At 46.3% G+C, this 288,358-nt stretch overlaps 1 protein-coding gene across 8 annotated transcripts; it reads right to left on the reverse strand.

The window, feature by feature from the left end:
- Positions 1-21,093: 21,093 nt before the first annotated feature.
- SATB2 (SATB homeobox 2) lies at positions 21,094-240,144 on the reverse strand. 8 transcript variants are annotated; one of them, XM_079781987.1, is made up of 12 exons: positions 240,032-240,144; positions 201,065-204,226; positions 199,586-199,813; positions 177,916-178,092; positions 125,577-125,703; positions 123,818-123,941; positions 111,178-111,280; positions 92,877-93,349; positions 73,329-73,541; positions 68,834-68,989; positions 56,142-56,339; positions 21,094-24,241 (listed from the first exon to the last, which is right to left on the reverse strand). In XM_079781987.1, exons 3-12 carry the CDS (start codon positions 199,752-199,754, stop codon positions 23,780-23,782), a joined length of 2,202 nt encoding a protein of 733 aa, XP_079638113.1. In that variant the 5' UTR covers positions 199,755-199,813; positions 201,065-204,226; positions 240,032-240,144; the 3' UTR covers positions 21,094-23,779. The 8 variants fall into 8 exon arrangements, with proteins under 8 accessions (XP_079638113.1, XP_079638115.1, XP_079638111.1 ...); XM_079781989.1 differs by lacking the exon at positions 240,032-240,144 and adding an exon at positions 206,346-206,896 and having other exon boundaries at positions 204,145-204,226; XM_079781985.1 differs by lacking the exon at positions 240,032-240,144 and adding an exon at positions 206,346-206,896.
- Between the last annotated feature and the right edge of the window lie 48,214 nt (positions 240,145-288,358).

The raw sequence follows: 288,358 nt of genomic DNA on the forward strand, positions 1-288,358 counted from the left end.
ATCACTGAATAAGATTCCATTGTTTGGATGTACCACAGTTTGTTTATCCATTCACCTATTCAAGAACATCTTGGTTGCTTCCAAGGTTTGGCAGTTATGAATAAAGCTGCTATAAACATTCATGTGTAAGTTTTCGGGTGGACATAATTTTTCAACCCAATTGGGTAAGTACCTGGGAGCAGGCATATGGTAAGGTCACGTTTACCTTTGTAAGAAACTGCCAAACTGTCTTCCAAAGTGGCCGTGCTGCTCTGCGCTCCCATCAGCCTTGAATGAGTTCTTGTTGCCACCCACCCTCACCAACATCCGGTCGGTGTTCTGGATTTTAGCCATTCTAATAGATGTGTAGTGGTATCTCCTTGTTGTTTTAATTTCTAGTTCTCTAATGACAGATGATGCTGAACATAACTTCATATGCTTATCTGCCACCCTTATATCTTCTTTGATTAGGTGTCTCTTCAACTCTTTTGCCTATTTTCTATTTGGGTGAATTGGTTTCCTACTGTTGAGTTTTAAGAATCCTATATAATAAAAGGGTAATATGCAAATTGACCCCAACGGCAGAACAACCGGGAACGACTGGTTACTATGATGTGCACTGACCATCAGGGGGCAGACATTCAACGCAGGAGCTACCCCCTGATGGTCAGTGTACTCCCACAGGGGGAGCCCTGCTCAGCCACAAGCCGGGCTTACGGCTGCGAGTGCAGCGGTGGTGTCGGGAGCCTTCTCAGCAGCGCTAAGGATGTCCAACTGTGGTAAGCCGGCAGGTGGACATCCCCCAAGGGGTCACAGGCCGGGTTGAGGGACCCCCCTGAGTGCACGAGTTTCCATGCAATGGGCCTCTAGTTATTTTTATATTTTGATTACAAGTCTTCATTGATATTTGTTTTGCAAATATGTTCTCCCAGTCTGTGGTTTGTCTTTGCATTCTCTTAACGGTCTCTTTCTCAGAGCAGGAAGTTTTAACTTTAATAAAGTTCAACTTATTTGTTTTTTTCTTTCATGGATCATGCTTTTGCTGTTCTATGTTAAAAAGCTCATCACCAAACCCAAGGTCACCTAAACTTGCTCCGATGCTATCTTCTGAAAATGTATAATTTTGTTTACATTTAAGTTTATCATCCATTTTGAGTTAATTTTTGTAAAAAAGTGTAAGATTTGTGTCTAAATTCATTTTCTATGTCAATTTCCAATGTTCCAGAACCATTTATTGAAAATACTATCCTAACTCCATTGATGACTCTGCTCCTTCATCAATACTCAGTAGATTGTATTTGTGTGAATCTATTTCTGGGCTCTCTATTCTGTTCCATTGATCTATTTGTTTATTATGTTGCTACTACCCCATTGTCTTGATGACTGTAAGTTTATAGTAAGTCTTGCAGTCAAGTAGTGCCAGTCCTCTAACTTTGTTCCCCTCCTGTAATACTGTGTTTGCTGGTCTAAATATTTTGCCTTACATATAATTAAAATCAGTTCATCAATCTACAAAATAGCTTTCTAGAATTCTGACTGGGATTGCACTGAATCTGTAGGTCAAGTGGGAAGAACTGTCATCTTGATATCATTGAGTCTTCTTACCCATGAACATGAAATATATCTTCATTTATTTAGATCTCCTTTGACATCTTTTTAAAAAACCATTTTAGTGAGGTCTATCCTACCTAATAATAGACAAATATGCAAAATGACCGCACCTTTGCTATGCCCAAGCCACGCCCACCAACCAATCAGGACAAGTATGCAAATCACCCCAACCAATATGGCAGTTAATTTGCATATCAAGACAGCATAGAAAGAAGCCAAGAGCTGCAGAAGGGAGCAAAGCTGCAGAGAAGCAAGCAAGCCGGGGGGAGGAGAAGGGAGGAGCGGATGCGGGGCGGGGGAGAAGGGAGGAGCCCAGGCAGGGCCAGGGGAGAAGGGAAAAAAGCAGGCGGGCTGGCGGAGAAGGCGGGACAGGGGAGAAGGAAGGAGAGCGGGCGGGGTGGGATAGAGTGCAGCAGGAAACCCTGTTGCAGGATTCTTCCTGCAACGGGAACGCTAGTTCATATATGAAAATCTTGCCACATTTAATGTACAATACTATAAATATGTACAGCTTTTTATATACTTATCTCTAAATTCGTACACTTGGGAAACCACCACAGCATTCGCCGAAAACCTATCCATCACCTCTAAATGTGTCCTCCTTCTGTCATAATTATTACTGTTATTATCATTAGGATGATTATTTATAATAAGTCTGCTTAATATAAAAACCCTATTAGCAAAGTTTTAGGTATACAACATAATATTTTAACTATAGGCACTATGCTATATAGATCTCTAGGACTTATCTTGTATAACTTAAATTTTGCAACATTTTGTTTTCCCACCCCCTGTAACAATCATTCCGTTCTCTGTTTATATGAGTTTAACTGTGTTAGATTCATCATATAAGTATCTATTGTACGTGTCCCTTTGTGTCTGGCTTACTTACCATAATGTCCTCCAGGTTCATTCATGTTGCTGCTAATGTCAGAGTTTCCTTCATTTTTACTCATACTCCATTATGAGTACATGTATATATAAGATGTCCCCCCAAAATGTAGACACACATTTTGAATAATTATAAAGGCAGTATTTATTAAAAGACGTTTTATTTTCAAAATTGAGCTATCAGTTATCAGCTGTTAAAGTGTGTCTACATTTTGGGGGACACCCTGTATATATATTTTTCTTCATTACTATATTGATGGACTATTGTGAATAATTCTGCAATGAACCTACAAGTGCAGATAACTCTTTGAGATAATTTTAATTCCTTTGGTTATATACCCAGAAGTGGGATTGATGAATCATATGGCAGTTCTATTTTTCATTTTTAAAGAAATCTCCATATTGTTATTCATAATAGTTGTACCAATTTACTTTCCCATAACAGTGTACAAGGACTCCCTTTTCTCCATGTCCTTGCTAACATTTGTTATCTTTTTTTAATAATAGCTGTCCTAACAAATGTGAGGTGGCATCTTATCATGGTTTTAATTCACACCTTTTCATTTCCCTGTTGGCCATTTGTATGTATTCTTTGGAGAAATGATGACTCAGCTTCCTTCCCTGTTTTTTAAATTGGGTTATTTTTTATCGAGTTGAAGGAGTTTTGTGTGTTTTTTGCATATTAACCCTTTATCAAATATATGATTTGCAAATATTTTCTCCCATTCTGTAGGTTGCCTTTTTCATTTTGTTAATAGTTTTCTTTGCTCAATTTTATTGATAATTTCTATAGTGTTTTTAATTCACTTATTTAGCTCATGCACATTTAATGGGATTACTGATATACTTGGATTAACTGTTTTCTATCTGTTGTCCTTGTTTGTTTCTTTTATCTTGCTCTCTTTTTGTCTCCTCTGTTTTTATTGGAGCATTTTATATAATTCCCCTCTTATTAACAATTATATTTCTTTTTTTAAAGGTTAGTTGCTGCCCTAAAATTTTCAATGTACATTTACAACTAATCTTAACTTATGTTCAAGTAAAACTGTATGCCTTCGCAGAAGCACCTTAGAACAAGAGTATTCCCAATTCCTCCCCACCATTCTTGTAACATCACTGTCATTCATCTCATTTATCCACCAGCTATACCCACTCAGTACATCGTTGCTGTTAATACTGTGAACAAACAGATATCTTCGGGAGAATTTTGGCTAAAAATAAATAAATAAACAAAACAACAACCACCACCCCTTGATTTCCCATGTGTCTCACCCATTGATCTGAACAGTCCTTTATGAGGGATCAGTTTACACCAGGAGCTCAGTATTCTAGCATTGCTGTTCATTAGCATTCATCAACAGCTAAAATCAATTTCCCATTCTGCTCATTTTACTGCCCTGAAATCATCTGCCCAGCATATCTTTCTAACAACTTTGGTTCAATTTAATACCTACAATCCTACTTTCTCCACTAACAAAAGGGGTCAATATCCAACCAGTGATATACTAGTAAATATTTCCCAACCAGCTTACAAAAAAATAAAATAAAAAAATACATAGAAGGAGAGTGATTTCTAGAATTCAGCTCTGTGGGGTATAAATACTACCACTATGGCCAATTTCTTTTTTTTTTTTAATCTTTGTTGCTGAAGGTATTATATGTCCCCTTTTTCCCTCATTAACCTCTTCCAGCCCACCCCTTCACCCCCTATTGTCTGTGTCCATGAGTTATGCAAATATGCAGACAAGTTCATTGGTTGATCTCTTCTCACCCACCCACCATCCCCTGCCTTCCCTCTGAGGTTTGACAGTCTATTGGATGCTTCTATGTCTCTGGGTCTATTTTTATTCATCAGTTTATGTTGTTCATTAGATTCCACATATGAGTGAGATCATGTGATACTTATCTTTCTTTAACTGGCTTATTTTGCTTGGCATAATGCTCTCCAGATCCAGCCATGCTGTTGCAAATGTTAAGACTTCTTTCTTTTATACAGCTGTGTAGTATTCCGTTGTGTAGATGTATCACTGTTTTTAATCCACTCATCTGCTGATGGGCACTTAGGCTGTTTCCAAATCCTAGCTATTGTAAATTGTGCTGCTATGAACATAGGGGTGCATATATCCTGTCTGATTGGTGTTTCTAGTTTCTTGGGATATATTCCTAGAAGTGGGATCACTGGGCCAAATGGGAGTTCCATTTCTAATTTTTTGAGGAAACTCCATACTGTTTTCCACAGAGACTGCACCAGTCTGCATTCCCACCCGCAGGGCACAAAGGTTCCCTTTTCTCCACATCCTTGCTAGCACTTGTCCTTTGTTGATGTTAGCCATTCTGACAGGTGTAAGGTGGTACCTCATGGCCTTTTTAAAAATATATATATTTTTATTTATTTCAGAGAGGAAGGGAGAGGGGGGAGAGAGATAGAAACATCAAGGATAAAAGAGAATCATTGATCGGCTGCCTCCTGCATGCCCCCTACTGGGGATTGAGCTGGCAACCCCTAGGAGATGTATCAGTAAACATATTGTTACGAGAGATGTCTGAAATTTTGCTGCCAAAGGTTGCATGTCTTAAATTTAAGTCTTTAACCCATTTTGAGTTTATTTTTGTGTATGGCATAAGTTGGTGGTCTAGTTTCATTTTTTACATTTATCTGTCCAATTTTCCCAACACCTTTTATTGAAGAGACTGTCTTGACTCCATTGTATGCTCTTGCCTCCTTTGTCAAATATTAATTGAGCATAATGGCTTGTGTTGATTTCTGGGTTCTATATTCTGTTCCATTTATCTAAAAATTAAGATACTTAGAAATAAACTTAACCAAGAAGATAAGAGACCTGTACTGGGAAAACTACAGAATGTTGAAAAAAGAGATAGAGGAAGAGATACACAAGTGGAAGAATATACCGTGTTCATGGATTGGTAAAATCAACATCATTAAAATGTCCATACTACCCATAACCAAAGCAATCTACAGATTCAATGCAATCCCTATTAAAATACCAACGGCGTATTTCACAGAACTAGAACAAACTCTCCAAAAATTTATATGGAATCAAAAAACAAAAACAAAAACTAAACAAATAGCTGCAGCAATGTTGAGAAAGAAGAACAAAGTTGGAGGGATCACAGTACCAGATATCAGTTATACCACAAAGCAACCGTACTCAAAACAGCCCGGTACTGCCACTAGGGCCGACTTCAAGCTCTCCACAGGCCCTCACCTGACGTGCAGTGGGAAAGAGACGCACAGTAAGCACAGCATCCTATCATCCTTCCACGGTGGCCAATGGCAATAACCTCAGGAGCATAAATAATCGTAAGTTGATGGAAAGTAATTTTGTAGTGGTAAGTTTTGAGTATGTATGATATTTATTTCACTATAATTAATTTTTTGTAAGCTTATGTAATTTAAATTTTAATAATGTCTGCGTTTAGCAATTAGCTCACAGTGTTTCTAGAAACATACCGATCGACACGCTGGTTTGAGGGGCTCTCACACGCTCTCAAACGGCACTGCAGTGAAAGGATGCCACAAGCATCGTAATGAGAAGGGTCCTGGATTTTAGCTCAGAGACCATGGGTGGCCTGCGTAACTTCTCCGGCTTTAGTGGCTCCCAAAATACATCCTATTCAAGCCACAGGGCTCTGATCTCCAGCTTTCCATTGCCACGCCAAAAAAAACTCTATTCCACTGCCCTTTCCACTTTCCACATGTAGATTCCTGTCCACCCAAACACATTTACAAAAGGAATAATCATGTTCCATAACAAGAGTTGCTAACATTTACTGAGCATATACTATGTGCCAGGAATATATTAATAACTCATTAATCCCCCACAACTTAATGAGACAGATACTCTGATTATGACCATTTCAAAGATGAGTAATAAATACACTAACAGGATAAACAAGTTGCTACCATGGCCTCTTTCATTTAACCATGGCCATCTAAGTAAATAAATAAGAACACTCCACTATGAAGGGGTCATTTTTAGGACTATTCCGTGTTGTGATTTTCAAAGGAAAACCTGATAAAACAGGAAGTGTGTTTGTAGGAGCAGACACACAGAAGAAATATCCTATTTTACCGGGTGAATATTTTTTGATGGCTTACGTTTTTAAAAGGCTCCTTCCGCCCTAGCCGGTGTGGGTCAGTGGGGAGAGCATCGGCCTGTGAACTGAGGGGTCTCGGGTTTGATTCCGGTCAAGGGGACATGCCTGGGTTGCAGGCTTGATTCCCAGTGGGGGGCATGCAGGAGGCAGCCAATCAACGTTTCTCATCATTTCTATCTCCCTCTCCCTTCCTCTCTGAAATCAGTGAAAATATATTTAAATAAATAAATAAGAAGGCTCCCTCTGCCCGGCTCGTGTTGCTCAGTGGTTTAGCAGAGACCCATGAACCAAGCGGTCACCAGTTTGATTTTCAGGGTTGTGGACTTGATCCCCAATGGGGGAGAGGGGGTGTGTGGTAGGCAGCCTATGGATGTTTCTCTCATCAATGTTTCTATCTCTCTATCCCTCTCCTTTCCTCTCTAAAATCAATAAAAAGAAGAGAAAGTAGCCCTAGCCGATTTGGCTCAGTGGATAGAGCGTCGGCCTGCAGACCAAAGGGTCCTGGGTTCGACTCCGGTCAAGGGAACATACCTTGGTTGCGGGCTCCTCCCCAGCTCCCACCATGGTTGGGGCTCAAGCAGGAGGCAACCGATCTATGTGTTTCTCTCACATCGATGTTCCCTCTGTCTTTTCCTCCGTCTGCCAGTCTCCCTAAAAATCAATGGAAAAATACCCTCAGGCAGTGCCCTCTGCGGCCAGACCTGTCTCCTGCTTCCATGGTGTTTGGAGGGAACAGACCCAGGGACGCCCCTTCTTCCAGCCTCGGCCACGCTCCTGCGCCTCATCCAGTCACCGCCTTCAGAGTCACCTCGGGGACCAGCCAGCACACCCCTGTTGTTTCTACCTTAACTCCTCATTGCCCAACCACCAGGAGCTCCCAGGTTCCTCAGAATCACCCCCCCCCCCCGCCCCCAAGTGGAGGCTGGGGTCACCGCCACCTGCCCCTGGGCCGCCCGCCTACCTGTCTCTGGGCTTCTCTTTCCACCTGACGCTGCGGCCCTGGAGGGCGGGGAGGGGGCGCGTCTTCCTGAGTAGAAGAAGCTGGGGGCCCTGAGCATCTTAAGGTGCAAACCCAGCGCAGTGGCCACCTTCTCTCCGGGATGAGCTGGAGCCTCCCCAGGTGAGGGGGTGACACCCGGGACCCTGAGGAGGCCCTGGCCTGGGGGAACCTGTCCCAGGCCCGTGTGGAGCTGCAGGCCCTGGTGCTGCCGCTGACCCTCAGCTCCGTGGCCCCTGCAGAACCACCTCCTCGGGAGGAGGGGCAGCTCATCAGGAAGATGGGCCCCACCCGCCTCCCCTCCGCAGGTGCCCCCAGGGGCTGGTGAGTGTCTCTTCCAAAGGCTCCCCTCCAGCACCCCCAGGAGCCTGGGAGCCCAGAGGCCTTTGGGGGCCCCTCTGCGTCCCCCTGGGGTCTGGCTTCTGCCTGAGCCTCTCCCCGAAGCCACTAGGCATCCTTTAAGCACCTGGAGCCCTCTCCCTGGCACTGGACCAAATGCAACAAGAAAGCTTTCTGCAGGAAAAGAGAGAGAGAGAGAGAGAGAGAGAGAGAGAGAGAGAGAGAGAGAGAGAGAGAGAGAGAGAGAGAGAGAAAAGTATCCTTGAGTGAGGATTAACCCAAAAAAGAAGAAATAATAAAATACAATAAAAAGGCTCCTTCCTCTTTTAAAAAAAATGTAATATCCTATAGTAGTCCTGACATAGGAAAGAATTCTTCATTAATTAAAAAAAAATACTGCTTTACTATGCAATGAGCAAGATGGCAGCATTCAGTAATACAAACTTATTAGATATAAACAAATGAGATATTCCCTTACCACCACCACCCCCCCAATAAAATCACATAAGATAGCACTGATTACTGTGATAATTACCTTCATTTTCACCATCTGGTTCTTCTGAATAGAGAGTGTGTGCCCATGAGCCTGAGAACAAGACTGAGAACTGTTGTTATCTTGAAACATTACAACATGTGAAAATAATTGCTTTTAATGTGGTTAATACTCATATCACACACAATACAACTTTAGGGCAAAATTCTTGTCTGTGTTCCATAGAATCGTTTGAGTCCTACATTCAACTCTCCTTATATGCACACAACTGACTAAACATTCAAAGACTGAATAAATTTTGCATAAAATTTCCAAACTAACTCAGTGATGAGAACTCATACACAAGAATAGGGAGTTAGTTTATTTATTTCCATAAAGTGCATGACCAGGTGACTTGAGTTTTTAAAGGAAGATAACATATGTGCACTCTCTATGCTGGTTATTCTCCGGGTGCCCCTCGATCCTGCCCTCCCCCTCCCTTCCCTGCTCTGTGCCAGGGAGGCTGACCTCTCTCACCGGAGCAAACTTTGGGGCAATGGGAGGAATTGACAGGATATTGTCAATTGGCAGGATATTGAAACATGTTGGAAAGGGATGGGGTGAGTTTTATGCCCCTGCTTTGCTGTGGTTCTGAAGGACTTCAATATTCTGAAGCCACAGATCCTGGCACACAGCCCCCCTTTCCCTTCCACCTCCATTTCAGACCTTCACGGGGTAACAGCTTCCACTGTTGCTTAACCCCTCAGGTGCCCAACACCCCTTCTGGGTTCCTTTCACGCTAGCCACACCTCCTTAAGCAGGCCCTTCATTAACCTCATATAGTGAAACACTGTGCGCGTTCCATGTCCAGCCATTCATGGAAACACCATACTTCAAAGAAATGAAATATGCACGTCAGAAATATTTTAAATGATGAGGTGGATGATTTGCTCTATATGATAACTTGTCATTGTGTGTGTATGTTTGTGTGCACGTATATACATGTTTTCTCTTCTCAATATTCCTTTAAACAAAGAGTAAATCCTGAGCTATTTGTTTCAGGTAAACCTGGCTTAAAGCCGCTTTTCAGGAGACGTAGCTGTTGCATATTTGAGGCATCCTGGAAATGTAAGGTGTAGCTGAGTGCCAAAGAAAAGAAAGTAAAGATGCAACTTGGTCTCTGGCCATGGTTTTGGCTACTAAATAGTGAAAGCCAACAGAGTCCAGAAAAAAATAAGACCCATTCTATCCCACACTGTACAACTGGCTTTTACAGTTTTCCATTATCACCCCAAAGAATTCTATTTTGCTGTCTTTTACACTTTTTATCTATAGACTAGAGGCCCGGTGCATGAAATTCATGCACAGGTAGAGTCCCTAGCCCTGGCCAGCAATCAGGGCTGATTGGGGCCTTCTGGCTGCTGGCTGGGGCCTCCCTTACCCCGCTGCCAGCCATCAGCCGGGTCCTTCCTTCGTTCTGCGCCGCCCCCTGGTGGTCAGTGCACATCATAGCGAGCTATCAAACTCCCAGTCTTCCGGTCGAACTCCCGAGGGGACACTTTGCATATTAGCCTTTTATATAGATAGATTCCTTTTCAGTCACACACAAATAAAGTGAATTAATAATAATTGTCCATAACAATAATATTTGATAACACTTATGAAGCCAAATATCACATGGGACATGTGCTGTTTCTCTGAAATTCGAATTTTACTAGGTGTCCTGCTTTCTTAAATTTTGTTTTGGTTTGGTTTTGCTAAATCTGGCAACTCCACACATGTGTGAGGGGCTAGCATCCTGGGCAACAGAGCTGTAGAACATTGCCATCATTGCAGAAAATGCTACCGCAGAGTTCTCTTCCAGGTGATTGAGAGCTCCACTCACATCATGCGCTTCCTGTGCATGAAAACCAGCAAAGCGCTCTGCATCGTCCTCTCGCCCCATGAAGGCCACACATTTTTATAAAAACAGACATTTGTGTCGTTGAAATCCTGAACACTTACACTGACTGTATTTGTTTGGGGTGAAGTAAATAGAGAATGAACCTTTTGACCACCAGCTTTGAAGTTAACACGTTGGGGAGTCGAAGGTCACTTTCCCCAATAATTAACCTTGTGAGATAGCCTTCCTGTCAATATCACATTTTTTTAAAAAAAAATCTTAAAAGAAATAAAATCTCCATACAGAAATGTGTTTAATCCTTTTCTTGTCTAGTTTCAAAAATAGTCGTAAGTCCTGACAGTCCCTCATGACGTGTGGTAGAGGCTGGTTACTCTCATGGGATCATTCTGATTTCTTCCCTTATCGTTCTCTAAATCTGGCCAGAAATAGCTTTCTTATGTTTTAAACTCCCCTCCCATCAGCACCTGGCAAATATGTTGTTAGAATCCTCGATAAGTTCTTTAGAAACTGAAGGAATAGATTGTATTAAAGGGAGGCATTAAGGAAATTGACCTCTGTCTTTCTAATAAAATTGGGAGAGACAGGATCCTTCCAGCCCAATCAATGCCATTAATTAGTTATTGAAGCAAATGAATGATTCTCTTTACCTGTTCTCCAAATTTAGGAGGAGCTAATCTGGTCAATTAACCTTTGGCATCATGAATTCCAAGCAATTTGGAAAAAGGCTATTTTTCATTCTCCTGGGCTATTCTTCTGCCCCATGGACTCTAAGAGAAAACTCTATCCAAGACATTCCAATAAACACAGAAGGAAAAGCCGGGAAGCCCCCGGTGCCTGAGAGGTGAGCACGCTAAGGGGCTGTGGGCCTTGTTTCTGGAGGGAGGCAGCTGGTGAGCTCTCAGCGGGACTAAGAGCATCTTTCTCTTTATGCGGCTTCTCTGATCCGGCCTGCGGTTGGGCATCAGTTTACCCGTTGGTAAGCGGAGTTGAATAATATATACTTACCACTCGATAGTAAATGAATATTGAAGATCTCTGGCTAAAGAGGGCCATGAATATGTAAAAGCACTGTGAATACAAATCAAGAATTCATGACTTAGTAAAAGCTCAATATGTTGATAAATCTTGAGTTTTTGCAAATGCTGAGATGTTTCACTTTGATTCAGAATATATAATAGTCAGGGATTGAGGTTTAGCCAGAGAGGCTTTATGCAAAGGACACATATGTAACTACATTCAGCAAAAAGCTGTACATCTGGCATGGAGGGGGAAATTGCAGGCACCAGTCAGTCAAAAGTTCTGACTAACACGTCTTCATTGCTTTTGATAGCTCTCTTATTTCTAGTCTTGGCCTCGGTACTGAAGCCTGCGGGCGGAGGGGGTGGGGAAGAAAGGTGGAGATTTTCCTGGGGCAAAGCTCTGGTTTGCCCCAAGTCCACTGCAGCCCAGGGTAGCCGGCCTCCGCCCCGTGGGAAACCCAGACGCCCAGGAGCGGCCCAGCTCAGCAGTCACGCGGAGGTGCTAGGAGGAGAGAGCGCTGAAATGGGGTGCAGACACGCAGAGGAGTTTGCAGAGTGAGGCAGAGGCGGCGGCCCACGCTGCACCTTGCTGCTGGTGAGGAAAGGAGCCTCGTTCCCTGGGCAGGTGACTGGGTGGCCCCTGCCTTCTTCACCTGCACACCGTGCACCTGTGCCGTGAACAGCTGCACAGGCAGTCACATGAGGGGCCCGAATATGAACTTGGGAGAGTTCTTTGGTCTCTTGAGAAGGATGAACTTGTCTGTGTGAAGGCATGTTATTAAGTTCCATTTTTTGATTACTTGCTCCTAAAAGCCCCGTGCTCTCCAAACTCAGCTTTCTGGCTAACTTCAGGTGTCACCTCTTTTCCATGTAGGAGTACAGGGTTAATTCAGTAGCTAGGAATGCCCGTTAGAGTTGGCTCTGAGCTTCCTAGCAGCCAGGGCAAAAAGGAAGTTTAATTGTCCTCATGATTGGGAAAAGATGGTAACATACCCATTCCACTGGAGTAATCTTTTGTACTTTCCACTCTAAAAGAATTTCTCTAGTGGAATTTCACTTGGGAGCCACTGAGGGAATTACAGCATCAACAGTCAACAGCAGACTCCCTGGCAAGGCCCCCGGGGCAGTGGTTTCTCCTAACAAACTTTGATACCAGCAAAGCCCAGCTGAGTGAATTCGGAGAAAGCTCAGCTACTTAACTGTGCATCTTGGTGCTTGATTTAATTAAAAAAGATCGTATCAGGGGTAGGAAGTACCAGCCTAGTCCTCAGAGCAGCGATTCTCAAATGTCATCTGCAATTAACTTCTGGCTCGTGAGAGATTTTTCGCTGCCCCCCAGGGAAAGGAGAGAAAGAAGAGCAGGACACGCACATGTCACTGCAAATTGGTTAACTCTCCTCACCTGGGTAGGACCACACCTTATTCTAACATTCCGTCCACCCTCCTTTGGAAGGGTTAAAGGTTCTTTCTTTGACGTAATGATGGTGGAGCCGAAGGTAGTTTTGTATTTTGTATCGTTTGTTGAATGTATGTATTAGCCAATATGAACTTAACAACCCTATTCACCCCCAAGCCTGAGGGGTGGCTATGGCTGGTTCATGAAGTCCCACTGGGCTATGTCCCCACCAGAACTGCTGAAAGTGGCAGCCAGCGGAAAGTTGCACTTGCCCATGAGGGCTCGGTCCGAGTGCGCCTGCTCCATGCCGGGGCTGAGGATTGCAGTCTCCCCACTGTGCCCCGTGCAACAGGCTCCTCACTGCCCCAGACTGGGGCCCCGAGACTGCCTGCAGGAAGCATCCTGGGGTACCTGCAAGAAGTCTAACACATACCTGGTTGAAACCCCATTGTGCCCCTGTTTGAGATTGGAGGGTCTCCAAGCAGTGTTATCTGTCACCTGCCTGTGATGTGGGGAAGGCTCTCTTGTTTTGACCATTCTTCTGACGTTCGTCACCACAAAGTGATGCTGGCCCCCCGTAGAGTTAGTTGTAAAACGTGACCCCAGATCTCTAATAAGTGGGCCTGTCATCAGGAAATGCTAATGCTGTGCAGCTGAATATGGAAGAGTGACTGTGGAGAGCTACCCTTGACCAAGTCCACCCTGAGTCCCACTCACAGGAGAAGAGGTCAGGGTAAGTACAGGGTGAGGTCACTCCTTGTTTCTGCTCAGAAAAGGAGGCAGCGGTACCGTCCCTTCCCGTCTCCAGGGGATCGAAGTTGTCCCACCGCAGGTTTGGGTATTTGTGGGTTCACGTGTCACCTACCCACGGTCATATTTTTCTTGAAGGCAAATGCCATGACTTCCACAAACATTCCCACAGTTGAAAAAAGTGAACACTTTGCCATTTGCAGCAACACGGTGGACCTGAAGGGCATGATGTCAAGAAAAACAAGTCAGACAGAGAAAGACAAATACTCTTTGATTTCACTTCTACGTGGAATCTAAAAACAAAACAAAACAAAAAACCAGACTTATAGATATAGGGAACAAGTTGATGTTTGCCAAAGGGTAGGGGGGTAGAGGGATGGGAATAAACAATAAAAAATAATTGGATGCTTTGCAGCAGGCACCATCCTGGGGGATGGGGTTGTAAACGTAACGAGGGAAGCACTGTCATTTGCAGGCAGGCTCTGTGCTCTAGACGCTTGAATCATGATTCTCTCACACGAAAATAACTACAAGGTGGGCATTGTTTTTCTCCTTTTACAGACGTGGAAACAGATGCAGGTTAAGCTGTAGCGCAAAATCACAGAAAGCTGAGCAGCTGAGTAGTGGGGATTCACACCGGCCCTTTCTGATGTCAAACCAGGCCCCACGTTGTTTGAAGAGGACACGGGACCTTTCTGCACAGAGCTCACAGTCTGGAAATCCCATTGCTGTTGGCGGTCGGGCCCTGAGCACCTCTGACGGTCTCCGATGCTCGGGGAATTTCCCACCTCGGAGTCCCTATTTCCCAAGACAGAAGACAGAAATTCACTTTCCAACCCACGTGGCCTGTGACTTAGGCTCCTTCAGGCCATGGCACCTGCTTGACACTTTCCTTCGGAAGAGAGTGGGATGAGGGAAAACTGCGCCCCGTGGATTCCAGTCTGTGAAGGGCAACAGCAGAGCCACCCAGCCTTTGGAGGCAGCAGAGGTAGAGGCTCTCCAGGGGGCATCCGCGCCCAGGATGAAGGGACCAAGTTCTGATGCCGGTGCCCCGTGGGCAGCAGGGTGGTCTACACTAGAGTGCACGTGGACATCGACCCCAAACGCTAAACCTGATTTTCTGACTCTCCCAGAAATCCTCTGAGCACTCTAATGTGTTTTAGGCCACCTAGATGAAAACTGCTATGAAATGTGCCCCACTTACACGTTTATTGGTTAAAAACATAGGCTTTGGCCCCTCCTGCTGTTTTCATTTGGGGCTAGAAAACTGACAAATAAGCAAAAACAAAAAATAGAAGGAAATTGTAGGTTATGTTATAAGCTAAGAAAAAAAAAAATGAAAGTGGGATAGAATAAAAGGGACCCAGAAGGCAGGGTGAGGTCTCCTTGCACCTTTAAATAAGGTGGTCTGAGAAGCTCCCATTGAGGAGGTGACCTTTGAGCAGCCTACAGGGAACTGAGGAGTGATCCGAGTGGCTCTGGGGGAAGAACTTCCCCGACTTAGCGGAGAGAGAGAAGAGCAGGGGCCCGCAGGCACGCGTGGGCCTGTCCATGACATACCATCTGCACATTGCATTGTGTGCCCACCGCCCAAAGTCTGATCATCTTCCATCGCCATACATCTGGCCCCTTTACCCAGGACTATCCCCCCACCCCCTTCCCTCTAGTACCCACCACACTACTATCTGTGTCTATGAGGTTTTGTGTGTTTTTCTTGTTTGTTCATTTGTTACTCTCAGCTTTATATCCCACACATGAGTATCAGCATGACACTCTAACCAACTGAGCCACCTGGCCAGGGCCACCAAAAAGTTTGAGTAAATAAAAGAGTGACATAAAGAATGGTCAACTCTGCCACTTAAAAAAAGTAGACAGAGCTTGCAATTAGAAGCAGCATTTGCTGGATTTCACTAAATAAACAGACTCCTTATAGGGGCCAGGGAGAAAAGAGTGGACTTATTTATTCCGGGAATCCTGGGAGGCGTGAGAGGGAAGGAGGTGAGAGAAGCTCAAATGGGGTCAGGGATGATGCTGGCTCTGACCACGCTGTAGCAGTTTCAAAGGTGAGAGGTTGGAAGCTTGTGACCATATCTCCAAGGTAGAGCTAAAGGGACTTTGCTGACAGATTGAAAAAGAATAAGAGATAAATCCAAGGTTTTAGGCCCGGGAAACTGGAGGGTTGCCGTTGCATAGCTGGTTGCACAAACCTGGGAAGAAGATAAGGAGGTCATTTGGGACATCCAAGTGAGGTGTCAATAGGCCTAGAGCTGAACAGTTTGGAGATGCAGAAAAGGTCCAGGCTGCAGATAGCAACTGGAGTGTTGTCCGCACATGTGCACATTTGGTGTCAAGGTGGAGGTCGAGGAAGGGGTGCGGATCCAGGAAAAAGAGGACCAAGGAAGGGCCCTGCAGCGCCTGGACACCAAGGTGTGAGAGAGAAAAGAAAGAGGCAGCAAAACACACTGAAAAGGAGCAGGATAGAAGCAGGAGGAAAACAAGACAGTGTGGTGCCATTTGTGTTTGAACATCTGACTTTGAAGACTGCAGAGGGCTGCTGAAACATCCCACTCACTTTCCTTCTGGTTAAGAAAGAAAACATGCTATAGCTCTTGACAGGAGGAAAGGAGGAAGGGAAGGAAGGAAAGAGATGGCAAAGAAAGAGAATGCAAGAAAGAGAGGAAGACCGAAGGACAGAAGCAGGAAACACAGCACAGTAGCCCTTCGGGCACAAATGCTTCCAATTGTCCAAAACAACTTTCGCAAACATCAGGCTCAATCCTGCTTTAAAACTCATCTGAACTGTGTAGGGTCATTTGTAACATGTTGTCCTGCTTTCCTTTTTCTCTTGGAAGGAAGGAAGACAGAAAGGGTTGTTCTAGATGCATCTACCTAGTTATCCTATCTAATAAAGAGGGAATATGCTAATTGACCCTCAAGCCATCGCAAAGATGGCAGCGCCCAAAGCCAATAAGGAGGGGATATGCTAATTGACTGCCCCGCCCTCAAATATGGCAGTGCCAACAGCCAATAAGGAGGGAATATGCTAATGACAGCCACGCCCTCAAAGATGGTGGTGCCCACAGCCACAAGATGGCGGCGCCCATCTTGGCAGGCCTGGCCGTTCCATGCACCTGCCTCGGGAGTCCCCCAGTCCCCTCAGCTCCCCAGCCGCCTAGGGCCATCTGTGGCGCAGGCAAGCCTCAGATGGTGGCTGCCCAGCTGCCAAGGGCTGGCCTGAGGCATAGGCAAGCCTCGGATGGTGGCTGCCCAGCTGCCCAGGGCTGCCCGAGGCTCAGGTAACCAGGGCCAGCCGAGGCTTGTGCTGCCGGCAGTGGCAGCAGCAGAGGTATGATGGGGCATCGCCTTCCCCTGATCGCCAGGTCGCCTCCCGCCCCTGAGGGCTCCCGAACTGTGAGAGGGGGCAGGCCGGGCTGAGGGACCCCCCACTCCAGTGCATGAATTTTCATGCACTGGGCCTCTAGTTTAATCATAACAACAATTCTGAGATATATGAATTATTAGCCCTTTTGTGGATGGGGAAGTTGGGGACATGAAAAATAATGTAAATTGTGCCTGGGTGGCATGGCTTAGTGGTTGAAGGATAGAACTATGAACCAGGAGGTCACGGTTCGATTCCTAGTCAGGGCACATGCCCTGGTGGCAGGCTTGATCCCCAGTGTGGGTCATGCAGGAGGCAGCCGATCAGTGATTCTCTCTCATCATTGATGCTTCTCTCTCTCTCTACCTTCCTCTCTGAAATTAATAAAAATATATATTTTTAAAAAATAACATAAATTGCAAACATGATGAGAAATAGATACTAGGATAGCTCACTGCCTCCTCCCAGTTGACTTGAGGCAGATTCGGGCTCTGCCGGATTCCCTCCCCTCCTTCCCCTGAAGGTGGAGGCGGCTCCCGGGGCCGCACAGCCCCAGTTACCTCCAGGGACTCCCTCAGTCTGTGCCGTTTTGTGTTAAAATGGGATTGTGCTTGTTAATGGGTAGTGAATAAATTATAGCTCTCTCTTTAATTAATCATTGCTCTGCACTATTTATTGCAGTGCTAATGGAATATTTGTGTAATTATTTCTCCATATGTGAAGGTAACACTTTAAACCTTTTAAAATGTCACCCAAGAAGCTACTTCTGGATTCTTCTGGGATAGTTTTGCTAGCAGAGCATGTGTTTTTTAAAATACGTTTTTCTGTCAGAACTAAACTCCATGAGAAATGTCAGACTCAGACAAGATTATAAAAAAGTGTGTTAAGAGAAGTCCCAAGGTCACCTCCTATAAAATATGTTGGCCAGTAAATTGATGTTCAGTTCGGTTCCTACAGCCTTTCTAGAACATTCTAGGACATGAAAAGAGTCATGTAGACCTGCCTTGGATCCTGGCTCTCCTACTTCCTGACAACATTTAATGAGCAGCGTTCCAAATCCCCTGCCCCTCAGCGCACCTTGCATGCTTCACTCCTGCCTCTGAGTTGATATGCTGGCGTTGGACATCGTCATCCAGAGGAAACACTGCCACACCTGTCCCCACAGAGCCACATCCCCTCCACCTGCCTGCCCTGCCCTCTGGGCAGGCGAAGGCAAAGAAAGACTTCACACCTTGCCACTGAGCATCCACAGCAACCACACTGTGCCGGTGAGTCCTGTGACCGTAGAACATAACTATGTGAGCATAGGAGGATTTGCAACCACACGGCAGGGATCAGGGAGGGCTTCCTGGAAGAAGTGGTCCTTGGACTAACCCTTACACTTAGCCAGGAGAAGGACTCAGGGTGGGAGGAGGAAGAGGTACAAGCTCTGAGAGCAGCCGCAGGGTGAACGTGCCTTTTCACTTACCCTCTTCGTCTCCATCATTTTCACGTCCTTCTTGCTACCTTCCCTGGCAGCAGTTGTGAGTTGCCTACCCCATGCCCACTTCTCTCGGGAATGAGTGGAAAAGGGAAACAGTTGCCAGTCTCCCCGCATTCAGGTGGGGGGCTTGAAGACGTCTCCCCAAGAGGAAGGAAGTATGCTGTTCTTTACTCCTCTCTCCTGCCTGGGGTCTGGAAGGTGGGGGTGAGGGCCAGAGCGCTGGCAATCCTCTGGGACGGAGGCAGAGGGAACACAGGGGAAGTGGAGGCAGAGGCGGGAAGCTCCCTGACAACGTCATGAAGCCAGCTTGCCTGAGCGATTTCTTTTACGTAAGAAACAGGTAAACGATTACCTCCTCTGGGTCATTACCAATGAGCATTCTTTCTATTATAGCCGCTCCTAAGTGGTCCACCTTTAAGACCATCCTGGTTCACAAATGAGGATCATTTCCTTGTATTCATAGCGCTTGTTTGCACCACTCACTGGACAAATAAATCTCTGCCCGGAGACAACGGTGGAGGGGCTATTTCACGTTTCCTGGATTTATATAAACCTCCCCAACAAGTTCCAAGCTTCTGGAGGCAGAGCATCAAGCCATATATTTTTGCCCGTCACTCAGTTCCTAGCCCCATTCCCTGGCAGCGCGTGCATGCTTAATAGATGTTCACTGTCGGATTATGCCACGATTGCCCTTCAGAAAAAACGTGGGACTTTTAAATCTTTGTTTCAATCTCTTCAGGAAGGGCAATAACAGTGTAAAGGAAAATATCCCCTCTAAGGAAAAAGAAAAGAAAAGACAAAAACTCAACCCCCAGAGGAATGGCTCTGAGATGCCATCATATGACAAGGCATAGCCAAGAAATCGCTCAGGTTGCTTTCTGGGAAACAGGCCTAGCCTATCTGGCTCTGTGGATAGAGCATCAGCCTGCAGACTGAGGCGCCCAGGGTTTGGTTCCAGTCCAGGGCGCATGCCCGGGTTGTGGGCTCGATCCCGTGTGGGGCGTGCAAGAGGCAGCGGATCAATGATTCTCTCATCATTGATGTTTCTCTCTCTCTCTCTCCCTCCCTTCCTCTCTGAAATCAATCAATATATATATATATATATATATATATATATATATATATATATATTTGTAACTTTATTTGAAATTAGCCTTCTGCTTCTTTTTTTTTTTATATTTTATTGATCTTTTACAGAGAGGAAGGGAGAGGGATAGAGAGTTAGAAACATCAAAGAGAGAGAAACATCAATCAGCTGCCTCCTGCACACCCCCTACTGGGGATGTGCCCGCAACCAAGGTACATGCCCTTGACTGGAATCGAACCTGGGACCCTTGAGTCCGCAGGCCGGTGCTCTATCCACCAAGCCAAACCAGCTAGGGTTAAAAATATATTTTTTAAAAATAAATAGGCATTGGTAGCACAGAGACCCCCTTCCAGGCAGAAGCCAGCCCACCTGTGAGCAGAGCCTCGCCTTGCGAGTTCGTCACCGCGGAGATGTCTGACCCTGGAAACGCGACGTCACGCATGCGGAAGCTGTTTGTGCTGAGGGTCAGATTGCCCCACACATGCTTGCCCTCCGCGTCTTTCTCCCAGACACAGCCTTGCTTCCCCCTTGCACAAACCCTGTGCTTCGCCCAGCACAGAGCCTCCGGGTTGTCTTTGAAAGCCTCCAGGGCTCTGTGCTCTGGGGCTGCCTACCTCCCTGCAAGCACTGTGTCTGCAGACGGTCCTTAACACGTACCCACACAGCCCGGGGGCCAAAGCAAGGGAAACTGAGGAAGGGGGGGGGGTGGACAAGCACATCTGTATATCCACCAAATACAAAACATGAAAAGGGAAAAAACACACAGGAACGACGATGTACAATATCCAAAGAAAACAAAGTCACTTTCTAATGGGCGTTCTCTCCGCCAGCTCTGAAGCTAGGCTCTTGCTTCCTCCTTGTTAACATTTGCCTTTTGAGTAATTTTTTCCATTGTAAGCACTTTCTAAAAAATCGTTTTCACACATTTCTCCGATACATGATTCCTTTCAGCATTCCTCTGTGCACACATTCTGGGACCCCGGCTCTAAATAGAAAAGACTTTTATTATGTCCATTAACCATGGACATATGTGCTCCACAAGGTTCCTGACACGCAGTCACTTGTGGTTTTTAATTATAAACAGAAAATATTCGCTAGAAAAATAAAGAAGCAAGCCCATAAATACATCTTTGTGTGTTTGCGTTTTGCGCGTATACGACGGGGCATTTGGATACAGGGCTCTCCCGGCTGCCAGCTCCAGAATGAGAGCATGCGTGCGTTTAGAAACACACAGAGAGGAACATACACTCACATGTACATTCACGCCCATGCATCGTACTGGGCTCGGACATCTTTAACTTAGAGTACCGCTGTCTTTTTTTTAATTTCAGAGAGGGAGAGGGAGAGAGAGAGAGAAACATCAATGATGAGAATCACTGATCGGCTCCTGCACGCCCTCTATTGGGCAACAAGACCACAACCCGGGCATGTTCCTGACCAGGAATCCAACCGTGACCTCCTGGTTCATAGGTCGATGCTGAACCACGGAGCCACGCTGGCTGGGCCCACTGTCTTCTTTCTAAAATAAAGAAACGGGTTTTCCTCACCAGCTCTCACTCTACATGAAGGTGAATTGGCAAAGGCAACGCCCAGTAAAATACTTGACAAACAACGTCATATTTATTGAATGCGTTTTATTTTAACAACCAAAAAATTCTAACAGCCTAACAATGCACATAAGTTAAAAATTAATTATCACTTAGTGATAACAAAGATAGTTGATTTACATGGAAAAAAGAACATTTACAATATGTTAATCCTTATTCACATTGTTGATACCGCAATAAAACACAATTTGTTTTTCATTTCACACACACAAAAAAGGCGGGAAATTGTGCTTTGTCAAGAGGCACTACAAGAGAAAGTTTCTTCTTCCAAATAGATATTATATGACAGATATTGAATAAATAGACATATATGCATTGTAATTCGCAAAGATCTGGCAAGACCACAGGCTAAAATGCCCACAGATTCACTTAGAACCACTGCAAACTTGGCAGTGAAATTAAAAAATAAAAGGCAAGACTTAGCATTGAAAAATACCTAATAAATTTTTGGTTGAAGTGTAAAAGATACCAAATGCGGATGCCATCGATCGATGAACCACCTTGTAAGAGCTTGGCAAATCAGTTTCCGTTACGTGGACAGAGTGACCTTCAGCGACAGTGTAAGAAGACAATTTGGAGAGAGTAACTCGGAGATCAGGGGGCAGCCACGGCCTTTCTGATTAAAGCCGCAGAGCGCTACAGAAGGAGGGGGGTGCTGGGCCCAGGCCTTAACCGCAAACAGCCATCCTTTCGCAAAGGTACGTGATGTTCGTGTGGAGATAATCTTTTCAACATCAGTGTTGGGAAAAGTACAGGAAAATGTCCCTTTAAAAACTCCAGAGGTTATGAGCAGCTAGAATTAGCTTGTATTGCAACGTCTTCTCCCTGTATAGTGTAAGTTCTGAGTTAATATCTACACATAGAGGTTTGCTTTTTTTTTTTTAACTCCTACCTTTTATACCTTTCAAATATATAAATAGTATTAACAGTTATATTACAATGGTCGTGTAGTAAACAGAAAATAACTTTCAAAGTGATATTGCATGAGGTCTTTGACAAGGTTGCATGAGAACACAACTCAAAAAAAAAATAAAATAAAATCCAACGGTGTGGGTGGGGCTGTCCGCTGGCCACGATGGAGCCCGGGTCAGGCTCACCAGGCCGGTCCTGGAGGCGAGGTCTCCTCTTGCAATGACTCTAATGGAAGTGGGTGGCAATGCTACGAGTGTGTCTGAGAGGAAACTAAAGGTCGGGGAGCCGTGGCAGAATGAATGCAGCGTTAGTGCCCACTCCACTCGGCAGCCCGCAGGCATCCGTTCTGCTTTAGTACAAGTGACCGGGGTGTAGGGAACTGGGAAAACGTTTCCCGTTGGTGACGAGCAGGTGACTCCGCTGCAATGGCATCACCTGCTCAAGTGCCTGGAGCTGCACAAGGACTCAAGCCCGGGCTCTTGCGGGGGCTGCCACGCGGAGGCTGCGGGAGCAGGGAGGAGAGTGTCAGGTCGGGGGGACGGAATGTGCGGGAAGGAGAGGAGGCCCAGAGGGAAACAGGAGTGAGAGATGCCTTCTGGGAGACGGAGGGAGATTTATTGGAGAGGGAGCCCCTTCAACTGGGCAGCAACTTCTTTTCTAACTTAACATTACATTGAACTATTTTTCTATTTAAAAACAAAAACAAAAACAAAAAAGACAAAAGAAAACAGCAACAAACAACTTTTAAATGAACAGGCTTATTCATTTTAAGATTTGAAGCCACGAGCAGGTAAATAAGTTTCACAACAAAATGTGGCTCATACTATGAATTCCATTATGTCCAACGTCAAAATGGCGTTTTATCAAGACCACGCTAATGTCCAAGTTTTCTCTGTACCGAATTTCAGGTTTACTCGTTTGGAATTCCACAGAAAAACATCTGTTCACTAAAGCAACGGCAGGTTGAATAACGGAACATATCGAGTCAGTTTAAGTGTGCATTGTGTCTTTAAGAGTAATTGGACTTGTATCATTTAAGGTGCCCTGATTTTTTTCCCCTTTACGTTCTTCTTCTTTCTCTCTCTCTCTCTCTCTTTTTTATTTTTATTTTTTTTGGCAGTGTTGATTTATTTTGTTAAATACATACCTCAAAAATTACCCATCAAGCTGCCAGACAGGAAGCCATAGAATTAAAAAAAATCAGGGATAAACACAGAAAATAAATAGGAATTCAAAAATAGTCACCCCACCCTGAGAGCAGGCCGAAGTTTATCAAAAAGCCAAAGCGACTCACTGTGAAGTGGTTTTTGTTTTTAATACATAAACAAGTCTCTTCTCTAAGAACTCATTTCACAGTCTCTTCTTTCCTGTTGTAAAAGTTCTCTGTCCCATGCAATTCTCATATATATATATATGTAAATATATAGATATATACATATACATATACACACACACACACACGTGTCGCTTCCTTCATGTGTTTTGTCCGTCTTTTCCTCCGGAACTTGCCCCCTGGCTCTTCGATTAAGTGCAAGAACAGCGAAGGCAGAGTCTCCCGGGATCGGCATGACTATGATCCAGTCCATGGTCGGAGTGTAACACTTGAGTGTCTTTGCCAAGGCGACGTCTGATTTGGAAATACTGAACGTATTCACTCTACAGGTGTGTCCTGTGCAACAAAGAAATGTCAAAAAAAAAAAGGTAAGAAAAACTAAACAGACCAAAAAAAAAAAAAAGACAAAAATAAAATAAGGCCAAAAAAAAAATTTTTTTTAAAGCAACGAAAACAGAAAATCCTTGGACCGATGTATTGCTGTGCCTGGTGGGGGTTCACATTATCTCTGGTCGCTGTCCGCGGGCGCGGCCTTGCCCTTGTCCGCGCCCTCCTCCTCGGCCTCCACCTTGAACATCTCCTCCGAGCCCTCCTCGCTGTCGTTCTCCTCCGACTCGGTCAGCAGCTCCTCGTCCTTGTACTCGGCCACGTCCACCGCGGCACCCAGGTGCTCCTTGAGCTTGCCGTGGTGCTTCACGTGGTACCGCTGGTTCTGGAAGAACTTGATGATGGTGTGCTTGGGGAGGTCCAGCTGCGCGGACAGCGTGTGGATGGCCTCCTGGTCGGGGTACAGGCCCACGTCGTGGATGAAACTCTGGAGGATCCCCAGGGCCTCCAAAGAGATCTTGGTGCGAGACCGGGGCTTTTTGGCACAACTGTCTTCGGTGGGCGGAGGCGGGGGCGGGGCCTCCTCGCGGGGAGGGGAGCTCTCCTTGGTGGGCTGCGACTGCTGCCTGTGGAGGACCTGGTGATGCAAATGAAAAGAAAGTTAACAGGGGACTCCCCATGTGACCTTTGCCGAGTCATCACCCTCTGCGAGATGGGCTGTCCATGCAGCAGGGGAGCGAGGCTGTGCTCACCTGGACATTCAGGTCTCCAGAAAGCCAAAAAGCACTGCTGGAGATGCAGACTCCCATCTACAGGAGGTTAATAAGAGCCGTGCCCTGGTGGCTCAGTGGCTGAACATCAACCTATGAACCAGGAGGTCACGGTTCGATTCCCCGTCAGCGCACATGCCCGGCTTGCGGGCTCCATCTCCAGTGTGGGGCGTGCTGGAAGCAGCCGATCAAAGGTTCTCTCTCATCACTGATGTTTCTATCTCCCTCTCCCTCTCTGAAATCAATAAAAATATTTTTTAAAAGGTTAGTAATAGTGATGTTGGCGAATATTTACATTCTGAGGCCCAAAGACGTTGGTCATGGTGGCCAAGGTCATTTGAATTCAAGCAATCTGGCTCCAGAGTCCTGCTTGCTGTTAGCCAGCATGATGAGCCTGCCACTTCCCTGAAAGCCAATGCCAAAGAAACCAGACTCAGAAGGAACATGTGGGCTCTGCAATGACAACCCACGGGTTCAGGTCCAGATGCTTCCACTTAGAGGGGCGTCCTTGTGCAAGACCCTGAGCATCTTTAAGCCCAATCTCCTCACCTATAACAGAAAGACAAGACTACCTTCCTCGGGATGAGGCAACAAGGAGTAAAGGGCATAATGCACCTAGAAGCAGTGCCCACCTGAAATCAGAGGCTGACAAACGTTTCCACTGAGGGGCCAGGGAGCAAATGTTGTAGTCTCTGTTGAATGACTCAACTCTACCTTTACAGCATGAAATCAGCTGTAGGTAATATACACACAAACACCATGGCCACGTTTCAATACCATTTTATTGACAAAAACAGGTGGCAAACTGAATTTGGCCGATGGGCCATAGTTGGTCCACTTCTGGCTTCGGGCAGACTTCCAGGAAATGACAGCCATTGTTATCATAAGCCTCACAATCACGCTTAGAGGAATCGTGAATATTTGAGCCAGAAAATCAATCCTTCCTAAAATTGGGAACTTTTCTATATTTTCTCTTGGCTCTGATTTTGATCCTTAAATATACACTGAGTGGCCAGATTATGATAATCTCTGAATGCATAATAATCTGGCCATTCAGTGTGTGTGTGTGTGTGTGTGTGTGTGTGTGTGTGTGTGTATTAGAGGCCTGGTGCATGAATTCGTGCATGGGTGGGGTCCGGCCAGCCTGGCCAGGGTGAGGGGACATGGGCAGTTGGCCAGCCTGCCTGCTGGTCGAGGGGACAATTTGCATATTAGCCTTTTATTATATTGGATATACACTGAGTGGCCAGATTATTATGCATTCAGAGATCATAATAATCTGGCCACTCAGTATATATTTTCAAATAAAAACTTCCACATTAATTTAAAGGTAAAACTTTTTTGTAAATTATGAATTTTTAAACTGTTTCATACTCATATAGGTGGACTTTCTCAATGTCACTATGAACTATTAACCCTGTTTTGCACACATTGTCTACTTTCTGTATTTCTACCCTTAATATCAAGGTTTTCTAGTTGTAATTAATTTAAATTTCTATTTTATCTCTACCTATCCCACACTTATTTAAAAAAAAAAACCACCACAACAACAAAAACTAGTTAGGCAAGCTTTTTTTAAAAAAAAATCCACACCCAAGGATATGTTTTTTCATTGAATCTAGAGAGAGAGGGAGGGAGAGGGAGAGAAACACCATGTGAGAGGGAAACATCATCAGTTGCCTCCCCTACATACCCCAACACGAGGACTAAACCCACAACCTGGGTCTGTGCCATGACTGGAAAGTGAAGCCATGACCCTTCTGGTGCACGGGACGGGGCTCTAACCACTGAGCACACCCGCCAGGGTGGCAAGTTTATTCTTGATCTTCATAATGGCTTCTTAACGATATCCCTCCGCATAAAATAATTTCCCCTTTTAATATTGATTTATGAACTTCTTCAATCTGACAAAAGAAAGGAAGCAATACAGAGGAGACTGTCAGAACCACGCCCTGCGCTCTCACATCGGCCCATGTGAGAAGGGCCGTATGGGGGGAGGGATGTGAGGAGAGGGGGGAGGGATCCCGAGAAGGAAGCTCAGCTCTGCTCACACCTCACAAGGGCAGCAGCGATGCTGTGGAATGAAGAGGCGCACTCGGTGGCCCTACTTACAAGCTTTTGTCGATTGCAAAGGCAAAGACCACATTTCTTCTACCCCGATCCTGCCTAACTTCCCGGATCCTGCCGAGCCCTTTAAGAACAGTGAGTGTAGTTTCTAAAAAATACACACACATTTCTCCTCTCACCATTCTCTCCTATTTTATACCACCTTGTTCAGGTTAAAGTAACAAGTTAAATACTTCCCAGAGTTCAGGGGAAGTCCATCTAATCAGTGCAGAAGAAAACATGTCTAGTTACATTAAAGAATCACTGGTCCCCCCACCCTCACCACCATCACTGTCACCCCCACACACTACCCATGTGACCTGTTTTCCTTTTTTAGCTATAAAACATCACCATCAAAGCAAGTGTTAACGAAAAAACAACAACAACAACAACAAACTCTGGCATTTATCCACGTCTTAGGGACCATCTGATGAGAAAATAACATCTCAGCAATGGGAAAATACCAGTCTTTTACATAGAATTTAATAAATAGTAGGGCAGATGAAATGGTTACCTACGATAACAATAAAAGAGGATGAAACTTTTCAAATAATAACTGATAATCAAGCGACAATCAACACAATCATCCAAAGGACCATCGAGTGCAAACAAGAATACCTCGTTGTAAGCTGACTGCCGGGAGTGAAAAGGAATCTGAAACAGAGACCATGGAGCAGTGGCCCCGGAGGTCCGTGTGACGTTGGCCAATTAAAATGACTGTTCCTGACGTTGGCTTTATCGCTTTCCACTAAGAGCAAACGCGTGTGGCCTGCCATGGGAAGCTGGCATCAGCAGAAAAGGGAGCCCCATTACTTCCACACCCTCATTACAGCAGCAGGGGCTGCGGATCGGCCTGGCGGGCCGCACTGCCCAGGGCAGCTCTGATGGCAGGAAGACGCTGCCTCTGAGGTCAACGTGTGGGCAGCCGCGCACTGCAATAAATGACCCTGCGTCAACAGGTGAGGGCTGGGCTTTCTGGTGGGAGAGGGAGACCGGAATTACGTATGGAATACATACATACTCGAAGATCACAGACTCCAGCACGAGTACCCCCTATTAGAGCAATTGCATTAATTGGAAAACAAAAGAGAATTAAAATGCCCCATTTTCTAATTATGCTTGCCTTCTGTAGTAAAAGTCAGCACAACGGTTCCATTTAATTAAATCATCAGATTGGTTCTTTAGGGGTTTTCCATTGTGCACTGGTTAGATTTAAAGAGATTTTTCCAAAACTCTACTTGGAAGTTACTGTAATCTTTCCGCATGACAGGGTCTGTCCACCCAGCGGGCCCGCGCCACCTCCCTGCTTCATTAGGACACAGCAGTGGCAACGCATGCACACGGGAAGCCACACATGGAACAGAAACAGCGGGGGTCACAGCTGCCCTTACTGAGCGTGTCCCCTGTGCCAGGCAGTGCCGAGAGCTGCACAGGGACTGGCCTTTATCGCCCTCCCGTTGCAGCCGGGAAGTGCTGTTTGGACCAACAGCAACCTGAAAACACGGAGCGTCTCGGGAAACGCTTGACATTGGAAATGAAGACCAGCGGGTGCTGTGGGTCTGAGAAGGCAGGTGGCCCAGAACGATGCCAGCCCATCAGAGGACAGGAAGGTGTTTCTCAGAGAAGTAACCACAGCAGACATGATCTACAAAGTGAACCATCTTGTTTCTGGTCCACGTTCTATAGTGAGTGGGGCGGCATGGCACTAGTCCCATGAACAAGGGATAAGTGATATTTCTAGCTTCTTTGAAGAGATAAGGAAAAATGGAGATTGACAAAATGAGTAGCTCTAAGGTCAGACTGTCTTACAAGTCACCAAAAGGGCCTACCTGAGGTTTTGGGGGGTTTATTATTATTGATTTTTATTTTTTTTTTTAAGAGAGAGACAGAAGAAGGGAGAGGGAGAGAGAAACATTGATGTGAGAGCGAAACATCAGTTGGCTGCCATAGCTTCTATTATTGACTTTTCAATATGACAATTAGGGTTAACAGCACTGAAATTTCTAATTAGCTTCAATAATAAAAGAAAACAATAATAATGATGGTATTAGTAGGTGGTAGCATTCATAGAAAGAGTATTATGCGCTAAAAACTGGCTTAAATGCTGTAAATGTATTTTATTTTATTTTCACAGTAATACTGGAGGTAGGTATTTTTTACCCCATTTTATGATGAGAAAACTGGAGTTCGGAGAGTTCAGACAATTCGTCTGGGGCCACAGAGCTTATGAGTAGCAGAACCAGGATTCTAAAACTTGTCTGTCTGCTTTTAAGTCCAATGCCCTTAAACATATGTGCTCCTGCCTTCTGTGAGCAAGATTACACTGGAAAATTGAACCAAGTCTCTAGAGCAAAGGTGGCAGACCATAAATAAAACATCAGGTAGCAATAACTACGATAAGCAAAAATAGAGCAATAGATGAGGAGGAGCAGTGAGGGGAGAGGACATTGTTTTAGAAACAGTGACTCCCTAAGGAGGAAGCATTGGAGCAGAGGAGGAGGGAGTGAGGACCAAGCAAAGAAGAGCCTCGAACAGCCAGCAGAAGGGCCGGAGGCAGGAAGACACCCGGTGTGTTTGAAACATCAAGGAAGATGCCCTGTTAGAGCTCTGCCATCCAACACAGCAGCTACTAGCCACACTGTCTGTTCACTTGTAGAGTGAAATTAATGAAACAAAAAAAGAAAAAGCTCAGTTCCTCAGTCACAATGGCCACTTCCCGAGTGCTTGATGGCCACACTGTGCAATACCATCTTGGACAGCACGGACAGGGCACAGTTCCCTCATCACAGGGAGTGCTGGTGGGCAGCCTACACTAGACGGTGCAGAGGTGGCCTTGGCCAGAGCAAAGGACCTTGGCATCCACAGTCAGGGTGATGAATGTCCTCACCATGCACTGCCATCATAATCTGATCTAGCCCAGAATATAGTAGGATGTGAAACGGGCACTATTACTAGAGAGGAGAGAAATAGTCATCTCTCCACCTGTGAAGTAAGAAAAACTCAGTTTGTAAGGTATTACTGGGCTCTCCATGGCCTTCCACAATAGCACTGCTATCAGAAACACAACCAGGAGGATGCAGGGGCACTTCTCAAGAGAATGGTCAGCTTACACTTAGCTGACGGCTACCCTCTTCGTTGGACGTGCTTAGCGTGTCTAAAAGAAATTATGTTTAAAACAATCAAACTGGGGTTAAAAGAGTGAAAAAAGGATCCATTCATCAAATACTTATGGAATGTCTATAATAATTAAACCTATTAACTTACAAAGCTTTCTAATAAGGAGTCCTATCTTCAACAATTAAGTGTTGATGAATAGGTTATGGATAGAACATAAACAAAAAGCAAGTTAAAAGTCTAATAAGTTCCTTCTAATTTATTTGCTGAAGTCTCCCTGGTCTAACTATGACATACATGTACATAAATGGACATGAAGATGTGACAAAATGTATTGTAATATGTTGTAAATATATTCAAAAGAGACATCAGCTGCAGACTGAAACCCAAGCCTCCTTGCCCAGTGATGAAGCGCAGTCAGAACATGGACACGTTGTTTCTCTGCCCTCAAAACTGAACATCTTGAAAACACAGGGACAAAATGGTACCATGACAAAATCTAAGGAAGATAAAGCTGTGCTTCTTAAACCTCTCAGTGTTCAAATACATTTTGAGGGCCTCAATGAAAACCAGCTGGGAGTCATGTGTAAAATATAATGGTTTTTGCCTGCAGGGAAGGAAGTGAGATCTTGAACGATTAAGTTGAGGAAAGTATATAATTCACTGTATCATTATGGGGTGAAATGGATTACTTATAATAAGCCAAGACTTTGTGGTCTCTTTATAGAGAGAAAATGAGAAATTATTAAGGAGGTGACTGCAGAGGGTGGCTGATCCAGGGTGGCAATCGGTTGAAACAAACTTGCCCAGGTGGTCGCTTCCACCTCTCTAGGACAAGTCCCACCCAGAGAGGTGAGCCTCCCCCGAGCTTCGGGTCCTCAGGGCTGACGCACGTCCACGTCCACAGGAGGTGAGGATGCAAACAAGGTGGCTCTGTTGCATTTATTTTGAGTTAGTATGAGAATTACTTGGACTGGTTTACTCTGACCGCATTCTATGAAGACAGAATGTAAAAGAGTTGACCCAAAAGAGGAAAGCCTTCTTCCGCTGAGAGTCCTGAGAGGAATATATTTAACAGATGATAACAACTGGTTGAAAGGCCCTGTGCATAACTCAATTAGACTTTGTTAAATAAATGGATGAATAAATTCTGCTATTTAAAAAAATACCATGTATAAAAAATATCATCTAACTTGAGATACTTGTCTTAAATTTCAACAACCCAGTGCTACATCCTAATATTCCCCTTTTTTCAAAAGCATCAGTTAAGACTATTAATTTTGGCTCAAAAATTCAATGGGGAGAACTTAGCATTAATGATTAATAATGAATGTAAATACTGTATATCTATCTCAACGACTGGACTGTGACCTACACCCTCGCACGCCATATGCCAGCACACTGAGTGCTCAGGTCCTTTGTGTTCTGAGGAACTAAATTAATTCCATATCCTCTCTACTTTCAGACCAGTTATTATTCCTGTTCTACACATCTTACTATTTATTTTTTACAAAGCTATGTTTTAAAAGTAAAGAAACTTTACTCATCATAGAAACTTACATTTAGTGGGTATAGGAGAGCAAATATATGTATTTACCATTTCTTGATTTTTGTGTGTGTGTGTGTGTTTGTTTTTTTTTAAAAAAACACATTCCAGGGCACGGTATAACCCATAAGATGATTGTTATAAAACTTGTGAGCAAGAGTTTGGGGATCACAAAGTTCTGGTTTGGAATCCAGTCCTTAGTCCCAAAAGCACTTCTGTTTACTAGCCTGGTGAGTCTGAGAAAGCCACTGTGCTATTCTGGAACATCTTTCATGTAGTGATATGAGGAATAAGCGAGAAAGTGCATGTTAAGTTCTTAGCAGAGTTCTTGTCATAAGGTTTTCATAAGTAGTTACTATCATTGAAAAATGAAAAGAGGATTTAAGAATCAGTAGTATACTGCCTCATGTATTTTCCTATCAATTGTGAATCATCAACAAATTCAGAAATCTCTTTCCTTTCACACCAAAGACCAACAGATCTGCAAATAGAGGTGTCAACCAATAAGTGCTCTTATTTCTTTTGCTCATACACTACCTCTGTCTTTGATCTTTAACCTGCCACCTAGCACATGGCGCAAGTTGCCTCTTAAGCATCTGTTACATGAAATTATACTTCACAGTCATAGTCCTATTGGGGGTGGGCCCCCCTTAGGAAGACATCCTATGTCAGTGGTTCTCAAAATGTGGTCCAGAGACACCTGGGAGGACCCTGATACCCCATTAAGACATCCATGACCTCAAAACTATTTTCATGGCAGAACTAAGACAGTATTTGCCTTCTGATCGTGCTGAAATGTATACTGAAGGTGCAAAAGCAGTGGTCGGAACACGGCTGGCCTGCTGGCATAAATCAGGTCAGCGGCATCAAGCTGCACTCTAGCTGTATTCTTCACAGCCACACGCACATTAGGAATGCCACTTTCATGTAAGAAGGCCCTTGATGACGTAGTAATATATGATGAATTATATTAAGTCTCAATCCTTGAGCATACCTTTTCAAAATATTCTGCGTGAGGAAATGAGACGCCCCTCTGTAGGTACAAGAAGGAAGATGGAAGATGGTGGTCATGAGAAAGAGCATCATTTCTATTGGAAGGAACAACTAACAGACAAACTAGGATTATTCAGAGTTGGGTATTTGGCAGACATTTCCTTAAAAGTGAAGTAAGCCTGTTACTTCAAGGAAAATATCTGAGAGTATTTGTTGCCAATTATAAAAATGGATCTTTCAAGCAAAAATTCAAATTTTGGAAAACTTGTAGCTGCCATTATAAAATTAACACCTCTCCAAAATCTTAAAATTTTCCTAATGATATTGGTGGTGATTTAACAATTCTTTAAGATGTCCTAGAATGGAATATGTCAAAATTTAGATGTACATAACTCAATCTTTCCCAAATGACCAATTCATGGTATTGCAACATCATAAACAGGTAAAAGAACCATTCAAAGTCCAAGGCAAATCAATGAGTTACAAAGTAAAAAAAATATGGTAAGTTCATCAATATGACTTTAGATTCTAATTGGCAAATATCCTGTAAGAAACTACTTGCAGAGTTTTGCTATAGTATCAAGAAGAATATTACCTGGGGAGGCTATTAATATATTCCTTCCCTTTCTAACTGCATGTCTGTGGGAGGCTTGCTTTTCTTCATTTACTTGAACCAAAACCACATATTGTGTCAGATTGAATGAAAAAGCAATTATGAGGATCCAGTTAAGCCAGATATTTAAAATATTTACAAAAAAATGTGTATAAACCTATGGAACTCTTCTCATTTCTTTGTTTTAGAAATAGTTATTTTTTCATATATAATAGACAAATATGCAAATTGACCGCACCTTCGCTACGCCCAAGCCACGCCCACCAACCAAGCCATGCCCACCAACCTCGCCCACCAGGAAACCGTTGCAGGGAAGTTGGGGTGTGGCGGAGCCCAAGGCTGGGAAAGCCTGGGGCGGAGGCTTTCCCGACCTTGGGCACCAGCCACCAGCGGGGAGCCTGCACGGATCACAGGAAACCACGGGGGGGTCGGCTCCTGCGATCCCTAGCAGGGACTCTGGGTGCCGCCGAGCCCAAGGCCAGGAAAGCCTCGGGCGGAGGCTTTCCCGGCCTTGGGCACCAGCGGGCAGCCTGCACGGATCGCAGGAAACCACTGGGGGTCGGCTCCTGCGATCCTTAGCAGGGATGCTGGGTGCAGCCGAGCCCAAGGCCACCGCCCGGGGCCAAGCCCCGACCCTGAAAGAAGGCAGAAGGCGGTGGCCACAGCCAAGGCCTGGGTCCCCGGTGCCGGCAGAAAACTGGTGCAGGCAGCCAGGTGAATGAAGGTCTATTGCACGAATCTTCGTGCAAACGGGCTACTAGTTTTTTCATAAAAATATATTATTTATACATATCACATATTCTTATAATTATTTTAAAGTTAATAAGCATTTTAAAAATTTCTCAGAATTAATTTCTACTATGGTAAATACTAACAGTTAAAACACATTATTGGAGTTCTCAAAAGTCAAAGTAAAAAGGGATCCTGATACCAAAAAGTTTGAAAACTCTGAAATGCATGAATCACACTCAACATATAGGCCTGTCTTTTTCCTAATGAAAATCAAGCACTTCACTATAAAATTCAAAATGGACCCCACAGTTTAAGAAATCCTTATCTGAGCCAAGTCCCCGGGAGCATCTTAAAGAATGAATGTAAGAGAAATTACACATGCATTATGACCGGTCTCTTGACTTGATCACTCAAAGACATTTTCACAGGCAAACCATTCTCCAAGAAACACAATTCAGACCATTTCTAAGTCCAAGTGATCTTACTTGAGTTGGCTCTCGTGGTTGTAATTTCACATCCTAACATTATAAGACTTATTAAAAACCATGGTTTAGTTTCTGTTGCTTTTTTTGGATTATACAGTATCCTAAGGTCAAAACTCAGGAAATCTGTTATTAAAAAAAAAAAGTATCCATGAAGTGATGACAAATTGCAGACTACAGGTGTTAGATTACATTTTGACTCCAGGCAGGTTTAATATAAGTCGGTCTCCTTTTACAATTGCTCTTAGCACATACAGCTACAGGAAGGGGATTGTTTTAAAAATTAAAAAAGGAGAGAGAGAGAGAATAAGGAAAAAAAAAGAGCAGTGCTCAATAAAAGAAGATCATGTCAAGAGAAATCAATACAAACAAGCAAAATGCCAGGAAGTCTGACATGGAAATATGTGTTCAATTTCATCCAGCCTTAGTCTGAGTTTCCTTTAATATTGTAACCAAGATGATATTGGGACATCATGTATGTTTTTAATGCAGTTTAATAATTGCTTCTCAAAATAAACACTTTGGACAAAGATAAAAGCACTCTGACACAATAATCTGTTAGAATAAACTTGGGTGTTGGAGGAAGCCTAGTTCTTAAAACAGCCTTTGGCTTATATCATTTCCTCTTTGGTAACAAACTGAGAACAACTTATGCTAACGACTTTGGGATGTTTTGGGGAAAAAAAAAAAAAAGAGGGTGGGGTGCAGTCACTAATCTAACTATTGGGAGTGGTCAGAGTGTGCAAACACAGAAGAGGTAGCAGCTGGGTGGCTGCTCCCGCACTGCAAGAGATGAGCTGACAGACAGTAAATTAAGCAGAGTCAAGATGAGCAACTACATCTCAATCAAATAGACATCATGCAGCTTAACAAACAACCATTTCTCCTGTTAGGATGTAGAGAGGTAAAGCATGGACATACCTTGAATCTAAAGGCAATGCTACCTTTCCCTTCATCAGCATCATTGATAGGATGACCAACATTCTACCAACAGGACAGACAGCATCCATGCGATGACTCAGGAGGAACAGACCCTTCAGAACGGTCCAGGCCACGACCATGAATCCTTCTGCCCAGGAGAAACCATCTCCCATCCCACCCACCCCAGTTCCACTTGGCTTGACACCCATGGGTATTCAGATCCTCCCTACTCCCATGCACCTCCACCCCCTTCACAGCGTCTTCTCAAAACAGAAACATGCACAGAGACGACCCATCTCTTTAAGATCAGACTGAAGGTACAGGTACCACTAAAATGTCTTTAAAGACTTGATATTTGTGTTAAAATGGTTAAGGACTAACATGGACATGACGAGGACTGACAGTTACCTGTGGAATAATGGTTTTAAAACAAATGCATGACTTGCTTCATGGGTATAACCAAGAAAAAAGTGGCTTTTGCACCATCATGAATGAAAAAAAGAAGAAGGTCTAGTTCAAGTTAAAGATAACCAGGGTGACTTAAACAAAGAGGGTAAAAGGTTGGGATCACTTGAATACCAGGAATTCATAATGTACTAAAAGAGCCAACCTAAAAATGCATAATACCACATCAATAGCAAAGGCCAAGAGAGAAAGGTGTGGGGAGGGTTTGGGATAAGAATGCTCCGTTAGAATTCTTAGACAGCGAATCCAGCTGGCTAAACTAATTCTCAAGGTCAGTAAAAGCGTGACCCAAATGAAAACAACAACCAATGCCAGTGATACGTGACTCAGTGAGCTCTAAATTGTGAATTTTTAAAACAGATTCAAAGTAAGATTTAAAAGATAGAATGCAGACACTACTTCAGATCAATATATTGCATCCAATAAGTTTAACCAGAGCAGAATTCTTGTTCCTGTTATATGAAAACATATTAAGTTAAATGGAGGTAGAGAATAGATGCATTTTCCCAAGTACAGATATCATGTAGCCAACCCAAGAACTGTGTCAATGAAGATTTAAAAATGATTCCTAAGATAAAGCTAGAGTCAGAACTCAAACCACTTCCAAATTTCCTAGTATTTATAAATCCAGTGACAAAAATAATAACTTGAAAATACCTCTTTGGTAAAGAATGACCTAGAAACGAGGATAACACGGGGAAAAGTAATTACATATACTTTAAGTCAAAGAATCTCAGTAAATTATGTGAGCATCCCTGAAAGAAAGCATTACTTGTCCTGATTTACACACTCACTATACAATGTGACTCGAGGGTCAAGCTTCTATAACTATTTAATCCTAGAATTAGGGTATTATTAAAGCACTTACTATATTTAAAAATGTAAGTGGGTACTGTTGCATTTATTCTTCAAAGGAGGAAATGAATAGGTGAAATTGAGCTCTGGCCCCAAGTCACAAACCCCAGAGTCCAACCAATAACAAACATACTCTTGCTGCTGCTTAGGGCTGGGAAATGAAGAAAAACACAAAAGTATGTTCCGTTTCAATGTAAGTTTTGAGCACAAATTCATTTTGGTGTGAATAAGTATCTTCCAATTAAGATGTAAAAATAACCCTAGAAACGACAGAGGATACTATTCAGTGTTTCAAGTTAGGAGTTAAAAGTGAAGACAAAGCAGTTAGAAGAATTTGAATACCTTATGGAGAAGTTCCCCTTCCCACATGTTAACCCCACTTTTAAAAAAGCACAGACCCCATTTCATCAAGATGTGCTAGCACCGAAGAGAGAGAGGAGTCCTAGCCAGGACTCAGGGAGGCCTCACTCTCCCCTAACTGTGACGGCCCCAGTGACCTGCAGTTCTGTCCTTTCCCAGCTTCTTAAAGAGGAGGATTTAAATTACTTAAGGAGAAGGGGTGTTTGGATTAGATCGTTTACTTGGGGCAGAAAAAGAAGAAAGAAGGTAACCCATGAGTCCGAGGCCTCCCAGGAGGCCACTGGGAACCCTGGGATGAGCCGCATTTCCTGCACCATTTTCACAGTCGGGGCACGCCGACGTCAGAACCCTCTGACAGTTATGGTTCGTGAAAACATTAGACGTTCGCCAATAAAATACTACCTCTGTATTTTTTGCTTTCTGGATGTAGCCACTTAATGACAGGACTTAAGAAAACTGCGCTGTGTGCAGCGAACACATACTAAAGCACAAATATTCCTTTTTAAGAAAGCGAGCCGTAGGCAGCGCATTAGAACCAACCGCGCTGGTGGAAGACGGAGCAGCCAGCACCACCACACGCTGACATTGAGGTGCATGATACCCTCAGGGCCAAACTGGGTAAACAGAGTCAATGACCAAAGAAGGGCTTTCTCCCGGGCCAGCTGGGAAGGTGGAGGCCGCCGATCCCCAAGGCGTGGCAGCGAACATTCCCGGAGGCTTGGCCGTGAAAAGGTGTCAGAGGAGGGCTGAGCGCACTCAGCCTCTGGTTTCAGCTTCGCGTCATTTCATGAGAAACCGGCTCCCTTGGCATTACTGTCTCTCCAGAGAAAAGGGATGTGGAAAGGGGAAAGACAGGAGTAAAAACTTCCCAAAGGCTAATTCTGCATCATCCTTTTAAAGTCTAAGCCACTTTGATGACTCTGTGAGGATGCTGGCTTCGCACCCTCCACAGGAATAACCCTGCCGCGTGAAACCAGGGGTGGGGAAACTTGGGCTTCTAAACTCTGTGGCAAGCGCACCAGGTGAGATGGGAAGCAGACGGGCCAGGGGCCGGTTTCCTCAAGAAAACGAATGCCCTTCTCCCGCCCAGCGCTCCAAGGATGGCCACTGGGAAGGGCAACGCTCAGATCCTCCTTCCTGGCGATTCCTTTCCCCGCAGGAAGCCCGGGGTCTGCCCGGCAGGTGAGCCATCACATTCCCTCAGGCGCGGCGGCCCAGCAGCATCCTTATGGGCTCAGAGGCACAGAGCAAGTCCATGGCTGCCTGGGCCTCAGCTTCCTGAGCGCACAGGGCGGGGCAACAGGAGGCTCACAGCTGTCCACAGGGAAGAGAAGGCAATCGTTCACAAATAATAATCCAAGGACACACTCTGCTTCGCGAGCTCGCGGCTGCCAGCTCCACTGCCCACCTGTGCGGCCGTCCTCGGAGACCAGAACTGCCAGGCATTATACTTTCAGATGGGAGTGGGCTTCTGGGTGGATGTAACTGAAGAACTGAAAATTCTGCACAAAACAAACCTACTTACAGATGCCAGGGGCAGGGAGGTCATCAGCAACGCTGACTGGTGCTCCAGACCCCGCCCCGAGGTGCCCAGGCCGGATCTGAGTGCTCCTGCCTCCTTCCCCTCCCCCGAGCCCCCATGTAGTCAATCCCTGCGCTGCTGACCACCCCTTTTAAACACGTCTCCCTCTCCACACTTACTCCATGGCTGTTACTCAGGCCTGGACCATCCATTGCCTGAACGACTATGACTTCCTCCCAACTGGCCCCCGGCCACGGCCAACAGAGCCTCTTCCAAAGGCCTCCCGCGGCCCTAAGACAGGCGAGGCCTCTGGGCTTCCGAGAAAGCTCGTGACCTGTGCCCCGGGCCCGGCCTTGCTCCTCCACCCCTGCCTCCCGGGCTGCCCTCGGACCCCACAGCTGTGGCCGCACCCCCGCTGCGGTGCCCTGCACCTCGGGCCTCGGCCGGCCCTGCACCCGGACAGCTCCTCTGGGAGGATTCTGTAAGCGCCTGGGCAGCCCGACTTCCCGGAGGCCTCCTGGGTCCTCCTCCCGCTGGCTCTCGGGTACGTGTGCCCCTGCTTTGGGCTTTTCCTCCCTGTCCCCCTTCCCAGCTGGGGCTGCAGTCATCTGCCCTGCACCTGTCTCATCACAAATCTGTGAGCTCCTTAGGAGTGGATGCTGTGTGACATTCGCCACGCGCACAGGTCAAGCACGGTGTCTGAGTGACTGTTGGAAACTTCCCACTTATCCTCAGGGGTCCAGAACCGCTCTGTACCGGCGACAGACGTACCATGCAGACCTAAGTCTTCCCAAAACGTAGAGCATGTCTTCGGCTCCAAGAGAAGGAAAGCAGCGACAAGGTCGATGGGCGCTCATTGAAAAATACACTTACACCAGAAAGAGCGGAGCGACAGTCGTTTGTAATACTTACTAAATGCAGGCGTACACTTTGAATCGGCTGGTACTATCATACAGGGATTCACGTTCTTTAACTACCCCAACATTATCTCACTGAAAATCACCGACACGCAGAGACATACGTGCCTGGTGTGACTGTCCTCGGGGCTAAACACTGCCACGTTCGTTGTTTGCCTCACTCCCCCTCCCCGGTCTGCAGGGCTATTTCCACCTCCAGCAGAACCCACAAGGCCCTCGGCTGACAGCTCCTATGACGAGGAAACCGCTGAGGCCAAACGCAAGACAACAAATAACAATGAGAGAGTCTATGGAAGACAGAGAAAGGGAACCTTTAAGAAAGGTACAAGAACTACATGTATTTGCTGAAACGTGGTCGCATGGCTCACAGTAAAAGCCCGAGACACAGCGCTTCTCGGCTGAATGCAGAAGGTTGCCTATCTACACGATGCCTTGGAACGCACTCAGGTTTTCTCCAAAACACGTAGGAAATGCCCAATGGTTATTCTTGGAGTCGAATGAATGGCGTGAGCCATGTGCGGAGGAAGAAAAGTAACGGAGTGACTTCAAAGCATGTGTGTTTGCCTCCACTTTGAGCGAACCTCTGTAGTTCCTACACTGCACAATCCAGAGTGAGTGAGGCGAACGCTTTCCAGTCGGGGCCAGAACCTGCCTTCGGCGCTTCCTGCCGCCTTTGTAACGCAGTTAGATCTTATCAAAACGTGTTTTTAGAAGTATTCCACTAAAACCAAATAAACCGTGGAAGTATGGAAAATCTAGATGCCAAATAGAAGCCATCTCCTTCATCCTTACGGAGACCGAAAGGCATTTTGGTCCCAGAGAACATTTTTGTCCCACGGTGAGGGGCTTCTAAGGTGTTATACAACCCCCCTCACTGACAGCATAGTTAGCTTTGTCAGGGTCTCTGCTGGAATAATAATTCCAGACTGAGCAAAGAATTCTATCAAGACTCAATTATCACATTAAAACACTCCGTCATGTGTTCCCTCAAGATTCCCAACTTTCTATTTCTGAGAAGAGAACAGATTTAATGAGATATTTTTCAAAGTGGAGCTGGTGAAGGGAATATTTGTGGAGAGGCACTGCCAAAAAGACAACTCACTGGGTAGACACAGATACGGCAAAATTTACCACCTACGCTGGAGCGATGGGTATTAGATAGCCATCTCCGAATAAACCCTACAAATCCATGGGGCCCTGATGGTCTACACCAAAGGTGGCATTGCCTAAAGGAAATCTCTAAGGTCAACTCGCAATTAACTGAAAGGTTTTGATTAAAAACGCTATTGACTGCTTTTATATCACACAGCTTCCTGCTTATTATATTTCATGGGCTAAGGAGGTGCCAAGACATTAAACTGTCAATAATCTATTAATACTGGACTGTGACACTCACTCTCCCCGAATCTGCAGGCAAAGTTCTTCAAGCCAAGTACCTGCTTGGCTCATGCAAATTCCCCAATAGGGAAAGCATCTCTTTACGACCTCCCAGATTAAACGCCTAGGAGTGTTGACAAAACAGGACAAAAATATGCAGATAATAAATGCGTTTTCAGAGGAGTTAAACAAATATTTGTTTTCCTAAGAAATTGCTGAAGGGATGGGGAATGTGTCCCGGAGTCGGACTTTCTTTCTAAGCCATATTTAACAGTTTCTAAATTGAATGTAATAAACACTTTACGAAGAGAAATGAGAAGTTACTTAAAGGGAGGCTCATAGGTCCCTGCCAATCAGCATCTGGAAAGCAGTTATACGTTGGGGCAGGGTGGAGGGGGGGCGGCTTTTAATGAATTTAATAGGGAAAAGCACTTTAATTAAATGCTGTCAAAGCGGATTGTATTAATGACTGCACACAGAGGAATTTCGAGCGGGCCAAGTTTATTTAGCAAAGAGGAACGGGGCTTTCAAAGCCTGCAAGTATTTATGTTTCCGCAGTTGCAGTACATCTAGAAGATGATGGTGGTGCCAAATAAAAGCGTTGAGTTATTAGATATGATTTTATTTATTGTGTATTATTAAAGCCTCAAAGGCCTCAGGGGAATGAATTTCATTTTCAAAATGAAACTCCGCGTCTGATCTGAAAGGGTTAAGGAGAGAGAACATTGGCCCCCAGTTTTTCCGTGCCCTGAGTGGCTACTGGGGAGGACCCTGCCCAGGGGCAGCCAGTCAGCATGCACTTCCCTGCACGGCAGTGGCCAAGCAATCGATGACAGTATTTCTTCTCAGACTTTTTCTCCTGGTGTTTGTCTTTCCCAGTGATTTGCCACCAGACATAATTCATTCTATTACACATAGCAATAAGCTGAAAAATGACCAAAGCTCCTAAAAATCTCCATGAAAATTTGGCTGCCATAACTTTCTTAATGGAAAACACGAGCAGCGCACACTTGGACAAAGGAAGAGGCATGGGATGTCTGACTTGGGGCCAACAGGAAGAGAAGAGAGGTCTTCTTCAGGATCTTCTAGTCAGAGGGAGACCACGGAACAAGCCTGTTATTAATGCTAATGTTTTAAAAAGAAACAAAGAAAGTATGAGCCTTAATGCATGAAAGCTGTAAAGGATCGAAAAGCTGGTCTGGCTGGAAAATCCTATGTGTGTGTCAAAATGATTTTCTCTACCGTTTGTAAAGATGTGATTATCCATGATATGCTATTATCCACGATAAGCTGCAAGGGCGAGGGATTGCAAGAGAAGGCACAGCGAGCCGAGGTCTCAAGTCCCTGCCACCGCCATGTCTGTGTGATCACAAACCACAGCCATGACTTACCACATCCTTCTCGCAGTTATATATATATATAAATATATACACATACATATACACATACACACACTTCTTCGGTCTGTCTTTAGATTTTAATTCAAAACATGAGGAAGGGGGAGGAGGGAAATGTGAGGATGGAGGAAAAACGCAAAACACAAAGCCCGGCACCTATTTCCTTTCGAGAGCAGGGTAGTGGTCGCAAATGGAGACTTTCAACTTCCTAAATAAATAATCTAATGTTTAATACGCAGCCCCATCCCAGCTATTTATTAATATCAGATGTCTGATCTGTGTCTTTGTAGTTCTGGGATTTACAAGCAACTCAGCTTTCCCCCGTCTGTGCCAAGATGTTTCAGACTAGTCTTTGAAAGCGCAGCAAATGCAGATGAATATGACATAAAATAGGAACTGATTCCATGCGCATTCTCTCTGTGAGGAATGGAAACACAGGACACAGATGACATTGCATGTTCATATGGTGTCCTCTATAACTCAGCTCCGTGTATGCACACGTGTCAAGAGCGTGGAAGTCCAGCTAGTGTATCTGTCCGAGGGGCTCAAAAGACGGTGGTTGGTTTCTTGCAAATAGCATGTTAAGGAAACATCTCCCCTGGTACGTCAGTAGGTCTACTATGAAGATGGATCAAAGGATCGTCAGTGGCTAGAACATACCGGTGCATCTGATCCAGATTATGTTTTACAAGCCCAAGAGTCTGTCAGTTTGCTTCTCCCCTTTCATTACCAAGGCAGTGACTATATTATCTCCCAGCACAGCCTGCTTAACCACGCCAGCTCTATCTCTTTGGGAGGCTTTGGTTCCACGTGAAGTGTAAACTCAAATAAGGATTTCTCTCAAACGTCTACCCCTAGATTATACCGACATACAAATAGTTGGCATTTGTCCACCATTATTCCTTCCCACTCTTCTGTTGCCACACTCTTTGACGTGAATGGTCATATAACTGAGATGAGAAAAACTATACTTAAAAAGTACTGGCATGTGGATATTGCACGTCTACAGTATAGCTCATGTTAGCACATTCTGTTCACTTAGATCCCAAGAGAAAGAGGAAGGCCTTTCCATGGCTACATATATTCATCTTTAACCTTTTGCACTCGGATGTCAAGTGTGACTCGACACGGTTAGCATCGGTAGCAGCTCTTTTTATACTCTTTGAATGTATCAATAATTTGAAATATAAAAAAATCCAAATAAATAAGTTTGTATGAAAAGAAACTCCAGTTTTGTATCCTACTGCTGCGCTTTGTAAAATCTGGGGTATTTAAAAAATTAAATCCCGAGTAGAATAAAGGAATCGAGAAAAAAGCAAGCGAGTGCAAAGGGTTAAGAGGTCACATCATAGATTTTAGCTCCCCAAGCTTAGAGTACTTTTTAAAAAATAATTGACTGTCCCTTCTGAAGTGCACTGTGTGGGTTCAGTTTACCATATTTTTTAAAGTTCTGCTAAAATAACTGGTTTCCCATTTTCTACCTAGAGTCCTCAAATCTCTTGGGTGTTTGGCGCTAGGAAATCACAGACAATGGACTCATGATGCTACATGGTTCCGATTCTGCAAAAGAAATCTAACCAGCCACTCAAGTCCGACGTGTACATCACGTACAGAAAGACACACAGAGACAGACTTCCTTGAACATGAAGAAACAGATGTAAAGGAAGGGAAAGCATGAAGGGGGAAGAGGAGAAATGACTGTCTAAATAAACCATTTTGATGCCCACGTGATCACGTGAGCTGCAATGCCAGTTAGCCATTCAGTTCTGGGAACACCTGACCTTTCTCTCATTCAGTGGTTTTCAGCATATTTTCTTTATAATAAATAAATAAATGGATATCCACAGAGCTTCAAAAAACGTTAAATGGAGTCTATTCAGTGTTGTGCTGGAAATGTCTAACAGCTGGCTCTCTGGAGAAAAAAGCCCCGATCCGATCATTTGCCGATTTCTGTCCTGAGAATAATCCCAGCATGGCCAGTTGAATTCTACCGACGGTGTAGCACCTCCTCCGCAGATTCCTGACCTGCCTGCAACACGGGGTTCCAGGAGCCTGTGTAAACGGACTCCAGCACACACATAACCCGCTGTGCAAAGGGCGACGCATCCCTCCTCTGCTTCCAGCCTTGCTCCCTGGGCAGCCTTGGCTTGGCCTGATTTACCTGTCATTTCCCCAGCCCCACAGTGAGGAGGACGACCCTGATGTGAGATGTAATTCCAGAAAAGAGTCCATATCAAAGCTGAAGGGTTATACGACTTGCCGTGAACTGGATCTAGAAACAACCTGTGAAGGAACTGAACTTGTGACCTTAGAGCTGTCAAATCTATCTACTTTGCTTGATCTCCCATTTCTAGGGTTAAACCGAGTAATAGGACCTTGGCAGTCTTCCGTTAATTCAAAGTGTGCTTTTCTATCATTACAAGGGGAAGTTCCAGACTTCAGCTTAATAAAAATCAGCGGTAGTTTTCAGCTACATTAGATTTCCACACTAAACAGAAACAGCTGAAGAAGCCACAAGTAGGTAGGTTGGCCTACGATTGTTTAAAACTCAGTGCCTGACTTTCTCTTGTGATTGTCATAACTATCGGCCGTAAGACAATCCACTGGATCTCTCTGAGCCCATATAAGGTGTTCGTTAGCTATTATTTTGCTGCCAATTTCTTTTTCCAAAATGCATTTAACCTCCCAGGAGCAATGTCATACTACACTCATATTTAAGAAAATCCCAGTCATCTATATTGAATGTGCTTTAAATAATTATAATCAGAAAGATCTGCATTCAAAACACACATTTATGTCTGTGTCTACCATTCTGTACAACATCACAATTTTTTCAAAATTAAAATCAAATGGCTGATTTTATCACCAGGCTCTTAATCCTACGACGCCCACTCACGGAGCCACGACTTATACATTTGCTGTGAACTGCACTTCAAATGATTGGTTACCATCAATCGCAAAACTTGCAAATGTCTGACTTTTTTCTTTGGTTGTTAGTGGGCTAGAGCTGCTTCTATATTCCTTCTATAAAGACACTATTCATACATGCTTCCACTCCTCCTTACCTGCATTTGTGATAGGCTAGGGGGTAGAATGGTGCTGATGCCAGAAATTGAGTCACGTACATGATAACCACCCGCTATTATTTTCAGTATGGAGGGCCAGTACGAGTGTCCTAGGGTCATAGTGAATTAAATATCTTTGCTCAACCTACACAACTGAGCCTACGGTGCAAAAGTCTGTATTCACTCCTCGGGTAGCAACACAAGCCAGAGACTCCCTCTCTCCCCCTGACGGAGCCCATCGGAGGCCCGTGCAGAGCTGCTGGTGGGTGGGTGCTTGTTTAATGCTGGACCAATGCGATCCAAACACTGTCATGAGTGACATTTGGATAACCCTGTGGATTCTAATGTGTTGAGAAGGGCAGCAGAAGGCCTAGAGATTATCCAGAAGCTGAGTGGTCTTTTTGCTTTTTCAAGCTAAAAACATTTTTTTAAAAAAAAGTTCCAACCCATTTTTGTCATATCCAATGCATTTTATTATGCCTAACAGGGATTTTATTCAGAGCTCAGAAGAAAAGTTTTCACTTTTAAATAACATATAATGCCTTTTAAAGGAGCTTGGAAATGCAGAAAGGTCAGCTGAAACTAGACAGCTCTGAATTTTTCAAATCTGACTCCAAACAGTTGCACAACATACACCCGCTGGAGGGGCGGCGCCCTCTCACAGCTCACCAGGATACTGCTGCCCTTTCTCCGGCGCCTTCTATGCAGCCACCTTCTGTGTAAGCCTCAGCCCCGGAGAGCCGGGGGTACTGTCACCATTTCCAGAAAGTGGAAGTGGCCTCTGCAGGACCACAGAGCCCCCATTCCAGTGGTGACCCAAACCCAGGTCTTCCGAAGGCCCAGCACTCGCTCTTCATTATCCAGGCTCCTCCTCGGGCTTCTGGCCGGCTATGGTGCCCATCTACTTGGATACACACTGTGATCATTCACATCCCTTGTGTTAAAAAGGAAGGAGGAGGGGAGGCCAGAGATCTAATCTTCATTTGGATATCGTACTTTCCATTAAAATATTTCTGCCCAGCCGGTGTGGCTCAGTGGTTGAGCGTCAACTTATGAACCAGGAGATGGAGGTTCTATTCCCAGTCAGGGCACATGCCCGGGTTACAGGTTCAATCCCGGTGTGGGGCGTGCAGGAGGCAATCTATTGATGATTCTCTCTCATCATTGATGTTCCTCTCTTTCCCTCTCCCTTCCTCTCTGAAATCAATAATAATATTAAAAAATATATTTTTGAATCTGGCACTCCAAAAATCTTATAAAAATGGCTGTACTCATACGGATCTGTGGGCCAGTTTTGTCAGTTGCATCATTCCCAGCTCGCAGCCCCATACATCTCAGAAAAGCAACGAGGCCGGAGCGTCTAGAGCTGGCCTCTCGCCCTGTTCCAGCTGCGATCTTCTCTCAGGTTTACGGACTGGGGTGACCAGCCCGAATCAAAGCCTGTGAAGTTAGCACCCCTGCTCTGAACAGGCAAGTGATGGGACTTCATCCACGTGGGGAAACCCTTCTGTGCAGATGGGCAGCGCTGTTTCTTCCACAAAGACAACGAATACCCCAAATCCACAACCACCTGAGAGAGACGCGCTCGGGTAGAAAACGTGAAGCAGGCTCCCTGGTCCCAGAACAGCGTGTGTATTTTTCTGCCTCAGCCGCTCCCTTGGAGAGGGCCCAGTTCACACACCTGACCCTCCACGGGCCACACACGGCTTTACCAACACACGCGCCAGGAGCTAGGTGGTGCGGTTCAAGGGTTTGGTCAAGTACTAACAATAAATTAACCCATAACCCCAGGGCCAAGTAATCAGGTAGCTACTTAGAGAAGTCACCCTGGGTGGAAAGAATGAACATGACCGGGATTTGAAAAGCAGTGTTTGTCTGTGTGGCCAGGGAGCAATTAGGGGTGAAACAGACATACTTATCTGTTTCCCATCAAAACCATCTTTTCAAGTGCCACTCAATCACTAATCTGCATATGCAATTTTTTTCAGAACTATGTGAATCCCCTGGGATTCTGTAGTATAGCCTCAGAAGGTCTGTTTGCTTCAAATAGCCATGCTTTCTTTCTTTCTTTTAAGATACTATCGTCTCTGAGAGGCTCAGCGTGTTTTAAAGATATTACCCAGTACCTTCTGGAAACAGCTAGAAAAACTGAAGCAAAGAGGTGCCACCCAAAGTCAGAATCAGAGAAAGAAACAGGACCTATGGAATCCACTAACTCACAGTGGAAATCTAGATTAAGGCAAGATAATACGAGGGAAAGTGGAAGCTTGTTTTAAAATACAATTCTAAGTGAGTCAAGGGGAAAACTGCTCAAAATATGTGTGAAGTCCTACCTGTTTTATTCACTGATACACACACGGTGCCCAGAATAGTAGGTGGCACACTGAAGGAGCTCAACCAATATTTGTTAAATAAATAAGTAAAGATGTGAGAATAAGAATGGCCAGTCTTCTCAATCACATCTGTAACTTGAGGCCTGAAAACAGTTTTTCCATCAATATTAATCATCGTTGCCAGAAGCCAGACTTTGCTAGACATCTATAGAAGTATTTAAGGGGATGTATTTTGGTTCTCACAGATGAAATGTGACAGGGCCCCACAATTGCCTTAATTTAAGTTCAAGCTTATTTTGTTGTTTTTGTGAGGCGGGGGGAAGAAAGGACGCGTTCAAATGCATATCTTAGTTTCTCTATTCGTTTTGCCTCTCTTTCCCGACTTGCTCCCTATTGCTCATATTTAATCAGTTTGCCCCTCACAAAATTTATTAGCCATTACCCTCTGTTTATTCAGGTGTTTGTTTGTTTTTTTAAAAAAGTGTTTCAGATTATTGAAAAGAAATTTAAAAAAGAGCAGGAGTGAGGTAGAGAAGGAAGAAAGGACAAAAAGAAGGAAGGGAAGGGGGAGGGAGGTTGGAGGAAAGTAGGGAGGGAAGGAAGAAAGGAGGACAACAAAGCTTTATGTTCAAAGTATTATGTGTATGTGTTTGATATTATTTTCCTATCAGAATATCAAGAAAAGGCCAATGTGCTAAAGTTTACATGTGACTTCATTTGATGTCAGAATAAAAAAAGACCAAAAAAAAAAAATGTGTATGAAAAGTACCCTGCTATCCCAAAACTTTTTAAACCAGACATAAAACAGATAAATTTATATGGATGATTTTAATGATTCCTGAGCCCTGGGCAGTGAAGGCACCTGTACCATTGAGGAGTATTTGAATGAATGATGTCAATGACACAGCCAATCCTGATTCTCGCCTTTGCCTGGAGAGCAGCATTGGCTAAAACACCTTCCATTCTGTTTCAGGTTCTAAAAACCAATGAATATATCAGTAACCCACAGTGTCAGGTAAAGGGGTCACGCTGCACCTCAGAAATGCAAACTATCAAAATCCGACTATTCTTTCCAACAACACAGCAATGCCGGAAGAGCAAGGTCCTGTGTGTCCCCACAGGGCAGGACCGACGAGGAGCAGGGGAGCCCGGCTGACTGACATTCCACCTCCCGCTCCCAGCAGCCCTGGTGTTTAGTTTGGAGGGTGGTGTGTTGTGAAAGTTCAGTCAGGAGAGCTCAGCTTGGCAAAAACACTGGAACAAATCCACCAAGAACGAGAAGCAGAGAGCTAATTCCAATCACCGGCATGATAAGCCTAGTAAAATGTTGACCCCACTTTAGAGAAATAAACAAGCAGACCCAGAACATGACTATAAAATCCTAAGCTTACTTCCTCTCAGTACCTACAGCACAATGCCTGAACACGTGGACGTACACAATAAATGTTTTTCTCTAAAAATGCAATAAAATAAAAAGGCATAAAACTTTAGATACACGTGAAACTTAACATCGCCCTAGGCATTGGTTTCCTTCTGCTCACATGTCCACAGCACTTTACATAAAAAAAAAAATCATATAAATCTCCCTTAATATGAGAATTTTATATTAGACTTCTCATTCATACCCACAACCATCCACCATGGTAAGTGCAGGGTCCTAGGAGCCATGTTCAACGATATGGCCCTAATTTCCGGCCCAAGCGCAGCCCATTAACATGTTACCTACAGGTGGTCTACAGCCACTTAGCTTTCTGCTTCTCAGGATATTGTTCCAACATTCTTCCCAACAGAACTCTGCCTTTAAAAGGCAGTGCTTTCCAAAGGAAGCATTCACCTGACTGGTTGGAAATTAAAGGCCAAGAAAGTTTCCCTTCGTGGGTTAAGGTGGGCCAGTCCATTTCCCTCTTATTATAAGAATTTAAAGTAGTAAATATGGATTGGGCAACAGACTCTGGACTTGACAAAGACACGGAGATAAGTTATGAGGTAGAGCAAAGGTCATGGGTAGCCCAAGGTTTTGAGGAGGCAGAATTATAATTCAGAGAAGCTAGGAGTATAAGCAGAAGGTACAAGGCAGACAAAGATGCAGAGTAAATGGGAAATTGATGACAGTGAGAAGGAAAGCTGGAGTAGAACGAAGCTGACATGAGTTGGAGGTATGTTATGTCTAAGACAGCAAACGAGAGGGAGGACCCACGGACTATGGCTATGTAATTGAACCCTAACCATGTTTACAGTCGGACACCCCGATTTTCATGAAGGTCTATCATCCTCAATTTCTTTGACTATATCTCCAATAATTAAGCTGCAGTGTCTTACGCTGGACAGTCTTTGTCAGAATGTCTGCTAAAAGAAAACCTTTAAGAAACTTTAATTTTAAAAGGTAGGTAAGCAACTTGCCTAAATCTCTAGAAAAAACGAAGTCTTAGCTAATGTCTAATCTGTTGGCTACCGACCCTAAGGAGGTTCTTCAACTTTCTGGCATCATTACTGAGAGAAACACGCCCACCACACTTTGGAAGAAGGTCAACCCAAGACAAAAGCGTCAATTTCCCAGAAAAAAAAATTGGCTGTGAATGAACTCCAAATCTCTCTGTACTCCCAAATCACAAATTTAAAAGTTTGGACATGTTGAAAAGCTAACTCATAACACAGACATGAAGAATTAACGCATGCAGATAACATAACAGTAATGTGAAAAAAGCTAGTGTGGCTCCTCCTTGCAGGTCAGGGACTCCCAAAGCTTTCCCAGGTGAGGACCTACTGTCCGTAATGGCTGCAATATTTCATTAGCAATGACAAGTGTCCTTTTGCATCTCTCACCAGCACCCAGCCTTGTCCCATTCAGACAGAAGGCTTTGCATAGAAACTTGGGATGAATCCAAGGTGGGGGAAATTCTAGTAACCTGGTTAGAGAATTTGCAAAACATCCATAACTGATTATTAATTAGCTTATATATTTCTTTTCTTGGAAGTCCTTTGGGAAACAAATTCACTAATCAAGATACAGCTACAGCTGGAGTACAGAGGCATGAATGAACTCTCAGGGCTCAAAGATAGATGTAAAGTACCCTTAAATATTAGAAACGAGAGTCAAATTCTAAAGCTATCTCAAAAACGTGTGGTGCAAAATAAAAATTTCACATCTGTTCTTTGACATCACACCCAGGGTATAGGTTTCACCGCATTAAGTATCCTGTGAAAAAGGAAGCTCACAAAACTAGATCTGAAAGAATGACTAAAAACTGACTGATGGCCTGGCCGGTGTGGCTCAGTGGTTGAGTGAACCAGGAGGTCACAGTTGGATTCCTGGTCAGGGCACATGCCCAGGTTGCGGGCTTGGTCCCCAGTGTGGGGCATGCAGGAGGCAGCCGATCAATGATTCTCTCTCATCACTGATGTTTTTATCTCTCTCTCCTTCTCCTTTCCTCTCTACAATCAATAAAAATGTGTGCTTTTTAAAAACTGACTTACATACCTCAACAGCTTTGCATAACACCGGCAGCTGACAGCAAGTGCCCCTGGCTGCCGGTGCTGCACGCTGACATCTGCCCAGCACCGGGTAGAAGGCAGACACGGAGGCAGGCTGATGTGGAGTGAGGTCTCCCTTGGAGCAAGTTGCTTCACTTCTCTAAGCGTCAGTGTCTCACGTGTAAAAGTACACAAAAACCACCCTCCCCCTTGGTTTTCCACAAGGTTTGAGGAAAGTAAGACGTAAAAGTCTCACATTTTGGAAGCCTGGTTCCCCAAAAGGCGAGCTGCTGTGGGGCTGAAGACCCATCATCGTTACCACCACTCCTTTTAGTTCGGGGGTTTGTACAGAAGAACTAGGAATAGGACTCAGTGGTCACTATGCTTTTTCTCTTACCGTGTTGGCAAGTAACGGTGTGTCCACCCCAGGGTCCGGCCCCAGCACCTGGCACTGGTGGACAGAGAAGTCTTGGTTTGGGGGTGGGGGGCGGTCCTGTGTATTGAGGGATATTTGAGCTCATTCCTGGCCTCCACCCAGTAGATACCAGTAGCACCTCCAAGTGATGATGACCCCAAAATGTCTTCAGACTCTGTCAGTATCCAGGGGGTCAAAGTCTCCCTGGCTGAGAACCCCTGGTTGATCGCAATGGCAGGGAACGAGGGTTGGAACATGCTGCGGATCCCCCCAGCGGGCCGCCATGGGCCGAGCAGGGCACACGCCGCCGCCGGCTGCCACCACCAGGTCTCACATTCCTCCTCGGTGTACGGCATGGAATTTTAAAACAAGGACTTGTCAGGAAACCACACAGCAGCAAGCCCAGAATTCCTGAGCTTACAAAATAAGCCATGGAAACACTGTGGTGGAAATATAATAAAGCCATAAAGCACGGACTTCACAGACATGAACCACTTGGCCAAGGCTCCCCGACCAGGCCCACGCAGTGACCTAGTCCTCCGAGCACCGTCCCTGCCTCTCCCTGCCTCTCCCTGCCTCTCCCTGCCTCTCCCTGCCGCTCCGGGGCGCGGGGAGTGTGGTCAGAGGGACCAGGAGGCCAGCGCCTGCCTTTTCATTCAGCGGGCGATTCGGCCTTCGGGCGCGGCTCACGTCTCTGCTCCAGTTTTTCCAATTGAAAATACACAGACTGTCCAATCTCCGAGGGAAGGCGGGGAGCGTGGGTGGGAAGAGATCAACCAAAGACCTGGTATGCATACATGCATAATCCATGGACACAGACAATAGGGGGGTGAAGGTCTGGTGTGGGGGGCAGGGGCGGGCTAGAAGGGGTAAATGGAGGGAAAAAGGGAACATATGTAATACTTTCAACAAATAAAAGAGTTTTTTAAAAATGCAGTTGGTAATAACGAACACTCTGACCTGTCTGGTTTTTGATCCTCACTTGAGGAATCCATTCACTACAGGGCCTCGGGTCATAATAACCAGTAGGGAGAAAATCACTACAACCACAAGAAACAATTGTGTCTCCAACTTTTGGCCTGAAAAACGGAACTTGTTTCATCTTTGCCACGGGATGCCGTAACCTGCCTCCCCCGCCGTCTCACTGAGCTGGCCTCCTTTGTGCTCACTGGCATGGACCAGAGCATTCTGCACGTCAGCAGCGCACAGCCCCACCCTTTCCTACCATCCCCGGAAGGCGCCTACTGAGGGATGTTTCCCCTAATCATCTCTCCTGCTTCATGACATTTTAATACTGGAGATCTACTGCATGTCTCCCTTTGGAGGCCACGGACCATTGTAAATGGAAGACTCTTCATGCTCCCCATTTTCACCCCCTGGGGCAACACGGCCCCCACCACGGGCCCACAGTATAGAGGGATCTACCTTGCAGTGTGCCCAGAGCCGGGAAGGTCCCCTTCTGCTCGGCAGGGCCTTCAACGGGGACTTCCGATGGGACTCAGAACACAAAATGCAAATGGGAGAAGCCATGGTTCCATCTGACCTCAAGGCTACACACCACCCGAGAGGTCAGCATCCCTGGGGAGGAGCCACCTCACTGTCCCAGGACGCCCCAGTCTCTGGGGCCGACAGCACCTCTCGGGGTGCTAGACCTCAACCATGGCCTAGCCTCATCTTTGAGGGGAGATACCACCAACGTGCATTTCTTGGGAAGCTTTCAAAGGATTCTGTTAGGTATTAGGATTATAAAACTAAACAGCACAACTGACTACCTGGGAAGAAGTCATGGACACGCATGGACACGTGTGGGTGGCGAGGGCCGAGCCGATGAGTGAGGTGAAGGGATACATGTGCATGGACACGTGCGGGTGGCGAGGGCCATGCAGGGGCGAGGTGTGTGCGTGCCCTGCAGAGAAGGACCAGCTCTAGCCAAGCAGCCCATTGGGTGGGATCTCCTGATTTCGTGGGCTGTGATGTGAAATCTGGATTTGATGTGAAATCTCCTGGTTTTTAAATGTGGGTTTTAAATTTTAAAACCCTTTGTGGACTTCAAAAAGGAAACACAGCTGTAAGCAACATAAGCCTGTCTATGTCTAAGCTATTTGCAAACAAACAGCAGGGACAATGCCCCCTCTCCCCAGAGGAGAGAGGCCCTGAGCTAAGGTGCTAAGGGGAGGGGGAGAGGCTCCTACAGAGCAGTAAGGTGGGGAATTAGGCACAAGTCCCTGCCTCACAGCCTCACTACTGAGGAAACACGGGGAGGTGTGCCTGACGCTAAAGAAAGGGAAGTGGCAGCCTTCTGTGACCACTGTGAGGCAGACTTCCTGCATTGTAACACGCCACATACACCAGAAGCTCCAATAACCACTGATTTCACCGGAGCTAGCCATTTAATAATGGTGCCTTTTCGGCCTAGTTAGACCATATGTCACATCGTCCAACCAATATTATGCTACACATGAATTTTAAAATTCCCAAAATATGTAAGCTATCCTATCTCCTTAAAATTTCCCTTGGTATAAGGATACGAGTGAATCCCAGTCCTGAGTTCCATGGCTTACCTTTTGGACAATTAGAGACATGGTTTAGCAGGTTGGGGTCTTTCTGAATACAGGCCCTCGCAAGTCACAGAGGCTGTGCCATGCGCATTCTCCAGTCTCAAGAGTTCCAGTTATTTTTCGTATCAAGACTCTAATAAATAATTAATGCAAAACTTTGTATTTTGCTGATAAACAAGATGCAGCATTCAAATCAGTGCAACTCAGAGATACGCACAATGTAAAAGAAAAGGTAATATATTTGAAGAGTTTCAGAGTGGTTATGGGTTCAAAGTCAATGGCTAAGGTTAAGTCAATGTAGAGAAAATTACCCAATTTGTAAACTCTGTAGCTAAGATCTGAGTGATGGGAATAACCTCTTATACAATAAAAAATTCTCTCAGTGATATCAGAAGTTAATTTTAATAGCCACAAAGTGCTTAAAACTGAAAATAAAAAATTACAGACAGATTCTTAGCCATCAAGTATTGTTAGCATACTCCAGTTTTGACATACTATCATAAAAAGTAATAAAACTCATAAATCAATTGGCTGTCTGCTTCTAAGATTTACTTGACTCAAACTGGTCAGTTAAAAGAAAAAATATCACATTGAATATCCTTTAGCTCCCTACACATTAGGACCTCATAGAAATGAAAAGTTCTGGACAAAAAAATGGAGACTGAAATGTATAGGAGCCGTCATTCAAATAAAGCAAAGTTCTTAATTATAATGGAGACTAGGTTTTTAGTCTTTTTATCTCAAACTTCTCTAAATTTCCAATTTTAACATAAAAACGGGATGCTGCCAATGTCTAGATTAAAACAGCTGTTCACTGCTGGACGGAACTAAGATGGGCCTGAATGCGAAGTCCACACAGAGTTCCCTGAGCCAGTCCTTGGCCTTGTGCTGGTTCAACGCAGAAGTTTTGACAACAGTGAGACAAACAAGGGTGATGGAGAAGTTTTTATATGACCGGATTTATATAGTTTGCCCGATCTTTTGTCTGAGGCTATTCCTTTTCATTAATTTTTTTGTTATTAAAAATATTCTGTTTTATAAAATATATGGTTAATAAATGAGAGCTTCCCTTAAATTGTTTGTATAAATTTATTTTCCTAAGCAAAACGTTAGTAAACTATACCAATAAAGGTATAGGTTTAATTTTAATTTCGACTAAATCTCAACATAGGAAAACCCTGCTCTAGGTGAGTCAGTGTGTTGATTTAATAGGGAGGTGCTCTGGTGTGTGAATGAGGCCCCAGCCAGGAAAGGTCAAGGGGAGGAAAAGGGGGGGTGGTCCTTTAGGGCAAGCCCAGGGGTTCACCTCCGAGGAATGACACCCCCCGCAAGCACCACCCCAGAGCCAGAAGTGAGGACTCCGCCACTTATTAGCCCACCCGTATCACCCACTGACTGCGTTTACTGTGGATGGTATGAGACTGCCTCTAGGCGCTTCTAGCTCTATGATTCATGAGTCTAATCTGTGACTTTGGAAATTGACCAATGAGGACAGGAAAGCATTGCCGGAGATGTCAATATTTGGATGGAAAGTCATGTAAGCCGGAAGTCACTTCTGACTTCTCCCTCGGGCATGTAAGGGTGGACCCAGGGGCAAGAAGATAGGAAGCGTCAGGGTAGAGCATCTCACCCCATCCTTCACTACCTCTCCTGTGAGTCTTGATCAAGAAACCATTCTTCTCCCTCCTCATCTTCTCTTCCATTCTCTGCACACACACACATACCCAGCTACGTGCACTCCTGCCTCAACCTTCCTCTTCTTGCTACACACAGGGAGCTTCAGAGGGAGACTGTGGAGGGTCCTCTTTGGTGGCAGCTGGGTTGGTGGTATGGGCAGTAGGACAAATCTCATCGCTTACCAAAATAATCTGTGGGCAAAACTCTGAGGGGTATAACCTTGGAACCCCCAGTTAAGATTTCTCTCAGAGGATAACTGATTTTAGAGTACAGCGAGAGTCGGTACACTCAATTACTCTCAGAAAGAAATATTTCAATGGTAGCAAAAACGAAGCAACAAAGCACGCAACCCAAGTGAAGGTAGATTTCTAAAACAGAGGAAACCAAAGATGGCAAGAACGCATCTTAAGATTCCCAGACTCTCCCAATAATTCCTTCCCAGGCTTCGGCTGAGTCCAGGTATTTCCTAGCTCAGTGGGGATTATTTCTTTCTCTCAGCCTCATCACACGCTCCTGGAGGAATTGTGACTCAATTCACCGGCTCCCTCAGTGTTTTCTCTTTAGAAAATGGACTGATGGGAACTGTGAGTTATGTTTTCTGACGGGGAGATGTCATTCCGCACGAACCTCCTGCTTCCCAATCCCACAGGTCACACGCCCTTAGGACGGACAGGCGCTGACGCTCAGTCACGTTTCCCTGTGTGAGAGGTGTGTGCCTGTGCGCGCACCCTGTTCCCACTGAGAGAAGGGGTCCATGTCCTAGGGACACAGCGTGAGACCCTCCCACAGCTGCTAGCACCGCCAGCGCTGCTGAGCGTGGAAGGGGGGCGCTGGGAGGGGGCGCTGACCTGCACTGGCTCGGGCGGCAGCTGGACCACGTGCTGCATGCGCTCGCTGTGGTGGTGCCTGGACTCCTCCTCGTAGATCACGTCCCGCTCGTGCTGGGGGAGGTTCAGGAAGCGGCGGATGGTGCACAGGTTCTCCCAGAGCGTGCGGTTCTCGGGGCTGGGGTTCTCCTTCCAGCGGAGCAGCTCGCACAGCCAGCCCTGGGGAGAGAAGGTCACTTGAGGTCACCGGAGGAGCGCAGGGCGGAGGTGCAGCGCCTCCCACGTGATCACACTCTCCTGTCCAAACTGCTCCCACCAACCTGGGAGGCACAGGAAGAGCCGGCGCCTCTAACCCCAACCAGGGGCCACTCACTGGGCGGGTCACACCGATGCCCGAGAATCTCCACTCTTGTTCATCATCTCAGCACCTTTCCTATCACAGACATTCTCAGTTCCTTTGTAAAAGATGCTCAAGCACGATTAGTTATCCAATCCTCAGAAAAAAGCAATTTGTGTTGGTCTAGTACAATTTTTAAAATTAGCCAATTGCCTGCGGACCGAAGGGTCCCCAGTAGGATTCCGGTCAAGGGCACATGCCCAGGTTGTGGGCTCCATCCCCAGTAGGGGGAGTGCAGGAGGCAACCGATCAATGATTCTGATCACTGATGTGTCTATCTCTGTCTCCCTCTCCCTTCCTAAAATTAGCCAACTGGATGGTATCCCACCCTAAGAAAAGAGTGAAGATGAACAAATATGTATTACAAGATGGACAATTCTACAAAAAAAAAATGTCTAAGTGTGAAAAGCACTGAGTTCTCTAGGAAGAGAACAGTCTTACAATCATCAGTAACTCCACCTAACGGAAGCAAGCACCTTAGCTGGAAAGGGGGGGAAAAAAGGTGTCTATTTGCTCCACCTCTGAATGCCTGGGGCTCCAGGTCCTGTTCCCCATCACCTTCCCGCCACATCCACACCTGCAGGAAGGTAGGCAGTGGGCCGGGTCCCACCTGCAAATGCGTGCCTCCCACCTCTGGCGACCGGATGTTCTCGCAACGGCACGAGGAAGAAAATGCAATGCAAATAGTGATGGAGTCTATGAAAATAATGCAGAGGATGCTGTCAACATCGCTCGCTGACTCGTGTCAAAATATTTTCCCCAGTCGCTTCCTAACTCATCATTTCCAAGCTACGTCGCTAATTTTAAAAGCAAGAACTGTCCCACATCGCGCCTCTTGTAAAAGAGTCAGAATTTTTCCTAGCAAGGTGCACAAGTGAACACAAATGACTTCGTGAAAAATCGACCCCACACCTCCACAAACCTCTGTATCACCACTTGTAAGCCAGTGGGCGTTCCCGACACGCATCCTAAAGCCCCCATATAGGATCAGGAGCCCTTGTTCGCCTGACACTCCACTGTGTCTTCTGCCTTTACACCCCGTGCCCGCGCCCGCCCCCCCCCCCCCCCCCAAAAAAAAGAGGCAAGATTTGATTATCTCCGCTGCATCGGCCAAGACAGCAACACCAGCTGTTCGCATTGTGCAGCCTCCTCCTCGCGGCCTCCATGTTAATAACCTGATCATTCCATTTTCTCCTTCAACTGCTGGCTGCGGCGCCGCGAGGAGACAAAAACCCAGGCCCATGTGCAGCAGCTGGAGGCACTGAACTGTGAAGCCCCCGGGGGTTTATAAACTAATCTGTAACACAACACTGCCTTGTTTTTACAAGTGAGAGGCCACATTTGCGCAGACCTGATCTTTGCTTGCAATAAACTGGGAGCTGGGGAGAGTTAGAGGGTTAGGAAGAATGAAAACAAGGTATCTAATCATTTCTTTGGAAATGTTTTGCCAAGCATTTTCATAGATTTTTTTTTTTCCCCAACTCAACAGAGAGATAGGTAGGGACTCGTTGATTTTCAAGGTGCAACGTCTACGAACACTGGAGACAAAATGTTTATCTCTATCGGAAAACACATGATATATTTTTTTTAAAAAATCCCCCAGTCCCAACGTGTTTCCTCAAGGGTTCCTTGGTACAAAGGAAAGGATTCTTGAAATGGAAACGAAACCATCTGTGGAAAAAATAAGCTATTTCCCTGTCGTTTCACAGATCTGAATGCGTCTCCAACTGAACTCTTTCAGATCTTTCAAACAGGTATGCTTAACCTCTCCCGGGGGAAGCCACAGCCTGCAGACCGATCATTTAACAGAAGAGAGAAACAAAAACCTACATCTGCGAAAGGATGAAGTTCTGAGGCGCCCAGACCTTCCGGGGGGCGGCACCTGCTGTTCCGCCAGAGGAGTGAACTGCATGGTGGGAAGCCAGCGCTTGAAAGGGGACAGGTGACAGCTGGGCGGGACCTCCACTTAGGACACGCGGAATGTCTCGCACAGCAGTCACCGCCGCGTTTGATTTATCGGCGCTGCTGTAATCGGCGCTCATTACAATCACTTAGAACCAACCACGGGCCTCGTCATGGGCCGCGCTGTCTGCCATCAGTCTTTAAGGAGGGTGGTGCTCAATTTGCCCACTGACATGCGAGGTCCCGACCTTGAAGCTATTAGGGAGCGGATTAGACACAAGTGTGATCATGTGTGCAGACATAAGCAAACCAAATTAATTTCTGGCACAGGGAGGGAGCCCACAGGACCCTGTTCCCGGGGCACCAGAGCACGCCCCCCGCCCCCCCAGCCCTGATGGAGCCGAGCTAATCGCGTGTTTAAGGGAACCCGGTTTTGAAGATGAAGCACATTCATGGTATTTAGAGGGTTATTAATCTAGTTTCCCCACCAAGTGTTTGCTTGGCTGATCCGATTAAGGGCTGGAGCCTTCCGCGGCGCGCCCCCTCCGCAGCAGGCCCCGAGAAATCTGTGATACTTCACAGCTTTGGACATATTGCGCCCTGTGTACCCAGCTGCTTCAATAATTAGCTTGTGAATGTATCAGCTGGTTCTGCGATTTTTATAAATAATAACTAACCTACGGAGCAGAAAGATTGTCAGGAGCCTTACAGCAGCACAAAACCCGTTCTACTGAGTGCTGGGATTCCCCACTCCTGGAGCTCCTGTGTCATTTATAAGTTATTTGTTTGGCATCTGAAATGGCAGCGTATCCTTGTCCGCTTTCTTCACGGCGGCCATGCTTTGCTTTCTCCCCACCCTCCCTATTTTTATGCTCACCTCCCAGAAACCTATTCTTCCACCTCACCTCCCATCTCACCCTCCATCTTTTTGTTCACGCCATCCCTCCACCAGTCCATTCGAGAAACTTATCTCTGTCTTCTCAGTGGGGTGTCTCATGAGCTTGTTTGGTGGCTAATGAATGTGTGAGAAAGAACCACGCTCTTGCCTGAACACACATGTATGTAACTGTGAGTGAACGCATCACAGGAGAGAGAAAGAGTCCCCACTTTGGGATTTTTTTTTCATCTATATAAATTTTGCATGCCATCCAAGAAAGTTTTGCAGTATCAGGCAAAAAAAAAAAGTGTAAATGTCAAATAAAACAGTGACAGATGACAGTATTCTCTATTGAATAGCACTGTTTCTGCCGTGCATGTTCAATGGGAACTCATGAATTATTAATAAACAAATCTCCTTTTTCTGTTAAAAATCTCAAGTAGGTTTTTTGTTGTTGTTCCCTGTGTGGTATGTGGTGCATTCCAGGAGAATGAGTTCCATTTTGGAAATGCTGATACAGACGTTCATCTGATTCCCAGCCCTGGCCCGGTCCATGAGGGGTACCATGAACTTTTAATCTGGTTGTAAGTTTTGACCAAATGTTGGCTAACTATTCCTATAGTCAGTTGAGGTTTTTTAGTTTGGTAAAACTGAGGCTAAGTGTTTGAGCACAGTGGAGAAGCACAGAGAGCATTCAGCTTGGATCCCGGAGACCTAACTGCTAAGTTCCTGCCCCAACATTAAATAACTGAGTGACCTTCAGCCAAGTGGTTACCCTCTTGGAGCTTCTGGGAAATTAACTGTAAAATATGGTACATTCCATGATTTGTTACCTTGTTATTTGTCAGAAATAGCAGATAATGGTTGATTATCAGGATTAAAGGACAAAGGAGAAATTACCTTGACCAAGGGATCAAGGTCAACATCACCAGCGATGACATGTGGACACCATGAACCCGGTGATGTGATGCACCATGAGGGCCACAACATAAAATCTGAGGTAGTCTAGCCCAAAATGCATAACCTCAATCGAATCATGACAAACCCGCATTGAGAGATGGTCAACAAAATAAATCAGCATTCTGCAAAAATGGCAAGGCCAAAAAAAAAAAAGGAAAGACTAAGGAATAGTCAGACTACAGAAAACTAAGGATAAATAATAAAAAATGCTGTGTGGTTTCTTGAACAGGAAATGGACTTAGTGGAAAACTACTGAAATTACAGTACATTTTTTAAGTTTAGTTAATTGTATTAAAACAATGTTGATGTTCTGGTTTTAATTATTGCACTACAGTCATTTTTTTGATGTAATGTGTTAACATTGGGGAAAGTTAGGTGAGGGATATATGGAAACTACTATTTGGCAACATTTCTGTGAGTCTAAAATTTGTTCCAAAAAAAAAAAAATTAAACATAGGGACCCCAGAGAAGGAATATAGGTTTAAAGGCTGCATCCTTGCAATCGATGGTTAAAGCATTCTCATGCATTCGGTGCATATGCAAATAATATATATTAACATCTCATTTTAGCCACGTTGTCAGCCTCTTAAGCAAATATATTCCCCTCCGCAGAAAAAACAAGTCTGATCTTCCTTTTCCACTATGAAGGGGAGGCGGCACGCACACCCATCAAAATATAGTTTATTTACAAATCCACATGCTCCTGAAAAGTTGTAAGTCAATCTGAATTTACAAAGCAAATTATGTCGTCAATGTATTAGCAAGTGCTTACTACTTGAAGATACGTGCCATTATTCCTTTTTGGAAGATGAGTGATAACCCCATAGTTTGTCTTGAGCAAAGTGGTAGTCACTGATGAGTTACTTCAATGAGACATCTCTCATTCACAATTCAAAAGCGCTAAAAGAGAAAGCAGTAAGAACCACAACTGGCTCCTGGTTTCCCTTCATGGTCTCATCTCCCATCCATTTCTCTACTGACTTCGTGCTCCCGCTGTGAATTACTTTCAGTCCCCGGATCTGCTTGGTGAATCCTATCTCCATGAATGAACTGTGGGGTGTGTACCTATGTGTGACTTCTCTTTGAGGCTGGTTGTAAGTTTTAACCAAAGGTTGACTGAATGTTTCCGTAGTCAATTAAGCTTTTTTTAGCTAAAACTGAGGCTAAGTGAATTACAAGTGTTTGACACAGCTCATGTTCCTTGAGTTACTCCCTTGGCTGAAATGTCTCAGACTCAACCCTTGTCCCCCATGAGAAGTGCTTCAAGGCTCAGCCAACATGGTCTCATCTGATCTCCTGAAAACTGGTTGCTCACCCTCGCTTGACCCCAAGGCATTTTGCTGATACTCTTTCACAACTTGATGATGATTATTGTGATGGGTGAGCTTCCTGATGGGGCTGGAGGGGAAGAGGTGACTTCTTCCTCATTCCAGCCCTTTCAGCGGAGACTGTGGGTCCTTGCACATAAAAAGTGCTCAATAAATGCTCATAGGACTGACTGAAATTATTAGAGTGTATAGAAATTAGTGTAGAGAAATGGTTCACAGCCTCAAATTCAGAGTTACAGCTGGCGAGGAGTACCTTCCTCCCTCCCTTTCCACCTCCCCTCCTTCCTCCCTCCCTTCCTAACAAGTCCTTCGAGAAAACACTAGGATAAAGTTGAGAACACCGTGGACTCGCAATGGCCTGGCTGTAGTAAAGTACATACTTCATCAGCTTCATTCTCTCGAAGTTGCATTTAAAAAAATAATGACCTAAGTGCCATTATATCAATCATTTTTAAAAATCCGTTCTCATCTTTTTAATCATTTTTTTCTGTGTGTGTTGCTGTTGTTGTTCAGATGAAGCATTTTAAAGCTTTCCTGGGTTAAAATGAATGAGGAAAGGCAATATCTATTTCACTAAGAAAAAATTTTAAAAATTTCAGGTAGCCAATAAATGAGTGATGACATAATTCTCCAAACGACATACCAAAGGCTGAGAATTTTCCAATGACCAGCGAGGTCTTTTAACATAGGCCAGTGTCTGAGTTTGAAGTCCATCAGATGGAAGCCTGAATCCTAGCTCCAAAACGTAAGGTTAAGTGATGGGGGAGGGGATGCAAGTGGGAAGAGTAAGGCTCCTGTCCGTGGTACTGAAATGCCATCGCCTACTAAGGTACTTGTTTTCCTACCGCCAGGACACCAGTAATGATTCCAACTTCCCCATGTTTTCTCCTTCAAAATAAATAAATGAATAAATAAATGAATTAATTCCACGTTGGTGACCAATTTCCTAGTTTTTATAATATTTCAGAACAAATACAACCCAGGGTTTGCTCAGCAACACACACAGGTTCACAGCGGGCTTCGATCTCCAACAAAAAACATAAATGGCCGTTCCTGTTAAGTAAGGTATTATGGGCCTTGAAGGCAGGGCCTTGTCACAGCTATTACTGTTCCCCCTGATGTGTCTAGCACAGAGCCGATGCGTGAATTCAAACAGTCAATGGCCCCCACCACCTTCGCCCACTGGGAACGCCAATAAATAAGTGGGCAAGTGAACAGCTCCGGGAGAATGATTCAGGGATTCCTGCACCAGCAAAGTAAAAGGCCATTTACTCACCCACATTTCCAATACAGAAAATGTCAGCATATGCACCCAAGAGGAAATGTTTTCTGAGCGTCTCAGAAGGAAATTGAGATTATTAACCACAGACAGTTCGCTTTCTAAATGGAAGCACACGAAGTCCCCAAACAAACTTTTGTAGCTGTGAAAGGATTTCTCTTCCTCTGGGCGAGACTCTTCTGAAGTGTGAAATGAGCCAGATAATATTCAGCTCTTGTTCCTTAGTCACTGAATTCTCTTTTCATGAATCCAATAAGTGTCTATTAAAATAAATAAACCCCCTAATGATTCAAGATAACCTCATCAGGAAGCTGAAATGGGTAAAAGGCTAACTGCAAGGGAGACTCGTCAAGGGCTTTGGCGAAGGCCTGTTTGGGGGTGTGGGGGTCACCTCAGCCTGAACAAAGGTGGGTGCTGGGCCTTTGGTTACAGTTCACGGTTAATTATTTTAGGCCTTGCATGTGTGAGGTAAAAATGGCCTGCTTCTTTCTTTATTTTTCAAAATGGTACGCTAAGTTCCAAACTGTATTTTCATGGAGACCGATTTTCAGCTTTCTCCAGGCATGTCCCTCGCATTTCTATGGATGTGCTTGTAAAGATTGAGTCTGTAGTTGGGAGTAATGGAAATTTTATTTCAGACCAATTCCTTAACCTCTGTTAGAGAGGGCTCAAGTCAAGAGGGGATTTTATAAAATCTTTCTGCCTCCTTACCCTAGATACGTAGGATACACACTGCTACCTAACAGTGTGAAAATTTGGTATGAGTTTATATAAATATGTACATACATACATGCGTACATGGGAACATGCATCTGGAAAAGTTGTCTATATCTGTCAAAAAGATGAATGAATTGGAATTGTGCTCTTCTCCACTTAAGTAGTAGAAAGGTATTATCAGTAAAACGTACTAAAATATGAAGCAGAAAACAACAAAAATATTTCCAGGCCCCGACTTCAGGTCCAAATTCTAGCATACCTATGACACAATACTATATATTCTGCAAACTGCCTCAAAAACTTGTAAGTGCATGAGGAAAAAACCAAACACATCAGAAAAGTAGGAATGTTAGGGTTTTTTTTGGTTTTTGTTTTAAAGATCGGGGCTGGTTCTAAGGTGAGGCAAGCAAGTGCCAGTGCACAAAATGTAAGGGGTGTGGCTCCGAACGTGCAGGCCTCCTTACATTCTACATCCTAGGACCTAGTTTGCCTCACCCTAGTCTTATAGACACTGTTCATCTTCTCCATGAAAGGGAGAAGATGAACAGTGTCTACAGGCAAGTGTAGGAGTCATTCATAGGCACCAACATTCTCCAACTGTAAGAACCCTGCTTTAACGCAATGTCCTCTTTGAAAGAGGGCTGGGAGTGTTGGGAGACGTGGCTTTAACAGGCCAACCTGACTTGTCTCAAAGTTGCATGCAAGTTTCCAAAGGCTGTGTCATAAACAGGCAAAATCATGCAACTCAAGCTTTCTGCAGTAAAGTTGCGTTTCAAACCAGTACATAAACGTTAGCAGTGGGTAAATGCATCTGACATTTTAAGACCTGCATAGGAACTCTGTGATTAATCTCTGATGATAGCTAACTAAGGGCTCGCATAAAAGCTAGTTTTAGGGCATGAAACCTTAACATAACTAATGGTGGGCACAGTAAAAAGATCCCAACTCCTCACTCTAAGGTGGATACAGGTCTTAAGGGAATGTCTGCTGATAAAATCTCACTAGCATCTAATCCTCTAAGATTACACTAAGAGAAAAGGCAGAGAATGGAAGACGGGTTCTACCCGACAATGAAACATCCTAGTGTTGACAGAGTTGACTGCCTGCTTGGTTTGGCATTCGGGAATGTTGAGAAATCTAATTTCTTCACTATGTGGCATCATAATTTTTTTCAAATGGTACTTATAGTGTAAACGGGTTAGTTCTTTATTTGAAGTTGGTGGGCAGCCCTGAGGTTATGGTATCCATACCCCAGTTGACAGGAGTAGAAAGTCCTCCTTGGTAGGCTATAAAAATTATTGTGTTCCAAAGAAACCTGCCGCTCAGGTGAGGCTGCCTGCCTCATTTCAGTCTGCCTTCCATGCTGAATCCAAGGTGGCAAAAGCAAAATCATCGGGAGTCAGACTAAGACCGCCGACACATTTTACATGGGGCATCAGATGGTCAGTACTTCCTGTCATGGTTTATACCAAAAAGATGGGGTAAAGGTCGACTTCCATTAGCCTGAGCTAACTCAGCCCCAATAAAGCCATCTCCCAAAAGGAAAATTCATAAGATAAATTGTGCAAAGAGGCAAACCTTTGATCCTTGTATAATATTTTCTAAAGGACGAGAAATTAATGAGACTAAAGATAACATTTTTATGCCCCAACTAAAGAGTTGGCCTTAAAAATTGTACTTTTGAATTGTCTTATAATTATGTGTTGTACAGTATGATCGCAACTAGCATGTAAACATGCCTGTGCACACCCATGCATATATGGACATTAGAAGGGAAGACTCTAAAATGTTAACAGTAACTATCTCTGGGTAGTGGAATCATGAGGGACTCACATTTCCTCATTTATACATTACTTCATTTTCTAAAGTGAGGATATTATTACTTTAACATATAATAGAGGTGTTTTTTTAAAAAATATATGCAACTAAATTGTGCCTGGGACATTTTTAAAAAGAGATACAAAAGCAAATTTTAATATGGTAACCCAGGACTGAGTGAAGAGAATGTTAGGACATATACTGAATGTGTTAGAAACTCCAATAGCAAAGAGCAAAAAAAGGAAAACAAACCAAATAATATATCCAGTATTTTTCTTTATGTAAAGTTATCTGTTTTCCCTTAATTTTTTGCCTTATTTTAAGAGGACCTGCTACTGAGACCTGTAGACAATTCCATCCTGACATAACCCACACACTAAGGAAACACACACACTTCCCAGGAATATATTCCACCAACAGGACCGTAAGCAAAACCTCAAAAGCTTGTCACTGTTTCAGCTCCTTTTCTGAATCCCCCGTCCCATTGTGTCCCTCAACACGTAAGCCCTCAGGGACCATCTGGGCCCAGAAGCTGCAATCTCTCTGAAATTGTCCTTCCTTTTTCCTCCTTCTCATTCAAAGCTTGCCTCACACACAGTGTTAGGTTATATTCTGAACAGCTGAGGACAGCCATGGACACCAAGGAGTGAATGAGGTTTAATGGAGGGTTAATTTCTATTTTAAAAGATAGTTAATATGGAAGGGGAGGGGCCATGGTGTCTATTTGAACTGGGCCTTCGAGGTTCCATGCCCACTCCCTTTCACCAAGCTCCTAAAGAAAGGTTCCCCTGCCCTAGCTGGTTTGGCTCAGTGGATAGAGCGTTGGCCTGCGGACTGGAGGGTCCCAGGTTCAATACCAGTCAAGGGCACATGCACGGGTTGCAGGCTCGATCCCCAGTGGGGGGCGTGCAGGAGGGAGCCCATCAATGATACTCTCTCATCATTGATGTTTCTATCTCTCTCTCCCTCTTCCTTCCTCTCTGAAATCAATAAAAATATATTTAAAAAAATAAAAAGAAAGCTTCCCCTGATTTCACATCCAAGAGAGAATGAAGAAGCCTTGATACCCATCAGCCTCCTCAGGCCCTCCAAGGCCTCCTGACCCCTCTAAAGACACATACCGAAGGGAGGACAGGAAAGCAGGTAAGGGGGGAAACCTTTGCTCTCTCAGTCCTACAGCGCAAGGAAGAGGGTGTGGCCACTTCACACTGCAGCCTGAAGGGGTTAAGTACCGCGGCCAAAGTCCCGCTGTTAGTCGTGTGCATGCATGCACCCTATGGGTAGGCAGCAAACACACGTGCAAAGTACCACATCATGCAAGTGATTTCACTAAAGATGCTTTTTATGAAGCCAAAGCTGGTGCTCACAAAATGGAGTGAATGTCGTCTGTTAAAAAACCTCAGCATCTGATTTGCCCATCGCGTCAGCTATTTCCAGCAAGGTTCCCCATTCACAAATGAGAATGAGACCACGGTCCCAAAGAAAAACAGAAAAACTTCAAAGCGCCGCATCCCCACCTGGGCTCAGTCCCATCCTTCGGCATCTCAGTTCCCGGTACTACATGTCCCTCCAGAGCCTACAGAGGCGGGGCTCCCGCGTTCTTCGGGAGGCATCACGCATTTGGGGCGCTAAGTGTGGGCCAACTGGCACGCGCGGCTTCCCATCAGCCACCTGAGTTATTTCTGGAGGCTGAGGACATCGCTCTTTCCAGAAGCCACGGTGCCAAGCCAACAGGAAGATCACAGGCATTTTGAACCAAGTTCTCAGACTGTGGTCTTCATCCTTTCTTGAAAGCTTCTTATTAAAAAAAAAAAAAAAAAGGACGGAGTGAAACTTCTATATTTACGTCAAGTCACGACTTAAGGGGCAGGTTTGCAAAATCAATTGTGTAGCTTTTATACCCGCTGCACATCTACCACATATGTCCTTTATTACACAGTGGAAAACCATTAAATGCACAGTAGTTTTGCCAAGTGGCATTATGCATTTAACAGCTTTATTCGTTTAACAGCTCCAGCTCTCATTATATTTTGCCATGTGGTCCATGGGATTTTATGCATCTAACAGCTCAGGAAGGCTCCACGGTACTTTCTTTTCATGTTTTTTCCTTCTATGGTTGGACATCAAATCTTAGCAAACTGCCTTTCAACCGTTTCACTGATGAGCGACAATAAGAATAATCTGGAAACATTACTACATTAAAATTGGAAAGGGACACAAATATTTCCATCCTCGTCCAGGTTCCTTGATCTTCTACTCCTTTCCCTTTATCAACATCTGAAAAATAACTTAAGTCAGGTACCTGCCAAGCGACAGGTAAAAATGGCTAAGCCCCATAATTAGCCTAAATATAGCACCTCACTCTCTCTATATAGAAATATCTTTTTTGAAACTTGGCTTTTATTGAAAACCTTCTTGCTTAATAGAAACACAGTATTCAGTAACTCCCTTTCTTCACAGCACACACGGAAGACCTGTTGGGGAGACGATGGATCTTCTCCCCCTTCCATCGCAGGGATGGAAACATTAGTCATGAAAGGCCACAGAGGAAATCAAGCTCAGAACCAAAGGGCTCCCAGCATGATGCCGCAGCCAACTTCGCTCCCTCCACCTCCACCGTGCATTAGGTGACTGTTCATCTCGGGATAAATAAGCAGGCACCTCCACCGAACCCATTCTCGGACAGGGTGGCGGTTGTCCCTTTAAAGGAACTGAAACAGACAGCGGATCCCATCCACGGTTGCTGCTCTCAGAAACAAATGTACAGAACCCTCAGCATCTGTCTACCCGGGTCCCCGGAGCGTTCCGCCCCACCACCCCCGCTCGGCGCAGATCTGCACTGGAGAGGCCGCGGGTGTTTCTGTTAGAGCTCTCAGCACACACCCTGGCCCTCACGTGTGTTTTCTCCTGGAGAAACAACTGCATTCCACACACATAAAAGGAACACCTGACTCACAAGGTGTCTCTGGGGCTTGGAAAAGCCGTTATTACACCCAAGTCAGCCATGCCCCTGCCGGGAGTGAGAGGCGGTGAGACGTGGCTACGATGTGGTCTCAGAAAGATGCTGTATTGTACGTATCAAGTTTGGCTTGTATACAGAGAGAGAGAGAGAGAGAGAGAGAGAGAGAGAGAGAGAGAGAGAACAGAAGAAAGAAAGAATACACAGCAGTGTTTAGAATTAGAAGAGAAATCATTCAAGGCCGATCCTTTTTTTAAACGATTCTTGAACCGACAGAAGTCTGGGTTTTGACTTAGTCTCTATTTTCAACTCCAATGGGAATCAAAGCAAACTGTGGCGCCAAACTCAGAACACGACAGGACCCCTCGGGATGCCTGCCGCTATTACCGTAGGAGCAGATGTATGTTTATGGGGGGGGAGGGGGGGAGAGCACAGCGGACCCCGCGCACGCCTCTGCTCCTTTCACCACCGCTCACCTGACTTTTATTTGCAGCCACCTTGGCGAACAGGGCCTGGGACACCTTGGCCCTTTTCATCTCCTGCTGGATCTCGTCGTAAATGGCAGCTGTGATGTTGACGTTGGCGCCGTCCACCTTGATGGGGAGGTCTGCTGTCGGGGTCGAGGTTTTGGCCTACCAAGAGACCGTGAAAACAATCACTGAAAAAGTGCCGCATTCAGCCCGGCCATCTGTGCAGAAATTACCCAAGGATTTCAGTCAGCTGATGCCAAACAGCATTAGCTACAGAGGGACACTTCCTGTCCATTATTCTAATCGGGTTAATTGCGATTGGAAATAATTGCGGCGCATTCCTCTAGGACGGGCAGAGCCCTGCCCAGCCTGCTCCTGCCCTCACGGCGCCCCGGGCGGCTCGCAGGTAGGACGCGCCCGGGGAACTAAAAGCCATCACTTAGCTGCGGGCCACGCACGCAGGGCACACACCGTCACCCCTTTCTTTCTAAAAATGGCATGCCTCGGAGGGAGGGACAATTCTTCCAGAAAAAAAAAAAGAGTAAATGGGTAGCGGTCTCTAAATAATAAATTATTACTCAATTGAATGCACTCCCCAGAGTCGCTCTCATTCTTTATTAAAGCTTTACGCGTGTCATCCGAGTATGTGTGGTTCCCCATCGCCATCATCATTATGCTAGCCAGCCCGTCGCCTAATTTCACCTAGGAAATCAGTGGGAGTGAAACAAAATTTCATTTCATGAAACGAGGCTTCGGCATGCCTTTGATGTGGCGTTTTCATTTTCTTAAACTCATATTGTGGTGTTATGTATTCTGCAGCGCGCGTTTTAATTGAATGATTTCCCGTCAGCTTCGGAGACAAATGAAGGGCAATAGAGAAGGTGTCTGTACTTCTTGGGGTTGGGGGGACCCTGGAACGTTTGGTGCTACCTGATCGAAAAGACTGTCGGCACCTGCCCTGGTGAGTGATGCCCGGGGCTGGTGGCTTCCTCAGAAGCCCGGGCAGCGGGACTCTGCCCTAATCCTTGGGTTCATGAGCGTAGCCAGCTGATTTGGTCTAAAGCGGGTTGTTTTTCCTTTTGTCCCCACTTACCCTTAGTCCCAAACCAAGAGAGTAGCCCCCAAATCACCACTGTCCCTCTGTGGGTGCCCTAAGCTGTCCCCACGGGGCTGAGCATTACCGGTGCGGGGGGGGGGGGGGGGGGGGGAGACTGGGCAGGTAGTCTGGACACTATGGGATCGTTCTCAATGACCTCAAAGCCAGAGCGAATGTCCCAAGTTCCCATGACGGCTTTGATTCCTAAGAGCCATCTTAGGTGGTGGTGACTTTCGCCGTTCCCCTTTGACCTCCCTGTCTCATACGATTTTCTAATTACTACCAAAAACTAAGAATAACTGATGCTGTACTTTTTATGTGCCAGGCCCTCAAGAAAGCATTTTACTTCTGCTATCTCATTTAATTCTTCTAAAATCGCAATGAGTTAGACTTTATTTTCATTTTACGGATGAAGACAAGTGATAATGAAGGACGATGTTTGACCTCCTGGAACACAGGCAAAAGCAAGTGAGACAACCATATTCTGAATCCAAGTCTTCCAGGTGCCAAAGCGTGGGCTCAGGGCCACGGTGCTAATCTGGCTCCCAAATCTCCAGGTTGTACCAGTGCTGGTTTTACAGGGATCTGCTTGCCCTCAAGTTCGGAGTCTTCCTATAACAATCCAATTGTCACTTTTTCCAAGAAATTCCTTTTCCTTCTCAACATTTCTAGCACCTTTCCTGCCGAGTGCATGTTTTAGCACATTATTTCTGCCTTTCTCAACTCGGGTTTCTTATTAGCCTCACTGACTCTCTCGCCTGGCTGATCAAATCCTCTCTAAAACCCTGGGGGCTAAAATGAAAGCCCTCGAAGTACTAAACTATGTGGTTAGGAGCCCAGGACTTGGAATTAGAGCAACCTGAGTTCAAATCCTAGCTCTGCCACTCAGCCATGTGACCTCCGTTTCCTCACCTGTAAAATGGGATAGCGATGCAAAATGGTGAAGATCCAATTCGTGCAAAATGCTCACAATACCTGATACACAGTAAGTGCTCAATAAAAGATCACTCGTACCCTTGTATTGTTGTTTTGTTATTATTAAGTACATCAAGGGATACTGGCCAATTGAAGCCTTATGAGAAGAGACCTCTGGAGGTTTAATTTCAAATTTGAAATCTCTTGCCCTGGCTTAGTTGGTTGGAGCGTCATCCCATCCACAAAAAGGTCACGGGTTCAATTCCTGGTCAGGGCGCATACCCAGGTTGTGGGTTGGATCCCCCATAGGGGTGCATATGAGAGGCAACCAGTCGATGTTTTTCTCTCCCTCTGTCTAAAATCAATAAACATATCCTCGGGTGAGGATTAAAAAATAATAATAATAAAGTAAATAAATGTAAAATTCTTCAATTTATTTTAAACCAGGTGGGGTTTGGAAAATAATCTCCATGAACTCTGTCAGGCTGACTCTCACTGCAAGGCGGCCTCCCGGGTACCCCCCTCACACGGGAAGCCTCACTCCGCCACGGACCTTCACTGCTGAGGCCCGTCAGTGAGAATTCTGAGTAAGAAGGTAATCACGAAATGTTGTAACAGCTTCCCCTTTCTCAACGTTTAACCAACAGGAAAACAAGAATGACCCGGAGAATGTGAAATACCGGGGCCATAGCTATAGTCTCAAAAATATTCCGAGAAAAACATTTTACATTTATTTTCCTAAATCTCAAAACTGTGACATTAAATTATTCATTTCCCTGTTATACTCGTCCCGAAGGGCCCCCGGCCTACTTTCTAGGTGGGGTTCTGTGCTACTGAAAAAAGCGAAATGCTGGCTCTGTGCGGCCTGGTACGCTGGTCTGGCTCTGAAAGCTCGCCGGTCTGTGGGAAGAGGCCTGAGACAATGGTGCCGGGAAAATATTCCGAAGGAGCACACAGCCCTGCGAGATTTCCTAACACGTGGAAGTGACTTTCTGAGGAGAGGTGTCCGGGTACACAGCCAAGAGCATGGCTGGACTCTCCCATCATGCTTGAACGGACTTCAGAAGCAGCAAAAATACTAGTATTGGCAGACTTAATAGAAGTAAATATTAGTGCAAATTAACAACTCACCCAACTTAACAGCCTAATATGTTTGTCCCAAAATGGGGGGGGGGGGAATCCTATATAAAAGCTTGGTTACACTTATCCAAAGTAAACAGTTAAGGGGGGGATGAGGACAAATATGTAATACCTTAATCAATAAAGAATTAATAAAAAAGAGACTTATTTTTGGTTGAACAGTCATTACAGCTCATCATTCGCTAAAGACTAAAGTGTAAGCATTGCAGTTTGACAGTGCATGATAGAAAATGACCTTCAGTTAAATATATATTGCGGAGTACAAACTTAGGAAAGGTAGGAAATGTGAAAAAAAAACGGATGTATATTTAAAAAGCTCAAATATTTCTACTAGAATACAATTTTGCTTGTATGCTTAATCTGTTCTTTGGAAATTATCAGAAAACAAACTCATTAAACACACACACACACGCACACACACTACAGTAACTAAGCAAAAAACCCTTTGATTTCCAAGTGCCCATTTTTCTGATTTGTACAAATGTGTCTGTTGACTATCTTGGGAACTAGAGAGGGAATCTGCAACCCTCCCGGCAACAGTGGAAGGAGAAGGCTGTGTCACAAACCGAGAGAGTAGTACAGTGTGAGGAACACGGGTAGTTGGCTAGAAATGAGGGGGCTCGGATCTGAATGGGAAATGACTCGTGACTGACTTGACCCTTCGGTGAGGATCTTTGCAGCCCGCAGTGCCCAGCTGCCCGCATCTGCCGGAGGAACTGAGAACAGAACAGGTTACTGTGTGGAGCGAGGAGGGTGGGAAGCGGAGCCCGGGAGTCCTGGGGGTGGCCTGGGAAGCAGAATAATGAAGGCCTACCTCTCCATGACCATGTTCTAAGGGCTCCGTGAATGACCCAGCCATGGGGAGGGAGCCCTGCATATGCACGCTCCCATCACGCCAGCTCGCTCCCCATTCTGTCTTCCTCAGATCGAAGGAAATAGAGCTTGCATCTGCGTGCACCCCCTCTCCCAGCGACCTCATCCCATGGAATAAACAGGACATAAGGGAAAGCAGGGCGCTGGCCACGCACACCCAGCTCCACACAAACCCCTCGCTCCTTCCTGGATGACGATGCAGCTGTAGGTGGACACAGCCTGCCCCCCCCACCCCCCACCACCACCCCCTGCTCTCCTGCTGCGGGAGGAAGGATGGTACTCCTGCTCCTAAAGGGACACCAACGGCATAGGACATAGCAAAGGACAGCCGCTCCATAGGGTCGGTTCCCTGGCCTCCCACCAGCACGCTCCGTGGACTCAGAATCCCTGAATTACGCCTGTTTCAGGGAAAACTCTCGGCGCCAGCCAGGTGTTTCCAGGGCAGAGAGAGAAACGTCCGCGGGGCGCGCATCTCACCTGAGGGGTCCGGGAGGAGCTGGGGCTGCTGGAGGCCGAGGACACCATGCTCACGTTGGGGTTCATGCTCCGCTCCCGCTCGTCCTGGTAGATGCGGTCCCGCTCCACCTCGGGGAGGTTGAGGAAGTTCTGCATGGCCCGCAGGTTCACCAGGAGGGACTGCGAGGCCGTCCGCGGGTCTTCCTCCTTCCGGAGGATCTCGGACAGCAGGCCCTGATTAGATGGGAAAACAGGCCGAGTCATATCTTGGGGTGGGGGGTGTTTCTGTCTCCCCTACCCACCCCCTTTATTGTGGGGGGAAACCAGTTGGCTGTGATGTCATGAGCCGCAGCCTAATCCCAAGGCTTCTCCAGCAGGAAGATCTGGTGGGAAGGTGCTTGCCTTCCGGGCGCTGTGGCTTATTTTGGACCGTCCTGTGCTGACACTTTATCATCACTGTAACCGTCGTTGGGGTGCAGAGATGCCAGCTCGCCAGGTAGGCGCCGGGGAAGGGATTGTGAAGTGGCAATTACCAGCAGGTGCCTCCTACAAGGACTGCAGGAAGTGTTAGAACTCTCTGCTTGAAATTGGGAACACTTGGCAGTGCTGCTCTGCTTTAAAAATCTGCCAAGTTTGGTAAATTTAGTTCCGACATTTAAACAGCATGGGAGATTTACATCGACTTAAAAAAAAAAAAGTTTGGCTGAATTTCTATGTGACCGGCCACTGCTTTCAATATAGATGTTTCTTCCAGGAAAAAAAAAAAAGACACAAAGCAAATGGCTATAACTTGTGTTAACCCCAGCTTCTCAATCCACACACATAATAGGTGTCCTTAGGTATGTACCAGAGAGCACCCACACATGTCTATGAGATACCCTCCCGGGGGGAGCTCTGAGCCCATCATCAAAGGGATGACGTGTGGTCACATCCGGTGAGGGGCCGGCGCACAACTGGAGATCACCATGGTAGACGCAGAGACACTTTCTGAGTGTGTGACATCCAAATAGACAGCTCCAAATAGACAGCTTTAAAGGAAATCAGTTCTTTATTGCTCTGGTGACAGAATTCACACACACACACACACACACACACACACACACACACACACACACGGAAAAGGTTGACAAGAGTGGAGACAAGCATCATGAGCATCATGGATGAAAGGAAAGGGCGGGGACCGAGCTGGGACACTGCAGGGCCGTGGGCACAAGCAGATCCACTTCCATTCTGCACACGTGTTAGATGATCACACAGAGGCCTCTCTGTACACTCCCAGCTACCTCCGCTCTCAGGACACTGTGGGATCAGGGCCTAGGATCAGCCCCCAGGAAGAGCTGAAGTGCTAACCTCTGTATCTCAGACCAGATGGGGCACCCCAAGTCATGGAACGCAGATGCCAAGGACATTTCCACGGAGGGGAGTATCCACGCAAGGAAAACCTGGTCAGATTTGTACCGTGTGGCTTAACTATAAACGATGCAAGAGGAATATGCCATCTCCTGGTTGGCCAGAAATCTTTAGGGTAAGTTAGGTGACCTTTGCAAATAAAGGAATGCCTTATCAAACAGGGACGCAGATGTCACCTACAGGAATGTGCATCCCACTGTCATCAGTTCTCCAAGAGGGTAATTACCATTCAGGAGACCAGGTAAGGCGATTTCACTATGAGGAGCCTACAAGCAGTATACATGCCATCCCACAGCTCTGTGACTTGGGTGTCATGTTACTTTGATTGGATATGTCTTTACGAGTGAGAATGGAATATGCCATGCAATGAAGCCAGAAGAAATGTTACCCGGTGTGTGTCTGTGTGCATGCGTGACCAAGAACAAGGTAGGATGGGTATGGAAAATACCCTACTGGGAACATGGTTCTAAGAAAACCCAGACTTCTTGTCATGCTTTTAGAAGCAACAAGTGACACATTTGTCTTCCAGAAAACGTTACACAATCTAAGTACTGATTCTCTTTCTAAAGCTAAGTCAGTTGTGCCTTAAGTTATTCTACTTCCACTTGTGCTAAGCAACCTAAAATATTAATAATAAATTTGTTTCTGAGACAAAATATCTCCAAGAAGGAAGTGAATTTAAAATCAATACTAATCTCCAATACCAATAAGTCAGTAAGGTTGACCTTTTCTGAGCATTCATAAAGGATAAGTCGGTCTCTTTCTCCTCCTCCTCCTGCTTCTTCTCTACTCCTCCTCCTCTTCTCTCATAAGTGATTTTAACATTTTAATAAATTTCAGACTACCAAATCGGAGGAGTTGTTTCTGGGTCTATACCAGTGGTTCTCCACCTTTTTTTGGCCATGCCCCACCTAAGCATCTCTAAAATCCTGGTGCGCCCCCCCCCCCCCCCCCCCGCATGACATATAATTCTTATTATTCAAAAAGTGAACTCCTATTCACGGGGAGGAAGCCTAAAAGGCCATTAACTTGGTCTAAACAAGCTTCCAAAGAACATGGCATCCATGAAAGAGAAAAATAAAAGAACGAAAGGACAGTTGAAGTAATGAGGAAGGCATCACTAAGAAATTGTTTTAAAATACTAATAATATGAAGTTATATAAAAAATAACAAATAAAGTTTCAAAACATATAATAGAGAACTTAAATGCATAAATATGTCACAATATATATTTATATACTGTATCTGAGGCCCCTAGAACCGTAAGAAATGGTTTGTAAACTTCTATGAAATTATTTTCACATGCGGTAGAGTACCGTATTATTTTCATATGGCTCAGAATTTGCACACATGATAGTGAAATAACAAAACTAGTGTTCTAATAGACCAGGTTAAAAATTGCTCATTCTTCATCAATTAAAAACCCCCCACATACACTCTGAAGCATAGAATGGTCTTTGTTTGTTTTCTTGGTTTACTTTCTTTCCCACATTGAATCTGTGGAGTTCTTTCTTCTGCATTTTTCACATATTGGACAACCTCGCAGGGAAGTGAATCCATCTTTAAGAAAAATCAGGCCCACGCATTCTTGCAAATGCCTGCTCATCAGCATCATTTCTGGTGCCCGAGACCCAGGGTCTGTATTTAAAGGGCTGGTGGCACACCCTGTGGCCGCTGTTTCACTTGCCTAACCAAAGATAAAGCCTCAAGCCAACAAGGTGGCCAGCGCCGCCTCCAGGCATTGCCCCAGAGAATGAGAAGACTGTTCTAAACTATTTACTTAAGGTCTCATCCCCGGGTAGCCAGGGTCCCCAAGCAGATTCTTTTCACCGGACATTTTCAGTAACAAGTAGCTAGTGGGTGGGCCTAGGAAGAGTCTTCGGTGTTTTCTTGAGTCTTTTTCATTTTGGTTACTATGAGCTTTTAACTATTTAAACTGGGATTTATTTTTTTTTTAAATATAGAGTCCAAATTCTGTAGGCTCATAAATGCAAAAGGAGCTTATTTGGGTAGCTGAAAATCATCACTGGGGAGGAAAATTAGAAGAAAATGTATGGCATAAACAGATACACCACACACTGCCCCATCTTAATTATCAAGATAAGTAAATGTTGACCACACTGAAGCCGTCTTGAATAGAACATAAATTAATAATTTATCACACATAAATATTTCCAAGGCCCTTGTCACTAGATTGTCTGGCATTTTAATTATCAGCCAGCCCAGCGGAAGGTGTCACTTGGACATTCCCATTATGCAGCCTGAGATATAGAGTGTGGCATGGCACCTGGGCACCGGGGAGAAAAAAGAAAAGATGTACTTTTATGAATAGAAAGGTCATGAATATGGAAAATGTGAAAATTGAGGGACATTAATAAATTAACCAGGATATTGCTTATTAAACTTTCATATCAGTAATCACATTAAAACATATTGCGGGTATTGAGCAAAGTGGTCTAAGTCGTTTCCTCATCGTAGGCAACAGAGCTTTCTCCAGGGAGAGCTTGGAACAGCTCCTCCTCGGAGCGAGCGAGGTGACCCACGACCAGGAAACGTGTGCACTGAGGGGAGGAAGAGCACCTGCACGGGGTGGAGAGGCACCAGCACAAATAACTCTCGGGCGACAAGTGGCTGAAAAATGAAGGGAGTTGGGGAAAAGGGAACCTCAGCTTGGCTTCCTCTGTAGCCTTGAGCTGGGGACTGTGTGAGCTTCATCGTCTTTTCAGCACCGGTTGGCAGAAAATTCAAAGAGAGCAAAACAATTCAACACCCAAAATAAGAGCTAGTACAATGCCATCTAGCCTAATTGCTAATAGAGGTTATCTTTGCAGACAAAACATTCAGGCTGATTTTTAAAATTAAAAAAAAAAAGATGTACTTATTATGTCTAGTATGTTAAATAATATTTATTTGTAACAAATTAAATGACTTCAATGTTTCTGAATTTGCAGTTTCTGTCGATGGGCTATCTTATTTAAATGATTATGATTTCCATATTTCTTCAATAACTCACATAGTTTGCCCCAAACTGCTAATACTCAGAAATGTTAGGGAAACATTACCGTGAATGGCTCTATAGAATGCACTTTTAAGTTTCGGCACTAGCCCTTGAAGACCTGGCTGGGCAGGTGAGAAACTGTCTTATGGGCCCTTACCCCTTTAAGACAACAACAAGGGGCCCCATACCTGGGCCAGGTCTTAGGAACACTGGGCTTGAGCCCCTCAGACGCCCCCATCCAGGCACTCTGGGACCACCAACAACAGTCAAGGTCATTACTGACTCAATGATAACAGACAGCGTTCTTCTTAGCTCTCACATCTTTGGTAATTCTCTAGGATTAGGCTATATCCCCCATAGACTATCTGGAGAACCCCCAAATTCAATATACCTAGTACCAAAGAATGGCAGGTCAATCCATTCATTAATTTCTTATTTGTGACCTGACACAAAGTTCAGAAAGGAATAAACAGATTAATTAAGACACAGATTCTGATGCCAAGCAGTTTACTATGTGATGGTTTACAGAAGTGCAATGCTAAAGATGACAAGGGACATACATTCCAGATAGACCTACGGCCATTTCCATGCAAGCGAGCGTGAAAGTGTTGCCAACTACAGGACTCAGGGAAAAGGTCTTGGAAGAGGTGGGGATTTGAAATATGCAGAGTCCAAGGATATAGAGATAATGGTGAGACCGGGCCAAGGAAATCAGTGAGGGACAGGACAGTATCAGAACATTTAAGAACCCGGCCAGTGTGGCTCAGTGGTTGAGTGTCGACCTGTGAACCAGGAGGTCATGGTTCGATTCCCGGTCAGGGCACACGCCTAGGATGTGGGCTTGATCCCCAGTATGGTTTGTGCAGGAGGCAGCCAATCAATGATTCTCTCTCATGGTTGATGTTTCTATCTCTCTCTCGCTCTCCCTTCCTCACTAAAATTAATTAAAAAAATTTTAAAACACCTAAAGGAAAATAAAAAGCATGACTAACCCAGGATACCAAAAGAAGTTCCTATTCATTAAAAGAGTACAAAAACTGATAAAGTGGTAGGAGACATTTTGAAGTGAAAACAATACTGCCCGTGTCAGTGTCATTCTGAACTACTGGAGTATATACACAGACTAACCAGCAAACATTACCCCCAAAATGAAGTGATATTAGATAATCTGTTCAGCCTTTTTGTCACCTGCAACAAATTAGGCTTTCAATATGCAAAACATCTTCCTTCCAGAAAAACAAATGATCATGATTCCATTTAATTGTAATTTAATGAGGCATAATTTATTTTTTAAAGTGATATACACCAGGTGTGTACTGAGGAAACCGGCCCAGCCAAACCCCAGTGCTTTTCTTTAGAAAAAAAACTTCCAACTGGCAGAGACTGTTTTCATCCCTGTCAACTGTATGTCTGTTTGTGGCAGTTGAAGTCGGAGAGATAAAGGATAACTTGTGTTGTGGTGTTCACATATTTATTATAACACATACCTTTAAGTAACTCACCCCCCCAAAAAAAAAACAACAACACTCAGTTATATAAAGCAACCGGTTTGAAAGTGTTGGGTTCTAATCTAAACAAAGGGAGATATTACTGCAGGGTGTGGGGAATGGGGTGAAAGAGGGCAGAGAGGGGATAAATGGTGATGGTAAAAATAAAATAAAAATATATAAACCCCAAAGATAGCTTATGTGATTGCTATGCTAAAAGCAAGGCTGTGTGCTGGACACTTCTTTAGAAACATTTAGAGAAAATAAGCCCTATCCCTCACAATATGTTTTCGTTATTAACTGTTAGATGGACGAACAAAGCATATAAGCTATTTCATGATGGTCCTCTCCAGAATCAAGTGTCATCTCTTTAAGGATGTATGAGTTGAAACATTTATTTGGGAGTCTTCTGTAATGGTAAGTTGAAAATATACTGTTTTAGTTCATAATTTTATATATTTTTTTAACAAATGATGTCATAACAGTCAAGCAAGGTTAAAAGGCACACAGATCCCCAATTTACACATTAAAATGGCAGCAGGACAAGGGCGGAAGGGGCCTTGGCACTCATTTGGCGCTCACATGGGCCAACCCTGCCTGCCTCCACCTCTGACCATGACCTATCACACACACATACACACGCACACACGCACACGCGCACACACGCACACGCACACAAAATCCCTTCAGAGGTACTCCTCGCCTTTCAGCACCCCTTCTGCATGCTTATTCGTTAGCCTGAATTTTCACACGTTTCTGAAGTTTCTGGTTCCAGCTGACATGAGAGCCAAACTGGTCTCCCCCTAAGAAGACCAGGTAACCCCAAATTCCGGGCCGAGTCCTACAAAGTGAACTCCTAACGGCCAGCAGTCCATGCACAGGTCGTGGGCGCTGCGAAATCGGCGGCACCAAGCAGACAGCACCGGCACCCTACATCCTGAAAGCCGACCCCGGCACCGCCTCTCCCCCCTCTCCGATCCCGTTTCCTTCTAGGTGCTCCGAAGGGGCATTTCCCCCTCCGCTCAGGAGCATAAACAGGTTTCCCTGGGCCCCATATTCATAACCTGCACCCCCACGACGAACTTGCCTGCTGAAATCCGTCTGTGTGATGCCAGAAACACTCCTCCTCCCCTTACTCCTCCCCCAGAGCACCGCCTCGCCATGAAGCCAGAGGGTGTAGTCTGATTTGAATAAAAGGTTTACAGGGCACAACAATGACAATTTGATTTTTATTATTAAAAGTGATGTGTTAAATCCTCAAAGAAAATGTCGTTATTGCATTAGTTTAATAAAACCCCTCTTTTCTTATAATATTTCTTTATTGGGAAAGACAGCCTATGCATGTAGCATTTTTGCAGGATGGGGGTGGACAGAATTGAGCCTCTGAAGGGAATTAATGTCTCTGCAAGTAGAAATGCACATTCAAGAATAGCATTTGCAGACAGATGTTGCTGCTGCAGAGCCGTATCCTATAATGAACTAAAAGACTATGTATAATGTGGACACACAGACACTGCAGTTGGTGATACTTTCTCCCTCCTTTGAAGGGAAATGGCTCTAGTTCTATCCCATTTAGGACACTTTTATCTTTTTTTTTTTTAAATCTTCACCAAAGGATATTTTTTCCATTGATTTTTTAGAACGGGAGTGGAAGCGGGGAGAGAGGTGGGGAGAGAGAGAGAAACATCAGTGGGAGACACATTAATTGGTTGCCTCCCGCATGTGCCCCGACCAGGGCCGAGGACTGAAATGCAACCCAGGTACATGCCCTTGACCAGGAATCGAACCCGTGACCCTCCAGTGGGCTGGCGCTCTAACCACTGAGCCAAACTGAGCAGGACGACACTTTCATCTTTTATACTGTGCTGCTATACAACCTCTTCTTCCCATGAAACAGGAAACTCCTTGGGAGCACAATCCATACATTTTGTGCTTAGTGGTCAGTTGGGCGATATACAGAAATTTAGGGCACCAAGAAGACACTAAATGCATATTTCTTCATTTTCCTGAGAACTGAGTCCTATTTTTGCTGAACAGCCCGCAGCAGGCCCTGATAGACCACGTGCTCAAAGATCCCCATTATACGCAAGATCTCTTCATTCAATCCATTGAAAACAGTAAGATGATGGAAACCGAGGTTGTGGGCAATGCAAACTCCACTTTAGAACAAATAGGCCATGTCCCCCAAAATACAATAAAACTTTGCTCGTGCCACGTGCTACATCAAAACACAGAAAGCATGCAACACGACGTGAGTGCCGACAGCCCAACAGCCTGCACCTTTCAAACGTCTTCCCCCGCCGAGCCGCCCCTGAGCAGGTACGATGGAGGGACCGGGCCTAAACCCACCCGAAAAGATTCCTGGCAACTTGGCTCACAAGTACCGACCCGATCTGTGCGGTAACAGATACCGTCAGAGGAGCGGTTCCACCTCACTTTCCTCCTCACGCCTTCTCTCCTGGCTTCAGAAAGTCTCAGGTACCGGAATGGGGGTGCTGCGCACAACCTAAGTCTGGATTTTCTAAGCGCATTGGCACCAGGAAGCAGAAGCAAATGGAGAACTGAATAGGGTCCCCTGGGAAACACTTCACAGCGGCACTCTGGGCTCCGGGCACCCACAACTTCTGCTAACACTCGAGTTCCCGGGCCAGGACCATCGCCTTCCCAACGGCCTGGGCCCCCCGTTATTCCATGAGCATTCTCCGAAACAACTGTTGGCAAACTGCCCCCAAACTTACTAATGTTCCCTACTTTTTAAAATCATTGGCAAAGATAATACTTTCCAAAAATAAAAACAAACCCCAAACATTCATTTATTGGATATTTTTATCTCAACTGTATCAGGTGCATTCAGATATAAGAAGTAAAGCAGTCTGTTAATAAGAGAGTTGACTCTGTCCTGGAACAGTTATAAAATGTTAGCTTTTCCTGCTGAAATGTGTCTGCATGAACTCCCATCACCTCCAGGGTCAAGAGCATCTGTTCCCACCCGTCCATGTGCCACGTCACGGGACTTATCAGACCACCGTGGGAGCACTGCCTTGCAAGTCTCTCTGCTCCTTGCATTTCACTCCCTGAAGGAGCGACTGTCCTTCACCTTCCGCTCTAAGGCAGCAGGAATGAGTGAGAATAAAGTGGTTCTGAGTGTGAGTTCCGAGTGTGAGTTCTACAGTCTGAATTGCTGGGTTTCAAACTGGGCTCCAGTTGCACATGGATTGATGACTCTTCCTATGGCCCAGTTTCCTCACATGTCAAATTAAGATAATAATGTACTTCCCCCATAGGAATCCCTAGAGAGCTTATAACTGTACCCAATACATGTTAAATGTTCAATAAATATCAGCTATCATTATAATGCCTACCATAGTCTCTGAACGCTTAATAAACATTTGTTAAGTGAATGGATAAATAAATACAGACCTAACATCGAAGTACAGTTCTTAAGAGTCAAGGCCTTCCAGTTATATTTTGCTAAGTGTCTTCCCGAATACAGTAGGAATAAAATATGAAGAATAAATTTTAGGAAGTAGGATAATTAAAATTATTGGGGGTAAAGGAAAATGCAAAGGAAAGTTTAATAAACTATATACTAAGTGAAATGAACATTCAGGATAGCACTTAAACTAAGATATTCACTTTATACTTCAGAAAAGTAAAAACAACTTTTCCTCCCTAAGTAACTCTGTATCATTTAAAATGAGCCTTAGTCTGCATCGTTGCTGAAACAGGGACTGTAATTATTAGTGAGTGATAAAATTAATTGAGCACATCATCACTAACATTCTTATACTGAAATGCAATTAGGTTAGAATTACCAAAGTGCTCCATCCATGGTACAGTATTGCTTCATGAAGGTTTCTTTCTCTTTCATGAAGGCTTTGCTTTAGAAATATACACATAAAGATGTAAGTGGAAATGAGACAGACTTCAAGATAGACATACAAAATGCAGGTGCGGTCACGTGTGTGCATATGTGCACAGCTCCTGAGATAAAAAGTATTTCTTACAGGGTGTTGCAGTCAGAGCAGTTTGAAAGGAAATGCTTGCCCGGCCAGCGTGACTCACTGGTTGAGCAATGACCTATGACCCAGGAGGTCACGTTTCGATTCCCAGTCAGGGCACATGCCTGGGTTGCGGGCTGGATCCCCAGTATGGGGCGTGCAGGAGGCAGCTGATCAGTGATTCTCTCTCATCATTGATATCTCTATTCTATCTCTCCCTTCCTCTCTGAAATCAATAAAAATATATTTAAAAAGAAAAGAAAGTCAATGCTGTAGTCTGCAGTGAGGCACAAAACTTATAAAATTTAAGCAGCCTTGAAATTTCCACCTGACTTTGAATTGATTCAGATATATTTTTCTCACAACATTTCTGGTCTTTAAATTTAATTCACTTTATTTGAACAAACCTGCACTTAACTGCAGGCCAAATGGTCACCCTTTCACTCAATGGCTAGGGAAAGAAAACTTGTGTATTTATTTTATTACTTTAAATAAGCAATGGCGAAAAGCACATAAATAGTGGGATCTAAAGCTAGTGTTTCCTGGTGTTTCTTCTATAAAAATTCTACTTTAATTATAAACATCACCCTGAATTTGGGGAGGCCAGTTCCATAATAAAACAGGAGGCCTTCACACTAAACGTGCAGGTCTCCACTGAGACACTCACTGGAGGTGAAAGAAAGTCCTAATTGAGGACAAAGACGCCTTATTTGTGTGAAATGAGTCCATCCCTCCCTGTTAGGGAATAGTGACAAAAGTTTATAAAACTATTGCCAAAAGGCAGTCTTTTTTTGGTAAAAGTGGTGAAACCTGCATTTTCTGTAATTAGCTCAGAACTAATTTTATTTTATTTTAATCCTCACTCAAGGATATTTTTCCATTGATTTTTTTTTTTTTTTTTTTTTTTAGAGAGAGTAGAAGGGAGAGGGAGAGACACACAGAGAGAAACATCGATGGAAGAGAGACACATCGATTGGTTGCCTCCATCACATGCCCCAACTAGGGCCTGGGATTGAGCCTGCAACTGAGGTACGTGCCCTTTACCAGAATCAACACTGGGACTCTTTAGTCCGCGGGCCAACGCTCTATTCACTGAGCCAAACTGGCTAGGGCTCCTAACTAATTTTAAGAACTTCTCACACTAGTTGGTGATCAAAGAAACAGACAGAACCATGGGCTCTCTTGAGTTTCCTTTGGTACAAGTTCTGTGAGGAACAGGGGTGGAGGGGCGGTGGGGGGACGATGGAGGGGTGGTAGGGGGGCGGTGGGGGGGGGGGGAAGAGTCTCCCAATTTTCTTTTATATAAATGTTTCTATTTCAAGTAGACTGGGGACTGAGGAGAGAGTTGTGTATGTTTGACAGCTTTGCCTCAACCTTCTCGTTACCCAGAGCACAAACAAAGCCAGCATCTCGCCCAGGCTCTTTGGCTGAAATCGCCTAGAAAGTGCTAATTAGTGATACTCTATGTACACACGAGGCACTACAGTGAGACCACTATCTACAGGGCCATCCTCAAGCCATCTAATAACTCGGGAGACACTGCTATTCTGCCAGATATTAATATTATTATAATCTTTAAATCTACGAAGTCACGCCAGTGGTTCTGAAATGAAAGATTGCCTGTTTGATGAAGCAAGCAGGGCCATCTTCTCCTACTTTATTAATTTAATGTTGAAATCAAAAGAAGGTATATTATTTGCTTCCCAGGCCAATAACAGGTCCGCGCCTGATCTGCGGCATTTCATATCGACAGCCCATCATTCAGAGGGTGGGCTTCCTCTCCTGGCAGGTCCCCCCGTCGTTTTATAACCAGCTCACTGGACCACGGCGTCCAGACCCCCGGGTTTCCATTGTGTGTTATTCCTGTACAGCTTGCGGGGAGCCCTATCTCTACTGGAGACGAGAAATGCTGATGACTGAGACCAGAGGTCTGCTGAGGAAGAATTCTGAATATCTGGGAGGTCAAATTTTCTACCCATATAAACTGGATGTGTAACTAAATCACGCCTATCTTTGGCGAACAATATGTATAAATTAAACACAAGACTTAAGATTTTCTCACCCCCAAAAAAAATGACTGGCAAAGACTGAATCCAAGACTTCCAAACAGCCTGGCCTGCATGGCTCAGTGGCTGGGCATCAACCTATGCCCAGGTCAGGGCACATGCCCAGGTTACGGGCTGGATCCCATGTGGGGCGTGCAGGAGCCAGCCAATCAATGATTCTCTCTTATCATTGATGTTTCTATCTCTCTCTCTCCCTCTCTCTTGCTCTCTGAAATCAATAAAAATATATTTTTTTAAGAAATAAAAAGACTTTCAAATATTTTGGTCGCTAAAATTTTCATCTTGTTACTACTACACATCTCTTGCTAATGGTGCCCCTTCAAAATAGACTGGTCAGCAAGCCCTGAGGCATTTTAACCTTAATGATCTGAGCGTGCATATACTACAAACATGGTGCCAATAAAGCATGAAAGCAAAATACATGTCACTTCGCACGAAGACATTTGTATTTCCAGCCATTGACCGCACTGCCAACTTTCCTGATACATCATTCAATCTAATTTTCCAATCTGTTGAAACATTCTCCAGTTGCTGAGTGACTTCAGAAGTTGTATTTATAACCCTGGCCTTCAGTTTCTTCAAATGATGTGGCTCTGATGAGTAAACAGCAGATTTTTGGCAAGGTCTCATAAAAAAAATAACAAGTAGTCAAATAAGGGCGGGTCAACCAAGTGAGTCCCCGGGGATGTTTTAAATTCTCTGCGCTATCAGATCGGACCGGGACAGCTTTCTCCAGCCAGGCCTTGGGCAAAACGTTGAGAACCAGGTCACTCGGTGACTGTGTCATGGAGCCAAAGAAGGAGCAAGATACCGAATCAGGGGCCTTCCGGTTACAGAAGAACCACACCGTGTGCAGGACAGACCTGTGCCTCTACGGAAAACACGCTTCTAAGAACTGGCTCAGGAGAGAAAGCCACCTGGAACCCAAAACGAGCCTGACCTTCCTGAGACTCGGCAAAAGTCTTGTTTAAAATGATACCAACGCCTCATGACCGATCCTTTGCAGAAGGATGTCAGGTAAAGGGGTCAGTGGTGCAGAGCGGGGCCGAGGCCCACAGCTAACTGCCCTTTCCGGGCATTCTAACGCTCCCATCCGCACGGGGCGGGCATCCGTGTCCATGGACGCAGCCTAGCTTGGGTCAAAGCGTCCTCTCCTTCGTTTAACAGATTTGCTCAGATGGACGGTCTCAGAGGAGAAGCAATGTTAATAAGTGTGTGTGTGTGGGGGGGGGGTTGGGGGGAGTTCTAAACATATGAATATGTAGGTCACTGGATTTTTAACTAAATTAGAGAATAATGTATCTATTAAGGAAGACTCACTGTACGCATTTTATGAAACCGTGCCACTCACGGGTCAGTGGACATCCCACAAGTATTCCTTGGAAATAGGAAGTCTCTTAAAATACTGTCATAAGCCTCTGACTAATGTTTTAAGTCCATAACGTGACAAGGGGCAAAAGGATACGCGAGGTTAGGATTCATAATCCAACTGTCAAAAGGCAAAGATGTCAACACAGCAAGTAGCTCAGCAACTTATTTCTCGTCCGTGGCTCCGGAAAGCGAAGGTATGCCAGCACCGAAGTGAACTCGGGGTGCCGGCGAGGGAAAACACGTATGGAAAAACTGCTGACAGAGCCCTGGTCCCACTGCTTCTCGGAATTTTTGGTCCTGCATCCCCGACAGAGCCCCGGAGGAGGGGCGGGCCAAGGAGCCGAGTGACTCGGCAACTCACGGAAATCACATAGTCACCGTGCAGACCCGGGAAGAAGGGCTTTCGTTTGAGTGGAATTTGGAAGATCTCATAGGAACTCAGAACTAATGTGTTTCTGACTCACGTTCTCCCTCGCCCCGCCCGCCACCCCCAATATCTAATATCCGTAAGTAAATCCGACGTCAACATCAGTCCACTGAGTTCAGGGGACGCCGTTTAAAATAATAACAACGTCTTGCTTTAGACTTGGGAAGGTAGTAGGCTAACACGGAAGGTAGGTTTCATTCAAACTTCTAACCCATGGCATAACCCATGCCCACTAGGCTGGCAATGGCATTATCTGTCACCTGGGACTGACTAAGGAAGTGCTTCTGAGGGAAAGCGGTGAGGGACGAAAGGAACAGCAGGACACGGAAGGGGAGAGACCCAAGCAAGGTCCCAGCCTCAGCCGATCCTGCAGAGAGAGAGCTCTGGGGTGGGAGGCACTCCTCAGTGTCCCGGCGACAGCAGGCACGGAGCTGGGCTTCGTCCTCCCCCACCCATCAGACCTCGGGTTGGCATTGCCAGCTCCTTGCCGGTGCGAGCAGGCAAAATCCAGGGGCCTGAGGAGGATCCTTTGAGCTTTTCATCTGCGCGTCTTAAACATGAAAAACTACTCTGATGTGTATTCACAAGTCCGGCATCATATATGAATGCTGTGCATGTGCTTTTGTTCCACACACACACACACACACACACACACACACACACACACACACCACTAGATTTGTTCTTGGTCTAATCGTCAAGCACAAGCACATAAACTATAGGCTGAAAAATTGCTTTTCGTTTAATTTGGTAATAAATGAATAACGGACATCACCAACTATTTCTGGAAAATACCCAGTGGACTGAGGATATGTACGCTACATACCAGTAAAGCCACTGAGTGCAAGACTGATGTGGCCCTAGGTGTCCACCTAAACCAACGGTTCTGATTCTGTTTGCTTTGGCGGGGGGGTGGGGGGGAGGGGAGGCGCAGGAGGAGTTGAGATTCTTTTCTGTCCAAAGGGTAACAATCCTTTTATGTTATCATCTATAAAAGTTAATTTTCATTTGCTTATTATAGCTGGCAAATTATTATATCACCCATAAATGCCTGATTCCACTCAAAAAAAAGCCTCCCATTTGGAGAGTGCACGGTAGGTTTCATAGGGCATCGTACCCCGTATTTTCCACATAACAATGCCGCTGCTGGGGACTGCGTGCATACAGCGAAAACAATCTGCCTGCTGACCTCCGGCTCGAGTTCAAACTATGTCATTCTGTCAATACCATCTACCTTGATTAGGTTGGGCTTTATACACAACAGGTTATGATCCCAGAGGGATGAAAAGCTTTCCCAAATTAAAAGCAGAATTTTAAAAGGAAATACTCATACATTCCTAGGCAGTTTCCATTTGATATCCTCAAGGCTGGCCCATGAACTCCAGCTCAAGTTGATTGAAAGTGAATGTTCCTTTCTGGGTGTAGCCATCTCACAAATTTAATGGCAGGAGGAAAAAAATAAAATGTGTTCCATGCTTCAATTAGACCTTTTATAACTTGGCACTTGAAAGATGGCAATGCCAAAGAAAAATCATTAATCCATAAAAATAGACAAAAAGGACTGGGCTGCCGAAGACAGACCTCCCGGAGTCACGGCCCTGGTGGGGTGTCCCCTCACACCGGCCGGCCTGTCTTTTGTCTAGCCTCACTGTGCGTCTCCTCTCGGGCTTCGTGCTGCTTGGACAAAAGGTTTACTGTATTTGGTTTTAAATCCAAAGTAATACAACCATGCTTTCAATATTGTCCTTTGCCAAAGGAGCTGTATATAGAACCAGGCAATAAAATGTTGGCTAACCATGAAATGCCTATTCATGGGCATGAATGATACATGAAAGAACTTGCGCGCGCACACACACACACACAGAACTGCATGTACAGACTAAGAGATGCATCCTTCCACTTTGTATTTTGCAGCGGTACCCAACAGACGCGCTCAAGAGGACCGAGTTTTTCATAATCACCAAGGCTGCCTGAGGACTCTGAGTCACGAGACAAACGTGATGGAGCGATGTTTGGAACATGCGCAGGCCTCTGTGAACCTCGAGACTCGTTTTCAAATGATGTAAACAGACTCCATCCATAACAGAACGTATAAATCTGCTAAGAGCCAAGGGAGCAAGAAACGTCACCTCTCCGGGTCTCCTGCCATACTTAATCCGTCAGCACCCAACCTCAAGCACCCCCACTGCGTCTCTTCCCTGCTCCCACTCCTGGAGTCCGGCCCTGCTGGAGACTGAGCAAGCCACAGGGGTTCCTTCTATCACTAGTGCATGCTGTTGAACTTCAGCTGAGGCCTCCAACTCCCTCACAAATCCTCCTATCTCAAACTGACTCCCTAGCCCCGTGGTCAGCAAACTGCGGCTCGCGAGCCACATGCGGCTCTTTGGCCCCTTGGGTGTGGCTCTTCCACAAAATACCACGGCCTTGGCAAGTCTATTTTGAAGAAGTGGCGTTAGAAGAAGTTTAAGTTTAATAAATGTGGCTCTCAAAAGAAATTTCCATCGTTGTCCTGTTGATATTTGGCTCTGTGGACTAATGAGTTTGCCGACCACTGCCTCGCCCATTCAAACTGTCAACCTACTTCTGGCCTCCCTTTCAACACCAAATTTTGGAAACAGTAATTTGCAGCCCCTGCTTCTGTATCCACAACAGTTCATCACTCCTTAACTCCTCAATTCTGGCTCCTGCCTTCACCACTCTAATGAAATTATACTTTAAACTTTGCAAAGATCTCTACCAACCAATCACCCAATTTCATGGCACCGTTTCAAGCTTCTCCCTCCCAGACTTCTTTGGTCTCCATCCATAATGAAGTCTCTTGGAAACCTGACTCACATCTTCCATCCATCTCACTACCATTTCCCCATTCTTCCAGCTCCACCTAACCCCAGCTCTCCCGGCATTTCTTCTGTCTCTTCCTGGTAGGAGTGGTGGTGATGGTTTCTTCCCCTCATTCCCCTGACTCTTTAAATCCCAGGCTCTGTAAATAAATTTCAAATCTCGTTCTCTAACCCCGACCACTCTTTTTAGCATCAACCTCATATTTTTAACGACGGCAACACATCTTCACTTAAGAAATCTGCCTGCACCTCCAAGTCAAAATAGCCCAATCCAAAACATCTCTTTCAATAGCCTCCTTGATTCTCTAATTACAGCTTTATTCTCAATCACCAGCCTCACCCCCTTGGCATTATCTTTAGTTCTTTCCTCTTTGCCCATTCAAGTAGTTGCATTTTCTGTCAATGTTACTTCTACAATGCTTTTCGACCACTCCATCGCCATCAACCTAGTTCAAAACTTCTACTCATTTCAGCTGGACACTATGGCAGCCTTCTAAATGATAGTCCTACCCTCTTGCTATCATGAGGAAAAAAGAAATCTTCCTAAGTCATCCAGTTCTAATTATTAGATCATAGCACATTCCTACATAAAATCGTCAATGACTTCCAGTGCCTATGAAATAAAGTTCAAAGTTCTTAGCTTTGCACAAAGACCTTTTTTGATTAGTTCCCTACAGATCAGTCTTACTATCTAGCTTTGCTATCAACTACCACCTATCCTCATATTTTTGACTCAACACTTTTCTCATGAATTCTTTTAGCCTGAAATATCCTTCTTCTACTTCTTTGCCTGTTAAATTCTACCTATCCTTCAAGGTCTAACTCCCCAACATACTCAAGTCAGTTATTTTCATACATGCTGGCCCATGATCTTTTTTATTTTTGCACAGAGCTTCGATTACTGCCTAACTTAAACCCACTATCCTCGTAAAGACATACCATGTTCATGCTACTCTAAGTATTCCTTGCTCCCACCTCTCCACGAACACCCGCTGCAACCACTGCTTCCTCTCTCCTATACTATTCCCCGCACTTCATGTTTTATTTTTGTTATTTGGGCTCAATTATTTTTCACTATAAGGTCCTTAGTTCCTTGAGATTAGCACTTCTTACTTTATTGTTACTCAAACAAGGGTTAGATTAGTGGTTCTCAAAGTACGGTCCTCAGACCAGCAGCATCAGCGTCACCTTACTAGAAATGCAAATGTCTGGGTCCCAGGCCCAGACCCATTGAATCAGCAACTAGGAAGAGGCCGTGCAATCTGTGTTTTAACAGCCTTCAGGCAATGCTGAAGCATCTGCACACTGAAGTCTAAGAACCACTGACGGAAAAGAATGTCTTCCTTAAAAGCAGCTCTCCGTAAAATAAGACATATAGAAGTAAACTGTTTATCTGTTTATCCTTTATAATTTCCTTAGAACATTATAAAATGAATAAATTAGCCATTGCCACTTTATTCATATCTTAAATCTAACTTGTATATTTTGAAGAGTTTATAAATTAATTAAAGAAATTATAACATACTAGAGGCCCGGTGTACGAAATTCATGCACGTGGGGGTGTGTCCCTCAGCCCAGCCTGCACCTTCTCCAATCTGGAACCCTTCAAGGGCAGTCGGACATCCCTCTCACAATCCAGGACTGCTGGCTCCCCACTGCTCACCTGCCTGCCTTCCTGATTGCCCCTAACCGCTTCTGCCTGCCAGCCCGATCACCTCCTAACCACTCCCCTCCCATCCTGATTGATGCCTAACTGCTCCCCTGCCAGCCTGATTGCCCCTAACTGCCCTCCCCTACAGGCCTGGTCACCTCTAACTGCCCTCCCCTGAAGGCCTGGTCACCCCTAACTGCCCTCCCCTGCAGGCCTGGTCTCCCCCAACTGCTCTCCCCTGCAGGTCCAGTAGCCCCCAACATCCCTCCTCTGCCGGCCTGATCACCCCTAACTGTCCTCCCCTGCAGGCTTGATCGCCCCCAACTGCCCTCCCTTGCAGGCCTGGTCCCTCCCAACTGCCCTCCCCTGCTAGCCATCTTGTGTCCACATGGGGGCAGCCATCTTTTACCACATGGGGGCAGCCATCTTGTGTGTTGGTGTGATGGTCAATTTGCATATTACTATTTTATTAGAGAGGAGAGAGGCCTGGTGCACGGGTGGGGGCCGGCTGGTTTGCCCTGAAGGGTGTCCCAGATCAGAGTGGGGGTTCCCTTGGGGCATGGGGCAGCCTGGGCGAGGGGCCTGTGGTGGTTTGCAGGCCAGCCACGCCCCCTGACGACCCAAGCAGAGGCCCTGGTATATGGGATTTATTTATCTTCTATAATTGAAACTGTTGCCTTGAGCGGAGGCCAGGGCTGGCCAGGGCGGGTGGGAAGCTTGGCTTCCTCCATCGCTGGGGGCAACCCAAGCCTCCTGCTTGCTCCAGCTCTGTGGTCGCCACCATATTTGTTGGGTTAATTTGCATACTCGCTCCTGATTGGCTGGTGGGCATGGCTTGTGGGCGTAGCGGAGGTACGGTCAATTTGCATGTTTCTCTTTCATTAGATAGAATAATGATACTTTTTTTTATAAAGTTCAAAACCAAAGTAATAGATCAGGCATGCATTAATAGTTTTAAATTTACTTTTTAAAAAGAGATGGTAACGGTAACGACAACCACAAAACTCAAGGTCAGGGTTACATCTGAGGAAAAGTAGATGAGAAGATGAGGGAGGATAGGAGCACACAGATCACACTTGGGGCCCTGAGTTGGTGAGTTCAGTTCTGTTCATTATGTTGCTGAAATTGACTAATTAGTTACAACTATGCATGGGTGCATTGCGATAGTAGTTCATAAACTAAGCATTATTCATTAATCTAATTCTATGTGCTCTGAGAGCCATAAATGGTTTTTAAGAGATAAAAAAGAAAATGTGTCCCAACACCATCCCTAGTATGATTCTTAACCACCAGTTACCCTGCTCAGTGCTCATTGTACCTGTGTGCGGTTGAATGCCACTCTTGCAAAGACAGCTTGGGACACGCTGGCCCTCTTCAGCTCATCTCTGACTTGCTGGTAGATATCGGGAGAGACTTCCACAGAAGAGTTGGTTGGCTCTGGCTTCACTGCTCTGGGAATGGGCGGATGGTTCAGGAACTGCTGGTTGATGGCTTGAGGGTGCTGGTGAGCCAGGAGGCGGCTAACAGCAATCTGCTGGTTTATCAGATGGGCCATGGCTATCTGCTGCCTGACGAGCTGTGGACTAAGCTGGGGAGAGAGCAGCCCCGGGCTCATGATGGGCTGTAACGCGGGCACTTGGTTCCGGACTGGAGTGCTGTGGTGGATTTGGCTATGAGGAGACTGTTCGTTGGTTTTCCCCAAGGACGCCAGCTGATTCATATTTGGTAAATGCATTGGACGCTGGCCCAGAACACAATAGTCTGAAAGGTTTTCTCGTTCCACTCTTTCCACTGTTAGGAGATAAAAGTGATAATGATCATGATTTTCATTGGTATGATTTATTGCTAATATATCACATTTTTTGGTAAATTAATGATATAAACATCTTTTAATATGAAACTGGAAGCCCTAAAGTAAAAGTAAGTTACCCTTTCCTGCAAAATGTTAGGTTTTTCAAACATGATAAGAAAGTGATAATATCCAACACTTTAATTTTCTTAAATTCTTAAAAGTAGGCATTTTATTGGATAGCTAAGACAGAAAACGCTAACCATTATACATTCTAAATCCTCTCCTATATCCAAGCTCTATCATATTATCCTTCCTCACTCTTTGTTACAAATACTAGTACACCAGCTGTTTTCATCTTCTGTAGTTCATGATCATCAGGAAATGATGAGGACAACATCTTCTGCCAAATTAACTACACCCGCCTAATAAAAAGCTACCTAACTATGAAAACCATCATAGAAAATGTCTAACACACAGTATTCCCCTTTTATCTACTCACTCGCTATCTTTCTTATAGAAATATCTCTTGAAAAAATTGATATTTTAATGATGGTAATATACAGGATAAGAAACCTCACAAAATTAACAATACCACCTTGACTTGCCCTTAAATAAGATTCTCCCCCTTCTCTGGGTTATCTACTTTTTTACATTCTATTGCACTTTACTGAAACTTTAAGGGCCAACCTTGAAAGGGAGAAGAATCATATATGCTCAAACATGAGGCAGATTTTTTTTCTTCCCCCTAGAATATTTCTCAAGAAAGAGTGAGTCACCTCATAGTCAAATCCTTACCTAAATCTCTGTATTACTTTATTATGTGAAACAGAGGTTTGCTTGGAGAAAACAAATTAGGCTAAAAAACCCCTCCATCATTACTAGTTTTAAATGTTGGTAGATATAATCTACAAAATTTGTTTTTTAAACAAAAATTCCAAACAGATTTAATAATTATTTCGTAAAATTGCAAATGTTGGATATGATTCGCAAAAGCCTATTAAGGTAACTGTAAAGAACACTACTGTGGGTGTTCCATGCTGGAGATCAAAAGTACTCACCTAAAGAAAAATTGTTAAAGGTCCCATTTTGTACCATTATTATGTTTGTAATTTGGCATACAGTTTACAGTGACTGAATCATATTTGAATTACAAAAAACACTAAGTCTTGCCCGGCCGGTGTGGCTCAGTAGTTGAGTACTGACCTATGAACCAAGAGGTCACCGTTCAAGTCCCAGTCAAGGCATAAGCCCGGGTTGCATGCTAGATCCCCAGTGTGAGGCTTGCAAGAGGCAACTGATCAGTGATTCTCTCTCATCATTAATGTCTCTATCTCTCTCCCTCTCTCTTCCTCTATGAAATCAACAAAAAAATTTTTTAAAATTTAAAAAGCACTGAGTCTCAAAAAAGTTTAGGCAGAAGTGATCTGTGCTGCAAAACCAGGTGAGATGACTCAAAAAACAGTGATGAGTTTGTCTTTACTTTGATGGAAGATGCTAGTGACAGATCACATGTGAAAAATTATAATAATTAATTAATGAACTATAAAGGTGAGGAAAAGTAACATTTCTAAATTAATATTTTATATAATATATGATTTTAAAATACATGAGGAGGTAAATTAATACATAAAAAATATAAGCAGACATCTGACCATTTCATCTGCATGTCTAGAGGTTTTATATATTCAAAACTTTTCATTGGGAATATAGATAAATACGCATATCTCGGGTTCACATTATATTCAGACATATACAGCATTTTTTTTCTGCTTTAAAAAAACACACACACTGAATGATTGCCTAACTTTCCTATGAACCCCAAATAAGTCAAAAGTTCACCTCAAACTTCTATAAGTGTTCAATTTTTAACTTAATCCTTTCAATGTAATTCATTTAGTTTGCATTCACCTTTTCCTCATAAGGTTCAAGGTGAACAAATTATTTTAATCTTATCCTCTTAAAGGCAAACTCTTTTCAATCACTGTATTAATTAAACTGTAAGGCATACAGTCTTAAAATCAAACCAAGCAAATAGTGAAGAGTCTTCGAGTAAGGTACTCTAACACAGTGTCTGTAAAACTAAAATCTCTATTATGATTTCCTTACTGAAAAGAGAAGTGGAGGCCATAGACCCTTCCAGAGTCAAGTCATACTTTAGAGGCAGAAATACTTGGCCTCAGTAGACATTTTATTCACTTTTATTTGTTTATTTGCTTTTTATTCAGCCAAAGTAAAAACAAATTCAAATGTTAAATTATGTTTTCAGGTACTTAAGCAAAAGTTTTATCCGTTTCTTTTTCTACTTCAAAAAACAGACCCATTCTCTCACAGCATGCATTCTTTGACCAAATGCTAATTTTCCAAAATTTCAGCATTTTGTTTACAATGACTTAATTACATTTGAGTGAGTTACTTTCTTGAGATATATTTAAATGACATCATCAATTAAAAAAAACACACACTCCATTCACAGATCTAGTCAGAGCATGCACACAATTAAGCATGAACATCAGAGTTCTATGAAACCTGTATGAATTGGTGTAAAAAGAATCAGAATAAATTCAACCCATATTCCTTTAAGATGATGCATAATAATTCTCATTTTCCTTATGAGTTCGCAGATCCTTCTAAGTTCATATAGTTAAGAGCAGTGACTGTAGAAGTATCCTTAGAAACATGTGGTACCACCATGAAGTACTAACTATTTAGTGGTGAACCAGACGGAGGGAATTGCAAACACTTCCAGGCAGAGAGCAGCCAGCAATGCCAGCTGCAGAGGCACGAAATGGAGCGTGGAGCGAGGGAAAGCTGGAATGAATGCACATTGTATGTTTCAGATCTCTGCTGTTTCAGCCCCTCTCCTGCATCAGCCAGTTCTGTCTTCCTCTTATTGTCATTTCTTCAGATTTTTTTTCAAGAAAATAAAAAATCTGGATTTTTACATGGTCACTCCTAATTTTTTAAGTGTTGGCAACCAATTCCATTTTCAAAATGTAATAAAAGCCAAATAAAATATTTCTGAGCCCAATCAGTGTGGCTCAGTTGTTGAGTGTCAACCTATGCACAAGAGGTCACAGTTTTGATTCCAGGTTGCTGACTTGATCCCCAGTAGGGGGCGTGCAGGAGTGATGTTTCTCTCATCATGGATGTTTCTCTCTCTTCCTCCTCCCTCTCCCTTCGGGTCTCTAAAAATCAATTTTAAAAAAAATATTAAAAAGAAACATTTCTGAAAACCAGATGCTGCCCATGGACAGCCAGCCTTAAATTTGTGCCTATAAGACTCAAGACACCCCCTATGTTGTTAAAGATAAAAGTATCCATCAACACTTGTCAAGATGGCAAGGCAGACCTTATCAGGACCACTGCCAACAGACAGAGGGAACCCTACAACTGGGTTGCACAGAGGAGAGAGAGTTTGCCCAACTCCAAATACAGCAGGGGCCAGTGGGACTTCAGAGCCAAGGAGGACGGTGAGGGTCAGTAGACAGAAAATTACCAAGAGGAACTAGCAGAAGTAAGGGGGATTCTGGCTCAACCAACCAACAAGATTCTTTGCTGAAGACAGGCCAGGTAATCAGACATCACCTGGGGGATCGTGGAGGATGAGATATCGAGGGTGATCAGATACCAAGGGGAGGGGATTCTGGTTAAACTGACTTAGCAGGGTTATTGCTAAAATTGGAATTTACAAGGAAGTGCACAGATGGGCCTAGGAGAAGGTCAGGAGCCTGTCTAAGGGTTGGTTAAGCAAAGAATCTTAGTCAATGTTTTTCAGTCCCTGGCAGCTCTACCAATAAAAGCCAAGTTCTTTACTCCTAAGAATGAAGTAGGGGAAATCATCACCGCAATTCAACTAGTGCCTAAAAATCCAATGCTCCAGGACCCCAGAGTCTTCCCAAGTTCACGGGTTGATGTTCTAAACAAGAGCACCTTCTGACCATTAGCTATTAAATGCCCATGATTTTGGGCGATGGCAGCATGTTCATGCCTCAGAAGGCTTCACTCCTCCCAAGAGATTTATCCTCATTATAATTAGAAGATATTTGGTTCAAAAATATCATGTTACTTCAAGCAATTTTACAGTACATCCAGGAAGCCAAGTATTTCTTTTAATTATTGCAAATCCCTGATATATAGATATAGATATAGATATAGATATAGATATAGATATAGATATAGATAGAATATATACATATAGATATATATTAGGTGGTTGCAAGAACATTTTCAATACTATATATGCACACACACACATAACTTGTCTTATATTCCTATCTGACACTTTTTGGTAATTTCTTTATTGCAATTTTGGGGAAATATATTTTTATCTGTTGGGAAAGATGTATGATATGATGATTATAAGCAGAGACTCCGAAGCCAGACTACTGGGATTTAAATCTCAGCTCTACCACTTGGTAGATGTGTAACCTTGGGCAGGTTACTTAACTTCCCTGCGCTTAGTTTCTGATACATTGATTGTGGGCTAAGAACTGTGCCTATGATGAACGATTATTGTGTGGATTAAATGAGCTAATATTTGTTGACACTTAGAACAATACCTGGCACTATGCAATGTCTACCATTACTATTACATTCATCTTGTCCTGTGTGTGTGTGTGTGTGTATGTGTGTGTGTGTGTGTGTGTGTAGACAGAGATGAATGAATGCGCATTGTATATTTCAGTTCTCTGTTGTTTCAGAAATACTCAAAATATGGTCCTTCAACCATTAATATCCATCTCACCTGAAAGACTGTTAATAAATTCATGGGCCCAGAATCAGAATCTCTCAGTGTTCTATGTGCACTAAGATTCCACATCAGATTTTTTATGTATACTGAAGTTGGAGGATCGATGTCTCCATTGCCTTTGCTTTTACTTACTATCTTTAGAGATTATGCCAGATGCTTATTATTATCTCAGAATTGTAAAATTTACATGATCAGTATCCATATAAAAGCTATTGGTTAAAGTGCCATTGTAAATTTCAGAAAACTATCTGTATAAGTATGACTAACAGATAAGGCTTCTCATTGCAAAATTTCCTGATTAGGACATTCTGGCCAATGTCTGCTATTTCCTAAAGGGCACCTAAAGAATTGCAATCTTCTCTTTGGTTTCAAGTAACTATGCCATGTTACATCATACCAAGCTTAAAGACACATCCCTAGAGTTTAAAAGAATTCATTATCAACAAAGAATCGCATGCTTCATGGCATGTGCAGGAATATGTTGCTATTCCATTTCTGCCAATGAGGCTTCAGAGTTCATACTCTGACCTATGAATCAGGAGGCAGAAGAATTGAAGGAAAATAAAATTACTTAATCTCACAACTCTTGACATTAAAGTCACAGGAACGTTATACAAATGCAGCTTTAAGTGTCAAAAAATATTATAAATAAAAAAATGGGGAAACACAAGAAACTGAATATGCTTTAAATGTATGGGCATACCTCGCTTTATTGCGCTTGGCTTTATTGCACTTTTTTACAAACTGAAGGTTTGCGGCGCCCTGTGACAAGGAAGTCTATCAGCATCATGTTTCTACCAGCATTTGCTTACTTTGCATCACATTTTTGCCATTTGCACAAAATTTTAAACTTTTTCAGTATTACTATATTTGCTGTGGTGATCTGTGATCAATCTGTAGCCACCAGCATCAAGGCAAGACCCTCCACCAGCAAAAGATCTTGCTGAAGGCTCAGATGATGGTGATCAATTTTTAGCAATAAAGTATTTTTAAAGATATGTATATTTTTTGAGACATAATGCTGTTGCACACTTAGCAAACTACAGTAGACTGTAAGCATAACTTTTGTATGCACTGGGGAAAAAAAAAAAAAGCATGTTACTTGCTTGACCGTGATGCTCGCTTTATTGCGGTGTCTGGAACCAAACCTGCAGCATCTCTGAGGTGTGCCTGTGTACATGTTATATTTACACTAGAGGCCTGATGCACGAAGATTCATGCAAGAATAGGCCTTCCTTACCCTGGCTGCCAGCACCACCTTCGCTCAAACCAGAGCCACCTTTTCGCTCCTGCCCGGAGCCGCCTTTCTGTCTTCCCACGCTGCCTAGAGGCCCGGAGCAGCTGGGGCAGTGAGAAATGCCCCCGGCCGCTTGGAGCCTGTGTATGCAAATTAACCCGCCATCTTTGTTGGGTTAATTTGCATACTCACTTCTGATTGGCTGGTGGGTGTCGCGAAGGTACGGTCAATTAGCATGTTACTCTTTTATTAGCGTAGACCAACCAAAGGAAGAAAGGAAAGTATCCCACAGTACTTTTAAAAGGCAAATGCTTAGCGGCTTGTTTCGATCTTCCAGAGAATGAGTCAATATCAACATGTTCTAACTTTTTTAAAAAATATAATTTTTAAAAAGCACATACTCCAGGGACTAAGTGCCCCAAAATGTATTTCCTGAGCATTTATGAGCAGCATTTGATAGGCACAGGTGCCAGCCAATCACAGCAAGATGTCATTGGATAGGTGGAAAGAAGAGCAAACAGGGACTTTTAAGGCCTGAGTTCTAACTTGTTGAGTGTTTGGAGGATTGCCTGTAAAACGGGAAGGACAGCCTGTAAACTGGGTTGGAATCAAGCTTCCAGGTTACTTACCTAACAGCATCTTAAAGAGTCCTGACAGGGTTTTAAACAGTTCCCTCTCTCAGAATACTTGCTTCTGTTTTTTGATTCTGGCAAGAAGTTAGAACTCTGCTAAGACATCTCTCTTTGTGAAACTCCACGCAGCAACAAGAATATGAGTAGCTTATGTGGTAGTAATAGTGGTAGCTGTAGTATTGCTCTTGCAAGTTTATCTACCAACACTGCGTAAAAAAAACTGATAATTTTTCCAGAACAATGAACCTAGTATTTCAATGTAAACTTTAATACAGTTCTTTTGGAAAATAACCCCTGGGGTCTGTCCATAATTATAGTAAGTGAAAAGCAATGAACTGAGTAAAAGGTTTTGCACTGAGAAATTTCTAGAATTTCTGATCTATGGATTTTTCCTTAAACCATTAAGATGCTCATGCAAAGGCATTCACTAGCATGAATGAGTGCTATAAAAACACTCGAGTATCCCCCACACAGTATCTCCTAAAATCCTGAATGGAAGAATATAATCCAAGTAAAAAAAAAAAAAGAAAAAGAAAAAGAAAGAAAGACTCTTTTAGTCTCAGAAAGTTCTCTAGAAGTGATTCGGCAAGATAAGATATGGGCTTGCCTTTGGCACTCTTGGTAGAAAAGTTGCCAAATGAAAATGATCATTTCAAATGGATATCCAAACCTTGAGCAAAGAGAAAAGATACGTGACCCACCATTGCCCTGGATTTCTAAACTTCCATCCCAAGATCTTTGCTCCCCCATCATGAGCCCCCAAACCTGGGTGTCCACAGTGATCCTACCTAATCCCCAGTGAAGTCAGATAACTTGTTCAAGGTCAAATACCTGTCCAAATGTGGATAAATATTTAGGAATAGTCGAAGGATTAGGGCTGGCTCTAGCTTCATAAGCATAATAAACAAAGCACAAGGCCAGGGAAAGCTACTCCTTTTCTCCTTCTCTGAATAACTCAGAGTCAAATTCTTACAGCCTAAATGGTTCACAAGTACTTTTTAATGGATTTCCTTTAGAAAAAAGTGTTCTTATTATAAGTGCTGAAATTGTCATAGCATGCTAATATGCCGCTTTTAAAACATGGTGGTACTGCAGGTAACATCAGGCACTGAGCTAACAACCCCTTTACACATTATTGTCAATTAATCCTCACAACAATTGTGTAACAGAGATATGATGGATATGATGATGCCCACTTTATTGAAGAAGAAGCTCAGAAAAAGTCATGTCACACACTTATCAAAGGAAGAATCAGAATTCAATCCCGTGTCTTCAGGACAGGGGCACCTTTGTGGCACTGATTATGCTAAACTGACAACTTGGGGCGTGTGATAATCATTAATTTTAGGGTCTGAGTCAGGACTAGTCAACTCTTCTACGGATAAGTCCTGCTTCCTGTTTGTATATGCGTGTGTGCATGCATGCATGTGGCATCGACATGCCTAGGTGACATCATGTATGGATGAGTTAACTGAATGGTGAGGGCTCAACCTCATGCCTCCACTAACATCCTGTCACCTTCCTGAGGTGACAGACTGAAGCAGCTGGTCAGTTCTAAAAAGTGATGAAGTCACTGATTTAGCTAATCCATAAAATAAGGTCATTCACTTTTGTTTATTGTTTTAATGCATATGATAAATGTTTATTAATCAACTGTTATATGCTGGGAATGATGTCAGCTCCTGGGGATACAGTACTGAATAATATCAGCTTTATAAAAAACGCCACCTATGGATTTGTATCTGACAATTGAACTGTTTAGTACACACAGATGCAACATCTGCCTCTGATTTAAAATGCTTTTCTATTTAATAAAACATAACTCCTTTGGATCCCTATCTTGTTTTTTATTATCAATTCATTCCAGTCATCTAAAACAAATTCACACTCATTATATTTATTTTCATGAATCCCTCTTTCTTTTATTTTTCTTGTGGCCAAAAAAGTTTTGTCCCAAAATGAGTGTGATCAACATGGATTCCAGCTGACGGATGAAAGACATGACTCGCACAACGCAGACCTTTAGCAAGTATTCATCATAAACGCTGTAAATATGAAGTGCTTATTAGAACCACGTAGCCAACAAAAAGTAAAATGGATATGCACATTCACATAACATGGTAATAACCTGGGAATCTCGGGCAATCGCAAGAAACTAACATATGATTGAACTGCATGGAATGGCTGATATGCAACAGTCTGACCTGCAAAAATGACAATTTCGTAGGTCCTACCTGATATTTATGTTGACCCTCTGTCTAAACTGGACTACACATTGATGTTAAACAACGCTACTTAGTGTTCACCCAAAATCTATCACTGAGTTAAATTCTTTTTAAAGTGTAAATATAACACTGATTTCCCCAAAAACCCAGAATAGCATCCCATCTGCCAATACCCATTATGTCCAATCACAGAAAACACTTCTAATTTAATCTCTCCTATTCAATGACTGCAGGTACAAAGGCAATTTGTTATATGAAAACCAATTTCTGTTAACACAAACAGAGACAGACATGATTTCAAAGAGCTAAAGCTAATATCCCATATATAACAGATATAAATCCCACAGCACTGGGTGGGTAAAAAAAAAAACTATTACCAGAGAATTCACTAAATATAATTAAAGAAAATATTAGGCATCTGAAAGGGCTGAGGGCAAAAAGAGAAAAGCTAAGTCTTTTAGGAGCACAACACCTAAAGATTTTTTTCTCTACATTTGTTAAAGAGAATCTGTCTCTGGGTTGAGAACTTGCTTGCAAATCTCTGCCTAGAGCAAGCCATTCAGAGCCAACTTGTTAACTCCTAATAAAACAAGGCTTGGAAGGAAAATGCTTCCAAGCCCGTAAGTGAGGTGGACCAGCCGGCACTGATAATTCCGTATGACTGGTCTTAGGAGTATTTTCCCCTTATTATCAACTTCCTTTTTCCGTCATATTAAGATCCACAAAAAACATGTATGTCTAACATAAAGCAACTTGAATCTGGACACCTCTGGTTTTTGTCAGTAAAAGCTCATAGGACCCCATTATGTTCCATGGAAAAAGTGAGCATTATCCATCCACCTTTACCCATACTGCATCTGAACATTATTGTCCCTTTGGTTTCAAACAATGCTTTATCATAGTTTGTATAATCATTGATCCCTTCAAGTATTCGCATAACTTTACGTATAGGATAAAGCTACTTATATGTAATAATGTCTTTATTTTTCTTCTTTTAACCTGAAGCTATCGTTTCAGAGGTGAATTCACACGAGAGAGAGAAAAACACATTTCAGGAACTTAGTATCATTGTTCAGGAGCATTCTACCTTTGCCAGTTAGCTTTCTACGTGTATTAATTCTTTAGTTCAAACCTATTAAAGAAAAACCAATCAAGGAAATAAACCATGATTCATTCTTTTTTACTCTGATTTTATAGAACTTAAATATCTTAGGCCATTGTTTAAGGAAAATACTCAATAAACTAGCTAGAAAAACCTCAAAGGTATGTTTTTCTCAGGCTATATAAATGGTCCCTAATTTTTACTCAATAAAGGTGTCTCTCTCAGTGGAATTGACTATTACTAAATCTTCAGCTCAATAAGTAATTAGTAGAAAAAGAGAATGATTCTGATTACTAATTTGCAAAGGACATTTTTAAAATGATTTAAACGACCAAGTATTTTCTATTTTCTCTCAATTGAAAAATCAGATAATAAATAAGATCAGTCATGATATAATACGTGCAAAAATAAAACTGTTCTAAGTGAATATATGTTCAAATATGCTCATCTACATAATTTAATTCTATTACTATTTACTAAGTACCTACAATGTTCAAGGTCCTACACTCACAGGGCTCTGAGGAAATCACACAATGGATGAGTCGCCAGATGTTTCTGAAGGGAACTCGTCTAGTGGGGGTTATTCAAGAATCGAGACTACTTGGGAACATAGAACGTAAAAAGGTGATAGCTGAAAGGCCCAGCGTTAGCACTCATAGCCTCCCTGGTATTCCAGATGATTCTAGATTAATGCTCATGCTCTTGGGAGTTCAGGACCCCAAGATCAGATAACCTCCAAGTCTTATAAAAGTTAAAATGATGGCCCATCATCAGTCAGGCAAACAGCTGGTTAAACTGTCTACTACAGGCAATTGTCATGATAGTCCCAGCATCTTGCACAGCACTTGTACTTAAGAGCTTTGAGCACCTTGCAAACTTAAGTGTTTTTCAGCTTTCAACCTGGTAGATTGTCTGAAGAAAAACAAATAATTTTTATGTAATTGATCAAGAAACCAAGAAAATTATCTGATTTTAACCAACTGGTTCCCCCCAAATTAGAGGACATCACTATAATCATACCAGATTTTAAATAAGCTGGACATTTTCTGGTCTATACACAAAGATTCTCTTTTCACAACTCTGTAGATTCTTCATCAGTCACCACCAGATATATCTTTGTTTCTGAGTTTTTAATTTTGGTTCTGGGCAGGACAAATGAAAATCTGAAATTATGGGAAATCAAAAGCATGCTGGAAGTACTAATAAATGCTAAGAATTAAAGAGACCTCTTCCACGATGGATCCTGCAAGGTATATAAAGCAGATGCTCAAATTTATTTTATTTTATTTTTTTTTTAAAGAGAGTCTAGTTTGTGTTTTTTTTAAAATATATTTTATTGATTTTTTACAGAGAGGAAGAGAGAGGGATAGAGAGTTAGAAACATCGATGAGAGAGAATCATCGATCAGCTGCCTCTTGCACACCCCCTACTGGGGATGTGCCCACAACCAAGATACATGCCCTTGACCGGAATCGAACCTGGGACCTTTCAGTCCGCAGGCCGACGCTCTACCCACTGAGCCAAACCGGTTTTGGCTCAAATTTATTTTTAAATGACAAAATATGCAACAAAAAGTCTACATTCTAGAGTAATTATTTCATACAGAACATTGAGTTTTTGAAACCAGGCCTTGTGTCTTATACTCCTTTCAAATAGTAAGTATACATGATGGATGGATGGATGGATGGATGGATGGATGGATGGAAGGATGAAAGGAGGAAGCTAGGAAAGCAGATTTTCTATCCTTTTTAAGCATGTATTTTAAATGGCTTATAAATAGTATAAATATAAGCAGATAGCAAGTTTGTTTCTTTTAATCTACAAACTACTTGTTGACAAACAACTGTTTTACTTCTTAAACATTTTTGAATAAACATATGCAGGCCAAAGAAGCAGCTACCTGTGCAGCTGGAATGAGTAAAGAATGAGCCCACATCTAAGCTTAGGGTCCAAGGCATTCTCCGTGCGCCATCCTTCCATGTGCCGATGCTACCAAGAAGCTTCTAGTAGGGAGGCCAGGGAGGGCAAGGGGACTGGTGAGCAGTCGCCCGTGCTCATCGGGGACTGTCACAATGAAAATGTGCAAGCTCTTCCAAGTGTTGGAAAACCAGTAAGATAAAAAGTGGTTGATTGTGAAAGTGATGCTTCTATTTCCAGGAATCCAATCTACACTAATAAAAGAGAAAGATGCAAATTGACCGTACCTTCCCAACACCCACCAGCCAATCAGGAGTGAGTATGCAAATTAACCCAACAAAGCTGGCGGGTTAATTTGCATATGCAGGCGCCAGGCGGCCAGGGCGGGGCTGGATGTTTGCATTGCCATGGTGACAATGCAGGCGTTCTGCACCGCCCCAGCAGCTCCAGGCCTCTGGGCAGTGTGGGAAGGCGGAAAGGCGGCTCCGGCCGGAGCAAAGGCAGTGCCAGCAGTCAGGGGAAGAAAGGCTCATTCTTGCACGAATCTTCGGGCAACGGGGCCTCTAGTGTTGATATAATACTTAAGGACCTAATGTTGGCATTATTTTAAGCAAGGTACAGTATAAGCAGAGGACAGACAAACTTCCTTGCCAAACACCTTGATTTAGATCCAAAGCCGAAAGCAAGTTTCTTTCCTAACTCGGAGGAAGAACTAGGTAGACAACAGTAAGTGACTTGTACCTCCTGAGAGCCCAGCACCAGCAGGGGCAGAAGTCCCGGCCGCTGATTAAAGGCATTGTCCTGACCACCGACACCACCATGGCTAAGCGAGGGCCGCCTCACGGAGCCAGGTCAGAGGACACTGATTTCTCTATGCAACTCCAAGGCACCACTTTGTAAATGACACAATCATTTTGGGGTACAAGAGGTGCTTTAAATGTGGTAACATTATATCATTTCAGCTATAATGATCATAATTACTTATTTCTTTTAATCACAACCCACTTAACCACTTTAGTACAGAGGACTAGTTCAAGGAGTTTAATTTCCATTCAACATCTAATCTTTGTGTTTACTGAAACCCTTCCCGGGCTTTGTTTACTGTCTGCGCGCTGGCCTGGACGTTTGATCTTGCAAGACTAGATCAGACAGGGTCAGATAAAATACTGATTACTAGAATAAACCAGGCTTGGGGAAGGAACACTGATTTTTAACATCCTCGTTTCTCCCAGCTTTTTAATATTTTGCAAAATAAACTCAAATAAACAAATAAAATTAAGACAACTAGCAATCAGGGGGTTCTTGAGCAATGACTGAGAAGAAGAAAGTTATGGGGTAATTTTGCTTTTTGAACAAACTATGGGGTTTGGTTAGGTCCATGCATTCTAGTGGTATTATTTTATGACACAAATAATTTCATGATATGCACCAGTATCCATGTGAACTTGCGACGACCCCTTAATTCTGTGACATATTAAATACTTGAGCTCGACCTCACCAAAGACAACAGTTCACTTGGCGTTTGGTGCCAGGCGCAAAACACTTTAGATATAAAATTATTTTTTAACTTGTTAATTTTTAATTAGGAAATATTTAAAATACAAGAGCCCTTCTTTGTTGTCACTATCTTATTCTTATAAAATCCCCTGCACAAGTAGACTGCCATCAGAGTATCATTGCTAATGGTATGGCCCTCAAATTCCACTTGGTTTCATAAAAATGGTGGGGAAAGTTTTTGCCTAAAAGTAAGTAACACAAAAGAAGAATTAGGTTAAATATAAGTTTTGTATTAAAATGTACAGAACAGCCCTAGCTGGTTTGACTCAGTGGATAGAGCATTGGCCTGAGGACTGAACGGTCCTGGGTTCAATTCTGGTCAAGGGATCAGTTGTAGGCTCGATCCCTGGCCCTTGTCAGGGCCGATGTGGGAGGCAACCAATCGATGTGTCTCTTTAGATGTTTCTCTGTCTCTCCCCCTCCCTTTCACTCTCTGTAAAAATCAATGGAAACATATCCTCAGGTGAGGATTAATGAAAAAATAAAATAAAATGTACAGAACATACGAAAGAAAAATTGACAGAGTAAATCCTGCATAATCCCAAGAATTCTTGAAAATAATGTGATAGCATGAGCATCTTTAGGTCCCTGTGGACTATCCTTGTATCCAACACTAAAGCTCCTCCACATTAAACAACTGTTAATATTGCCCCTTTTTGTTCTTTTACACAACATGCACACTTCTTTTCTTATACTTTGGAGCTTACTGCTCTACATTGTAAAAATGTAGGCCAGAAGCAATCATAGTATGCGATGAACAGCAATTTAAAAAAAAGCTCTCTAAACCAACCTCCTGCCCCATTCACCCACTTCATCTCCTCGTGGGATGTAGGCTCATGGTTCTGGACATTAAAACCAGAGCATACACACTGTCTCCCCATCCACCATGAATTAACACTAATGTTAACTCAAATATGTCTGTGTCAACCATGATTGTCTTTGAAATTAAAGGAAAAAGGTAAACAGAATGTGCTCTGCTATGATCTCTGGGGAAAATAAAGTTAACAGGCTAAACCAAACCAACTTAGGCCTTTTTTAAAAAATAAGTGTAAATAGTTTAGCTTTAAGAACAACAAATTCAAAAAATGCACATTAAAATGTTTATTTCAAAATTTAGACAATTCCATTTGTATATAGTTTTTACATCTGTTTTTAATGATATCAAGTTATTGATTGTTCATTTTTCTCATATTTATTTAAGCATTAACTATAGAATTTGCAATCTGATCTTTTTTTTTTTTTAATCCTTCCATTAGACTTTTATTTTTGCCAGGTTTTAGTCATATTTACTTTGATCTTTCCGAGTATATAATTATTTTACTGTTTATTTATTTCTATGAGATGAGAAAAAAAATTCTGACCTAGGAGATCTATATGTGGCAATTTGTAACAGAATCACATAGCTTATGTTTAGGAAATCATGGTTTTGATTAAGAAGCAACCATTTAGTTCCCACTGTTTTATTAAAACAGACATTAGCAGATAATAGGAAACATATTTGACAATGCAGCAGGCCTTCAGTCTGGGACATCAGTGAGTTAGCGTGAGATTTCCTTCCACGCTGACGATCAGCCACGGGACACGTAACTAGGTAACTGTGGGCTGACAGCGAGGAGGGAGGGGTTGCGGGGAGGAAGCCCAGGAGGAGGGAGAACTGACTTCTCAGCTCGCAGGAAGAGCCCTGAGGTAGAATTCTGGGTTTGCTACTACTCATTTCCTTCTTTTTTTTAAATTTATTTATATATACATATACATATACATATACATATACATATACATATACACACACATACACACATATATATGCATATATATACACATATATGTATATATATATGCATATATATGTGTGTGTGTGTGTATATATATATATATACACACATATATATACTTTTTTTTCCATTTTGAAAATGGATGGACACAAACAGAAATCTTACAAACAACATCATTACTTCCTCGTGAGAACTGGATTCTATGAGAGAGGATCCCCCACAGCAACATCTATTCGGAGCACAAAGCTTCTAGCCAAGGAACCGTGTCCGTTTAGGTCCAACACGTGCTTTTCTCTGGGGGTCTAGAGTTAATAAAACACTCTTCTCGGGGTGTTGATTTTCTGCGCACCCTCCTACCTGCCGTGAATGCTTTGTTTTCCCTCCCACCCCCTGGGCTGATGCATCAACACCACTTGAACTGTTTTACGGCAGCTTGTGTTTACTTCACACATACCTTAACCTTCCCTGTTCTCCTCCCACTGACACACACACACTCGCACACACACACACTCCGCAGGAATGACTAGCTCTGTCTCTCTGAACAGCATGTGTACACAGCGTCTGGCAGCCTCTTCAGGTATGTGGATCCTTGACCTGATTGAAATCAAGGTCTTAGTCTGCTTTTACGGCACTTAAAAATTTAACTGTGCATTTACTATCTTGAAACGAAAAACAAAACAAAACCCAAAACCTGGATTTCTAAGGAAAGAAAAGAGAAAAGTAGAAGCCGTAAGTGTTAAGGTGTGTGTGCACAGATTCACACTGACACACGCACTCTGCAGTGGCCATTCTGAAACACTAGACTGAAGGGTTTCCAGTCTTTCTGAGTCTGGGATTACACTCCAGACGACTAAAGGAGGACACGCTCGCTCTTCCTTTCTCTCGTAACAGCGAGCAAATGGGATTTCACAAGTGACCTTGGAGCTGCGTGATTCTTTTGATTTTTAACCCAAGAGGGTATGTTCAAGCACTTGAACCATCTTATGTCAAAAGAAAAACTTGGAGACAGCACTTACAGAAAAGAAACCCTTCTGAACCACACAATCATGTCTTGTGACGAGGAGTTGTTCATCGTATCCTGTACAAGAGTTAATACTAATAATATTCTAAAGCAAGTGCCCGAGCCAGAATCTAGAGGGCCCTAAGAATTTGAGAATATGTTGAAAAGAAAGAGATCTGAACTCAATCGTCAGTGGATTTAATTTCTTTCGGGAGTTCAACATTTTGACATTTTCATTAAGTTGTGTATTTAGCATAAAATGCTCTCATTCCTTTGTAATCAGAAATGTGCCACCAAGACACATGAAGTTCATGTCCTCCGAAGGCAACCTTGTAAACTAACTCCCAAATAGTCAGCAACCAGCAAGCGCCCCTTCCACACTCTGAACCCCGAGAGGAGCCTGCTGTAGTAAAACAAGTAAATCCATCCTTCACCGTTACCCGCTCCCCACCAGCCATGCCACTGGCCCTCAGTGGGGCAGTGAATTGACAACGAGGCTATGAGAACCCACAATGAAACGTGACGGATGATATCATAATTATGCAAAATATGGACTGAAATAGCTGCGAACATCAACCTATCATGTGACCAAAAATTCCCCAAGAGCCCTCAGGAGCCAGCAGCCTTTGAATTGAACAGCATTTGAACTGGGGTGAGAACAACGTAATTTTTCCAACACTGACATATGTGCAAAGGCCAAATATCACAAATATATTTAAAGGACTGGATAACTAGCCAGCAACTTAGATACTTTTATCATTGCAACGTTCAGATAAGGAAACTGAGTCTTGGTGAAGTTAAAAAAATTTGTTCGACCTCACACAGCTGGCACATGGAAGATAATGATTTGAACACAAGTCCCTTTGCTTTAACCACGGCTCTGGAATTGTCTCCGAATACACACAACAGCAAAACTCCATTTCTGACGCCAAGATTCCTGGGACTACAACAATCCTTCTAATATGTAATTGCTACTTAAACTACAAGTGCTGATTCCTAGAATGACTGCCTTTAAACTTCCAGTACGATAGAAGTGGAAATGATTCATTGATTAGCTTTTAAATAAGCATGCCTATGTGAAACAAACCATTTCAAAATATTTTGAAAGATCTCAACCTTCACAAGCATCTCTTGTGAAAACTATAAACTTCATATATTATGCCAAGAATTTTACTTGTAGCCCTAGTGGGTTTGGCTCAGTGGATAGACCACTGGCCTGTGAACTGAAGGGTCCTGAGTTTGATTCTGGTCAAGGGCATATACCTCCTCAGTTGCAGGCCCCGATGGGGGCGCATACGGGAGAAAACCAATCGATGTGTCTCTCTCACAACAATGTTTCTCTCTCTGTCTCTCCCTCTCCCTTCCACAAAAACCAATGAAAAGAAGATATCCTTGGCGAGAATTAACAAAATAGGACAACAACAACAAAAGAATTTTACTTTTAGTTCTAATACCATCTTAGTTTTAAGGAAGTCAATTTGGATCTCTTGATGGAAATATTAAAAATATTGTCTTTATTAAAAATTACATAAAATGTTATTTTTAAATTATACCTAAAATTAGCATAAATTCCAAAGACTCAACAACTCATTAGCCTAAGAAACTGAAAATAGTCTTCAAAAATAAAAAGTTTACCTTTAATCTTCTTGTACTTCTTATACCATCGCCCAAACTCCTGGCACTTGGTTGCTGACACGTTGGCATAATATGTGCTATTTACAATGGATGAAATCATACTCTGTAAAGAAAAAAAAAAGTTATTTTTCATAAACATGAGTACTCCTTTTTAGGGACAAGACAGGGCACACTATCCCACACACCAATCTCCTTTGTCTTTTAAATTGGAAGAACTCACCCTCCTGCAAACTAAACTATTAAACACTAAATATGATTACCTAGCCCTAGTTGGTTTGGCTCAGTGGATAGAGTGTTGGCCTGCAGACTGAAGGGTCCCAGGTTCGATTCCATCAAGGGCACATGCCAGGGTTGTAGACTCGATCCCCAATAGGGGGTATGCAGGAGGCAGACGATCAATGATTCTCTCTCATCATTAATGTTTCTGTCTCCCCCTCTCCCTTCCTCTCCAAAATTAATAAAAATATATTAACCAAAGAAAAGGTATGATTACCTAAATTTACTATCCCTTCAACTAATACTTGTCAAAGTATAAGGGACAGCGTCAAAGATGGAGGGCAGGCCACGCACGGCGGGTGCCCAGGGAGAGAACAGTTGTGATTTAGAAACCAGAGCACAAGGTGAGACCCGAAGCCGCAGCCTCCGTCACCCAAGAATGCCTTTCAGATGCGTCTGTTCCCTCTCCAAAGGCAGCGATCACACAGAGCCAAGAGCCAGGGAACATCCGTGCTGCACGCTGCAGAACAACGTTTAGGGAAATAAGTTAAATTAATATAATTTATAGAAACGTGTGATTAGCACTGGTGTGAAAATTCACCCAATGAAAAAATTAGCAGCGCTATTTTGGAGCCAGGGAAGCTAAGCCTAACACGTGTGCTATGTTTCAACCAGAAATGACTCCAAGCTAAGCCTTCCTGAGTGCCTCCCCTTCCTCCTCTGTAACTGTGGTAGAAAGAGAAGGGGAACATAACCTATCTGCCGCTGAACAATTAAAATGATGACCACACACCCTGAATTTTCTACAGCTGTGTTTTCCGGCAATATACCATGTCTGGGCCAGCGTTGGTGGCAAAGGTTAACTTACATCTCAATGAGTGTGATATAGGACATGCGTATGCCTTATAAATAGATTTTACTGCTGCAAATTCTGTCTGAAAACAAATGGACATAAACAATTCAGGAGATCCGAAGGTCTTATATCCTGCCTTGGGCTCATGTTTCTCTAAAACAGGTCCCCCAGATACAAAGCAGCTGAGCGAAAGCTTAGGACGTCTCATGGCATTTCTACAGAGTAGCTGCGCTTAAAAGGAGGGCGATACGTCAAGGTGATGGCATGTTATTCACCAGGAGGATCCCATGCCAGCCGCGGTCCTGCCCAGCCGCCCAATGGAAACAACGCCCTCTGCGAGCCCACGCGCTCCCTCTCTCCACTGGGTGTGCAGCCCTGGTGGGGGAGGGGCCTTAATTCAATTCCCAGAAACCCCGTTGGCCCTTCCTGCAGAGCAGATGGCCACCCTCCCCCGCTTGCTGATCTCTAAGGGACAGCTCTGCTCTCCAAGGGGAAGTAACACGGAGGACTCTCGACCTCAGGGTCTGAGCACGGCCCTCGGAGCGCAGAGGGCCAGCAGCGCCTGAGTGTGCTGCGGGACTTCCAGGCCTCGCCCACTGCCCTGGAGGATCCCTGGGACCCGAATCTTCCGGAGGGGGGTCTGCTGTGTGTACTATTAGCAAAGGGGGAAGGAGTCTAGCCCTAGCTGGGCCGGTGCCCTCTGGCTGAGCTGTTCTCTCTGTCCTGGTCGGAGATACCCAGACCTGGGATGAAGTGACTGTATCTGTTTCAATTTTTTCTTCCTCCCTCACGTCTACCACAGTGCTGATGTGGGATAGCTGAGTCACTGGAATATCACAGATGAAAGGGGACAGCGATGAAATTTTAAAATGCCAAAGTGAAATGTCATAAGAACGAAAGATTTAACGTGAAAGCCGCCTGGTAGTCGAGGCACCCGCCACCCTGTTGGCTGTGGACGGTCCTCTCTGGAGGCTGTCTGTTAGGGATGCTATCCCCCCTACCCCCCCCCCCCCGGAAGGCTCCGGCTACACAGCCACACAGGAGTCGGCGCTAAGCCTCCCGCTGCAAAGTGATTTAACATCCAGAGCAATGGTGAGCTCAGAGCGCCAGCGCCCGTCTCCCAGAAAATGCCTTTCGGATGGCTGTTCCCTTTCCAGCTGCAACAGAAAGACTAAGGTGGAGAGGGACTCAGGCCCTGCCCGGAGCTCAACTCCTCCGCCCTAAGACGGGCCGCAACCCTGATCATCCGGCCCCACACCGTCCACATGTCCACATGTCCCTGCCTTCATGCTGTATTTGTTCCATAGGCACGTTCCCTGACACAGCCCAACGCCAGTGTCGACCCTGATGGCGAGGAGATGAACACCTGGGTTTCTACGGCTCTGTCACCAGGTCCTATGCTGGAGGCACATTCACACTCAATTAAAAAGGAGGTGGCCACCGAGACTCAACCAGATCTGTTCTCTTCCCCAGAGCACGATACATTGGTTTTCAGCTTTACTCATCACAGAACAAAAAATAAACAGGGTGAAGCTATGAACTGAGCCAAGGAACTATGGGTAGTAAATAAAGAGAGCTTCCTAGCTAATGGGAATAGTTAGTCACTGGAAAGATCTCTTCCAATTTGTGGCAAATTTTATTCCTACTAATTCTCTACAGGTCTTTACAGATAGTTGACACTCGGAGAAGTTTTACTGATAGAAGTTTGTTTAATTCCCCGGAGAGCTTTAAAGACAGAAGAGGTACATCCTGGGGATGTTTTAGATGCAGGGTCATGCTATGCCTTATTATTTCAGTTTCAAACATGAACATGCCCTAACCCTACATTAGACTGTTACATTCTCATAGCCCGAGTCTGAATTACTAGGTCTCACTAGAATATTCTGGACACATACTACAAGGTCAACGTAATGTTAATGTCAACTTTAAAAAAAAAATCAAAACTTAACTCATTATAAACAACACTGCAGGGGGGTAAGGCAGACGCAGCACATGCGGCCTTTACAAGAAGCACGCTCTCCAGAGGGCCCAGCACCGGAACCTGGATTTGCCACATCTCACCATTCTCCAGCCACGTGTTTTAAACACTTAATGTCCCTGAAACTGGGACGCATCTTACCATCAGTAGCATGTTAGACCTGATGAGATGCAGTTGCTGCAGAATGGAATGAGTAATGATTAAAATCTCTCCCACCTACTACCCTGCCAAAAAGATCTAATTTCCATTTACTGCTTTTTCAAAGACGTATATAATTCTGCAGTTTGCATTGCTCTTTTATGTTTCCCAGTCGTTCTTGAGCAACCACAGAACTTTTAGGATCCCCACTCCTTCCCGACAAACGAACAGGATCTTTTCTAATCCAGAATGCAACCAAACCCTGAGTGTCCATGTCAATATAATGCAATGCTGATACAAGTCAAAAAGTTAAGTGTGCTGTTATGTGTTGGCTAAAAGAAGGGCTGTGCTTTATGGAGGGTTATATTAAAGTGACTTGGCATATACTGAGCTCATGTCTTCTTTTTTTAAAAAAAATATTTTTATATATTTCAGAGAGGAAGGAAGATGGAGACAGAGATAGAAACATCAATGATGAGAGAGAATCATTGATTGGCTGCCTCCTGCACGCCCCACACGGGGGACTGAGCCCACAACCCAAGCATGCACCCTTGACCGGAATCAAACCTGGGACCCTTCAGTCCACAAGCCAACGCTCTTCCCACTGAGCCAAACTGGCTAGGGCTGAGCTCATTTCATGTTGCATGGTGCAGGCTATGAGAAAGAATGGGGAGGACACACATACAATGGGAAGTCAAGGCAGCCCCTTCAGACGCTTAGTCACAGCCATAAACATCACACGGACAGTGATCCACCACAGCTATTTTATGGGAAAATATTATGTGTTCAAATAAGTAGGAAGGCTTAACATGTCCTGCCAACTACAGAAATGTTCTGGAAGTTCCAGACCTTTTTGTAATTCATCGTGAGATTATAAATATGAAGACTGTGTATGGGGCGTATAATCAAAGTGTCCTCATTTGCAGTCACTCTGACACATCATTTGCCACTAGTATTTGCAAGTTTTGAGGTTTTTTTGTTTTGTTTTTTATAAAAGGAGGTATTTGAGAATTCGAAATATACCAGAATTAGCTACTCCAAAGTATACTAGCTCATTTGAATTTGCTCTATGCCAAATTGCAAAAGCATATAATAATACTGCTAATAGTACTTATGAGAGCTAAGTAGATGGCCTCATCTAAAAAGAAGTTTTGGTTTGGGTTTCTCAGACAAACGTTAACCACGTCCGTGCGTTTTTTCACCAGCCGGAGAACAGACGTCACCTGTGCTTAGAACTAAGGTTCTAATTTTCAAATTGAGGACGCGAAGCTCAGAATGTAGCATCTTGTCCAAAGTCAAAAAGCAATGGGGAGCCCTACAAAGAGACACCACTACCAGGCCCCACTGCGTCATGGGTCTCTTAAGAAGGGATGCTAATCAATGAAAGGAAGGACGTATTCCCCATCACCTCCACCTGCCAGCACACACTCAACACTGGACACTGCAATCAATTCTTTAGACAAAGCAAGAAACAGGGTGATGGAAAGTAAAACAATGGTGTGACTCAGGCCCCTTCTATGAGCGGATTCAGTTTAGAGTAAGAGAAAACTAGGGAATCAAATTTAAAAGGAGAAGCAAAACAATAACCATGAATTAAGATGATCTGTACAAGACACTTAGAAAGATCTGAGTATCTCCTCTCCCTCCCCCAAAAGAGGAAGATACAAGGATCATCTATTCTTCACTGCCTTCCCTGTGGCTCGATGAGATTTGTTTGAACAGGAACATTATAATAAGAGTATCCAACCTGCAGACACATAATACAGTTGCTCTAAAAAAGAACATTTTAAAAGCAAAGTGGATGGTTAGACATTCTGCCAGTGCAAATGTCCTGTTTAGCAAGAAGAGTGTCAGAATAAGAGAGAAGCCCATATCTCCGGCCTCTTTGCCCACGCTAACCTGCAGGACAAAACATGATGCAGGCAATAAGTAATACGTGCATTCGTTGCTCATTTTCGGCTTCTTCATGCTGCTCTGTGATATGCTAAATAACATACTGAACATCTATAATAATAAAAGTGTAATATGCTAATTAGACTGGACAGCCGAACGACCTTCCGGACGTCATTCCGGAAGAAGCCACAGCGGCGGGGGCAAAGGCAGAGGCAGTTAGGGGTGATCAGGCAGGCAGGCGAGCAGTTAGGGGCATCAGGCAGGCAGGTGAGCGGTTAAGGGCGATCAGGCAAGCAGGCGAATGGTTGGGGCAATCAGACAGGCAAGCAGAGTGGTTAGGGGTGATCAGACAGGCAGGCAGAGTGGTTAGGGGTGATCAGGCAGGCAGGCGAATGGTTGGGGCAATTAGGCAGGCGGGCAGGCAGGTGAGCGGTTAGGAACCAGTGGTCCCAGATTACAAGAGGGATGTCCGAGGGGGCCCAGATTGCAAGAGGGTGCAGGCCAGGCTGAGGGACCCCCCCCTCCCCCCATGCACGAATTTTGTGCACCGGGCCTCTAGTGAGATTATAAGGATACTTCAATTAAGTACGGTAAAGAAAAAAAACCTGATATGGAGGAATTACTTGGTCATGAAAAATTCATTTGATGTCACTCGGCAGCCTCCCACCATCACTTCCCAGCCCTTTCTGAGCTATGCGATCCGAGTGGAAAACTGTTACCATCCGCGCTGAAAGAACCACTTCCTCCGGGCTTTGGGGTGTAAGAAGCCTCCATGTGAGAGCTTCCCTCCAAAATAACCGTGGAGAGGCTTGCTTATCGAATGGCGGCCCCTCCTCTGGGGACCTGGGGTGTGGACACCTGCCTCGGGAGGGTGTAAGGATTCGGGGAGATGATGCGTGGAAAAGTGCTAACACAAGATGCGGGGTCAACGGATGTCGGCTCTCTCCCCTCCATGCAATCACTTCACATGGTCGCCTCAATCACCCACTCAGGCGTTCTTTCAAGCTGTCAGAGCCTCCGTCAACATGAGTTCATGAGGTTGGGCCTCGAACTAAAACAGCTTTGCGTGAAAGTAACAACTGAAAGCTGGTTACTACAAGACAGGGTGCATCCTCGCTTCGTACACGAATTTAAGATTCAATGAAACAGACAATTGGCAACTGGTTAGCACAAGACTGGCCCAGCAGCTATCATCTGCTTGCCTGTAGATGAGACACGATCGACGGGTTTTCTTCTCCTGACCCAACTGGCTGCCTGATCTCACCGCCCGCTTCTGTTGGCACATGGTACATTTAAGTTAGTCCTTTCAGGGTCCCCAAACGGACCACGCTTGCTAGGGGTGACAGAACTAATGATCTGACAGCCTATTTCTAAAGAAGGCCAGCAATGCTATCCCACCATCATACTGGAAATCTAGTCACGTGTCCGCAGCTCAGTGACTTCAGGCAGTCATTTTGTTCCATAAATACTTGACAGTAAAACCTCAACTAGGGACATGGGACAGAGCTTTGAACACATAGCTACATGCTTGAAATAAGCCAACACAAAAGGACAATTAGTCTATGATCTTACTTTTATGAGGTGCCAAAACAAGAACATTCGCAGAGACAGGAACCAGAAGAGGGGCACAAGGGGCTGGGGAGCGGGGGGGGGGGGGGGGGGGGGGAGGGGGGGAATTATAACTTCATGGACACAGACTTCCTCTTTGGGATGACGAAAAGTGTGGCAATAGATGGGCGTGATGGTGGCACAACACTGTGAATGTAATTAATGACACTGAGTTGTAAACTTAAAAATGGTTTAAAAGATAAACCTCATGTTATATGTATTTTACCACCAAAAATATATATAATTTAAAGCATATCTAGAGTCAGAGAGCATGGTTGGGGGAGGGGCAGAGGGACATTGGAAGGTGCATTCATTCACAGACTGTTCTTTCAATGCAATTTTCAGTCAACAAGATGGTCTTTTTAGCCATTCCCTTTGGTCATCCTAACCCATGAGGTTGACAAGGCAGGGACTGTGAGCTCTCCTTATTTCAATGGATCAAAACCCTGAGGACTAGAGTTTTATCGTTTAACTCTTCCTCAATTAATTATAAATAAGCCACAGGAAGACATGTTCATCTGCCCTTGCATGGACTTCCCACTCTTCACTGTCCGGGGTGCTCTTCTGAAATGCAGCCCACCGGGAAGTCCAGGAAAGGATATGTTAGCCACTGAGTCATTCCTTCGTGCAACTGCCAAATCTGAGTGAGAAAAGATCTAAAATGGTTTGGTTTGGGGGTAATAAGGAAGAATTATTTAAAATCAGGAGGTCACGGTTCGATTCCCGGTCAGGGCACATGCCCGGGTTGCTGGCTCCATCCCAGTGTGGGGTGTGCAGGAGGCAGACAATCAATAATTCTCTTCCATCATTGATGTTTCTATCTCTCTCTCTCTCCTTCTCCCTTCCTCTCTGAAATCAATAAAAACATATTTTTAAGAAAATAAAACCAGACATCTTTTACTCATGCGTGGAGTCTATTTTAAATAGCCTGATAGCCAACCTTTCTCCTCGGAAGCAGGTAGTGCTGCGTGCTTCGCTCTCCTCTTCCCAGATAGAAGGCTGTTCCCCCATCGTCCCCACCAGAGCCCCAGCCCACTGCAAAGTGCCAGGCGCTCACCCGGGGCTCCCTAACGCTGGCGGATTGCACTGCGCAGTTACCCTCTCACCTTCTTAGAAGAGAAATGCGTTTGTGTGTTGTTTACGTTCCATAGGTTGAACCTCAAGAAATGAATGCACCTCTTGTACTGCAACCTCCAGCAGAGTCAGTGAGGCTGTCTAAACGCAGTCCAGCCACGCAATGCAGGTGAACCATCTGGAACGTTTGAGGGGAACACCTGCAGGACTAGGGATGGGTCCACCTTCCGTGCCCGTGCTGGCCGAGGACTCCCCCATTGAGACAGACGCTCCAAAATCACAGAGCACACCAGAAGCCCAAATCAAACCTCCCCCAAATCTAAACAACAGTCCCAGCCCGCTTGACTAAAACTGTGCTGGGCATCGCTGATCAGCTGACTGCAGTCACTGTCGCTAGTTCAAGACATTGTAGGGCTGCCAAGGACACTGTCACATTACTAAAATTTTACATCTCACAGCACTTTCTACAACACTCTATACTCAACTCTTCGTTTGTTTGTTTGTTTGTTTGTTTGTTTGTTTGTTTTAGAGAGGAAGGGAGTGGGAAAGAGAGATAGAAACATCAATGATGAGAGAGAATCATTAGTCTGCTGCCTCCAACATGGCCCACACTGGGGATCAAGCCCACAACCTGGGCATGTGCCCTGACTGGGAATTGAACCATGACTTCCTGGTTCATAGGTCAACACTCAACCACTGAGCCATGCCGGCCAGGCTATCCTCAACTCTTTAAACCCGTCAGAGCAGTGGTTCTCAAGAGAGAGTGACAGTGCTCCCTCCTAGGACACCTGGCAATGTCTGGAGGCATTCTGGTTGTCATAAAAGGGGGGGGGTGGGAGGGACGGGGGGATGCTACTAGCATCTAGTGGGTGGAGGCCAGGGATGCTCTGGACATCCTACAACACGCGAACAGCCCCACCACAAAGACGGGTCCAGCCCAGAAGGTCAATAGGGCCGAGATTGAGAACTCCAGCCTTACGGCCACAGCTACGGGGAGTGACACACTGTGCTGAATGGGGAACATGAAGATAAACAAGAGCTGGCCTCTGTGGCTGTGGGCAATTCACCCATGATGGGACAGGCAGATCCCGGGACAGCGGGCTGGGGTAAGCGCTGGGGCAGGGGGGTGTGCGGAGGCTACCGAGAGCAGAAGCCATACTTCAGGTGGAGGTCAGACCTTCCCCAGCGCTGACTTTCCGCTGGGATTAGAAAGATCTCATCAATTAGGAGAGAGCAGTGCATGCTGGAGAAAGCACGTGCGAGAGCAAGCGGGTGACTCCGGGCCATCGGCATGTGTGCAAGGGCTGCCAGAGTCAGAGGGCAACACGGGGCGTCTCCCTAAAGGGCCTGGTCCACGGGCTTGGGAGACGGCTAACCATTTAACAGGTGGTGATTTTCAAGGCATTTTCTTAAATATCAAAAGCACCGGTATATTGAGCAGAATATAAACGTGGTATGTATTTTTAAAATAACAGAAGAAGCTGCCCTGGGCGGTGTGGCTCAGTTGGTTGAGTGTTGTCTCATGTACCAAAAGGTCACGGGTTCGATTCCCTGCTGGGGTGTGTGCCGGGTTGTGGGCTCGATCCCCAATAAGGGGTATGCAGGAGGCAGCCCATCGATGTTTCTCTCTCACATCAATGTTTCTCTTTCTCTCTCTCCATCTCCCTTCCTCTCTCTAAAATCAATAATAACATTTTTAAAAATACACAAGAAGCCCAGCCGGTGTATCTAAGCCAGGGGTCCTCAAACTTTTTAAACAGGGGGCCAGTTCACTGTCCCTCAGACCGTTGGAGGGCCAGACTATAGTTTAAAAAAAAAAACTATGAACAAATTCCTATGCACACTGCTAAGTCGGCTGCTAAGCAGGACAGGCAGCGGCGGCAAAAACACACAGCGGGCCAGATAAATGTCCTCGGCGGGCCGCATGTGGCCCGCGGGCCGTAGTTTGAGGACCCCTGATCTAAGCGATTAGCGTCGACCCATGAACCAAGAGGTCAGGGCACATGCCAGGGCTGTGGGCTTGATCTCCAGTAGGGGGCATGCAGGAGGCAACCAAACGATGTTTCTATCTGTCTATCCCTCTACCTTCCTCTCTCCCTTAAAAAAAAAACCCACAAAAATCAGTAAAAACATTTTTAAAAAATAACACAAGATATTTCGTTAACCTTACAAAGTACAAGGGTACTAGTTAGCTTTCTCCCATCTCAGGAATATTTTAGTGAAGTCTGAACAATGGCAAATGTTCCAAATACTTAATGCCATGTGTTTGGAGCACAGGGCAGGTACAGGTAGAGGGGCAGATGGCTCTGGTAGGAGGTCAGGTGGACAGAGTCCTCTGATGGCTCTCAGAGGCCATGCTACAGAACCTGTTCTTCCGACAGAGTGGGTGGGGGGCAGGGGGGAGATGACTGGAGGGTTACAGGGGAGGAGCTGGCAGGTAGTAGGGCTGGAGCAGCAGGGGACGGCGGGGGGGGGGGGGGAAAGTCATGACACATGACAACTTGAAGTGTCTCCGATGAGAGGTGAGGAGAGTCTCAACAAGGCCACGGCACAAAGGAGGACGGTTTTCGACGTGGAGGCGGTGGGACCCACAGGCTCAAACATGAGAGAAGAATCTTTTCAGGGGGGGGCAACTAGGTGGGCAAGCAACGGGCACAGAAAATGGAGAGAGAACTCTGTTTACAGCAGGAGTACAGATGATGTCGTGTGGGCCTCCAGGCAGCCCTGTGAATTACGTAAGCTGTGTCCACACGATCATGTCGCGTTGACAGAAGAGTCTGATGGAGGTGGGGAGCACAGGCCTCACCAGGATCGCACATCTGGCATCAAAGAGCAGGCCTTGGGGCTCAGGCCTCTCGGCCTCTGATCTGGGGTCCTTCCGCTCCTGCCCTCTCTCCGGTCACAGGTCCTAGTTATAATCAGGCCTGATCATCACGATAGATCAGTTTGGGCCAATTTCCACTGGCCTTAAAGGCCTGGATGAAACTCGGAGTTGGTGATGTGAAGTGAGGAGCTTGTCCTCCTCCAGGCAAAGCCCCTTCTGACTTCCATGTACGTGAATCCAAGAGACAGTTCATTGTGACTAATTGTGAAATCAGGACAAATGATCGAAAGTTCTTTTCCTAAACTGCTCTTCATTTAGTCCCTGTACATGATCAGAATAATTCAAAATCATTATTTTCTATAACTACATGAGCTATCACATTGGAATAAATCAAATTTCTAGCAACAGCCTTAGCACCTGCATACATCCTACAGGTAGGCACTGAAATGGCCTGGGTATGCACTGTAAGCACCAATGCAGGCACAGAACCGGTTTGCGATCAGTTCACTTAAAATGCAGTATCGCCTTTTCTCCAGATGCATTTCTACCTGGCTAATTCACTATGAAATCCCTACAAATGTGCATGATACAAAACCTCTCTCTCTCTCTCTCTCTCTCTCTCTCCCCCTCTCTCTCTCTCTCTGCTAGACAGGGGAAAGGCTCAATAAATTAAATAAAGATGGGTCTGGCATGGTTGACTCATTCCATTCACCAACCTGTGCAATGATTTCAAGAGCAGGTCAAGAATACTAGTGCCCGCCCCTCCCTTTCTGTCTAGCCGCCTTCTACTCAGATGCATGCCTCCCTGGTATTTTGGGAGCAAAAGCATGAATAGTATGATTTGTCTCAGAGGGTCTAAGTACTAAAACACACCCCAAAACACACACAAAAATTGTTCACACCAACAATATGATGTCTCCATCATAACAGCTGGTACTGTTCCTAGAACATCGTTGCACACCAGGTCGCAGGCCAAACATTTACGGGATTTATCTCCCTCACTCCTCACTCCATGACTTAGAACTATTTCTATCCTGGTTTTACTTACAAAGAAACAGGCTCATAAAGGTGACATCACAGAGGCTGTAAGCCAAGACATGAATCCAGATCCATCTGCCTCCAGAAGGCACACTCTTAACCACCAGGCTCCCTGAGTCTTCCCAAGACTCCATCATCCGAGAACACAGCTCCGGTTCTACGGTTTGCATCACCTTCCCGTGAACTTCACAGACAGGTAAGTAACCTGTTGTCTTTTACATCAAGTGTAGCAACTCACACCAGGAAGTAGACTTCCAGTAGTGGCTTTAACTAATGTCAGCCTGCGTTCCTGTCACCGCGGTTCTAAGCCACTGCCTCTAGCCATCAACATGTTATCTCATCGTTCCACAGAGCGGGGCCTTGCCCATGGACACAATGGACAAGCAGCCCTATTCCCTGCTGCTTCTCCCTTCGATCCTCTCAGCCTCTTGTTTTGGTCTCTGACCAGGTCACTAAAAATGCGTTATCACTTTTTCTCCCGGCACACTTCCACCTGGCGAAGTCACTACAAAATCCCGACAAATGCGTACGATGCAAAGATCACCTCTCTCTGCTAGACAATAAGTAAATATGAGTCAATAAAAGTGGGTCGGGCGTGGCTAACTCATTCCACCGAGCAGGCAATGCAGTGATTTGGAACCTGAGCTGCGGCAGGTGATGCTCAGCCTGTCACTTCACCAGCCGAGCAAGCTTAGGCAGGTAGAGGGCTTCTCCCTGGGTCCCTCGATCTGTAAAATGGAGACACTGCTATCTACCTTCTAGAATACAAATGGAAAGGTATAGATTGTAAATGCAGCAGGTTTTAAAACCCTCCCATTACATCAAAGCTTTCAGTAACTGATATCTTCTGTGCCACAACAAAAAGCACCATAATCTCCATAGCTTTCCACCCGAAATGCAGTGTGACTCTAGAAATAAAACACAGCTGTGGGAGCAGGCGTGCGGGATGGCCCCCCGCGGCGTTCCGCGTTCCCCGGATCCCCCAGGACCCCCCCCCCCCCCCCGCCGGGGTACTAACCTGGGAGAGAGGGCATTCTTTGGCTAGTGTGCTCTGGTTCATCTCTTTGAGCAGCTCCTTTAAGGCATTGCGCACGGTGGCGTGGTTCCACTGCTCTGCGGGCAGGTCTTCCAACTTCGAGCAACTGGAAAGCACAGTGAGAAGGAACAGGCAAACCTTAGAGAAGGGCCTGACGGCAGAGGTATGGGTCCCCCCGGCCCCAGGCAGCACTGGAAAAACTGCTAACGGCCCGGCCTGCGTGGCTCAGCGGTTGAGCGTCGACCTATGAATCAGGAGGTCATGGTTCGATCCCTGGTCAGGGCACATGCCCGGGGTGCAGGCTGGATCCTCCGTAGGGGGCGTGCAGGAGGCAGCCAGTCAATTATTCTCTCTCATCGTTGGTGTCTCTATGTCTCTCTCCCTCTCCCTTCCTCTTTGAAATCAATAAAAATATACATATTTTTTAAAAAGTAAAACTGCTAAAGAACGCAACCGGGTGTGGGCCCCACATAGGGAAGGGGAGTAGAAAACTGCTTCTCTAGGCCTGACAGGGCCCAGCCATTGTGCACACAAGCCTGAGAAGAAGAGACCCTACGGATATGAGAAATTGCTCATTTTTAAAAGATTTCCCTAATCTGCTGAAGGAAGTGGCGTGGCCATGGGAGTATAAACTTCCACGATACAAATGGAATGATTGGGCCTCCCTAAGGCTAAATGTCCAGCAATGCTCCATCGGACTTGAAGTTTGAAGGCCGAACCTTCACTCCCACACCACAATGCGGAGATGTGGCTTTCCTCAGCGAAACAGAGCTTCTAAGGCAGTGGTTCTCAACTTTCCTAATGTTGCTACTTCATAACTGTAATTTTGCTACTGGTATGAATCGTAATGTAAGTATCTGTGTTTTCCGATGGTCTTAGACTCTACAGCAGCAGGGTCGCCTAAGACCATCGGAAAACACAGATATTTACATTACGATTCATAACAGTAGCAAAATTACAGTTATGAAGTAGCAACGAAAATAACGTTATGGTTGGGGGTCGCCACCACATGAGGGACTGTATTAAGGGGCCGCGGCGTTAGGAAGGTTGAGAACCACTGTTTTAAGGGAAGACACCAAAGCACCCGTGCGCCTGTCAAAGCACAAATTCTCCGAAAGCGGCAAGTTCCAAACCTTCACGCTACAGGACGCTGCGGAAATCATGTGACTCACAGGCATGCACACGAGCAGGCTCTGCAGAGCGCCTCTAGGTTCTTTGAAAGAGGCACCATTTGTTTGGATGCTGGAGGGGGGGGGGGGGGTGCAGAGAGACAGAGACCACTCCCAGACTCTCTGCAGCCCGTCAGAGAGAAGAAGAGGGGGAAAAGGCGCCCAGTGCCGGTGTCTTTTTAACAAGACTCTCCCACGGGCAGAACGCTCATCCCTCAGCACGCAAACCTGAGACCAGACCGTGGGGGTGTTTCATCTCCAATCCTACGTGCTGAGCGTTTACCAGGAGGACCCAGGAGAGCAGGGCGGTGGGAAGCGCCCCCGGATGGGCCGCAGATCTGTAATGATTTGTCAGCTCCCCTTCCCCCGGTTACCACTCCACTGCTTCTGAAAACAAACCCTAGCCCGGCTGGAATGTGGATGACCAAGATGCCTGGGGAAGGCCCTCCTTGTCTGCTCGCTCTCCCCGCCCGCCCCATTTCTCCCAATGTCTAGACACTAGCACAGACGGACGCGCTGGGCTCGGGGTGACTCCGTGAGGGCCAGGACACAGGGCAGAAGTGCAGACCCACCTCTGCAGCTGGATCTTCAGCGTCACGACGTGATAGACATCCTGCAGCATGTCGGCCACCGTGGCGTCGGGGGCATCGGTCACGTAGCTGAGGGGGAGCGGGTTCCACCTCCCCAGCTTGATTATTCCTGCACAGGGAAGAAAAACATCATAAACACCTCTCTGCCATTTATTAAACCTGCCCGCTGTTTGTTCACGGTTAAGAAGGTCACTCCATAGTCAACAGGCAAGGCCCCTCTTGGAGAAATTTTACAACCCAGGGCAATAGCCCATCTCGTTCTGGAGTGAGCGAACTCTCCGGGGAGAGGAGAAGAAAGGGATGCGGTTCAATCACGGACAATCGGTTATTTCATGTTTTCCTGTTTCTTAAATTACTTAGAAAACCATAAGGACACTGCCTTCCCCCAAAGTCTCGATTCACACTCTAACTTAAGACGGATGCTAAATATACCAGACTGCTGATTTCATAGACCAGAAAAGGAAGGAAAAAAGCAGGCAAGCCTTGAGTAAATAGGAGATCTGGTTTGGAATTGTACGAGCAAATTCCTGCGTGTGGGCTCGGCAGACACCGTCACATCCTGGCTGTGGTGTGAGCCCAGGGTGAGCGGCGTTCGCAGCTGACGGGGCAGTTCGAGTTCACGTCCGGATTGCACTGCACCGGGCAGAGGGGGTGTTCGCCAAACGCACAGGGACTGACCACAGATCGAAAAGAGCAGACATGCCTCAACTTCCTTTTCTAATTCCTCAGCTCTTTTTACTTTATTTTTTTATTATTTTTAAATATGTATTTTTTATTGATTTCAGAGGGAGAGGGAGAGAGAGATAGAGACATCACTGATGAGAATCACTGATCGGCTGCCTTCCGCACGCCCCACACTGGGGATCAAGCCTGCAACCCAGACATGTGCCCTGACCGGGAATGGAACCGTGCCCTCCTGGTTCATAGTTGACACTCAACCACTGAGCCAGCCGGCGGCTCCTCAGCTCTTCCTAGAGCGACAATGGCCCCCTTTCCCTGTGGGTTCCCACGACAGACGGCACACACGTGACAACGGAGAGAGAATAAAAGCCTGGTCAAGCTCAGGCTTCATAGAGCAGCGGTGTTAGGGACACCCTTGTCCCAGGAGGGTTCACGGGACAGCTTCGGCAGCATGTCCTGAAAATGCTAACTTCTTCTCAAGCTGCACCCGTCTCTCTGGGCACACATAACATTAAAGAGGAAAAATAAAGAGAACCTCATTTCACAAACACAGAGCAACGAAAATTTTATTTGTGTGCTATGAAAAATCAAATGGTCCCAGGCCCTTAGAAATTCTCTCTCTCTTTCTCTCTCTCTCTCTCTCTCCCTCCCTCGTATTAGTGATGGAAGTAACACAGCATTTTTATTTTATTTTATTTTTTTAATTACTTTATTGATTAAGGTATCACATATTTGTCATCAAACCCCCCCCCCCGTTCCCTTCCCAAACCCCCCCACACGCATGCCCCTCTCCCCCTGTTGTCCGTGATCACTGGTTAGGCTCATATGCAAGCACACAAGTCCTTTGGTTGATCTATCTCCCTTGTCCCCACCCTCCCCTACCTTCCCTCTGAGGTCTGACAGTCTGATCAATGCTGTTCTAGTAACACAGCATTTTTAGTTTTGACAATACAGGTAAGTCCAACTACACTGTTTTTCCAAAAAAAATACTTTTTTTATCATCAGAGAGAGAGGACACCTACATACTCAAGTGAATGTTTAAAAGCTTCACAAAATGCCGCTTTATAGCTATGGGGTGAAATCCCAATAATAAGAAGTCAACTGCCTGGTCAGGCCATGTCCTGTCCAAGAGGAAGTAAACGAGTGCGCAATGCTTGACATAATGCTTGAAAACAGGGGGTAAACAGAACAAAAATATTAAAATGATGCACTGTTTCAGTATTAAGATCGAACAATCTGGTGCTGAATATGCTGCAGTATAAATAGTGCCTGGACTCGGTTCCAGTAAAGGAACACAGCTCTCATTCATGGGACCGTATGTCTCCAGAGCTGGCTCCTTCAGTCATGTTCCACTTGCCAAGAAAAGCTGTTTTCTTGTGGGGATAGTTGTGCTAACATTCCCTCTCATGACAATGAAAAGTGCGCAGCACGCGGCACGCAGGAGCCGTGAAATGCGCATCCGGGCCCGCCGGACGGACGGCCACCCACGAGGGGCAGGGCTGCCTCCTTGCTTCTTCCGCTCCTTCTGACACGTGAACATACTAAGAAGATACCATGTCACATGTCTACCATATTTCCTTTTAAAAGAGAATCACTCCCCCGTTTTAAATTCCTTTAAAAGTCATGATCATGGAGTATAAGTTGGCCATGTTCTAAAGACATGACGTTTCATCGTCAGAGGTGCGAGGGGGGTGAAAACGCAGCTGGCAACCGTGCACGATGAAAGGCAAGTAGCAGAAGCTGATTCTGTGGGTCATTTTGGTTACTACGATGCACAGATAATACGAGGCGAATGCATCCTGCAGAGTTCAACGTACACCCCCAGAAGAGATGCATCTATGCTGCTGGGTGTGTCTTTGTCCACTCCTTTTTACTGGGTAGTGTTCCACTGTAAGAGTAAGCATGCCTAGCCGGCTGGCTCAGTGGTTGAGCGTCGACCTATGAACCAGGAGGTCATGGTTTGATTCCTGGTCAGGGCACATGCCTGGGTTGCGGACTCAATCCCCAGTGTGGGGCATGCAGGAGGCAGCCGATCCATGGTTCTCTCTTACCATGGATATTTCTATCTCTCGCTCTCTCTCTCCCTTCCTCTATGAAATCAATAAAAATATATATTTTTAAAAAAGAATAAACCACAATGCAGCCAGAAACAACACACTATTTCTGTATGATTTCATTCACATAAAATGCAAAACAGGCAAGACTAATCTAAGAGCTCAACCTCAGAAAGTGGTTGCCTGGATGGCAGGGGCAATTGACTGGGAAGGGACAGAAGAGAATTCTCTTGTTTTGGTTGGTGGTTGCATGGGTATAAAAGTTGTCAAATTTCATAAAGTCCAACAATATGCATACATTTTATTGTATGTAAATTATACCTCAAAAAAAAAAGAAAGGTGAAGGGGGAGGGAATGATAGACAAATCACTCTACTGAAAATAGTAGCCTCATTTAGGTAAATTCTCTCCCCACGGTGGGAGCCAGAAGGAGACTTGTTTGGGCTGGAATTAGACACACACAGGTGTCCTCACAACACGCTATGCCTCTGCCGCGAGCAGCTGCCACAGGTTGGTCTGCCTTAGACGAGAGCTGCTGACGGAAGAGCTATTTTCAGGCGACGGGGAGTGGCGTGTGCACCCTGCTCACTGACTCCCCAGTCCCGGGAGCCTGTCCTTTGCTCAACTGTGTCCCAGGCTCTGCAGGTGGGAGGTCTGCTAGGACAGCCGTGTCCAGGAGGCTGTGCCCCCCGCCGGTGCGAGGCACTCGGACCAACGCAACCCTCTGGAATACATCCCTTAGACACAGTCTTCCTTCTCTGATATAAAATAGACAAACATGTTATTTGGACTAGGAGTCAAGTATTCATTGAGGAAATCAAATTGGGATTTTATATAAGCCCAGTCCCCCTCTGTGACTTCTAATAATGAGGCCTTTTACAGGCGCATGACCAGATTAAAAAGGGAAAGGGAATGAAGACGTAAAAATACCCTTGAGTCAATATTATTTTTTTATTTTTTTTTTAATTTTATTGATTTTCTACAGAGAGGAAGGGAGAGGGATAGAGAGTTAGAAACATCGATGAGAGAGAAACATCGATCAGCTGCCTCCTGCACACCCCTTACTGGGGATGTGCCCGCAACCAAGGTACATGCCCTTGAGCAGGAATCGAACCTGGGACCCTTGAGTCCGCAGGCCGACGCTCTATCCACTGAGCCAAACCGGTTTTGGCAATATTATTTTTTAAAATAAACGTACTCCATCTTCTTTTTAAGAACTATGAAAACTTCTTAAGAGTTGCATCTCTTCTAGGGCTGTCCGTTGAACTCTGCAGGGTGAGTTCAATCATCCAATTGGGAAGCAGGAGAGCACAGTGACTAAGAACACAGCTGCCAAGTCAGACTGCCTGCGTTCACATCCGGGCTCCCCCACCTACCAACTGTGTAGACTCAGCACGTTACTTAATTTCTCCATGCCTCAACCTTCTCACCTGTAAAATGGAACAATAACAGTGCGGACCTCACAGGACTCTAACGCGGAATAAACGGAAAGCCTTTAGCACAGAGCCTGGATGTAATTCATCTCAACAATTGTTTACAGTCATTATTCAGACAGTTTTAATGCTTCTTAAAAAAGAAGATAGAGTCCATTTATTTTAAAAAAATATTGACTCAAGGGTATTTTTACATCTTCATTCCCTTTCCCTCTTTAATCTGGTCATGCGCCTGTAAAAGGCCTCATTATTGTACGTCACAGAGGAGGACTGGACATCAATCATGTCCTTCTCCTCTACCCCCACCCTCTTCATTGCCTCCATCCTTACTCCTCAAGGTCTCCTGCCCTTTTACCGGAGTAGATGCAGATCTCCCTCCTCTAACAATAGCCCTTCCACACTCTCTTTCCCCTCGTGGCCGCACCACCAAGGGTACTGAGAATGCACCTCCAACTTCTCCATCAGACCTTCGCCCCGAGGGTTCCAGTTTCAACACTTTCATGGGGAAATGGGCAATTTAGAGGAACAAAGCCCAGATTCCCTTGGATTGCCACTTGCTTGCTCTCCTCAGTCTCCTCTACATCACAGTGGCTCGTGTGTGAGGCACATCGGAAGAGAAGACTGGGAGAGAACGTGGTTCCAGGTCTGCCAGGCCTTGAATGCCCGGCTCAGCAGCACACTGCAAGGGTCAGAGGTCAGGAGCAGAGCCTGGAGTCAGAGGTGCGTGCAGGTCCCACCTCATCTGCTTTCAGCTGTGAGACTGAACAGGCTGTTCATCTCACGGAGTCTCCGTTTCCCTCGTCTGTAAAAGGGGATCATAACATCTACCCTTCAGGGCTGCCAGGAGGCTTTAAATGAGAATTAGGATTTAGGACGGGGGCTGGCACACGGCAAGTGCTCAGTCAACGTCAGGGGAAATGGATCCTTGAAAGTCTGGGGTTTGGGTGTAATTTAGGAAAATGAACCTATACTGGAATGCAGATGGACTGAAAGAGGGACGCACCTTGAGGGAAGAGAGAAAGCGCTGCAGTAATACAGATAGGCGTGTCTAATGACAGCCTCTCCCTGCCTCTCTCTCAGGAGACCAACCCCAGCAAATGCTACCGCCCACTGGCGGAGGATGAAGAAGAAAGGATCCCCTGTAGATACTGGCTCACAGCCTTGGAAAAATCCCAATAAAAATGGCTTCACTATAAATAAACAGATACATGTCCAGTGCTCACACTCTATGAATAGGTTTTAAAACCCCAATCTGGAAAATGAGGAAAACGAATTATGGTTAAATTAGATTGTATTACGTTCACATAGATGTACACATACACACACACACACCACCTTGAGCCCCGCCAGGCACACAGGGAATGCTCAATAGATGCCAATTCCTGCTTCTTCTCGGAATACGTATCACACTCTCATTCTGTCTGGAGTATTAATCCCCAATAGTCACTGCTGGAAATCAGACACATTTCTTCCAATTCTGCCCAGAGGATAATTCTAACCCTGATCAACCCAGCCTCAAGTAATCCTTTCCCTACACGGCTGCACAATAAATACTCTTGGTTGGTTTGGGTATCTTATAAGAGACTAACTTTGTCACACTATCCCCTTGTGTGATCGTACAGTTTGCAAAGTGTTTTTTTTTTTAACCCATTAGTTCATTCTCATGAGAAGAGCAGAGGGTCGGCATTCTAACTGGAAGCCGGCTGAAGGTCACAGAGGAGCCACTTTTCAAGGACACCAATGGGGTCTGGTCAGGGTGAGACCCTGGGCCTCATCTGACAAGTTTCCTAACTACCTGGCCTACAACACCCTTCCCACTTAGCTCCGCCCACATGCCAATGGCCCCGCACAGGAGGGGCCCTGGGAAGGCTGGGCTGTGCGCATCCACCGTCACCTACCAGGCAGGGTCTTGACGTTCAAGGTTAAACCAAGCAGACGAGACCCACGAGGAAAGAAGGGATGGGCCCAGAAAAGCCAGCTAACTTGGAGCTTCTCTGGAAAACACCGTCTCCCACATCAGTGCCGTTTCAGAAATAAACACTGTCTCCAAAATCAGCCTTCCCATTTCTAAGGAATTTATCATCTGCAAACATTCAGAAAAGGCCTGACGATTACAGATGCAGTTTCAAGGTCTTTGAGTCACAAATCATGGGCCTTTATTTTGGGGCTGAAATTCATACAAACGCTAACATGACTGAGTGGAGCTCTCTATAAATAAAGTTGTTTACACCCAGACAAATCTGTTCACTACAATACAGAGGGCCCATCCACTCTTTGCGCAGAGCCTTTAGACCAAATGACAAAACGCAATTGTAGGTAAATTTCCCGTTGGTGCCATAAAATTAGGTTGGGAATGGAGGCAATCTTTGTCTAAAATTAAAGAGATGCAATAACGGAAACCGGTTTTCACTCTCTCGATGCAGCATTCTGTCACAGCCACAGAGCTGGCATTTCACACAAAGAAATACCAAGTTGTGTGTGTGCTCATGTTTTCGTTATTTTTTTAGTGTCTAATCCAGGGGTCCTCAAACTTTTTAAACAGGGGGCCAGGTCACTGTCCCTCAGACCGTTGGAGGGCCGGACTATAGTTTAAAAAAAACTATGAACACATTCCTATGCACACTGCACATATCTTATTTTGAAGTAAAAAAACAAAACGGCAAAAACACCCACATGTGGCCCGCGGGCCGTAGTTTGAGGACGTCTGTATAGTCTATCTCAGAGAAATCAAATACTCTTCTCAGTAGATGCATAATTCATTATTACTATTATTTACCTCAAATTATGCAAAAACAAGTGATGATAATACACATTATAGTTCATCAATGTTTAGCTTTTTAGAAAGTTGACCACTTCTGAGAATAAAACTACATGTCTAATACAACATAATCAATAGGGCATCAGAAGGGTTTGTATTAAGTAGTTATCATTCCTTCATTCATTCAACAAGTTTTTCTTTTGTGTCTCCAGCACAAATCGCAAAGATGCAGAGATAACCCAGTAACATGCTCTCCCTACACCACTGAGTAGTTTATTATTGCTAAACACATAGCTAAGTGAAACCACTCCTAAAATAAACCAAAATGATAGCTTTCATCCCCTGTACTTCTAATATGAGAAACATGTACTTCATGAAGGCCTGCATCAGATACCTAGTGAAGTACACAGAAATAATTCTCACCGTGTGCAGCGGCATATAGACGCTGATAAAATAGGTATCTATTGGGTGTATTGTAGAATGAAATCCAGCAATCAAATTGTGAGACAGATATAGGAACCCACCAAGAGATCAGCAGTATTCTGATCATGCAATTCAGTGAATAATGTTCTTTTATTCCAGGTATGTTTTAACATGAATTTTCAAAGCAAAGTGAAAACTCAGCCTGGGGGGAAAATGAGACATTCGCTTTAATATCCAAAGGCTGGGGTTTATATATCTCATTACTTCCTGGAAAAGATTTCAGCAAGGGAGTATCAATAAAAAAGCCATCCTCAGAGTAACTAAGCCTGTGGCTTCTGGCTCCTGGTATTATTTCCACACCCACTGGTGACGAGGCCCTTGTAAAAACAGAACTCCTGACATCGATTGCATCTGTTCACCCTCCTCAGCGTGGCCGTGGCCGTGGCCCTATGCGGCAGCATGTAATTTTCTGTTGTTCAGCTACACTTTGTTAAAGAAATGAAAAACTGTCTGTCCTATAAAATAATGCCATAGGATTATTTATCCGTAAGTCAGTTCATGGGAAATCCCGACCCGGCCGTGTGTCATAACTCAGCTTGTTTCTAACCTGTGACCGACTGTGGTGTATCAGCAAATTGTAGCAGCACAAAGTCATAAATTGTAGTTATTACTGTTAAACCTTTGGTGGGAAAGACTTTTCAATGAGAAAAGAGAAAAAATACCTGATAAAAGTGATTCTTGAAGTGTACACATTTCCCTTTCTCATGCATAGCTCAGCCAGACACAACTTTCCATAGCTCTTCTCAACCTTCTGCTTTGATTTTAAAGTCTATGTTTCACATGTCTTGCATTGGGGTAAAAGTACATGGAAAATGAAATAGCATTCTTCCGGCATTTTACATTATTCAAGGGCCATTATCACTTCCACAAGTTAATGAAACCTCACAACACACTTGTCTGGGAACCTGCAATACACTTAACCTTGTATTTATAACAAAACAAAAGAAAACACCAGGCACAAATAAATAATTCAATGATTCCAAATAAATGCCAAGGCTATATTGTTAGATAAATTATCTAAAAATCAACACACACACACAGGATGTACTATTTCCCACCTCCAGACAGCTCCTCTATCTGCATCAATGTGGGTATTATTGACAAAACAAACAAGGTCGTTTTTGACTCTTTAAGAATCCTAACTTTTATCTTAAATCATATCTGTATCTTCCAGGGAAAATTATCCTCAGGAACATTTTAGCAGTAAAACACTAAAATATGAAGTTAGAGAGCTTTCTGAATAAACTCTGGGGATAGCCCTAACCTGTCTGGCTCAGTGGATAGAGCGTCGGCCTGCAGACTGAAGGGTCCCAGGTTCGATTCCGATCAAGGGCATGTACCTTGGTTGCGGGCACATTCCCAGTAGGGGGTGTGCAGGAGGCAGCTGATCGATGTTTCTAACTCCCTATCCCTCTCCCTTCCTCTCTGTAAAAAAAAAAAAAAAAAAAAAAAAAAAATGCAATAAAATATATTTAAAAAATAAATGAACAAACTCTGGGATAGACAGCTGTCTGTCAATCTTTTCTTGAGTTGACTACTCCCTTACGCTACAGAAATGTTCTACTTAAAAAATATATACAGTACGATTTGGTGCCTTGTAATTCTATACATGGTTTTTACGTTTTGCAGCAAAAAGATTTTTGTCTCATGTAATAGATGCAGCTTCACATTTGGGAAACGTTATGTTATAACCCCGGCTTTTATTAGATTATTTAATATAAGCACTAAGTAACTAGACTAAATTAATAAAGACCCTATTGAAAAAAAAACAACACAAAATTATTCCACAAATTAAATAAAACTTTCTGAAGCTGGCATTTTAGAAACCTTTATTTAATTTTGAAAATTCCGATTCTTCTGAAAAACAGCCAAAATATTGGTCAGGATATGAAAAAAATATGGTTGCTGTTTAGCTATTTATTTCGTAAGAGTGCCATTGAAAATCGTTACATGGGGGAATGGGACAAATGAGCAAGAAAAGGGTTACGAGAAATTATTTGGGATCCATTCTAAGCTCCGGTCACGGGTTAAAAATGATTTCATCTGGTGCATATTGTGTTATTGTCCTCGGTTTAATAGTTTAATCATTATCTAAAAGAGTTTGGAATTCAAGGATCAGTTTTGGCAGGTAACACAAACAAACTTCTCTTTTCTTTTCCTACTTTCTATTTAGAAACACATTTGCATAAAGAGATTTCCCTCTAGCATTTGTCCCCCTAAAATACCTTCAATAATCCAAGACACAGGGGGAAAGTATACTCTTTTAAACAGACTTTGCTACATCCTAGCAGATGCTGTTCTAGCCGCATTTCTGCATCCTCTGGGGTAGGCAGCATCCACTGACAATCTAAAAATACAGTTGCCGCACACGGTTCCCATCCTAATTAGTGACATGTATTCTCTGCAGATGGGGCTGGAAGGACCTGGCCTTCCAGGTGCTCATCCCGGGCCCAACACCCTTGGAAACCCCGTCACCTGTGCGCTCCCAATTACATATTCCCGAGCTGCCCCTCAGGCATCTTCTGCTTCCTATAATTTAAGGTTATGCAACATGTGACCTCAAGGGCCACATTATATGGGCACGCTGATTATCAAAGAAAATGCTGCCATATAGTATGAAGGGAAAAAGTAGACTTACTTATGTTGTACATTTTTACTCATGTTTCCACTAACCTGATTTCACAGTAATTTGTTAAGAAACTATAAGACATGGAAGCAAATATGGCTGTAACGGTTACAGAATGGTAACTGCTTTTGGCTTAGAGAGTTTTGTTTGGCTTTTTGTTTATGCGATGTGATATTTTCGGGCTCCTTTAAGAACATTTTAATAATTTTCACTTGCAGCACATCTTCATATCAGATGTTTTACATTCAAAATAATTTTTGAAAGTTTTTTAATTTCCATTTTTGGAAAATGTTATGTTAAAGGCAGCAAACTCAACCTTTAAATATGGTACTACCATTTTTGTTTGTTTTTTGTTTGTTTGTTTTTTTTATTTTCTTTATTGATAAAGGTATTACATATGTGTCCTTATCTCCCATTGCCCCCCACCCCCATCCCCCGCTCATGCCCTCACCCCCCTGGTGTCTGTGTCCACTGGTTATGCTTATATGCATGCATACAAGTCCTTTGGTTGATCTCCCCTACCTTACCATTTTAATGGCTATAATTAAGATGCCCAATACATAGGTGGGGCTCTCCACTGGCAAATGTTCCTTGGCTTGAACCTAAGATAGATCCGTAGCCATTCCATAACTGTTTATGAACAACGACAATGATCTACTTGAGTCCAATAAAATATTCAGCCATGTCAGGAAAATGCCATATAGAATCAATGGGCAACTGAACTGTGACACTTAGCAATTAAATTACTCCTGAAAAGATGCCTGGCTATGCTTGGTGGCTGAGAAGTTAGGGATGATCTATAGGGTGGAGCAAGGTCAGCAATTAATCCTTCTCCCCATCCCCAGGAACCTCCCTTTCAGTAAGGGCTGAGCTGTTGAGAGCTGTCACATGGAGTGGTCCAAGCTCATCCCTAGTCATGTCTGCGGCCATGCTCTGCCCCACCCCCACCCCAGCTGCGGAAACCAAAGCTGGAAAGGTAGGTCCCGGGAGAAGCTGAGGGTGGCCCGGTGGGGAAGCACTGCCCAGGTGGCCTGGTAACCATGAGGACCCGGGGCATGGAGGTCAATCCAGTCAATTTCCTCAGAAGAAGGGCAGGTGCCCAGATCCCTTTGTCCATCTGACCAGCTAATATCCTCATCACAGTCAAGTAGGATGAGCGACGAGAGAGGAGAGGGTCAGGGCACGTGAGGAGGAAATGGGGTTAGGAGTCGTCGTCGCTGAGTTACGTTTCTTTTTACGTTTTCGGGATTTGGCCTGAGCTAAAGAGGTGAAGGCCAGGGGGAAAGGTTTCCTGTATACGCACAAACTTCAGGGACTCTTTCCCTTATCCAGAGGGCAGGGTCACGTCAGTTTCACTGTCTATACAACCTCGTCACAGCCCGTGAGCATGAGGATGCCTCGGACACCGTGGGCACGTGACGGCCCGTCACAGCAAAGCCACGTGGAAGCAGCAGCAGCAGCCTGGGGTCACGATGTCTAGCTCTGGGCTCGGATGCTTTCGCTCTGCGCTTACGGCGACTCAACCTCCCGGGCCCCTACTTCCCTTCTACAAAACGGGTATTGAAAAGCAAAAACAACGCTCACTGCAGCGTCATCTACAATAGCCAAGATACGGAAGCAGCCCAAGTGGCCGTCACTAGACGGTGGATAAAAAGGAATTGGTGCATGTACACAATGGAATATTACTAGGCCATAACAAAGACTGACATCTTACCATTCGTTTCATCACGGATGGACCTAGAGGGTACTGTGCTAAGTGAAATAAGTCAGACAGAAAAGGACACATACCACATGATTTCACTTACATGTGGAATCTAAAGGGAAAAATGAATGAACACACAAAATAGAAACAGACTCAGATACAGAGAGACTGGTAGCTGCCAGAGGGGGAGGCGGGGGTTAGGGGACTGGATGAAAAAGGTGAAAGGATTAAGAACTACAAATGTGTAGTCATGAAACAGTCACAGGGATGTACAGTACAACATAGGAAGTACTGTCATTCATATTGTAATAACTGAATATGGTGCCAGGTGAGCACTGGAAATATCGGGGGGACACGTGTGAAGTATATGATTGTCTAACCACTAAGCCATACTCCTGAAACTAGTATACTAGAATAATATTAAATGTAAATGGTAATTGAAAAATAAAACTTTAAATAAATAAAAATAAAAGCAAAAGCAACACCAAAAAACAAAACAAAAAAACCCTCCTGTCTGACTCACATAATGGTAATTACAATGAAATACATAAGCTAAACTGCACTGAAAATTATTAAGTGCAGCATAAACACATGCTGGCATCCATGAATTCTAAGTTAACATGAAAAAAGTAAGCATAACATTTCTTAGAATGTTTTTAAGGGCAAGTTCCTTGAACAAAAATGTGAATCTTCTAAAATGTCATGGCTGGCATGGCCAGCCATCGGATGCAGTCACAGAAGCTGGGCCGGAGTGCCTTCCGTCTCAGTAACCGGGGCAGGCCCCTTCCTCTCGGCCCCACTTTACCATCCGCAGGAGCCCAAACCTGAGAGGCAGCGTCACGTCATTCCACCACCTGCTCCCTGCACAGCGCATCCCGAGCCCCTGAGGCGGCACTGCTTATGGTGTGCATTCCCCTAGATCCAAGTGCACAGGAGCACAGTGCCTGGCAGATGGTAGAGGCACAGGGAGGGAGGGAGGGAGAGAGGGAGGGAAGGATGGGGAGGAAGGAAGGGAGGACAGGGAAAGGGAGGGAGGGGGGAGAATGGGAGAAGCAGGGAGGGAGGGAGGGAGGGAGGAAGAAAGGGCGGGAGGGAGGGAGGGAGGGAGGGAGGGAGGGAGGGAGGGGAAAAAGGAGGGAAGGAGGAAGGAAGAAAGGGAGAAAGGGAAGAAGAGAGGGAGGGAGGGAGGGAGGGAGGGGAAAAAGGAGGGAAGGAGGGAAGGAGGGAGGGAGAAAGGGAGAAAGGGAAGGGAGAAAGGGAAGAAGAGAGGGAGGGAGAGAGGCCACTCTGCCTTGGTCCATGGGCAGCACTGGCTCCCTTTGCAGGTTCACTGGATGCTCCCTCCCCAGACTCTGTCCCAGCCTCCTGCTCCCCCCAATAAGTGGAAAACTGAGCTCCCACATCTTGGCACCCTGGACACCCAGCACAAGACATACTCCAGACGCTGCTGAAGGCACAGAGAACTCTGGGCCTGAAGAGATGAACCTCACACCCATCTTCTCATGGAACCACGCTGCCCAGAGATGGCCGATCGCCTGCCCCTGGACGCCCTGATGTTCTAAAGCAGAGCCCTGTCTGAATGCTCTGGGACCCAGCCGTGGAGGTGTTCATGACTGTCATTTTAAAAACACTTAAGCCTTCAAAACGGTGAAAATAAACTCAACATTGAATTGGTAGATTGATTTCTCTTCCATTAAAAATTCTACTTTTCTATAAAAGAGAGAGAGAGGGAGAGGGAGGGAGGGAGGGAGGGAGGGAGGGAGGGAAGGAAGGAAGGAAGGAAGGAAGGAAGGAAGGAAGGAAGGAAGGAAGGAAGGAAGGAAGGAAGGGGCAAAAACCCAGCATTTTGCTTCTCAGGGAAGCTCATTTTTAAACTTTCCAAGTAAAGTAAACAACTTCTAAATTCAAGGTCACTGCAGGTCTGCCAGTTGGTGAACAAAACAATGGCTTTCGTATCAACCACAAGAGGAAACACGGCTCAATCAGGATTTCATTGACTGAGTATCATTCTGCCAACTGCACTTCTCACTAAGAGAGCAAAAGCTGCTGCCCGCAGACTCCTACGTGGACCACTACAGGGGCAAAGGCAACTGTGTCCATTACGCTTCACATCCAAATCCTTAGCTCCAGTACTTTCCCTGGGATTCTTTCATGTTAATGAAACACGGAAACGCAGCTATTAAAACAGGTAAGATACGCACAGATCAATTTTGCATTTTCATCATACCAAACAGAAGACATAAATTGTTTATATGCCTTCCCAAATAAGTAATTTCCTGTCCTTAAAGATGTATTTGTATATAACCAAATAAAGTCCCTAACATAACCCACATAAGTAAATAAATCTAATTCATTCAGGAAGTATGATGCTGAAAATTAAGATCAAGGTACTGAAATCTCAAAATTATCTGATTATAAATACTAAGAAATTCCCTAGGAATCATGGACATATGAGACCCTGGAAATGTAAGCAAGACTTCCTTTTATTCAGGGCTTTAAACAATGAAGCCTGGCTAGGAAGATGAGAAGGCAGGAGCTGTATGAGACCTAACACTGGACGTGTGTATTGTGTCCCATTAGAAAAAAGACTGGGAAGGAGCCCTGAGGCTATGGCATCAGGTGGTTTTATTTTTAATTCAACCATCCTTAAAATAACTTGCCCTAGCTGGTTTGGCTCAGTGGCTAGAGCGTCAGCCTGCAGACTGAAGAGTCCCTGGTTCGATTCCTGTCAAGGGCACATGCCCGGGTTGTGGGCTCGATCCCCAGTAGGGGACGTGCAGGAGGTAGCTGATCAATGAGTCTCTCTCATCATTGATGTTTCTATCTCTCCCTCTCCCTTCCTCTCTGAAATCAATAAAAGTAAAATATCTTGAGTGGTATTTTATTTTGATTCTAATATCAAGCCACCATCAACTTCCCACCTCTAAAGAGAGGAAAAGAGACAAATCTCAAAAACTGATTTGGTTCTCTGGTCACTAAGTCAAATGGGGGGAAAAAAAGATCAATTTATTTCACTTTTTGTTATTTGTTGCTTTAACATATATATTCTTCAATATATGGGAGTGGCACAGAAAACAGTGACTACAACAAGACTGACTTTCTTCATGTCTTTTATAGAATGACTAGTGACCCGTGCGTGAAATCTCGCGAGACCCGGGACCCCCACCACCACCCCCCACGCCATGGGACCGCCCCAAGTCCCGCCTCCAGGCCGTGCTCAACGGCTGCCGGGCCCCGCCCCTGCGACGCACACACGGGGCCGAGGAAAACTCAGCAGTGGCCACCAGTCCCGCTCCCACTGCCCCACCCCCACGGTGCGTGCCACCATCTTGTGATGGCATTACAGTGTGAGGGTCAATTTGCATATTACCTCTTTATTATACAGGATGCGCTGCATGTGCCCTAATAGGCCCAACTTTTCCTCTCAGACTCACTTATCAGTATGTGTAGCATCATATTCACTTTCTAAAGATCCATCAAGAAAGTGGGCGTTACTTTGATGCTTCTCATGGTATCGCTATGTTACTACACTAGACGAAAATAGTTAACCGAATTATCTAATGTCACATTAAAAATAGTTCAACACCTGCCGAAACCGGTTTGGCTCAGTGGATAGAGCGTCAGTCTGTGGACTGAAAGGTCCCAGGTTCGATTCCGGTCAAGGGCATGTGCATTGGTTGCGGGCACATCCCCAGTAGGGGGTGTGCAGGAGGCAGCTGGTCGATGTTTCTCTCTCGTCGATGTTTCTAGCTCTCTATCCCTCCCCCTTCCTCTCTGTAAAAAATCAATAAAATATATTTTTTAAAAAAAATAGTTCAACACCAGAAATAAAGAGTAAGTTACTGATTTTTAAATTCTGGTGTAATACTTTTTAGTCTGATTCACAGTAAGTTAAACTTATTTATGTTAAAATGCCCATGGAGCCCGGCTGATGTGGCTCAATGGTTGAGCGTCGACCCAGGAGCCAAGAGGCCGCAGGTTTGATTCCCGATGAAGGTACATGTCCGGGCTGCGGGCTGGATTCCCAGTGTGGGGCGTGCAGGAGGCAGCTGATCGATGATGCTCCTATCTCATCGATGTTTCTATCTCTCTCTCTTCCACTCTCTCTAAAAATCAATTAAAAAAATATTTTTAAAAAACGTCCATGGACATTTATGTATCCATTTGTGGTTCTTCGAACACTTAACACATCTCAAAACCAGTTGTGATCGATCAGAAACTATTCATCTTGGTGTCCTAGCATAGTGATTGACACTTAGTTAAGGCCCCAAAATAATGCTTGAAAAATATTGAAACATGATTATGTTCTAAGAACTATGAGTCCAAAAATGACTGCAAATGTCCTTCCCAATCACATCCCTGTAACTTATACTTTCAGCATTTTGTTTGTATTTTGGCCAAGTAAAATAAATAAGAAGCAAGAGCTTTTCAATTCTTGCCCCTGCTACCTACCTAATTATTTGATGACATAAAATATTGGGTCGGGTGGTGCATATAAATAATGCTCATAAGAAGTCAGAATAAGGGTTTATTATGAGCCTTATTAAAACACAAACCTTTTATTCATCCGTAAACCACTCCACATGAAGCAAACCCAGGTAAAGGACTAACTATGATATTTGTCACACAGGAACTTCTCTCTCTGCTCTATTCACGACGCAGACTATGTTAATTGTTTAATGTTCTGGCTCCCCCAGGGGCAGGAACTAATTGGGTTACAAAAGGACTTCACATGAGATACGACTCATATTAAATAGCCAGCCATTTTGAAGATGAGTGGGACGTAGACTGTAACTGTTTATGCACCCAAACCTGGAGAAAGGGACCCAATTTTGTCTCCTGAACATACAGCCCCTGCTGGGTTAATGTATTTACTCTTTTCCCATAAAGTGCAATAATTAGTATCAAAATATTTTCTTAAAGCCTGGTCTGATAATAAGAGATGCTTGGGATTTCCATATCTGCTGTCTCTATTATCTTTTTGGAAGATAATTAATGCTTCACCCCAGGGCATTCAAAGTAACTGTTGCAGGATACCAGAGTGGGTATCCTTATTCAAACATTCATTCTGGACAATTTAAGGGATTTGCTCTTGCAAATGTAGGGCCTACAGATGCGTTTGACAAAAAAAGACAATAACATTTGCATTTGGGATGCCGAGGAAAATGACCTTCCAAAGTCGCCCCAGCACAAAGGGAGGTCACAGTCCCCCTAATTTCTGGAAACCCCAAAGTCCTCGGGGAGAAGCCGCGTGAGAGCAGAGGAAGTCGTGAAGGCCCAGCTAGTGTGTCCCGGCCACACTGAGAAACTGCCCCAGTGTGACCTGACCCATGGCTGCTGGTGAACATATCACCTCTGCTGCTGACTCCTTCCCAGCAAACACATGCCTGTTTTAATGGGAAAGAAGATCTGGGTTCACACTAATCAGACCTAACTCGAGGCCATCTTAGCAACTGGCAGGTGTCCGAGGGCCACACCTAATCTGCATAAAGGGAAGCAGATTGCAACTGCCCTCATCGTTTTTATTTTTTAAACTGGTTTTTGAAGCCGAGCATACATGAAATCTCAGAGGGAGACAAGGAGGCGGTTGTGCATACATTTCCCTTCATGCCTTTTATTGTCATTCTTTTTTGTACAAACCACCTTCCCGAATGACTACTGACTGAAGCAAGGAGAACAGAATGAAGGAAAAGGAGCAGGCAGAGACCACAAACGAGAAAACAACGTCCTATATCTCTTAATAGATCTTTACAATCCTCTACGGCAGTGGTTCTCAACCTTTCTAATGCCGTGACCCTTTAATACAGTTCCTCATGTTGTGGTGACCCCCAACCATAAAATTATTTTTGTTGCTACTTCGTAACTGTAATTCTGCTACTATTAATGAATCGTAATGTAAATATCTGTGTTTTCCGATGGTCTTAAGCGACTCTGCTAGCAGTTCTCAACCTGTGGGTTGCGACCATCGGAAAACACAGATATTTACATTCATAGAGAAAAATATTGTATCAAGTGTCACCCTTATCATCTCAATACTGGCTGATGCTGCTCACAGAATAATTTAAAGTGACAGAACTCTTTAGATCCTAGGAATTGATCATCGAAGTCATTCGATTCGAGCCTGGGTGAGTCTGCAAAATAACTCAGCAAAAATAAATGTGAGTCAAGTAAGAAACACAAAACCTGGGAAAGAGTAAAGGCAGAGGTCATTTTTAATGGCGGTCACAGAGACGTGACCGTCTCAAGACAGCCGTGATGAAAAAACCTGGGTGCTGTGCTTTGGAAAAACGGGGTGCTGATTCAGCAGGGTGCTGGGGAGCACAGGATGTTACACATAACATGGTCTCACCTCCCAGAAGCCATACCTTAGCACATTCCATACCTCGGCCAGAAGGTGAAATTAGGGCCAAGAAGCTGGGAGCGCCTCGTGGTTTGAATAGAGAACAGAAGAGGACCTTGAAGTTGCGTCACAGGCCATGAGGAGCCACTGCAGAGCATCAAGAGAAAGATGCCTGAGAAACGCCGAGCCACCCGTACCAACTCAGGGCAGGCGCAGGCCTTCCCGGAGCAAGAGTCTCGGTCAGAAGAGACTGCTGCATCCGACGGCCAGACAGAAACGAAGCAGACTACCGTGGTCTAGAGAGAGAGAGAGAGACGACGAACGGATGAAGGCGGGCAGCCCTGGAAAGAAATCCAGAATCTGAAGACCGTGAAACAGGAAGGCCTGCGCCATAGGAAGTGGCAAGTCCTGGATGGGAGTCAGGAGACCAAGCCACCCCGTTCTCAGTGCCTCTCCCCCTCCCCCTACCCCCCCCCCCACCCCCGTGACCAGATCACAGTGGCCTCCACGCCAGGGCTGCTGAGAGCATTAAGTGCCCTCCTAGGAATTCAGGTTCTCTGGCAAGTGGAAACTGCTAACAAACGCTGTGCTGTTGCTGTTACAAAGAGTAAACATCACGGCAAAGAGCTTAACAGGATTCACTTCTGGTTTCGAATTTGAGAAAAAGGGGACGTTATTTTCCCGGCCAGTGGGTGAGAGGGACACTCCTAAAGAGCTGAGTAGGTGTTCCAACAAACTGAGTCTGAAACGCCGATGAACGCCAAACTTTGAACTTTAAAGACAAAGTCATAGATAAGATCGGACCAAGTTAAAAAAGAAAAAGGAAAGCGTGTTTGACCAGGGAAGCTGAAGAACCATGGATTCTCGCCGTGGCGGCTATCTGTAATTTCCCGTATCCAGAGGGGAGGACAAATCCCAGGTGACTGCAAAAGGACGCACTGACACGTTCCTCTGAGCCCAACACTTTCTCGGTGTCTTCTTTTCACCAAAGCCTTTGGCATAGACATATGTGCTCAGATCCGGCTAGACAACTCACCCAGGCCACAGACACTCACTGGCAGAGGCTGCAGGCGGATTTCCCGACCTCAGAGTTCATACCGTCCCCCATCAGGGCACCTCCCACCCCCACCCCCCACCCCCTGGGCAACTCCAGCATGGCCTTGGGGCTCCAGTTCACACAACAGTTCCGAAAACAGCACTTTTTCTGTTCCCCCAATGAAATGCATCTCACTGCCCCAGTATTTATCCCTGGGGTCAGTGACTGCACCTTCCACGTGAAGTGCCCTCTCCCACTAACCTCTCGGGCTCTCCGGACAGCTCCTTCTCCGTCCTCCTGGCAGCACCAGCGCTGAGCTGCGCACCCAGCACAGAATCGGTACCCGACGAACAGGTACTGAATGAATCAATGGCATTTAAAGGCTCCAGATTGCCACAAAGTATCTTGATCTCAATTCTTTCCTGCTGTTATATTTATTAACCACCCTGATTCATTTATTGAAGGTCAACTATGAGCCAGGTAGTGTAGCTGTGGGTATCCTATATCCGTTCACTTTGTATTATTATATTACGTATAATAATTATGTGCAAATTGATTATGAAAGTGTGTAATAATTTATAATACACATAAATTACATTATGTAATTTAATCCTCAAATTACTCCTGTTAATAAAAATCATCCTCAGTTTACAGATTAAGAATAGCAAAAAAAAGATTAAGCAATTTTCTACAGGCACGTGGCTTCTAATAATAATGATAATGATATAATTTAAATGCCGATTTTGTGGTAAGCAGTGTTAGGATTTAATATATGTATATATATTATCCCCTTTGATCTCCACAACAAACCTGTGAGATAGATTTTATCACATTTTTGCAGATGAGAACATCAGGGGACAAAAAGGTTAAGTCGTTTCCCAAGATTACACAGTGAACAGGCAACGTAACTACTCTTTAAACTCTGGTTTTTATGACTCCAAAGCCCACATTCTTTGCACTATATCAAGATCCCTTCTGCTCTGTCATGCCGCCTAAACCTTTCTATGTTAAATACCTGAGATAAGTACGAGAGATAATAAATCTCTAATGGACTATTTAACCTAAATTGGTCACATTTCATAACTGGGTCAGGCAGAATTAAAAGTAACAGAGAGGCAGGTCAAAGGGGGAATGAAGGTCTGATACAGCTAACTGCATCAGTTGCATTTTGTTGGACCCAGAAGACCATAAATTGCGTTTGAATATAAAAAGTTGGAATATTACTGTTCTCTTCCGAATGCATTTTTTTCCACTCATTCATTTCGACGTTTACGGAAGTCCAGGGTGATGAACCAGATAGGCATGGCGCCTACACTCCTGACACTTAAGAGTCCACCTGGTCTAACCCACGAGCAAAACCTAAATTAAAATGTAACAGACACTAGGCACAAAGCTGATAGGAGGCTATCAGCAGGAACAATCAGGTGGTCCGGGAAAATGGCCCAAGGGACGCCTGAATGAGCAAAATTTGGGGTAAAGAATGTATGCTGGTCACGAAGCAGGAGAGGCCTGGCCCAGACGGAGAAAGGGAAGGAGGCACGGCCAGGGTGGCCGGGGCAGGGATGGGGACCAGTGGGTAAGGATGAGGACCAGGACAGGTCAGACAGCGCCGCAGGTCACGGCGAGCATGTGGATTTTACTCCAAATTAAACAGAAAACCGGGCAAGGGTTTAGGCAGAGGAACAGCGCTGTTCAGTTTATGTAGTTAAGCCATCACTCTGGCCACAGGGGGCCTGGGCTAAGGTGGATCAGACATGAAAAGCAGAGAGGCCATTCAGGAGGCTGTTCAATGAGCCAGGGTAGAAGGGACTGCAGACTGAACAGGGGGAAGCAAGCAGGGGAAATGGAAACAATGAGATATTTCCAAATCTTCCTCAATGGAGCACCACCGAGCTCTTTAGGGGGAAAAAAAATATCCACAAGAGGAAAGCATAAAGGAGTTTCAAAGGTATTGGGAATGTTCTATTTTCTAAGCGGAGTAGGCAATAGAAGGATCTGGTTTTGGTGTGTGTGTGTGTGTGTGTGTGTGTGTGTTAGTGTTAAATATATATATTGTTGATATTTGTGTGTAAACATGGCATATTTCATAAGAAAACATTTAGAGGATCAATGCCATGGGTTTTAAATGACTGCTATATTTTAGAATACTCAGGAGTAGCGGTCTTGTGATTTCAGGGTGAACTTTCTCAGTCTGACCCATAATCAGGACATCCAGCTCAAATTCTAACAAAACAGGTATTTTCTAATTCCAGATTCATTGTAATAACAAGAAAACTATAAGTTAAACTTGAAATCTGAACTTTATCAATGTAACATCTTAGATATCAGTAAAAATAAATCATGAATTAGTCAACTGGGAATATATCCAAAATTTTAAAAATTATTGGCCATAGCCTCAATTAACCATAAATATAGAATGATATCCAAATACAGAGATATTTATGAAAGAGTTGTCTACAAAAGTAAAAAACTCTAAACAACCTACATGTCCAAAACAATTGGTGTGGTTAAATAAATGATGGTATACTCATACTATCAACCATTAGGAAGCCATTAAAAATCAATGCCATGGAAAATGTTTGTTATATTAAGCTTTAAAATGTTACATATCCATTGCCTATGAGGAGAGAAGGAAAAAGAGATTATGGGAGATGTGGAAAAGACTTTATCAGTAAATTTTTTAAGACAAGAAATATCTTGGGCCACAGGTGATGCCCAAGGGGAATTTCCCTTTATCCTTCCCACTGCTTTGCGTTTTCTACAAGGGGCGCATTTATTTCTGTAAAATTGCTGTGCTTTCCTTGCAAATTATTAAGCAAAGCAAACCACACACACACACAAAAAGGAAGCTACCTGCATTCAGAAATCTCCATTCTTTGGTCAATTCCTGACTATTTTCAGATGAGAAACCCTTCCCTTTAGAAACCTTTGGCTGGAAACACAGTTACAACGCTGCCTAAAAGAAGATGAACCGAGAAAGCCGTGGAATTCCAAGGGACTGCATAGGAACACCAACCAATTCATTCCACGGGATCAGTTCGCAGGAACCTCCTCTTCTTCACCATCTATCCAGCCAGTATCTACTAAGCGCCTTCTGGGAGGGCAGGGTACCGAACCCCAGGGAGGCCCAGGGATCAGAAGGCCGTCTCTGTCCACAAGGGGCTCCTTCTCACCGGGCTGGAGGAAGAGCAGGTAACGCCAGGACACCAAGGACAAAGCGGCAGAGGGTAAATGTCCCCGGGTGGACGCCAGGGAAGGCAGAGGGAGGGAGAGAGCCACCGGGAACGCTGTGCCGAGAAGCTGAGCCGGGTGAGGAAGACGTCCCGGTCCCAAACACTACCGAGGACGGCCAGGCACACCGGACCGTGGCCAATGCCTACTCAGTGAGCGCGATGCCGGCGCCACGGGCTCCCGGGGCCCGACAGAAAAGGAGTAAGAACTTCCACGCATAAACCATCCCCAAAGCTAGCTCCCCGGGCTCCCCCCCGCCCCTCCCCGCCTGCCGAAGGCACGACTGTCACGTTAACAGAGAGCCGACAAAACGTAAGTGGCAGCGCTAATTGACATAACCAGCAACTCTCAGTTAATGGTTGCTTCCCTTCGTTAAAACAGTGCACATGAGGTAAAAGAAAGTTGTAACATTCCATCGGGAAGAGCAATACAGGATCTAAAGTGGCTCAGTATAATTTTGGGTACAACTACAAAAGAAAAAAAAATATGTCCTTTAACCCAGAGATTATGCACTGACCGTGTGTACTTAGCATTGAAGAAGGTATATTCATGGTAAAAGTATGAACACTGCGAAGATCGGTTTAACGCCGCGTGAGTCACTTCAGGCCCCCGAAATAAATACCATGTATAAAAAAACCATTGCTTTAAAGTAAATGGCATTTTAAATAAAATCAGGCAAATTCCAAACAAATAATTCTTTTCAGGTCACTTGGCCTTCTTTCCTTCTGGCCTCCACAGTATTCGATTTCATCGATTAAATGCTGCACGGACCTTGTCTCTTTCCTGCTGGTTCTGCCCTGAAAATAACGGCGACGCTCCCAGAGCTCAGAGCGTTCAGTGTGTAAATAACCCCTCCCAGAAGCCCGAATCTCCATATCTTAATATCATGAAAAGCTGGAGCTGTAAAATAAAATCTGTTAGCAGCTGAAATCTTAATGAGGTTCTACAAAGGAGCGGCTTCTCTGCAATGACTCAATGCATGGAAACAGTTGAGTAATTATAAATGCACGGGCTGAAGGGGAGTTGGCAAACAGAACACCACAGCGTGTACCCAGGACCAGGGTTGTCCCAGTTCAAATGAGCCCGTATTCCTTTACCAGGGCAGGCACCCGACGAACCTGAACTGTCTTTGGCTCAGCGGTAGGCGTGAGCCCATAAAATCGTGTCCCCTGACTCCCACTGACATGGTGACAGTTGGTGCTGGCCTGGCGGTAGCCTGCTCCCCAACCACAAAACACGGCAGAGGAGACACGGCTTCAGGTTGGGTTCATCTGACATAACACGCCAGTGGCAATGGGACTGGACTGGGGTTCTCAGAACCTGGGCACCCGAGACCCACACCCATACAGAACGTATGGAAGTGAAGATTCCGGCGTCTGCCACCAAAAGACCCGATGCACTAGGTCAGGAATCTGCACTTAGGTGAGCACCCCAGCACCCACCACCAGCCAGGCCTGGGGTAGGGGGATACTAGAATAGGGTGTGTCCCCCTGAGGGAAGTGCAGGAAGGCCAGAGGGAAAGGAATATGAATTAGGGGTGGGGGTGGGAAGAGGGGATCCACATTTGGGGGGGAATACTCTGCCATTAGCATTTTTTTCCAGGGGAAAGAAGAGGAATTTCCTCAAAAGTCTTCTCTGAACGTTCACACATATAACTGCAAACTTAGAACATGGCCTAGAAATATTTTCGTACAACTATTCATGGTAAAGAAATCAAACTCCACATGCTTATTTCTAGTTATTCTTAAAAAGGCAAAAATGAAGAAAAAAAGCTCTCAGGGCCTGACGCTCTCAAATCCATTCTTACTTAGGAATTCCAGAAATTCAGGAATGCTTCCTTAGACGGACCCCGCACAGCCCTGGTGGGCACCAGGCCTTACCCTCTGCAGGCTGCTTACAAAAGCCAGGCAGTGTCTTTAACATTAACGCACCTAATGCCCAGGTAAGAGGTTAACATGTGAACACAGTGAAACCCTTTATTTTGGTGATTAGGTTTCCACAATCCTCACCTATTTTTCCCTAAGCCCATTAAATCCCAGGCTCTATATGCTAATGACATGTTTAGCTTTCACAATGCGCGGTTCTTTGAGAGAAAATTGGGAAAATACCAACGCCCCCAGGGGATGCTGGACCTCCCCCCCCCCCCCCCCAAGAACTCTCAGAGGTCGCCACAGAGGTTCTGAGAGCTCAGCGTCCTGAGAGACCGTGGGAGACACAGTGAGCACCTTTCTGAAGGTGAACTATGCTGAGCCTAGATGGCAGGAACAGACTGAGAGGAATGAAGCCATAGCAGTCTCGCAGGCACAGAAGCCCGCTTCTCCTGACGTTTACAAGAGTTCACAATGGCATTCCTACAGGAGACAGGTGCTCTCTAGTTCAGAAAAGCAGACCTCAAAAAGATGAAAGAAGATATGGGGGTGGTTCTATGAATAAAGTTGTTTCAGGGGAGATGGTCTACAAGAGTTGGGGGGCTGTGAAGAGAGTTGTATGATCACCAACATGTGAAAGAATATGAGTGGACATCACCATGAGAAACAGTCATAATAAGATTAACATCCGTTGAGTACAATGGCACATTTTGGCCATTGAAATAGTATCTCACTTAATCCATAGAACAGCCCTCAGGGAAGGAGGGCTCTTTTCCCATCTCACAGATGAAACATGGAGATGAAGGTCAGATGCCCTCGGAAGGCACGAGGCCAGGATCTGAACACCATACGAAAAGCCTCCTGGTGGCTGCTGGCGAAGTTCTCCCATGAGCTTACATTTTTAGGATTTCATAAAAATTGTGGCAAGTGGAGCAGAGAAATAGCAGGGATCTCTGAGAATCTTATTTAACAAAGGGGTCACAGTTCCATTTCAACCACGTTTTTAAGGGAAGTCAGGGACCAAATGATGATCTCGGGAAAGACAGGACACCTGTTGAAGGGCGATGGTATCCTGTTAAAAAGATAAAAAGATGAAAGGCCAACTACCCAACTGCCCACCTATCTCCATGTCATCAACTAAAGCAAATGAAGCTTCAAACTGGAAATGCTAGAACAATGGCTAACAAAGCCCTCAAAGCTAGGAAAGCAATGAAAGAACATCAGGCTGCATCAGGCTGTGGTGAGTGAGTTTGAATCTCCTGGCCCAGGAATTCATATCCCAGAGGTTTCAGAAATGTGTAGAAGTGACCCGTGATAGTAAAATACACACACACACACACACACACACACACACACACACACACACACACACACGGTGGGGCAAAAGTAGGTTTATAGTTGTGAGTGCATGAAACACACAGTTTATTCTTGCATTATTGCTTATTAATTATTGCATTATCTTCCATATGAGCAACTACTTTTGCCCCACCCTGTGTGTGTGTGTGTGTGTGTGTGTGTGTGTGTGTGTGTGTGTTCATGAAGAAACAAAAGAATTCCAGAACAAGCCTAATTTTAGCTCAAGGTTCAAAATTTTAAAAGCAAAAAAATGCAGTCCACAAAGAAAGCATAACACCAAACTAAAGTCATGTCCTCTGACCCAGGGAGCAGGAAAGGCAGAAAAGTTTGAGAAAACCATTCAGGATGCCCTAGTGAACCTGACAGACAGGTAGTCTGCACCTTGCTGAGTAATAAGTCCTCTCCAAGCGAGTGGTCAGTCTTCCAGGTGGGGTTCCAGGCTGTTACCCAGCATTCTCTCTGCCCAGTCAACATTTTGCCATTGATTTGGATGAAGATGCTTATAGAATCTATAGAGTTCACAAAAGCCAATGTAGTTGATAACATAATTTAGATTCAAAATTATCTCAGTGGGCTGTTAACACTTGACTAAATAAAACAAAATTAAATTTAACAAGAATGAATACATTAAAGTCATCTATATATATAAAAGCCTAAGCGACCGTTCCACCATTCGACCAGTCGCTATGATGTGCACTGACCACCAGAGGGCAGGCACTCCGACCAGTAGGTTAGTTTGCTGCTGGGGTCTGGCCAATCAGGACTGGGCAAGACAGGCTGGACATGCCCTGGAGCCCTCCCCAGCCCCAATTGTGCACCGGTGGGGTCCCTCAGTCTGGACTGTGCCCTCTCGCAATCCAGGACCCCTGGGGGGATGTCAGAGAGCCGCAAGCCAGGCTGAGGGATCCCACTGGTGCACCAATCCTTGCACTGAGCCTCTAGTATAAGTTCTTACCTTATCTAAATTCATGTGGAAGGAAAACAAACAAACAAACAAAAAACCCAAACTTGATTATAAGATGAGGTCATATGAGCCAGTATTGTGAATATCTGCTAAAAATAATTACTGCATTTAGAGAGTGAGGATCACATGTGAGGTAGTGGGATGAGTTAGTCTCAGGGGGCCATGAACAGCCAAGAGCATCCAGATACAAGGGCAAGACAGAGAGTAAAAGGATGGACAGGGACCAAAGGTGCAAATGGCCTTCTGTGGTTGGTTAGTCTCCAAAAAGTCTTGCAGAGAGCATGGTCCTTGCCTTCCAGATACCTGAGTGCTCTTCCGAATACACTGTCTGAAGACTACTTCCTTTACTATCCTCGGGAATGGTAAAACTAGACCTACTGGTGCCAGACACCTACGGCCTCACAGAGAAATGAGCTCCCCACCCTGGAAGAAGCCAAGTGCGGGCTAGATACTACCCAAGAATTCATGGAGAGTCCTGATTATGGTGGGGAGCAGGAAGAGATGAACTCTAATTACGTTTTACGACCCAACTATAATCCCCATAGCCCATTCCCGTTTTTTCTTTTTACAGCCTGTTATTCCATGGTGATCTCCACGGCACTGCAGGGGAGTGAATTTACATCAGATTTATTGATATACAAAAGGCATTAATTAAAATAATAGTTAGGAAGCCGAGTTTAGATCATGTGCAAACTTCCAACATTTTACAGAGCAATAGCTGGCTCTAAGACATTGCATAGTTAACGCCATCTCCCAGAGGAATCGCTTTTTCCATGGACAAGATGGTGAATTAACACATTCATCATGGCTAAATTAATCTGTGCCCTACAACTGCGCCTACTTTACATTCTCAAAACCTGACTTTCAAAACCAAGACTAGATTTTTCTGTGCCATGGTGTCATAACACCACCTGCAACAAATGTCAAGTCTTCAGGAAGGAGGGATTTTGCCCGGAATAGGCATGCTGTTTAGCATTGTTTTGTCTTTAAAGATTGGTCACAGAGCGAATGCCCTTTCCCCTGCAGGGGGTAACGTTAAGAAATTCAACTTCAAAAGAGCCCCTAGCTCATCTTCGCAGTGCAATGATACTTCTGCTCAGTCTGGATCTAATTACAAGTGTGCAAAGAATGAGGGAGGGCGGGAGGGAGGGAGGGAGGGAGGGAGGGAGGGAGGGAGGGAGGGAGGGAGGGAGGGAGGGAAGGAGTTTGCCAGCATGCCATCCCCCTCCCCCCCCCCTGCACCCCCTTCCCTGTCTCCATCGCTGCCACCTCCCCTATTACTGACTATTTTTTGTACACACTCTATGGGCCAGCCGCAAGCATGTCAAAATCGCGGCCCGTAGGCCACACGCCTAAGCGAGGCGTGTGGCCTGCCAGCGGGACTGTGACATGCTTAGGCCGGAGTCATTAATACGCTGTGCAAACAGACTATTCTGGAGATGATAAGGCTGCCCTTCCCCATGTGTGTTAGTTTAGCAGTGAAGGCTATTTGAGAGATTTTCAAAACACCATAGAACAAAGCCTTTGTACAAAAAAATAGATCAAGAGCATTTTCTTCCTGGCTCCCTGAAACTAAACCAGGACTCCTTGAACTCTGACCTGAAAGGACTCTGGGTCGGCCCCACCTAATCCCGGGCTCTGAGATTAGTTTAATGATATGGAGGCAGCTGAGGCCCACGGTGCTGCGTGTTGCCGCCACATTGTAAAAACCAGTCATTGTTCCTGGGGCGGCTCTTCTCATCTCCATGGTATTTGAGGTAAGCTGCTGTCACCATCCCCATTCCTCGGGGCAGATAACTTGCCAATCAGCACAGGGAGGTATCAAGGCCTCATGTATCAGAACGCCACACGTCCCTGGATAATGTGTAAATGTAGCATCTTCCCAAAGAACTGGGCGGAGAATGCTGGTAATTGTCACCTTCGCCAATCTCCAGTCCTGCAGTCAGATTAGACTCTGAAACCCTGGCCTTCCAGCGCAAGCTGCTGGAACTTTAACTGGGGAATATTTTGGGCTGCAGTTCAAGAAGAATGAATGCTCCGTTATTTTAACCCACTGCTCAGGGTGGTCACTCTAGTTTTTAATGCAACGTCCTACACGGGAGTGACATCATAAGGCTGCCATAAAAGCAAGTGTTAAAACCTGTGATGAATTTTCCTACTATAACTAAGCAGTTAATAAGTGTAAAAGTAGATCAAAACATATACTTATGATCTGGTAAAACAAACACAAAAATAAAAAGTTTTTTTAAAAGCTATAAAAGTCCTTTTGCCTCTTACTTCTAAAGCTCTATTAGTGACCTTAATGCCTGGAGACTTTTTTTCTAATTAAAAAGCCCAGTCCGGCCGGTGTGGCTCAGTGGTAGAGCATTGACCTATGAACCAGGAGGTCACAGTCAGATTCCAGTCAGAGCAAATGTCTGGGTTTGGGGCTCAATCCCCAGTAGGGGGTGTGTGGGAGGCAGCCGATCAATGAGTCTCTCTCATCATTGATGTTTCTCTCTCTCTCTCTCCCTCTCCTTTTCCTTCCTGAAATCAATAAAAATATGTTTTTAAAAGCCCAAATAGCAATTGCTAATAAGTGGCATTTATTGATCTCGGGTAGTTTCTCTCTTCTTAGGGTACAGACCTCATTTGGGCCATATTACTAAGTATCAAATCAAATCCCATGGAATGCCTCGTTCTACTCGGCCACGCACATGCCCTTTCATCCTCTCGAGCAGCTTCCTTGCCACCTGGGAGAGATTTCCTCCGAGGCACTCTCTCCGTCTACAAAAATGGTCCTTCCCTCCCCATCTTTGTCATGTCATTCTCGCTTAAAACATTACTCCGTCCTTAGAGTAGAGTAAAATGTATTATCCAGATATCAATGAATGACACAACCACCCTTATTTTCCCTTGCTTAGTTCTGTATTCAAACTAGAAGTGAAAGATGAAGAATGATTTTCTTACTATATTTGTAAACCAATAGTTTTTTCATATGAGTACCTCCCATGTTCTAGACACTATGCTAAGAACTTTACTGGATGTCATTTTATTCTCACGACATTATGAGGACAGAGAAACCGAGGTTCCAGGAGGTCTACACACTTCTCCGCTATCACAAAGCAAGCCAGTGGCAGAGGCAGTCTATGGCCGCCTGTCCTGGCCGCGAAGCCGGTACGGTAGCCCTGAGAGTTGTTATACAACAATATGGCAAGCAGTAGGTGCAGACAGGACATGGGCCCTGGACTGAATAACTCACGGACCGGCGAGGGGACAGGGAAGGGGAGGGGGGAGGATAAGTAAACAGACAGACTATAATCCATTGTGTTAAATGTTGTTACAAAAATTAGTACTGTGGGAGCACAGAGAAAAAACCACTAAGGCTGATGGTGAAAGGGCAGGGCAGCAGGTGGGGGGAAGGACCCGCCTGGATGGTAACTCCAGTTACAACTGGGTCTTCGAGTTGGAGGACTGGAGAGGGGCTAGCACTTCAGCAAATGGGTAAGGACAGAACCCATGCCAGAATACGGTGCATGTGAGGAACAAGGAGAAAGCACCTGGGCATGAGGTAGGAGATGCAAACGGTCCCATGCTGGGAGGGAAGGGAAGACTGAGCCCTATTGTGGGGCCTTGCCTGTGGTCACTAAGAAAACAATGCTGACCTCAGAGAGAGGAGGCGATTTGAGATGGATGGGAGCTAGACTGGAAGGATGGAGGCATGAACACTTACAATACATTTTTAAATTTTTACTTATTAATTTTTAGAAAAAGAGAGAGAGAGAGAGAGAGAGAGAGAGGCCTCAATTTGTTGTTCCACTTCTTCATGCATTCATGGGTTGATTCTTGTATGTGCCCTGACCAGGGATGGAACCTTGGTGTATTGGGACAAAGCTCTCATGCAGCGGTCGCCAACCTTTCAGACCTCATGGACCACCAGCGGTCTGCGGACCACCGGTTGGCGACCACTGCATCAAAGAGCTGCCCGGCCAGGGCTGAATACATTTAAACAAGAAAAAAAATAAAGCATGGTGGTGGCCTGGATCAGGGAATAAACATTGAGAACTTCTGTTTTAGTTTCGGCTAATCTCGACAGCATTTCTGCAGACCAAAAAGAAAGAGCCAGTGGAGGAAGGAGAAATGGAAGATACCAGAACTCTGGGGACAAAGGATGCAGCCAGGTCCCCCGGTGAGTCAGTGCTGAGTGGGCGAGGACAGAGGACATTCTGGACAGGCCAGAGGACCCCTCGCCTCGGTGCCCGCCCGCCAACATGAGCAGCAGAGAGGCGAGGGCCCTTCAGCACCATTATTTTGTCTTCTGTGCTGTTCTCTTTCTCTCCTCTTCCCAACTAGGGAACAGATCCCTTGAGGGGTGGGGCCAAATTCTGTATTTCTTCGTATCTCCCTCCATTCTTAAAACCGTGTGACCACATGGGAGCTGGGTACAGGTGCCTTATCCTGGCAGCGTGAGGAAGAGATCAGAGACAGAGCCGAAGAGGCAACGCCTCCCCGAATGGGGACAAGTCACAGATGAGACACAGAAACAGCATCCTCGCCGTGCATGGTAGGAGGTGCCCAGAGGGGACTGTAAAATACATGGAGAGCGTAATTGAGCTCTTTATCAGGAATAAAAACTAAAACTAAAAACACGTGTAATAACCTGTCACATTCTAAATAATCCTGTTAGAGCCGGGGCTCCGGAGTGCATCTGTTATCTCCCACTTCCCTTGCAGTGACTAAATGCAAGTAGAGTTGATAACGGAGCACACCAGTCCCAAGGATTACAGTGCTGCTGCTTTTTAAACAGTTTTTAAACTAATACACGAAATACCTTTGCTAACCCCTTAGTTCCTCAAATTACAAGAAAACAGTTTTAAATAAAATTCCTATCTTCTCGGGATCTGTCTGTTGGCTCTTCTGACTTGGTGTTTACTCTGAGAACAGTACTCAAAAGCACCTCGGCCATCACGCCTCGATTTTGGCTCCCATGTCTCCAGGGCCTGCCTGCGTGTTACCGGGGAGAAGCGTGAGGGGCAGACGTGACTTCTTCAGATGCCTGCGTGCCTCGCGGACAATGTTTTACTCTGACAATGCCAGACGGAACGCCCAGCTTTCCTAACGCATTGTCCCACGGTCTTTCATGCAACAAGCCCACAATGGAAACAGGACTCTCCCGTTGTTCTCTCCGGATCTAATCAGGCGCCCTTGCTGGCGGGGCCAGCCCTCCGTCCTCCCTGATTTCCCACGACAGCTTCACAAATGAGCTGCGGCCAACTCCGCTGCTTGTCCAGCAGGGTTCACGCTGCCCTCTTTCTCCCGAAAGAATCCCAATTTTCTTTCTGAGCAGCATTGTGTCATCAAAAACTTGATTTCCCAGGCTCTCCAGACCCGAGACTAAGATCAAGTCTTGGGGGAGGAGGTCCCTTCCAGAATAATACAGAGCTAGCCCAGCCAGTGTAGCTCAGTGGTTGAGCATCCACCACCTACGAACCAGGGCACATGCCTGGGGGGTGGGCTCGATTCCCAGTGCGGGGCGTGCAGGAGGCAGCCGATCAGTGATTCTCTCTCATCACTGATGTTTCTCTCTTTCCCTCTCCCTTCCTCTCTGAAATCAATACAAATATATTTTTTAAATAAGACAGAGCTTCATGAGAAGAGGCGTCGGGCGCTTGGCCTCTCTCTGCACCCCGGCCGGCCTGGGATCTGAACTAACGGTCTGTAGGGGCAGCAGCCACTTCGCCCCCCTCAGGAGGAAGCCAGGAGGCAGACAAACACTGGATGAGCCTGGGCTGGCCGCCCGCGTGAGACAAATAAAACCCCTACTTGTCTAAACCGCTGCTGTAGAGGGTCTGCTATGTGTAGTCACTTGCGATCTTAACTGATTCATATCTAAACTCGCATCGAACTCTGACATGTTCTCAACACATCCCTCCCCGGACTCGCACCTGCAGGGGAGGCCGGACACGGGAGGCCTTGGAGTAAAGCGTGCCCGCCTCAGCCTGACATCGGGGCGCTTTACACCGAGGCCGGAGGCGGATGCCTCCTAAGCTCCCCCTGCACCCCAGCCACACAGAACGCCCGCCTGCCCGCGGCCTCTCACCCCTCCCTGCCCGTCCTCGTCCTAGTCTTGTCAAGGCCACTCTCACACTCCGCCTCCCTCTCTGGTCTGAATGGATCCCGCCAAGCGGATGAGAGTTCTTCCTCTTTTGAAATCTCAAGGCAATTCCGTCTGCCCCTCTCCCGTGTTCTCTCCAGGAGAGAGGCACCTGAGGGCAGGACCCTGTCACTCTGGGGTGGGAGTCTCGCCCCCACCCGGTGCCCAGGGCCCGGGGCCTCACACAGCAGCTGATTAACAGACCATGTCCCCTCTCCCAGTGCGTCTCCGCTGGTCCCTAAGAGAGAGAGAGTCCCACCAACAGGGAGACATGCAGGGAGCCTGTGACAGCAGGATCCCTGAGCTGCTGCTGGATTGTTTTGACACCAGCATGAGTGATAATGGGCTGTTACTGGAGTGTCAAAGCGCTCACTGGAGCCTCCTGCCAGCCTCCAGCCTGTCACAGCCCAGTCTGCAAGAGCCTCTGCATCCAGCACCCTGTGGCTTCTGCTGAAGGAGCCCCTGTGGCTGGTCACTCCTCCCCCAGGGGGTCCCAAATAAAACCGCGAGTCCAGGAGGAGCAGGGCACACACCATCCCTCCAGAAGTGATCCCGGCTGTGGAGCAGTGGGGGAGGGCAGCGGGGCAGAGGGGGGACGCAGGATGCTGTGGCTGGGAAGCAGTGACCAGGGCAGAGGGCAGTCCTCTGATTAAGTAGAGCCACCGCCCAACCACCACCCACCCCCCAAGCACAGCAATACTGAGGGAGCATGCAATTCACATTCAGTTCAGATTGCAAAAAGCTGGGGATAATAAAAGGAGGAAAAACCCACAGGATGAGAGGAGGTGCAATTTGAATACAATCTAAAAAACAAAACAACTCAAATAGGAATGCGAGCCTTAGCGTTTGCATATTAAAATACAGGCTGCCCTTCATCTCAGAGCAGGCCTGTGACAGGTAGATGCCCCAAGACTACAGGCCCACAAAGGAAATGCTATCTCCAGTAACAGAATAGTTCTGAGTCTGCCATCAGTCCACTGGCCAAGGTCTCAAACAGGTAACTGCTCAAAATGAGCTAAAACAAAGCAACGGTAACATATGTCATTAACTGAAATGGAGACTAAATCATCAATATGATGATAAATCTCTGAGAAGAGTGCTAATCACTAGCCATCTGAATCACTGAAAAGTGCTGTGTAGTACTGTTTTAATTTAGTAGCTACTATGTATACTATAATTAAAAATAATATTGCCTTACAAGCATTTGATACTAATGACGTGGGCTGGTTAAAAAAAAATGAATGAGTGAAAGTTAATAAGAGAACATATATGGATATCAAAATTGCATTAAAATCCCATAAATAAGCTATTTAATTTTATAGGAAGGTGAATACTTCATTCATGAGAATTTTGATTAAATGAATGAATCCCTCACACACACCCCCAGGAGATTGCGTTTGCTGGATGCCCAGCGGCCCAGCACCCTCTGTGGCCTTGCAAACCTTCGTGATTAGAGACTAGATCTGTGGTGCTTGCACTGTGCACTGAACTGGTCCAGCTCTTCTTCTTTTTTAAAAAAATATATTTTTAATCATTTCAGAGAGGTAGGGAGAGAGAGATATAGATACACACACGCACGCACGCACGCACGCACGCCAAGCAAGCTACTAGAACGACCAGAAGACCGGTCACTATGACTTGCACTGCAGCAGCCAACTGGCTCGACTGGATTGGGGCCCCAATCAGTCCCCCTCCAACCTCCCACAGCCCCTCCCCCCAGCTGGCCCAGCCCAATCAGCCCCCATCAGGGCGGGCCGGCCGGCAGGACCCCACCCGTGCACGAATTCGTGCACCAGGCCTCTAGTCAATGATGAGAGAGAATCATTGATCGGCTGCCTCCTGCATGCCCCACACTGGGATCAAGCCCACAACCCGGGATATGCCCTGACCTGGAATCGAACCACGACTTCCTGGTTCCTAGGTGGACACTCAACCACTGAGCCATGCCAGCCAGGCTAGCTCTTCTTCTTCTTAACATGATGCTTCATCCTACTCCCCACGGCCTCTGGGGGAGCCTCCGGGCCCAGCACACTCCCTGCTCCAGCCCCACCTGCCAACAGGTAGCATCCCCACTGCCCCCTGCACTGAGAACGGTCACAGCGCAGAGGTGGCTGTCAGATGGCCAGGCCTGGGCAGGGTGAGTCCTCGGGAAGGTTAAAAATAGGACAACTGGACCCAGAAGGGAGTGGGCACCGCCACTTGGCAGCCGTCACACTATAATATTTGGCAGAAGGAACATTCTATTTCCATGTCAGTGAGTTTCAGTGTCTCCCATATAGGTGTCGTTATTCTTTTACACCAAGCTGGGTTGTTTTGCCTATGATCTCCTGGATGATCATTTGTGGGGGAATAAATAAATTTTAAAAATACACAATTTTAAAAACACGCCTTTATGTACAAATCTATGAATGGGTAATTATCAAATAGACCGTCCACTAATAATTATATTTGACTCTGAGGTACACCGTGCAATTTTTGATACCGATTTACCTTCGTAATTATACTTTCCTTAGAGTATTATTAGCTTCCAGTTGGGAATTCTAGTATTAAAATAAACACACAAAGAACACAGTGGGACCACACAGGTACTAGCTGTTTTCCCACAGGTAATCCAGGCCTACTTTTCTTTTTTTAAGGATAGAACGTTGCTCAATCAAGGGCAGGGATGGGGAGGCAGAACTATTTCAAATACAAAGAGAAGGGAGAGGAAGAGTGAGCATGGACAAGGCTGCGGGGTGAAGGAGAAGAAGTGGCTACATCAGAATAAATGAAAACTGCCACTTGGGCGCTCCCCGCCGCTTCCTTTCTTACTGCCCTGCTCACACGCTGATCGCGTGATGCAACAACGTAACTGAATATAACATAGCATGACCTCGTGTCTTTATCTATCAGACCCTTCAGTCCCGCCAATGTCACTATTATACCCTCTTGTAGGCCACGATCATTGAGCCCAGGGAAAAGTGCGCAAAGCAACAGGATCTCCTGGCAAAGCTGTCTCCTGCGAGATGCTCCAGGGAGGAGAGGGAAAAGGAGGAGCCAGGATTCAAAGGTGACATGACATTCAAATTTCCCATTTTCCGGGACACAAGCACCTCCTGGCAACCTGCCCCCGAGGGAAAACACTTACATCCCTTCCACTCCACACAGCCCCCCCGCTCTGGGTGAGACAGGTCCACAGAGGGGTCCCGTCAGAGGAAGAGAAAAGAGAGAAGCGTCCGTGTGGGAGGAGGGGTGGGAGGGAACGCAGCCTGTGGCTCAGGCCGGCTGTGAAGAAGGTGTGCTGACTCAGGTGGCTTCCTGCGGTCCAGTCCCGCTTGTAGGAAAGTAACCGGATATCTGGAACCCACCAGAGGGGAGGATGGAGCCGATGCAAAACAGTTGTCATCTGACTGCAAAGCCAGCGGCAAACATTCCCATTTGTCATTAATAAAAACGATGGCATCTTCTAAAATACACAAATTCAACCAGAGAATTTGCGAGGAAAGTTGCATTGTAGTAACTTTATAAATAAATAAAATATATAAATATGCATGAACTGCTTTGAGGGGATATGGAAAAAGGCGATGTATTACAGAATACTTTGTCCACAAAAGGGGGCTTGACTCATTTTTGCCACGGAATAGGATTTTGTTGATCAAAAGACATGAATGTCAGATGATCTATTCTTCTTATTCCATAAGAAATTAAAGAATTAAGGGAACAATACTGGCAATTTTCATCCAGTATTTCAGAATGAGGGACTTTTTTTTTTAATTGAAAGCTACAGAAAAACCAAAGAAATTAACATATCTGGCTTGTGCATTGTAAAGCAATAACACTAGTAATTATAATAGTAACCAAGGTGTACCCAGCCTTTACCCTGTATTATACACTGTATATGGCTTGTTTTATTGAATCTTTCTAACAATCCTGGGAGGAAGGTATTATTGTTACCCCTATTATATGATGAGGAAACTGAGGCAGAGAGCACAGAGCTGGAAAGGAGTAGCACCAAGATTAAAAGCCCAGCAGTCAGCCCTGGCCAGGTAGTTCAGTTGGTTAGAGCATCATCCCTATACACCACGGTTGTGGGTCCAATCCCCGATGATCAGGGCACATACAAGAATCCATCAGCGGATGCATAAACAAGTGGAACAACAAATCAGTGTTTTTCTCTCTCTCCCTTCTCCCTCTCTCTCTCTCAAATTAATCAATAACTTCTTTTAAAAGCCCAGCCATCAGACTCCTAAGTCCACAACACCCAACCACTGCACTCTACTCTCCTGTCCTCCATGGGAAGAAAATTCTAGAAGACACAGAATTGGAGACCGAGCCATTACACCCCAAGAGACAGCTCTCAGCTGATCTGACAGATGAGCTAAGCCAAGACAATCCACTGTTCACCAGGAGCCACGCCCAGCAGTGCCTTAGAGAAAAGAAACCAGCAAATGCACATGCCTTTAACCATTTACTTTTGTTGTGTTGGAAATTAAATATATGTATTTTAAATGCTAATGCACAACTGTCAATCTGTCAGTGACCTTTACTTCCAAATTTTAGCTTGGTTTCCTTCTACATCAGGCGTCCTCAAACTACGGCCCGCGGGCCACATGCGGGTGTTTTTGCCGTTTTGTTTTTTTTTACTTCAAAATAAGATATGTGCAGTGTGCCTAGGAATGTGTTCATAGTTTTTTTTTAAACTATAGTCCGGCCCTCCAACGGTCTGAGGGACAGTGAACTGGCCCCCTGTTTAAAAAGTGTGAGGACCCCTGTCTACATCCTCACAATGTTGACAATACCACTCGTTTGATTTGGTTTGGTTAATAAATTCTAACACTTAAACTGGATCATCATTTCCAACCACCTTGTTGCTGCAGAGGAGGGAAATGTGCCTGAGAAGAAAACATTGCATAAAGCATCGAGTGCATGGCCTGCTCTAGACGGGGCCTCCCGTGGTCCGAATGCATCAGGCTAGAGCCGGAGGCGAAACAGACCACTAGCTGCCTGATGGAGTTCTGCTTTCCACCTTGACCCAAAGAGACCTGCTCTTCACCCCTGCCCCTCCCCACCCGTCACACATCAGCTGTGGAGGGCCACCCAGGGGGCCCGGGGAAGGACCCTGGCAAATTCGGTGAATAGCCTGCCACTGCCCAGCACAACCAAGGCCACCAGCTACCAGCCCATTACCAATCGTCCCCCACACAGGACGGCTCTCTTCCTTTCCCAGCGTCCCCGGGGCTGCACACAGAACTATTTTGGGTCCACATATCCCAGAGCCTTTTTAAGACTCGGGACAAGCAAATGACTGTGGCAGCGTGGGGACACAGGTCCTTTCAGAGGCTTCAACTCACCACGGCCGCACGCTGAGTGCGGGCCTCCCCCCGCAGACCTGCAGCGAGCTGTCTAGTCCCGGGAAGAACTAGCTCATCGTACCATGAATCAGGTCCCTCCAGCAACAGTCAGCACATGCCTTCCCGGGAACGAGTCAATGCCCTGAAGAGAGAATTTCTAAATGCTACACCCCCCCTCCCCCATTCCGTGCCCTGAAAGTGTCCTTCTCCCCATGGGATTAGACCGCTTATTTCGGAAAAGGACGTGCCTGGGAAAGCAGTCCTATCAGAAAGCTACGTCTGCATCCCCCGGCTTCAGAAGTTCCACGGAGAGGAGCTTTGTGTGAGTGTTTTACTGAAAGTGCTAGGCGGGCTGTAACTCACCTGGGGGTGCCCTGAGAGCGGGGCTGCTGGGCCGCCTGGGAGCCCACGTGGGATCGGAGCGCACTCAGCTGCCCCACCCCCGCCCCCCACGCCGGGAATGAAAACGCCGCCATCCGTCTTGATTTGTCAGGGAACAAATCAGTTTTATCTGTTCATTCTGTGGTTTAGTGTCATAGGTACTTTAGAAAGCATAATTTATAATTCCTCACGCAATTATAGATGAAATTAAATCATCTCACTCTTCCGCAAGCATCCAAATACTTCAGATTAAGTAGAAGGCACCTGTGATGTCTTCGAAGTTCTCCTCCCCCAGTCGACTACCGGAAGAAAATAAAGGAAAAGGAGGGGGGGGTAGTGTAGCATTTTAATGAGGTGGTCTAGTTCTATTAAGCCAGGCCTCATAGAGGCTTTTATTTATATTCTTAATAACAACCCACTATAATACCTAACCATGCCATAGACACGATAATGCCTAATCACGCCACCGAGGGGCAAAGGGTAGTGATAAGCCACTGCTTCAAAGAAGCAGAATGACTGGGTTTGAACATTTGCATCCTGGCTCCATCATGTCTTTTGCTGTGTGTCCTTGGGGAACTTATTTAACCTCTCTGTGCCTTGGTCTCCTCAGCTATGCAATGTGGATTATGGTACCTATGCCACACAGGGTTTGTGAGCAGTAAATGAGCTAACATCTGTAACAAGTTAGAACCGCGCCTGGCACGTGGAAAGCTCTGTGCTCGCCAGCATTATAATTGGCAACAATAGATACACCGCTCTTTTTTTTTTTTTTTTAACAAGTAAACATACATGAAAACAACACTTGATCTTACTGACTAATGCGGAGGCATTCCAATGGGAGATAAGGGGGAAACACACTACCGATGGGTCCTTGGCTGAGTGGTAAATTGGTCATTTTAGTAAACTTCAAGACAATGCAACCAAGACCCCTTATTAAGTACTAAGTGGCACCCAGCCCCCTGGGAGAATGGGCCCTGATTTACAGCAGAGTTGGGTCTGTTCCTTTCCATTCACCTGGTTAAAGTCAGACCTGCCTAGAGACTACAACCAATTCATAATCTGATCGTTAGGCACAAGGGAGACTCCCCCTGGGTAAGACAGAAAAGCAATTGTTGACCCTAATTGCATTCATTTAAACTGCTAATGGGCACATTTTAATATCTATGGGGGGGGGGGGCTACAAATATAAAAGGAACACAGTAGCAAATTGTAACTTAAAATGTTACATAAGAGCCCTAACCGGTTTGGCTCAGTGGATAGAGCGTCCACCTGCGGACTGAAGGGTCCCAGGTTCCACGTTCCATTCCGGTCAAGGACACGTACCTTGGTTGCGGGCACATACCCAGTAGGGAGTGTGCAGGAGGCAGCTGATCAATGTTTCTAACTCTCTATCCCTCTCCCTTCCTCTCTGTAAAAAAAAAAATCAATAAAATATATATTTTTAAAAATGTGACATAAGATATCTCTGATTTGTATACTTGAGAAACCACTGGTTTCATAATTTAAACTCATCTTCCATTATAAATGGATGTTTTTGGTGACATGAGTACATTTTAGTAGATAATCTGAGTTACATAAATCCTGACCAATCCTTGCTATGTTATATCTGTTATGAAACCCACCTAAATATTTATTGAAAGCGAATACTTCTCTCCATCCAAGAGATACCAACATAATCACAGAGGAAGCTCCCACCTGGGAGCTCAGGCCTCCGTGTGAGCGGGGGGGACTCCAGAAGGCACCCAGAAGGGAGACAAGAGGAATGGTGCCCGGGACACGCCCGGGAAAGGGTGCAGGGTGAGCGGCAAAGACACCTGGACTCCAGCAGGTCCATCTCACACCTGCCCAGCTATGGGGTCAATCTTAGAATTCTGAACTGCAGGAGAGAGACAGAGAGAGAGGGCCCATCCCTTTCCATGCCCAGGGGATCCAATGTCAGGTGCAAACCAACCACCAAAAGGGATTACGACCCGTTACTCCTGCAAGCTGGGAGCCTTCCTGACTTGCTTTGACAAATTCCCTACCCATTAGTGGGCTGTCCTCAATCCATTTAAACACAGCAAAAGACCTTCCCGAAGAGTTTCCCCCAGTGACTCCTTCAGAAAATCTCCATCCTACTGCACAGAGCAGAAACCAGAGGCTAACATACCAACTGTCATCAGTTGTTAACTCCCGGGACATCTCTAACTCGGGGCCGCGGTTGTGAAACTCAGTAACTCGCCCGCACAATGCTGTGTGTGTTCTTAAAAAAAACGGAGAAAGACCAAAATGTGGGCAAGAACAAAACTATTGTAAAAACAAAATATGAAATCAATTACCGAACGCTTCCTGAATGACACAATGTCCTTCTACTCTTCTCCCACATTAAAGAACTTAACTCTGCACCACAAGGCCGAGTGAGAAAGAAAGCAGGTCAGTGCCAAATTAAAAATAATAATAACAATAATTGGCCTTTCACCTGCAATAAACCAAGTGGGAAAAAATGCAGTCTCCCATCAACGTGGGAGGAAGTCACTGGTGGGGCAGCAGGGGCTAGGCACAGCCTCAGTACTCACCTCCGAAGTTACTGATCCCACCTAAGTCTTTCTAGACAGAAAGCTAATGCTCCCCATTTGATTTGAACACCAAAAGCTTGCCCGGCCGGCGTGGCTCCGTGGTTAAGCGTTGACCTCTGAACCAGGAGGTCACGGTTCGATTCCCGGTCAGGGCACATGTGCAGGTTGCAGGCTCCATCCCAGTGTGGGGTGTGCAGGAGGCAGCCGATCCATGATTCTCTCTCATCACTGATGTTTCTCTCTCTCTCTCCCTCTCCCTTCCTCTCTGAAATCAATAAAAATTGTACGTAAAAAAAACAAAACCCAAAAGCTTCACTATTGTGTAGTATTAAAAAATGGTAATAAAGAATATGTAAATTACACATTAAAGCATTAAGTGAAAAACACAAACTAGAAAAGAATGACGGATAAGGCTGCCTGCTGTGATCTCTGGGTGGCTGGTCGGGGGGGGGGGGGGGGGAGGGTGTCTTCTTTCCACTTTTCGTGTATATGTTTAGTTTTCTATAACTAAAAGCATTTGTTTTTTATTAGAAATAGATTTTTAATATGTAAGTTTATAAGGAGTTAGATATATAAAAATGGGGTCTAATAAAATAAGTTCTTATAACATGCCATCTCAAAACAGCAAGTTCAATTTTGTTAGTTCAACTTAAAACAAGCTCCCCACTCCGTTTAAACATATACCACTATATGGTCAGCTACCAATTCCAAAACGTCAGCCTTTGGCTCGTGCCTATAAAATACCGTTACTGAATCGACAGGCGAGAACTAGGATGCCACGAGGCGGGCCCCTGGCTGAGGACACGTCCTCCGGAGCCAGTGTTCGGTGTCAGGAGGCTGTTCGCCTCTCAGCCTCCGTTCCCTCACTGGTACGATGTGGACAATAAATTTATCTTCTTCGGGGGGTTAATATGGGGACTGAATGTTAAGCACCTAGAACAGTGCCTGCTATGTAAGAAGCACTAAATAAATACTAGTTCTTAATAGAATAAACCCATTCATCATATTGATTTTCTTAAATACAGCCATAGCCTGTCTACCATGTAAAAATGTCAGTGTCCTTTTCAAAACTGGCTTAATATAAGCTAATTCTGGCAACGTTACATTTACCCTATCCCAAACATGGGTGAGTCCACACCGGTAAATTTTTCTGAAAACTGAGGTTTAACCTTCTAAGAGCCTATATCATGTGTTTTTAATCCTCAAAACCCATTTGAAACCTTCCATTTTGTTCTGGCTAAGCAGCTACTTTATAGAAGCCTAAATCTGCCAAATTTCGACAAGATGGAGAGAACAGGGCCAGCATGTGCATAAGATGACGCCAGGTCCTCCCCACCACTTGTCCCATACTCACGGTTTATCGCCCCCGCCCCCCCCTGGAACGCCAGATCCCGAGGGCAGTGGCATCATAGACTTGGTCCTTTGCTGTGTCCCCAGCACCTGGCACAATGCCTGGCACACAGTAGGCACTCCATAAACCCTTTGCTACATGAGTAAATAAAATATGTGACAGAACCAGAGCATTAAGGTGCAATCTTTAAATCTTCCTCTGTAGTTTTCTTCTCCTGAACGTGGCAACAATGAAACTCAACCGCGTTTCCTCCAGGGGCGCCCCACAGGCTAAATAAAGTGCTTTCTTTCCAAATAATGTTGATATACCTTCTACTGCCGAGTGTCTACACCAGGCCCCCTCCCTAAGAGTCCTCCCTCCTGTCCCAAGGAACCACAGTGGTCCTCATAACAACACATGACATCTAGAATTGTCCTGGATGACAGTGGCTCTGCAGCATATATTAAAAAAACAGAACAAAATCCACCATCAGAAGTTGGTGAAACTGGTCAGGGCTTTTGATCCAGAACACACTCCTCCCAACCCGGGGGGTGGGGAGTTGGAGAGGTGTCGGGGAGGGTGCAGCCTTTATCTGGGAGCCCATTAGGCCTTGCGGAGCCCAGTCATTGAGGGCAGAGGTTCGAGGCTGGAGCCTCCCCGCTTCTCATCCTTTGATTTGTAACACTGACAGAAGGTGCGTGTGTGCATGCGTGTGTGTGTGTGTGTGTGTGTGTGTGTGCGTGTGTGTGTGTGTGTGTCTGTGCGTGCGTGCGTGTGTGACGGGTTTCCTAGGGCGCTGCTATTTGCATACCGCGGGCAACAATCTTCCCACCCGAGTCACAAGCTGGTAAAGCCGGAGGGCAGGTTTGCTGCTCTGTCCTGGGCGGTAGAGAACGGATTTCTCCCAACACTAGAGAAGCAGACAGACAGAGGAAAACCTTTGCGTGTTTTTCTCATTGACACACACACAATGTTGCCAACTACCGCTTCTGAGCAAGCAAACGGCACGCGCTCAGACGCTTCAGCGCTCTCACAGCTGCCATCCAAAAACAACAAAACGCTGCTTTTCAAAGCCCTGGCGCTTCAGATGCTCATCACAACCAGGAGGAATCCATCTGACACCTCAGAGGCCAAACCAAGGTGCCCCTGAGGGACCAACCCGCCACGGAGGGCCGGCTTTCCCTGCCTCCCGTCACCGCCTCTGCGCACGCCCTGTGTCTCCCACAGATAGAAGTGGTCCCTAAATCAGTAATAACCCCCACTTACTGATAGGATGCAGATGAATGAATTATTATGGCCTTGAGATCCCGTAAGAATTTTAAAATTCAATAATCCTATATCTGAGAAAAGTTGGACAAAGTATAAATGTACAATGCACACTAAAATAAAAAGGTGAAAGAACTACACTTGTGAAACTTCACAAAGAAGTGACTCAAGTTGTAAGATTTAGATGACAGAGCTCTTATCCATATATTTTTTTAAGCAGGGAGTTTTTAAAAAGCATTTTAATATTACAAAATGCTCCATGGCCAAGAATGTTTTACTGTCTATCATGAATGTCAAAATAGACTTTATTTAGAGTTGGAACGGGGGGGGGGGGGGGGGGCAGCATCCAGACTGAGGGTTGTATCAATGGAGTGCTTTAAATATGAAGTCGCTACCTGAAAGATACCAGCTCTCGATTGGAGAATGTGTTTTATTTATTTGTTTTATATTTTATTGATTTTTTTACAGAGAGGAAGACAGAGGGATAGAGAGTTAGAGACATCGGTCAGCTGCCTTCTGCACACTCCCCACTGGGAGTGTGAGCCCGCAACCAAGGTACATGCCCTTGACCGGAATCGAACCTGGGACCCTTCAGTCCGCAGGCCGACGCTCTACCCACTGAGCCAAACCAGGTAGAGCTGTAAGTGTTTTAACGAATACACTTTTCACCACATTAGTTCCTGGAACGGAATTCTGTGCTACATCATCTCAAAACACAGAAAGAACAGGGTCTGCAGCATCTGACTGACTCTAGCCTGCATTTAAAATATGAAAGGCCGTTTAGAAGGGAATGAGATTTAAAAAAATTAATCAAAATATAAACTGTATCGGAGTACCGCCAATTTTAGGTTGTCCGTTTCCTACTCAGAACTCTACAAAGCTATCCATTTGTAATGGGACACACTCTGAATAGTAAATAAAAGGTGCATCTCATTGTGAGTCCACCGGTTTAACCTGGATCATTTTACATGAATGACAAAACACAGAACTTAAATGATAAGTCCCCTCAAGGTCATAGGCATGAATGCCTAAACTCTGAGAAGGATTTTAAGCAGTTTTTAAAAAATACTCCAAAGCTAATTACCATCCTGGCCATTTGCCCCAATGGAACAGCTAACTGAACACATTGCTATACACTGCTCTCATCATGGAAGAAAAAATGAGCTAGATTTTTTAAATGAATTATTTCTGGTGATGTGATTTTTTTTTTTTTAATGGGCAGGTAGAAATCGCAAGGCCAGAGGTAAAATGAGATGACATTCCTCCCCCCCCTCCCCCCATACACACACTGGCCTTAGCAGGTTTTATCAAATACTTCCTACTCAACCACTAGGCATCCAACATATCAAGTCAGATATGGTCATCCCCTCTGTTAAATTACACAGACAAAAATACCGTAAGCTGGCCCTCATGTGAGCCTTAATTACCTATCTATATGTGTGTAAGAATATGAACAGCCTGGCTGGCGTGGCTCAGTGGTTGAGCATCGACCTCTGAACCAGGAGGTCATGCTTCGATTCCCAGTCAGGGCACATGCCCGGGTTGCAGGCTCAATCCCCAGTGTGAGGCGTGCAGAAGGCAGCCCATCAGTGATTCTCTCTCATCACTGATGTTTCTCTCTCTCCCTCACTCTCCCTTCCTCTCTGAAATCAATAAAAATATATATATATTTTAAAAAGAATATAAACTAATACAAGAAATACAGGACTATAAACATTTGTATTAGGTATTTTCTTAAGTATCTATTAGACAGGGAAGTAAGATAAGCATTATTTTCCCCCCTGGGCAGAAGCAGTGTTTCAGGTTTGCTGTGTGAATGAACAAACATATGTGCTCACACACACGCATGAATATTTCATTGTATGTAGTGAAGGAGGGAAGAGTGTAGGGGCTTGTTAGAGATTTGTGTTGGCCCAGCCACTGTTTCACATTTTGGCCCGTCCAGCCCTAATGAGGTTCATTGAAACCTGGTTAAGAGCAATTTGGGGGTAGCTTTTTTAGCTCTCTTTTGAGAGCCACAGAATTTTTTTTTTTTTTAATGCAGCTTGTTTGTTAAAAGTTTGCTCCAAGGCCTAAATTTTCTAAATATGCACCTTTTTCCAACATTGCCCTTATAAAGAGAAAACTGCCGAGAGTATCCCAAACATGAGCATTTAATTAAAGAAGGAAAAGCAGAAAAAAAGAGAGAGCGCCAAAGAAAGAAACCAAAGAAGCAAGGCAAGGCGAGAGATCATTTTAAACCTTTCAATGGGGAGAATGTCAACCTTTCAGAGCAGGAAAACTCGGCTCCAGACAACACAGGCCTGTCAACCACCCTCCCTCAAAAAAGAGTGATTTCCTGAATTCCAAGGTTATGATTGAACTCACTGATTGTTTATTTGAGACCATAGCATTTGCAGTATTTCTAGGGTAAGAACTGCCCTTAAGTTTAGCAAAACAAAAATTATTTTGCATTAATTTGCAGCAAACCTAAGTTTTAAAAAACTTTTTATGAGCAAGGGAGACCCAATAAATTCAAAGACTTCATAGACACATCAACCAAGCACAATAAATACATCGATTTGTATGGCTCCTGACATAGCAAACTCTTAAAAAACTTTATGAAACAATTGCGGAAATGTGAACCTTGACTGAATATTTCAAGATTTTAAAAAATTATCTTTGTTTCTAAGAATCATGCTGGTATTGTGGTTATCATTGTAAAATAAGCTTTATCTTGCCCCGGCCAGGTGGCTCTGTTGTTTGAAGCACCATACCATACACCAAAAAGGTTGTAGGTTCGATTCCAGATCAGGACACATACCCAGGTTGTGGGTTCGATCCCTGGCTGGGGCAAATACAGGAGGTAACTGATCGATGTTTCTCTTTCACATCAATGTATCCTTCCCTTCCTCTCTCCCTCCCTCCCTCCTTCCCTCCTTCCCTCTCTTTCCCATCCTTTCTCTCTAAAAAAAATCAATAAAAACATCCACGGGTGAGGATAAACATAAATAAATAAATAAATAAATAAATAAATAAATAAATAAATAAAAGCTTTATGTTCAAGAAATACTTAGTAAAATATTTGTAGTTAAAATATGAGGTCTAGAATGAGCTTTAAAATATTCCAGTGGGGGAGAGGTGAGAAAAGGTTGGAGGCAGCAATAAGAAAGGTTGACCATAAAGTGTTAATTGTGAATCCTAGATAATGAACTCATGAGCATTTAATACACTAGTCTCTCTACTTGGCATATTTTGCATGTTTCCATAATAAAACATTTTTGAGAATTAATTTAAGAACAGAGCATTTCAAGCACTGAACTATCTAAACTAAAAGTGTGTTCATTTCTAATGACAAAATTTACTTTGTAAGTAACTTCTATGTAAAGTTCTTCCCAATAAAATGTTGCACAAAGCTAGTCCACTGGAAAGTTTATACTAATAAATACTATATAAAATAATAAATACTTAAAAATTAAGCCATTCCTTTTTTATATAAATATCCTTACTATTTTGGTTTTAAGTCTTACTCTATTTATTTATTGTTTTTGTTTTGTCTTTGTTTATTGATCTTTCAAAGAGAGGAAGGAAGAGAAAGAGAGAGAGAGAAACATCAGTGTGAGAGAGAAGCATTGATTAGCTTCATCCCGCACACACCCGGATGGGGGATCAAACCTGCAACCTAGGTCTGTGTCCTGACCCTTAATCAAACCGGCCACCTTTCAGTACATGGGGGGATACTACAACCAACCGAGCCACACTGGCCAGGGCTACTTATTTAATTATAAATTAGCACCAAAATTATAAACAAATTCTATATGTATTGCTATTCTCTGAACCTCAGTATTTGATATTTCTGAGCTCAGAGGGTCAAAAATCAACTAATAACCTACACTCTACACTCTTCGTGTGTAAGTAAACTGCCAGATGTAAGCTCCATGAATGCAAGATTTTTTTTCCAGTTTTTTACCCCCAGAACCTAGAAAAGTGACTGGCACATGGTAGGCACTGAATATTGCTGAATTAATTACTTTTGAAGATCAGAATCACTAAACAATATGCTTTCTTTTCATATCAGGACTCATCCTGGCCTCATAAGCAAGAATTGTATATTCATTACACAACCTTCAATAGACATTAATTCTGTGAGGTTTGTTTTTTTTATTTACTTATTTGTTTTTAATGAGGTACATTTTGCTTACCTTGAAAAACTATCTCTATGTATTGCATCATAGAAATAAAATATGCATAATTTATCATTATCTAATAAATATAAACTAAACTAAATTCCCAGGGATCACGTCTGTCACAGGACAGCCCGTGGGGAAGGACCCTGACTCTGAATGTGGGTCTTCCACCTGATAATCCTGTGCCCCAGGGAACGTTACTTCCCCTGTTTATCCGCCTCAGTTTCCTCATCTGTGGAATGGGAAACATAGTTTACTTAAAAGAGCTGTTGTGAAAATTAAATTACTTAGTAAATGTAAATTTCTGGAACAGTGTCTGACATATAGTAATTGCTCAATTAGTGTTACCTAGCAGTATGAAGACTCTAAGAAATGCCTTGGTTTATACATCATAGGGGCCTATTCATGACCTACTGACTTTAAAATCTTAAACAGAATAAAACTAGAGAAATGCATCTGTACCATGTACAAGTTTTCACATTTACGGATAAATTAGGGACAACGTGAACTGATTAGCAAAATGGGGGAAGAAGGTAGAAACTTCCTACTTTTTCAGAGAAGAATTCATGAAGTAGAATTTCATATTTATATATTGTTTTCTGATTAGAAAAAAAAGATAAAATCCCACTTAATCCACCCTGTTGACATAATATATTTCTTTTTTTTTAATATATTTTATTGATTTTTTACAGAGAGGAAGAGAGAGAGGGATAGAGAGTTAGAAACATCGATGAGAGAGAAACATCGATCAGCTGCCTCTTGCACACCCCCCACTGGGGATGTGCCCACAACCAAGGTACATGCCCTTGACCGGAATCGAACCTGGGACCTTTCAGTCCGCAGGCCGATGCTCTATCCACTGAGCCAAACCGGTTTCGGCCATAATATATTTCTTGACCTTTTTTTCTATGCATATATGTGAAATTTTATATAATTAAGACTATAGTGATAGTTGCATTACTCTGGGGGAGGGAAGAGAGGGGAGGAGAGAGGAGGAGAAGGGAAGGAGGAGAAGGGAAGGAGGGGAGGGCAGGGCAGGGCGGGAAGGGGAGGGAGAAGAATAAATGGAGTGATGAGTTTAAGTGGGGAAAGAAGATGGGGGTTTCTGCATACAAGTCCCCTAGGTTCACACCCCTCTTCCAAGAGACTAGCAGGCTTTGACTGAGAGACAGGGACACATAGCCTGCTGTACCCTATAAAATGTCCTTGCTGCTCACTACACCTTAGCACACCTCTCCTGGGAAAAGCAAAGAGCCTGCCATCTTCAGCGCTTTGCATATACAAAACAGCGGATCAGATGCATCCTGCAGCTCATATCCCTGAGAATCACAGCTCCTGGCGTGTATGCTGGGGAGTGCGGGCTTTGGGTAAGTTAGAAACATAGTGCCCATGATTTATGACGGCATCCTGTGCCTTTCTCTCTCTTGGGTACCACTATCTGGTCTGAAATAAAGAAGGTTACTATGAAAAAGGGGAGGGGTGGGAGTTGGAAATCTCTGAATTGCATTTTAGTGGAACGTCTATCATCCTTTGGAAGTAAATATTCTTTATTCATACCACCTCTGAGAGGGAGTGCCCTCTCAGAAAAAGAAACTGCCTAATCCAGACGGGGTAGGGGTGCTGGTGGGGGTGGCGGTGGGCAAGGGGGCATCCGTAATCGTGTCGACATAAAAATAAAGTCTTAAATAAATCAATAAAACTAGAAAAATAGAAAAAATAAAAATAAAATCCTCTATCAGGTTCCTCCTATTGTCCCCAACAACAGTTCCACAAACTTGGACTATGTATAGATGCTTGATTACAACCTGAAAACAAGAAAAAGAAATCGCCCCACACCCCGGGAGCATGGGTCCAGCCCCTGTCACTGGGACCTGAGCATCACTCCAAAATACTGACACTGGGAAGACATCTTGTCTTTCAAAGGCACTGTGAACACTATTCCAGCCCGATGACCGCAACTCGTTTCTGGTCATGGCCCCGTGGAAAATCGCGCTTCAAGTTCTACAGCAGGTGCAAGGAGTCCGCTCCCCCGCAGCTTAGCTCTGCCCGCAGGAAGAAGGGCTGGGGCAGGCAGTCCCAGGCGGCAGAGGACTTGCTGGTGGCTCCCCCACCCCTTGGGGAATTGCCTAAACACTCACAACCAGAACCAACACAAAACAAACCAGCAAACGAGAGACATGAAACCTCAGGCCTCGAATCCGAGGCCATCCTTTGTCCTGCTGCCTCTCTCAGCTTCCTCCCACTCTGCTGCCCGACCCGCACGTGGACCACCGGTCCCATCATGCTCTCTGCTTGTTCCACAACAACAAGCAGCAAACGGCTGACAACAAAGACCTCATGCATTCATCTCAAAGCAAACAATTCTAAGTTTTCCTATGTACCCAGAGCAGAGACCAAGCAGCCTAATTTAAAGCAAAGTACACACACCACGGCTTCTGCTTCCCTCTGAGAGATTCCAGGACGGGACCCAGCGAGGACACCTTGGCTTACCTACACAACAAAGCACACCTGTGACCTAGGGCTCCTTCCCAACGCCAATTCAACGTTTTAAACTGGCAATAGTTCGCGTCTTTTAAACCCGGGTCTTCACCAACTTTGGGGAGGCGGATGGTCGCTTCTGACTTGCCCACGGTTTAACTCTCCACTGTAGACGGTCTTTCCTCCTCGTGCGCCGCCCTGGGGGGTGCAGGGCTCTCGGTTCGCATCACTGGGTGGAACAGGGTGGCTCCCCGGTGCACACCTCCTGCGCGCCCCTTCCCGGAGCCCGTGCCAAGAAGCAAATCTCGGCCACTTAGCGCCGCGCGCTCCACATGTGAGCTCACGGCGCGCTGAGCAGCCTGCTAACGGAGATGGATGGCCTGTCAGGCAGGAAGCTGGCACACCAGGATGCAAGCAGTGGGAGACAGCGACCTTTACCTTCAGAGAGAAATAGCCCTAAAATGGCATGAAAAGTTTGGGGGGGGGAGGAGGGGCGATCCCTTTATTTCATAGCACGGAATGAAAGCATGCTGCCAGGATGCAATTTGCTCGCGATCACCTCTGGAATCCTTCCCACCAGAAGGGAAGCCCTCGGAGAAAGGAGGTGAATCATCCTTTACTGAGCTGCTGTGAAAACAGCGCACGCCACGATGCACCGTAGGTGGCACCAGGTGGGGTTCGGAATGCACTTGGGCCCACAACCATCCAACGTTCTGGACCCCCTGGTTTCGGAGGGGTTGTTATTTTGGTAGAACGAAGATAGAATTTAGATACTTCATGGCAGCATCTTTTAAGGTAATGATCTGCTTACAAAATCAGAGTCCAGAGCCTGATCACTGAAATCCCGTGTCCTCGGTCACCATAGTTGTTACTCTGCATGAACAGCTTAACCTCGCCTGGTTTCCTTATCTGAGTAAATGGATGTTCTGACTGACAGTTCTCAGGAATTTCTGGAAGGGGAACTCGTACACAAAACAGCCAAGACCCCTGGCCCATCCACACGTGTGAAGATGGTCGTTTATAGGGACATAGGTAGGAAACTGGGCTATAAAACAGAACCCCTAAGTCACAGGTTTCTCTCCTCTAGTTGTAACGATTATCATAAACTCTGCAATTCAATCATTTCAGCTGGAAGACAAGGATAATCATTCCATTGAGTCAAAAAAAAATTTTCTATTCTTCAAGGTTTGGGGGCTGTTTTTGTTGTTGTTTTGTCGGTCCTCTGGCAGGAGGAACAATGGCTCTGCCTAGAAGGCGGCAGCCCGGGCGCACAATGGGCTCCCCGGCCCACAATGCACGCGGAAATACGGATGCAATGTTAATATTCAATTAAATCGGTAAGAGGGATTGATCACAATGACACTGAGGTTTTCTTTTCTTTTCTTTTTTTTTTTTTTTTTAATGAATGGATTACATCAAAACTACAGAGCAGCATTCACAGATACAAAAGTCAGATGCATCCATTTTTGGTCTATTTAATTAGAAGCCGATTGTAAAGTGCGGAAGTTGCAGTGAATACATTTTTAAAACTGAGCGCTTATAAATCATGTACTGAAGTTCGGCAAGTTCGGAATGAAACACCTCAACACCAGCTCAAAAACATACCCATGTGGGGACGTAGAGAAAATACCAGAGTTATCAATGAAAAACAATCAAAAGCACCGTGGGATGGTCACTTTGAAATGCAAGGTGATGTGGGTGGCTCCAGAGGTGCTGGTCCAATCTCTCCTAACACAACCAGAACATAAGACTCCACCCTGCCAAGCGTGGCTCGGGGATTGGGCGTCGACCTATGAAACCAGGAGGTCATGGTTCGATTCCCGGTCAGGGCACATGCCCGGGTTGCAGGCTAGAACCCCAGTGTGGGGCGTGCAGGAGGCAGCCGATCCATGATTCTCTCTCATCATTGACGCTTCTATCTCTCTCTTTCCCTCTCCCTTCCTCTCCGAAATCAATAAAAATACATTTTTTAGAAAAGACTGCACAAAATATTCTGCTGCTCACTGCTTGAGAAAGATGCCCCATTTGACCATCCTCCTCCAACCCTTGTTTGGAGAATTACTTCAGGGAACACACCCTTCCTCACATCACGACAGACAAAAGGCATGAGGCGGGGGGGGGGGGGGGGGGGAGGGTGGAGGGGAGGAGTACCTTGGGCCTGGGCCGCGGAGCTGTGGGAGTAACCCAGGGCCAGCAGCGCCGTCTCCACCAGCTGGCTGAAGAGCACGTCCTTCCGAACCAGGACGAACTCGGCGTGCTCCTCTCTGTTGTCATATTCGAGAGAGCCGTCCAACTGCTCCACCACGCAGAAGACAGGAATCATCAGACCTGGGGGGGGACACGAGGCAGAGGCAAAACGCAAACATTACCAAGCGCATCTCGGTCACCAGGACGAGAAGGGAAGAGACAGTCGTAAAAGTCACTCAGCTGTGATCCATGATGGTTTAGATTACACAAGCCTCCCAGGCAGGTGGGCCTAATGGGAAAGCTGTGGGTCCTCCCCTCCTTTATGACTCTCAGGCCCGGCCAGCCTGCCCCAGGCCGCGGCCGAAGGCCTCCGATGCCAGTCATTAAAAGGAGGGCCGCGCCTGAGCTCCCAGGTGGCACACAGGTGAGGTCCAGGCGGCCTGCGGGCCCCTCGCACCCTTCCCCTTCGAGTCTGTGGTTTTATCATTAACTATCCATCAGGACGAGTGTTTTCAGGTCAGATCTGCTTTGGTCGGAAAGTGCTGTAAATTTCCCAGTAGGACGGTAGGTTGGACTTCAGGGCCTGTGCCATTGTGTGACTATGTACCAGAACGTCAAAAGGCGTATTAGAGACATTTCTCCTCTATATTTTATGTTTCTAAATCCTGATAAACAGGTCATCCATGAGCCTGAAATAACCCATCCCTGAACGTCCTAATGGTTAGCTTAGGTCACAATATACATCGAAATAAAAAAACTTTTGTCTTCTTTAAAATTATGATTTTTATCCACCTACACCCATGACCACTGGAAGAGGATTGTCTCTTCTTGTGTTTTCAGAGAAAAGAAGTAAACTCCCCCAAAGAATAAAGCAAATTAGTCTCGTTAAAAATCTGTTGAAATCTGTTGTCACTGAAATATTTCTCTGCTTTGTATCAAAGTGTGAAAAGCTAAAAAATGCTTCATTTGCCAAAGATTTTTATAAACTGTTTTTTATTTAAAAAAAAAAAAGTTGTACAGGAGTTTAAATCTAAACATAGCCAAGGCATGAGAAGATCGAAGTTTCACCAACATACAAGCAATAAACATGGACTCTGTCCCATGCGACCTACACAAATGAGGATGTGGCGGACTAACAATCGGGTCTGGATCTTCTCTCTGTGCAAGGAAGATCCAAAGTTCCGAAGGATGGTGGGCAGGTGGAGAGGGGGGGAGGTGGGGGTGCGTGTCACACTGAAGAGGACCCCTCTGGGCGCTGCCGTGCGGAGGGCGAGGGGCCTTCCCCGTGGCCGGAGCCTGGCAGCCTGACTCACGCTGACCTGGACAGAGAGGGTGCCAGCAGGCACTCCAGCTCGCAGACTTCTGTTCTGAAGATAATACAAAGGCACAACTGGTTCCCAGGTGCTAATTATTATTATTAAAGATACTAAGTATTGGGTGTCATTATTAAGTGCTATCCTTATTAACAATAATAACACTCATTAGGAACGGTTATCATTAGAGATCGTGGTAATCGTTATTAAGCTGGCACAACCCTCGAACCAGTCACACCACATCATCCCTGACTCAGTGTCCACTCTGGACAACAGCAAAGCACCAGCGCTGCTGAGAGCAAACGCACCATCGATGGGGCGGACTTATGGGAAACAGGAAATAAGGATGGAGCAGACGAATGGTTCTAGACAAATCAGAGAATGCAGCCTGGCCACCGGGTGCCTTACAAAATACATTTTTAAAGAAATGCTTATTTATTTATTTATGCCCAGTGTATTCCCAAATGTAAGGAAGACATGTAATGAGTAGTAAAAGCTAGATTTCCTCCAAAGTATCTCATTCAGGTATCCAATTTGTATTCCCTGAACACCTACTGTGTGCCAGGAATCCCCCGTGGCACCAGGGAGACAAGTGAGAGCAAGTCTGATTGGCTGCTGCCCTCCATGCAGTTGCAGGGGCTGTAAAATCTCCCGAAGCAAGAATAACAACGTTTTATAGGACCCCCTCCTGAGAGGCCCTGCCGCCAGGGAGCAGCCCCTGTTAGACCTTTGAACGCTCACATACCGGTACATCCTCTCTGTCCGAGGAAGCAGGTGGGTTTCTACTTTTAAAGGTTTCAATACACGCACACACAGGGCCGTGTGGGCAGGGGTGCCATGAGCCACCCCCCACTGATACCCGTGTGTACGTGAGTCTCGATGCTGACAATCCCTGTGCAGTTCCTAATGCCAACACCTGAGTGTCACGCATCTGCGAGTCACAGATAACACCTTCCCATGAATCCAGGGGCTCCGGGAGCTATTACGTACCCATTAGTCAGGAACCATAAATCCTCCTCAAGTGTAGGGTCGATTGAGAAAACTTAAGACCCTATTAATTCTTAAAAATGGTATTCATAGTTCGAGGAGCTCAATATGAACTACAGCATGGTGGCACAGGGGTCTACTCCACGGAGGGCCTTATACTTAGGAAGTGTCAGTGACCGAAATCCTTCCTAAACATTTCAGTTCAGTGATTGAAGGAAGCAGTTGCTGTCTGACATGATAACCGTAACTCCTCACAGTCAAAGAGCAAACACCCATCCCTCACACGCATCCCCTACTTAGTTAGAAAGAAAAAACAAGGGCTTTGAGGTAATTTATAAAATAAAGCAATATTAACCAGAAGGGTGTGATAATAAGTGTGTTCTGAAGCCCTTATGTATGAGATACCAAAGAAAATCATAAACAGGTCATATTTAATCCCTAGAAAAATGTACCTCTTCGCTGGGATTTCATCAAACAGTTATGAAATTTTTGCAATGGAATACAACCGTTACAAAAGAAGGGGACGACACGAAAAACAGACTCAATTTCCAGTGACAATGACAAGAGAGACGAAAAACAGTACAATCGAGGTCAATTGTGGGGAAGAAGAAAATTAACGTCCAGGTTCTTAAAGCCTTTGGAGGCAACTCCGTGGGGGGTGGGGAGATGAGAGAATGTATAGAAATGTATTCCAAAAAAAGGTGTTTATCCGTTTGGTCCCCCCCCCCACACACACACACACACACTCTCCAGGCAAAATGAGAAAAAACAAAGAGAAAGGAAAAAGTGGCAACTGATGAAAATATAGAGACTGTTTGGAAAGCACTTCCAAAAACAAATGAAGAATGGGAAAAGGCAAAAGAGAAGTCCAGTAAGAGAAGAGCCATGTAAAACCAAAAGGCTCTGACAACAAAAGTCAGAAATAACCACGAAGGAAAAAGCAACCCTTGCCCAGCCCTACGTCGAGCGCTCGTGGCCTTGTTTTCTGACGGCAGCACAGACCCATTTCCAGATGATCAGTGGGACCTTTGAGCCTTCGGATCGGAAGCCTCACTAAGCCTTTTACAATTGTGGGAGGGGAGCCGGGAGTCTAACGCAGGAGACAGGCACAGAGCCACAGCCATTGGAAAAAATCACACGCGGTTCTGCCGATGGGGCTACATGGTGAGTGCTGTTGTCATAGAGGCAAGATAAGCGTGAGGCTCTCTCTCCTAGAAAAACGCTTTCCCCACTGTCAGTAGTGGTGCGGCTCAAAGTGCCCCTGTCACTGCGACCTGATTTCTGAGGTGTGTGTCATTAGAAAGAGCCACCTGAGCTTCGCCGCCCGCCATGAGCACAGAGACCTGGAGGGAGGTGGCTGAAGATGGGGTGACTAAGCTCCGAGTCAGGAGGCAGGCAACCCTTGAATCAAATCCTGGCACTCAAACCCTTGAATCAAATCCTGTCCCCGCTTCCCTGAGAGAATGACCTTAAACCATGCATTTGACCTCAAATTCCTCCTAGCAAAATGCAGGTGATAATATCCACATCCCAGAGCTGCTGTGAGGAATAAACAGTGCAATCTAGTTAAACTGTCTGACAGCCCTCAAACAGTGGGAGCTATCTGTTTATCTTATTTCAAAATCAGTATTCATACATTTCATGGAGAAAAAAAAAAAGAGACCAATAATTTTTTTTCAGGGTCCCATAATCAATACTCAGGATACTTACTAAAAAGCATTTCTTTGTAATAAAAATATTACTAATAATCACTGAGTAGCCAGATTTTATAAGATGCAAAAAATTTAAAAAAATGGCCTGAAAGGTTCCATGTGCCCAATAGCCAAATGGTAAACGTGGTAAGAGCACCACACTAGAAAACTGCCTCTCCAATACAACAGCCACTCACCGTATGTGGCCGCTGAGCACTCGAAATATGGCTAGTCCTGAATTGAGATGCACTGTAAGTATAAAACCCAAACTCAATTTCAATGACTTAGTAGCAAAAAATAAATAAAAATAAGTACACCATGAATAATTAAAATTAACTGATAGAGAAATAATATTCGGAATAAAACATTATTAGATTATTTGCACTTGTTTAACTTTTTTTTTAAATAAAGCTACTAGAGCCTGGCCAGCAGGGCTTAGTAGTAGTTGAGCTTCAATCTATGAACCAGAAGGTCACGGTTCGATTCCCGATCAGGGCACAAGCCCGGGTTGCGGGCTCGATTCCCAGTGTGGGGCGTCCAGGAGGCAGCCGATCAATGATTCTCTCTCATCACTGATGTTTCCATCTCTCTCTCCCTCTCCCTTCCTCTCTGAAATCAATAAAAATCTATTAAAAACAAACAAATAAAGCTACTAGAATATTTAAAGTTACATGTGTGTCTTGTATTTTTTTTTCTACCAGACAGAGCTGCTGTAAGCAATCTGCCAAACACCAGCACATCCGAAGGCTTCCCGACACAGGATAAATTCACGAGACACTGGTAGCTAGGAAACTGAACGACTGTCATGAGCACTTCTGAAGGCTCCTCGGCCATCATGCCTCGGTGTTCCAGGTCGTGGGAGGCCTGAGGGCAGGGGTACTGTTGGTGAAACCCAAAATCGAGCATGCATGATGTCTTCTCTGTATCCGCCAGCAAGCTGCAGCCTACTGTATTCCCAACTCTATTAATCCAGCCCCTGTCACAGGGAAAGGCTTTTTCCCGTTCCTCCGACTTAAAGAACAACGACAGCGTTCCAGAAATACCACGACACTGCCATGAAAGGGCCTGAGGAGCAAGCATTCTCCAGCGCTCGGGGTGTCAGCCGCCCCATGAACGACGCAGGAAGGTCCGGCAGACGACCGGATTCCACGCCTTCCACGCAAGTTAGGGTACAAAGCAAACTCTGCTTTGCATAGCAGCTCCCAACTCATCAAGTACTCTTCCATATTCCCTCCCCACGTTCACCCTGGGAGAGGGTTATTCTTATTCACCTTTAATAAATGAGGCAACTAAAACTGTGAGAAACTGCCCAGCTAGGGTGGCTCAGTGGTTGAGTGTCAACCTATGAACCAGGAGGTCAAGGTTAGATTCCCAGCCAGGGCACATGCAGGGGTTGTGGGCTCGATCCTCAGTGGGGGGCATGCTGGAGGCAGCTGATCAATGATTCTCTCTCATCTCCGATGTTTCTCTCTCTCTCTCTCTCTCCCTCTCCCTTCCTCTCTGAAGTCAATACTCTGAGAAACTAAGTAACATGCCCAAAGAAACCCAGTGAGGCAAAAGGAGAGCAGTTCAGGTTAGCCAACTCTAAACCCCAAGCATTCTGCTTTCTTGGGGGTCAAAAAATAACACTCCCAAGCCCACCCCCACAGAGATCTACAGGCGTGGCCTTTTAGTAAAGGACCCTTCCCCACTTGCTGTGCCTAGTGGCTGACCTGCGTTGCCTGTCAGTGAATTCGCCTTCTTAGGGCCTACCCCAGGTCAGGCACTGGGCTAGGCATCGAGGAACCGAACACATCCCCAACCTTCAGGCCCTCACAGACAAAGAAAGGCCCCAATCCAGGGCCACACTCTGACGTGAGCGAGCATGGTCTCCACCCTCCTACCCGGCCCCTTAGATCCTGGGTCCACCCGCACGCAGGCGTGGACCTGCCGCGGGGATGACAGGAGCCGGTCTGAGATGACAGGAGGCCAGCCCTTCTCCTCCCCTCTTTCCAAGGGCTCCTGCAACCACCTGCGGGAAGAAGGCCCGTCCCTTCCGCGGGGCCGCCAGTACATCTGGTCCCATCACCTGAGGAGGGCCCAGGGCTAAGTGAAGATTCCAAAGGCTTCAGGGCAGAGCTTCCCATGTCTGCTCTTTGTATAAAACCGAGCCTGGAGCAAAGCACCACACTCAGCAACCCCCACCATCAATAAATCACAGAACCCCTCAACACCAACCAGTCCCACCCAGTAAATCGAATGTGTCATACAGGGTCTTCCAGGGACTGGCGGAGAGGGAGGGAGGGTGGCCGCTATCATTTCTTATTGCAAATTTACTGGAAAAACAAAACAACCACTTACTTGCTATAAAACACCTCTCTCTCTCTCTCTCTCTCTCTCTCTCTCTCTCTCACACACACACACACACACACACACACACACACACACACGGTCATATTCACACAGACAACAAGAGAAATAACTTGCCAATGTTAACCTCTAGACACTTCCTTCCAACAATGAAAGCAAGTTTGAGCACCAAGAATTGCAACCAAAGACAGAAAGAGAGAATACGGTTGGTGACCCGCATATCCCCGCCGGGGTCTCAGCCAAAATTTCCCAATGGATCCAACGGATCTGTCCTTCTCCCCTTGTCTGCCCTGCTGTCCTCTCCCAGACACCGGACCTCCGGAGCCAGGGCAGCCGGAAGTGCCACATTCCACGGTTCCCCTCTGGCCACCGTTCCCCCAGGGGCTGAGCTCAAACGTTCCAGAGATAAAAAATGCTAACCCTCACTGTCCGGCCCCTGAGTAGTGCCTTCATCCCCTTAGATATACTGCCATTGTAAAAGAAACACACTGTACCCCACATTAGCTGCCGATGAAAAGAACTTCAGGCCATGAAATAAAGACATATTATAACCAGTCTTGGGAGGGGGGGGAGAACCACCACTTTAGGGGACAAGGGAGCCACCCACAGGTGACCAGACGTCCACTCCCAAGGTTCCTCCGTCTCCTTAGCTTGGGAACTACAGATCCCATGGAGGAGTGGTCCCCTTGTTTGTGCCGTGGGCTGGTGTTTCCCTCTTACTGAGGAGGAAGCAGGAGCCGAGGCAGAGGCGGGACAGCTGACGGCCTGGGTGGCTCCAGGTGGAGAAACAGGCAAACCTATGATGATGGGGAAGGAGCTTTCTGCCTGATCAGCCCTCGAAGGGACAAATGAGCTGGATGTGCAGAAATCAGACTTCTTGCTCCTCCGCGACCCATCGGCTTGTATCTCCAGAGCAGACCTCCAACCAAAGCTTCAACAAGCAGGCTCCTTGGTGGGGGTGGGGGAGGGGGTGGGGGCTGCAAAGGGGATCTGATCAAGAAATATTTTATCCTCAGAGTCCCCTCTACTAAAACCAGAAGCTACCTTTCAGACCCTGAGGTACATCCTAACTTTGGAAGACGAGAACAAAAGTAGACCGAGGATTGGGGCCGGCGGGGTGAACTCCGGTCCTCTTCTCACTTGTTACCCCGAAGTCTCAAATTGGGGTAGGGTGGCAGAGAAGGAAGATGGATTTGTGGGTCTGGAGTTCCAGAACCATGACTCCAGACCCATTCAGGCTGAGATCACCATTCCGCCTGGCAATCCTCTCCGGTTCAGAAACGTGGTGGCAGGATCCCGGGGGGGCTGGCAATTTGCACAATGGCATTCCACAGGCGCACGGGAGGCACAGCGTGTGCCTGGGCCACACCGGGGAGCTGGGCCGCAGCAAGCCTGACCCGAGGCACTAAGTCCCTGATGACAGACGTGCCCACTTAGCCAATGACGGGGCCGCCGCCCCTCCTCCAACATCAGCTGGACTCAGGGAAGTCTCCTTCAGTCCCCCACTCTCCCCGCACCCCTGAGCTGCCCTACAGCAGGCCCACAATAAATGCTGGCTCCGTGGAACCCAATGCTCATCCAGTTGAACATGCCTAGCATCACTGATAGGTGGTGTGGCCCTGTTTGTCCCCGTGACACCCCAGCAGCTGAGCTTGTCCACGTCACGTCGGCACTGCATCCAGCAGCAGCAGACAGGAAACCCGTCCCAGAAAGGACCGCACAGGGGGCTCAGGAGCTCGCCCCACGTTCTCGGGGGGAGCACACCACACCCCAGGGCTGTGCACGACCACTGGTGACAGAACCTGTCGGCTTACCACCTGGAAGGCATGGCAGTCATTGGTGTGTGACTCCAGGGCCAGCCGCACTGTACCCCGTGACTATGCACCCCTGGGGCCCGGGGGGCTTACCTGCAGGCCCACCCAAGTCCAACGTGGCAGGACGGCAGCATCTATTCTAAGGTTAATAACCGCAGAGCGAGACAAAAATGTTTACTGATCCCAGATTTTTTTTTTAATGTTTTTAAGGAAAAAAGTAGAATACGCAAGTTTGTGTATCACAGACAAGTTCACACATGTGGCATATTGTTTCACTAAATTTTGGGGGTTCCTTTCACAGTGGGTTACAGATGCAGATGTTAGTAAGTGTCGAGACTCAATGGCATGTTAAATGGGACTGTACCCTAAAATTCACCAACCTCAGGGTTCTGTCTTCCATCCTCCATTAAGTAAAATTTTATTCTGGAGCTTTCTCAGAGGATAATTTTTTGAATAATATTTAAGTGAAGATGCATTTGCCACTTGCCTCATTCTCATTATTCTCTCTGGGAAAGCAATTTGCAAATCAGAGTCCCGTAAGTCCAAAAGGAGTCGATAAAATTTCCTTTATGCAATCATTTGCTTCATCACCTCAGGTTCTGAACTCCACCTACATGTTATTTTATCTAATTTAACAATTAAAATGAAAAACCCTTGATTAGTTTCTCGAGCGTGGTGTTAAGGAAAGGTTGGCTGTACTGAGGTTCTCTAGCGAGGAATTAATAACGGAATCAAGCACTCGCTGCCAATAAGACAAGACTACCCAGGTTTCTAGTGGGGATATTTCATAGCACACGCGTGTTTTCTTTGGGGAGCTTAACTCACCAAAATTATTAAAAACTGAGCTCAAACACTGGTGCAAAGTCCCAAAGGAAATCATATGAGAGTGGAGAGATTTTTTTTCTTTTATCAAATAAAACCCTGAAAAGGTAAAGTTTTTATAGTGGAAAATAAAAGGATTTCTCCCTTACAAAAGGAAACCTTACTGGCTGTGCTTAGGGTTCAAACAAGAAAACAGGCAGGGGTGTGTACCAGGCGTGTGAATTTCATCCCTGTGAGCGAATGCAGGCTGACAATGCTGAGCTGAGCGGGGCAGCCATCGCCACCTTCCCCAGCCACCAGGACCCACTCTCATGCGGGCCCCTCACCCATGCCTCAACCGAGACCCCTCCTTGAACGGGCTGACAGCAGAAGGAGACAGGGAAAGAGAAGAGAGCAAGACCGTGAAGAGCAGGGTGCCCTGCAGTCCCCTCGGGGCACACGGGGACCTCAGACGGCAATACGGAGGGTATTATTGCTGTGACTGAGATGAAGTTAATAAACCCAGCTCACAGGCTGGGGAAAGCCGGGTGCCCACAGATGGGCTCCAAGATGTGTTACGTGTGTGTGTGTGTGTTACATGTATGTGTACCTGCGTAATCTACAGCAATTGTTTAACCAGGAAAAACAGAGCAGATAAAGCAAGTGTATTCCTTTTTTCATTTGAAGACATCCACTTTATAATGTCTACAGATTCCAAAAGGAAATGCTAAATTTAGCATTAAAATAACCTAGGAAACCCCTTAAGCCACTGCATATAAATCCAGTGAAAATCTTAGAGTCGTCCTTGACATTATCCAAAGGAAACCATCCAGCCACAGGAGCGTGATTCTTTGAGAAGTGTCACCAAAGCCCAAAGTGACCGGTTTCCTGAAAAAAATAATTATTAAAAAAAATCTAAATATTAAGAAAAAAATAAGTTTCTACCTTCCTTAAAGAAAAAAAAAAATAAGGCCCTGGAAAAGCACCCCATCATTTTAAATTTTGGGGGTAATCCCAGCTATAAAACATCTCAATTTGAAAAAGATTTCACTCCCCTCAGATTCTCTGGATTCATAAATCCTTTTCTATAGTAATTTCTGAGCCACAAAGGCAACAGTTTCAAAAGAGATCTAATCTCCCAAGCTCAACACAAAATAACAGAGAGACAGGTCAGAGGCTCCTTCCAAACTCCGCATTAGAGGAGGCTGGGGTGCCTGGGCGGGTGTAACACGGGCCTGGGTGTGAACTCGGGGACTGGTGTGGCGCAGGCCTCTCGTGTCCAGGTGAGAGGGGCTATTTGATCTCTGCACCCTCTCAGCCCAGATCCGGGTAACGATGGTGAAAGAAGCTATACCTAACCGTTTCCAGGCATCTACGTTCATTTCTTTCGTTTGGTAACAGAAGTGGGATCACAAACAGATACGTTTTCAAAGAGCAAGCCTGTGTATGTTGTCTATACCAGGGGCTGCCCGCGAGCCAGACGGCCTGGGGGGGGGGGGGGTCCCATCGCAGGAAGAGGGCATATCTCGGGGGCGCTCCCTGCTCAGAAAGAACCGCTTCCAAGCTCGACATCCATCTCCCATATAATCATGTTTGACAGAATATAAGCTCTTGGCAGTGAACTTGTTTACAATAAATGCTTAGTTTGGGTACATGGGCTGCATTTCAGTCTTATAAATATCAAACACAACCCTACAACAGCCCCATTATGAAGCTGAGAATTATTTTGCTATAAATCTTTTTATTGGGGGGCCAAAGGGAATTACTTTGCAGCTTGTTTTCCACTAACCACTTGGAGCAGTGTGAAAAGAGGTACATTTATACTCCGACCCTGTGCTAATTGGGATTCTGTGGGTTTCCACGGGAGAACGCACAGTATCCACCCTGAGCGCGCAGGTGGGTCCCCCGACAGTCGGGCCATGGCGGCAAAAAAATAAAAATAAAAAATACATGTGCAACGGAACGGTTCTTCCTGGAGTCGCAGCGTTGGCCTCCAGTTCTTTTTCCTCCTGAAACTCCCTGGGGAACTAATGGCCATTTGTGACAGATTGGCAGGCTTTCACTGGTAAGCTCCAGTTTAGGGAGATTTATAAGTTCGCCGTAAAAATGTGCTTAAGGCCCAAACTGACTATATGAATGGGCCTGTAAACAGAGCTAGTTTCTCTGAATGTTACCTGGTGATTCATTTGAAAAGAAAAAAGATATCAGGATCACCTTATTTACCCCTGTCAAGTACCTTTACTTGGGTCTTAAATGTGTAATAACTTCCCTTTCAGAGAACAATTTGCTCCTCTTATCCGTCCTCAATAACAGTGAAGGGGGTTTAGTCTTCTAAGACCACATCTGCCAAACCTATAGGACAAAACCTTGTCTGAATGGAGCGTTGTAAGCTGGAAGCCTGGCAAAGCTGGGGGGCGGGGGGGGTACCCACGCTCAGCCCCATCCTCCACGCACGCCTTTCTCCAGGAAGGTACCCCTCACCAGCATTCTCAACACCTTCTGGTTATCAAGTGATGGCACTTTATCCCTGCTGGGCTTCTGCACTTGTTTCTTAATTTCACAATGACCTTGTCATCAGATTCCTATAGCAGTTTAACTTGAACATAACAATGACATATAGAAAAGATCATTGTAAGAATCCTAGTGTAAGTATGTTTTCCAAAATAACAAATACTGGGAAATACAGTCACTTCATTACTTAAAAGTGAGATTCAACTCCTTTCCTTCTAGTCAACGTAATAATTCCAGTTGATGTAAACTAATGTTGTATGTCTCTCCACTTCTAATGAAGAAGACAAGCAACTGATTTATAAGTTTCAAGGGTCATGAAATATAATTTTATTTAAAAAAAATGTTACCACATGACTTCAGTATATGAGAGAGACAGAGAGCGAGAAAGAGAGGAAAAATATTTTCATTGCATTATCAGCCTCACAGATCTTTCTTGTTCATATCAAAAACACTAGCTTGCAATGTGAACTAATGGAAAATTGTTAAATTCACCTAAAATAATCACTCCCTCTTTTGAACTAAATAAGCCCTTTTAAAACCTTTGACTATTTAGCTGCTATTTACTTGGAGGAGGGGAGACATGGAGAAGGTGACTGTATGAAAAAAAAAATACTTTTATTGTAGAACAAAAATTCCCTCCAAGGCAAGAAGACGCGATGCCAAGTTCCACCCAGAATTAATGTTTAGGTTTAAATTATAAGGTCCAGAGAAAACAGAACCACTAAAAGACCCTTAAAGCTCATGGCATTCGTCAACGCCGTTAGGCTATGTAAATGTTAAAACTGAAAAACCCTTTGCGGACAAAAGTTTGTAATGAAAGCACTATTAACTGGGCTCTCTGAACTGAATGTTTTAAGCCTCTTGAGCTGTTTGATGTAAATTCCACTCAGAGGCAGAGGATGCGCGGGACAGGGTGGGACTAGGAGACCCCCAACGGGAGGGGTTCCCTGCCTCTCCTATTCCTTTCCTCGTGCCGCTCTCAGAAAGCTTTTTAAATACTGAGCCCGAGACCACTCTGAGCCACGGAGGACAGACCTCTTCTCCATAACAGTCAACAGCCTCCACCCCAGGCTCCTGCTGCCGGATCGCCAGCATTGTCTGAGGTTCGTTCACGCCACACGAGCAGAGGTTAACTCCACTGCCTGGGCTCTGGCCACTGTCTTCGCCCAAGCTTCCGGCGCCCAGTGTCTAGGAACAGAGTCAGAACCCCAGCCTCCGGGGAAAGGGCACTGGCCACTGATGTGGGCTGGGGCCTGGGGCCTGGGGCCTGGGGCCTGGGGCCTGGGGCTGTCTCCACGTTGCTGAAAGCTCCCCTCCCAGGCCAGGAGGCGGGGGGCTCAGCAATGTGGGGGAGCCTGGATTTAATGGTCCCAGTCATTGCCGATGGAAGCCAGAGCCCCTGCATCTCCGGTGAGAGTCTATGTGCCTAAGTGTCAGGGGACAGTGCACGTGGGAACGCGGGGTCCCCCACAACCCCCAGTGTGCCGAGAAGTAATAAGGGTGTTCATTTTTCACCTTCACTCTCTCCCTCCCCGTCAGCCTGGTTATGGCGTCCAGAGAAGGAGGAGCAACAGGCCCGGGGACCACACCTAACCTTTCCCAGGCAGGGCTCTAACAAGAGGAACATTCGTTACTTCTCACTTCCATTGACAACAGTTAAAAAAAAAAAAAAAAGAGGAGATAGTTACACCTCAGGTAGAATAAAAGAAAATATGGTATACCTTCTCACACTGTATATGAAGACAAAAATCAATGACACTGTGCATATATATACACACACACACACACACACACACATATATATATATATATATGTATATGTTTAATTGATTTAAGAGAGGAAGGAAGAGTGAAAGAGAGATAGAAACATCAATGATGAGAGAGAATCATCAATTGGCTGCCTCCTGCACGCCCCACACTGGGGACCGAGCCTGCAAGCTGGCCATGTGCCCTGACCAGGAATCAAACCGTGACCTCCTGGTTCACAGGTTGACACTCAACCACGGAACCCCTCCGGCTGGGCAATCAACGAGCACTTTTAATATCTCCCAAGCATCTGCCTCCCACGGGCTCCTCTCCGAACCTCCTGGGGAGGAGCAGGAACCAGGTGGTCCTCCCCCGGACAGCTTGTAGAGAAAAGCCCAGCGGAGTCCGGGCAAAGCACTTGGGTTATTCTGCATCTTCCTCAGGACGAGAAATGTGTACGCTGTGTGACAGGTCCACCTCATTTTTCTTAACGATGTTTTTATTATTCCTTCGCTCAATTAAAACAGAAATGGATATTGCATCTTCCCACTGTATAATTGTTATTGTAATCTGTTTTCGATCACTGCTCGGGAAATGGGTCCAAAACAACATAAACTCTCCCCTGCCTCACAAGGCAAGTCATTTTCTTTTACTACGACACTCAGAGAGGCATTGATCATGCTGCTCTCTTAGCGTCTTCGGATTATGACAAAGAAAAGTTCTTGTTCCGTGAACCCCGCCCCCCCAAAAAATATTCTGAAAACACTGCTATTTGAAGAATCTTGAGAGGAATGCATTTTCCTACGAAGCTAGCAATTTTGCCTTCCCTTCCATGTATAAATAATTGGAACACGTGCGATAAAAGTATCCAATTTTAATATGGGAAAGAAGGAAACTTGAAAATCCATCTTATTCAGTTACAAAAAACAACAACACCCATACCCTGACACACTTACTTCCCAGCCAAATACAAAGACAATTAAAGACATTTTTAAAATAAAGAAAAAGAAAGAAAAAGATATCTGTGCTCGATATAATGAAATTCAAACTGTTTCTATGAAAACCAGGCATCCCCTCTTTGGAAGGCACTTGCTTTGACTAGAGTCTCTGTCGCTGCCTCTCACACCTGCGCAAATCTGCAGCAAAACAAGAGTCACAAAGCGCTGTGCAACCTCAGTCCCTGTGCAGGGTCGTCCCCCCCCCACCCCCACCCCAGTCTGATGGGAACGCACATTCTTCATAACGGCAGTGTTTCCCCTTCCCTTTTTGATCTTGCTTGTTATGTCAGGCTGCCGTTCACTAACCCACGGTGGTGAGACAGTTCTCCATGCCAAAGAGAAGGCAACTTGTTACGGGCAGAACCCAATGTGCCTTACACACTAGCAACCAGTAATAATACCGGAAGCAATTATACTTGAAATTCAGTACTTCCCCCGGTCTTCTTATCCTACCGTGTCAGAACCACACCTAAAGCTTGTTCTTACTACAATATGAGACGGGTATACTTGGTGGATAACTTTAGTTCGAGGTTCAAATTCTTGAAATTTCTATTCATGCTTTTTTTCTTTATTTTAAGCATTTGTCACACTAGGAACGATTACGCTCGCTAGTTTATACGTGTACACATCACTTAAAATGTTAAAATCAAATGCCATAAACCCAACTGGCACAATATGTCTAAGGCACAAGGTACTCCACATACAGTCATTTCTGCCTACATTTTAAAAAATCTAGACGAAGAAGAACTTTGCAAACGAGGAGCGAAGGACATCAGTTGTCAACGATCATTTCAGCTGCAGCCTTTCCCCGCCACTTAACTATGGTGATTTTGTCACCGTTTTTAAGTCCCTCGCTATTAAACAGCACAACAGCTCTGTTACTTCAAAACAAAACAGAAATTCTACAGAGGTCCATGATTCTGAAAACTCCACCATGGAACATTTTTACGTAAACACCGTGCAGCGTGAAGGGCTGTGGGGCTTGTTTCATGTAAAAGAAGAAAATAAATGTTTGGCTGATCGCTGACAAGAAGGGCAGCGACGTGCCTTCAGAGCCTGGAAAACAGCTCGCTGCACAGGCTGGCGGGCCTTCTGGGGAAATCTGTAAGTCCTCAACTGGCTTTCGTTTTAACTCAGACCTCAGTTCCACTCAGGGCCCTCTCCTTGGACTTGGAATATCTATCACATTGCCCCTAAGGAGTAGGGTGATGAATCCTTTTTGTATATAAAAACCCCATTGTCAGCACATAGACAATCTTCAAGTCTCCTTTGCACCTTAAGATAAAAGGAATGCACAGCTCTCCTTCCTGGCACCCCAAACTAATGCTGAGAAGCAGTGGGGACTGGAAGGGAGAAGGCCCCACACAATCCAAGCCAGCAGAGGGAAGTCACTCATTTCTAAGTTGCTCGAGTCTAAGGAGAAGAATGAAAAGGAAAAGACAAACTCTCTTCTTCATTTGTTCCAGCTAAGCTTAAAGGTCTCCTACTCGAAGCCATTTTTCAGTTTTCCTTTCTTTCTTTCTTTCTTTCTTCCTTTCTCTCTCTCTTTCTTTCTCAAAAAATAACGAGTTAAAATGTGTGGGTCAGATCCAACATTTCACTGCTGTTCTTACTCTTGGGGAGCTGGGGGAGGAGGAAGTTGCTGCCAAAGCTTCTGAAAAGAGAGTTTTGCTGCTAATTTTCCGTTCACAAAATCTAAATTCCCCTTATGCATCTCACACAACTCATGAAATAATACGACGCAGTATTATATCACTGCAAATTGAGACATTTTTATCAAAATAAAGAGTGACGATGCCAACATTTCATTTGTCATTTCCCACTTGTCACTCTTCACTGACAAACTGTTACACATACAACTTTTGTCAAATGCTTCATCTTTCAATGTGTTCCAGAAATGCCATTGTATCTTAGCATTCATGTAAGGCAGAGAGTAAAAACTACTATGTTATCATACATTAGTTATATAGGTTTTTAAAAAAAGGACTACTTTTTAGGTAAAAGAATATAAAGGACTTCTTATTTATTTACATGCTATGTAGGATAAAGTTTAAATTTCCTGAAATATAACAAACTGTGTACATACTGTATGCACCCAAATGCGAGATTATTACCTATAAGAAACTTTTTTAATAGTGAGAAAATGGGCCATTTTCATCTCAACAGAAACCCAAAAATCTCTAAAAAGGCCAAAGAAAATACTACAATTTGAAATTCATTTAGCCGAGTAATCTAATGTCTTTTTGATATATACATATAAATTGTTCCTACACTGGATTCTTCAAAAGGAGAAGAAAGAAAAAAGAAAGGAGAAGAAGGGTTTTTAATTATCAAAGTGTAACCACCAAACCTGACTGTTTGCCAGATATACCAAATAATTACCAACTAATTACCTGGAATATAACTGATTTCCATATTCTTAAAATAACTCATTCATATTCTTAAAGAGCTAACAAATGATGACCGGTCTGTTTCCTTCCCCACAGATATAGTCGAAAAAAAAGCAAAGAAGACAGCACAGGACTCCTAGGTGTAGAGGCTGATTCTGGTCACATCCCTGGGAAAGGGGGATGCTCCTGCCTTCTGTGGGGGTGACAGAGCAGAATGCCTCCAGGCCTCCATGCAGTTCCAACACACGCAGACACGCAGACACACACACACACACACACACACACACACACACACACACACTTCCCTGCAGAGGATCTTGAATATATAATGGCCAGTGGGTTTCTGCTGATGGAACATAGGGCTTCCAAAATTACTCAAAACATCAAATTATGCTCAGGACTTGGAGGGGCGGATACCCTATGTTCTGTTTAATGTGTATGTTCCACTGCATAGATTTTTTTTTTAACCAAGTATATCTTTATTTTAATAACAGGCCAAGGACTAAAAACACTTTCGAGAAGGGCTATTTTTCTACCTCAGCAAAACTACAGAGGACATGCTCGATGGCTGGATGACCCCATCCCTAAGTTCATTCTATTTCAAAGATCTTAAACCCTTAAAAAAAAAAGTGGAATGGAAGAGGGAAACACCATCTTTTCTCTTTGGAAGCAATGACTCCTCCCTACAAGCATGCCGGTACCTATCCTTGGTTAAAACGAATGTAACATTTGCTCTGTTTTTCCCATGTCGACACCATGTCTCTCCGTTTCTAAGTATTTAATGCATTTCACTCCGTCAATATCTCTACCCTTTCATACCGGCGCTCCTTTCAAACAGAAACGTGTGTCTCTACAACTGCTAGTATGCTGACTGCCCCCAACCGGAGCTGCATGCCTCCTACTCCCCATGGAAAAGGGAATGACCCCCGTGTAGACACTTAGACAATGTGCAGCGCTCAGGGAGGCACTGCCCAGCAATACTGATCCCATTTGTTCTCCGACGTGAAGGCATCAGTGTGTGGAGAATAATCATTTTTGTCTCCTTGCAACAAGACAGCTACATTCTTGAAAGGGCTGCCTGACAGCAGGAAGTATAGGTCTACTTCCGGTCAACTAGTCCTAAGATAGCTTCAACAGAGGATTCTTTAGCAAAATTAAATGATATGAAAAACGAACTCTCTCCTCCTCCCCCCCCCCAAACAAAAAGCAAATATCACTATTCCCAGTGTTTAAACATTTCCACCTAAAATCCAGAACATTTAACCCCAATACAAGCATCAAAAGTCACAGGAACATGAAAAATCTCAAAAAGATGTCTGATGTTCCATGCCTCCTATCAGCAAATGCACCATCTGGTAGACTCCAGCACTGTTCACTCAGTTTAAATAAAGCTGTCTGGAAGTTCTTCCCGAATCCAAACAGTAAAAAATGGAACTGCTCCTGTGAACAATGAATGAAGCACACTCAGTGAATGCTCCTCCCGCCCGGCGGGCCAGTGGCTCCGCGCAGGGGCAGCGCGCCCGGCTGGCCCTGGGACTTGGTTGGCATCACTTTCAGTTTATGCTGGAGGTTGCGTGGCTGAAGTGTTACATGCAGCAGAGCATTGTAGGTACTTATGCTAATGGTGGGAGAAAGGATCATCTGATTCTTATTTTCGTCATCTTTTACATCATCTTTGCTTTTTTCTAAATCTTCAAATAGATCTGTAAGTTTTAATCACCAATTTTACAAATATAAATTTCCCCACCATTAATCATCCTTTTCCAAAATCCTTATGGAGTGAATTACTAGCTGACAAGGAACGCCAGTTCGGGTAAGTGAATGTTACCCAGCAGGGATATAAAGCTGTCAACACCACCGTGCTCTTGCCTGCTCTAAACTCTCTCCTGGCCTTCATATGGTTTTTAAAGAGATATTAGCCTGTTTTTTTCCTTCCTGAGGACCTTCTATAAAAGCTGTCATACACATCTGAGCACGTATATTTTATTACATACATGCTTTAAAACACCACTAAGATAAGAGCAAAAACATCCTAGAAAGTGTTGGAAAGACAAAGTAAAACTGACCCCTTTCTTATAGTCTCCTGAAGCTAACCACATTGTAAACGATGCACGAACTTTTCAGTCCTCTATTAAAACGCAACCTGGAGGACTGTGATAGTGATCTACCACCTCAACTAGTTAAAAGCCAGACACTAAAATAAAGCAACCCCCCCTCAAAAAGTAGAATAGCAAAAAAGTAAAATAAATTAAAAAATTTTACTATCGCAACCAATGCACTCAGAAACATTTATCCACTCACTGTTTATCAAAGCAGTAAGATAAACTGCCATTTTATCAATAAACAATTAACAATAATTAACGATAATTTCTGCTATTTTTAGGGGGGAGCTCCCTCTAACATCACTAAAGATTAACAAATACATCCTCCCAAATTTTGAGCTCTATTTTTAAAACATATTATTATAGTCATTATTATAGCAACCTTTTCAACATTTACAAGACTGTAATATACCTGAAGATTGTAATAGCAATGCAGAGCTGTATTTTTGTAGTTGTCTACACTTATTATGTTGCTTCACAAAGAAAATTTAAACAAAAGGAGGTAGGGTGATAGAAATATAATCTGTCTTTTATTTATACTACGCTCCAAAATATAAAGTCTTTCAAGTATGAAAACCTGCTAAATAGAAATATATTTTAAACATTTTTTAAATTTAGAATGTGCATTTTTAAAAGCTTTGCTTTTCTCCAATCTGTGCGTGATTAAAAGTTACAAGAAAATGAAATTATTAACATTTCAATGCACATTTGGAAACTACTGTATATAAATGTAAATCCCTAACATAATCATTAACATTCAATAAGAAAACTTTGTATTACTGAAATTTTATGTTCTGGTTGTTACATTTTAAAGCTTTCTAAATTAAAATCTTTCCAACTTATTATGCTATATAGAGTAAAATTTTTCTTTTTTAAAAATCTTTAAAAATCCACCATGTGTAAACTATTTAAACCACTTTACTATTAAGTGTTATAAATGGTAATTGTTGAGACAAAATAATGTCATCTTTATTTGCAGTTTGGAAGCAGCTAGTAAGACCTTTGTTATTACTAAATGAAGCTAAAGCTCAGAAAAAGTGACAAAAGTAGTTTGTTGAAACAAATCTATTATTCATCACCAAGACTTAATAAATTTACTTTACATCAAATTTATAACAAGTGATCAAATGTGAATTATAGTCTCAGAAAATAAGAAAAGCAACTACTATTTTACACTAAAGGTAGCCCTGGTTATCAAAATTAGGCAGTGTCTTTCACAGTTCAATATGATATAAATAAAGTTTGTTTTTGGAAAGCACGATTGTTAATAATTATAATCAAAAATATTTAGAAACGTCTCTCAATTTAGTGAATTTTACTAGGTCTTCAGAAAGAAACCAAAATTTCCAGTCTATGTTTTTTCTTTATGCATAAGGCCACTTTGAGAACAAATCCTCCAAGGATTTCTAAAAGTTTTTTAATCAAACATTATCCATTATCAGCGCATATCATATCATCCAACATAGCCACTATATATTTTTCTCTCTTACATGCATATATTAAAAAAGGATATGAAAAGTCAAAACTTATTGCTCCAGGCTCAAGACAGAACATTAATAAATACCACTTTTAAAAGTGGGTCACAGAGCTACAAGTTTTCTTTTGCTTCATTAAAAGATGTCTTCAAGCCCCTAAAATGGAAGATGTGTGAGCTACCATTTATAGCCAACTAATTTTTTAAAGCTTTAAAAATGGTGAGAATGAATGCTTCTCAAGGGAGATGATTAATATAAGGATCTAAAGCAAACCATCCTGAATGTCTACCATCAAGACAGTCATAGCAAAATAAGTAAAAATAAAACCCTGCTACTTTATAAAATGCCTGCATTTAACTCTTTAAAGGGGAGTGAACATGTTAAAAAATTACTTCAAAATACATACTATGGTTATTTAGGACCTGGGGTTGGAGCTCATCACTAAGTTTTGCCAGGGTTTTGTAACATTACAACAGGCTAATATAAAGGATTGTATTAAATAGGCTACTGCTGAAAATTTTAGGACAAAGAAAAACTTTAGAAGCAAAAAAGTTAAAAGTCATTTATCCCAAGCACAATAAAACTGCATACCATGGAGAAATATGCATTTTATTTCTAAAAAAAAAACAACAACTGGCAAATGGCATATAAACCTCAAAATATTTGAGTAATGTATCAATTCCTTGCACATCTTCATTTTATAAAATTACTTTCCCTAACCACTTTAAAAGAAAGTAGCTGTTTCACTAGTAGAAAAAAAACCCTCAAAAGTTTATTTTTAATAATACTGAATTCCTGGAAAGGAAATAAGGCTACTATGCTGTTTTACCTATTGTGCTAGAATTCCTAACGAAGTTACGAACGCATAGGACTGAAAACTCTATAGGAAACAGTAGCATTGAAGCCGCTCAGGGCCTGACAGATGCATGGTTCTTTATTTCACACGTGAAATGTGGCAGGGAAGACCCCCGGCGGTGACTCACGGGTCCCCGAGCCCTGTCCTAACTGCAAGGTAACTGACAACCCTCCTGCTCCTGCACCGGACGGAGCATGGAAAGCTCCTCGTCCACCCAAAGCGCACGTACCTGAACTTCATCCCTACACCAGACACTGCGAGGCCAGGCAACCGAGTGAAATCCCCAAAAAAGCTCTCTAGGAAAATCTAGAAACAGTTAGCTGGCTGTGACATAAACCTGCCAACACCTCGGCGCACAGTGAGTGGCAAAGTGCCCAAAACATGCCACCCCCTGGGTGAGCCGCTCTCCGGTCGGAACTGGAGATGAAGCTCCCAGTCACCGGGGAGAGGCGACGGGGGCCTGATCCGGCGACCGGGCAGCCGCTTCCTGTAACCCTACACCGTCCTACCCCGCGCGGGAGCCCGACGCACCTGAACCCTGACACCGGCCCCGGCCCCGCGCCTCCCCGCCGCTGCGCGCCTCCCCGCCGCGGGCTGTTACCTCCCACGGCCTTGGCCACGGCGCCGTTGGGCCTCCCGCGGGCTCCCATGGGGCTGCCGTTCTGCTCCAGCCGGGCCACCTTCACCGGGGGAGGCCCCTTGACGTCGGGGCTGCCGCTGCGCCGGTCGGGGCTGTCCCGCAGGCACGGGCTCTCGCTCCGCCGCTCCATGCTGCTCCGGCTCGGAGACAAAGTTCCCACCGGCAGGTCGCAATAAAACGCGCAGGGACCTAGGGAGGGGGCGGGGGGAGGGAAAGGGGAGGGAAGAGAAAAAGAGGGAAAACCGCTCACACACGTGATAGACGTTCAGGCCAGTGGCGGAGCGACGCGGCCCCGCCGCACCGACTTCCTCCCACGCCGCCCGGGGGCGCGGGCCGGGACGCCTCCCCGCCGCACGCCCCGCGGAGCCCCGCGCCCCGGCCCCGTCGCTGTTTCCCGGGGACTCATTCGCCCCCGCGGTGCCGTCGGGGCCCGCGCCCAGGAGCAGCAGCCGGCCCGCTGGGACAGGTGGGCACAAACTGTGCCCGGGTGCGGCAGCCTCGCCGTCGGGGGCTCGGGTTGTGGGGAAAGTGAACTTCATAAACAGGCATCCCACCGCTCACTGGGGGTGGGGGGTGGGGGTGCGCACAAGTCTAAACGAAACCAAATGAACCCCACGATGAATGAATGCGCTGTTCCCGGCCGGGCCGGAGCCCGAGGCCTGGCTATGGGAGCCCCGAGTCCCTGCCTTCTACCGGGACCGCGTCGGTCTGGAAACGCACGCACACTTTGCACAAAATCAACCCTAGTCCCACGGTCAGAAGCATCCAGAAACATTGGGAGGTGTTCATCAGAATGTCCCCCAATAACCTTCCTCCCAAGGGCAGGGGCTACCATTGTTATGTTGGAACTTTCTTATCTTCCTACGATCCTATCCTACGTGGTTTCTTTTAAAAGCTCTGCAGCATGAAATCCAAAAGCAAAAATAAAAAGTAAATGAGAAGCTTTTAAATTACTAGTGCAGCCAGGACTAGCCTTGATCAACCCCCATGTTCAAATCTCTCCAAAAAAAGTTTTCCTCCGGGTCGCTTGACTGGCAGCGCTCTCCTCCTCGGGGAACCCACCGATCTCGGCACCCCGGGATTTTTTTTTGGGGGGGGGGGGAGGGCGGCGGCGGAGGAGGAGGGGGAGACACCTGATGAAATGGCACCACCCTGTCGCGACACCCCGGGAAGCCGGAGCCGGCCCCGCAGAGCGCGCCGGGCATCCTCTCGGGCGCTCTGGCCGCGGGAGAAGCCGCGCTGCCAGGCTCCCCGAGACCAGGCGGGGGTGGCCGAGGGGCGGGGAGCGGGGACGGAGCCCCGGGGCTGCGGTCAGAGACTTCGCCCGCTCCCGCTCGGCTCCTCCGGCCCCGAGGCTGCGCGCTGCGGGGCGGGGACGGAGCCCGAGCCGGGGCTTCCCCAAGTCCAGACGCGGCGCGGGAGTCGTCGCCACGTACTTACTGCTCACGGTCTGTCTGTAGCTCGGCTGGCTGGGGCTCTGTCCATGGAGCAGAAGTAGCGAGTCCAGGGTGGAAAGTTTGTGGTGCTCTGCCGCGCGGTGCCCGCCTGGGCTTCCTTCCTCTTCCCTCTGCCCCTCGCCTCCGCCCCGGGTCCCCGCGCGCACGGTCCCGGGTCAGGGTGCCTTCTAGCGCGGGGATGGCAGTTATGATGATGATGATTGGGGGGGAAGGGGAGGGGGAGGAGGGGAGGGAGAGGAGGGCTCCTCCGAAGGGGCACCGAGCGAGCGGGGGAGGGGGCCGCAGAGGAGGGGAGAGGAGGCGAGGCAGAAAAAGCCCTTCGCACCTCCGCCGCGGAGACCCGATCTGGAGAGAAAGGGCTGAGGACCGGGAGGCGGCGGAGGCGGGCCGGGCTGCCGCTCCGCCGGGCTGCTAGCTCGCGAGGACCGCGGCCCGAGCCGCAGGGCCGGGGCCACCGGGAGCCGGGGAGGCGCGGGGAGCCGGGACCGCGCGCGGGAGAGGACGCGGCGGCCGCCCGGGCTGTCACCTCCAGCCTCTCCCCTCCAGGCCGCCGCCGCCAGCAGCCGGAGCCAGACTCCCTGACCAGCCGCAGGGACAGACACTGAGAGGGAGATGATTATTAGTTGCGTTGAGTCATCAGGCAAAGTGAGTCCTTTTGGGTAGTCCTCGGTTTCCGATTTCTCCCCCTCCCCCTTTCCGTCCCCAGATCTAGCGCCTCCAAAATAATAATTTGGGGTGGGGGCGGGGGAGGTCTCTGGATGATTTCGGGATGGGGGTTGGGGGGGAGAGATCTACACCCAAGCCAGGCTGGTCCTCCGCGGCGAACGCGGAGAGTGGGGGGCGGGGAGGAGGGCTGGGGAGGTGGCCGGGGGAGGGGGGCCCCGCCTGGCAGGAAATTAAACATCAATCAATCAATCGCTGGGAGCCGAGCGACCCAACGGCGGCGGGGCTGCGGAGGAGGTAGAGGGACTGGCGAGAGGCGGGTGGGAGGCCGGGGAGAGGGAGGAGGAGGAGGAAGAGGAGAGACGGCGGTGGGAGAGCCGTGTGGCAGGGACCGCGCGCGCGGGGCGGCGGAGGGCTGAGGCTTGAGAACCGAGTGCCGCGCGAGCGGCGGGTGCTCCCGGGCGCCAGCGGGCGCCGGGGCCCGGGGTCTGCTCCTCCTTCTCCTCCTCCTCCTCGTGGCGGGTCCAGGGTGCGGCTGCCTCTCCCAGCCCCGAGGCGCACTCGTCCTGGCGCGGAGGCGGCAGCGACCGGGCTGGCGCTGGTCGCCTGGTGTCCCCGCGGAGGCGCAGACCGGCTCGCAGGAGGTGGCCGCGGCTGCCTGGGCTCCGGGTCCGGCTAACTGCGCCGAGTACTTTCGACTTTGGAGATAGGAGGGCTACCGCCTCCCCCACCCGCCGCCTCCGCCCACCACCCACCGCCTCCGCCCCTCGGAGCAACTTTTCCCGGTGCCGGCGAGCTCCCCCTCCGCGCGGAGCCAGCCGACCGGGCCCGCCGCGCGCGCGGAGAAGGCCGCTGCGCCCTCAGAGCTGGCACGATCGCGGGTCCAGAACAATAGCGCGGGTGTCCCAAACGGCAGGCGCGCTGGCACTGCCCGCCGAGCCGGGGGTGGCACTGGAGAGAGCGCTGTGTGGGGGGCGCAGAGCCGGGAGCATCCCTGGATGAAGTCCCCGGAGTGCTCGCAGCGCCGGCGACATCTCGATCGGTGCCGCCTGAGCCCCCCGGAGGCCGTGCCGAGGTGGCAGCGAGGGCGACGGGGCCGCCGGTCCCCCGGCTGCGGGGCTGGAACTCCAGGGACCTCCAGCGGCTCGGGCCCCGGGCTGCGAGCGCGGGCGGAGCTGGGCGGCGAGGACCAAGCCTCTCGGTTCCTGGGGGGCCGTGCGGGGGCGTCTCCAGCGGGTCCGGGGAAGCCGTCACTCAGCCCCAAACTTTTGCCGCTCGCCGCGGCGGCAGCCTCCCGCAGCCCGGCTCCGGCCGCGGCGTTCATTTAAGGTGGCACGGGGCATTCGCCGAGCCGGCCGGGCTCTGGCCGCGCTTTTGTCCCTGAGGTCCCGCTTGGGCGCGCAACCTCCTTAAAGAAAAGCACGTGGGCAGGAGCCGCGGCCCCCCGCCAGGTGCCTAGGGCGCCGGCTGACACTCGAGGGCCGGGTTTGGGGCGGGACGCGTGGACACGACCCCGCTGGCCTTGCGGCCAATGAAGACCCCCTCAGCTGGCCGCGCCTTTCGTCCCTCCAGCACACCTTGGCTCTCCCTGATCCCCAGGACCCGAGGGCTCCCCACACCCCGCCGCCCAAGCCACCGGTCCCCCTTAAGAAGTGCTGACTGTACGGCGGCGCCAGAGGGCCAAACTAAACTCGGTTTCGGGAAACGCGCTCGGGGGTGAGCCCGGACCTTCTCTGCACCCGCGCACCCGCCGCGGGAAGTCTCGCTAGCCTAGTCCGCGGCCCGGCCCCGGTCCCCTCGGCGCACCCACCCGGTGGACGGCTCGCGCACGGCCGTCCCCTAAAAAGTAGGGGAGCCTCTGGAGCAGCAAGGACGGTAGAAGCGAAACCTGCCCCCCGGCCGGAGTCTCCGCGCCCAGATCCCGGAGAACCCCGCACCCAGGCGCCGCCCACCCAATTTCAAAGGAGCCCGAGGCGACTCCCGAGGCGTCCGGAGCCCTGCCGGGAAGGGAGGCCGGCCGAGCCGTAAACCTGCGGGGAGCCACCCTGGGAGTTTTAGGCAGCGTTTTCTTTTCCCCATTTTTATTCCTTAAATCCCACCCCAAACGCACCGGTTAGAGAAAACGCACCGTTCACGTCGGCGAGGAAAAAAAAAAAAAAAAGGTGGCTCAAGTAAATCTGCTCGCGGTGGTAGCTGAAAGGGTTTGGGGGCTGCAAAGAAGCAAACTGTAAGTTTGATCGACAAACTTTCTTCTTTATATATCCTACCCCGTCGGGATGGGAAGGGGGTGTTGCAAAAACCAGCCACCACTGTCAAAGTTTGAGCCTGTTTTCAAAATGGTGAAAGGCGCATTCCTATTTAACATCTCAACAACGATGATAATGCTGTTTCTTTCCTTACCTTGGTATTGAAAGGCGGGATCCTCCTCTGGATCAATGTCCAGGAACTTAGAAGAATTGGTGATATTAGGTCTTCAGTACTTCTGGGGAGGGAAAGAAATGCGAGTGGTTTAGCCAGGATCGTTACTGTCTGATTCGTCACTATTATTATATCTGATGATGCGAATGGTTGGAGCGATTCAATCTTAAGTCATTAATGAGCTATTTTATAAACGCCACTGTTTGAAGATCATTTACATTTTGCGAAGGATCACTTCCCTAACCTCACAGGCTTATGTCAACAGCATGATTACAGGACCTCAGTTACACTTTTATAAACAACACGGCCGTATTGTTAATCGGTTAATATTTTATAAAGTGTAAATATTTTATTATGTTTTGAAGGGAGCTATTGATTCTAAATTATTAAACTCCCGAGAAGGGCGATTTAAATAAAGCATACAATTATGTACAATTAAATGTACATTGTGGCTGGTTTGTTTTCAGATTCCGCTCCCTTTTCAATTCATTGCTTCCTCTTTATTAAAAGCAAATTCACTGCTTTCTCTTGTCCATTTTTTATATCATTTGGGGGGAAAGAACTCCAACTATTTAAAATTACATTTAGCATAAAGGGAAATGTTGAATAATATGAATTACTACCAGAATTGTATTTTGAATGTGGACTTATGTTTAGTAACACATTTTACAAATATCTTTCGATTTAAATGAGAATTTTAAGAAGTTTTGTGATATATGTCCGGTGTGTGTGTGTGTTTTATTTCCCCTTAGAGTTTTGTCCTTAATAAAGGCTTTTATGTTTCGAATTGCATAAGCTTTTATATAGAAACTGCACAGTTTTTGTATTGATCTTATATCAATCGAAGTAAGCAATTATTTCCAGCGTATTTAATTTTGACAATAAGAAACTTTAAATAACGTTTTTGCCTTTTACTAGGATTTTCTATTTTTTTAAAACAGTAAATAAATTATGATGACTCTACAAGTTTTGTTTGGTTTCGTTTCGTAGTCCTCAAGAGGTTTATTTCCAAACGTTTTAAAAACAAAATCATACTCAAGAAAGAAATTTGTTTCGGTTACTTTTTAAAAAAATTAATTTGACCCAAAATGCATTTCTGTGCATTCCCGGATCGTTTGCTGCAGTCCTCACAGCACAGAGTTCCCATGGGGTGGGGGGCATTGTTATCTCTCAGCTTGCTTCTCGCTGACTTTTTGTCTGGAATGCACTCAAATTTTCCCTTCTCCCCCTACTCCCAATTATTTTCACATATCATTTAGTCAAAGGTCGCCTGTCTTTCACAATCACTGAGATTTGTTATTTTAAAAGTCAAGGGATCTTTTTTGCTGGGCTTGCATATGCATGTTTTTTCTTCTGTCCCTGCTCTCCCCTTTTCTCTCTAGCTCTTCGCAGGCCTTCTCCTTTCTTTGGCAGCCTGCACTGTTAATGGCAACGCTTGATTTCTGTCTCGGGACACCGATGCTTTGCCGCGCTTGCCCACCACTCCGGCCAACCTTCCTTCCCCAAAGCTACCCTGGACGGCCTAGGCCCGATTGCCTGGGAACGGGGCGCCGGTGCCAGGCCTAGGAGTCCGCTCCCCGCTGGGCCACGCGGGCCTCTGACGGCCCAGCATCCGTCCCCAAGCTCCTAGATTTCCAGCCTGACCCCCCTAGAGGCCCTGCTGGCCCGGCGCTGCCCCTTAGAGAACACAGGCAAGTTGGGCCGAGTCCCCCCTCCCCCCCACGCCCGCACGCGCTCAGGGGGCAAACTGGGAACCGTCAACATCCAAACCCTTGGACGGTGCCTAGGTACCCACCCCGGCCTGCCTCTACCCCACTCGCACCCCCACGAACACACCACCATCCCCGCCACCCGGCCCTGGGCTGGCTGCGCTGGGGCCAGAAGGGGGCGGGCGGGAGGGAAGCCTTCATTCACGTGAAGCCAACACCAGCTCAGCAGCCAATTTCCGCCGGGAACCGTCCGGGAGAGTTGGGCGACCCACATTTTCGAGGACCACTTCCCTGCGCCGGGATGGGGCTGGCCACGGCGCGCGCCAAGTGGAGCAGGGCCCGGGGCCAGCACGGCCCGGGGAGACGGAGCCTGGGAGGCCGGGTCGACGAGGGTGGGCTCCCGCCAGCCGGTTCCCGGCCTGCTCCGGGGAGTCTGGGTTCTGCCCCGCGCGCAGGGGGGCGGGGGACACTTACTCTGTTTTCCGCACGCTTTCCCCGTTGGCATCCGAGCTGGACACATCCCAACCCGCGCCGGGCAAAGATGAATGACTCCTGGCTCCCGCGGCGGCCGGGCGGCCGGGCGGGGGCGGAGCGGGGCGCAGCCGTCGGGCCGCCTAAGGTAGGGGCGGCGGAGGTCCTCCCATCCGCCCAGGAGCCAGCCCTGCCGCCGGGACGGTGCCCAGTCGCCGGGCGACGGCTAATTGGGGAGGAAGGAGGGCAACCAGCCGGAGTTAGAGCAGTGAGCCCAGCACCCAGGAGGCAGAGGACCCCGGGAGGCCGGGGAACAGGCCTGACGGCGCCCCCCTGGGAGGGAGGGACACGCGCGCATCGGCCCGGAGCTTGGGGTCCCAGGTGGAGGGGCTGAGAGCGCGCGTCAGGGATGAGCGATGCCCACGCGGGGGAGGGAGGGAAGGGCCGGTTCCGGGGCCCGGGGAGGCCTTGGCTCCAAGGTGGGGATGCGCCTGCGGCCAGGGCCGCGGGCTGGGAGGCCGGGGAGGCGGAGTGCCCGCGGGCTCCGAGCCCTGCTCCAGCGACCCCGGCCGCGCCCGCGGGACTGCGGATCCACGCGGTCTCTCCACCGGCCCGAGCTAATAGCTAGGCCTCCTGCAGCCGCGGCGACCGGGAGAACCACTGCCCCGCTCATCTAGTTTTTAAAAAATAGAAACCGACTTTAAACGCCCGGGGGAAGGAGACCAGGGGGCCAGAAAACGAAACGCCAAGGAGCGGCCGCGGCCTCCCCGCCCCCACCTCGGGGCGAGGGGTTGGAACGGGGGTCACGCTCCAGCCCCGCCGCGTTTCCCGTCGGGAAGCACCGCGCCAGGTGGAGGGGGGCCGGTCCCCTCTCCACTCCCCGGGCCCCAGGAGGTGGCGAAGATCCCCGAGGCCCGGACTCGTCGTCAAGGCCCCTCACCCCCCGAGCCCGGGTCACCGCCGGGGTCCCAGGCTCCGCCGAGGCGTCCTCTCCCGACAGCGCCACCGCGTGGGCTGCGGCCGGGCCCTGCGCTCCCGCCGAGCCGCCGCGGCCAGGAGCCGAGCCTTCCGGCCGCCCGGAGTCCTCGGGACCCGACGGGGATGCGGCGGGGGGTGGGCGGGCCCGGGACGCAGCCCGACGGTCCCACCCGAAAGTGCGGTGCGCGGGGCAGGCAACGCGCCGGGGCCCTCCGTTCGCCCCAACCCCTCGTAGTGAAAAGTACACCTGAAAACTCCAGGCCCCGGCAGCTCATCCGCACCCCAAACTCCGGCCAGGCCAGCCTGCGTGACCCAACCCTCGCTGGGACCAGAGAGCCGGGACGCCCGCGCTGGCCTCGAACCGCGACCCGAGAGCGGCAAGCCTGCCACGGAGCCAAGGGCGCGGGCACTTACCGGGACCCCGGGACGCACGGAGTCCCGTCTGTCTATTCGGCGGCCTAAGCCCATCCGAGGAGGCAGGGAGCCCACAGGCGTCCTAGGCTGGCGGCCCGCCGGGCCTCTGGGTCTCCCGAAGCCCCTCTGGGTCGGTGGAAGCCCGATCCCCGGCCCAGGCCCAGGCGGTGCGACAGCCGTGTCCTGGGGCGCAGTCCCGCCGCGCCCGCGGCGCCGGCCCCCGGGCCCTGCGGCCACGCTCGGCTGAGCCGGGCATCACCGCCTCTGGCTGAGAAGACTCAGTAGGTAGATTGGGGGCTTATTTTAAATAAATTCAACTGTTCACACGGGCGCCCCACACACACACACTGTCAGCTACTGAAAAGGACAGCGACCCAGAAAGGTGTCCATTCACCTGGGCCTCCCAATGGCAAGGTTCCCAGCCCGCACCAACAGCAGCGGGCCTGGGCGCCTGAGTGGTCCCCTGCCCGGAGGCCACACGCAGGCAGGCCCTGGGCTTGTCACCAGCCTCCTGAGTAGGGGTGCTCCGCAGCCCCTGGCCTGCTCACCCACGTCCTTGCCATCGCGGGGACCCATTCGTTTCTAACTTCTAATCCACAGGCCACGCGGGGCTTCCTCCAAGCGGGCCGGCCAGGCAGCCCGGCCCAGTGGCTCACCTTCTCCCGCTGGCCGCCTCTGCCCCGGTGCCCAGTACCGATCAGTCACGTCTGCACCTCCAGGAGTCCACAGCGGATGCCCTGGGCGTCGCTCTTCCAGCCCCGGGGCTGATTTAAATAACTAATAAGCTGGGAGAAATTTTACGAGGGGAACTTTTCCTTCTAGTATCAATAAAGCCTAGTAATTGGGTTTGTTGGTTACCTAAGCTCCAGTGTCCCCTTCTTTCTCTTCCTCCCTCTTCTCTCTCTCTCTCTCTCTCTTCCTCTCTCTCTCATTCAGAAGCAACATTTTTTAAAAACCGGCAACTGTGTGTGCGGTTGTGTGTGGCGTGCAAGTGCGAGCGTGTGAAAGAAGTTTGTTTCACAAGCCCTTTGGCTGCCGAACAATCGTCCTTGTCACTCGGGGCGGGCAGGGGCGAGTTCTGAAGGTTGACAACAATTCCAGGCTCCCGGTACCAGGATAACGTGAGGGGTCTGAGGAGTGCTCCCTGCGGGTGTGATGAAGACACAGGCGGGGGCTCCCGGTAGTTCGCATTGTGATTACCTTTCACTACATGGGGAGCTCCAGTCCTAGATGGGAGTCATAGTTCTTTCACTCAGTAGACACCTCCGTACTGTAACGCATTCTAAAGGTTTGCTTTTATTTTCTAATCCTTTAGAAAGCGCGTTTTGTAGTCATCAGGAATGTTTCCACCTGGGAAACCAGACCTCAGTTTAAAAATAGAAAAGGCCATTCCTGAATGATATTTGCAAGCAGCCCATTTGCTGGTGTCTGCCGAGTCCGAGCCTCCGCAGAATCTCCGCGATCTAAAGGCGATCTGAGCCTCTCCGCCTCTCAGTCAGAGCGGGATGTACATTTTGTTTGTCCATTTCTGCTCTACGGAAGTAAACAAATCTTTCAAAGGACTTTTCGAAAAGCATTATACGAAAATCCCCTTGAACTCGAATTCTATACCGAATACAACATAGCTAGTGTTTGCCATGACCAAGCTAACGAAATGAAGGGTATTTCTAAATCAGATTCTTGTTCGGGTCAGAAGCTGGTCGCTGAGAAGTGAGGAGAATTCAATGGTGCAGACCCAGGGGGCGGGAAGGCAGCCGGCCCGGAGGTTCCAGGGCACACCCGAACGTGGGCGCTCAGACTTGGTGTTGACACACACAGAGAGCTTGTCCTTTACACTCTCAACTCGAACATGGATGAATTTTCTTGAGCTCGCCTTGTTTGAGCCTGGGAGCCCCAAACGGAGCCAGGGCTGCCTGCAGCCAGGTAACTTCCGGAGGCCCAGGTATTCCGGGATAGACCCAGCCCTTTGCCCAGGGCCCTCGGAGAGCCGCGTCCTGCCCACCTCCTGGGCGCTGCCACTTCCCCAGCCTCAGGCGGCATCTCAGGCTAAGGGGCTAAGGGTACCAGAGAGCCTTACCCCCTCTCCCTTCTCCGAGATCGGCTTGCCCGGGTGTTGGCATTTGGCTGCCAAAGGGGGGACTCCTGAGCTGTGAGTGACTCTCCCTGTCCCCTGCTTTCTCAAAGGCTTACAAAGGCTTACAACCAACCTTCCTTCCCACCTTCCCACGGGCTCCTGCTCCCACCATCCTCCTCATTCATGCCCTTGCCAGGCACCTGGCACCCACCGCAGTGACCACGTGCTGGGCACTCACTGTAGCACCCCCTTATCCCCTAAACGAGTGCCCCTGCTCTGCCCTCCCAGTGCCAGGAAGTGGGATACAGTGGCTGAGGAAGAGGAAAGGACTGGGAAGAAAAGGGCAGGGCTGAGGACAGCCCAGCGTCTCTGCTCCATCCACCTCAGCCTCCCCAGCCAACCAGGACCCCCAGGCCCTCCTCCCCCCCCCCCTGCGGCCCCCAAGGAGCTGCCCTGTGAACCCAGGCTGTGCCCCAGCTTTTCTGCACCCCCTGCTCTCTCCGGTCTTGGTTTCAGCTAAGCTGTTTTCTGAGGTCTTGGAAACGCCACTCTTTGCCTCCTTCACACTCCTTTAAAAAACAAAAAACAAGCAGTGTCCCCCAAGCCCGGCCTCTGCCAGGCCCCGTGCCTCCCCCAGAGCTCTGTGTGCAGGGGCGAGGAGATTTGTCTGTTTACCGCCGATTTAATTAAGACAGTTACGTGCCGTGAACTCTCCGGGCCCCAATCAATGCGTTCTGATTTGGAAAGTCAAATAGAATCACATCTTACACATGTGCAGCCCCTGTCGGCCGGCGGGGCTGGGGACAGACGCTGTTGTCCTTCTGCACCGCCTGGACCTGGTCTGAGAGAGCCCTGCAGAGCAGGTTGCCCTGCTTGTCCCTGGAGACCTCCGCTTGGCCTTCCCGCAAGACCCAGGCCTTCCAGGGCAGGGTGTGAAAGGCTGAACCCCAGCGCCCGCCCCCCCTCCCCCCACCGTGTCCCTAAGCCAGGAGCCGGGCACAGGAACCCGCTTCCCCGAGGCCCAAGCGCTGCAGAGCTCCAGGCCCTAGGCCCGTGCACCTGGCCCAAACGCAGCCGTTTTAGCGGCAGAGAAAGCGGGAGAGCCGGCCTCTCCTCTCCCCAGTTGTCCCCCCCAGTGGCGTCCCCTCCCCCCAACGCACACTCAGGTGCCGGACTGCAGCAGCGGGCGCGTTTGCCTAATTTGTCACATTGGAAAGGAAACCTCAGATGACCTGAGTGGAACACTTTCCGGGCGTCCAGGAATATGCTGCCAGCAGGCGCTCAGTGGAGGGGGCAGCGGGCCTGAGAGTGGGGTCGGGGTAGAGACAGACCTTCTGACTTGCCCTCCTGGGCTTTCCTCCCCAGCAGCCTCGCTGTCCACCTTTACTGCCCCTCACCACCCTCTCCCACCCTCAGAAGCAACCCCTCACTTCCCCGCCCTCAAGGAGGAGCGGGAGAGAGTGGCAGGGTCTCCCAGGCCCATCCCTCCCCTGGGGGTGTCCTGGGACCCAGGACACAGAGGCCTGAGCCCCGTTGCTGGCAGTCCTGGCTGTGTGGTGAGTGCGGGCACCTCCTACTCCTTCCTGCCCACTGCGGGCCTGACCCTGGGAAGTCGCAGACCCGCCACCGACTTCATCACCATCTAGATGAGCCCCTGGGTGTTCAGTAGACTTGGAATCCAACAGAAGTGCCTTATTTTTTTTATTTTTTTTAAGGAATTGGGGCTGTTGAAGCATTCTGGGCAAGCCTGCGGTTGGGGAGGGGGTGGTAGAGGAGTTGTCCTCAAAGCTGCTGGGACCGGCCAGCCAGCCCACCTTCCCCGTCACCAGGGCCTTGGTAGGGTTGGCTGTGGTGGGTCGTGTGTGCTCCGGGCACTCCCCCCAAAAAGGCCTCCTGCAGCTGGGGACAGGAAGATTGGGCTGGAGAGTCCCGCTTCCAGGGGGGCTTTTTGCATTAAAAAAAGAAAAGTTGTTTATTTCCTTGAAGGACTCAGCCCTGCACTAGAAGGTGCCACGGCCCGGCCGCCTGGGACTCGCCCCTCCCACGTGCGTCTGGCAGCAGCGGTGACGGTTGGTTTAGCTCTGGGAGGTACTGGGGCCTGGCCGAGCCTGGGGCCAGGCGCCTACCAGAGGCCCAGGCGCCCTGCGTGTGTGTGCAAACTGCCTGGGGTGTTTGGAGGGCCGGCCTGCTAGTGGGGGGCCGGCCTGGCGCGGCCTCACCCTCGCCCCGAGTGTCCCGATTGTGGACGCGGCGAATGGGCCCACGGATCAGCTCCACGGAGGGGCGGCGCGGCCGGGGGCGGGCAGGGCCGCGTGCAGCTGCACGGCCGCCCCCTCCCTCCGCCGAGGCCGAGGTGGCCCGGGAGCCCCGCCAGCACTCCCCGCAGGCGGAGCTGCCTGGCAATCCCTGCACTTTGTCATCACGCCCGAGTATTTGACATTCGCAATTATCTGCAAATACCCTGATCGGTTTGTATATGAAACACTTTTTTTCCTGCCTAAAGATTGGAATCTGGTAAGTTTCAGACAAGTGGTTGCGGGGGGGAGGTGACCCGGGGGACCGCGCGGTGAACCCTGCTCGGCGCGGTGGGCGACGACAAGGGATGGGTCTGCGGGCCGCCCCCTCCTCCCCCAGCCCCGCTCAGAGCCACAGCCCTGCGAGGTCAGAAAGGGCCCGGGAGGCGACCCTGGGGCTCCCCTGGGAAAGGAGTGCCCCCTAATCCCTGGGAGGGGGAGCTGCAGGGAGAGGGGGGCCCACCAGAGGCAAACCCGGAGGTTAAGCGTCTTGATCACCGGATAGGGCGCTGCCCGGCCTGCTCGCCATCACTGTCAGTCACCTGCTCGGACCGCGCAGGATTACCTGCTCCAGGACCTTCCCGAAGCGCCTCGGCCCCCGCCCGCCCCGCCCGCCGCCGGCGGGAGGTAGCCAGGTCCCCTTGCCGAATAAACGGGTGTCCCTGCGACCCCCCCTCGCCCCCCAGAAGGTTCCTACATCCGGGAGGGCCGCGCCGGCCGCGCACCGCTCACCTCCCAGGCGCCGCCTCGGGCTACCGGCCTGGGACGCAGCCCGCCCACGGAGAGAACGGCGGCGGCGGGGACAGGGCGGGGACAGCCCGGGATGGTCTGGGTCTTCCGCGGCCTGGGGAGCCCGATCCTGGCCCCTGGCTGAGCCGAGGGGCCTGGGGCCCAGGCACGGGGCGGCCAGACCCTGCCCGCGCGCGGGGCGCACAGCCTGGGGGCCCACTCTCCGTCCCCACCGCCCGTCCCGCCCTGTGTCTCTGTCTCCAACAAGTCCAGCCTCTTCGCAGCGGCGTATGGGCCACTTCAGAATGACCAGCCCTCCTGCAGCCCCCTCCCCACGCACGAAGCTGGCGGCTCAGACCCTGGGCTGGGCTGATTGTCACACCTGTTGCCTTTCCGGGGGCGCGGGAGGCGGGCAGGTGAGGGAGCGGCGGGGCGGGGTGGTGCGCCATCTCCACGGGAAACTGCGGGGCGCGGGGGGGAGGAGGGGGCGCGTTTGGCAAGTGAGCCTTTAGGACAGCCCAGCCGCCAAACCTCTGGCGCACTCTGCAAAGGGAGAGCAGGGAGAGCGGGCCGGGCAGACACCCCTTCCCCCGCCCCTCGCCCTCTCCCGGCGCCCCAGGCAGGCCACCCCGCGGGGACCCAGAGGTGCTGCTGGGAGCGCATCCGCGCTCCGGGCTGCGGCTCAGCGCGCGCGGGCAGGAAGCGCGGGCGGCTCTAGAGGGTCCTTCCAGCCCCCGGGCGCCCTTGACCCACGAGCGCCCCACGAGCGCCCCGCGAAGGCAGGAAGGCAGCTGAGGCGGCTGCGCTCATCAGCCGCTTCCTAAGAGGCGGCCCGCAGCGCCCGCCGGGCAGCGGCTCCTCTCCGGGGCGCCTCCGAGCTCGGCCTGCGGTGTGAGTCCCTGGGCGGACAGCCGTCCAGGCCCGTGGATGAGGCCGCTCCTTGGCCGCGGGTGCCACGCGGGGGCACGGAGGCCCCAGCCGCGCCAGGCTGCCGGGTTCTGGTGGCGGCAGGGTGGGCGTGGGTGGGTCGCGACCTCGGCGGGACCGGGAGAAGGACGGTGACCCAAGGGGCGCCCTGCACGGCCTCCAGGAAGGCCCTGGGCCTGCGAGGAGGGGGCGAGGGCACGGGGCCTGGGGCACACCAACGCTCCCCACTGTATTTCCTGCTATTTCTCCGCGTCCGTGTCTTGGTTAGATAGACGGATGACGCTGCCCTCCAGGGGTTCACCTTACAGAAAATGCCCCCCAGATTGGGCAGGCTGCGAACGTGGCCTCCCAGGCGGCCGCCCTCCGGGATTCTGTGCCCCACCAGCCCCCTCGCCCGAGGGTACCGAGGGCAGGGCCCACTTTGGCAAAAGTGACGGCTGCTCCGGCGCAGTGGGGTGCGCATCGCCCGAGCGTGTGCACCCCACAACGCACCCTCCTCGCTGGAGCTCCCGCCCAGCACGCCTGGTGTCCCCGGGCACGTGCGCGCATCCTCCCGCTCGGAAACGCAGTCGCCCCGCGTCTTTCGTCCCGAACGGCTTTGCTCTGAGGGCGCCACTCAGACCCAAGTCCCAGGAGGGACGTCCTGAAGACAAGAGCTAGGGGGGAGGGACCCTCTGCTCACCTGGGCGCGGGGCACTCGAAGGCCCCGGTTAACTATCGGCTGCATCGGGGCTGGCGGGTGTGAAGTGGCTGCGCCCCGCAGAGGCGCTCGCTCTCAGGGTCCGGGTTTCCGCAGGCATCTGGGGTCGGGGTGGGCGGTGCGGACCACCTGGGCGCGCGGACCCCAGGCCGGGAAAGGGGGCGCGGTGTGGCCGGGCTGACCGCGGACCCCAGGCCGGGAGAGGGGGCGCGGTGTGGATCAGGGATCGGCCTGACTTTGCTGGTAACTTAAGCGCCTCTGAACTCAGGGAGTGCGTGTGGGGCACCTCCTTGCTTTGGGGCCTCGCGTCTTTTCCTCCCCCTCCTGCCCCCAACCCCCACCCCACCCCACCCCCTCCTGCTGGAGGGCTCGCTGGGTTTACAGAGCCGCCGGTTCAGACGTTCAGATGTTTATTCGCAGCCAATTGTTTATGCGGGAAAATGCTCGTTCCCCGGGCCGTGCGCTTCCAGCCCGCGCTGGCCACCGCGCCGGCCGCGGCTCACGGATTCCACCCCCTGAAGCCGGCGGCAGGGAGGCTGTGCCACCGGGACCGGCCTCGGCGCTGCTCCGCTCGCCCGGCAGGGGGAGCAGCCGCGGGCGCCGGCCAGCCGGGTCCAGGCCTGGGCCGGCCCTGCTGCCAGGTCACCCCAAGGATGCGCAGCCCCGGGGCCTCCTCACCTGCGCTCTAGGTGCTCCCCGCCGGCAGAGGAGGGCACGCAGGGCCCAGCCCCCTCCTCATTCCCGGGTGTTTCACAGCAAAGAACACAGAGGAGACAGAAGTATACCCTTGACGTCTAAATACAGTTAAAATAATGTGTAGGTGAGGAGGTTACCTCCCTGGCCCACATCCAATGGGAAGGAAAAACAAAACCTAGGTAGGCATATAGTGACACACACATATACAATGAGATATATACACACATATAAAATTTTCTCCCACACATGTTGAGCCTTATTTAAAAATTTTAGGTGGTCTACTTCCTTCTCACTGTGTTTCCAAGCGGTTTATTTCCAGGAGCGTTAGCTGGTCTCGCACAAAACAGGAGCGAGGGTGAGGCCTGCGGCTTTGCCGAGTCATAGCACCAGCAGGATTTCTCCCTTCCTGGGCTCCATGCGCTTCGTTCAGTAAGGGAGCAGATAGGACAGGACCGGTGTGGAGAACAGCCTTAATCCAGGGCCAAGGGGGGCCCACAGACCACCCCACCGCGCCCAGTGTGGCTGCACTTCTGTGCTGAGGGAGCAGAGATTCCTGGCCAATCCTCCCAGAGTCAAGCTTGCCAGCTCTCCCACAGAAATCCCTGTGGGGGCCCACAGCTCATCAGAGCTCTCCTAAGGCCCAGTCCTCTAAGTCTCTCCAGAGAGAAGAACAAAAGCAAAGAATTTCACACTTAGAAGGAAACTTCAAGACTTAGGCCAGTGGTCGGCAAACTCATTAGTCAACAGAGCCAAATATCAACAGCACAAGGACTGAAATTTCTTTTGAGAGCCAAATTTTTTAAACTTCAACTTCTTCTAACACCACTTCTTCAAAATAGACTCGCCCAGGCCGTGGTATTTTGTGGAAGAGCCACACTCAAGGGGCCAAAGAGCCGCATGTGGCTCGCGAGCCGCAGTTTGCCGACCACGGACCTAGGCTAACAGTTGTAGTTCACTGGTGAGGAGCTTGAGCTGAATCAAGGCCAAGAATCACACTCCAGGTGAGAAAGCACCTCAATTCTCTTCCTGGGACCGCAGTCCAGCAGTTTGGAGGACAGGGTATTAGAAATGAATTTCACTGTTGTCATTATCCTTCTAATTCCCACTTATTGAGAGTTTCCACTTATTTAGGGTTATTCGTAAGGCATATTCCTTTAATAATATTGTACTAACAAAATCTGCAAGGTCTGTGTAAAAAGAGTATTACAGTTGGCTCAAGGGAGAATGAGTTTTCGAAATAAAGATACGGTACAGTGTGGAAGCATTTGAGGAAAGACTAAACAAAAAGAGTTGTATCATTTTACCCCAACTTAAGAACATCGGATATGTGCAAATATATGAGTGAATGAACAAAACAGAACATACCTGGGACTGTGGTATTATAACAGCATTCTTCCACATTGTGTAATTTCTCTCAAAAAATCAGAGCTAACTGAGTGTATTTAAATGTTCATTTATAGATTTTTAAGTGTTGAATTCTGGCTTATTTTTAAGGACCAAGGTGAAAGAATATAAACATTTTTGAATTAAATATTCAGGGAGAAGAAGACACTCCCCACTGGCTTTGTCATAAATCCTGAGATATAAATGATATTTTATCATTCTCTCCATAATTATCCTTTTTTTTTTATAAGGTCAACACAAGCATTATTCACAAGGCCACTGCACCATTCCTCTTTATATCTGGTTCACAAAGGCAAAGAGATACATCATCAAATGGAAATGTCTGTCTCTTTCCGTAACTACTGTCTGGTCTTTAGCAAATGGCGCTGTGATGTCACTGAAATGGGTATTGGACAAGATACCGATTGATTTATTGATTTCCCTTCTTCAAGTCCTTTGGGGATTGGGGAGAAGAAGGAAAAGCATAGGTTGGCTGAGATATGCAATACTTACTCTATCATCCCCATGCAAGAATTATATTTGGCTGATCAAATTGACAATTCTGAAGCATTACTTTCAGAAATTCATCATGGAATGACATTGAAGCCACTCAGCTGATCAACCTGCCTCTCCCCTACCCTGCCATCTTATTTGCCCTTCCAACTCTAACCTTTTAGAAGTAAAAAACCACTAAGTTTTCAGTTAACCTACAGACAATGGGAGTAGGAAGAAGAGGAGGCTCGCGGGGAAGGAAACAGAATAGGCATGTTTGCTTTCAAATAGGTAACCTCAGAAGGCCTGCTGGGCAGCCCATAAGCCTGGTGTTACTGACCCCTGGCATTTGCTAAGGGTCTCGCAAGGGTTCTCTGGGGTCCTCAGGCGGGACTGACTGCCCACCTGGGGGGTCTCAGGGCTTCCTGTGGCCTAAACCTGTGATGGTTCACAGAGACTCATGGCAACGAAAATAAAATAATAAGGCTGCTCTGATTGACTTTGGTTTTGTAGGAGAGGATTTCAAAGCCAGGATCCTTTCAGCCTCAATCACTGAACCGTTTTTTATTTTTTTGAGGAGAAAGACTTTTAATCCGAGTCCTGTTAAAAAAAAAAAAGCCAACTAAACCGCCTGGAGAAACTCTACATTGTAACATCTGCCTAGAAATTACCACACACAACAGTATCTACAGCGAAGCTGAAAATATATGAATAAAAACAAACCTCAGACTTCCTCTCCCTTGGCACGCTGTATGGGTTAGCTGCATTGAAGAACAGGGAAGGTTGACTCTAATGCATTCTCAGCACAACTGCGTGTTCGCGACTTTTTCCCCTGCTCCAAGAAGAATTGAACATCTCAACTTCTAGAGCTTTCTGTTTATGTAGCTCAACCTTCAGGGTTTAGTACCCTGATCTAGGAAATTCCTACTCACTAAGATGAGTCGACTTTTCTTGTGTGAAAAGCGGGCTGGAGGATATGGCGAAGAGAGCGTCTCTCTCCTGTCTCCCAGGCCAGGGTGCGCTTCCAGAACGTGTGGTTTCTCTGACCCTTGTCACGGGCCCCCTGTTGAGGCTGGCGTGTAGGCATTCTCTTCTCCAAGAGAGACTGGATGGGGATGCCCAGGAATAGAAAATTGCGGGCACCACTCCCCTCCCGCTAGGGAAGGCTAGTAGTGAAGAAGATATTAGGGAGGGAAGTATGATGGAGAGGAAAGGAGAATTGTGACCACTTGAAGGGGGTACGCCAGTGTGTGTTTGGCGCTGGTGCAGGAAAAGGAAAAAAAACTCTTAAAAAAATAATTTATTTATTTAAACAATAGCATCCATCTTCTGGCAATCCTAACTTGAATGACTATTTAAAAAATTCTTAAAATTTCTGTAAATAGTGAGGGGAAATGAAGCTTTGTGCTTCAGAATTACAAGCCTACAGGGTGATTACATTCTGTCTTCACCACCTACTAGCCGGGTGAACCTAGGAGGCTGACTTACCTCTCTGAGCCTCGTTTTTCATACCTGTCAAATGGGCATACTACCAACAGCCATCTCCTAAAATCGCCAGGATGCAGTGGGATACTACATGTGAGTTGCTAAAAAACAGTTCCTGGAACATAATGAAAACTTAGAAAACGTTCGCTATATATTATGCCGTGGGAGCTGCTAATCTGCTGGGTTCTTTTTTTAATTCATTATGCAAATCACTGAATGCGAACAAGGACTTAAAGACTGGATCACATTGTTCTCCTAGATTCATTTTTTTTAGACAAAATAATGCAATGAATCTTATATCACTTCATCACCAATGAAGTTTGTCTGAATTTTAAAAAATATATATTTTTTATTGATTTCAGAGAGGAAGGGAGAGGGAGGGAGAGAGAGATAGAAACATCAATAATGAGAGAATAATTGATTGGCTGCCTCCTGCACGCCCCACACTGGGGTCAAGCCAGCAACTAGGCATGTGCCCTGACTGAGAATCGAACCAATGACCTCCTGGTTCATAGATCGATGCTCAGCCACTGAGCCACGCTGGCTGGGCTGTCTGAATTTTATTAAGCATCTCTCCAGAACCTTTCCCTCAGCTCTTCTGTGCTTTCTTCCCTACACCAGAGGCTCCCTAGCTGGTGAGATGGGCAGAGGTTACCAGGACTGTCTGCCAAGAGGTCACGCAGCATCCTCCATGGAGGGCTACGCTCGGGCGGGGGGATCTTTTTCTCACGCAGTCCTGGGACATTGTATTGGCTCTGGGTACAAAGGAAGAGACCCAGACACTCTGTCCTCTAGGCTTTGATTCTTGGTACCAAATGGTGAGAAAACTGTAGGCTTACTCCCAGAAACCCTCGCTCACCCTTCTGCACTCAACTTGCCCGGGAATCAGTATTGTTTTGTTTGGTGTTGGCAAAAACAATAAAATGGTGCTCTCTGCCTCTCTCTTACAGCTATTGGATTTCATGGAGAGAATGGTTACGCCTTGCTGGGTTGGGCATGTTCTCCATGGAGTTTACATTATCCCTGTGCCATTCTCACCTCGGCAGCACTCCCTCTGGGCTGAGTTCCTGTAGCTGCACTAGAGCCCCAGCGGCCCCAGGAGGGGCAGTGACCGGGCAGGGCGTCCGGGGCAGCAGGCACAGCCATTCCAGTCTCTTACCTGGAAGACCGTGGGCAAAGCCGGGCTCTCCTCGCAGCCTCCCTGGAGCTGCCTTCCAGCCAAAGCAGAGCCCCACTTCCTCCCTCCTGCGGCTCTTTGTCTCTTTTCCGGGGAATTCCTTGGAGTCCACATACTAAGCCAAATCAGCATTCAGCTGGCTGGCACACCGCTGCCCTGGATGGAGGTGCAGGTATCTGAGAGCAGGGCCCTGAGGCCCAGGGAGAGAATGCCAGGAGGGAAACACCCAGGAGGCTGTTCTGTCTGGTTCTCTCTCTGACTCAACGTTTTGTCCTTTGTGAGCTCTGCTTGGATATTTACATCAGTTAGAAACGTTCACACAATAAAATTTCAGTGACCTTCCGGGCCGTGTTCATGCCCACAAACCAAACACAAGCCGATTGCCTTTGACCAATCAATTCTCAGCTGCAGCTTAAGGGGAGACGCTGCCAGCCAGCTGGGAACCCTTGTCCCGGGAGGAAAATCCTCTGGTTCTTTGGGGTGGGCTGGTGTATAATAAACAAAAGCAGAACGATGTAGCCCGAGGTACCCACTCGCTCCCTCTTTCCCGCCTCTCCTGCAAGACAGCCATTGGTTTTTATTGCCCCGTGGGTGTCTTCAGTCCTGAGAAGGAGAGAGAGGGGATGGACCTGGCTATCAGCCACCAAACTGGGTTGCCTGAAAGGCTCGATTTTCTGCTGGTTTCCTGGACCTCAAAACACAGGTCACAGAAACATTTCAACTCCACACATCTACCGAGCAGCTGTTGGTTCATGGGTTCGATTGTCCAGCTACCTGCCATCTCAAGGACTCATCAAAACTACCAAGTACTAGCTATGGATGTTAACAGGCCCTTTCTATGCATTCTCTCATTTAATCCTTCAAATAATACTGTGAGATGGGTACTATTATCATGCACCTTTCACTTTCCTAGGTGAGTTTAAAGAGGTTAAATAAATAATAACCGCTAATTAGGAGTTGGGTTTAACCAGCGACCTAGCTAAGGACTCAGGCTTTCTATCTGGTTTTGTCATCAGCCTAACAATGGGAAGTCAAAGATGGGATTTTACACACGTGACCTTGTTTAAAGGCACCCTTTAGCAAACATGTTGAAGTGTGTTTTCAGACCAGGAACTGCCCCGGGCACATTAAAAGTACGTCACAGGCATCCTCTAAGAATTTACCATCTAAGATCAGCTATTACGTCCTGCCTGACCCCTCAGACGATGGGCAAACAAACAGCTCTCATAGCCACTGTGCAATGAGCCAAGTCCAGGCTTCGGAGTGGTCATTGCAGGGGCATCGCTTCTTTAGAAACCCAGGCTCAGAGGAGGTGTGATCAGTCTCACGGAGGGCATCTGGGGCTGCTTCGTGGAGAGGGCGTTCTCTCTGATGCTGATGGAACCCAGTGAGATGGACCCCATGGTGGGGAGGAAGCTGGTGCAGACACTGAAGCGCCCCATCTGCTGAGGACAGAAGAGGGTCTCCCCAGCAGGGGTCAGAATAGCCAACAGGAGTCCCATGGAGGGTGACTGGCAAGTCAGGACAAAGGGGACCTTTTCCAAGGCCACACAGTCAGCTTGTTACTACACCCAAGTCCCCCCATTTTCTTTCGTATTCCTTCGTATTCATGAGTACTGTCCCTATGAAATCCTCCTTCAAGTATTTTGTAGGAAGGGTGACCAGGGGTCTGGCACATGATCAATCATTCAGCTAAGATGTGAGTACAGTTCTCAGAATACAACGACCAATGGTTTACCTAGTATGTGTTCAGAACTGTGCTAGATCGCGAGGGAAAGCAAGGAATTTACATTCTCGCCCTTATCCACCAAGAGCCAGGACTTCATTTGGGAGGTCAGAGTCCCTCGGGAAAATAGTTGGCAGCAGGGGTGTGGGACAGACGTAAACGAAATGTCAGAGAAGCGATATATACGGTTAAGAAATAAGATAGTGGCAGGAGGTGAAATTTAAACTAGATCTAGAAAGAGGACTAAGCCTGAAGTGGGCAGGAGGGTGGAGTTTGATAGGCATAGAAGCGGGTCCGTGAGGAAACCAGAACAGCCCGGATGGAGGAATCCAAGGAGAGGATGCCTGGTAGCTAGACTGGAACTACTTATGGAGCCTCAAATATTGCCCAAAAGATACAGACTTGATGAAGAAGCGAGAGCCACAGTAGCTCCCAGCTGTCCCCTCCCAACTTTTGACACATTTGGTCTTTTTATTATTACAAAAATCATACCTGCTCGTTGGAGAGGAATTTAAAAGTTCCTGTAAGAAAAACTCCAGCCCCAGCAACAACCACAAGAAATGGAAAACCACTCCAAAAACTCCTCTTGGCAAATTCTGCAGGAAAGAGGCTCAGAATGAAAAGGGTTTTGAAGGGTTATCATGGCAACCGTGTGCAGGGTGGCTGTGAGGAGAGAAGGTGAGTGGGTAGGAGCCGGTTAGAAGCGCGGCAGGACAAGCCTGTCACAGCAGCTGAGGGCCACGCCTGCAGCAGGAGGGAAGGTTGAATCTGAGACGTGGAAGAGGCCACCATCAGGCATCCTTCTGAGAACCATGTGGCTCGGGGTCCCCGCAGCCCCTGGAGTTCCAGCCCCAGGGCATGGCCGCTGGGACCCTCGCCTGGATCTTCCCATTCCAACCATTTTCCTCCAGAGCCGGGGTCCCCTGGCATCTCACAAACTGGCCTGATCCCAGTTAGGTGGCCCCAAAATAGGCGAAGAGGGTGCTGAAGTTCTAGAAATTACTATGTGCATGAGCGCGAGACTGTCTTCCAGCTTTTAAAAAGTTTTATTTTTCATTTTTTTTAAAGATTTCCTAAAAATATATTTTTATTGATTTCAGAGAGGAAGGCAGAGGGAGAGATACAAACATCAATGTGAGAGAGAATCACTGATCGGCTGCCTCCTGCACGCTTCCTACTGGGGATCGAGCCTGCAACCTGGGCATGTGCCCTGACCTGGAATCGAACCGTGACCTCCTGGTTCATAGGTCGACACTCAACCACTGAGCCACACCAGCTGGGCATTCCAGCTTTTTAAAGTGTTCTTCATGGATTTAGATCCTTGGACTGACCTCCGAGGCCTTCCTCAGGCTGAGCAGGTGTGGAGGGACCTCCGGGTGGCCCTGGGCTGGAGCAGCATCTGCTTCAGGGAGGAAATGTCACCCCCGAACGGTCAGAGCAGCGCGTGCATTTCACCTCCTCTTCCGTCTCTCCTTCCCATCAGCAGACGCCTGTTCTCCGTGCTTCATGACTCCCCGCTCACTGTCCTGCTGTTTACATCAGTGATCCTTTATCACTCTCCCTACAACCACCAGCAACCGTGTTGCCTCTGCATTACTGCTGAATCACAAGCCAAGAACCAAAGAAAAGTTACTTTTCTAGGCATGAACTTATTTCTTCTTTTCTGTGAAACGTGGGGTGGATGGATCTTCAGAAACATCAGCACTTATACGAACAGCCGCACGCATGGCCGTGCCAGTGAGGAGCCTGTGACGGGCTTTAGGTTCTCATGTCATATTGTTCTTCTCTTCCAGGCACAGGGCTTCCCAGCCGAAGCCTACGTTTCTCCTCGCAGCGGGGTGTGACCATGTGACCAGCTTTCGGCCACCTAAATGAGATAAATTGTGGGTGCTACTTCTGGTCTTAATTTTAAAAGGATCAGGCATGCACTTCCTGGCCCCACTTATCTGCATGAGAACATACAAGAACTGGAAAAGACCTTTGGAACCTCGAAAAGAGATTCCAATGTTGAGGATGGAAGACTGTCCTGCCAGTTACCTCTGGAGTCACGTAAAAGGGAAACAAACTCCCATCCTGCTCAAGCCACTCTGCTTACCCGTCCTTTGCTTATACCAGCGGGTCTGTAGTCCAGCTAGTTTTATTCTATTTTACAGGTAGTGAAACCTGTAAATAACTTCCTTCTTTATCCATACAACTTTCCATGAAGGTGTCAATAAATCGGGAACTGCAGAGGCATGCAAAAGAGCTGAGGAAGATTGAAGGAGGCTGCATCGCCAACAGCATGAATTCTGGCCAGGAAGTCAGAAAAGCTGAATTCTAATAACAGTGTCAGTCACCGCTTATTGACTGTTCACAATGCGCAGGTACTACGCAAATGCTTCATCCTTATTGTCCCACTATATACCACTGAGGTAGATACTTGTTAAAAATCCTTATTGTACAGATGAGGAAACGAAGATCGGAAAAGTGAAATAAGCTGCCCAGAGTCACAAAACAAGTGACTGTGAGAGCCCAGGTTCGCAGCCAGATCTGACTCCATAGCCTGTGTCTGGGCCCGTGGGCCTCCCCGGCCCTCATCCTGTCGAGGGCACCATTAGCTCGGTGACATTTGGCGAGGTTTCCCCCTCTGGGCCGCATTTCCCTTCACTACAACACGAAGGCTCTGGACAGGACCATTGCTGGGGTCCCCTTTAACCCCATCACTCCGTGGCATGACTAGTTCTAAGTTTGGCTGCACAATGATTTGCTGGGACCCGGACCAGGAGTTGAACCTATTTTTCCAGCATGTATCATGCCAGTGATCATGGTGATCGGTAACTAAATCACAGACGGGCAGTCAAGCCTAACAAAACAGCCCGTGGCACTGACCAGAGATTATGGCTACTGTGTCCCCAGGCCTCGGGTGCCCCAGCGGCCCTGCCTCACATTTCCCTCTGTGGTTGGCTGCCATCTCCCTACTCACTGCCTGAACCCAAACACATGGTGGAAACGGAGGACTTGCTCCAGACCCTCCAACATTTCCAGACCACACCATACCCCCAGGTGAATCCTGGCTCCTACTATATAGTCAGCAGTGCCATCACCACCACCACCACCACCATCATCATCATCATCATCATCATCATCATCACTCCACTGTGAGGAAAGCTCTTCGGTTCTCCTCTCCCCGAGTCCAGCTCTGCAGAGCTCACAGCTCTGGCAGGCCCACCCTGCAGCCGTGGGCTCTCAGCACCCTCTGCTGGGCTCTGCCTGCAGCTCAGAGCCTCTCTCCAGGAGGAAGTGGCCGGGCTTTCCCAGAGCTCCCGGGAGGCTGGGAGGTCGCCTGGGGGAAGGAGCCAGGCACTGACTTCAAAGGCATTCCTGCCAAGGGGAAGGCTAGGCTCCAATTAGGCTCTTTCCCTGGACCCCCGAATGGCAGTTTTCCAAATCCTCACTTCCAGGCCTGGTGAGTTACTTCCCTTGGTTTTGAGGGGGCAGAATGCCTTGGGTTCGGGGAGCTGCGGGCCACTCCTCCCCTGGCCCATCTCAGTGACCCTCCACACACCAGCAGAAGCCACCAAAGACCAGGAGCCAAGGTTGCCATGAGATTGTCCATGACCCACCCCTAATTCTGTCACTTCACAGCTTTCAAACGTTGGTCAGGACAGCCTCTTTTTTGTGGTTGTTTCTTAGCTATGACATATGGATAAAAATCTATACATGCCTTGCCTGCCTCACAAGATGTTGTGACAATAAAAAGTGATAATTTGCTGAAAAGGACATTGAAAACTGTGGACTACTACGCAAAACCCACTTCTTCCTGGTCTGAGAGCAATGTCTCCGCACCAATCCGCGAAGCCACTTTAGGAAAACAATAAAGCAAGTTCTTACAAATGAAGTGTAAAACCTGAAATCTTCAAGGCCACGAAATCCATGGCACCGTTAGCCTCCCAAGCCTGCCTGGGAGATGGCGCTCACAGCAAACACCGCAGTAACCTGCCATGTGGATTCCACAGGTAGAACCTGGATCGGAGGACACAAGGATGACCTCAGAAGCGAATCCCAAGCCAAATCTAGTTCGAGTCAGATGGCTCTGCATCTCATCCTACTCCATACTCCTGCCTGCTTCTCCATCAGCTGGAAGGAAATCAGCCGACGGATTCAAAGTGCCCGCAATGGGCAGGGAAGATGGAAGTCCCTATGGGCTTAGGCAGGCTGCCGACCAGACACCCGGGGGAGTGTCAGCTACCACACCCTTTCCTCCTCCAGACATTTCTGCCTTTGCTGTCTCGTTCCTGTGGCACCTCTGCCCATGCACTGGGTTTCAGCCCCCTTCACGGTGGGGTCTGTTCCAGCCACTAGCAGGGCGCTATCCAGGAGCAAATATAGTGCCGGACATGTCATTTAGAATGTTGTAGTAGTTCTCTTTTAGAAACTAAAAGGAACGGGTAGAATGAATTTTAATAATAGATTTTATTTGGCCCAATATTTTAACATATTTTCACTTCAACATGTAATTAATATTAAAAAATTACTATAAGGTATTTTATCTTTTTCCAATGCTAAGGCTTTGGAAACTGGCGTGCATTTTACACACATTTCCATTGGGGCTAGCTGAATTCCAAAGGCTCAGGTGCCACAGGTGGCTGGTGGCTCCCGGACTGGACAGTGTGTGGCACTGAAGCACGTCACCCAGTGCCACGTGGTTTTCTATTCCCAAAGCCAGGTTCCAGGGCTTCCAACTAAGTGAGAGAGCCTGATGGGCAGGGTCTGGGGCTCAATGGGACTGGGAGGGAATTAGAGGCGTCCCGGCTCCATTCTTCCTTCTCCCTTAATGACCCCCCCAGGTCACACATAGGCACACCTGTGCATGCACACCTATACACGTACACCTATACATGCACACCTGTACATGCATACCTATACATGCACTCCTGTACATGCATACCTATACACGCACACCTACACACGCATACCTATATATGCGCATCTATACACGCACACCTATACATGCACACCTATACATGCACACCTGTACATGCATACCTATACATGTACACCTATACATGCACACCTGTACATGCATACCTACACATGCACACCTATACATGCACAGCTATACACGCACACCTATACATGCACACCTGTACATGCATACCTATACATGTACACCTATACATGCACACCTGTACATGCATACCTATACACGCACACCTATACATGCACACTTATATATGCACACGTATACATGCACACTTGAACTGTGCAGCTTCCTCCCTCTCTCCCTAGTAACCTAGGTATTTGAATGGGAACAGTGGCTTACCCCCACCCCACAATGTCATTAAGGTGAGATTTCAGGTCAAGTTGCGGGGAGAGAGTAGCAGCTGTGCTGGGGGCGGGGGACACCCTTGCAGGGTTCCTCCAAGCAAAAGGCATGGGTGGCTACCTCCCTCCTTTTGGGTAGCGACAGACCTATTCAGTGTGGTGGCCAACACGGGACACGGGGGTCCTGGTGAGTCCAGGACAGCGAGCTTGTGCATGAGTCACCTCCGGGTTCCCTGGCTCTCCGTGTCATTCAACAGGCTGCGGCGAGTGCTTGCCACGGACCCTGCCAGACAGCGAAAACTGAAAATAGGACCACGCTTCCTCATCTCTGCACGGCCAGCGTCCCAACTGGGCAGTTTATCCGATTCCAGTCCAACGCAAAGACGCTTGATGTTTTCATGTTCCTGTGCAGCTTTATTCCAGATGAAACCCTACCTGGGCTTTCCTGGTGTGTGGAGGAGGGTGTGTGTGGAAGGTGACACTGCCAAGGCCACAGTTCAGCCTCATTGTCTCATAGGGTGTGAATGGAGGTGCCAGATCTTCAATATAACCACAGAGATTTCCATAGCCTGGCAATCTTCATGGAGGGAAACTGCTAGAATGTTAACGGTCCATGTCATCTTGGAAGGCCCAGGCCGGGCTGAGGGAAGCGACGGTGGGAAAAAGGGAGACGCAGCAGTCCCCGCGGGAGGACCCCCTGGGTGTGCAGCCCACGGGCCAAGCAGACGCTCACATTCTGAGTCATGCAGCTCCCGCTCCGGTCCTCACCAGCCGCCCGATCCCCTGGGTCATTTTGTACCCTCAAAGTCACCCGCTTAAGGAAACAATATAAAATAGCCAGGCCCTCTGTAAAAGGCCCCTCACAGTGCTTGTGGCTCATTACGGAGGGGCCAGGAACACAAACCTCCTTGGCCCCGGAGTCCTGTGTCTCCGGGAAGCGGGAACTCTGAAAACCAGAACCATCTGGCCATGGCACCCACGGTCCGTGTGAACGGGGCGCAGTCAGGAACACACTGTGCTGCAGAGGTTCCTCTGTGAATCCGCGTGGGAGACCCACAGGCATTTTCCCATGGACACAGCCATGCTGATCAGGACCCCCGCCTACCCTCAAGGACTTCTCCCTCACCCCCCGCCCCCAGCGCTGTGAAATAGGAGACTTTTACCATGATGAATAGTAGGTGCTATGTCATCGCCACATTAAGAATAAGCACCAGAGGAAAATAAATGCATTGAGAAAGAGCTAGGGAGTCACAATAAAAGCAGAGGTCAAAGGGAGAGGCCATCTATCACTTGCCACCCGCATAACAGGGTCTGTGACCAGAGACCCTGCCCCCCAAACCACTGAGGCGTGGACTGTCCCCTCCAGGCCCCCACTGCCTTCCTCCTCCCCACCCCCTAGATGGCGGAAGAAATCTTTCCCCAGGGTTTGCCCCCTGACAAATGCCGTCCCTCCCCAACACTGCCTCCTGTTGGAGAAGGGCGCTTTCTGCCAGGCTGCTGTCCTGGGAGGCTCACCTCCCTCCTGAGGAGGAGCACCCAGGGCAGGAAGCCAGGATGCCCGGAGGAATCTTCCGGAATGTGGTGGGGACAAGTCCATGGGCTGCTGCTGGCCCCTCCGCCTAAGAGCAGAGCAGGTCAGGGAAAGAATTCAGGATCTTGGGTTGTTCATTAACAAGATACTTAGAAATACTAATCTAATACCAATGAAGCCAGCCTGGGCTACATTTTATAATCCTATCTAATAAAAGAGTAATATGCAAATTGACCATCACTCCAACACACAAGATGGCTGCCCCCATGTGGACACAAGATGGCCACCACAAGATGGCCAGCAGGGGAGGGCAGTTGGTGGGGACCAGGCCTGCAAGGGAGGGCAGTTGGGGGCAATCAAGCCTGCAGGGGCGGGCAGTTAGGGGTGACCAGGCCAGCAGAGGAGGGAAGTTGGGGGCGACTAGGCCTGCAGGGAAGGGCAATTGGGGGGGACCCAGGCCTACGGGGAGAGCAGTTGGTGGGGACCAGGCCTGCAGGGGAGAGCAGTTAGGGGTGACCAGCCTGCAGGGGAGGGCAGTTAGGGGCAAACAGGCTGGCAGGGGAGCAGTTAGGCATCAATCAGGCTGGCAGGAGAGTGGTTAGGGGGTGATTAGGCTGGCAGGCAGAAGCGGTTAGGGGCAATCAGGAAGGCAGGCAGGTGAGCAGTTAGGAGCCAGCATTCCTGGATTGTGAGAGGGATGTCTGACTGCCCGTTTAGGCCCAATCCAGGATCAGGCCTAAACAGGCAGTCGAACATCCTTCGAGGGGTGCCAGATTGGAGAGGGTGCAGGCTGGGCTGAGAGACACCTCCCCCCCCCCCCGCCGTGCACGAATTTTGTGCACCAGGCCTCTAGTTATTTTATAAACCTGTGTTAACTTCAGTGTTCTAGTTTGCCTTTTCTATATTGGAGGAAGCATTTCTTTTCTGATCTTGAGCCCGTCGGCAGGCCCCAGAAACACCAGTGAGCCCTGAGAACCATGTGTGTGGCCAAGCACTCCTGGCCTCTGGGACACGGCACAGCCATCCGAGTGACTGGGTGTCTGTCCCTGGATGGGCGTGAGCTGTAGTACGGACCCTCAAGACATAACTGACGTTACAATCTCAGGATAAATTTCTTGTTTCAGTACCAACAGCTGGAAACAGCTAATAAGACAGAATAGAAAAGCCAGCAGCCTATAGCAACATTACAATGAATTCCTTTAGGACCGTCCACCAATTCCACCTGCAGGAACCCACCGTAGGGACAGGTTTCCAAACGTCTATAAAAGAAAGTACACACTGATAGTCCCTGTGGCACTGTTCACAGCCTTGAAAACCTGGAAGCAAGGGAGAACAAGTAGGAGGCTCCTGCTGTATTCCAAGGGAGAGATGGTGGTGACTTGGACCAGAGGAGGTGAGGAGAGTCTGGATTAGATACACTAGGGATGGTAGATTCTACAGCAGTCTTGGAAAAGAGAGAAGGCAAAGGGACGTTTAGGTTTTAGGCCCAAGCAACTGAGTGATAGGAAATTAATTTCTTTTTTTTTCAATCCTCACCTGAGGATATGTTTTACTGATTTGAGAAAGAGAGAGAGAGAGAGAGAGAGAGAGAGAGAGAGAGAGAGAGAGAGAGAGAGAAACAGCGACGTGTGAGAGAAACATCCATCAGTTGCCTCCTGTACACATCCTCACCAGGGATCAAATCTGCACAGGATGCCGCTCCAACCGAACCAAAAGGCAGGGCTATTATTCCATTTCATACATCCTTCTTGCGGTGCTTAATAGACAGCAGGTTGTCAAGAAATTTCTGTTTAAATCTGGTCTATAACGCTAAGGTGTCATTACTTCCATCTCAATAGTTTTATTAATTCAGTCAATAGTTCTATTAAGTGAGTCAGTCTTATATAGTAATTTTACGAATGCTTTCATCTTGATATGGAACTTTAAGTCAGAAATCCGGTTCTACAACCCACCCTTCAGGGGTGGTGCTCAAGTTCTGAGTGTTAAGCTTTGTGTGTGTGTGTTTATTTCCACAGAAAATGTGGCCAAAAGAAAAGTCAATATTTTAGCCTCAGTTATAAATAGCATTTGGTTTCTTTGCAGTGTTCGTTCCTGTGTTTTGAAAAGGACTTAAGGAAGGGGTGATGAGGATGCACATAGGAAGGGAAAGAATTCAGCAGGGCCTCTGAATGACAGATCAGCCTCTTCTCCCTCCCCCCCTCCCCCGCCACACACACACACATCCCTCTGGGCATTATGCCAGCTGAAATGCCTTACATGTCTTCAGCTCACCTTACATGCAATTCTCTGTCATGCCACATATGTGACAATGTGCTAAATTACTAAAACAGAAACAACAATAATCTGGAAAAAACACTTCCCGATTTCACCTTGAAGTCAACCTCCATCTTCATCATAGAAGATCCGTTGTACTGCTGCCTCTTTGTGGCAGCTTCTGCTTGAAGAACAAGTGTTGTTGATGTAAGAACGTACTTCTACGTTGGGATCAAGGGGTACAATAAGAGACTAGGGTTCTTAAGAAAGCCTGGGTGTAAGCTGAGTTCTGAAACACTCAGTGAACACCCCCAGTGAACACCCTTAGAGAAGCGCACGCATTCGCGGGTGTTTCTGCTGGAATGGCGTGTATGTGATAGATTCCTGAAAACATTGAGTTCGATACATCTTCTGGGCAGGCATTCACACCAACAAAGCTTGTGAGTTCTATAACTCTTGTACTCAAACCAACAAAGTTTGTGAAGAAAATATACTGGTAGTTGGTTCAAACCACTCAAAATCTAGGGAACTTGACAATTGGGAGACTACCTAAATAAATAACACCCAGCACAATTTATAACAAATATACTAGCATGCTTTAAAAAAAGCATGATACATTCCTAATAAAAATTAAACATAGTAAATATGAAATTTAAACTTAAAAAAGTCAAATTATTTGGATAAAAGGGACTTTGGTTAGATAAAAGGTGGTTACAAATTTTTGCTCTTCCTCCCATTGCAAAGTAGAGCCTAGTTCCCTCTCCTCAAATCTGAGCTGTCTTAGTGACTTGCTTGGCCAATAGAATACAGCAGGCCCTCGGGTTACGTCGGAGACCCGCTCCTACGGCGCCGTAAGTCGGAACCCACCTACATAAGCACCTGCGTCACTCACATGGAGCACAGACACAGCAGGAATGAAGTGAAACAGTAAAATAATTTAAAAGAAAGATAACAATTCCTGACCTTTACTTGTGGTAAATAAATAATAAAAAACATAAAGCACATATGTACATACGTCAAAATGATGGAAACTTTTTAAAAAATAAATAAGTGGGAGATGGCGACGTAACTACGAAACGACGTACGTCGAGTCTGACGTAACTCGAGGACAGCCTGTGCCGCAGAAGTGAGGCTGTGGACGTCTGAGGTCAGATCATAGGAGCATCGTGAGTTTCTTCCACAAACTCTGGGGGAAGTCAGCTGCTGACCTTCCTGCTCACATGACAGAGCGTGAGAGCCAGAGCCCGCACACACACTCTGGGCCCTTCCTTCCCTCACAAAGGCACCAACGGCACCGTGGGGGCTCCGCCCCGGGACCGCAGCCTAAGTGCCGACCACAGCCCCATCTCCAAAGACCAACAGATGAATGGGGATGGGCATGAACGTTCAGTCCATAACGACAAAGTAATATATTTCTCTACTAGACATTATGGAGCACAACCCAATGGCATTCATCAGCAGGGGTTCTATGTGAGAATTAAGCCAAAAATGATTTGAAAACTTCTCTGACGTCACTAGGATGTACACCATGCACCCAAGGATGGGACATAGATCTAACTATGCTGCATAAGTGACAAGGGAATTCATTACCCATAAGGAATGTTCTAGAACACCAGGGTTTGATGCTCTCGGAACGCGAGAGGGGTCAACTGCATAGACACCGCACCTAGAAGGCACAGTAGTCCCCGCTTATCCAAGGTTTCGCTTTTGTACTTTCAGTTACCGGTGGTCTACCATGGTCTGAAAATAGTAAGTGAAAAAATGCAGAAATCAACAACTCATAAATTTAAATTGTACACGGTTCTGAGGAGCGGGATGAAGTCTCGAGCCCTCTGGCCCGCCTGACCGTTTTTCCAATGTGTCCAACTGTCTATGCTCCCGACACGTTAGCCGCTCAGTAGCCATCCAGGTTACCACGCCAACTGTTGTGGTATCTATCACAGTGCTGTGTTCACGTCACCCTCATCTTTCTTACCGAGGGTCCCAAAGCTCAAGAATAGCAGCGCCGGCCCTTCGAATACGCCTGTTACTTCAGGACCAGCAGAAAGTCAGTCGTAGCTTAACGCTCTGTCACCAGTGCCTCCGCCATTCATCTCACTTCTCCTCACAGAGGCAGTATCATCTCACTTCACCCAAGAGGGTGAGCGGGGTACCACAAGGCATGTGGAGGTCGAGAGAGAGCCACATTCACCTAACGTTTATCACAGTACGTTGCTATAACTGTTTTCTTATCGTTGTTGTTAAATCTTTCACTGTGCCTAACTGATAAATCAAACTTTATCAGAGGTTGGGTGTATAGAAAAAAACGTGGCAGTTATGGGGTTTGGTACCATCAGTGGTTTCAGGCATCCTCTGGGGTCTAGGAGTGTGTCTCCCACCTGGGAGAGGAGCTGACTGTGAAGGTTCAGATCCAGGCCTCTCCCGGGACCTCCCAAACAACCAGGGGCAAATCACCTGATCTCTCTGTGCCTTTGTTTCCTCATTTGTAACAGGGGACAGAACATTACCTGCCCTCTTCTTTGAGTTATGAGGATGAAATGAGTTAATATATACAAGGCACAAGGTCAGCACATAGTAAATGTTATTTAAATGTGTTATTTCTGTAAGCACGTTAGCTATTAAAATGATACATGTTTGGCCCTGGCTGGTTTGGCTCAATAGATAGAGCATCGGCCTGTGGACTGAAGGGTCCCTGGTTCTATTTCGGTCAAGGTCACATGCCTGGGTTGCAGGCTCAATCCCCAGTGCAGGAGGCAGCCGATCAATGATTCTCTCATCTTGGATGTTTCTATCTCTCTCTCTCTCTCCCCCTTTCCCTTCCTCTCTGAAATCAATAAAAATATATTTAAAAATAAAAATAAAATGAGACATGTTTGGTAATGTGCCACCTAAAATCACCTTGCATTATTTTAGTGGACTATATGCTCACTAACCCACCATACCACCTGGGTTAGTGACTCCCCTCCCCCTACTGCTAGTCCTCTTGATGGAGGTTCTTCAACATGCTGCTAACGCTAACCCGAACCCGAACCCGAACCCTTCATTCAACAAGAAGCTGCTTGTACTCTGGAAACCCAGTTACTGCCACCCCGGCTGCAGGGATGGGCAGGGAGATTGGGGGTTGCCGCGGGCAGTGAGGAAGGAGGACTGGGAGAGAATGTTCTCTGGCTCTCAGCTGGAGAAGCAGCCGACAGTGTCTGCCACGCAGGTCTCCTTAGCACCTATTCTAGCCGTGAAACGAAGCAGAAGCCAAACTCCGAGCCGGACCGGCCTTCCGCACTCCGCATTGGCAGCACGGGCTCATTCCAAGCTCGGAAAAGATGCTGGCACGTTCCTGACAGCCCGGCTTCCGGAGAGCAGTTTACAAACAGGGCGAGTCGGACCCAGGGGCTTACTGTAATCACTACCGCACACTAAACGGACCTACTTATCTGTCATGTAAGAATAATCCTGTGATTGAGCTGCCGATGATACATGTTTTGTGGACGAGAGCCATGTTACATCTGTGTTTGAAAAGAATTTCAAGCTAACCCTACTGTGGGCAGGGCCCTTGGTGGGCACTCGAGTGCTGGTTGGAAGGAAAAGAATGTGTGTAACAGGCATGTGATGTTTTTGCAGTGGTCTGAGGGCTGGGCTGGGTAATTATACTCCCCGATGCAAAACTCCGATGTGGCATAATGAGAAACACACCTCTGTCCCGCTTCCAAAACGAAGTCTAAGTACAGGGCAGCCTTCGCCCGGGCGGGCTGTGCCCATGAACAGTGCGTGTGCTCCATTCTGTGTCTACGAGGGCACCGGAAGGAGCGTGAGAGACCATGAAATGTGCCGCCTCCTCCCTTTCTCTCCTGTTAACTCTGCCTCCAAGCGACCCTCCTCATCACCCCTTTTGCTCAGTTGACTCATTTGAAAACAAACGCAAAACCATTCTTGATAGAATGAAAAGTAGCCATGTGGGTAGCAAATCAACTGTGTAGTTCAAATCATTATTACAATAAAATACTACTCATTGACTACCCTGCAGAGTTAGGAAAAGGATAGTTTGTGTACGGTAGAAATAAAAAGCCAGCAGGAAATTAGAGTTCAATGGGAAAGTCCTGTTTTACTACAAAATTCTTACCCAAACCCTCCCTGCAACATTGAACATTTGACTACAGAACTGAAAGCAACCAAAAATTGCCCCATGGATTTTGAACCACATATTATGAACATTCATAACATCTGTCTTCCCTTATCTAAGAGAATTTGCTAATCAAAAGGGGAAACATTTTCAGTCCTTTTAGTATGAGAATCAGTGGGTATAAAAAATATCAAGTTCTTCCTTTAGCTGCCTACATGGAGGGTTGGTATTATTCACTGTTTATCCTATATAATAAAAGCCTACTATGTGGATTCGTGCACCGGTGGGGTCCCTCGACCTGGCCTGCAGGATTGGGCCGAAACCAGCTCTCCAACATCCCCCAAGGGGTCCCAGATTGCGAGAGGGCACAGGCCAGACCAAGGGATCCCACTGGTGCATGATTGGGGCCAGGGAGGGACCGCGGGAGGGCTCCAGGGCATGTCCAGCCTGTCTCACCTAGTCCCAATCGGCCGGACCCAGCAGCATGCTCACCTACCAGTCGGAGCATCTGCCGCCTGGTGGTCAGTGCGTGTCATAGCAACTGGTCGAACGGTCGGTCAGACACTCAGCATATTAGACTTTTATTATATAGGATAATCTATAAAGTAGAGAGTCATAATGAGGGGAGGAATAGAAAACTTTTGTTGTTGTATGGTATTGAAAAGATGGTGTAACATATTTCATTGAATTGTGTTGCATATAAAAAAATAATCAAAACTTTCAGGACTATGAAGAAAATATTTCCTAAACTTTTGAATCCCTGAATAGCACTAGGGGGTGGGGGTGGAAACTCTGAAGACAATAATTTTAAAACAAAAACAAACTAGTCCTTTAATTATAGCATAATTATCCATATTTCAAACTGTGAATTCCCTTTTGCTTTGGTCTTTTAAATAAATTATGCATGTTTTCCATATGGGGCCCCACACCAAAACTCCTTTTAAATCTGAGAAAAACATTTCCAAAATCCAAGTAAGTATCCAAACTCTGGAATATTAATTTGACTTTGGATTCCTCCATAAACTTGCCATGTTTAGCAATCTTTTTGAACTGTCCCTTGGGATACACATGTTTGTATTACACATATTCTATGTCTTTTAATAGTAACATTTAGGAATTCAGTAGGAAAAAAATAATGCCCTTGTAAATTTGATCTCTTTTATAAACATCAGAACATGAAATGTTCTTTGGCTTACCCCCCACTAGGTTTACATTAATAAACCATCAATTGTAAGCCCAACCATCTAATTCCAAAGAAACTTCCAACTTCAATATTATATGCTGTTTTATTCTGTTGTGCATTTAACAAAGGATTAAGGCATAATGCATTTTTAATTAACTGAAATATTAATGGCATAAGGCTTTTAAGAGCAAATTTTTAAAGAATTGCTCATCATAAATGTGGTTTCAATAGAATTTATTTATAAAGCTGGGTAGAGAACCAGGGATGGATAATTTAAACTTAAAAAAATGTTTTTCTTTTATATTAAATGGTTAACTTGAGAAACTTGATAGATAACAACAAAAAATGTGGGAACATTCTTGGGGGCCGTGCATTCATTCACAAATGCTGAGATTTTCTTTTTTTCTTGTTGACTTTTTGTGAAACTGCTTGTACTAAACATGTAGAGCCTTGATTATGTGTGTAGACTCCTTAATGGGCCCACACTCCACCATCATCCATGCCTATCTCGGTAGCCACTAGGCTTCCTACAACTGCAGCTAATGACACAATGAAAGTAACAGGACCTGAACCACAGCACTAATGAATCCGGCACTGCCTTGCTTTTATCTCCACTGTCCACACTACACAAAGCCAAGTCGAGATTTTATACTTGGTTCTTGTTAGCATCGCCACACTGACAATGAGCTGATTTTCACAGCCTCAAAAATTTTGAAGCCAATTAATCCAATTAAGGTTAAATTTAACAAAAACCCACCAACAGAGGATCGGCAATAACATTTTGTTTCTCAAATAAATTTGATGTCCAGGAAAAAGCATCACAAGCGTGAAGGAAATCATCAAAGACTCAGGTTCCTTCTCAAGTCTACCGCTCCATCTTCCGTGGTGTTTGACTTTCATGGTTCCAAGACAGTCGCTCCCTCGGTAGCCCTCCTGTCTGTGCTCTGAACAGGAAGAGGGGAGTGCCCAGGGCCAGTCTGCCTGCCAGCTGAGGCTGTCTCTTCTCAACAAGGAAAATCGCATTCCTAGAAACTCTGCCAGTAAGTCTGCTCCATCCCCATGGCCAAACCGTCTCGCGTGAGTCACTTCCAGTTGAAAGGGTAGTTTGGGAAATCAAATTCTTTTTTTTCTGAGTACTTTGCTTCCCTCAGTAAATTCAACTCTCCATTGGAAAGGAAGAAAGAAGGAAAAAGGATATTGGGTAGACAGACAAGTAGGAGTGGTTATAACACCTGATGTGGCTTATGGTGACCAAATTAATGATCCATTTTCTACTTTACTTCATGTTGTAGAGTTACAGCCTCAAATATGCCCTCCTATAATCAGAAGATCCATAAAGATTTTATATCACAACCACAAATCCTCTCAAATCCTCGATTCTTTCCCACCAGCCTTGCAAGACCCTCAGGGGCTTCCCAGGGTTCCTGGGTCTCAGTAAGTGCTCAAAAAAAAAAAAAAAAGATTTTAACAGAAGAATCAATGAACCGGTTAGAAATCTTATTTTAGTGACTTATGGAGAGTGCAAAAGAGGTCCAATTATCAATAGTTTGTAGTAAAAAAAAAAAACTAACTTTGCCCTAAGAGCGTTTTGGCCTTTGTTTCCTGCTCCTGAGAGGCAACCTATAAGCCCTTGGAACTTCCTGCCTGAAGAGTGGTTTTGTTTGCTCAGTGCTGAGGGCCCCACCGTACATCCCTGTGAACGATGGAATTCATGGTGAGTGCCCTTAGCCAGAGGTGCCAGCCTGACTTCTGGATCATGTCTCTGTGACCGAGGCCCAATAGAACCTCTGGACAGCAAAGCTCAGGTGTGTTCCCCTGGGAGACAAAACTGGGTGCATGCCGCACGTAGTCGCTAGAAGAAACAGACATGGTTGTGCGACTCCCCTGGGAGAGGACAAGTCTTGCACCTGGAACGCCCCTGGACCCTGCCCTGCGCACACTGTCTCTAAAGGGCCATTCCTCTCAGAGGCCAGTGCACTCCATCACTGCTCTTCTTCGTGAAGCCATTTCCTGGCCTCCACGTGGAAGTGGAATGAGAGTTGCTGATGTGGAAAAGAAGGTAAATTTAGCTCTGCCCTTTCAAGAAACCAGTTTGGTTGTAGGGAAATAGTTTCTGCCTCGCTTTCTGATTGGACTAGCTTCTGCAAACTGCCGAGAGATTAGCAAGAGCATTCTTCTGTCTGCTCATCAGCCAAAGGTGCTATTCTGAGTCAAGTGGGACCGAGTGTAAATCCCTCCGTGTCTGCCCATTCAGCCCCACTGCACTCTTATTTGTGGAAATTCCATGAAGACTCTGGCACGGGACAAACCTTTTCCGTTATATCCCTTTGCAATGTGAGTTTTCATAATTTCCTACGTCCCATGGGTATTTCAAATGGGGAAGGGACAGACAGTGAACCAGAGGCTATTTACATTGACCTTATGTTAAACCAGAAGTCCCAATGTCACTAAAACATTAATTTCAATGCCTGATGATATACGAACATGTCTATTATGGAGTTATTCTTTTCTCTAGCTTTATTGAGATATAATTGACATGTAACATTGTATAAATTAAGATGTACAACATGAAGATTATATATATATGTATATATGTATATTATATATATATGTATATATATACAACATGAAGATTATATATATATGTGTGTATATATATATATATATATATATATATATATGAAGAGAGAGAGAGAGAGAGAGAATTGATGAAATGGCTACCACAAGATTATATATATATATATATATATATATATATATATATAGAGAGAGAGAGAGAGAGAGAGAGAGAGAGAGAGAGAGAGAATTGATGAAATGGCTACCACAATAGGGTTAGTTAACACCTCCATCAGCTCACATAATTATCATTTCTTTGTAGTGAGAACATTTAAAATTTACTCTTTGAACAACTTTTGGGTCTACAATACAGTGTTGTTAATAGTTACATTAGCTTTCCAGAACTTAATTCATCTTATAACTGAAAGTTTGTACTCTTTGACCAACATCTCCCCATTTCCTCTACCCGTGAGGCCCTGGCAACCACCATTCTATTCTGTTTCTATGAGTTTGGCTTTTTTAGATTCTACATATAAGTGAGATAATACAGTAGCTGTTTTTCTGTGTCTGAGTTATTTCATTTGACACAATGCCCTCAAGGTCCATCCATGTCATCACAAGTGGCAGCATTTCCTTCTTTCTCCTGACTGCATATTATTGCAATATATATATACACATCTTCTTTATCCATTTATCCGTCGACGGGTTTTTAGATACTACATCAAACTAAAGAGTTTTTGCGCAGCAAAGGAAGCAAAGCAAAAGACAATCTACTGGATGAAAGGAGGTATTTGCAAACAATGTATGTGTAAAGCAGGGGTGGGAAACCCTTCTCCTGCCCAGGGCCGTTTGGATATTTACCCAACATCATTTGTGGGCCATGCAAAATTATCAACTTAAAAATCAGCCTGCTTTGTTCAGTCAAACATTTAATCAACGCACCCTAGTGCCTTGGCAGGGCCAGACCAAAAGATTTCATGGGCCTTAGATGGCTCACAGGTTGGGCATTCCCCACTCCTGTGTTACGGGGTTAATATTGAAAATACATAAGAAACTTACACAACTTAACACACACACACACAAAAAAAAAACCACACCCCAATCTGATTAAAAAATGGTCAGAACACCTGAATAGACATTTCTCCAAAGAGGACGTACAGAGGGCCAACGGACATATAAAAGGATGTTCACCATGACTAATCACCAGGGAAATGCAAATAAAAACCACAGTGAGTGGATCCAAGATGGCAGCAGAATAGGTAGAAGTGAAACTCACCAAATTGGAATTACAATTAAATTATAGAACTATCAACCTGAATAACCAACTAAAGACTAGTAGAACAAAGTCTTATGATAAAGGATATAGAGAAGACGCCACATTGGGACTCATAGAAAGGGCAGAGGTGCAGAAAGGGCTGGCTCCTCGCCCCCATGCAGCTTTTGAGAATCTGAAGGAATATCTCAGCTGCAAAGTCCCCCCTGGGGAGTGAGTGGTCCCAACCCCAAGCCAAGCTCTCCCGCCAGAGCACCAGAGCCAGGAAGAGGAGCCCAGGTAACATCTGACTAAAAACCAGCAGGGATTTCCTGCCTGGGAGAGATGAGGGATCTGCTAGAAACCTAGGTGCCCTCTTAAAGGGCCAGCACACAAAATCTCATTCGTGGTCACTCACCCTGGTCTCTGGCGGAGGGAAGGTGGCTCAGAGCAGACTGGAGTCCTACAGGGGGAGATTGGGTAGCGTGGCTCCGGAGAGAGGGCTGGAGGAACAGCTGCCAATGTCCCTGTGCTGAGTGCATCTCACACTCTACCCAGAGATGGTATCTTTCCTGGGTCGAGCATTTTTTTCCATATGGCATTAGCCCCAGGGAATGCACTAGCCCCACCCTCCTGGCTCCTTAGGTCCCCGCCCTGCCCAGCTCACACCCTCTGAGGAGTCTGCTGGCTGCGGCCAGCCTGGGCCTGTGGTGCACTGTCTTGGAAGGCTCTCCAAGATGTCCAGGCAGATGTGGGAGGCAGAGGCGAGCAGGGAGAGACTGAGCTGTGTGGCTCTAAGTTGGGGGCCATTTCCCCCATGCATGCCTGATAATGCCATTGTTCCTGTGCGGAGCCCTCCCTCCGCACAGCCAAATCTTGGTCTGTTCTAGCCTGATGAACTCTGCTGGTCTCACCCTGGCAACTCCTGAGACCCAGCCCCATCTCAAAGGTCTGCAGGCCCCCAGCAAGTGTGGCCGGCCTTGGTGTACCCTGAGACTTTTGCTGAGCAGCCTCTGACCCAGCACGGGTACCAAGTTTAAATGCATATCCACCCAGGGACACTGTTCATCCCTACCTGGCGACTCACTCAGAACCCACCTCAGGCAACTCGCTACAGCCAGAGGCTCTTTCAGTGACAGCCGAAGGGGCAGAGGCAGGTGATGGCGGGTTTCGAGGAGCCGTGGGCCTTTTGAAGCCCTGTTCCCGGGCTCAGTGCTGGTGGAAACCAGCCTTGGTATGCAGCTTGGCCCCTGCCATGTACACCCAGGCCCAGCAGAGGTAGCTACACACTGTGCATGGCCATGTAGCTCCAAACAAGTAGCCCAGGGCCAGTCACAGGCAGCACCTGATACTCACCTGTACCACAGGCCCTCCCAAGAGGACCGAGAACCCACACACTGGTGGCAGCCTTCAGACCTCATCAGAGCACAGCACATGCAGCTCCACAAGGGACATCTCACCCCAAGGGACATCTCACTCCAAGGGACATCTCAGCAGGCACCAGGCCCTGCCGGGGCAAACTCTGCTCCCTAAAGGCAGCCTCCACACAACAATCCGTACGCTATGGTCAGCCAGCCTAAAGGTCAGCGCCACCCATGGAGGGGCCAGCAGCAATCAAGACTCAACTGCGACAGGAGGGCTCACATAACTCACACAGGAGAACTTCCTGGAGCCCCTCCCTCAGGTGATCAGGGAAACGGTGCCACTTAATCCCACAAGACACCTACTCCATAAGGTCACCATACCCAGGCTGGGAGACATCGCTGATCTACCTACTACACAGAAATAAATACTGGTACAGAGAGGCAGCCATAATTGGGAGACAAATGTGCCCCTAATGAAAGAACAGGAGAAATCCACAGAAAAAAAAAAAACACCTAAATAAAATGGAGGCAAGCATATACCAGAGTTCAAAACAATGGTTATAGGATGGATGCTCAAGTAACTTAGGAGAAGAGAGGATGAACTCAAGGAGAACTTAAAAAGATAGTAAGCATACATAGCAACTATAAATGAAATAAAGAGTTGGTTCTTTTACAAGATAAACAAGATGGATAAACCTTTAATCAGACTAATCAAGAAAAACAGAGAGAGAGCCCACATAAAATCTGAAATGAAAGAGGTGAAGTAACAACTGCCACCACAGAAATACATAGGATGAAAATAGACATATAGATCAATGGCACAGAATAGAGGGCCCAGAAATAAACCCCTGTCTATATCACCAATTGATATTTGACAAGAGCAGTAAGAAAATACAATGTGGTAAAGACAGTCTATTCAATAAATGGTGCTGGGAAAACTGGACAAATATGCGCAAAAAAAATAAAAGTAGACCACCTGCTTACACCTTATACAATAATAAACTCAAAATGAAATAAAGACTTAAATGTAAGACTCAAAACTATAAAAATCCCAGAAGAAAACATAGACACATTTCTTGGAGCAATATTTTCTCTGATATACCTCCTTGGGCAAGGGAAACAAAAGAAAAAATAAACAAATGGGATTACATCAAACTAAAATGTTTTTGCACAGCAAAGGAAACCATAAAAAAAATAGACAACCTAATAAATGGGAGAACATACTCACATATTATGCATCTGATAAGGGGTTAATATCCAAAATTTATAAAGAACTTATACTACTCAACACCAAAGATAAAAATCCAATTCAAAAATTGACACTTCTCGAAAGAGGACATGCGGAAGGCCAAAGGACATATGAAAAGTAGTTAAACATTACTAATTGTCAGAGAAACGCAATTTAAACCACAATGAGATATCACCTCACACCTGTCAGAATGGCTATCATCAATTAATCCACAAATGACAAGTAATGGCAAGGATGCAGAGAAAAAGGAACCCTAGTGCATTGTTGGTGGGAATGCAGATTGGTGCAGCCACTATGGAAAACACTATGAATTTTTCTCAAAAGATTAAAAATGGAACTGCCTTACGACCCAGTGATTCCATTTCTAAAGATTGACCTGAAAAACCACCAAACACTAATTCAAAAGAATATATGCACACCTATGTTCCTCATAGCACTGTTTACAATAGCCAAGCTATGGAAGCAACCCAAGTGCCTAACAACAGATAAGTAGATAAAAATGTGGTGGTGCATATATACAACGGAATATTACTTGGTCATGAAAAAATAATTAAATCTTACCTTTTTTGACAGCATAGATGGACCTAGAGGATATTATACTCAGTGAAATAAGTCAGTCAGAAAAAGACAAGTACCATATTATTTCACTTATATGTGAATCTAAAGCACAAAATAAACAAATAACATTGAAACGGACTCACAGAAACAGAGAGAGAACTGGTGGGTGCCAGAGGGGAGTGGGGCTTGGGCTCTGGGTGACAGAGGTGAAAGAACTGAGAAGCACAAATGGTAGTTACAACAAAGTCACAGGGAAGTAAATGATAGGAAATATAATCAGTGATATTGTGATAACTATGTATGGTGCCAGTTGGGGTGCTGGAAATATCAAGGGGGACCCTATGTAAAGTATATGATTGTCTAACCACTAAGCTGAACACCTGAGACCAATCTATATATATAAAAGCCTAAGCGACCATTAGGACAGTTGACCGAACAATCGGTCGACCAGTCGCTATGATGCACACTGACCACCAGGGGGCAGACGCTCAATGCAGGAGCTGCCCTCTGGTGGTCAGTGTGCTCCCACAGCCAACCTCCTGCGGCCAGCCAACCTCCCACAGTCCCTCCCCCCAGCCAGCCAGCCCTGATCACAGGCCAGGCCGAGGGACCCCATCCGTATACGAATTCATGCAACGGGCCTCTAGTACATAACAAAAACCAAACAAACAAATAAATAAATAACCACCTGAATCTCAGTAAGAAAAAGAAGTCCATAGTACCCAAAGTAATTTATAGATTCAACACAATTCTTATCACAGAACTAGAACAAATAATTCAAAAATTTATTCAGAACCACAAAAGACCCTGAATAGCCATAGCAAGCTTGAGAAAGAATAACAAGGTTGGAGGTGTCATGCTATCTGATATCAAACTATATTATTAGGCTCTATTAATCAAAACAGCTAGATATGGGCATTAAAAACAGATGTGTAGATCAATAAAATAAAATAAAGTAGAGATCTGAGAAATAAACCCACACCTATATGATCAATTAATATTTGACAAAGGAATCAAGAACATACAATGGGGTAAAGGCAATCTAGTCAATAAAATGATTTTGGAAACACTGGATAGATACATGCAAAAAATTAAACTAGACCATCTTCTTTCACCATATACAAGAATAAATTCAAAATGGTTTAAAGAATTAAATGTAAGACTTAAAACCATAAAAACCTAGAAAAAACACACACATAGGCAGTAAAATCTTGGACATTTTTCATAGCAAAATTTTTTTCCTATATCTCCTCAGGAAGAGAAACAAAAGAAAAAATAAATAAATGGAGCTACATCAAACTAAAAGCATTTTGCACAGCAAGGGAACCATCAACAAAATGAAAAAAGCAACCTACTGAATGGGAAAAGTTATTTGCCAATGATACATCCGATAAGAACTTAATATCCGAAAAAGTTGTAAAAAAGTCACAACTCAACACCGAAAAACCCCAAGCAATCCAATTAAAAATGAACTAAAGACCTGAATAGACACTTCTCTAAAGAGGACCTACAGATGGCCAGTAGACAGATGAAGAGCTGCTCAATGTCACTCATCACATGTTGTTGGGATTTAAACTTAATTACTTGTGTCCTAAAGAGTTTCTGAGGTAAACAGAATTATTCTGGCCTCTAAATAACTAGTTAATTTAATGAGCATATATTCTCTCGTTGAGGGAAATCTAGAGCAAGGACAAGGAATGTGTCTATCCCTTTGAAACTTCCGTTGGCCATTGGGTCAACTTGGTCTAACATGTAAATTCCTCCTTGCAGGGCTGGGCCGTGGCATGCTGGGAATTAGAGCTGACAGGAACAGGCCCGGGGGGCTGCCTGGAGGTTGTGCAGCGAGGCCAGGCTGAAGGCCCCAGGCTTCATGTTTACACAACTTCCTAGGCTGGCCTTTCTTCACCGCGTGACCCTGTGGAGTTTCTCCTTTCTTTCTGCATCCCAGCACTTAACATCCATACACTGACATCTGACTGCATTTGAAGTCTTCTGCGATCTCTCTGGAAAATGCTTTAATGGTTCAAAGTTTGGTCACGGCTTTGACAGCGCCATGGGTAGGGTAGCATCACCTAGTTTGAGTTCCTCTTGGCTGCTGTGATGGTGTTCTACTGGCTGCCTTGCCCCTGACCCTATTCCTGTGTCATTTCCCATCTGTTGTCTGAGTTCTGAGGGACAGATTTAATCACACTGCTGTCTTAAGAATATTTATTGCCCCCTATGGGCCTACAGGACAGAACCTTAATTCCTTAGGAAGATGCACAAGGCCCTCCTCCTACTCCTGTCCAGGAAGTCTCTACTCCGTGCTCCAGGCAAACCAGAATCATGGCTGTTTTGCTCACCATCCTCCGCTAGTGAGCGGCAGGTTCCGAGGTGACCGGGCCTCAGGCATGAAGGAGATGGGGCAGGGGGGGATGGGGGAACGGGCAAGCACCTGCTTTTTTGGAGGAGCAGGCATAGGAGCTGCACTCAGCCCGTATTTGTTGCCATGTGAGAATGTGGGCCCCGTGTTGCCAGATCTTCCTTTTTTTTTTTCTTCTTTTCAAGAGAAGCCAGAAATCTGGAATTTTATGAGAAATCTTCCAATTTTTAAATCTTGGCAACTAATTCAAAATATTTTTAAAACACTCTATGAGCCAAAAAGGAAAAAAAAAAAAAAGTCTGCCAGCTAAGACTGTGACCTCTTTGGTAAGAGCCAGAAAGTGTTGGCTATCCACCTAGCTTTGTGCCATCCTCAGGCACACGCCGGGGATTGTGTAGCCCTCTCCAGCGTCGATCCCGCTGCCAGAAACGCCCTCCTCCTCCACTTGGAGACTCCTATGCATCCTTCAGGACCCAGCCCAGATGTGACCTGAGTGGTGGGCTCACCTTCCCTGCGGAGGTGTAGCCGGGCTCGGCCCAGCCTCTGCTATGACATGTCCCATGTGTACGACAATCCTTCCAGACCTGGAGGGGCTCTTACGAATCTTCTCTGGCACCCGGAACAGGATCTGGCACATAGTAGGTAGGCTCTCAAAATGTTTGTTGAATGGATGTGTTCCCATCAGCATGAATATATGAGATTTCCCGAGGCAATAAACACTTTTCATTTCCTCTCATCTTTGCCATGTCGGCAAACCCATCTGTGGATGCTGTGTCCTTTTTCAGTTCTCCACCACGTGCAGGCTGCACTCCTCTGGGAGCTCCCCGTTACCACTCATTGGCTTAGGGTTAGAGCGGATGTAGGCAGATGGCTCTGCAACCATTGGTATTACACGGGCGGGGTGATTCAGACTGGTGTTCAAGAGCTTACGGTGTAGAGGAGTTGCTTCCTCTGTGACCTGGGAGTCAGTTTCATGGAAATAAAATTACTACATGCTGGGTCAGGTAATTCCAGTTAAAAAACATGCCACTAACTTTGTAAGCTTGACTTCTTTGTGAGAATTTCATTTCTTAAAACTGTTTTGATGTATACTATGAGAATAATGCCAGCTTAAATGATTTCATATGAAAAAAAAATGAAAGCCACTCCAATCTATCCTTACCTCTGTTAAAGTAAAACCATAAGGGCTTCTAATTCCTAATTTCCTGTGTACACCCTATACTTCCCAACAAACAAACCCATCCACATCATTTGACCACATGTCCACCCACACACAAAAAGCCCACAGATTCCACACACACACATGCTTATAAACAGAGAAATATACTAAGCAATTTGCATATAATCATTCTATGTACACATATAATATTCAAAGGAGACTTCCCCTCTGGAATTTGATGCACTCGAATGTTAATTATGAAACTATATTTCTCCTGTCTCCATAAACCCACACATTCCCCTGTTTTATTTTTCTGAAAATTTCTACCTATTCTAATATTTATATATAACTTGCCTGAGAATGCGGGAGGGTTTTGAACAAAGAACAACATGTTTTCCTAAAGTTATCAACAGAAATTTACTCTTGTTCAGGAGCTGAATGGAGCAGGATCTGGAAGAAGATCTTCCCACCCATTACTATCATTCCTATGAAATGTCAAAGACAGCAAAAATCAGTTTTTTAAAAAAGACAATAGTCTTTCTTTAATAAGACAGTTCAAATTTAACAAGAGCCAAAGGATGAGTAAAGTGCATGAAGTAGAACATTCCATATAGCAAAAAATGAAAAGAACACAGCTCTCAAGTGATTTGTTTTCCAAGACAATAAGACATACCATTTTTGCATGATGATTGACAATACATTATTATAATATGAAGTTCACTCTACATGACTATGGACCAGTCTTTGTTCTTCCCTGCACTATATTTTCTCCTAAAATACACCACTAATAGGATTACTCAGTGAGGACCTCATGAACTCCAGAAAAGGGTCAGGGCAACACTCAATGCTATGCTTGGCAGGGAAGCCCAACCACAATCCCAATGCCCCCTCTGCCCTCACACAAGGCTCCAGAGGCTAAAAGCATGCCCAGTCATCAGTGTCACCGATGAGCCAATGGCCTCCGCAGCAGTAGGAATCCAAGTGAGTGAGGAACTGGAAGCACGAGGCAATGAACTCCAAGGTCAGAATTTTGAACTCCAAAGCTGGTGCGACCTTGGTCACCGGCCAGCATGAAGCATCAACCACCCCTACCCATTTGTGTGTGTTCTCTCACAGTCCCTGTGGATGCAAACATGACCAAGACGTAGGGTCTCAGGGCACAAGGGTCCTAATCTGAAGCCAGGGAGGTCAGGCCCCCTGGCTTGGGTTTAGGGGGTTCCAGGCTCTCGTGAGCTCGGTCCTTCCCTAACCTCCTGTCTAGGTCTAACCTCCATGCATTGCCTTGGCAGCTTCCTTCTTCTTTCTGGCTCTTCTTGATTCCTGCTCACTCGTTATAAAACATTCCCAGGATCACTATGATGGAAGAAACATTACAAATGCCTTAGATGTCAAATAGAAAATACAATACTGGCCTGGTTGGAGTGGTTCAGTGGTTGAGCATCGCCCTATGAACCAGGAGGTCACGGTTCAATTCCTGGTCAGGGCACATGCTCGATCCCCAGTGTGGGGCCTGCAGGAGGCAGCCAATCAATGATTTTCTCTCATCATCGATGTTTCTAGCTCTCTCTCCCTCTCCTTCCTCTATGAAATCAATAACAAATATATACCTTTTTTTTTAAAAAAAAATACAATACCATACCTGCAAGTCAAGAGATAGAGGGACAAGGGTGGGGTGGGTTAGGATTAGGTTAGCATTTAGTGAAGAAGGAAAGTACGTTCACCAGGAACCTCGTGCTCTCATCCAATGAAGCCTTGTCCATACCTTTAATGCTCAGAGACAATAGGGAGACACCAGACAACGAAGGTAGTAAGAATTCCCAGATGAAAATGATAGCAGGTCATTTTTAGACTAAAAAACCTTGCATCTTTCCTCCTAGGGAGAACAAAAATCCTTTGCTAGGATGCAGTGGTAGACATGGCCTGTTATGAGGTTACACATTTTTAAAACCTTATTAGGCTCCCCAAACCAAGAATATAAAAGTACAGTTTATCCAATTCTCCCCAAAGACATATTCATTGGCATCGACAGTGAAGAATTAAAAAAAAAAAAAGGCTCTGAGAGTCCCAAATGTATCTAAATGAGCAGTTAAGAATACACAATGTGCATATGCCACATCAAAAGAGGTATTGTAATTTAAGGACGGCAGGGTAAAAATAAAGCCCAAATCTGCCACAGTCGCATAGAAATGTGTTTAATCCTCTGTCTGGGTTATTTTGCAGGAAACATGACCCCGCCCCAACAAACCTTGACACGGACTTGGGGGGAAGTTAGCCAGGCCGCTGGGCTCCTGCAGGCTCTGTGGTTGGCCAATCCTCATACCCCTCCCAGGGCGAGCAGGCTTTAAATAAACTCATCTGACTTTGAAGGAATGTGATGTAGACAGACAGACTGTTTGTTTGCACTTAGGTTTCTGCTGTGGAGATGCTTCTACTCGTGTAAGTGTCGCAGCAGGAATCTTCAACGGCAAAGCAGAGTCTGGGGACTCCCATTTGTACCTGGGGAAGGGACCCCGCAGGCCGCCAGAATAGGTACCTCTTTGTTAGGGCCAACAGCTGTCTGTCCGACTAGTCAGGAGCGCTGGGCCCAGAAGGCTTCCACATGGTGCTTGGCGAAATTAGGGGCGTTTCCGCCAAAATTATATTAGTCATGCTTTGGTGCCAAATGAGTGATTTGTTTTTTAGAACCAATTGCACGTGCATACAATGATCATAATGCTAAATAAAAATTGTTGACGTAGCGATAGAGCTAAAGTTGGTCTTCTGTACACTTCCCCATGTTCATTAATCATTTACTTCATGGCAGGCCTTGCATTGATTCAAACAGGAACATAGGAAGCACACACACCTGGGGCACCACAAATAGTTCCCAGAGGCTAGACAGCGAGTGCCAGAGGGAAGCGCTAACACGCGGAGGGGGCGGAGGCCTGGCACTCGGGTCTCCACCTCGCTGTAAGTCACAGTGGATAAGGCTGGAAGGCAGAGAAATGGCAAAAACCTCAAAAATTGTCATCCTTGATGTCTTCATGAAGGTGTCACATGTCACCCCTCAATAACTTCATTCTATCTCTTAAAAATATTTGTATTGATTTCAGAGAGGAAGGGAGAGGGGGAGAGAAATAGAAACATCAAGGATGAGAGAGAATCACTGATGGGCTGCCTCCTGCACGCCCCACACTGGGATTGAGCCCGAGACCCAAGCATGTGCCCTGACCGGGAATCGAACCGTGACCTCCTGGTTCTTAGGTCCATAGGTCGATGCTCCACCACTGAGCCACGCCGGCTGGGCAATAACTTCATTCTAGACAGGCCTTCTCCCCAGCTTCATGGAGAGGGCTGCTTCTCCTGGTGAGTGCCAGATTAAAAACGGGCCTTCCAGCTTGAAGTCATGTGTACGTATGTTGAAACACTGGCACCCTGTTCAGTGTGGTGCGATTTCCGCCCCAGGAAAGGCACAGAGAAACTCCCTGTTGAAGGGGAAACAGACACACATCTCCCATCTCCCTCTCAATTCCGGGACGTGCTCCCACTTAGTGAAATCCTGCGGCATTTCAGTATTTAAATTGTAATTTCTGTGCCTCTTGACTTTTCTACCAGGCACTAAGAGTTTGTTTTTAGAAAATTGAAGGGGAGAGTGTGAACATTATTGCTTGGCCAAGGGTAGTTAAAGGAGTATAGCACACCCAGTCTCGTGGCATGGGATGGTGAGTGGTAGCTTAGAGGAGGCATATAAGGAAAGGGTATAGAAGACAGGCTTGGATCGTGTTGCAAAGGCTGGTAGTAAAGCAGAGGCAATGGAGATGGAGGGAACGATTCCAGAGAGGACATGTAGGTGGTAGAACTGACAGGGGTTAGTGATGGCTGAGATAAAAAGGACGAAGCAGGGAAAGGTAGGAGTTATAATAAGGCAGATTTTTGACAAGGTATGCAAAAACTCGATGCTATTCTTATAAACAATTTATAATTTGGGCTGGCAACCCAGAAACACATGTGAAAAACTTGGCATTTATGGTGTGAACTGTGCGATGTTTCCCCCAGCATCTCTGCTGTGAAGGACGTACGAATTAGGGTTTACGATTTATTTGCGTGCCAAATTTTTTATGTTGCTATCACGTGAAGCTATGAAATAATTTGTTAAAAAGCCAGATTTTGATAACAAGGAAATTGAATTGGCACGTGCAGGCACAATACCGGTGACCAGGCTGTCCTTAGGACTTAACGTGTTTCCTGACAAATCAGCGATCTATCACGCTGCTATCAGACAGAAGCAGTGAGGGCCAAAGGTCGATCCGCATGGATAATAGAGCACTTTTTGTAAAAACCAAAGTGTCAGCCCTGACTCAAATTAAAGGAGATATGCCATTGTAGGAATTTTCTTTTATTGTGGTTTATTTCTGGCGGGATAGTGAATCCTTTAAGATTGGGATGTGGCATTGGTAGTGGTGTCTGTGGCATGTGGAAATGAAAAAAAACCAACGCAATTCTATCTCCACATTCCGGCTGGCTAAACTGACTGCTGCCTGTACTGCATCTGCTGAGAACGTGTCCTCATTCCCCCTGGTCCTGCGCCTGTCTGGGAGGGGGCGTCTGAGTGTGTTTGTGACACTGTTCGTGACAAAGTGAAATGATGTTTGTTCAACTTATTTCTTCTAGCTCCTCGGTGATTTTAGCTAAAGAGACACCAATGACTACAGCTTGCATTAAGCAATGACGTATGGGGCAGTGCTGAGATATTTAGGTCTTGTCAGATTTTCTTGCACAGAATTTTGTCCAGGGTTGAGATTTTACATAATTTCATGAAGGTAAAGCTGACCATGCATTTACTCCTCTGGTTATTATCCTGCTGTGCAGAGGCCTACCTTTAAATTCTCAGATGTCGTTTTAGAACTGAGTAACATTTACAGTCAAATCATGTTATAAAAACTTAAAAAAGTAGACACTTCAGCTATAAGATAGCTGTGATAAAAGATAACATTACTCCCTAAATTAATCAAAGATGCTAAAATTTAGGAACAACAACAAAAGAGTTAACCATTGAGAAGTATTAAAAGCTGAAACAGTACATCTATCGTTGTAACAAATCATATTCTTTTCTCTTCAAGAAGGCCTGAATATATTGATGCCTATGGAACACAATGGAAAAATTCTCAATTTGGCTAGAGTGACATTCAAGAAACATTCTCTTGTAATGATTGAAAATGATGTTTTCACTCCAGCATGGATGCCAAATTAAAATATCGTGCATACGCTGTAGGCACAACCAATTTTGATTTCTACCATTTTAAGAAGAATCTGTCTCAAGCCTGAAGTAACACTTTCTTCGGGGTAAGGTGCATTTCTGGAACAGACAGGTTTGGTGGGAAAGCTGGAGAAACATCCAGTATCTGCCAGTACTAGCACTGCAACAAGAGGGATCTTAATTTTGACTAAACTCTTAAGAAAACCACCTCCACACATATGTAAGGGAAGAAACATGCTAGAAACACATGGGCACAATGGAAATGTTTCCCCAGTGCCCCTGGCCCTGGCCCTGTGACCACGGAGGCACCCAGGAGGGAGCGGGGAGGCCTCCCCAGGACAGGGCACAGGCCTCCTTTCTCCGGAACTCGGCGAGTCGTGTATTTTCCCTGAAAATCTGGGCCCAGCTCTCGGTTTCCTCCTCGAAGGATTCCATACGCTCGGTTTTCTCTGTAAGGCTACAAGTTGGCCTGCATTTCCGACGTTTCCACATTCCTAATTAAGGAGGGCTGCCTTTAGCGGGCTGGCAGATGGCTGCGGCAGAGTCTGCTCACACCGAGATGGGTTTGTGAGGCCTCCCCCCGTCGAAGATTTACCATTTATCAAAAGAAGCAAATGCACTCGGCATACCTCCCATGGCAACTAACTAGGTAAGTGGAGAGAGAGAGAGACAGAGACAGAGACAGAGAGAGAGATCTAGGGGTAGAGAGAGAGGTAGGGTAAAAAGGGCTTATCTTACAAGTTCAAGGTCTTCCCCCACTCCAAGTCCTGCCCTAGTTCTCTTCAGAAGCCAGTAAAGGGTAGTGGTTGATACCAGAGAGCTGAAGTCCAATAGATTTTATCTTGAATCCCTGTTCTGCCACGTATACATGGGCAAGGTCTTGAACTTCTCTGCACAGCAGTTTCCTGCATAAAATGGGGACAGCACACTCTCCCAGAGGGAGATTACAGGACCCAGCAAGGAATACGTATAAGGAGATTATTTTACAACGGACACTGACACAGCGGAAGGTGCCAATAAATAATTTCATATTATTAAACACAAGCTAATTGAGTTTATATCTATCCTCAATATTGGAGATATAAGTTAAATTTGTATAGAGTGCTGGCCCAAAATATTACTGGTTTTCTTAGGCTCAGAGACATAGTTCACCAGATTATGCTGTCAGCATAGCATAAAAACATTGGGTTGATTGGTTTCTGTTTGGGGTACAACCTAGTAGCATGTACAGATTTTGTTTTCAAGGAAATCTCCTCCGGGTGTTAAATATGAATATCAAGGTTAAGTTCTCTCACAGTTTTTCTTCTTCCTGGTTTTATCAAACCTCTACAGGCCAAGCGAACATTCTAGGAAAAAAATAAGCTGTAAACGTTGAAGCTCCAGAGAGGCACTTGGCCCAAGAGGGAGAGGATGTGTTCTTCCTCATCCCTGCTCCTCGTATCCTTCCTGCATCTCTCTTTGGAATGCAGGCCAAGCGCTCACCCATCAAGGCATCCCAGAACTGTCGATGATGGTGTTAGCTGACAATCATTCTTTGTTTCTCAACAGAGCACACCTGAAGAGCCCAAGAGCTTGGGAGGCAATAAAAGTCATCTTCAACTGCACCATTTTAGCTAAGTATGTGCCAGGGAGCCTTCCAGAGGCTGCCTTCTTAGGACCCTAATTATACTGCTACTAGAAGCCCGGTGCACAAAATTTGTGCACTTGGGGGTGGTCCCTCAGCCTGACCTGTGCCCTCTCACAGTCCGGGAACCCTTGGGGGATGTCCAACTGAAGGCTTAGGCCCGCTCTCCGCAGGCATCCTTAGCCGTCAGACATCCTTAGCTTGCCAGCTGTGAGCTCGACTTCTGGCTGAGTGGTGCTCCCCCTGTGAGAGTGCACTGACCACTAGGAGGCAGCTCCTGCATTGAGCGTCTGCCTCCTGGTGGTCAGTGCACGTCATAGCGACCAGTCGTTCCGTTGTTCGGTCAATTTGCTGGCAGCACGGGGAAAATGGGAAATCTGTAGGGAGTGGGGCCTAAGGAGTCTCACGATCAACCATAAATATAAAAGAAATTGGGACAAAAACCCTCTTCTTTCCTCTCCCCCCAATTCTTCTCCACATGGAAGAAAAGCAACTAAATTCATTTCTTAAGAAAGGCATTATTAGTGGCAAGGGTTGTCAAGGAGGTAGAGCAATTGGAACGCTCAGATGCTGGTGGTGGAGATGAAAATTGGTACAAACACTTCAGAAAATCATGGGGTGGTTTCCACTAAAGCTAAACTGCACACACCCTATGACTCAGCAATTCCACCGCCACAGTAAGGCGCACATATGCCCACCAAAAAACACGGACAAAAATGCTTTTCCCTTTATGTGCAATAGATAAAAACGGAAAGTATCTCAGATGTCCATCAACAGTAGGGTGGGTAAATTGCAGTATTCATACAATGAAATACTAGATGCCAAAAAATGTACTGCTACACACCACACAACAGGTGAGTTCCATAAACATAACTTTGAGTGAAAGAAGTCAGGCACCAAAGAGCATACACTACGCGATCCATCTTATCTGAAGTTCAAAACCAGACGAACTAATTTATGGTGCTGGAAGTCAGAACAGTGGCTACTCACAGCGGGAGGGTGACTGGGAAAAGGCACAGAGTGGAAGAGGGCTTGGTAACATTGTGTTTCTTGACCTGGGTGTTTGGCTGCATGGCTGTAACCCCTCCGTGAAGATGCATTCAGTATATGCTTATGATTTGTGCCCTTTTAGGTGCATCTCTGTCATATTTCCATGAATTCTCCCCAAGGAGACAAAACAGTCTCTGGGACCAAGACGGCAAAAGTAGACGACGGTTTGGACAGAGGCTGTGCTGGTTCTGCCCGTTGTCTGAGGAAGAAGGTCAAAAGCAAGGGCAGAAAACCCGAGTTCCTCTCAGAGCATTTGGACAAGTCGCTGTTCCTATCTTGGCCTCATTTTCTTCCTCTGAAAGATGGGGAGTCACTAGAGCAGGGGTCCTCAACCTTTTTAAACAGGGGGCCAGTTCACTGTCCCTCAGACCGTTGGAGGGCCGGACTATAGTTTAAAAAAAAACTATGAACAAATTCCTATGCACACTGCACATATCTTATTTTGAAGTAAAAAAACCAAAACGGCAAAAACACCCACATGCGGGCCGTAGTTTGAGGACGCCTGTGCTGGAGGGTCCCTAAGAGTCCTTTGGCCTTTACAAAAGCATATTCATCTCAGAACCAACGCATGCAACCACCAAACTTGTCGTCTGCCTGGACTGGACCATGGGCAGTTCACAGCCTCTGAAGTTTTCAGAGGTGAAGCCTGCTTCTTCCTCGGACAGATTCTTGGACAGTCTAGTGGAAAACTCCACCAGAATCAAGTTTTCTTTTCTGTTAGACTATATCCTGGGTCTCATTAAGCAATAACCCCCTCAAGAGAATTTATTTTTAATCCGAATAGAAGTGGGAAAGGTTAAACCGGTGGTCGGCAAACTCCTTAGTCAACAGAGCCAAATATCAACAGTACAACGATTGAAATTTCTTTGGAGAGCCAAATTTTTTAAACTTAAACTTCTTCTAAAGCCACTTCTTCAAAATAGACTCGCCGAGGCCGTGGTATTTTGTGGAAGAGCCACACTCAAGGGGCCAAAGAGCCGCATGTGGCTCGCGAGCCGCAGTTTGCCGACCAGGGGGTTAAACCAAGAACTGGAGTTGAGGCCATCAACCTAAGACCATAAGTCAGCTATTCTGAGGGGGGTTATGTTCTTGAGTGGCCACAGGCAGCATTTGGATTTTTGATTGCCTACCGCATTCAACCTCTTAATAAACTGGGGTTATCAGTGAGCTTTTGCTAACTGAATTCTTTTTTAAAAACATATTTTTATTGATTTCAGAGAGGAGGGGAGAGATAAAAACATCAATGATGAGAGAGAATCATTTATCGGCTGCCTCCTATACACCCCACACTGGGGATCAAGCCCGCAACTCGGGCTCGTGCCCTGGCCGGGAATTGAACTGTGACCTCCTGGTTCACAGGTTGATGCTCAACCACTGAGCCACACTAGCCAGGCTTGCTAACTGAATTCTAATGTGGAGGTCTGAACTGAAATGAAATGCAGTTAGTTTATGTGAGGCTTTCTTCATAAGCTAGCCATGCCCTTCACTGGGCCAAAGGCTTCTCTAAATGGATATAGTTGTTTAGAGATGGCATTTCCCCCGCCCCTGCATGGGGAGAGGGCAAAGCCCCTTTCCATTCGACCCCTTGTCCCTAACCCTTCTCTTCTTACCTTGGGACAATCTAGAAAAGTTATTCGGATGGAAAATATGTTGCTGAATTTTTTATTATTTTTTTGCCTATCATTTCCGAGAATTTTCCAAAATAGCAAGGGGGTGTTGACTTCCCACTAGGACTCAACAGAGTGTATAGCAAATCACACAGTTTTCCAACGGCATTTTCCTACCACTCATTTAACCACATTTCCCACCCCACAGAGAAGTCTTGTGGCCGCAAGCGGCATTATATATCCGAGATTCTCACATTGAAGTAGGTATGTTTTCAAATCTTGGAGGGAGAGAGGAGCAGAGAGAAACTCCAGAAGAGCTGTGTGAGGGGGTGGGGGTGGGAGGTGGGCAGGCAAGGACAGAGGCAGTGTCATCAGGAGAGAATCACGCCCACTCACGGTCTGTCCGCAGGTGGAGGCGCGGCGGGGACCTGGCTGGCTGGGGCCGTGGGCGGGGACCTGGCTGGCTGGGGCCGTGGGCGGGGACCTGGCTGGCTGGAGCAGCCCAGGGGACAGTCTCAGATGCTCTGCCCAGGGATCCGCGGGTCTCGTCTAATCAGGGAAATGTTATTTTTCATCATTCCTCGCTGAGCTGTGACACATGACAATAATTACTGAGGTTAGGGATGGAAAATATTTATTAGGTCAGCTCGGCCATCCTTCCTACTCTGTAGGCCGGCTCCCTGCTGGGCCTGAGAGACAGCTGTGACCACAGCCTGCCGTGCCCCTGTCTCCCAGCACCTGAAAGCAGGTCACTGGTCCTTCCTCGATCTTTGCTGGGTCAATGCAGGCCGAGGAGGGGAGAAGATGTGACCCGGCAACACAGTCCTGCCTCCCGGCCACCGAGCAGCTGTGACTAGGGGACCGGGTCCCGTCTGGCCTCCAGAGGTTGACGTCCAGCCCCCCCCGGAAGGCTCCGTGGCTGTTTGCTTGTGACAGATGCGCAAGCCCGCGGTGAAGGTCGGGAAGCTGGCGCCGATGGGTGGCATCCGGCCCTCATCGCTTTTCCTTGGGTAAGAACGGGCCCCTCGGAAGTGATGCTCAGCGGATCCGGGCCAGGGGCCTGCATGCCCACTGGTGGTTACTCAGCCACGGAGGAGGGCTGGTCCCCTCTGGGCTGGGGAGCCCAGGCCCCCTCCCCACCCCCTGAGCGCCTGCCTTTCTGTGGTTCTCCTCTGCGTGGCTTCCAGCTCGCGAACACTGGACCGGGCCGAGGGAGACCGCAGCAGCACGCAGCCGTCCAAAGGCGGTCTCTGCAGAGCCATGGAGACAGGGCCGCCCCTGTGCTGGACCCCCCCAATAAACGCCTCTCCTCAGCCCCCCGCCAGCGCCAGTCTGTGCGCCCTTGTTTCGGGAAGTCTGGGCTGGCTTTCTGCGGGACGCGGGGCACAGAGGACCTGATCTGGGAAAACAGTGCCGTCTGGCTGCCGCCCCGTCCCAGGTGACCGGGGGCCGCGAGGGCTGAAGGGCTTCCATTTCCTCCCCATCGCCTCACACCCCGACAAGCTCAAGGGCCCCACACAGAACTGGTCTCAACAAGTAGCCCAAAAAAATGGATTCCAGTTCCTACCCGAGCCCCAGAACATCTAAAGGGGAACGTGGAGCCAGACTCGCTATAAAATGAAGGAAGTGATTGAGGAGCAGGTTCTGACGATGGGAGATATTCGCACTGAGGGCTGGGGTTGCTTGTACAGGTGGCGCGGGGCGGGGACGAGCACAAATGGTCCATACAGTCTGCTTGTCCACGGGCAAGAAGGGCCTGGACGGGATGTTTTGAAGGTAACTGAACACCGTCCACAATTCTCCGGGGCGATTTCACAGGACCGGGAGGGGGAGATCTTTTGCAGGCGCTAGATCGGGGCCTGGTGCTCCCGGGAGCTGGACACCTCCTCGGGCCTGCCAGGCAGGAGCGGTGCTGGCTGAGCCCCCCCACCTCCCCCACCCCCCCCACCCCGCTCCGCACTGAGACGCTGTGTGCTGGGGAGAGTGGGGTTTACACAACAGACCTTCTCACAGAACTCGAACATGCTGAGTGTTAATGATGTGCGTCCCTGGCCCCCTCACGCCCTGGGCCACACCCACAGGCAGTTCCTCCTGAAGCCTTCTTCCCGCACCTCAGCTGGCCACATGGCATCCGGAGAGGGGCCTTCTCCCACGGGACCAGGCGCTGCTGTTTAAGGATGTCAGCTTTTCAAAAGTGAGGCAGGTCATCTCAACTGTTTAAAAAAACCCAACTCATCACTTTTGCTGCACTAATTAGTTATCTGTGGAGGCTTCTCTCCTAAATGATTATTAGCTGCTATTACGACTATGTAGGGACCTGGGAGAGAGGTAAGTATGAATAAGACATCACATGTGATTGGATACGTGTAATGAAAGGTAACAGTTTTAAAGCAAGGGTTTCTCAGATTCAAAAAAGTAATAAAACATTTAACAGTATTTCCTCTATGCCAAAGCTGCATTATATCTCTTTTGGTTTTTACCTCTAATACCCTTTTTTGTTTTTGTTCATTGCTCCATATAGCCTGCGGTAGGGGACTTGCTAGCCTCATTTCAATATATTTTTCTTATTCATTTTAATATCCATAAATACTCCAATTTTCTTCCCTATTCTCCTGGGGGGAAAAAAATCATGCTTCTCACTTTTTCTTTTTTGAAAATAAATTAACCAAAATGTAATACGATATGGAAGTGCAGAGCGCCACGGATGTTAAATGGTCCACGTGGCATTCCATTATGGTGTCTGTTTTGTTCCGTGCATCTAGTCTCTGATACAGGCTAACGCGGGCGTTCACACAAATTGCTCTGGTTTGATGGAACAGGAGGCTGCCTTCTTTCTGAAACCCAGGGCTCGGGTGCAGTAATAGAAAAAAGAAGCAGCAACAAAATAATGGGCACTGGCAATCAAACTATCATTATAGGTACATTATGTGCGGGGTGCTAAATTGGTAGAGGGCCTTTATTTTTAATTTCTGCTCATCTGTTCACCATTATTAAGCGAGCTCAGACATCAGAGGAGATTTAAGAGTGACAGAGGGTAATTATACACTTTAGGGAAAGACATTTTTCATCATAGGGTTAGAACTGCACCAGGAGAAAAGCGTCTGGAATCTCACATGGGGCTGCGATGTACATTTGTGCGGCCAGGTACACCATTTTCACTTTGTATTCCAGTTTGAGTTCCACATCACGCTATTCCTATTTGATTTTTACAGTCTGCTGCCACTGTATGCCGTCTCACAGTTGTTTTTAAAGGGCATGATTTAAGTAAATAATTGCCTTTGCATTCTGTACTTCAAAATAATTCATAATGCAGTTAATTACTTTTCAATTTCCCAATTAGGGTTAGTGTCATTGGGATGAAAATGTGAACAGGAGAAACATAGTTGCAGCCCAACTGGCGTGGCTCAGTGGTTGAGCATCGACCTATGAACCAGGAGGTCACAGTTCGATTCCTGGTCAGGGCACATGCCTGGGTTGCGGACTCAGTCCCCAGTGTGGGGTGTGCGGGAGGCAGCCGATCAATGATTCTCTCTCATCACTGATGTTTCTATCTTTCTCTCTCTCCCTTCCTCTCTGAAACCAATGAAAATATATATATTAAAAAAACAAACAAACCACAGTTGCAGACTTTGGTTAACTCGCATGATGAAGGGCACAAAGTCATAGAAACTACCAAGTTTTTTCAGCAGTTTTATTGCTATATAATTGACATCCAATCAACTGCATATATTTAATTGCACACTTCCTTAAGTTGTGAGATCTATTTGAATATATGTGATATATAAATACTCACTAGCGAAATCATCACCATAATCACAAGGAAATGGACATAGTCATGCCCCCTACACTGTTCTGCCTTTCCTTCATAACCCCTCCCTCACACCCTTTCCTGCTCTCTGCCCAGGTAACAATTTATCAGCTGTCATTACCGATTAGTTTGCATTTTCTCCAGCTTTGTGTAAGTGGAATCCTGCGGTATATACTCTTTTCCTGGCTTCATTCATTCCGCATAGTTGTTCTGAGATGCATTCATGTTATTGCATGTCATGTGTCAATAGCTTCTTCCTCGTTAGCTGTTTCATTGCAGGGATATATTATAATCTGTGTGTCCACTCACCTGCTGATGGACATTTGGATTGTTTCCAGTTTGGGGCTATTACAAACAAAGCTGCTACAGACATTCATGTGCAAATCATTGTACGGATATATCCTTTCTTTCCTTTAGTGGCAAATACTTAGAAATGTCATAGTTGATTGATATGGTAGGAGGGTGTTTAAATTTTTAAGAAACAGGCAAACTGCTTTTCAATGTGGCTATACCGTCTTCCATTCCCACCTCAGCCTATGAGAGTTCAAGTTGCTCCTCATCCTCACCAGCCCTTGGTATGGTCAGTCTCTTACAATTTAGACATAGAGCAACATCTATATGTCTGAATCGTGTATAGCAATACCTTGTTCCGATTTTAATGTGCATTTCCCTAACGGCTAAGATGTTGAGCAGCTTTTCATGTGATTATTTGACATCCATATATTTTCTTTGGTGAAGTGGCTGTTGAACACTTTACCATTTTTTAAAAATAGGATTGTTTGTTTTCTTATTATTGGGTTTTGAGTTAATTCCTTATTACATACTCTGGATACAAGCCCTTTATCAAATGTATACTTTGCAAGTATTTTCTCTCAGTCTAGGGTTTTTCTTTTCATTCTTTTAACAGTATCTCTGAAACAGAAGTTCTTAATTTGGGTGAAGAGCTATTTGGTCATTATTGTATGAGGCCGGACATCTCAAATGATGGGATTCTGTTTGACAGTGGTGTGTATCTTTAGGGACTGATCCTTTCACAGATAGTAGACAAAAATGTAGGAGTAGTATATGTATTCCAATTATTTTTTCCAAATACCATCAGTCCGTTGCTATGCTCTCTAACCTATCAGTTAAAAATAGTTAGCGCTAGCTGGGCCGGTGTGGCTCAGTGGTTGAGCATCAACCTATGAACCAGGAGGTCACGGTTTGATTCCTGGTCAAGGCACATGCCCAGGTTGTGGGCTCGATCCCTAGTAAGGGGCATGCAAGGGGCAGCCAATCGATGATTTTCTCTCAACATTGATGTTTCTATCTCTTCCTCTCCCTTCTCCTTCTGAAATCAATAAAACATGTTTAAATGAAAAATAATGAGCTCTGCCCTGATTCAGAATAAGTGTCACAAAGAATCACACAACGTTGCTCATCCTTGGGAAAGATGGCAGACATTCTAATGTCACCCAATAAACGCTGTGTCCAGTCACCCTGAGGAATGATGAGTAGTGATGATTCACATAGGTCTGTTAATAGTCACCTTATTTTTCTTATACTTGTAAATAACTTTTAAATAATGTGAATTCCAGAAAGTATACCCCCGATTATGATATAGTAAGCATAATTTATCTTTTTACAATTCAAAAGATTTTCCAAGTCTTAACAATGGCTAAACGTCATTGGAGTATATAGAAATTCAAAGATATTGTTAGTTACAGGATACTAGATTGAAAGCTTGCTGCCATCCACTTGGAATTAAAGTATTTCTTTGCATTTGTACAATACAATTTACTTAAAATATATGATTATGAAAAATACTTATAAATATATAATATATATGAATGGCTAAAATATTGATAAACAAAAACACCTGTGTACCCAATATCAATATTTGAGTGTCCTGTGTACTAGTAGCTTTCCCAAATTATATTCCCTTTTTCTATCCTCACGATATTCTGAACTTTGTGTATAGGGTTCCCTCAAGTTTTACCATGTGGGCATGTCCCTGGACATTCTATTGTTTGGTTCGCATGTTTTTGAACTTTATATAAATTGAATCATCATGTATTTGTTTTTAAGTTTGTGACATTTGTCTATGCTGATAGAGTTAGCTGTAGTTCATTCATTTTTCCCCCACTGCTGTAGATTACTTCATTTTTGAATAAACCATATCAGTCATTCTAGAAATAGACATTTTTTAAAAATTGATTCATATTTTTATGTTGTGTCCAAGTTAGAATGCCTCAAAAACCCCCAATCATTTCCTTCTTGAGAAACTGAAGGGAATGTGGCTTAAACCTTGGCTTTACCGGTGTCACTTTGGACTGGTTACTTAACCTATCTGAGCCTCGGTTTTCTCACCTGTATCACGGGGGTAGCAATAGTACCTATCTCACAGTTGTTAAAATGATTAAATGAGCTAATACATATAAAGTATTTGAGACAGTGCCTGGCTCATATTCTAGTGCTCCCTAAACATTGCCCACTATGAGACAGAGACTTGGAATGAAGTCTAGATGTTTCTGCAGATTTAAGTGTATATGAGAAGGTGTTTTAAGAATTTTCAATTCATGAGCTACTGAGAAAAGCATTGTCCCTAATACTTCTGGAGAAGAGATGACAAATCTTTCTTCCTTATACTGCCTGAGGCACTAAAGATAGTGCTAAATGGACCAAAAAGAAAACGGAAAAAGGATCAGCTTCAAAATAGATTATATTACTGGGGTCCAGCCCTTAAATAGTGGAGATGAATATCTCTTATCTATATTGTAATTGCAGGCTTTATATGGTTAGTCCATTAGGACATAAATTTATGATGTTCTTTAAAGAAAATTTATCATCATGAAAACCTCTAAGTGAATTGAAAGCTCAGTGAGTAATTGGAGATTAAATCATCATCTCATGGAATGAAGCCAATTTCCTACTAAAAATCTACAAGCGCCTTCACCCTTACCTTGGAGAAGAGCCAGAGGGGAGGGGAGGAGGTAACTTTTGAAACAGGAAACGCCCATGTGACATTTGTGCAGGGAAAATGAGCATTCCCTACTGTTCACAGATGGGAAGTAAGAGCTGGGGTTTCTAAAGGAGGCTCCTTTATTTATTACTGGTTATCATTTTATGTGAAATACAGAAATAAGCCTCACAAGTAAATGTTCACCTTTCCTTTTCACAAAGTTATCCTTGTTTTTAAGTTAAAGGTAGTAGAATGATAGGAGTAGAAGTGATCTCACAGGCTGGGCATGAGTTAGAATATTGTTCTACCAGCCACTGGGAGACTGAGTGACATCATTCCAGGGACTGGCCCTATCGTAGCTCCCGGCTTACAGAGTGCTTAATGCGTTGAGATATGGATGATGCTCAGGGAATAACATGGAATAAACAAACAAATCCTGTGTCACCTTGAAACAGTGATGGTCTCAATCATTCAACTGGTCTAGCAAAATACATTTTAATGCTTGTCAGTGGATAATTCTTGTTGCTAGGAAATTCATTTTTATACCACACTCACACCCCAATTCTATATTCAAATTCCATGGTTCTCTTTAAAAAATAATTTAAAAAACTATTTTTATCGAGAGAGGAAGCGAGAAGGAGATAGAGACAGAAACGTTGATGAGCCCACAACCCGTGCATGTGCCCTGGCCGGGAATCGAACTGGTCATCTCTTGGTGCCGGGCCAAAAATCAGTGATTCTTAACCTTTTCAAAGATAAAGGCTCACTTTTAATGGTAAACATTTCACTCCAGAAAAAGAAAATTATCCTTTTTTTTTTTAGTATTTGATAAAATAAATTTGAGGATCCCTTGAAATAATTTAGTGGCAACATCCCTACCTGTCCTTCCCACCAGGTCTGGAATCCACAAGTTGGCAATCAAAGTTCTAGATTCTGTCCTTGCATCCTTGCCCTGAAGAGAAAGAGAAAATAAGTGTCCTGTACCCTCTATATGAAAATCTCGAATGTGATCGCTCATCACAGCACCAGTCACTCCTCAGTATTTTTAAACCTTAGCAAAAATAAATCCCTTTCATCTCGCCTCTGAGGCTTTGTTTTTCCAGTACTTTTGTTTTTCCTGGTCTTTTCTGAAACTTCTCCAACGTTTCCACATTTTCAAGTTGCAGAGCCCACAAGTGGTCACCGGGATCTGGTAGTACTCAGTCAGTGAGTGTACCAGAGCGGCAGGTTTCTTCAAGATATGCGCTTTTAAATACAGGAAACGGTGAATAAAAATCCAAGTCGAGAAATAAATATCACTGGTCAATTGTAGCCTGTGATGTTTGGTGAAAAAGATATCTCAATACAATCCATAAAGTTCCTGTGTTTCTTGGACCTTATCTCTCCCAGGCCAGTGTTATTCTGCTGGGTAACGGGATACACAGTCATGTCTCTAACCCATAAAAATGCAGGAATGAGTCCCATATGTACCTTTGCCTACTCTTTATGATGTAGACTCTGATTAGCCTCCGGGCCACACAAGTTGAGTTCACGTGTCTTTCCAAACAATTCTGTTATATTTCATTGCTCATGCTCCTGTTGGCAGGCTGATGAAATGAACAGTTGCTGTTCTCCCGACTTCCTCCATCCAAGGAATCCACTCCAGGATCTTGGAGCTTGTCCCTGAGAACTAAGCTATCACCTCCTTGCTCAGCGTTTTAAAGCATTACCAAAGCACAGATCTCATCATTTTTATCATCGGGGGTGGGATGTATGAGTGAACTAGAGATTCCCCCCAATCCTGAGCTGGCTGCGAGTCGCCGTGGCACTTTGTCTAAGCCCCATGGCCGTCGCGCTGTGGAAGGAATGGGGGACGTATGCGCCTGGGTTTTTCTTGGCGTTAAAGCTGGGAGTCCCCGAGGACAGACACGTGGATCTTGAGCTAGCAGCTTTCTCGATCTGAATTTGTTTTTTTCCTACCGATGCTTTCTCTGATTCAATCTGAGTTTAACAGAAAGAGCAACAAACTTGAATCACAAGATGCATTCCTTCCTGGCTTCCCCCCCGCCCCCCTTGTCATCTGCGCCGTGTTGGGCAAGTCTCTGCTCTGAGCTTGTTTTCCCTTCTCTGATATGGGAATAATGAAATCTGCCATCAGTGCTATTTTGAGGATCAAGTGGGACAATGTTCAAGGATACGCTGGATCAACTACAAAGCAGAAGGAGACCGTGGGGTCTGATCGCAATGATCAGCAGCAGCAGCTCACAGTCTAACGACTTACGTGCGACTTTATCTGCCATCGAGGGGTTGGCAAGTAAACCCAGGGGGTGAACCCCACCCCATGGCCTGTTTTTGAACAGTCTGTGAGCTGAGAACGGTTTTCACATTTTTAAAGAGTTGTAGAAACAAGACAAACAAGCAAAAGAAGCACCAGCAGCGACAGAGACCATATGTCATCCGCAAAACCGGAAATACTCCACTACCTGGCCCTTCACAGAAAGTCTGCAAAGATAGCAGGAATCCCAGTTTATACCCGCAATGTCCTTGTCAAATTTTGAGCTTACCACCCTCTGCTGCTGCCTCATTTCAACCTTTAAAAAAAATGTTTTTGTTGATTATTAGAGAGAGAGGAAGGAAGAAGGAGAGATAAAAACATCTATGAGACAGAATCATTGATCGGCTGCCTCCTGCATGCCCCCTACTGGGGATCGAGCCCACAACGTGGGCATGTGCTCTGACCAGGAATCAAACCGTGACCTCCTGGTTCATAGGTCAAAGCTCAACCACTGAGCCACATTGGCCAGGTTCATTTCATGCTTTTCTTCAAAATCTCCCCCAAATCTACACTGAAGGGCCATGGATGCAAGCAGTCCATTATTTTGTTATTTAGCAGAAATCAAGATCTTCAATTACATATAAAAGATTTTTTTAAAAAATTCTCAAATTACATGGTTTGAGAGGCCAGCAAACCTATGTACTCAAATTGAGTTGTGGGCATAAATTATTTTAGAAAAGGCCAAAGGATATCACATTTCATATTTTTGCCTCCTGCCCCCAATAATCCACTGCAAATAGAAGGATCTAATCTCTCATTTTCTTCTATCACCACAATCTCCAAAACCCCTTAATCCAAACCTATACTGGTGGCAAGGAGCTTCTGACATAATTAAATCAAACCATCTGGATTCTGGATCAAGATTAAGACACAAATTAAAGCGTTTATGGTGCTGAAATTTCTTATGCCAATTTTCTGCTCAAAAGGAAGATTCAAAAGGTCAGGGATTCTGCAGCACAGACTTAGTGGTATATTAGTTACAGTAATTCAGCCTGAAAATTCCAGCAGAAATAAATATAATGGAATGCCACGAATTACAAGAGACCACAACTTTAATCAGCTCATGGGAAAAGCAAAACAGGCATTTGTCTATGGACAGTTGATAAACTGAATCCTGGAGCTTGCTGGGAGGCGCAGCAGCACCCAGAACTCCCCACCGCTGCTGGGATGTTGAGCAAACATTCTGAGCTCCCATTCCCCCTCCCCCCCCGCCCTGTTGGTTGAGATATAAAGGCACACAGAACAGAACCCTATCTGCATTCTTCTCACAGCTATTCATTATGTTCATTTAGTGGGTGTTCTCTGAGTCAGACAATCCCCCAAAGCATGAAAACCAATATGGTTAGATGATAAGTAACAGAATGACAGAAACTTTATGAATTATTGTACTCTAATTTCAGAGGCAACATTATAAGCCCCAACACAAACTTGTCCGTGCTGATGTCACAAATCTTATTTACACTCATATATGGTAGAAAACTCACCATTAAGGAAAATACTATGCCAGACATATAAATATTTGTTGAGTGAGTTTCACCTCAAGAATCTTACAGAATTCTTGGGCTTTCATTGAAACATGGTATCCAGATTTCATATGAATTTTGACCCATAAGAATAATACCAAATCCTTGAGCTTCTAAAGATGAGTGAACAATGCCAACAGATTTTTTTGGTTCCTTAATAAATTGATTAAAAAATTCATATAGAAAACAAATACATGGTAAACAAGAAATTTTCTGAAAAAGAATGATGTAAAAAAGTCTCCTTTCACTCAGTAAAATAAATGGTAAAGCTGTAGCAGTTAATTCAGTGAGGCACCAATACAGGAATAGAGAAAGAGAGCTCGCTGAAACAGGACAATCTAGAAACACACCCTAACTATGCAGGGGTTTATGAAAAAGTGGTGTATCAGGTCAGTAAATTGTTTGGAGACAAATGGTAGAATCTGGTGAAAAAAAATGTTTGGCCATATATGAAAATATAGGAACCATATATTTCTCAAACCATATATAAAAATAAATTATGAAAAATAATTATATTTATTTTAAGTGTAAAAAAGTAAGAGTATGTAAGATACATTTTAAAAATAAGAGTTGAATGGTGTGACCAATGCCAAAAAGCCATGGAGGGAATGATGAAAAATAGTTGAGAACATAAGATTTCTAAAACTGTTTTCTGGTAAAGGTGCCATAAACAAGCCGAAACGTCCAACAACAAACAAGAAAATAACTGAACACATTTGACAAAGAGATGTTTACCTAAATATACGAAGATCTCTTACAGATCAACCAAAACAACAGCAACAACAAAAACAAAGAAAAAAATGATGAACACTAAAAAACAACAACAGACAAGAACATGAACAGGCAAGTCACAAAAGAAAAAGTAGAAATCATCTATAAATATATGAAAAGATGCTTATATTTGTTAATAATTAGAAAAATGTAAACTGGCAACTGTGAGATAAAAAAAAAATTATCTTTCTTAAAGGCAATCAGACAGTATATGTTAAAATTTGATCCAGAATTTTACTCCTAGAAATTTACCCTAAAGAAATTATTAGACAAATGCACAAGGAAATATGTTTGCACGTGGGAACAACAAAACTGGGGCAAAAGTAATTATCCATAAATAGCGTTGGTTACCTAAACTATACAGCACAATCACTTAAGGGCAACAGAGGGAATAGATATAAAATATTTAGAATTTTGTTTGCTTAATATTAACATTTGTTATTTCTAGGTGGTGCAATTTTTTTTTAAACTTTCTTCTTTGCCATAATTCAATTAATAGATTAAAACAGTAATGCGTAAGAATCATTTAACAACAAAATAAAATCTACATGTACTCTCATGGAAATATGTCCATGAGTTTTTAAGTGAAAAAACAGTTAACAGATTATAGAAAAAAAAAAAGAGAAAAAGCAGTTTACAGAATAGTATGTGTATTGTGATCCCATTCAAGTAAAATTATGGAAGAATATACTACAAAGAGAGAAAGGAAGAGAGAGAGAGAGAGAGAGAGAGACAGAGAGAGAGAGAGACAGAGAGAGAGAGAGAGAGAAGAAAAAAGAGGCCAGAAGATAATGGACCGAAGGGTTTGCTGCTGTGGCTATCATTGAGGAGGGAGATTATAGATGTTTTCTCCTATTTGCTTCTTTTCTTTTTTTAATTGGTTTTAAATCTGTATTTTCTTGTGATAATAAAAAACACACTTCTTAAATTTAAAAAATGAATATTTTAACAAAATGAAGGCATCTGTCAAGATGATGGCATATAGTAGCTCTTCATTAACTGCTGTTGTTCATTTGTTTAAGCGAGACCCTTAAAAGCGGACATTAACTCAGGCTCCCCCTCCACCCGCCTCCTCTCTGTGTGCCTCTTGCTGGGACCGGGTGTGGTGCTATTAGCTGCTGCGCTGCGGCCGAGGACGGGGAAATAAATTTCTGTAAGTACAAAGTTTTACCTAGTTTTTCTTCCACATGAATAACAATTGCAGAATTAAAAAATGACAACCCTTCTGGTTATATACTGCGGCCGTCCAGGGCCTTCCTGTGACTCCGGCCAAATTTCCACTAGTCAGAACGGGAAACATCTTCAGAAGAGACTGAAATGCTGGCACGAGAATCCTTTTTTAACATGTTCCTTCCTGGGTAAGTGACTCTGTGAGAGAATTAATAATTGGCTGCCGGCCTGGGGCCTGGAAGAAGGGCGGGATGAAGCCTGCAGTGAAAGCAACGCTGCTCATGCGTGCCGAGGCAGCTAATCCAAGCCCTGCTTTCCCACTGGTTCAGGGGGCTCCTACAGTGCCCCCCCCCCCCCCCCCGGGCCGCCGTGGCTCTGCAGAAGGCTGCACCAGCCTGTGTGGTTCCTTACAGAACACGGTGAGTTTTCATTTTTATTCTTTGAATATATTTTTATTGATTTCAGAGAAGAAGGGAGAGGGAGAGAGAGACAGAGAAACATCAATGATGAGAGAGAATCATTGATTGGCTGCCTCCGGGACACCCCACACTGGGGATCAAGCCCGCAACCCCGGGCATGTGCCCCGACCGGGAATGGAACCGTGACCTCCTGGTTCATGGGTCCGTGCTCAACCCCTGAGCCATGCCGGCTGGGCCCACAGTGAGATTTTTTAAAATATATATATTTTATTGATTTTTTACAGAGAGGAAGGGAGAGGGATAGAGAGTTAGAAACATAGATGAGAGAGAAACATCGATCAGCTGCCTCCCGCACACCCCTCACTGGGGATGTGCCCGCAACCAAGGTACATGCCCTTGACCGGAATCGAACCTGGGACCCTTTAGTCCGCAGGCCGACGCTCCATCCACTGAGCCAAACCGGTCAGGGCCCCACAGTGAGATTTTAATTGTTACAGAGTGTCATTTAAATTTCTACCCAGGCTGTTTAAAAAACGGACCTGTGGCTGAAGGAGAGCGATACTTCTTCTGTTCTGTGTGTAGCGTGGACATTGGCACCGCAATCGGGCAGCCGAGCCTCATGCCACATGGTACTCAGAGCCTGGAGGACAGGAAACTGGGTCCAGGGGATGGCTCTCTGTGGCCGCAAAAACTATAACCGAACTTGACCTCACTGGAAGCCATGACGTTTCTTTTGGTCCAACCTCAGAGTATAGTCACCTCATCAGCTCCATGAGATACTCTGGAGTGAGGAGCTCTCCTCTGAAGCGCTGCCCTCTCTCAGATGGGGAGCTCCCTCCCGCGCCTGGACGGCGCATTCTCTGCCCCAGACCCTCCCACACGATGTGGGTGCGGGGCCTTGAGGAGATGGCCTGTTTCTTGGGTTAGACACTCAATTAAGTGTGGGCAACAAGCAACACTGAACCCTTAGGGATTATGGGTGCTGCCCAAGAAAGCAAATGGTAGGGAAAAGGGAACCCCGCCGGTGGGGGCGGAAGGTGGATATGCGGGCAGAAAGCAATGGAAAATGAAGGCGAGGAGGAGAATGGGGAGGGGAAGGGGACGGCGAAGAAGAAAAGGAGATCCTTTTCTCTTTCCCAGTGGAAAGGTAAAACAACCTTTTTCTTTTATGCAGAACCCATGGACACAGACAATGGGGTGGGGTGGGCCTGGGGTGTGGGAGGACAGGAGCGGGCTCGAAGAGGTTAATGCGGGGGGGGGGGGGGGGGAGGGGAGGGAGGACCTACATAATACTTTCAACAATAAAGATTAAAATAAATTAAATTAATATATTTTTTTCTTTTAAACAGATTGTGCTTTAAAGTCTCTAAGGCAGAAACACGGCCACCAGTCAACCACGTTTCCTGAGCATCCATTGTACAAAGTCCTTGGCCCCAGGTAAGACAAATACTCTGTCAGGCCCCAGAATCCGGATGTCAGGGAAGTCTGACATCTCATCACCAAGGACAAGATGACAAATAAAGTTCTGGACAAAATCAGAGTTGAAAACATGTTTTAAGACTGCTTACCCAGAACTGTTTCCGGAAGCTGAGGACTCACGCCTATGTGCTAGGCACTAGAGATTCTCAGAGTTGTCCCTCTAGGTCTTAGAGGCTAGAGATGGGGGTGTGGGGGGGGATGCCTCTTTAAATTCTGCCTTTTAAAATGTACTTTTCTGCTCGGCCAATTCTTTCATTCCTGGACGGAGCCTGTGCTGAGTGACAGCCTGGTGTCAGTCAGGGAGATTGGGGGAACCAGGCGGAGCCCTGGCCTCAGTGCTCACATTTTAATGGGAAAACAACTGCATCGACCGGTCAGTCTAATCCTGTGGTCACTGCCATCAGAGCCTACTGTCTTTTTCAGCCGTTTCTTAGAACCCTGCAAACACGTCCCTGACACTGGGGGGTTACTCATCCTCACACCCTTTTTCTTTCCATAGCACTTGACCTTGCTTCTAGCATTATGGACAACAAATAACTATATACACACATGAATTCTGGGTAGACTGTGGGCCATCTGAGATCAGACAGGGGCCAGGTATCCTTTATTCCGTGTTCCGGATGCCTACCACAGGATTGGGCTGGCATAGAAGCTCAATAGATGCTTCCTACATTGCACTAACTTTCAATGAGTCCTTTACTTTCTGGTGTGTTGGGTCGTCCCTTTGATTATATGTTCCCTCCACGGCAGCCATATAAATCCACAATGGGCCAATAAGCCTGGGAGACAAAAAAAAAAAAAAATGTGAATCCTTCAGGGAAAAAATTACTGTGGTCAACAGTTTGTCAACACATTGCAATTGAAGTCATAGCTCTAATATTGTTTCCTCTTTGTTAATAACGGGTGACTTTCATGGCAGTGAGGGTAAAAGCGGGTCATTGGGAATTAAGAGAACTGATATTGCCAGTTATGGTTTTAATAAAATGTAAAGACTCCGCATGCTTTAGTTTACTATCTTAGGGTTTAGTTTCAATCTTCTTAAAATTATTGTTTTAGAAAAGAATTAATACTTCCAAGTGAAATTCTTTTTTAAAAAAACAAGGTGGACGTTTTACATAATTCTTTTTTTTTAAATATATATTTTATTGATTTTTTACAGAGAGGAAGGGAGAGAGATAGAGAGTTAGAAACATCGATGAGAGAGAAACATCGATCAGCTGCCTCCTGCACACCCCCTACTGGGGATATGCCCGCAACCAAGGTACGTGCCCTTGACCAGAATCGAACCTGGGACCCTTCAGTCCGCGGGCCGACGCTCTATCCACTGAGCCAAACCGGTTTCGGCTACATAATTCTTTTAAAGTGCAAAACACATTAAGATGATAACTATCAATGCTTGTTTAGATATTCTTTCAGAAATAATGTCTTACACAGAACAACTGTTAGAAAATGAAGAATAATAGAAAGTAGCCGATTGTTCATTTGATTCTGGCAGCTCCGTAGCCTCTGGCTTTTACTGTTACCAAGCAAAGCAAAAGTTGGGAGCTCAGCAAAGGTTTCACCACTATTATTTTTAGCGAATCAGGGCAGAAGAAGAACAATCAGCAACTGTATTTATCATCACATTATTTCTTAAAAGGAAGGGCTTTATGACATTCAAAACATAGAAGACAGACCTTTACACTGAGTGAGCTTAGCTTTCAAAAACCCCACTGCACGCCCATGCTCACCTCAGGGTGCTGTTGAGTAGTGAACATTTGGGTAGGCACTTGCAGTGTCCACCGTTCAATGCTTGAAGCGTCTGTGCCTCCTCCTTGTCCTTCGCACATGCCTGTCACTCCATTATCCTGCAAAGCCCGTGGGGCCCTCCCTAGGTACCGGGTGCCCTGCTCACAACAGTGACCCTGTGTGTCTGCACAGCTCCACTGAAGCAATCTATCTGCTCCTCATAGATTGGGGCCCAAGAAGCAATAGTTCTACTGCATGGAAAACACCCAGATAGATATCACAAGGAAAGGTATAATTTCAACAAAGATTTCATGAAGAGGAAATTAAGTCCATAGCATCATCAGCTGGTCTAATGTGAAAAAATGACGGAGGATTTTTAAAAAGTCTAAGTTATAGAAATGCAACTGTACATATGTGATAGCAGTGTAGCATTCTAGGAGAATTAAAATAATAGCACACGTCTTACTGAAGAGGCTTAGTTTTCAAAATCTACGAATGTGAAAGGCAATGTCTGCACTCAGCACGTGGAAAAGGACTCAGGCAGTACGAGAGAGCATGTGGGGGGAAAGTCCCTCTCCTTCTTCTGAACCCCAGTTTCTCAGATCCTCTCCCCACAGATAACTATGGCAACTATGGTTACCGGATTTGTGTGCATCTTCCCCATGATTATGCAAATACATATATTCTCTCTTTTTTTTCTTTTTACAAAAAAGATAGTGCGCCATCTATGCTGCTTTCTACCTTGCTTTTGTAAGTTGATAATCTTATCTTAGGGATTGTTTGTATTAGCACCTACAGATTTGCCTCATTCTCAACATTTGTGTAGTATTTCATTGTGTGGTTATAAATAACGTAGTTAACCAATTGCCTTTCAAGGTTTTCTATAGCCATTTGCTATTGCACACAGCCCTACAACCAGTATCCTGGTCCCCCTATTCGTGTACCCCTGCCTTGCTATTGCACACAGGACCACAACAGTAACCTGGTCCCCGTACCCATGTACCCCTGTGGGGTACCTTCCTGGAAGCACAGATGCTGAGCTCAAGGGTGTGTACGTTTCTGGTTCTCTCCCTGCCTTTCAGTGACAACTCAGCGGTTTTCAAAGAGCCATCTGATTCATCACCTTGACATTGGGCTCTTCTCCAGGCTTGCGGATTCTAGTTCCTTTATCCCCGTCACTCTCCACCCTGCTGCCCATCACCGTCACCACCACGGGGTTTTTCAAACACCCATACTGACCCAGAGAGGACCTGAGCGATCCGAGTGTGCAGCTGGGCAGGTCTGCTCCCCAGCCCACTGCTCCTCGGTGGGGGCTCCCTCAGTCTGTCCTGGGCACAGAGGAGCCCAGACAGTGAGGAGAGCATAAGAAATGGCTCTTGAGATCTCAGTGAGGAGCTGAGGAACCGTTTGGAAGAGGGTCAATTATTTATATGATAAATATATAAATGATGTATCTGCCTGCAGGGGCAGAATAGAGGTGCCTCTATCTTGCTCCTTCTCTTAGCCCCTCTTTCACTTAACTAACTGGGTTGCCTTCAGCGGTCTGCGGCATGACCGAGTCCGTGGCTGCTTTATGAAACATGGGCTGGAACACCAGTATAAGCAGAAGTCAGGAGCAACATCAGGAACGAGGCAGAAGAGTCCATTAGGAGCTGAACTCCTGACTACGTAATTGTTAGAGATCTTTGGTTATGTCTCCCTTTTTGCATATTTTTTTTCCTTCATTGTTTCTTGTCCTCCTTCTCTCCCCCTTCTCTGTCTCATGCTTCTGCTGGTCATTTCTTTAACCTCTATGGTAACTCCTCGCTATCCGGATCAGATAGTGGCTGACAGTGTCCAGTCTGAAGAATGCCTTAATTTGTGTGTCCCATCGGGTGAGGCCATTGTGTACGTTTTCCTGTGCTTAAGGTTGCAAGCAGCCCATCGCTGCTCTTTGATAACCATTCGTGCTCAGCAGCCCAGCAGCTCCAGAGGAAAGCGCTGGAATCCGTAGCCTCTTGCTTTAGCTGCTGGCTTACAGATGCTGGAAGCTCTGGGCGGGGCATCTCTAGCAGGCTGCTTTGTAACCGTTCGGCTGGCGGCGGGGGGGAAATTAGTTCCAGCATGTTTTATGGGCAGCTACAATTTTGGTTCAAAGGAAGGAGCGCATCATCTCGGCAATTCCAAAAGGGAAATATCACGGGCAAATTCCGATGCATTTCCATCTCATCACTATTCGAGACACCTCACCTCTGCATGCTTCTCCCTAGTCATACGTTAACAGTAGCTCCATCTCGGAGGAGCCAGGAAGCTGGGGAGGGCGGGGGAGCTATTCTCTGCTGCCGGTGCAAGGATGTGCCCTTAGCATGATAAGCCGAGCCCATCCCATTAAATCACAAATCTGTCTGCTCCCCGTGCATCCCCCGTGAACGGCTGGAGGAAAATCGTGGAATTGCTAACACTCGCTGCAGCTGTCAGGAAATGATACTAATTAGTTTAATTTGCAATAACACGAGCACTTAACTCTCCAAATAATCTAAGTTAGTAAGTCAGTTTTTCTATTATGACAATGACATGTTTAAGAGGCGCCAAGCACTGCTTTTTTGACCTTTGCCACCCATTTCTGATAAAGGAGCACATCAAAGATGTGTTGTTCTCCTCCCCCCTGTCCTCTCATCTGTTTCAGTTTTACAAATTATTTGATAAATGAGACAGTTGGGTAGTTTTACATAACAGACCAGGAGCTGAAATCGATGTCCTAAAAAGCATGCATTAGCCAAAGGCTTATGTTTGCAAAAAGAAACTATTCCTCCATCCCTCGGACTACACCTCTGACCTCACTAAATCCCCTGGAGTTCCTGGGTTCACACTAGTTCTGTCCGTGCCCCCCTCGGCCTCCCTCGGTGCTTGTCAGCGTGGGAGAGGGGCTCCGGACTGCCAGTTTCACTTTCTCCCCTCGTTCCAGGCTGTTCGCAGGCGCAGCGGCTGCTACTGTTTCTGCTCCTTCCCTGACAGGCGAGTGTTTAACGTCTCTCTCTCCTCTCCCTTCCCTCTACCTTTGGTATCAACATCCCTTCCAAAGCCTAAGGGGGAAAACGCTCTCAGAGTCCTTCGCACACACGTTACAGGACCTTCCTCCGGGGCCTCCCTGGGTCCCGTAGGCCTGGGAGTATGCAGTGGGACAAGCTTTCTGTTTCTTTCGAGTTGCTCCTTCTTTCACATCACACACTGAGTGGCCAGATTATGATGATCTCTGAACACATAATAATATATATATGAGGCCCGGTGCATGAATTCGTGCATGGGTGGGGTCCGGCCAGCCTGGCCAGGGGGAGGGGACATGGGCAGTTGGCCGGCCTGCCTGCTGGTTGAACTCCTGGTCGAGGGGACAATTTGCATATTAGCCTTTTATTATATAGGACTAGTGGCCCATTGCAGGAAGATTCCTGCAACAGGGCTTCCTGCTGCGCTCTCCCCCACCCCACCTGCTTCCCTTCCTTCTCCGCCACCCTGCTTGCTTGCTTCTCCGCAGCTTCACTCCCTTCTACAGCCGCTTAGCTTCTTTCCACGCTGTCTTGATATGCAAATTAACTGCCATCTTGGCTGGGTTAATTTGCATACTCGCCCTGATTGGCTGGTGGGCATGGCTTGGTTGTAGCAAAGGTGCGGTCAATTTGCATATTACTCTTTTGTTAGGTAGGATATACACCGAGTGGCCAGATGATTATGCATTCAGAGATTATAATAATCTGGCCACTCAGTGTATTCACTTTCCTTCCACATGAGACCGGGGGCTTGTGGCTGCCACAAGCACGTGAACAATCCCAGGCCCTGTGGAATCCTCGCTGATTAGGGGAGGTGATGCAGAACCTCGTTCCCGCGCCCACTGGGTTCCCGCGCCCAGGTACAGGGCTGCAAACACCTTTCCAGAGCATTTGCTGTTTTCAGCAGAGCCTCAATGTCTCAAGCACCTTTTCGCTTTTAAGAATGTCCTTCGGAAGCGTCCTTTAGGCCTGTGAGGCCCGTTTTGAACATCTTGGAAAGAGAAATGGCAGGAATTTCTGTTCTTATTCAAATAGGTGGAGACTTGTCTGGCCTCGTGGAGAGACTTGTCTGGCCTCATGCACTTTATTCATAGCCACTCAGGTCTGCCTCTTCCCGTGCGGCTCCTGGGAACTCAGATAGTGACTTGTAAAGGAAGGTTGGATTTGAAATTTCCTTTCACCTCTCCCAATTGTGGTTCAGAGGTCAGAGCAAAATGTCACTTCCTCCTGGGAGACTTCATTCTAGTAAGTGAGAGTTAAACGTAAGAGCAAGCGTCCAGTGGCAGTAGGATACTGCTCTGCTATGTCTTGCTTTTTAAAATCCATTTACTGAGGAGACAAGAACAAATCTTACAGTTTAAAAATTTCTGCAAAGTGAAGGCCTCACTTTCAGGGGGTGCACAGGCCCGGGGTAAGGTGAGGGGCACGGTGCGGGGAAGGGCATTAAAATAGATACGAAATAATGCCAGCGTTTGCTCAAGCTGGAAACCCTACCTCGCGGGCGCATGTCTCACAGAAACCACCACAGTTAGCATTCTGTCAGTGTTTCCATCATAAATAAGCCTCAGTGTTGAAAGCTTTCTAATTTGCTTATAAAAATTTGCTTTCTACTAAAATTTGACAGGATAAACAAGATCCAATTGTCCCGGAGAAAGATTGTTTTGCAAAACATCAGGAGGAATAAATAAAGGAAGATTAACATATTATGAAATGAGAATCAGAAGTTTTATACCATTTTTTAGTGGTCTAAACAGTGACATATTTAGATAAATCTTGGCCCCAAAGTAAAATTTGAGAAAGAACTCACTTATCCACTGGTAACTGCTGAATAAACATGACTGCCCTCCTCCCGCTCCCCACACTCAGGGGCTTCTTAGGTGGTATTAGCGACGCAGAGAAGCACAGAGCATGCGTTTGCAGACTAACACCCGTGGACTGTGAAGGAAAGGGGCCAGTGCTTTATTTTCCCTCCACTCTAACCTGATCTTGCTTTCCATTGCCTATTATTTCCCCAAACTTTTTATTTATTATTTTAGCGTTGTTATTATTATTATTATTTTTAAATATATATTTTTATTGATTTCAGAGAGGAAGGGAGAGGAAGAAAGAGATAGAAACATCAATGATGAGAGAGAATCATGGATCAGCTGCCTCCTGCACACCCCGCACTGGGGATTGAGCCCACAACCCGGGCATGTGCCCTGACCGGGAATTGAACTGTGACCTCCTGGTTCAAAGATCGACGCTCAATCACTGAGCCACACCGGCCGGGCTCCCCAAACCTTTTAAGTAATTAATACCAAGGACCTAGGTCATTGTCATTTAGCCCAAGAGCAAATTCTGTAAGTTTACTAGATTTAATTAAAATATTGTTAGAGCTGAGAGTTTTAAAAACAACAAAGACTGGGCCGAGCCAGGGCCCGGCTGCCAACTGCCTGTGTCACCTTCGCCGTGGCATTCTGCTGCAGTGTGAGTGCTGACAGGGTAAATTTTGCTTCCTCTCAGCACGATGCTGTCATTTTAGGTGGAAAGGGGACGGAGGCTCAGAGTTCCCTCATAACACTTGGCAAGCACTTCCTGCCGCATTGACAGAGCCATGGTTTGGGGAGGGGCTTTCTTTCACTGCCCCCCTTCCCCCCACCCCCAGCTCTATAGGGAATGCTTTGGGTCTCTGCCACGTGTATGGCTGTAATGGTTGGAGAATAACAAGGCCTATCTTATGAAGCAATTTTGAATAGATCATCTTGTTTAATTCTCACAAAGCATCTGGACTGTAGATACTGTCTCCATTATACAGACAAGAAAACAGATCCTCCAGATGCAGTTACTTGGCAAAGTGGTGAGTGCTGGGGCATTCTGCAACGGAGTCGGGTCCCCTTTCGGCAACGTTTGCCTCTGCTCCCTAACTTTAATTCCGTGAGAGATGCTCCTTTAAGCGTCAATGGAAGTTACTTATAAAGATGGACAGGCATGAGAGGGCGCGTCTCTGTGGGGGCGTTCACATGTGAACAGGTGCATTTATTCTTGTCCCGTGGCTACGGCAGTCCCCAGTGAGGCAGCGAAACATCCCTGGGCTCCACGCCTGTGCCTCAGCCCGTCAGTGCTGAGATGCTCACAAGCATGTCTGGCTGCAGCCTGATTCTCGCTGCCAGGAGGCTCATATGGCCTCTGCGAAGCAGCCCGGACGTACGGAAGCTCTTAGACTCTTATGGCGGGGTGAGCTTTTTGACATTATCTAGGCCCAGACTCTCCTTCTTGCAGAAGGAGAAACAAAAGCCCCAAAGACCCGAGACTTCGCCCGGCTGACTGGTGGAAGAGCTGGGGCGGGAACCTGTTTGGGACTCAGTGCCTCATCGTCTTCACCGAATGGTCCAATCGGACCTCTGTAGAGAGAGCCATGGAGGCCTGTTTACACGAGTGGATCAAACTACTCACTGAAGGCCTTGCTGGGCCCCCAAGACAGGCAGGTGTGGCCGTGGTTTATGACGCGGTCTCTGCTCACGCTCTATTCATTCATCCCTCACAAGCACCCACCCCTCTGTTTTCCTTAGCATCATCCCCTCTATCCCCAAGTTCTACACTTTTCCGTTTCCTTCTGTCCCACTCCCAACGTATCCGCGTATGTGACATAATGACCACTCAGCAACATTTGCAAATCGTACTTAGTTCTCTAAGCTTATATACATATAATTCTCAATGCTCTGATCTCTAAAGCATGAAAGAAATTTAACCTTTAATTCAAACCAGCTGATTAAGGGTTCTTCGTGTTCAGAACAAACAAAAATAGCTCTTTGTTTTCATCTATGATACCCAAACTGACAAAAAAGATGAGTTGCATGACTGGCTCAGATTACAGTGGGACAGAGAGGGGATAGAACAGGGGATGGAGGCCGAAGAGCCCTCTTTTTAGAAGAAAGGAAGTAGCAATACTACCTAGAATGATGCAAGACGGACCTCAATATTTCTATTCAGATATTCCAGACCTTGACTTTAGAGGGAAACAAAAGAGAACAATACATTCCCTTACCAGAAATGTTCAGCAGTTTTGCATCATAAATCAGTTGTTTGAAACCAAAAAAAACTAGCTATTATCCTCTCTTGTTACAATAACAACCACACTGGTGCAGTGAAACTGACATTTTGGTCTTCTACGGGGGACAGGGCCAGACCTGCTGGGAACGGCACCCACAGTGGACAACGTTCTGGTTTTGCTCCTGACACCCATTATTATTCAGAACCTGCTGTCACCCAGATCACACATCTTGTCTCTGAGAGGGGTCTCTGGCCTTTGTGATTGCGTCCACACTTCAATAAACAGAATTCAGCGATTCTGAGGAACTAAAGAAGGTCTTGGGACCAGGCAGGCAAATTGAAGGAAATAAGCGAAGTGTTGATTACACAGACATTCCGAATCCGGGGCTATTAGGCAGCACGCATAGAACATACGGAATATCCCCTGGGCGGGGGAATCAGTGCCCCCTCAGCCTCCCCGAGTCCCTGAATTGCATTACAGTTACCAAGCTCTCTCTGGGAAAACAGTATGAAGAGGGTGAATATTATTCGCTTGAAAATCTAGACCGCTCTCAGGAAATTCGCCATAATGGAGGCCCTGGCAAATGGGACCATGTAGCTTCTACCCTGACCTGAAGGTCAGGAAAATGCAACAGAAAAATAAGGAAGGGCTGGCTCCTGTTGGCCACGGTAAAACTAGGCGATGCGTTTCTGTGAGATGAAAACTCCGTTTGGGTGTCTCCGTTATTCTCAACAAGTACCCTAGGCGTTCTTTAACGCTGGCAAGTCAGCCACTTCCTGGGTCCCACCTCCTCCAAAGCCGAAGCCACTTTGCACATCGAGGTGCACAGGTGATCTCCGTCCGCCACGCTTCCCCTTCCACAGAGCCCAGCGTGAAGGCTAAATGTGTTTGTTCCCAATGCCGCCTCCCCTGAAGTCACCAGGGCTGCTCACTATAACCAGTAATTTAGAAACAATAAGAACACTTTTCAGGAGAATTATAATGCGGTTGTCTGATACCCAGAATGCCCCCTTGTCGAAGCTACACTTATAATCAACATGAGAAATGAAGGGTGAGTTAGTTGGCAGTGGCCTTAGAGAAGCGGGGGGAGGGGGAACTTGTGCCACATCAGTGCCTGTCGGATGGAACTTATATTTCCCCCTTGAGCATATCAATACAGAATTATCCCACTCTTGACGCCCCCCTGCCCCCCTCCAACTTGGATTGCTGTCACCTTTCCTGGCACAGGGAATCAGTACCAGATGTGCCAGGCCTTCAGTAACAAAGCCGAGATCATCGGGCACTTTGTAATATGTTCGAAACGTATCCTGGAGCTCGCAGGCAATTAAATTAAGCCAAGGCGGGAGTCAGGCTTCAACAGAATCCAACACGTTGGAAAATTCCGTCTCCTGATTCTAATAGCTAATATTTTAAAAAAATATCCCTTGAGACAACTCACAATAGCCAGATTTACTCTGTATCTTGTATTACCGATTAGCGCTCTTATTGCCGATTAATTACTGCCTGTTTCAATGGAGTATGCATTCCGGCGAGACATAAGCACTGCGATTTTTATCTGCAGAGAGCTGAGGTTGTTGGGGTGTTGTTGTTTTTTAATGTGTTTTATTAGACACACGAAGGACAACCTTCCCTGGATTCTGAGAGAGCAAGCGCTGGCGGAAGCTGGGAGCTGTAGCAGGGGCGAGGTCACTCTTGTACAACAACAGGGCTTATTCCCACCTGGGGCGCTGCACGCAGTTCTGGTCACCACATCTCGAGAAACAAAAAGCAGACGGTAAGTTTATCCATGGAGGGATATGGAAAATGATCCTGGGTTTTAAGAGGTTCCTCTGCTGAGATTAGACTGTAAAAGTAGCACATTTCTCTCTGGCAAGATGAAAGCTGATCAAAGTTAAATCAGAGAGGTGTCAAGACCCACTTATCCAAGCTCAGATGACCAGATCTGGGAAAGAATAGTTTTAGATCAAGCAAAACGTTCAAGTTTCATGGTATTCTTAAAAACTTTCTGTAACCTCAAATATTTGAGAAACCAATTTATTTAGAGTTCTGGTGGGATCACAGATGTCAATTTCGAATTGGTTGTAAGGGAAGATGGGGCCACCTGGGGGGTGTCTCCTTAATTTTCTTATGTGACCTCATGAGATGACAGTATCCCCTGACACCTCTGTCTACTGGAGATGCGGGGAAGGTCTGACCCAGGGTGTCTGTCCCTTAGCTCCTGTGACTTTGAGGAGAGAGGAGGAAACGTGGAATTCCATTGAGCTTCCAGGCTACCGTAGTAGGGAAACCACAGGCAGGAGGCGTTGGGGCTCACCTTTTCTAGCAGAAATAGAAATGATCGCCACACATCACGCAGCAAGTCTTGTCACGATGGCTACTACTATTTCCCTTACAGAAAGGAATGAGGTCCGGGTCAGAAAAATCTCGCCAGTAGTAACTTCTATATAAACGCAAGAATTGCAACGAACTGCATTTTTCTAACGCATGAATAAAACCCAACTAAAAGAAAAGCGTTGGTGCCATTTTCTTTGCCTTAGTCACTGGAAACCCATGGGTCGTTAGTTAGTGTGAATTAAAACCAACGAAGGTTAAAGGTGCCTTGTAAGGTGTGTCCAAGAGTAAACCACGCCCTGCCCTTGGAATGCCCTTCAGGGGGTGCTGTGGGTGGGCCTCTGGGCCTGTCCTGAAGGGATGGAGACCGTGACTGCCAGGCTCTCGGGAGGCCGTTGCCACTGCCCTGGGGGAGGCTGACAGTGTTGCTGGGGTTCACCTGCCCTCAGACCCCCCGGTTTGACCGTGACCTCTCTTTCTTGAGGTCCCGTTGGCGTGTGACACCAAGATAGAGCCCAGCACTGGTCAATGTCACTATAGCTGCTTGGTGGCAGCTAGTCAATAGGCTCACAGGCTGAGGGCAAAACATGGGAGAAGAGAGAACTTTTAAACGACGTGGGCAGCTCCTGAAAGAGCCCGGTGCCCCCGGCCCCGCGTGCACGATGCTCTTTGCCCCGTGAAGAGCCTGAGAGTGAGAAGGAACACGGAAAAGCGGCGGGCGATTGGGAAGTGGAGCGAGGCGTCTTCCTTTCCCCGCCATCCATGGGGGCACGGGAGTATCACTTCACCAAAAAGGAATTTCCCTGTTCGCTCTGGATCTGAGGTTCCTGATGCTGTCCTTTGGGGCGCTGGCACCACCACCCTGGGCCCTGCTGAATTAAGATGTTTCCTTTGTGAAGATATTGGCAGGGGCTCTGACTGTCTTATTTTAGGAAAGCTGTTATACAACTCAGTTTCTCCGGGACAAGGACACTGGGGTCCTTCCGACCCTTGACCCAGTTCACAGGGTCATTCCAGTGGCCGCCCCTTGGGTACGCAGAGTGGAATCCCAGACTCTTTTGACAATTTCGGGGGGAAGGGGGAGAGAGGGGGAGTCCATAAAGAGATTATTTTTCCTAAATGTTAACTAAAATACCTTATCTCTGCCACTGCCCTAACTGCCTCGCTAATTTTGGTAGCCAAGCCGTGCTGTTAAGGAAATCTCTGGTTTAAACAAAGCGGGAGTCTTTTTAGAACAATAAGAAACCCTATTCAAGGTACCTAATTATGCAAACTGTGAACAGAAACGCTCCTCTCGCATCAGCTGAGGCTTGACTCCGGCTCTAATTTGCTCTGTTCTCGCAGCAGAAAGGGGCTCCTCTTTGTCGCTGTCCCGCCTCCGCGTGGCTCGGGGCAGGTCACCGCAAAGTGTCCGCGTCGCTGCGTGGCCGCAGTTAGGGAGCGGGCTGCCGCATTGTGATGCAGATTGCCGTGGCTGGCTGCCGCCGGATTCACAGATATGATTGCAGCTAATTTCAGCAATAAGTGGAGCCGTCTGCTCCTTTGTGTCCGCGGGAGAGCTGTTGGGGGGCATTCCGCGGACGGCTGCCCTTGAACCTGGAAGGAGGGAGAGGGCACCGCACAGGGCCGCCGCGCCTGTCCTCACTGTGCCCTCAAGTTCGGCACCGCGTTGGTTTTGATGGGAACCCTACCTCTTTTCGCTCTCCTCCGGAGAACAGGGCGTTGGGGAGCGGGTAGTTGGTTTTATTAGATTTTCTCATCTCATCCGAGGGACATTGCTGATGTGCATTCCCCCTCTCTCCTGCGGGTCTGTGACAAGGCTCTCCAGACGGAAGAAAAGGGTTCCTAATCCTCAGAGAACTCCTGGAGGAATGACTGGGCGTCTCCACATATGGTCACTCTTATGCGGCCTGCGGGCAACTAGGGACTTTGCAACTGAACTAATCACACTTTTAAATATATATTTGTATTGATTTCAGAGAGGAAAAGGAGAGAGATAGAAGAAACATCAGTGATGAGAGAGAGAATCACTGATCGGCTGCCTCCTGCACGCCCCACACTGGGGATCGAGCCCGCAACCCGGGCATGTGCCCTGATGGGAAATGGAACCACCGTGACCTCGTGGTTCATAGGTCAACGCTCAACCACTGAGCCCCGCCGGCCAGGCCACACTTTTGGTTATTAATCGGATCCGTTTGGGCTGGTGACATGTGTCAGTCTGTAGGCTTTTGTTTAATCCTCCTGCTCCCTGGACGCCGGTTCTCGGGAGGCAGGCGGGGATCCCGGAGCCCACGAAGCCAGCGCACACGCTCTCCTCCGCTCTGACCACACACAGTCCTCTCCCCGCGATGAGGCCTGCATCCCCCTAATTATGCGCCTTCTTCACTGTTTGTTTTCCGTTGCTCTAACCCTGGCTTTGCATATCGCTCCGAGAGAACCCACAGAAACAAGTTAGCTATACTTTTCATTCCAAACAGAAATTAACCCGAGGTAACAGAGCCGTTGGCAGGGAGCAGTGGGACTTCCCGGCGAGCCACATGAACGCGGGGGACGCGGCCAGCCAGCGGGGTCCCCGGGGGCCCGTGCAGCTCCGAGGTCAACGTGAGGGGACGGCCACCGAAGGCCCGCGAGGAAGGAAGCGGTCACCATTTGACCCTGACACTGAACCGTCCACGACAAACCCATCACGGGCGTGTGTCCTTTCTTGCTGACACTTAGCCACATCCAGCGCTGCGCATCAGCACACGATGGAGGGTGTGGGAGCAGAAGGGAAAGTTTTCAAGCCGGACTCACTCCCCGCAGAGGCTCACCCCGTGTCCCCAGCCAGAGGATTCGGGGTGGAAGGCCTCTCTCTGACCCCCCATCCGTGTGCATCTGGGCCCCGGGGCGCACCCCGAGGTGAGGCTGTTACCTGACGCTGCCCTCTGGTGTGATCTGCAGACATGTTCCTGGGCCTGGTCTTTAAAATCTATTCAAGAGACAGTCCCTTCGGGGAGATGAGAGTGTAAGGTATTACAATTCACGGAAAACGCTACCGCGTTTTTGAGGTGCCGCTGCTCACGCTGCAAACTCTAAGAGTGCCTGATGCCTGGTCACCTGGACAGCCGCCTCCTCTGACCCTCATGCCGGGCTGCGCTGGGACTCTGGTGACCTGTCAGGAGGGACTCGTGTCCAGCACCGGGACATCAGAAAGGCCCCGGCCGCCTCCCGAGGCGGGAGCCCAGCTCCCTGCGCACCCACACGCCAGGGCCCGCTGTGGGAGGGCACAGTCCCCCACTGACCCTAAACTCCAGGTGGGGGGAGCCGCTCCTTGGGGATCTTTCAAAGGATCTTTCAAAAACGGGGGATTTGGTTCCTTTTATATTTCACAACGAATTATAGTGTTTAAATACCTTTCCCTTATTTTTGCTTCAAAGGAAACCAGTCCGACCTGGAAGGAGGGGGAGAGGTGCAACTCCCCCACTTCGTAGGTCGGCCTACTCTGAGGCGTGAAGCCAGGAGAAAGCAGCAGGCCGCAGGGTGGGGGAGAAACCGGGTCCTGCATGGTGAATCCTTAATTCCATTTTTCAAAATCAGGGGCAATCAGAAGAAAGTAATCTACATGATCCCGGGACGTGGCTTTCCTGTCACGCAGAGGCCGAACCAAGTAGGTAAACAGCAAGAGGCCCAATCCGCAGAACAGCAGCGCTGTGGACTGGGAGCTGAGACATCAGGCTCTCTCCTGGCTCCAGTTTCTAGGGAAGCCCTCAGTCGCACCATCTGTAGAATGGGTTCTTGCACCACCGTCCTTCACAAGGAGGTAAACATTAAGGAGCTTCTCTAAAAGTGCTTGAAAATATTACAGTCTCTCAACCTGCTGCACACCTCTGGGCCCAGCACACAGCTGGGACTCGGAGTGGAAGCGACAGCAAAGGGGGTTCCCGTGAAGCAGGGCCCACTGACCCCATGGCAACCTCAGAGCAACGACAGCAACACAGCAGCCTGGGGGCGAGCACGCCCTCACCGCCCGGCCATAACGCAGTCCGCCGGGCCACGGGCCGAGGGTGCTCCCCGTGGAAACCTCAGCGGAGACACAGGTGTGTCCTCGCCTCTCTCCGTGCGACGTTCGGGGCAGCTTCCTGTCAGCGGGCCGGCCCGAGCCTGCGTGCACAGCGCATCCCCACGGGAGAGACGCTTCCCTCTGTGCACACGGGAACACGGCTCTGCCCTCGGGGAAGGTTAGGCCCGACCACAGCCTCACCCCTGCGCTGCAAAGCCTCCCTTGTTTTTGGCCACCACATCTCTGTCCCCTCCACCTTCTCCCCAGAGGCAGTGGAATGAGAGGGAGGGAGGGACTGGACTATGGGACAGAAGGTAGAGATGCGGGGAGACAGCACAGAAACAGCAACAGATGAAAGAGGGGCCCACCACCACAAACACAGCACCAAGTTGAGCAGTGGGGGGCCCAGGAGGGAGACGCCAGGGGCTGCTGCCTTTCTCTCCCAGCTGCTGGCTCCCGGCTCCGCGGGCAGGCGAATGAGCTGTGCCGTCTACTGCCTCTGTCTCCCTCCACGGCTCCTGCCTTCCCTCCAGGGGCTCAGGTGCCGGGAGAACCGGGCCAGGGGCCGCTTCTGAGCGGACACCGCCCTGCCTCTCCCCGGGCCTGGCTCCGACCACACGCCAGCACACTGAGGGAAAGAGAAGGGGACCCGTCGTCGTTTTTGAGTCATAGATGGGCCATTACCAACCTCTTCTGGAAACTCCTGTCTTCTCGGAGGCCTAATGGGGCACTGGACGCCGAGTACTGGGAACATAAATAGCAGCGAGGGCGCCCACATATTTCAAAGGCTGCAGAAATTATATTGCACAACCGAAAACCACCAGAAGTTAAATGGCTTTCTGAAAGGATACTGCCGGGATATTTTTCATCACTTTTACAGCATTTTTTTTTTTCCTTGCTGTCATTTAAAATAGATCCTTGGAAACTTGAAACTTCACTCCGTTTCCTTCCCCACAGTTTTCCTTTCTGTGTGCGCGCACACACGTATGACTGCTTTGTTATTTTAGGATCGCTCCTGGGCTGGTGGCACTGATTTTTTTTTTTTTAATCGAAAAAACACATAAAAGCTTTCTCCCCACATATTTTCCCCACACACGCTGCGTCTCACAATGGTAAATTAAAGCCACATAGACAAAAAATAAAATAAAATAAAAATAAGAGAGATCCTCACTTTCTATATAGAAGCAAGTGTGATGGGCACAGGCCTCATTCCAGAGATGTAGCCATTATTTTTTTATTTCTTTATAAAATTTTACAGAACAAACACATCAAACAAATAATTGTATTAGGTGCAAGGTTCATGCAATGTTTATAGCTGGGGCTCAGAGCGAAAGCCACCTTCCCACTCTTTGCATAACAAAGCCAGCAAGTAAAGCTGATTTTTCATAATAGCATAGGTTCTCATACATCGTCGGTGAAAGCCTCTGAAAATATGCTTTGTATTAGCTCTGCTAACTTTATAAGCAGTGTTTCTTTTTAAAATTTAATTGCATTTCCCATTGTTTCTATTGCATTCTTATAACACAATTTGTGTTCCCTTTGGTAGCTAAAATTACACCTGTAACTGTCCAAAACTATTAGTGAAGTCAGCTTCGCCTGTGGGATAAAGTATCTGTCTTGTATTTCAGACAGATTGTGTTCCAACACCATTGTGGTCAGGTTTTTATTAAAAATTCTTCATATTTCTTTTCTCTCGGTGCCAAACAGATCGCTACGTTTTCAACACTTAATCATCTTCATCATCTAAAAATATTTCCACATTAAATGAAAACATTTAAACTTCTCTCTGATGCAGCAAAACTTAGAACACGGTACGAAGTCTGGTTTCTATAACGTTTTGCAGAAGGGCAGCGTGCCTATAGAAGGGAGTCCATTCCACCGCACAGAGCGGTCAAGGCCCGCTCCGGGAGGAACGGCACGGCTCGCCGCGGGATGGCTCTCCCTGAGATCGCAGAGGCGGCCGCCTTCCCTTTGGCTGAGAAACGGCGTTGGAAGCTGGCACTGCTGCTGTGACATTGTGCCTCCCCTCGTTGGAGATGCCTCCCTTCCGTGTCAAGGACCCTTTCAAGCCCACTCCTGGGAGGGGGATTGCACTCAAGTTTGATCTGCTTCCCAAATGGCGCCAGGCAATTCCTGGCTGCTGTACCAGTTAGGGTTCAAGCAGTAAAATCAAAACCTGTCTGAGCATTTAAAGCAAGGGATTTAATACAGGACGTTGGTTACACTGGTGATGCAAGAGGACATTAAGCCAAGGAGAAATGGCTAGGAAACCCCGAGATTAACAACGGCCAGACACCACGGCCTCTCCAAGGTTGAAGGGACAGAGGAGGAGGTGACGATAGAGCTGGCCAGGCAGGACCCAGTCACTGGCTGAGATGTCACCTGAGACAGAGAGGGAGCAGACAGCATGGCCTCTAGACCAGAGCTAGAAGGGCCCTCACCTGGGTCTATAGTTGAGCAGTTTACAGCCCCCTGCGGCCTCCTCCAGTGGTGAGCTCCCTTCCCTGGCCATGGAGTGAGGACTGTTAGGGGTTACAGGGAGGTACCTATGGCCTCAAGGTCTGTGCACCTGGTCTGGGCCATGTTGGGACTCTTGGTCGCCAAGGCCTGAGCCCACGCACAGGAACTGTGCAGGCCTTTAGCCCCCACCCGCAGGGCCACACCTCCAGTGTGCCCTCTGGGAGGCCAAGGGCCCAGGGGTGGCCCAGGGCAACTCTTGGGGATAAAGGAGATGGAGCTTGGACATAGGACAAGCGTGTCTACATGGAGGCTGGAAGGTCACAAGGAGCGAATGGCAGGCCAGAGGCCAGGCCAAAGCTGGGGCAAGGGCTGGAGTGGGGATGGGACTGGGGACCAAGGCCACCCTTGTTGTGCAACTATGTCCAGGCATGGAACCTCTGGAATCCAAGGATTCTAACTCCAAGTACCCTTCAAAGTCAATGTGCAGGTAGAGTTGA

Source organism: Cnephaeus nilssonii (assembly GCF_951640355.1).
Source record: "Cnephaeus nilssonii genome assembly, chromosome: 10".
In the NCBI taxonomy this organism is placed as follows: Eukaryota; Metazoa; Chordata; class Mammalia; order Chiroptera; family Vespertilionidae; genus Cnephaeus; species Cnephaeus nilssonii.

What these genes read in the sequence shown, in the direction of transcription:
- SATB2 (XM_079781987.1), bottom strand. Translation starts at nt 199,754, where the DNA reads ATGGAGCGGCGGAGCGAGAGCCCGTGCCTGCGGGACAGCCCCGACCGG. An exon ending in GCTCCTCCCGGACCCCTCAG is followed by an intron (nt 68,990 to 73,328) that starts GTGAGATGCGCG and finishes GTCTCTTGGTAG; the next exon opens with GCCAAAACCTCGACCCCGAC. An exon ending in TGCCGCCCGAGCCAGTGCAG is followed by an intron (nt 24,242 to 56,141) that starts GTCAGCGCCCCC and finishes TTGCATCACCAG; the next exon opens with GTCCTCCACAGGCAGCAGTC.